This window comes from Pecten maximus, chromosome 9, assembly GCF_902652985.1.
Source record: "Pecten maximus chromosome 9, xPecMax1.1, whole genome shotgun sequence".
In the NCBI taxonomy this organism is placed as follows: domain Eukaryota; kingdom Metazoa; phylum Mollusca; class Bivalvia; order Pectinida; family Pectinidae; genus Pecten; species Pecten maximus.
Window position 1 is genome coordinate 26,909,207 of NC_047023.1, and position 271,769 is coordinate 27,180,975.

The window sequence follows — 271,769 nt, forward strand, 5'->3', positions numbered from 1 at the left end:
CAAAAAATATTCATTCTGTAAAAGTGATATTTTTCACTAGTGAAGAATATCATATTTTTCACTAGTGAAAAATATCACTTTTGCTGATTTGACCAATCAAATTAATGATTAGAAAATACCAAAATAATTGACCAATCAGAAAGCCCGACATATATGTCAGCACCTGGACAAGGGGAAACTACTTTTTTGTTTACAAAGTATCGCTGTAGTCCTAGTTAGCATACGGGGTAGGGTTTTCGTTGATAAAAAATGTGATAAACAGAATATCTCGTGTGGCTAATATTTTGATATTTTTCACTCGTGCTGCGCACTCGTGAAAAAATATCAAAATATTAGCCCCACTCGTGAAATATATTTGGTATTACTGAAGACACTGTTAGATATCCTCTATAGATTATGACAGCCAGAAAGGTCTTCATGCAAATCTATATTGTTTTCTCTCGTTTTGTCGATTTTGAGTTAGGATTGTAGTTTCGTTTTTATCTCGGTATTCTTTAACTGCTGGTATATGAAAATGAAAACAATGGTGAATAGAAGTATTACAAAAATTGTATACATTTGATTTGATATTTTCTTGATTTTCAGGACGCTACCTGTCCCAAGGAAAAATTTCTGTCCAGCAGGACTCTACATGGGATGGCTGGAAACACTCACACGTGACATGCCTCCTATGTTGTTACTTCGGGGAAACCAGCAAAGTGTGTTAACGTACTACTCGTGAATATGTTTAGAGCTATGGCGGGCAGACAAGAGAGCACATTCTCTTGTTTGGGTAGGGAAAGTATACCCTACCTACTGGAAGACGTACAGCTCCAGCAGACTTCAATAATTTGTCGAAGACAGTGTTGTTCACTGAAGAGTTACCAGTATGCATACCTTTGCTATACATTCATTATTTGTCAACATGAAGTGCTGACGTATTTTTCATATATTCATGTCCTGTTATAACATGCTATTTGTTACCACAAGTTCTGACGTAATAGGTTTTTATTATCTTGAAATATGTAATGTAATGAAAAAATCTGAATAGATTAGAATAAAAACGACGGATGATCAAAGATAGTTTGAATAGCAAACAACATACATCAAACATAAGCGATATAACGGATGACCTAACGGAGGTTTTGGTTTTCCTAAATCACTATTTTGTTATGTATACTTAATAGTTCGTACATGCATAATGGATATGTTACATACGTAATGAGATATTGGATTACAATGGTATACAATATGTATCAATGATTTATCTGTAGAAAGGAGGAAATAGTGTGAATTAATTGTGGACATTCTGTTTAAGTTCTTTATAGTGTAACACTATTGTATTGTAAATACTTATACGCTGTAAATGTATCATAAGGATAACTTCCTGTCATTGTTCAATTTATACATATGATATATACAATACATCTATCTTAAACCTGTGTTGATCACGTAGGTTATTTAGGACACAGAGGGAACCGCTCGATTTAAAAAAAATGAATCGGTGTATGTTCGAGGCCTAATGCTGTTCGAGACTGCTGTACGGACAGAAACCAGTTGTTTTGATGACGTATATGATGTAAATATTTATACATTTTATATCACTTTTTATACATGCTATATACATACTGTATATTTGGTTTCTTTAAATATTAAAATATGTTTAAATATGAACTATTCAGACTGTTTTTTTTCTAGGGGAACTGACTGAAGCACACGGACCTTGCATATTAATAGCTGTTTTAAAATATGTACTTGTTTTCCTTTGATCAGTTAAATATTTAAAAACGTTTTATAGCAGACCTTTTTATGTAAAGTGTAAAATCTACGAAAATGGTGAAAAAAATGGTATTTTGCCATTGGAAATTAAAGGGTAGCGGTGTCTGAAATGGCTATTTTTGGTTAAATACACAGGTTGAAGAACATTAACGACCATCATTTAAAAGAAAATACAATTTCCTTTTGGTTCTACAAGCATCCATACATATCTGACTACACATATGGGAGATATTGTTTGGATTTTTATCAGAAAAATGTAAAAAAAAAAAAAAAAAAAAAAAATTACTTCAAATCATATACTTTGAAAATTGGTATCTGACCGGTCACAGAACAGAAAACGAACACACGTACATATGATTCCGTTTGCATTTCCTGTTATGCCATTAACTTCCCTTTCCAGTCATGTATATGAGGAAAAAAATGTAATAGAGGAAGTTTTTGTCTTTATAGAGGTGTACATCCTTAAGATTTAAATATTGAAGATCATTTCTTTAATTTCCGGAATAACCGGGAACCTATGCTTAGCATAAGGATGTCACTTCTAAAGATTGGAAATCCATTTTTGATTCCCCTTTTCAGTTGATACCGGACATATTAAACATTCTCATAAGACATCTGGCTCTTTTTATTTCCTGGTGTACTATCAAACCGATTTTATTGATTACGTTGTAAATAATGAAATGTAAACGACCATTTTCTTCGATATCGATAATAGTGTTATCTTATTTCCGTCTGATGTTGAGCCGCGGAATTCCATTAAAATTGCCCTTCAAACTGCCGGTACATTCGTAACAGTGACAAAGTCCATTGCCGTACTTCTGTATGACGAGTAAGTGACAAATTCACAGTCGTCATAAGATAAATACACCATGATGCACGTATTATATGTATTGTGTCTGAGGTATAGGTATTGACATAATAGCCTATTAACACCATAATACAGATCACATTACATTATGTATCTTAGCACAGGCACATGGTACTCGTGTATCGCAGTATGTCTCACAGAGTAACCATGACATAAAGGTACAATATTCTGATATCAAATAATGGCATTACCAAACCAATAAGATGACATGAACAGAAGTAGGTTACATGATATGTTTCATTATTCTAACATGACTATGTCTTCATTAGCAATATAAAATCAGCATTTTAATCGTTCGAATTATCGTGCAGAAACTTTTACGAAATATCATTTTACATGATACAGAATGAAAAGATATTTATCTAATAATAATAGCATTTTTTATACGGAGCAAATTATGTTTGTTACATGTTGAGAATGCATCCCATTTAAGATATGCAATGAAACACTCCTCGTTAAGTAAAGTTTGCAGTTTGCGAATCCTAGATTTATGATCTTGAATAATGATTGTGTATTGACAAGTTCATATATTTCTACTTAGAATACACTCGCATCTATTAAGTCCAAACTCACATATAAATTATTATTGCCATTTTAAGATATTCATTTACATAAGAATTTTTCTCTCTAGTTTATTTTAAATCTTTGAAATGCATATTAGTGTAATCTCATTTAATTCAAAATATTCTAAAATGTTTATTTTATGAAAGGCTTATAGTTTGGACAGATCAGGTGCTTCAGCAGAACCCTGAAAGTTATCACATATCAGACATGAAGCTACTTATCAAACAGAAGCGACGCAAGGTGGACATTTTCGGAGATGCACTTTTAATCACTTTTAAAAAAAGTCTTCGTTTTACTTCAAAAGATAAAGAGAAGCGCGAGTGGTCTACCGTAAATACGGAAACATATTCAAAAATTATTTCTGGAAGCGTGTCCGGTATCCTTTTTGAAAATTTTTGGATCGCAATAGCTTAATGCGACTTTTGGTATCGCTTAAGATATACAACAACCTATTCTTATCATAGTTGCAGCGCCTATAAGACATTTAACGGATTAATGGTTGTTTATTTGATGATGGTAAAAGAGATAAGAGACTTCAATTCAAACATACAGATCAAACAAGGAACTTGTATTGATGTATACAACAAGTGATATTTCCCTTGAATTTAGAAGTCAGCACTACAATTTGTCTCTCGTATTGACTAAACAATCATGTGGTAGCGAACACTTTCCTGAAGTAGAAACTTGTGATATCAACAGTGGTATTATTGCACTTTCCACCATGTATCCGTTGTTTTATCGAGTATTCCAGTGCCATTGAATAAATCGAAAATACTGTTTACTTTACCTGAACAAATCAGGTCAAAATATAGTCTCATGTGGGTTTAAACCCCGTATACAATGGGGCAAAATGCCAGCAATTGATGGAATATCGAGAGATTTACTGTTATCAGTTTTAAGATTACTTGTGCTATATACTCAGTTCTCGATCATAAGAGAAGGTCGGTCTGGATATGGCGGAATGACCTATTAATTCAATAGTATTATTATTAAAATAAATTTTCCCATTTTCTTATTTGCTAAAATAGTGTCATGTGATTCCAGATAAAAAGTCTTAACATTATGATATAACTATTATATCCCTTTGATAAGGTCATTACAAGGTTTTATTAACCTGAATACATATCGACCGAGGACGAATGACCTGAAGAAATAACAACCTAAGAGCTCGGTCGATTTTTTTAGTTTAATAAACCATGTATCGATCTTAACAAAATGCTATAATTGATTAATGTATTTAAAAGTTTAACGGGTCGGTTCTGTATATGCACCACATGAAACATAATCCGATAAAAGTCGGCTTATGTCATACTTGTGTTAACGTATTTATATTTTGTTTGATAGATAATTGTTAGTGGTTGCCAAATAGATGTGCATGAGCTGGATTAAAAAAAAACAATATATGCAAACAAAGTCATAGAACACTGTCTAAAATATATTTGTTGCGTTTAAAATGTTATGTCTGATTGACATGGCGGTCAAAACTCATTCAGGGTTGATATTGATAACAAAAGTGTGCATTATCAATTAATATTTGTGTTAGCTACTTTGGGAATGTAATAAAGTCCAAAATTTAATTATGGCTTTCCAAATTTGGTTGCAAGCTACTTGTAATGAGACATTTAATGTATGTAAAAAAGATTTCATTTTTGATAAAATAGCACAAATCCCACACCAAAATAACAGAGCAGAAAATATTATAATACTAAATATGAAGCACTATATTTATTGTCAAAAGTGTTTAGGTAAAGCTCTGTACTTACCCACTCTAATTAGTAACCTTAAAACTTCATATAACATCGAGAGATACTTAGCAAAAAAATGTGACAAGGAAGCTACTTTTATTGAGGATTTCAGTGCTTACCATTCAGCTTTAAGAAAATAAATATAACCATTACAATAAGGTAGTGTCTTTCATTATGAAATAGATTTCAATTTACCAACGTAATTAATTTTTATATTTTTTCAATTTGCTTGTGTTTTTGTTGGACTCGTTTCTTTTCCATTAAATGTTTTTATTAGCAATAGTCAGCTATTTTTTGTCACCCTTTCAGAAATTGCCTTTGCTTTCGTCGGAAATCTCGTTCCCTCTTCTCTTCTTCCTTTTATGTTTCCTTTCTCTCTTATCTTTGTATTTCCTTTTCTAAATCAGCTTCTACTTTTTATCCAAACTCTCCCCCAATCCCATTTTTCAATTAGCTCCAGGCAATATGTTCATTGGTTGATTGTTTTCAATTGACAATATGACAGCATTATTCAATTCTACATACACTATACTGCCCAATTATTAAGAATGTAATAGTAGATTATAGTAGATTTAAAATACACCAAAAATGTATGAGTATTCATAAAAATTGATTACATGTACATAACTAAGAGAGTATTGATGTTTGTCTGGAACTAATAAAAAAAAATATTTGTGTTATCATAATATTTACGTTGTATAGTGCCGATTTTTTTCACGATTAAGAATGATCTACTGCTTAGAGGGTTTTAAATATTATATAAGTGTTATTTAGATGCAAATAGTTTGCACTTTGCAAAATTAACTACGTAGGTACATAGATATATAAAATCTCAGAAATAGAAGTTATTATTTATATGAAATATAATGGCAATATAATATACAGCGAAATTAAATATGTTCATTGCATATATGTGAAATATTTATTTAATTTATCTGCATGCTAAAATATTTTTTGTGGAACATCTGGTCAGATCAAAATAATAATTCATGCCTTAATAAAACAACAGTAACTAACACATTCATTTTATGTTCCTTTTGTAATATATAAAAAATATCTGCAAACTGTGGACTATCATCTCCCCTGATCTAACGTACTTTTAACAGCTCTTCAGCCTTACAGATGAGCAAAACGAATCACTAAGTGTGCCTAATCTTCACATGAACCATTTATACACAAATATTAAATCAAAAGGCAATTTCTTTGATTGTGTTGTGTCCTAATTTAACCAAAACACAATCATGTACTTGACCACGTCTATAACTGTCCAAATTGTCTCAGAATCTATCCAACAATTACTTACCCGTCACATTAAGTACATGCCGCTCACCACCAGACAATGTAAATGACCAGGCGTTATACAAAGGCGCTGTTTTATCTAACTGCTTCTTTCGCTAACGATCAATCTTGTAGCCTAAGTAATGTCCAACGGCATTTTGTCTTGTGATGCTGTCACTCAGTGTCAATGTGACTGCTCTTTACAAACGTTAGGATACATGTACATGGTACAGTTTATTATTAACAGTCATATGGTAGGAGTAGTGCATCTAATAGTCTTAGTATTTTTATCTTGATGGTCGCTTTGTTGCTTAGTATAGTAATTTTGTCACTTTATAGATAATGTATGCGTTTTAACATTTTCTAACCATCATACTTAACTACTTAACGTACATGTAACTCTGCGGCTAAAATGAAATGAATAATTTATAATGACTTCACTGCATGTGTTGGTGTTGTTAAATAATAATCCTTTTATGGGAATCACTTTGGACAGGTGTTTGTCCTAGTAAGGACATAGGTACTTGCGTGTAAGGAGCGAACGATATCCCTGTTTATCAGTCGGACTGATAGGGAATGATATAAACTGAAGGAAACACGGTTGACTAGGGGAGTAGTAAGATAATCGCCGACAGTTAGGGACGTGTGACCGGGCTTGGACTCTCTCCTGTAAAAACACAGACATGTCTTCTTTAAAGAAACTGACGAGGCTGCAAAACCCGTTAGCTCGGGAGATAATAGCAGAATATATTGGAACATTTATCCTTGTAGTAAGTATATTTTAACATTATCTATTCATACAGTTTAGCCATGCTAATTTATGTTATATAGAGTGATGGGCTGTTCTTATGTTGGGACTTTGCTCAGCGTGAACATTTGTTGACTAATAAGGAAATGCTATGGTTAATGCAATTAAAACATAGAAACAACCCAAATAATGTCTGGGATTTTAAATAAGACATATTAAAACATTTGTATTAGACTGTGTGAATGCAATTAATATAAGAAAATTTGTTTTCACAAACAATCAATTAATTAATTATGGTGAACATGGTTCACAACAAACTCAATAATAAGGTATGCAGGCGATATCTAGGATTTGAAATTTTTGATATTATGCTCAGATTGACCGAGGGGTATTTCGGGTATTTCACGCTATTTTAACTTACTGTAGGTATGTGTTGATCGTCTTATCTTTATTCCCTTTATCTATATCTTGTTTTTTAATATGCATCTTATTTATATTGATCATCCACATATAATATGACCGATACATTTTATCGTGTTTAGTGCTTGCAACCATGCGTTGCAAACCACTTCACTTGTAATGGTTAAATCATTTTTTGACATATACATACAAATTCTTTTATGTTTTAGTTGTTTATTAATCAATTTGTCTCGTGTGAGCTATTGTCGATGTTGGCCTTACGCCATGTGTACATTTATAAATACCTACTACGATCAAGGCTTTCTGCATGCTTTTCTATCTTTCTATGCTTTACGATCTGATATAGAAGATAAAGTGATCATGTATGGTACATGTATTGCCTAATGTACCATACCATTGAAATATATATACACATGATTGCAATAAGTAACTTTTTTTAAATATTGGAATGCAATATTTTTCAACCAAGAATCAATTTTCTTTGCAAAATAAATATTGAAAGTTGTTCATTACGGAACCATGAACTGCTGCTATGCAAACATTGTATTTTGATCCAATACTGAGTACTTGTCTATTTAATCAATAGACTTCAGTCTGTTACTTGTGCCAGTGTCTCCCCCTCATTTAAATATAAAACTGTTATTTGAACACAAAACAAAAGACCATAACCTACCAGAACATATTATCTCATTCTCTTTTCATTGTTAGTGTCTCAATTCTATATTTTTGTTCGTATGAGTCCTTGTTTTATCGATAATGAGCTAGGACTACAGTTTATCTTTTCAATGTCGGTATTCTTTGTTGTGTTTAATGATTTCAGCCAGAATGCAATAATGAAAAGATATTCCTTCTGATGCAATATCATCTTACATTGTATAACTGAAAATGATTTAAACATATGCAATAAGAGCTCATATTGTTTAGGTTTATCATTGATGTTGTCTATCTATCCGAAGAAGATAACTGGATTTTCATATCAGGAGATGTGAATACGATAACAATGTTTTCCGTAAATACGGAAACAATCTTTATAAAATCCAATAATTCTTTTCGGAGACATTTGGGAGATAAGGTATCTTTATTTCCGGTATCCTCCTTGTTTAGAATTATATTTCGGGATTTTTTTTCAATGGTAATTGAGCAATTTAGGTCAGCTATCGTAATGTTTGAACGGATGTTCCAGATCAACATTGACTAGAGCTCCTTTTATATTGTCAAAATGAGATTAACCTGTCATTGGTTAGCTTGATTGTGCTGTCTGTAAAGCACATATAAATTTTTACTTCCGTCGACGAGATAAGAATACAGACGGAATTTATGGTAGTTCAATATCAAAGAAGGTCAAGAGTTCAGAAAGCGGAACATAGAGGAGCAAACCAGATAAAAATACTTCCCATTTAATAAAGATTGTTATGAAAAAATGGAAATAAGAAGGATCTCGTTTATTACGTCAGCTCTTGTACTACATAATTATGCTTGCATTTTATAAAATTCTTTATTTCATATTAAGATTGCCATTTTATTACACTTAGTTGTCCATTCCAATACGGACTTTGATTAAATGAATTGAACCAATTTAAATTCACATTGGTCAAAGCAAGCTTTGATTTAAGTATAACATGGGTTGTTTAGATACGTTAAATTATGTTTTGTAACATACATCGTGTGTAACAGAGCTAGGGTCATTATAGATGGCACGTTACCCTTTTCTCACAGTCAAATAAGTAGGTCTCTGTCTGTTACTAAGTCTATAAAGAACAATGAATAGACAATACAACTTGACCGTAAATCATTTACTGTTGAACCTATCTCTATTTCATATTCAGCTCTTCTCTATCAAGTGGAACTATAAACACTTCACCGCAGGATAAACACAGAAGAGAAAAAATATGTCTAGGTCCCACAATAAATCTGCCATAAGAAGGTTTATGTAGACATATCATCGGTGACATATTTCCACAAATATTGTATACTAATAAGTAAGGTGGAGTGAAACTTTATTGGCCCATAAATTTTTGTGATAATGAATAATAAATGAAAATAATAACCATAGGAAAACCACCACAATGGAATAAAAATATTCATATATATGTAATTCAATTATTTACCTAACTATTCATTTAGGTTTATATAAACATATCATTTACTTATCTATTCATTAAGGTTTATATATACATATCATTTACTTATCTATTCATTTAGGTTTATATATACATATCATTTACTTATCTATTCATTTAGGTTTATGTAGACATATCATTTACTTATCTATTCATTTAGATTTATATAAACATATCATTTGCTTATCTATTCATTTAGGTTTATGTAGACATATCATTTACTTATCTATTCATTAAGGTTTATATAGACATATCCTTTGTGACATATTTCAACAAATATTGTATACTAATAAGTAAGGTGAAGTGAAACTTTGTTGGCCCATAAATATTTGTGATAATGTATAATAAATGAAAATAGTAGCCATACGAAAACCACAACAATGAAATAGAAATATTTATATATATATCATTCAATTATTTACTTATCTATTTATTTCTTTAACGCAGCGATATTATATATATGTGTCACTTGAATTGATTTCTGCATATGAGCAGGTAGTTTCGTACAGTTTAATCGTAGTAAGTTCCCAAAGATGACACGCTCCGACCTCGAGATACCGACTGGCGGATTAAAGTGCTTAACACAATCGATCGCTTATGCAGTCACGGGGATCTGTTATTCGCTTTGAGTAGTCGCGAACGAAACGAAAGGAAAAAATATCAGGTTTCAAAATAGTATAGTTGTTACGAATAAAACAAGGTCAAGGTGATTTTTTACGAACAGATAAAGTCTGATTCAAGGACTCTGAGCTAACAGAGATATATCATCAACGTAATACCATCAAAACCAGTAAACTGCCCATCCATAACTAAATATAATCTATAAAGTGACAGTCCAGAACATGTCTCTTTGGGGAATGCAACGATGCTTGCTTTGTGAAAACTATAGAGAATGCCATGAACAACTAAGTTTGGTATAAACAGCAAAACATAAGCAATCATGCTGATTCCAAGTTTATAATAAGATATTTGAACATTGAGAGGTGCACGTGTCATGGTATCTTCCATTTGTCAATTTATACATGATGCAACTCGCCATTGCCTCTCATGAATATCTGCCTGTAGCTCCATCATCATAGTGTCAATTGCTCGTCCAAAGATACAAGATAATCGGAATTTTATCAATCAAAGGTTTTGTGACAAGAAAATATTGTTATGTACCGATTTAAGTTAGCGCTAGTTTAGCCTTACATACTTTGACCGGATGCAATAGGTGTAAGGCAATACGGCTCATCCATAAGGGGACAGAGTATCCCGTTTGGTACACACGTTTACATGTATAGCCACTTTTTTCCTTATATACCCTATATTTATTTTACCTTTTTTTTTATAATCTATATGGTACTCAAGTATGCAATAGATGTAATTTAAATTCTCAATTTAATTATCATTTTGAAATTTTATTCAATTTATTTTTTATTTATGACATATATGACACACTCTACATTATTAATGTTCATGATAGTTGACCTTCATTATCAGTAAGGTACTTCACGATGTATGAAAAAGGAAAATAGGGACGCTTGATTAAGGGCAAGGATAATTAAACAAGCTATCCAAGAAAGTAAACGTCGAATTTTTCACACCTTTCATGAAAAAACTAAGTCAAATCTAAGTAGTCACACGTTACCAAAAGGAAAATCAAGAAATTGTTATCAAAGCCAATCAAGTGCACTAATGCCCATATAGTTCGTCGAACTATATATCGTTTAAGATGATAGCACACTGTATGATGAGATCTTGCTTGCGTTCCTACTTGCAACTCTCGAATCCATATTGTATTACGTTAGCGGTCCACACTTATGGGATAAATCGAGATATTGGTCAGATGACCTTTAATGTTTGTGGGATGCATGTGTGTTGCTATTGAGAAATGGATATTTAACACTAAATGAAGTTGACGTAATAGTGTCAGGTTTCTGTATTGGCCATGTTATGAGGTAGACTGAAATCAAAATACCCTGCTGATTGAAATCAGTTTGTACACTTGTAGGTGCTTATCTTGAAGGTGTATGCTCATTGACATGGTCTGTAAAGTGGTGGCTATTTTGAGACACCGATATGTACATTATATTAAATACTTAAAGTGAAGTTGAATGTTTGAAAACATCTTGATTTCCAGTCCTGACAAGCTCTATGATACATACAGTATAGCAAACAGTTATGATATTAATATTCCTCTGCATTCATAAAGTTATATGTTTATTTGAGGGCGACGGCTTTTTGACAAAGAAAATACGCTGTTCGGGAACATCTTAACTATAATGAGAGTTTCGAGGGCTGATTAATATGTTGTGAGTCTCATATTGAAGGATTTAAATTTTGCCGGACATCTTTTAAATAATCCCCTACAGTATCTATACGCTTTACTTTTGCCAGTGGTGTTTAAGGGCCACTATGACTCTTTTATAGAACTCCTTTTTTTTGATGTCCAGAGAGTCATTCACTGCATGTATGACGTCATCATCGGACTGAAAGTGGGTGCCTTAAATAGCTGCTGTTTTCAGTTTTAGAAATAGATGAAAGTCTGATGGAGCGAGATCAGGTGAAAAAGGCGGATGCTCAATCAATTCAAAGGCTCAATCGTGAATGACAGCCATGGCAATGACTGGCATGTAAACAGGAGCATTGTCCTAATGGAATAGCATACCTTTAGTGAGCTTTCCGAGGCGCTTAAGTAAAATATTTTTTCCATTTCTACCTCAGAAGTGAAGCATAGTATGTGCCATTGATTGTTTGTCCCATTTGGATATAATCTATCTGCAGAATAGCATTTACATCCCAGAAAACCGAGGCCATAACCTTCCCAGCTGACGGAACAGTTTTTGCCTTCTTTGGTGGGGGAGAGACAGGGTGCTTCCATTGTTTCGACTGTTGTTTGGCCTCTGGGGTAAAATATTTGACCCATGTTTCATCCATAGTGACAAATCCCTGAAGAAAGTTGTCAGGATCTTCCTCAAAAAGCTTAAGATTAGCACGAAATAATGTGCGCCTAGTTTGCTTTTGATCAAATTTCAGAAGTCTTCATCGGGCCGAAAGTTTTCTCATTGCAAGACCCTCTGTCAGATTGGAATGTACTCTTGCCTGTTAAATGTCAACGCTACTGGCTATATGTCTTTCTGTGACTCGTCTGTCAGTCATAACAATATTGGATCACTGCTCTTTCACCGATTTTGCCCATTTTGTAAAAGCCTATATTCTTGTTAACTTTAAAGTGCTACCTTTTCGATATAAACTAAGCAAATAAGACCAGTCCTTGGATACACGCCCTATATAGTTAGAGAATAGTAGGAATAAAACAGAACATCCTTGAGTACCTCCTTCAATACGAGGCTCACAACATATCAATCATCCCTCATATCCCGTTCTGCAATTACATTTAGAATTAAGAATGTAATATTTATCTATTCATCATTCTCTTTATGCTTGTAGACGTTTGCGATCGGTTCTGGTGCCCAGTATGTCCTCAGTCGTCAAGAGTTTAGCAGTTTTCTCACTGTCAATTTTGCCGGGGGAATGGGATTGACTCTAGGGATTTACTTCTCTGGAGGCGTGTCAGGTAGGACGGCACTAGACAGACTACTATCTTCATAAATTATATATATGTTTTCTTTATGTGAACATTGCTATACATATACAAATGAGATATACATATACCGGAGTTCTTAAATTGTTAGAGAGTCGATGACTCACTACGAAGAAACCTACATTTTTGAATGTACATAAATGTATATATGTAAAGTACATACTAATTAATGCATGTATACGTTGTAAAATGCAACACAAAATGAAATCTTAACTGTTACACTGGTATGTTCATAATATTAATTTTTCTGCATGATTGATGTTTTCATTGGACAGGAGGGTCCCTCAACCCAGCCGTGACGCTAGCTTTGTGCCTTAGTGGGCGTGTGCCCTGGTTTAAATGGCCTTTCTACTCTATAGCAGAACTAGCAGGGGCCTTTACAGCCGCAGCCGTCCAGTTTGGTATATACTATGGTCAGTGTTTAATATATATAATATATAACTTTGCCAAGACATAACTTATATTGCAGGATAGACTAAATCAGCAAGGCGGAATCTAAAATAATACAAAACAGACACAGAAGATTAAACATCACTAAAGATAGAACATATTGTAACCGTATCAATCATGATATAAGACACTTTCTATTAGTGTATCAGGACCACCAAAAATAGTTTTATATCAGTTTTCTCGATTGACTATCAGTCTTCTTTTAACTCATCAAAATAAACGCAGATAGACAAAAATATTCTTGAAAAAACATTGACTAAGTCGAGTTTTATTTGTAATTCAAAAAATTCACAAGCTGAAAAAGTAAATCCATTTGAATCGCTTATACATGTATATCGTTTTTGTTAACACAATGCGTACTTGCAGTCATATCTTTTAAATAAACTGCATAATAAAAAGACGTTTAATTTCAAATACCTTTCTTGGTGTTATAACCATATAGACGCCATCAACCATTTCGACTCCGGATATCGACAAACAACAGGAGCTAACGCAACAGCCGGAATATTCGCCACGTACCCTCAAGAATTTGTGTCAACAACAAACACATTTTTTGACCAGGTAAATCATAATCTGCATTTTGCATCATTATCAATCCATTATGAATTATATTTTCATTATACACATTTTTTGTATTCTCGTCTCCCTTCGGGTTAGGGGTTTGGCACGACCATATCTATTTGAGAAGCAATAATGCTTCGTTTACTTCTGTTTTTCTTGTCATGCTTTGTGTGCTGATTATGTCTGCCCGTCACGATAAGCGTTGATTATGTTCTTGTTTGTCTTTCCTATCTGTCTTTGTAAATCATCATGATATGTATACAGGTCTCGATCCACTTGCGTGCCTCTGTCCGTCTTTTTATATACCTTTGTCTTTTGTCTCCTTTCCATTAGGTGTTCGGTACGTTCCTGCTGATAAGTTGTATACTCGCAATAACAGACAAACGTAACATGCTACCACATTTAGGACTTCAGCCACTAGCTCTTGGATCAATCGTATTCGCCATCGGTACATCATTTGGCTTCAATTGTGGTTATGCTATCAACCCAGCTCGGGATCTTGGTCCACGGATTTTCACAGCCATTGCTGGGTATGGAACGGAACCATTCAGGTAATAATTATACGTGTTTCTTCAATTTTTTTTTTATTTAAACCACTTGCAACTATTGCAATGCTTATTGTGAAAGATAATAAAATAAGTTTTAGGCTTATATAAACGACGAGATCAACGTAATATCCAAAGTATACAGTTTCAGTGATATTCAGAATGTTCCTATTTTGATGCAGCCCTTACAAAGGGTTTAATACCCACCCAACGATTAACCTGTGCTATATTGACAAAATAAGTAATGTTATACTGATTTTAATAATGAGTGTTTGTCTTTATCTAGTTACAGGGACTATAACTGGTTCTGGGTGCCCATAGTTGGTCCAATGGTAGGATCGTTCCTCGGCTGGGCTGTCTATGCTATCACGATAGAAAATCATTGGCCACCAGACGAGAACAATCTAAATGAAGAGGGGGTCATTGGCGACCTTGACCGGGCCGTTAGCGAAAAAAATCATGATGGCTATATCAATCACGGGTATCATAAAGGTAAGCTTGCTTTCATTTCAGTACACATTGTTAAGATTCTTGGTTCTCCAACATTAAATGCATAGTTCAGTATGTGTTTTGGGGATAAAGATTTTTGTTCCAAATATTTTGCAGGTTTAGCACCTAGTATAACGGAGGAGTCTTAGACAAAACTTTATCACCATGTATTACAGATATACATTACATTCTCAAAATACAGTATGCATATGTTCTAATCCACAAGAAGTTAGTGCCTGTTCTCATGTCTGAGACATAGAGTCACTGGTCCTTCATGGGTACATGCCTTGGAATGATACTGCTACGTTTTACAAATGTCGGTATAACTGATGTTTTCATTGTTTCTCTCTCGGTATTTTCCCAAATATATGTAAAGTGTATGTAAATGTACAAAGCACAACAAATATTTGTATATTCAACAATTTGTATGTATAAAAACACAAATATTTCAACACCTCTTCAAAATGTAGCTGGCTATTATACATTGCTAATGTTAGCAGAGAGTTACTGCAGATAAACTCTATATCACCACCTGTGATTAATGTACTTAATATGTGTCCAATTCTGATAAAGATGCTCGTTTTATCAGAGACTACGGATCCCTAATATTGCCCTAGTAAATATTCTAGATAAGCTATATTGTGTATAAATTTCAGAAATAGAAGATTTACCACACCATATATAAAACGTGAGTAACGCTGTGTCGTAAAATGTACACCTAGAGCTAGAGATCGGGCACTAAACCATTCGTACCACAGCTGATCATTTAATTCATTCTAAATTCTTCAGTATGAACAGAAATGATAAATATAATCAGTTTTGACCTTGAAGTGACCTTAGATAATTTTGTAATTCCGTATGTAAGTGTTACTTTTATCAGGTCCACGCTGTGGTCAAGCTATATAGTTGTATTCAATATCTTAGCCATGCTTACACATTGGTTGTGTAGCTGACCTATCTGATTACACAGGATTTGTCCAATAACTACCAATAAATAGACAGCTATTGATAGGTACTCAAGTCGAATATGTATATGTACTGCTAGTTATAGTTAACAGTTAGCAGCAAGCAAAGTAAAAAATATAATCTGCCATAATAATTATGTCAATATCTCAAGATAGTAATGTCTTTTTGTAGTTTTTTTTTTTCTGTAAAGAAAAATCAAATTAACTTTCTATATCAAACACACCTGCATATGAATTACATATAAATTACCACATACTGCACATTCAGGTATCCGCAGATCTGCATTTGGGCCGCTTGCTATTATCACTTCATAAACATGTCTACTAGAAAATAATGGAAACGAAACATTATTCATACAAACGTAACATCTGCAATGCACTGGAATTTCAATGTTTTGAAAAAAAGTATTTGAAAAAGACAATGGTACAGCAGTACACATAGCATAAGGTGTTAAATGTCAATTGTTATATACAAACAACTGTATTGTCTAGGGCCCTACAAATATATTAGTACATGTATCTCGTTCCCTGTTGTACATATGACACACTCGTACGAACGAGATAAGTCGTAAATACCAGATAAATACGTGTTGTAATACATTTAGTACATTGTAAGCTGCCGTATCAACTTAGTCAGAAACTGAATTTTTTCCCAATTTATTTCCTCAAACTAGTTTTTATTGTCGGTTTATATGTTGTTGTTTTTTCTGACACAGATGTTCGTTGTGCTTAGTTTTCTTTTATGTATTGTATGTAACACATTAGGCAGACAAGTAGATTCTCCTACATATAAAAGCATTATATCATGTAAATTCATTTCACGATTTCCCATTTGTCCTGAACGTCACTGCAACAAACGTAGTCATATCAGGACGGAGGTCAAGTAGATACGAACACTTGAAAAAATGAAAGATAGGAATACATGTTGTTCTGCCCCTCATCTCTCGTGCGTTACGAATAAGACTGGCAGACAGAAAACGGGTACCATCAATGTTTATTTTAACCATCAACTGTAGCACCGTAAGAACTGCAATGATACAAGCAAAACAGTTCTTACAAATATAGTACATAATAATGTGATAACCCTACATGTACATTAATATCATACAAAACTGTTCTATGAACCTGCAATTAGATACATTGAATAGTATCATTTCTGTAGCATATCATCTTATTTCAACTTGCTCTTTATAATGATGTACATAATGTAATACTACATAATGTAATACATTATGTTATTTAGTATCTAATTTACAAAAAACCTAGTGTGTAATATGTAACCAATCAACATGGACTATTGTTGTCGATATAAGTTCATACATCAAGATCATCATGAAAATATCGACATACAATTATTAGAATTATTTTAAAATGTAAAAGGTCTCTGCATCATTCTTTCCTTAACCGAATTATTGGTCAATACAGTTAATACTGCCTAAATACATGAAATACTGTCGAATAACCTGACAATAACACTAAACTGTAGTTACTTAATAATACAGACATACTTCAATGAAATTCATGAATAGCATATTAGCATATGCATTTAAACAGAATTTACTGTATAAACTTACGCTGTAGGGACACCCAGCTGGGCATTCATGCTCTCACGACACACGTAACATAAGACTGGATATATTAATACTCTCAACGAGATTCACTGCAAGAACACAAAAACTTACTATCAGTTACGTACAGAACGATAAAACCATATTCTCTATAACCTGACAGTGCTAGATTTGTACCATACAGAACGATGGAACCATATTCTGCACGAAATAACAATACTGGATTTATACCATACAAATCACATTGTTCATTGCTATATATTGTACCGGGTGTCAGACACAGATGTAAATATGATTTCAATCACGAAAAACTTATGAACAACATTTCACAATAAAAATGACTAACTAGCACGTAAACTAATATTTATGGTATTCTGATGACACGATTGACGTTAATCAATGTAATTTTATAAACACACCTCATGAACAATTGACTTGGCGAGAGCTTGGTAATAATTAACATGAAAGTATAACTCGTCAATCATAGGACATTGAACTTATCCGATTATCTGACACTTTCTAAACAAACAAACTTCATTTATCAACTTTTTTCATCTAAATCTCGTATATACAATATCCACGATATATAGGATTATCTTTCAAATACAATGATAATTATAAATGTGTGGTATTTAACACCAGAAACTTACAAAAGACGTAAAATTCGTGTCGTCTGCTAAAGAACACAACGCTGTGAAAAACTACGCAAAAAGTGGTGACGTCACCAAAGGGAGGTAATGACTTTAGCGCACCACTAAGATTCAATATAATAATCAGAACGCCGTTCCGGCACACTCCCCGTCTGATATTATAGATATCATCTAACATTACCATACAAACATTTTTAAATTATAATCAATAAGTTTATAAACTTTATACACTTAAATTAACACACAGTTCGACTAATAACGCACTTAGTTACTGTTCTCAACAAGAATGACCATCTCGGTGATAGGTCGCACGAACACAGTTGATTTTCCGTTCCTCACAACACGCACTTCAGCCTTTCTAACTTTCCCATCGCATTCGCTGGGTATAGCATTTTGTACCAAACCGAGAGACCACTCATTGCGCGGAAGTCCTTTGTCCTTTAGAAGAATGACGTCTCCGACACGAACGTTGGGACGAGCGTTTGTCCATTTCCTTCTTTGTTGTAACGATTGGAGATAACCGTCATGCCACTTTTTCCAGAACACGTCCGATAGTAGTTGTACCCTTTTCCAATGAGACTTGTAGAAATCTTTCTCACAAACGGAAACAGAGGATATTTGATCACTTTGGCCTACTTTCTGATTTAGTAGGACTGCCGGACTCAGAATTTCTGGCGATTCTGGATCGGTAGATATCGGTCCGACCGGTCTAGAATTTACAATTGCACACACCTCGGCCATGAATGTAACTAACACTTCGTGTGTGAGACACTTAGATGCGGCACCTAACAACATTGAATCCAGAATTCTACGCACAAGCCCAATCATTCTTTCCCACACCCCTCCCATGTGGGAGGAATGGGGAGCATTGAATTTCCACACCACACCGGAATTGTATAAATATTTGTTCACGGGACTATCGGTGACATTGATCGCATCTATATGAAGGCTGTCCGTTGCTCCAATAAAATTAGTTCCACGGTCAGATCTGAATTCACGGACATTGCCTCTGAGGGCCACGAAACGACGGAGAGCGTTGATAAACGACGAGCTACTCATCTCCTCTACAACTTCGACATGAATCGCTCTAGATGTCAAACATGTGAACAGAATACCCAATCGTTTAGAATTTGCTGCGCCTCCCCGCGTTTTCCTGGTGACAACGGACCAAGGACCAAAGGCGTCCACTCCGACGGATGTAAACGGCGGTCCAGGTTGAAGACGGTCCGCTGGTAAATCAGCCATCTGTTGAATTTCTACACTTCCTCGAAGTTTTCTACATTTGACACAATGATGAATGATGCTCGATACGAGCCTTTTGGCTCCTACAATCCAGAAACCATTACTCCTAAGAGCACCCTCTGTAATATTGCGACCCTGATGACAAACTGATTCATGGTAATGAAGCACAATTAACCTTGACACATGACTCTTGCCTGGGAGAATCCAAGGATTAGTCTCTTCTACTGGAAGCTCGGCTTTGTTTAAACGACCTCCGACCCTTAAAAGTCCTTTGGAGTCTAGAAAAGGGTTGAGATTCCTGATAGAGCTATTTGCATTGATAGGTTTTCCGTCTTTAAGACAAGACATCTCCTCATGATAAGATTCCCTTTGAACTTGTCCAATGATGAATTCCTGAGATTGTCTTAGCATGTCTATCTTGTCACATAAGATTTGCGGTTTTGTAGGTGAGGTACGAATAGCTCTCTTGAGAGCTGCTATACCACTACTAAGTCTTTGCCATGACGAGAACTTGTTAAATCTTTCCGAAAAGTTCTTCTCCACAGAAGTCTTTCGCGATGTAATCACAACCTCCGGCCTGACTTCTTTATCAATGTCGGGGTCTATCAACGTTTTTTCTGTTTCACTATCCTCGCACACCGGGTTTGGTCCTTGAAGCCACATACTGAGGTCAAGTTTATCGGCGGTAACAGAAGTTCTAGTAGCTTGATCTGCTGGATTTTTATTTGTGGAAACGTAGGACCATTGGTCAGATCGAGTGCTTTGTAGAATTCTCTCGACACGATTTGCGACGTAATTGTAGAATCTTCGGGTCTTGTTATAAATGTACCCTAACACTACTTTGCTGTCACTATGATATCTAATAGTTTCTAGCGGAATATCAAGCGCGTCGCTAAGCGTTTCACCAACCTCTACGGCCAAAACAGCAGCACACAATTCGAGTCGGGGAATTGAGTGTCCTTGAGAGGGCGCTAACTTTGCCTTGCCCATAACAAATCCCGTATGAGTTTCATTGTCGTCCTTAGATGTGACGTAGGCTACCGCCGCTATGGCTTTCTCGGATGCGTCTGAATAGATATGAAGTTGTACTGATTTCGCCGTAGTCAGAGATATAGGAACACACATACGAGGGATTTGCACGTCTCCCAAGTGTTGAAGTGAAGAAGTCCAAGCGTTCCATCTCTCTTGCTGTTCGTCGGAAATGATTTCGTCCCACGCAGTACCAGTAGTAAGTTCCCTTAACAAAATACGTCCATGAATAGTTACTGGTGAAATGAAGCCGATAGGGTCAAATATGCTATTGAGCGCTGACAACATGTTGCGGCGCGTTCCAGTTTTCTCTATGACATTGACATCAAACTTAAATATGTCCTTGTTAAGATCCCACGACATGCCTAAACTATGTTGTATGGGAAGAACGTCTTCCTCCAGATCCAACGATTTCAAACCTTGACACCTATCTTCCTCCGGAAAAGAATTCATCACCTCCGCACTGTTGGAAGTAATCTTGTGTAATCGAATATTACCATTGTCTCGAAGAACCTTCTGTGTTCTTTTGATTAAGTCGATAGCTTCATCAGCTGTAGGACGAGATAGAATAGCATCATCCACATAAAAGTCATGTTCAACAAAGTCCTTGACGTCGTCATCAGCTCCTTCTGCAGATTTGCACAAGGAAAACATGGCAACAGCGGGCGACGGGCTGTTTCCAAACACATGTGCCTTCATGCGGTAGTCGATCAGCTCTTGCGTAGGGTCGTTATTTTGATACCACAGAAATCTTAGATAGTCCCTATGCTCTTCCTTGACCAGAAAACGATAAAACATCTGTTCTATATCTGCAGTGATGGCGTAGGCATCCTTCCTGAAGCGAATCAATATCGATAGCAAACTGTTAGTGAGGTTCGGTCCAGACATGAGCATACTGTTGAGCGAAACACCTTGATAGATAGCCGAAGAGTCGAAAACGCCACGGATCTTTTCCGGCTTCTTGGGATGGTATACCCCGAATATGGGTAAATACCACATCTCTCCTGATGAAGGTGGGGCCACTTCTGCCGCTCCGGAATCCAGGACTTTTTCCATAAACTTAACAAAATGCTCACACTTGGTAGTATTCTTTTTCAGGTTAGCATCGAGAATAGTTGCTCTTTTCCATGCTAATTTTCTGTTATTGGGCATCTTAAGCCTAGGATTACGAAAAGGTAAGGGGGCAGTCCAGAAACCGTTGTCGTCCATATGACATTCCTCTTTCATGATGTTGATAAATTCCCTGTCCTCTACTGAATACCCAACTTTTTCGTCGTCTTTAGTCTTGGCGAAGACCGTATCCGTCTGTTGGCTTTCCTTTACTGCCATGTACGACTCACAAGGTTGGAATATAGTTCCTCTTCCGCTTACTATTGATGTTTTATACACGGTCACGGAGTCAGGGGGATGTACTTTTCCCAGACAAACATCGCCTACGACAACCCATCCAAGGCTTAATTTCTGTGCAAAGGCTGATCCTCTAGGTCCCACTATCTGTTCATGAACATGATGAACATCAGGTACATCTCTACCGATCAGAAGTCCCATGAAGCATTCCGGTCTGTAGGGTGGAATCTCATCTTTTAAAACTCTGAGATGTTCCTGGTGGGCGACCACCTCTGGCGTAGCCGTCTCTGTAATATCTTGAGGTATATCGCACTCAATCACTGTCGGAAGAACATGCTGAGAAGAACCATCCATAGCACGGACCACCAAGCCATCAACTCTTCTTCCTGATGTCTGATAAGTGCCAGCACACGACGAAATGGTAAAGCGTATCTCGTCTCCAGCAATACCCAAGGCATCGAGAAGTTCCGAACTCGCTAATGTGCGGTTGCTTTGATCGTCCAAAACAGCGTAAACAGTGATTGACTTTCCAGGTTGTCCTTCAGGATATATGTCGACTAAGAGCGTCTTGGCGCATGATCTACCGCTGACCCCTTCTCCACAGATAGCTGTACATTTATTGGTGACTTTTTCAGCCTGCTCCCCGCCTTGAGGTTTTGGACTTCTTGGTTTATCAGATGTGTTGATAGGATCATGAAGAGCTGTAGAATGTCTTGTGCTGCCACATTCATTACAGTTTATAGTCGCAGTACATTTCCGTGCCATATGCGAAGTAGACTTACAGCATTTAAAACACATCTTATAATCCTTCAAAAGTTGTCTCCTCTCTACAATGTTCTTTCTAAGGAAATTTCTACATTCATTGAGCGAGTGAGAATTTGATTCATGAAGGGGACACTTGACTTCTTTTCTTTCCGTATCCACTTCTGTCTTCTTTACGAACACTTTGTCTTGTCTCTTATTCTGTGTTCCAGAAGGCTTAACTTCTTCTGTAGTAGCATGTATGTCGAAACTTGGGTCGTTTAAAGTAGAACTCATTTCCTGGATAAATCTTACAAAGTAAGAAAATGGAGGGAAAAGTTTCTTGTTTTCAATTTTGTATCTTGAAGCTCTAGTAAACCACTTGTTCTGCAGATGGGATGGAAGCTTAGCTACAATAGGATTCACTCCCCAAGACGTGTCGTAAAAGGATAACATCTGTTTGTATCTCTCATCTTCCTTGACGCTTTCAATCTCTGAAAGAATATCCCCAAGGTCGTACAATCTCTTAGAATCCTTGGGACTTATGGCAGGAAAATTCTTGATTTTCTTACGTAGTGTACTTTCCACTAACTCAGGAGCTCCATACCGCTCATCAAGACGACTCCATATCCTCTTAAGACCACCAGCAGGATTGTGCGCGTTTGCTGCTCTCATATTCATAGCTTGTCTTGAGGATTCTGGCCCCAGCCAGTTAGTCAACAAAGCCATCTCCTCATCTGGTGTGGCCTTCAGTTCAGAAAGGACGTTTTTGAACGAGGTTTTCCATACACCATATATACCAGGATCATCAGTAAACTTAGTGAAACGAGATGATATGAGGTCTTTCTTAAGAAGGTAGTTCGTGAAATCTCCAAACATAGCATTAGCTGAGGAGGGATCTAAAGGTGGAGTCTGCGGTCTGTGAGTGGTCGTAGGAGGAGCTGTATAATCTGGTTGTTCCCCTATCGACGAATAAGAATGTGCGTGACTATGATTCCGATCAGGGGACTGAAAATCTTTCGCTTGATCTATATAAGTCTCGAAGCTGCCATTGTTCTCAATCACATATTGTCTAGTCCTTTCAACTGGATCTTCCTCTGGTACCTTGAGAGATTCTCTTGACGCCCTCCATTCATCCTTGATTATCAAGTTATCATATACGGTGGCCTCTGCTTCAGCTTCCGCACATAATTTCTCTTCCTTAATAAGCTCTAAATCTACATCGATTTCTTCTCTCTCCCTCTCTGTTTTGGCACGAGCCCAGGAATCTCTCTCAGCTAAGAGCGCTTTCTTTCGTTTGAGTTCCGCCTCTTTCTGGACAAAAACAAGCCTTGCTTTAGCTGCCTCTGCTTTAGCCTTCATCCTTGTTGATTCTGAAGACTGGTTCGAAGCTCTGGACTTTGCAGATTTTGACGACCTAATTTCGTGTACGTTTAAACTCCTGGTATCAATCTGTTGAAGAACATCCTTCACAAAGATATCGTTTTCTTTATCATACTTTAAAAGTTCATCATAAAATGATATACTGTCTTTTGTCCTCATATCCTGCAGGTACCCTGCGTAATCTCGCGACACTAGACGGTATTCCCCATACGACAAACACAACTCATGATCCGATTTCTTCAGAGCATCGATAGTATCTGCACACTTAGCAGCTTGGTCCATTTTCGACTTAACTGCCTCCCATCTTCCATAAAACTTGGATTTAAACCGCTGAACTCGCACTTGGAATTCTTCCATGGCTACATCCGTCAGGCTTCTTAAACGAGCTGGATATCTGTCATCAGCTCGCTCCAAACCTATCTCGTCGTCTATATGGCTTTGGGAATTCAACATAGCTGCAAGATCTTACCTTACCAATGCTCTGGCCGAAGTGTCGTGTCTCATTCTAGCCCACTGTCCCAGCTTCTTACTGTTCTGCCCCTCATCTCTCGTGCGTTACGAATAAGACTGGCAGACAGAAAACGGGTACCATCAATGTTTATTTTAACCATCAACTGTAGCACCGTAAGAACTGCAATGATACAAGCAAAACAGTTCTTACAAATATAGTACATAATAATGTGATAACCCTACATGTACATTAATATCATACAAAACTGTTCTATGAACCTGCAATTAGATACATTGAATAGTATCATTTCTGTAGCATATCATCTTATTTCAACTTGCTCTTTATAATGATGTACATAATGTAATACTACATAATGTAATACATTATGTTATTTAGTATCTAATTTACAAAAAACCTAGTGTGTAATATGTAACCAATCAACATGGACTATTGTTGTCGATATAAGTTCATACATCAAGATCATCATGAAAATATCGACATACAATTATTAGAATTATTTTAAAATGTAAAAGGTCTCTGCATCATTCTTTCCTTAACCGAATTATTGGTCAATACAGTTAATACTGCCTAAATACATGAAATACTGTCGAATAACCTGACAATAACACTAAACTGTAGTTACTTAATAATACAGACATACTTCAATGAAATTCATGAATAGCATATTAGCATATGCATTTAAACAGAATTTACTGTATAAACTTACGCTGTAGGGACACCCAGCTGGGCATTCATGCTCTCACGACACACGTAACATAAGACTGGATATATTAATACTCTCAACGAGATTCACTGCAAGAACACAAAAACTTACTATCAGTTACGTACAGAACGATAAAACCATATTCTCTATAACCTGACAGTGCTAGATTTGTACCATACAGAACGATGGAACCATATTCTGCACGAAATAACAATACTGGATTCATACCATACAAATCACATTGTTCATTGCTATATATTGTACCGGGTGTCAGACACAGATGTAAATATGATTTCAATCACGAAAAACTTATGAACAACATTTCACAATAAAAATGACTAACTAGCACGTAAACTAATATTTATGGTATTCTGATGACACGATTGACGTTAATCAATGTAATTTTATAAACACACCTCATGAACAATTGACTTGGCGAGAGCTTGGTAATAATTAACATGAAAGTATAACTCGTCAATCATAGGACATTGAACTTATCCGATTATCTGACACTTTCTAAACAAACAAACTTCATTTATCAACTTTTTTCATCTAAATCTCGTATATACAATATCCACGATATATAGGATTATCTTTCAAATACAATGATAATTATAAATGTGTGGTATTTAACACCAGAAACTTACAAAAGACGTAAAATTCGTGTCGTCTGCTAAAGAACACAACGCTGTGAAAAACTACGCAAAAAGTGGTGACGTCACCAAAGGGAGGTAATGACTTTAGCGCACCACTAAGATTCAATATAATAATCAGAACGCCGTTCCGGCACACATGTATATAGCATGTCCAGGCGTTACAATCTTCATATATTCACTATTCTGTAAGACGAAGACAGAACAAACGGATACGATCAACATGCAGTGGGAAAAAAACCATGCCTCAGATATGGTTTCCAAAATTGTTCTCATTGTCAAATATGCAAAGTGCATGTAGTTGAACAGAGAAAAATATGTCGTTTTAGTCGTTGCCTGTATATAACATTTGATAAAAAGGATAATAAACATTTCAAGTAACAATAATTGAATTTATGTAAAAAAAAAAAAAAGTAATTTATATAATCCGTTTAGTCAATGGTTTTTATAGCATTGTTTGTTTAATCTAATACTTGTTGTCATTCCTCGTGAGTAGGCTATTTCAGTATTAAACTGTCTTTTTGGAACTTTTTTGGAAAGTTGTCCTACTATAATTCTAACAGGATTTTGACAAATGAGTAATTTTTCTGCAACCGTTCCTGAAAATATAGCTCGGAGAGATAAACACAAAATCATTCACTCAGTTCCAATAGTTTAATTAATATATTTCATGAGGATAGTCATCTTTGCTACAAATAACATTGATTATTCGGGTTTTTAACTCCGATAACATTGATTTTCTACGTGTCGTCAAAATACACCCAATATAGTGAAGTAAGACAAAACGACATCATTAAAAGACGACGTCACTACTATTGTTCTTCATTTCACTACACCAAAGGGAATAAGCTGACAAATATGATATGATGACTGTCTGTTTGATGAGGTTATATATAGTGACAATGCAAAGTGGAAACATAATTAAATAAATGTTTTTTTCTTACAATATATATACATAAGGCATGTCTTTTTTATGGCAAACAATATAGCATTAGTATCAAAAGCGTGTTGTTTGGTATATTTCGCATACTAAACACGAGTTTTTTAATTGTTGCAGATGGGTTAGAAAACGGAATATATTCGACGGCAGCTTCGACAAAGATGTAGTACCAACGGTCTGTAATCTCCACTTAAGCTTGTCCCATAAAAACTGAACATGTGCTCCATGGACAATGCGGAAGTGAAATAGTGAACCAGAATCTATGTGCCTGTATGCTTGAATGTCTTTGTTGGTAGCCAGTATTCGCAAGATGTCTACTTTGCCATATGGTTACATTTATGTCAGAAAAAGTGCTCCGTATCGTTATATTATCTTATGATCTGTATCCTATTACTCAACCTTGTATATATTTTAGTAGTATATTGTACATTTTGTATCATCTATATCAATTTTGCCTGATTGTTGTAGCTTATTGTAAGCTTTCATTATTATACATTACATTTTCATTATTGCCAAATAATTTGTTGAGTAATTTCCATTTCGGGAGTTATATCGACATTTTCGCGAGTGTGAAATTATGTTTATAATACTCTCACAATAATAAAGGGGGATTTCTAAAGTCAATTACTGAATAATATAGGCGAGTTTCGATTATAGCATGCCTTCGACGTTTATTAATCTCCCTGGAGATTAGTTTGTGTTCTTTTCTTTTCTTTTCTTCTCTTTTTCTTTTTCTTTTTTGGCCATTTGTCAGTTTTCCTGTCTTGTCTATCCTGCGTTTTATATACTATCCAGCTTGTTCCTTCTTCAATTTGTCTTATCTTCAAATATCTGTGTCTGTTCAATGCAAAAATATTAAATAATAAATAATGCTATAAAACATATGACTTTTATCTTTTTATGTGTTTTCTATTCTGTTCGCATACCTACAGCAATTTAAAATTCTTAGATAAGAAACTTTCCTTAATTCTGCAATGCTTTTCCGTGGACTCTTTTAGTTAACTGGTATTGAGTCTTATTTGCAATACCAAAGCATGTCTACGATATCACAATATTATAATAAGCTGCCATCCAGTTTTTATATGATTTAAACAATTTGCAGAAATTGTTTTGAAATTCAGTAATACCATAATAATAATCCATTATTAAAATATTGTACAAAGTTTTTGTTTTTGTTTTTTGTTTTGTCTGTTATCATCTTGTGGTATTACTTTTATAGTCTATCAATAGTCGATACGGTTATTGATGACTTACAATTCTAAAAATGCAATAGTTGTGAAATATTATGTCATTTTAGATGTTTTGTGAAATTGTGAGCATACACCTCATAGAAATACATATTTCTTTTTAAAAAAACTAAACAAAAATATGCATTTTGGGAATACAATCTTGTATTTTGGAAAATAGGTCCCTAATTTAATCCTTTTAAAACTTTATAGGGATTGGTTTATTTTCATAAAAACATGCGATTGTCACTGACAAATTAATACTCTTCAAGGAATTGCAAAGTTATAGTTTCTGATTCTTTTATAATACTTTGATAAGTTAAATGTGTGTGTGTGTGTGTGTGTGTGTGTGTAATAAGGATGGCAGTGTATATATAATTTGTAATTGTGTGTTGGCGCCATTTCCACATAAGGCATATAAGAAGATTGGTGAAGCAAGGGAAATAACTATTACAAATAAACAAGTATTATGCGTTTTATTTTAGATTCGCGAATGTGTTGTTGGACATAATATATGCTTTGTATGTTTCACCAATTCAGTTTGCAATGTAACATTTCATTTCAACAAATGTTATTGTTTTTTTAAAAAAACAATTGGATTGAACATCAGGCTTAAGCCTATTTTAAGTTCTCTCCGTATTATAATAATATTAACAAAATAAAAACATCCGGTATTAATAGCATACAATGTAGAGTAATATATAGTATTACACACACACACACACACACTCGCACATGTTATACATTTATATGTACAGGGGAAAGAAATTCAAATACTCTATGTATATAAACAGTGGGTTTTCCATTACTATTATGATTAGAATTTATAGATTTGTTTGATATTGCAATGTTATCTGCCTGGATTTGGTTTGCAATGTAACGAAATCTAATTCATAACATAAACCTTTCCCAATTTATTTGTGATTCGAATTGTTATCCACATGGTTTCTCGAAGTAAGTAAATAATTCCTGGCTTACGCCTACATTACTCAGCCCATTGCAAGGTTTGGTCTCACCAGCTTTAGTCAGTGTTCTGTCGGCATCTATGTTAAGGACTCACACAAATAATTTACTATATGTTATTAGTAGTGACACCATCCCTCCATTCGCTCGTTTGAAGTTCAAATTATGTGAAATTTATATCAAATTAACGTTTGAAGTTTTTTCTGTCGAATAAATGTTGTTATTGTATAGGTTTAGTTGCATATAAGAGCATACGGGTACTCGAAAGACAGTAACCCTGACATTTACAGTACACTAGGAAACCCCCACCTGGGGAATTCCCGCCTTTTTTATACACGAATCCTACGCCATTCTATTTTCAGTAGGAGTGTATATTTTTGATTTTTTCCACAAATCTCAATTCCCTACTCTTTATTCTCATATATAGAAAGTACACATTTCATATGTTATTTTCTCAGGAAAACAGCTACAAACCTAAGGAAGACATTTTCCCCAGGGACTTAGTTCAGGTGAAACACCAGCTGATTGGCTGATTTAGTTGTGTGGGTCCTTAATCTATTGGCATGATGGAGATAAATGAAGAGTGTATAAAGTAGAGTGAAACGAAATAAAATCATCAGTCTATACTCATAACATGATGACGTTAGAATCCAATATATACAGTATTATATAGGGCATTCTAACACGATTCGTTTGCAACGCGTGTTTTGATTGGTTGCGGACCGACTTCTAATCTGCGATAGATCCATGACATATCGTGTTAAGCCACGCCCCGTTTCTAGTCAAAACAATATGGCGTCAAGTTCGACTCGTAGCGAAATTCAACACTCTGCACCATTTATGATTGATGACCCGTGATATTGGAATCGAAAGTGAAGAAATCGAATAGAATGAATTAACTTAATAAATTTAACAAAAAATCGTTAACATCATTCTTACCGTCATTTATTGATTGAAACGTTCATTTCGTCCGTGTGTAAGCATCTAAGGTCAAGTAAAATCCGAAATGAAATGGAACAAGTGCACACAACTTCACATAACGGTTGAGCCTGTAGAAACACATCAACCCTGACTTTGTTAAAATGCACATGTCGTTAAGCATACTGCATAAATCCAAATATGTCTTTAAATCTTCGGAAACAGGACTTTCACAACAATCCAAATACCCCGCTTCGTTAACATACAGACCGAGCTCTCGCCAGTATGGGCGTGGCCAATTGACCGACTTTGATAGCTTCTCTCTGATTGGTCAATCCGCCACAGTATGACACGTCACTAACGGAGGTCACAGAGTACTTCACAGCGTACTTGTAGCACTGTAAAACAATGTTTCTAAATATATGCGATAGTAAACGTGTTAGAATGGGGATAGTACGTTGTTTTTCGTGGCTATACTGGCGATTAGAACATGAAATTTGGTTTAAACTCTCGACCTATCGGTCTCGAGTTCAAACCAAATTTCATGTTCTAATCGCCAGTATAGCCACTCAAAACAACTTACTATCCCCTATATATATATATATGTATGTATGTACATAATATGACCGGATTGATTATTTGTATTATAACACAGACTTGGAAACTCTTGGTAGCCGTAGAAAACGTACATGTATATGATTTCAGCTGCTATACAGGTGCACAACAAATTAACTATAAACTTTCTGAATCATCTACAATGTACTTCTTTCTATCACTGGTGAAAACAATCCCTATGTTCTTCAAAACAATAATAACTACAGGTTTTCTCACTATAGACTCTCTCGTACCAGCTCTTCTTTTTCACCTTATACTCTGAAAAAATTGGAATGCCTTAAATGATGTAGTGCGTTCACTACTTACATTAGGTTTTTTATATTCTTGTTAAAGTCAGATTTAATTTTTGAGAATGTCTTTTATTACTTTAAAGAATGTCGTCTTGAAAAGGATATCCTTATTAAAAAAACTCACTTTTTAAATGTTGAATTCATCTTAGAAACAATCTTACATTGTACCTTTATTCAGATGTATTTGGCTATGTGCAAACATTCAATAAACCCAGTAACCGATTTTGATATTCACGCTCGTTTATTATTGTAGAAATACTACATGTAGTTACTCGTGGCTTATCTTCTATGTGTCAATGTACATTATAACAATCCTCTTCTATGTGTCAATGTACATTATAACAATCCTCTTCTATGTGTCAATGTACATTAAAACAATCCTCTTATATGTGTCAATGTACATTATAACAATCCTCTTCTATGTGTCAATGTACATTATAACAATCCTCTTCTAAGTGTCAATGTACATTATAACAATCTTCTTCTATGTGTCAATGTACATTATAACAAATACTCTTCTATGTGTCAATGAACATTATAGCAATCCTCTTCTATGTGTCAATGTACATTATAACAATCCTCTTCTATGTGTCAATGTACATTATAACAATCCTCTTCTATGTGCCAAAGTACATTATAACAAATGCTCTTCTATGTGTCAATGTACATTATAACAATCCTCTTCTATGTGTCAATGTACATTATAACAATCCTCTTCTATGTGTCAATGTACATTATAACAATCCTCTTCTATGTGTCAATGTACATTATAACAATCCTCTTCTATGTGTCAATGTACATTATAACAATCCCCTTCTATGTGTCAATGTACATTATAACAATCCTCTTCTATGTGTCAATGTACATTATAACAATCCTCTTCTAAGTGTCAATTTACATTATAACAAATACTCTTCTATGTGTCAATGTACATTATAACAATCCTCTTCTATGTGTCAATGTACATTATAACAGTCCTCTTCTATGTGTCAATGTACATTATAACAATCCTCTTCTATGTGTCAATGTACATTATAACAATCTTCTTCTATATGTCAATGTACATTATAACAATCCTCTTCTATGTGTCAATGTACATTATAACAAATACTCTTCTATGTGTCAATGTACATTATAACAATCCTCTTCTATGTGTCAATGTACATTATAACAAATACTCTTCTAAGTGTCAATGTACATTATAACAAATACTCTTCTATGTGTCAATGTACATTATAACAATCCTCTTCTATGTGTCAATGTACATTATAACAATCCTCTTTAATGTGTCAATGTACATTATAACAATTCTCTTCTATGTGTAAATGTATATTGGGAGAAGCCGTAGATAAGTCGAATTAACTTGTGCCTTATCATTTGTTAGAGGTTAAAAATAATAATACAAAAATAAAGTGTAGTCAAAATATATATCGACCTACCGCGAAAAAGATACCTTGCAATACCTATTGCAAAATCGGAATCGAAGTCAATACAAAACATATGAACTCTTGTTGATGTTTCCTCTAATGATAGGCATATGCGTCGTTTGTGAAATACCATTTTTGTTTTAAAATGTATATACCTAAGGCGGCTATAATTGTTAACAACACTGTTGAAAAATATCACCAGGCGTAATATTTTGAAAAGATATGCCATACAGGACTTTCCATAAACTGCGAAAGATAACTGTGCTTAGTAAATACTTGAATCTGTGCAAAATAATAACATTACAATTATGTTAGTCCTACAAGAATGACTATGCTAGAGCTCGTAAACAGAACCATCTGTGGGCAAGCAATTTACAACCACGTGACACCATTCGTTTTGCTCCGTGTAACAACCATCAACCGAGGGAAATAAAATTTACATTTTGTAACGTATAAACATCTCAAGTGTATTTATAGACCAGTTCACTGTATAGTCTCGGGCATTGCTATATATTAAACCAAATTCATTATATATATGATGATATCGCCTTTCAATGAGCATGAAATCTATAGTTATAGTCACTTATTAAAATTAAATCGTACAATCGAATGCATATTTTAGAAATAAATCGTTAAAAAAAAACCAGACAAAGGTCTGTCGTATAACAACGGCCATCCCATTTTCATACATTTACATGGTTACTAGGTTAATAATGGATTCTATCCTATCAAGTAATTGTGGTTCTCATCAGTATGCGGTCTTCATCAATATTCCTTGTGATATTTTAATTGTAACTCTTTTATACTTGATTTGGTATGTGAGGTGTAGGAGTTACCTCCCCTTACGCCAAAGTATAATTCTGATGTAATTACGTGATATATTTTACAGTTTTTTTTTTACAATTGCGTTGCATTGTCATTAGATGAGGTTAACTTTACCTTGTTTAGGCAACACTACCAGAGATAAATGTTAACTGAACAACGTGTCTAAAAATCACCAGCACTTGAGTAATGGAAATAAAAAAGACTTAAAAACGGCTTTGTTCCAAACAGACGCGAAATAAGAATTAGGTTGTCTGCATTTCATATTGACATCATGAATCGAGCTGCAGCCGATACCTTCGGAATTTTCTACGTCAGCCAGGTTGAGCTGAAACCTGATACTGAAAATATTGAGGCTCTCACTGAATGGAGTTCGGGGTAGTGGAAGAGTATTGCATTGCATTGACATGTGACCTCTCGAGACTTCAACTTCCAGTCTCGTCACTACTGCGCTATGCTCATGCAGTAACACATTATAATATCCAATTATTATAAATTTAAATGTTTATAAATTCTACTATAAAAGAAAAAAGAACTAAATAAAACCAAAAAACACAAATAAATAAATAAATAAATATATAAGAACTTTTTTTATTATTATCATTTCTGATTTTCTAGACCTACATCGATATGTACGCGCACCAAGCAATATGTAGTTACTCCAATGTAAATACACCTCCATGCAAGTACAGATAATAATATCGATCCTATTAAGCATTGATAGGAATTTGTTTTTAGTTCCATGCTGGTATGAAAGAAAAGCCGAATTGTAAAATTATCATGAATGCGCGTAAATACTTTATCAAAACATTATCTTGTTTTAATTACAACGGAAACACAAAAATTGTTGTATTTAATAATTAAAAAAAACTGATTGATTTTTGATAAATCACTACTTTCAAATATCCCTTCCGTGGCCTCTTGTTTGATGAATATAGAAATGTGTACCCTGTTTTATGCAGTAAGCTACATCATCCATCCACATCTTAATAAGTAGCGTGCAGATGTAGTATCCCTAGGCGTTACAATCGACGTCTTCCTGGTGGCATCTCTAACGTTTAAAGATCTTGAAAGAGGCAATATCATTTCCTCATCAATAATAGTAAGGTTATGCTATATTGTACATTGAAATACACATATGCCTGTTGCTGTAAATGTCTTTCATGATGTAGCTATTGTTCATTCCAGATACTTAATACAACAACACAAACTCAGCTAATTGTTATTTTTTTATTATGAAATAGTAAAGATGTTTCAGTCAATGTTACATGCAAAGGAATGTACATATATGTTTTCTTCACTCAACACAGCAAATGATTGACCACAAAATACAGTGTATTTACTAAGTGTATGACATCATGCGTGACGTCACATCGTTATCTACAGTGATTCTTTGGTGTGCGCTATCATCCAGAAACAGAATGTAATATATGTATATTCACCATTCACACATGTGACACAGTGCTATTAAGTAAAATCGTTAGATTTGAATCAGTGAAAGTTCCCGTTATCTTAAACAAATTATTTTGTAAAGCTAACACCTATATAACCATTGAATTGTTATACATCTCGGCGAATTTTCCTATCAACCTGACTTTTTGTGAACAAGTAAGTATCGCTTAATTGAATTTACATTCTTTGAAATTGTCGAAACAATGCTTGAATTTTTACCTGTTTTGTTCTACAAACTTATACTCGCTCGACCATGTTATACCGTCCTCAGATGTTCTGTTTGCACCTTGAGCAGGTAAAGCTACAGTGTATATCTAATGGCGTCAGTGCACCATCTAGCTCCAATATCTCATGATATATCCATCATATGACAGGGTGACATATATTTAACGAAGCAATGTACCCGTGGCTTAACACTATCGCTTCCTCAATTTACTTGTGGCTTATATAAATCAAAATGAGGATATAGATATCATGATTTTTTTGGCGGTTGGTATGAAATTAACTTATTATATGACCGATTGCAATACCTAAATGTTTCACAGGCACACTCAAAATTGCGCGCGAACGCACCACGATGAATTTGTGTGACACCTGCAGTAATGACAGTATTTAGGCCTCATCAATACAGTTCATTGTGTATATTAACGTTTTCAATTTCTTATAGATAAACCATGACAAATTATAATTAGGCATCATAATCAGAGTGTTTCAAATCATATCAAGGAACAACCAAAGCACAATTTGGTTGAATAAATGATCAAATAGGTGACGATGACGTCACAGAAGCAACCTTCTGTGTTTCACTTGATAGACCTGCCCACAAATAGCCTGATATACTCGACTAACAGAGCAAATGTACAATTTACTGTCGCTATACTTCCGCCACGCGTAATCTGAACATATCCAAGTATTTGCGATACGACAATCACGATATATTATACCAAATTTCAACATAAAGTAGGGGTATTCTCAGATATCAATCAGAAAACCATTTGATTACAGTTCAGGAATTCTTATGACTCTACAACGTTATACATCTCATAATCAACAGTATACGTTTTGCATAAGAATATGTAAGATAGTGTATACCGCCATTTAAAAACAGTGTTACCAGTTTAAAGACGTATGCCAACCTTGATCACACCTAACCCGTTACATGTCACGCAATAATTTTTTTTTTCAAAGACAATTTCATTTATTCTTCACAATCATAATACCAATAATGTAGATAGTGAAATCAGTTTGCACATACGTTATTGTATTATTCTCCTACCGTATGTGTATTAATTATACAGATATTACACAGTTTTTGTATCGATCATTTTCATACAATAGACGCTATGCCTTTCATGAATACAATGACCTTGCTTCTGTTATACCATAACTGTTGTTTTCTTTTTATCAATAAAATGTACAAATAGGCCAATACCGTAACGTAGCCAAACATACAGTGTGTTTTAGGAAGTATACAGTTAAAACAACAAGTGTGACTTTAAATGTACATATAGGCCAATACTATATCGTAACTAAACATACAGTGTTTTAGAAGTATACCATTCTAACAACACGTGTGACTGTAAATATACATATTTCGGCGAATTCAACGTTTAGCCTACCATCATTTTAAATAGAATAACATCTATGTATTTTTTTCCGAAAAAAAACCAACAAAACAAAACAAAAAAAACCTGGTGTACATACTCATATTTGTCCTTAAGAAATAGACATTAGAATCTGCGGACATATTCTAGCGCCAAACGTACAGCGAGAAAAACGCCAAAATGAAATCACCTATAAAATATGTATATTTACAGCATCTGATACAATATCAATATCGATGATTTTGCACCATGAAAAATCATGCCGCTGATATTCTCTTCACTTATTCTGAACAAATATGCGTCTCATTCATAGCTACATGTAGTTACGTTCACTGATATATTGAAGTGAACACACTCACACTAAATATACATTGCGATGTAAGTATGATGAGTTTAAACGCAATTAATGAACATTGTATATAATAGTAATAACGTTTTATGGATCATTCAAACAGTACAGAGCTGTTCTTGTAATTTACAAAAGCATTAGAGCTCTTTGGAAAGCAATCATCTACGATAGTTTAATAGCATACTGAATTGTGTACACGTATATGAAATCAGATGTAAATGTTTTAAATACTGATTAGACTGTGATAAACCGATGATAGTTTTATGTCTCTCCACATTTTCACTACATGATTGATGTCATTATCTATTGCGAGAAAATAACGAAATAATAAAAGCATTCAGTTGGTCTGTGCTTGACAAGGAAGCTCAACAAAAATAAATACACGATACACAACAAGTAAATACGAACAAATGATCCTAAATGAATACTTGTAATATTCCATATTGCGGTGAAATTATGTTACAGTATGATGATAAATGCCTGTTTAGATACACTGGAAGCGTTTGGACATTACTTCATAAGACTTTTGATTCATCCGTACAAACACTTTCAACACACGTCATTTCATTCTAAGCATTCATACCAATATACAAAATATGAAATTCGAAATAGCTAATACCGTCTTAACTCCCAACTCTACCAAAGTAAGGATAATACAATTATCTGTGTTTTTAAATGAAAACACATAATTTTTACTGTTATGTTAATGTTACAACTTTTGATCGAGTGAATACATTCAGATTTATAATTCACCATGATATCACTAGCTTGTACCTATATGTGTTTAACCATTCACACCTTACTTATCTGGTACTACTTTCTAGCTGTTTCTAGGTGAATTGTCATATTCTATAATACTACATCAATCTCCATGTTACTATGTAAACATACTATCGGGAAAATAAAATCCGTCTTTAACACTATCGAATTCAAAACAGTTCTATTAATCGTTTTAAGAGCTATACAATATTAGTATATTCTAACTTAAATCGTTATTTCTAAGAGATATTTCCGTCTATCAGTTAATAGCATATATGAGCTAGGACATATTTAGTGATATTATCGAATACCAGTTTATCGTGTCAATGCTGACGATGCAATCAAACACTAGTTTTTAAATCATGTTTTTATTTAAGCTATCGATATTGATCAATTTGTATTTCACCCTTTACCAGGGTTACCAAATACTGATATATCTTCTTTCCACCAAATGTGTCAGAGAGGACGGACGAATAAAAAGAAATAAACAGATGTATTTATTAATAAGCGAATATCGTATACGATTATCACTACTTAATGATTGTTTAGTGATATATAAAATGATATTTGAATTATTCAATTACATATCGATTTGAAATTGCATAACAATCGTTCCTAAGAAATGCTGGTTTCTGAATCATTGTTCATTTTAAAGTTTTATAATCAGAATTCCCTACTAGATATGTTACTAATTAACACGATAGATTATGGCATACACTACATATATCGATAATACATGCTTCACTTCTGTGCATACATCGCATTATTTCTCACTGTAGTTTATAGTATGAATTGATTTCTGGTTATAATTGAGCATGAAGCCGAAACTGAAAGTGATATACCTGTATAATTTTGGTTTAGAAGACACAGGCCATCATAACATCCGACCATAGTTATTTTCTCTTATTTCCCAGATTGTAGATACATACCGTACTCTTGATCAGGTGTCGTTTTATATATTAAACATTAGATACATACCGTACTCTTGATCAGGTGTCGTTTTATATATTAAACATACAGCCATAATTCTCAAACCTGACCTGTGTCATGTGTATGTTAAAGTGTCTATTTCACAGATTTCCTGCTATAGTCTCTTGATATATATGGAAGGTTATAATCTGCTTCCTCAAGCCAGTATGTATCTACTATTTCCATAAAGTGTTATCTATCGAGGAAATCATAGGTTGATATCGTGTTCATCGATGCAGTAGATACATCCGTTTGAACATCGCAAGTAGTGAGAGTCTTCTGGTTTTATGAGGTTTTAATCAATTTATTTCGGGGGCATCCTGCTAAGATGTTCTCACAATTCTGTTCAATAGTATTGTACAACACAGAAGCACAGGGAAGGATGAATACTCGATGGACTTTACGGCGCGATTCCCCATCGATCTACCTTGTTGTGGTCCTTCGCCTGAAACAAGAATGCGACAACAAATTAGCTCAAAATGAATGCAGTATATTTTACTTTCGAGCTTAATTTTCGCCATCAACGAAAAATAATGGCTTATAAACCAACAGTCTTATTAATGTTATGTCAGCACTTTAATATTTTGTAATAAGTATATCGAATAGATACACATGACTTGTTAATACATGTCCGGCATGGTCTATAAAAACAATATCAATATTATCCATAACAACGTAAAATGAATTATCATATTATTGATATCTTTATCTTTAAATATAACTAGACACTCATATTTCTTAGCATTTTCTTTAGCATTTTTGAACTGGTTATATAAATTTATAAAAGGGGTATGAATAAAGAAGACCCATGCAACATTCCTATTAAGTCGCTGGTATCGGGAGGTCGCGTGGATTGAGCGCACACACATGATTGCAAGTGAACCAATACATGTTAACACTTGTCTGAATAATTACTGTGCACACATCAAATGTGATACCTCATTCATTAACAGGTGGTTCAAATCGGTATCAAAGGGGTTTGAATTAATACGTATATTTTAATTTATGTGGGATCATCGTCTAGATAATTTGATGGAAGTTGGGCGTTATATAAAGAACATGTGTTCACAATGAGAACCGCAGAATTCAAATAATATGTCATGAATGAAATGCAAGCATATGAATATTTCATCAATGACTGGCGCAAAGTAATAGGTAATGTTTCATCATTAATAGACCCAAATAGTTCCGTTATATAACAGAAAAACATAAATTACTTTCATGAAAATTTGGCAATACCTCACGCTGCTATCCTAGCCCTTCCAGTTTACATTTCAGTATAACAGGAACACACATTGATACGCATTAATTTAAACGTGTTTTTATTCACTTGTTTCGCACAACTTTTGCGACCAAGACAGCAAGCGCGCATTTTAATAGTGTCGAATCGTTCGATAATTCAAATAGTAGACATAGCGTACCCGGAGATAATCGTTTACGCTTTTACGTCTAATCCGGAATCGAACCAATGCCGCTATGGCGGAAGAGTGAACATTTTTTTTTACTTCCTCACCAGACCACCCAAACATTCAAAAAGTACATTTTGTTTTGTAAAATGAAACATCATATGCAAATAAGTTGATATATTCCCGTATCCATGAATACATAAATGTATGAAAATTACTACTCTATCAAGTCGAAGTGATAGTAACATATAGCATGCTGTCTATTTCATTTTGATCCAGACCCTAGCCTGTCGACCATAACCACAAAGCAGTGAAAGAACACATGATTTGATCAATTCACCTTCACCAAAAGAAATTCTGACAGCCATGCTATACTAATGCATATCCTATAAGTTATTTAACGTTGATTGTTCCACGTACAAATAACTATTAGACTGCCTGTACATGTTATTCCACTATTCCATGGGCTGTCGGCTAGTATAGTGTCTTTATCATTACCAGCTGCTCGGGATGGGTTAGGTTCCTGTGTATCTATGACCGTGCCGCCATTGTTGTGGCCGGGTTTGTAGTCGTAAGACCCTCTGGTTGTGACCATTCGTGGTGTCGTTTTAGGATAGCGAGTTGTTGTTACTTGAGCCTTTCTGTGATCTGGAATGTTAAAAGATATACATGAATATATAATCGTGTACAGTCTCATGGATATTACATCTTCTCACTGAGATTAACTGGTACTTGTGTTTTAGTACAAGACGATAGCAATATTGAAAAACGAACACAGCTGCTGTTCATTGCAAACTTCAATTACAAAGCTACTGAAATTATCTGACCTACTACACATATTTGTGTGTGTCACATTACATTGATCTTCGACCTTCAGATATACGATAATCAAACAAACGTTCTATATGCTATATAGGGCGGTTCATTTCTACCATTTTAAGCAAAATGATGTTTATGGCTGTACAAACCTCCATATAAAATGTGCTATGTGGTTATATACGACTGTTTAGACCTACCATACATATACATATTTTCCATATCGTGTCCTAATTTATTGGAAGCAAAACACGAGTAGTTTCCGTAATCAGACGTGGTAATGTCCATGATTCTGAGACTGAGTGTGATGCGATGATCGCCCTCGTTGTACACCTCTAGCCTGTGTTTGTGAGTGTCCTTTATTTCCTTCCCGTGTCTCTTCCACACGCTAAGAGCTTGTGGGAAAGCCGTGATTATACATTCCAGCATCGTCTCTCGTCCTGGTTCCTGTCCTATCCGTTTGTTTGGAAGCTCTATTTCAGGTGCAACTACAGATAAAAGGAAACCACCAATAACCTTTCATTTATTCTAATATTACAAACAATGCAGTGTCGATGGCCTTGGCGATTTATAGGGTAAATGAATCATTGTTTTAACCTCATTAAAGGTAAACAATTGGTTTATTTTATAACCAATTAAACACTGAAAGTGACTATGTGTAATTCACTTTGTCTTGATTTTTTTTACTTTGAGTCAGTCATATATAACAAAATTTGTCAAAACCATTCAAATGTTTCAGCATTACTGGTACTCAACTCTTCTTCTTTTAAATAAGAAAGTATGTATAGATATCAACTGATATTATAACTTTTAAAAACTTAAGTATAACGGATAGTAGTATTTCTACAATATTTTGTCCCGAAGAAAGAAATTAAAATCATATCGGCGAATCTATAATATATTACGAACAAATATATGATTACATAAAGAGTATGTTCCCAATTGCAATCTGACTGAAAAATTAATCCGTGTACACTGATTTATATTCTTGCCCTAAACTTATATATATATATATATGTAAGTACATCATATTTATATGCAAGTCCATCTATATACTTTCACACCACGAGTCTGAGCAATTTCCGTTAGGAACAATTTATACCTAGTATTAACCATAGTCGGTATATTTGGACATCAATAACAATTTTGACCGTCTGTTTTCCACTTGCTGAACGCAAGTTTGTCATGTCTGAAGATCCATGGTGAGGAAGGATTCGACCTACTGCGGAATTAATCACCTTATACCACAACCAACATTCGCGGGTCTCCTCAGAGAAAACCTCCCGTCTCATTAGTTCTTCCAAATGAAGAAATGTATTATTTGGAATTTAAGAAATGACAGAATACTCGTTTGGGTTGTAAAAGGTGTCGAATTTCATTATGTTGGGCGCGAATAAGATCTATAGTAAGCCAGAGCCAATATTGCTAGCTTCCCGCCTGTTGTTACACGCTCATGGTAACATAATTATAGGACTGCGCTAGTCACGAGGTCACTTGCCGTTATAGTAGCTGAAAGACATTACAACTACCTATTAGTTAAACATTACTGCCAAAGATAAGACATCAGCTTCAAGTTTGAAATAAAGAAGAAAGAGAGAGAGAGAACAAAATGCCCAAACCTTATTTAGCAGTGTTTGAAAGTATGTATGAAAATTCCTTAGACAATTGGTCTACAGAAAATTTAAATCCCTTAGCCCAAGTCAATTTTCGATAGACCTATTTTGTAAACATATATTGTTTAAAGTAGCATAACTGCATCGCGCAAAAGCTTGCATCATCAAGTTCATACTCACTTAAATGTTTGAAGCCAATAACGCGCTATTCTCAGTAAAAACGACTTGATTGTAAACTCTGATTTCATATGATTGTTTGTCAGAAAATATAGGAATGTTGTTTACATGAATTGAAATGTATGTCAGGACTCAAACTTTTCATAGCCATTCGGGCCAACATTTAGAAATTTTACATAGACCGGCCAGGCTTTCTATAGCCTCGGGCCATCGGACCACCTTTACTTTCGAACACTAATTTTAGCTAGGTATCCTTCAAGAAGTATATAATTACCATATTATATATGGTTATATAGATATAATAAAAGTGAAGTAAAGGCTTTGCGAAGGATCAATGTAAGAAAAATAATTTTAAAACAAAATAGAGATTTATGTAACGGTAAATCTTGGTTATGTTTTATTTTTCTCTTATGACAATGTATGCATATGTAAATAAAAAAAATAGTAATTGACAATCCAAGGCGTTACATTTTGCACAACCGGGTTCACTGTGCAAAATGTAACGCCTTGGATTGTCAATTGCTATTTTTTTATATACATTACTTGCATTATATCTTTTCCCTTCAACATTTTTTTATACATATGTATAATTGGTCACGTAGTAAAAACGAGAGAACATACAAGTAAATTGTCGAATTTTCGAGGCAATCTGCCCCTTTATCAATTAAACTACAAACGAGCACATACAGACACAGAACATGGACCACTAACACAAGTTTAATAGATAAGCAACGAACAATATCGTTAAGTTTTTTGTAAATGATCCCCTCGGTCGATAATTAATTCGCCGAAGGCCTATTTTAAATAATTCGAAAACATCTAAGGTGGTGTAAAGTATATAGTCTATAAATTTATATATTTATTTTGCAGGAACATTAACTTACATAGAGGTATATGTATTTATTCACATTTCAACGTAGAAATGTATACGGATGCGTTCAACATTAACATTTTTACAATAGCCTGCAGTATCCAAACAATGTTTGGTCAGTATTGGTTTTCTGAATTTTCTCTCGCGATTTTCCACATTTTTCACACTTATATTAGTTAATAGTTTAATAAAGGGCGAAAATGCTTAATGTTATTTTTATTGTGAATAACATACTATTTTCTTTTAAGTTAATCCATATTACTTATTTACAATATCATGAAATAAACCAAGTCTAAAATAATAGAGAATGACATAGAACCATCCCCATATAAATCCAAATGACATAATTCTCGTAATAGTGTATATGTTGATCATAAGCCTACTAATAGTGTTAAAAAATACTGACATTCAACCTCTACTGGGATTTCTCTGTTGACAGCTGGCGAGACATCATTGAAGGCCATACACTCGTAGATACCGTCGCAGTATCGCGAGACGTTGTAAATTATCAGGATCTCGCCATTCATACCCACACCTATAAACAAAACAAAGTTATATTAAGTTACGTATAAATATCTCTAGACTGTATTTGTAGGCAACATAAAATCCATTAAATAGAACAAATAATGCGAAACACATTAAGAGACTCTAAGCAGTAAAATGCACATATTAGATTGAACTGAATTAATAATTGCATTCAAATATGAAAAGTATACTTTACATGGTTATATTGAACAAAACACTGATTATAATTATACAAGAAGCAGTTAAATATATACAAATAGAGATGATATACCGATATATATGTATATATAGAGTAGCATATAAATATAGATAATTGTTATATGAATATATATTGTACAAACGCAAGGCAAAAGTTAGTATGTACATGATATATAAAATGTTGATATATGACCGTGTTGCTTCGCAAGATGATATCCACAGTAACCCGTTACAAAAGTGCAAAGGTCGCGAACAGTCGAATTAGTCTTTGTGAATTAGTTCAATGTCGCTTTATTTTCCCTGTCAGCGTACAACATTTCTCTATAATTTACACAACTACACTTACAAATACATTCCGTTCCACGAGTGACTAACAGAAACATCACAATACACAACAGACGTACATATCAGCACATATGACTTCAGCTCCATACGCATACTACTACCACCAACGACGTAAATATTTACATACTTATCAATATGCTCCAGTCAAACTGATGGAAGTACCTCATCAATTCTGTATTCCCCATGTGTATTTATGTAGAAGATAACATTTGGTCAAAACTATTTCAAAATGAGTAAATTCTTATCATAAAACTGTCGGTGCATTTTCATCATCTCCAAGAATCTATCTAATGCGTGATTATATTTCGGATATTTTCAATAGATTTATTGTCATATTTTCTACTGTATCAGTATTATACTGTATATAAGTCCTATATCAACAGCTTCGTTTTTATTAGGTATCTCAGTAAATTTTCAATAAGTTTTATTGATGACGTCATACTTACGCATCAACGATTTGTGCTTATCAGCAGACTTAAGGCTTCCTCTCAAAGAGATTGAAACATTCTTAAATGACACACATAACTTTACATATGTATAGCCATCTTGTAAACACAATTATAATCATGAATCAATTAAACACATATAAATGACTCCAACAACAAAAATATATTTCATAACTACTTTAAAAAAAATGTGATACCAAATATCTTATTTCCAAAACAGGAACTGAATCATTGGACACAAAGTTAGATTAAAAACAATTAACGAATGCAAAGAATATAATTTTATTCATTAAACAACGGACAATTTCAATGCGAAAAAAAAGAAACTAAAATACTGGCGATATAAAAAAGAACGCCTGGGTAACACACAAAGCAGGAATGGAGGGGAAAGTTGGTTTCACTTTGCAAGTAAGCTATATTGTGCCTGGAAAATAGAGGAACAAAACATCTGTCTTTAGCTTCTGCTTACTTGTATTATATTTTAACTATATTTATTTACATGTCACAATAAAAACAATGCATTTTATTTCATACGTAGGAAAACAACTAAAATTTCTGTCGAGATTATCTTCTGTGAACCAATATAGTGGTGTTTTCTACTTCATATGTTCTTACAATAACCACATCCTCAAACTTTGGCAAATCATAATGAACAAGGCTTTAAAATTGATTTTGTAATATCTATTATCATAAAAAAAAAAAAATTTCGTTTTGGATAGAATACTGCAATATTTCAATATCTGAAAGATTTATTTATTGCTGAATAAAATTATAATAAATACTTTCAAAAGACAAAGACATCGTGTGTTTGTGTGTGTGTGTGTACAACTACAAGAATGAAAATATTTTTTTTAAGTTTGTAAGGTTGGGTATTAAACAACAACAATCATGCTTGCAAAAGGTTGCCGTGTTGAGATGTTTTTTATTGCACTTTAACTACAAAAGATACATGTATTTCCATACCAATCGGGTGAGTTAGACTGAGTGCGAAATGACTCTTGCAAAGAAAGCAGCCACCAGATAAGAAACATGTGAATTGAAAACAGTGCACGTGAAAAACAAATATGAGGTCCAAGGTCTAGTGAAGGTCATTGATGAGGATAAAGGGATGTGTTATCTCTCGGGGATATGATTAATCAACATGGTACGTTAGTATGATGGAACACACAAAGAGATCATTAGTTTCTAGTTTTGCAGCTGAGCTAAGAGAATGTGATAGTGTTAATATCCCAGCTGCTAACTATCTGGGAAGAAGAAGCAAACCGGTGGAGCGGAGGAATCTCTGAAAATTAGAAATATAGTACCATCACGTCCTACCGACCAATTGTGGCCAATGACTGCTGGTGAGGGTGTTTGCATAGGTATCACTATGGCTGTAAACAAGACAGGTGACACGAGTTAAATAGGTTCACTTTTCACGATACCACTCATTCCACATAGCATTGCAAACACGACCAGCATAAAAGGCATGATTTGAACAACATGAACTAATCGTTATTGTAATATTGTCGTTATAGTCAATGTTAATTATAGTCAGGCGCATTATATAAAAAAAAGACATACGGTTTCTGTAAGCGACTTAAGTATGTTGATACTTGTTGTACTCATTGAACTACCAAAAGATAAAAATGATATATTTTACAGCGTAATATTCAGGTGTCCAGACATATTTAGAAGGCATTTTCGTTTTGTCGTTTTTATGGAAGGAAGTAAGTTTAGACGTACCCGTATACTTGTACGTTATGTTTGATTCGACAATATCAAATCTAACACTGAATGAAGTCGCATCTTTTTAGTTAATAATATTTGAATTTGAATAAATAAGAAAGGTGCACGATATGAAGTAAGCATAAATAATTTTGAATATATAAAATCTAGTGTGATATATTAATTTTATTTTTCTTTGTTTAAATCAATTGAATTTATCATTAAAAATGCGATTCTGAGCCAGTATAGCATACAACATATTATTCACTAGAGACATATATAAACATATCTTCAAGAATTAAAACCAGAATATTCGAAATCCAATTTCCATGCGCTAAATTAGCCGGGTTTTGCGTCAAAATGCATGTTAGTGTTTATCTTTAAAGAAATATAATTTTACGAATACATATAACACTTTGCTACCGATTTCTTTTTTTCTTAATTATTAGAAAATTATGTATAACATAAAGAGATACCCATGTTATATTTCGTTGGCTCATTAAATAGTTTTTAAATAATTTCAATCCTTCAGATACTTTTTTTCGTTATAAAAACAATGGGTGCTATAGGGAGTAGTTAATTGGTATCAGTGATCATGTTGTCATGTGTTTACGATTGCAAAAACAACATTAAAAGTTAAACCATTATCTAAATTCGAAATTAATACATCAAACATTGATATTTTGATATATATATTTTTTTTTTTCGATTTTGTTCTTTTGTTTATATAATATAACATCCATAATATAACATCTAAATCTGATGATAAGGCAATAAGGGAGTCGTGTTGCAGTATATTTTTTCAAAACAGCAATTTTGATAAATCTAGAGTGTTGTCAGAAATTATTTAAAATCTGAGGCCTAACAAAGAAACATTTCAAACTTCAACCTGTTCAGGGCTCTCGATAGATCATACCACTCCAAGCCACTTGATAATTGATGTATGCGCATAAATATTTGTATATACAAGCTGACGGAAATGTATTATATCATGCAGCCACTAAAAGTAAAACATGTAAAGAGACATTCTCAGGACCAGAAGGTTAATTGAATACAAATTCATTGTCAATTACATCAAATTTCATAAGTATATGTATATTCAAATATACTTTATCGTTCATACGTATCAATACAAAATATTAATATATCAGATATAGTGTATCACCCTGACACACAGAGCTTTCACCATTATTTTATTATCAAAATATAGATGTGTTAGTGTTAAAGAATCATAATCGATATAACTGTAACATTATTGATTTTGTTTCAATGAACAAGAATATATGGAAACATATGCAAATCAAGCACATCGCAGTGTCTTGCTCTTGATGCTGCTAAATTCAAATATCAAAGAGTGTCGTTGGATTAAAAAGTATATGTTTCAGCTACCGTTCCATCATCACCATCATCATCATCTAAAGTTGCAATCTAAAAACGATACTAACCCGATGTCCGAGAGAGACAAGTAGAAAGCTCTGCGGTCAAATTGAGACTTAATTAATGTTAATTATTGACATATATAAAGAGTAAAAAAGGTGTTAGTCAGTGTGTTAGTAGTTCAGTACACAAACAGTGAACATTGCGTCCTCCATACACACATGCACTTACAGCCTGACATCCCCGAAATCCATCGTAGACTTCTCACCAACCAATGGAAAGTCTACTTCAGAAATTCGAATTATGAAAGATTTATCATCTTTCGTTTTTTTACGATATGATGATTCCCAAAGCTAGTCTATATCTACAATGCGGTTGCTCCTCATCCACATTTCCACGAAAATGCACATATTGCACTTTACATTTTTTATTGTAAAGTAAAGAATAAAAACATAAACTAACACTTATTTTATGCTTTTGAAGATTTATTATCGTATTGTTTAGACAAAAGATTATGATCTTAACTGTAAGAAACAAACGTGTATATATCTCCAAATTATAACCACCCTCTTTGTCTAAGCTATCTGAACTATAAATTGTACAACATATTTTTTTTCATTAAAATGCATTCAGGTAATAATTTAGTTTTTAACAAATAAAAATAAAATAAAATGAAGTAAAAAACCATAAAATAAATATTAAGATAATCGTTATTATATGCTAAATTGGTATAAATTACTTAGATCTTGTGTTTTTCTCTGTTGATAAACAAGAATGTTAATCATTGTTAGTAAGTGTAAATTTCCAATGTGAGGATGAGCAACCGGAAGCCATGCACAATCTACTCACGTGACATGTTTCCGCTTCCGGAAATCAGCTGTCCACCAGTTTATACGGTCTCCTCTCTTATCTCGAGTTATTAAGTCTGATTTGTAGTTTGGTAACAACATTTTATCATCACAACTCTAGTTTTATTTAAAGCATTAAATGCATTTTACAAAGGAATCTACTTACCTTTTCTGTTTTCGGCACTGATCCCAATTTGGCTTTACTTTTTTCGAACTACAATGTTTGATTATCCTGTAAGCATGATATCTCGAGATAACAGATTGTTCAGATAGACTCTATCAGGATTTGTAGAAATGATGTCATACACAGGAGCAAACAAAAATAGATTAAAACAGCAATATTGGAATAAAAGCAAAATGCTATTTAGGTAGGAAACTATAAAGGTAAATAATACAAATAATAAAATGTACGCGGAAAAAGAAGTTCGTCAGCTTGGTACCGAAAATGGTTCTCCTCTATTTGAAGATTTTTGAATATCCGTATTTAAAAAAAAAAAAAAAAAAAAACTGGCATGAATGATGAGCCTCTTTGTACGAGTAATTATAAGATTTACTGCTTTATTGATAGAAAATGCGAACAAGTATATTGTAAAAATACCAAGCAAAACAAAAGAAAATATGAAAACAATTAAACATATATGACTACATGTTGCTAGTACCGGTAAACGACATAAATGCGAATTGATATTGAAGCGTTTTAAGAGATTATTGATGTAAATGTATTGCAATTGTTTAGATATAGACGGTAATTAGAAGCACTGGTTAGAAATTCCGAAAGAGAGTTATCCTGGCCGTATAAACTGGTGTGTACAACTGACGCCAGTCAACAAATGGCTGATAAGACAGTCACGTACATAAACTTTAAAAAGCATGACACACGGCTATACCACATAAGTCTTTCAATACCTGAACGATTGTAAGTGCATGGTCCTATGGAAGAGCGCCCTCGTCCTTCCAGTCCTGACAAAGCAAAATGCACAATGAAGTAAAGCCATCAAAGTACAGTTGTACAACATTTAAAACTGTTTCAGCTGCCTCAAACTATTACATGCAATGTACTGCATTATTCTATATAAAGTATATGCAATAAATGTTCTGTTGAAATGTAATACATGGCTATATGGGTGGAAAACAATGTCTATACTGGTAATGGATAATTTTACACCGTGTCGTCATCTAGCATGCATATTACGTTTGTATATGTATATACATGGATCATTATCTATTAAGGAATGAATCGACATCGGTAATCTAACATGCGCCAGGTGGTCTGTATATGAAATGAATTAAATTAATATGTCGATAATATAATGGAAAAGTTTATCACAAGGGGATCTTTAAGGATATTATAATAATGAATGATTAAACATAAGATGAAATCACAACACAAACGGAGGTATGCTTAATAACAATCGGTCATGCGCTTTGCTCATTTATAACTCTTTAACGTTTCTCTCCACTTCGCTATAAATACGGATATTTATAACTATTTTTGTCCATTTCAATGATCTTTAAATAAAGATGTTTATAACTTTCACGCCCTTTATTAAAGTAACAGTTTTTTTGAAATGTTAAACGCTAAAATCAATCCAATGAGGATATGCTTTCTTCATAAACAATTTAAAAAAATAAATGAATAAGAAATCCCTTGTTCAAGTAGATTAACGGACTCGTACTCGAACTACAACTGAATTGAGGGTCGTCTTAAACATTTTTTTCGTATTCATTATCATGCACTTTTTTTTATAAAATATAAAAATATAAAATACCGTGTCATAGGAACACTTTAACGCCACCAAGGATGATACATTTCATCAGTTGTGTATAGTTGTTTCGGGTTGCTAGTTCGTCGCCTTTTCAGTTGGAGGACATCGGGACATTTACAAATGTTTATATAATTTATATATATTAACATATGTTATATAAAGACATAGTTTATAATTAATCTTACAGGATATGTGTGATACTTTGTATATTCTTGGATATTTTATTATTTCGCTCTTAGTTGCACTGCGGACTTGGAGTCGTGTTTGCTTCTTTATTAAAAGCGATCCCTGGTATGCAATACCCATGAAACATGTATCAAATGATTATAGCAGTGATTTTCTTACTGTATACTGCCCACCTTTTACAATGGAAACGCGTGGGCAATAAATCACTTATTACTACACTCCACTGCACACATAATCCCCTTTCATTGCCAATCATGATTGCATGGGCATGAAATGGGTGTTTCTGTGCAATGAACTGTGATTAGAAATGATGTAAGAAAGGAGAGATAATCAATAATAAGTCAATTCAGTGGAAGGATCAATTTAAAATAAAAAAAGACACAAAAACAATATGAAAAATAAATAGAAAAAGAAAGGAAATAAATATAAAAAAGAAGAATATTTGAAATAATAGTCAATAACTATCAATTAATTAATTAATTACTGATAAAGTCAATACCGATGAAAGGATTACCTTCAAATACGCATCTAAAGTTACGATAAAATGATTTCGTTTAAACCGCTTCTTATATAACTTCACATCGAAATATACCATTTCTTGAAAGATACAGATGGAAACTATTATAATTCCTTCGGGATTGATAATACTTTATGTATACAAATTGTTCAACAAACATCTTTTACCTTTCTGTATTGCATCGTTTCTTGATAGTAATGCGAAAGTTTCATATCGCAGAATTTCCCAAACTTCTCGCTTTATTTTATGTTGAAATATAACAAAAGCCAGAAATTCACTCCATATGAAAATATCCTCGTGTCCACTAGGATGAATAATGACAGACTGTGTTTTGGGTGTTTATTTTGTGTACTTAAATTCATGATGTTTGCATAACATTGCGATAGTTTCGAAACAAAATTGCCCAAATCCTCATCCTTATCCGTGAAGACACCAGTGTGCATTGTGGATATATATGTATTGCTAATACTCAATATAAATCAATTCACCTGAAGGTAAGTACTATTTACTTACACTAATAAGTTCAAGGTGGGAAGTATACAGTGATATAGCTTAGTGCATGATTTCTCGTCACTCGGGATTTATAACTCCCTCGTTTTGCTCAGGTGTAATAAATCCTTTGTTACTAAAACGTCATGTAATAACCTAACCTACTAGTGTTTGCTTACTATACTCATGACAATGTAGTCCTTTTGCGTATGCTTAACTCATATTGTCACAAAAGGTGTTCATACGACTTTGAGACGACTCCCAAATGAACTGTATGTCGCGTACTAGTACGCTGAACGTGATCCATCTACCTGAAAATCGGAAATGTCTATTACAATCACTCATAAAGCTATTTCCTGGCAATAAAAATGATTGAATACAACACACAGACCTTGATTGTTGCAATTAAGATTTGTTTGTTGGTGTTTTTCTTCAGTGTCCGTCCGCATATGACTTCAATAGGCTTAGATATGTCTACAATTCACAATCATACATTTCGAGTACTTGGCCACAGCCGTGTTGACGATGATATTAATATGTGCACCCTTTTCAATAATTGTTCAGTGGTCAAAATTATAATTTATTAACAGTAGAATAGTTGCATTTCATTATTGGAGCTACACACGTGTTGTATGTGTCCAGTTTATGTTTCTGTTCTTTGAGATATGTGTCCTATACGTGGAACTACATTATTCAGCGGACAAATAATGATAATAAGACGCAAACAGATAGAGCTGCAGATTCAAAATTGCGTTAGTGAAGGTGAGAAAGAGGTCATCAACTGGATATTTCAGCGATGAAATCATTGTGATATATAAGAGTTACTTCCCTTCCTTTCAATCTGTCAGTATGTGCAGCTGATGGGAGTCGAACACTCGATTGAATATAACTGATATTCATGAAACACTAGGGATATCTCTTTATATACATGTATATAGTTGAAGTCAGTATACTGGAAAACATGTAGGTATATGCTGAAGTATATCGTTAGTGTATATTGTGCCGTTTTATGAGAGTTACCTCGTTGTAGCTTTTTGTGTGATATGCAGTACATAGATGATATCTCACAGTGTCTTCAGTAAGATACTGTTAGATATTCTGTTCATTACATTTTAGAGCAAAATATACTGAGGTATTTCAATCTCTCCTATAATTCATTGCGGTCCCCTGTCAACGGCTCACAAATGTACGCCAAATCGTGACGTTATGTTTTAAGCATAATGACGTCACATAACGTTAATTTTCCCCATTGTTGCTTATAAGCAGTGTTCTGATTGGTCAAATCGGGTACTAGAGAAAATTATCACTTTTACAGAATGAATAATTTCCGATATTTCACTGGTAAAAATATAACGAATTGTAATAATCTTTATTGCAATATTTGCGTTTTGGTCAATTGTACACATGAAGATTCGGTTTAGTTTCACTATGATTGATAGTACTGATGGCAGTGCAGTTAGGCAGTTAATTGGCACGTAACCCAAACGATAAATATGTAAATTTATTCCTTGCTTCATGGACATTATACATATATGGTGACTGACATTTTAACACAAATTGTCAGAGGGTCCCAACCCTAAACCTTTTAATTAAGTATGATATTCGATGAACTGGAAAAGGATAGTAGTTATAACAGAATTATCAGGAAGTAAACAACGACCCGGGAGGTTTTTACATGATATTTGATATAATACTGCGATCTATGTTGACAGACGGGAGATGCGGGTTACTGTACATGTGGTTTACTGTTCCCTACAAAAAAAAAAAAAAAAAAAATAAAAAATAAATTCCGAAATGAAATGCACATTGACCTGCATATCCATGTAGGTTTAAACTCAATGACAATACTGTTGAAATGTATTGACAAATTAAAGAATAACGAATGAAATAGTGAAGGTTTCCAAAATACATTTTTTATATTGCTGTAATGCAAAATATTATAGCTAGTAAATATGTCATATTTGTTTATATCTGCTATAGCTTCTCACTGTTCAATATACCATCCCGGGTTACAGTATTTCATATCACAACAAATCGACGGACATGATGTACTTTGATCCATCCTCAGACGCAGTTGTTTTTCACACCGATGATAATTTAAATATCATATAGTTGTATAGAAACGTTTTCCTTATGCTCTAATTACGACTAGATAGTTTATGAATCTATCAGGCGAATGGCACACGGAAACTATGGTCAAATAGACACACAGAGATTCGGCGCTTTAAAAACAGTTCGTGGATAACATTGCACTTGAGCGTAACTTAGAAAGATAGTTAACTAAACACATTTTTCTCCATATCAAAATAAAATTACCTCAGCGTCAACTATGATCGGCAGTCAAACCCCGAACTCGGAACCCCCAACCCGTCATAATAGTATAACGTATTGAACCTGTCATACTTTCTCGATTCTCTATGGAAATCTCGAATTAGTTAGACAATACTGTATACACATATTATATAAAAACAGCCAAAAGTTCTACAAATGTCGTAATACAACTGACTTTTTTATACAAATTATAGTCCTAATTTAAAATTGTTATAACTATATACATGTACTAAAGTATTTCGATTTCTTCGCCATTTGATTAATGTAAAATATAAAATCATTTTTCTCTGCACACTATATGAAATACTCAATTAATGAGAAATTCTTCTGATTTATAACAAAATTTAAAAAAAATATGAGGCATAGCTTATTGAAGCCATTTCCGTCCTAATATGCGGTAATACAATCAAGAAAGAGAATTGTAGACCTCAAATTTGGTAGAAATAAAGAAAAGCGCTTTTATTTTAATTACTCATATCATGAGTTTTTGTCATAATTTGTATACATAAGCATATAAATTCGAGGAGGAAGAAAATGTCTTCATTACTCTTAGTGCTTTAAATAAATCGACCTTTAAAAAAATCAAGATAAAATATATATATGAAAACAATAATTATGCATAACAAGGCATCAATACAAAGTGAAAGTAGACAACACGAACCTCCAAATAAAGGATCTTAACAAATACATGTAGCTCCAACAAACACAAACCTTCTCGGAAATATCAAATAAATCTCGCAATTGTCAGAACGTTAATTTTCACAACATACCGATTACTCAATACGTGATATCCAACGAGTTACTTCCATTTATTATTTTAATTGAATTCAGCTTTGATTTATTATTATTATAAACCTAAACACTGTTCACTGATAACGATTTATCCATTCACCTTTTGCGTGGGAATACAATATACTGTCAAACATTGCTATCCCGATCTCACTCATTACTACTGCGTAACGCGAAGAAAAAATCCAGTTCCGACATAAATAATTGTATACATAATATTCTCAGTTACGTCGAATACTCGGGATATCTAGAAATATTTTGTGACCCCCCACTAACTTCGAGATAACAATGCCCGACTGTATACATTTTGTATGTCGCTATCTTTGCTAATTCGTCATATTCATATTTCGGTACTAGGTGGCAGAAGATGTAAGCCTTTCCTAACACATGCCTGGATACCAAACAATGGTTACATTTCCATACACCCCATACCTCGTCATAATACACAATCCATGGTCTCGGCTGGCGTCTTCTCTAAGCATGGTGCAAGGTACAATCACACACTATTGTAAGGATTGACGAGATATAATTTGTCATTTCCTCACGAAAGTGTAGTCTCAGACTAAGTCGATGCAATGAGGATGAAATTATTAAAAGTGTATTTGTAAGATGTTCTTTCCGAAATATCTACACACATTGTCGTCTATCGTACCTCTACCACACACTTAAAACGCACACACGTTTACTGACATTTATGATAAATGTTCATACTCACATATTTTACATACACAAATAGATCACTAGAAATGTAGATGTTTTGTCCCCGGGCATAATATGTACATATCAACGTGTAATTCTCTATCACCACTGTGGAATGGTAATATGACATTCCTATCAAACTAAACAAGTCCTGAAATACAATTCGCTGAAAAATATCTCATTATCGTTGTAACAAGTATCTCTAATCTATTGAATATAAATGAAGTGTTATATATTCTTTATGCCGTATCCAACAGATGCCTTAAATGTTTATGTATTGGTGCTGAAATAAATATCAAATCATCTCGTTTAGCCATTTGCACGTATTTAAAAAAACACATCAATTTAACATATATTACTTAATTGTTGATTTATTTCAGACAGACATCGCAATGCTTGTTTAATCTTTAAGAAATATCTTCATAGTGATGTTTTGGTGGGGCTTCATACGTGGTTTTGTAAATAGCACTGAAGTATTATAAGAATGGCCGTGTTTGTCCATTTCATATCACTTTGTCCTGTTTCTATTCCATTGTTATAGCACCGCAAAGACAACTGAATCTTAAAACATATACTGCTACAACCGCCAAGATATCTGAATCCACCCAGAAGTCTCAAACTACCGAGAAACCATATTATGTCGAAAACTGTATTCCACACATTATCGTTATAACTGGTTTCCTGGATTTTTATGTCATCAATACATACTTACATCCGGTACTTACGTCAACACTGCGATGGGCGTCCATTTGACTTCAACATAAAATTGTGACGTAGTACTCACGTTCTTTGACTCCGAGACTCTGACCAAGAGGTCGGCGGTACCAATGCACTGTTGGAGGTGGCACTCCCGTTACATTACACACAAGAGTAACAGTATCACCTTCCCTGGCCACCACTTCACGCGTTGATGCATCATCGACTATCCGTGGGGGCACTAGAAAATGAGACAATAGTTACATTACAATCAACAGCGATATATCATATTATGTTAGATTTTATATCCAGGAAACGGCAGAAGTCTTTCCTATAGATAATGGAATAGGCTAATTAAGCAGGGATACACGAACTTTGTCCAATGGACCTTGATATATACGGATATGTTTTGGGTATTTCAGCAGTTTTACCCACGATGAACTTACAGGGACTGATACGAAGCAATCAGACTATAACCCTGTTAAAAAGAAAAGTATCGTGAGATAAGTGGTTATTAAGACACGCGTGTCAGTGTGTAATAATATATTTGGTGTCCCTCCTATCCATGTATTTCGGATTACAGATTACGAATACATATCCTTGTACTCAGCTTTCTGTTACAATCTAACGGGTACTATTTCGGAAGAGAATGACTCTCTACTCCGATTTCATTAGTTAATGTCGGCGATGCTTCGTTCTCTAGAGACACGAGACACGATTTGACAAAAAAACTAGGACCTACCTCATTTATTGTCTTACTGTACATTTGTTAAACTAATATGTCGAGGTTTTTCAAGCCGAAACTAGTTCGCGGGTAATAGTACACACTATATATTTGTAGAGATCATATCTTAGTTATTACATCCGCGCTTTATCTAATGACCGTGGATATTGCGAAATATCCCGTGGTTATCACTAACTATACCATATTTTGGATTTTTATACACATTGGCTGGGGTACTTATACTTTTAATATCAGCGACTTTAGGAATTATATCAATTACTAATTGACATTATAGATTAAAGAATACATCAGGGAAGTTAAGGTAACAATCGAAACTTGTTTATTGGAATGAAGAATATGTGTGCAATGGTAACATTCCTCCTGATCTATTATGTTCCTCGTATCTTTGCCAGCAGCAGCATCTTAAACTATTGTTAGAGTAATGATTAGAAAAAAAACAATAAATCACAATTTTGACAAGTAGAGAAACGCATGGAGTATTTCACGAACGAGCGAATTGTTGAACAGCTATCTGGGTTTCATCTCTTAGAATGAAGTCAGGCTGGTTATCGGTATAATTTGTCATTACCCTTCACATACCATTCTGCATGCTATAAAGGAGAAATGACAGGGCGATTTGTAATTCATATTCCAATGTAATACAAGGAAAATGAGGCCATGTTGAATGCAAATAATACAAAAAAATAGCTCGTAAATCTTTCATCAATTAAGCCTAATAAATATGATTAACAAACCATGTACTTTTTACATGGAGACGTTTAACGGATGCGACTTCAGGAGTACAACTACAACGATGCCGACGTGTATTATAAAACCAGATGGTACAGGCCCGGCATAGATCACGGAGTGCAAACGATGAGACGACATGCTAGACGTCATACTATCTGTGTGACATTGTCAAATACAGCTAATGTACATAATTGGTCATTTAGGCGTGCAAAGTAGTCCACTGAACCATATAGATACTTAACCAATTATGTGCCATTTTGGTATCCATATATAAGGTTTTAACACGGTGGCCCTTTAAAACCACATTCCCTACATTAACAGACGTATCACAACTTGTGCATTCTACTGTAAGCTTTTGCTCTGTCGTTCGCTTTATTCAATTTGATAGTTGTAATTTGTTAGAGGATTCTCCCAAATATCAAACTTCCCATCAATTATTCTGTAGCTGTAGTTTTATATTAGCTAGGGAAAACCTTTGCGAGTTTGCCGTTCTCCAAAGGATGACTTAGAAATGGTTGCGGCTCTCAATTTACAAATGAAATATGATGTGTACGGTTTTGCATTTTCGTGGATCGTAAATACAAAATAACAGAAAACGCAGCCATTTTAAAATCGAATATAAATATACAGACTTTGTTTGAATACCATGTATGATGAGCAGTCAGATTTAATTTGGAGGGAAACATGTTTTATGTATAAAGGTTCAAACAATGAATTTCACCCTTTCCAAGTATTGTACAAAGTGTGGTCTAAGTAAAATGATATCATATGTGACTAAGATAGAGGTAACATTGTTTGAATACTAGTTATCTTAATTTTCCCAGTAAATACACTTAAACATTGCTATCACATATCTATTGTAGTAGAGTGTCGCAAGATATTTATTTTGATTTATAAAAACGCAACCGGATTTTCTGTCTTGCACTCATAAGATATTGAATACATTACGGTTGATTACATATATGTACATTTATTTCATTACACTAAATTAATCCATACATATACACATATCTTTCAAACATACACAATATATACACTTTACTAGTTATTTTCCACAAAAATGAATTTTCAAGTATGTTTTCATGTAGCTTCGATATAGACTTAAGCCTACTGTACACGTTATTTTAATAGTGGCATTAAGTATATTGTATTGTAAAGAGGATGAGTGCATTGTGTATTATTATAGTACACATAAGGGTGATAACTTTCCCCAGGTTTCCACCAGTCTATAGGACAAATAAGCTATTCCTAGTGAGATAAAGAATTACAATCAATCTCTGTATAATTTATGAAGCTTGGTGTAATTTACCTGTGCATATTGTAAACATAACTTTTTATAAGTATGAATTTACATGCTATAGTGTAGAGGTTGCCAGTTATTATCAATTGATATTCTACTACATTCATATTTCCCAGATTTGTACAATTCACTATATGGAAAATTATGAAACAAACAATTATGTCCATACATATGATCTGCTCACATTGTCATGTTATAATTGTAACATTGCTGTACACTTGTTTGACCTCTTGTTACACACTATCAAGTGTGTCAGAGAGTAATACAAATCTTGAAACTTGAATCTCACACATCTAATTCACTATACACAAAAGCAAATAATATATTGTACACTATCTATATATACTGCTCTGTCCTATGAGCTATCATCTACATGTCACAGTCTGTAGCTTTTCAAAACTTGTCATAAACGTCATGTTCACTGCACCTCAAGCCACACTGTTGTCTCCTCATCCGATATCCTCGGTTGACGGCGTTTGTCGATGATACATGTACTGATGTTTATGTCGATTCGCTATCTGATCTGCATCACAGCTCCTGAATGTTATATCACCATCCATGCACCTTCATACAGACGTACTTATATTAAGGTGAAATCACGCAAATCCGTCCTTATGTACTAGTTAACAGTTGTGTACGCGCGCGCGTAATTCAAACCATTAACGTGAGTATGATACTTACCAATATATGTCGATGTGTAACACTTTAATTGCGCTATTTTCTTTGGGGAATACTCTTAATTCATTCAGGTAATATAAATCTGCTATGCATGTATTAGTAGTGTTAGTTTATAAACTTCTCTGCTTGTACGCCGTATCTCAACATAGTAGCAGATGATGTCTTTATAAAACACATTTCTCATTTGTATTTTTCATGACAAAATGAATGTATTTGCAAATTGTGAATCGGCAATGCCATAAGGTTTTATGCCATTATTACAAGTATGTTTAAATATCATTGTGTATTCTACTTATCAATGGCAACAAAACAAAACACTCTTTAGTCACTGACCAGATCAGAAGGTTTCTGGAAACAAGTTATGGTGAATACACAAGTCTTAGAGCTGCTTACTTACCGAGGACGTATAGCACAACATTTTTGGTTTTGATAGGGTCCGTATTGATCTGACACGTGTATCGGCCCCGGTCGGAGTACCGGACTTCATGGATTAGTAAGTTCCAGTCCTTGGTGTACGGCCGCTCCACACTTATCCGATCGTCGTCAATAATTCTTTGGATTTCAAACGTCAGAAGCGTTGACCACTGGTCAGTCCACACTACCTGTAAGATTTATATAGCACACACATATTAATAAGTCATGTATATAGGGATCTTGTGTATATATAAACCGAATCTTTTAACAGATAGAGTCTAACAAACCTTGTTGCAAATAGAGTATCAATCAAACCTTGTTACAGATAGAGTATAAACCAAACCTTGTTATAGATAGAGTATCAACCAAACCTTGTTATAGATAGAGTATAAACCAAACCTTGTTATAGATAGAGTATAACAAACCTTGTTATAGATAGAGTATAAACCAAACCTTGTTATAGATAGGGTATAAACCAAACCTTGTTATAGATAGAGTATAAACTGAACCTTGTTATAGATAGAGTATAAACCAAACCTTGTTATAGATAGAGTATAACAAACCTTGTTATAGATAGAGTATAAACCAAACCTTGTTACAGATAGAGTATAACAAACCTTGTTACAGATAGAGTATAAATCAAACCTTGTTATAGATAGAGTATAAACCAAACCTTGTTACAGATAGAGTATAACAAACCTTGTTACAGATAGAGTATAACAAACCTTGTTATAGATAGAGTATAAACTAAACCTTGTTACAGATAGAGTATAAACCAAACCTTGTTATAGATAGAGTATAACAAACCTTGTTACAGATAGAGTATAAACCAAACCTTGTTATAGATAGAGTATAAACCAAACCTTGTTACAGATAGAGTATAACAAACCTTGTTACAGATAGAGTATAAACTGAACCTTGTTACAGATAGAGTATAAACCAAACCTTGTTACAGATAGAGTATAAACCAAACCTTGTTATAGATAGAGTATAAACCAAACCTTGTTATAGATAGAGTATAAACCAAACCTTGTTATAGATAGAGTATCAACCAAACCTTGTTATAGATAGAGTATAAACCAAACCTTGTTATAGATAGAGTATAAACCAAACCTTGTTACAGATAGAGCATAAACCAAACCTTGTTACAGATAGAGTATAAACCAAACCTTGTTATAGATAGAGTATAAACCAAACCTTGTTATAGATAGAGTATAAACTGAACCTTGTTATAGATAGAGTATAAACCGAACCTTGTTACAGATAGAGTATAAACCAAACCTTGTTATAGATAGTGTATAAACCAAACCTTGTTACAGATAGAGTATAACAAACCTTGTTATAGATAGTGTATAAACCAAACCTTGTTATAGATAGAGTATAAACTGAACCTTGTTATAGATAGAGTATAAACCGAACCTTGTTACAGATAGAGTATAAACCAAACCTTGTTATAGATAGTGTATAAACCAAACCTTGTTACAGATAGAGTATAACAAACCTTGTTATAGATAGTGTATAAACCAAACCTTGTTACAGATAGAGTATAACAAACCTTGTTACAGATAGAGTATAAACCTAACCTTGTTATAGATAGAGTATAAACCAAACCTTGTTATAGATAGAGTATAAACCAAACCTTGTTATAGATAGAGTATAAACCAAACCTTGTTACAGATAGAGTATAAACCAAACCTTGTTATAGATAGAGTATAAACCAAACCTTGTTATAGATAGAGTATAAACCAAACCGTGTTACAGATAGAGTATAAACCAAACCTTGTTATAGGTAGAGTATAAACCAAACCTTGTTACAGATAGAGTATAAACCAAACCTTGTTACAGATAGAGTATAACAAACCTTGTTATAGATAGAGTATAACAAACCTTGTTATAGATAGAGTATAAACGAAACCTTGTTATAGATAGAGTATAAACCAAACCTTGTTACAGATAGTGTATCAACCAAACCTTGTTACAGATAGAGTATAAACCGAACCTTGTTACAGATAGAGTATAAACCAAACCTTGTTACAGATAGAGTATAACAAACCTTGTTATAGATAGGGTATAAACCAAACCTTGTTATAGATAGTGTATAAACCAAACCTTGTTACAGATAGAGCATAAACCAAACCTTGTTACAGATAGGGTATAAACCAAACCTTGTTATAGATAGAGTATAAACCAAACCTTGTTACAGATAGGGTATAAACCAAACCTTGTTACAGATAGGGTATAAACCAAACCTTGTTACAGATAGAGCATAAACCAAACCTTGTTACAGATAGGGTATAAACCAAACCTTGTTACAGATAGAGCATAAACCAAACCTTGTTACAGATAGAGTATAACAAACCTTGTTATAGATAGAGTATAAACTGAACCTTGTTATAGATAGAGTATAAACCAAACCTTGTTACAGATAGAGTATAAACCAAACCTTGTTACAGATAGAGTATAACAAACCTTGTTATAGATAGAGTATAAACCAAACCTTGTTACAGATAGAGTATAAACCAAACCTTGTTACCGATAGAGTATAAACCAAACCTTGTTACAGATAGAGCATAAACCAAACCTTGTTACAGATAGAGTATAAACCAAACCTTGTTACAGATAGAGTATCAACCAAATCTTGTTATAGATAGAGTATAAACCAAACCTTGTTATAGATAGAGTATAAACCAAACCTTGTTACAGATAGAGTATAAACCAAACCTTGTTACAGATAGTGTATAAACCAAACCTTGTTACAGATAGAGTATAAACCAAACCTTGTTACAGATAGAGTATAAACCAAACCTTGTTATAGATAGAGTATAAACCGAACCTTTTTATAGATAGAGTATAAACCAAACCTTGTTACAGATAGTGTATAAACCAAATCTTGTTATAGATAGAGTATAAACCAAACCTTGTTATAGATAGAGTATAACAAACCTTGTTACAAATAGAGTATAAACCAAACCTTGTTACAGATAGTGTATAACAAACCTTGTTACAGATAGAGTATAAACCAAACCTTGTTACAGATAGTGTATAAACCAAACCTTGTTACAGATAGAGTATAAACCAAACCTTGTTACAGATAGAGTATAAACCAAACCTTGTTATAGATAGAGTATAAACCGAACCTTGTTATAGATAGAGTATAAACCAAACCTTGTTACAGATAGTGTATAAACCAAACCTTGTTACAGATAGTGTATAAACCAAACCTTGTTACAGATAGTGTATAAACCAAACCTTGTTACAGATAGTGTATAACAAACCTTGTTACAGATAGAGTATAAACTGAACCTTGTTACAGATAGTGTATAACAAACCTTGTTATAGATAGAGTATAAACCAAACCTTGTTACAGATAGAGTATAAACCAAACCTTGTTACAGATAGAGTATAAACCAAACCTTGTTACAGATAGAGTATAAACCAAACCTTGTTACAGATAGAGTATAACAAACCTTGTTACAGATAGAGTATAAACCAAACCTTGTTATAGATAGAGTATAAACCAAACCTTGTTATAGATAGTGTATAAACCAAACCTTGTTACAGATAGTGTATAACAAACCTTGTTATAGATAGAGTATAAACCAAACCTTGTTATAGATAGAGTATAAACCAAACCTTGTTACAGATAGAGTATAACAAACCTTGTTATAGATAGAGTATAAACCAAACCATGTTATAGATAGAGTATAAACCAAACCTTGTTACAGATAGAGTATAACAAACCTTGTTACAGATAGTGTATAACAAACCTTGTTACAGATAGTGTATAACAAACCTTGTTATAGATAGAGTATAAACCAAACCATGTTATAGATAGAGTATAAACCAAACCTTGTTATAGATAGAGTATAAACCAAACCTTGTTACAGATAGAGTATAACAAACCTTGTTACAGATAGTGTATAACAAACCTTGTTATAGATAGAGTATAAACCAAACCTTGTTATAGATAGAGTATAAACCAAACCTTGTTACAGATAGGGTATAAACCAAACCTTGTTACAGATAGAGTCTAAACCAAACCTTGTTACAGATAGAGTATAAACCAAACTTTGTTATAGATAGGGTATAAACCAAACCTTGTTATAGATAGAGTATAAACCAAACCTTGTTACAGATAGAGTCTAAACCAAACCTTGTTACAGATAGAGTCTAACAAACCTTGTTGCAGATAGAGTATAAATCAAACCTTGTTATAGATAGAGTATAAACCAAACCTTGTTACAGATAGGGTATAAACCAAACCTTGTTATAGATAGAGTATAAACCAAACCTTGTTACAGATAGGGTATAACCCAAACCTTGTTATAGATAGAGTATAAACCAAACCTTGTTACAGATAGAGTATAAACCAAACCTTGTTATAGATAGAGTATAAACCAAACCTTGTTACAGATAGAGTATAACAAACCTTGTTACAGATAGAGTATAAACCAAACCTTGTTACAGATAGAGTATAAACCAAACCTTGTTACAGATAGTGTATAAACCAAACCTTGTTATAGATAGAGTATAAACTAAACCTTGTTATAGATAGAGTATAAACCAAACCTTGTTACAGATAGAGTATAAACCAAACCTTGTTACAGATAGAGTATAACAAACCTTGTTACAGATAGAGTATAAACCAAACCTTGTTATAGATAGAGTATAAACCAAACCTTGTTATAGATAGTGTATAACAAACCTTGTTACAGATAGAGTATAAACCAAACCTTGTTACAGATAGAGTATAACAAACCTTGTTACAGATAGAGTATAAACCAAACCTTGTTATAGATAGAGTATAAACCAAACCTTGTTACAGATAGAGTATAACAAACCTTGTTACAGATAGAGTATAAACCAAACCTTGTTACAGATAGAGTATAAACCAAACCTTGTTACAGATGGTGTATAAACCGAACCTTGTTACAGATAGAGTATAAACCAAACCTTGTTATAGATAGAGTATAAACCAAACCATGTTATAGATAGAGTATAAACCAAACCTTGTTACAGATAGTGTATAAACCAAACCTTGTTACAGATAGTGTATAAACCAAACCTTGTTACAGATAGAGTATAAACCAAACCTTGTTATAGATGTGGTTTAAACCGAACCTTGTTACAGATAGTGTATAAACCAAACCTTGTTACAGATAGTGTATAAACCAAACCTTGTTATAGATAGTGTATAAACCAAACCTTGTTACAGATAGAGTATAAACCAAACCTTGTTATAGATAGTGGTTTAAACCAAACCTTGTTACAGATAAAGTATCAACCAAACCTTGTTACAGATAGAGTATAACAAACCTTGTTACAGATAGAGTATAAACCAAACCTTGTTACAGATAGAGTATAAACCAAACCTTGTAATAGATAGAGTATAAAACAAACCTTGTTACAGATAGAGTATAAACCAAACCTTGTTACAGATAGAGTATAAACCAAACCTTGTTATAGATAGAGTATAAACCAAACCTTGTTACAGATAGAGTATAAACCAAACCTTGTTATAGATAGAGTATAAACCAAACCTTGTTACAGATAGAGTATAACAAACCTTGTTATAGATAGAGTATAACAAACCTTGTTACAGATAGTGTATAAACCAAACCTTGTTACAGATAGTGTATAAACCAAACCTTGTTACAGATAGAGTATAAACCAAACCTTGTTATAGATGTGGTTTAAACCGAACCTTGTTACAGATAGAGTATAAACCAAACCTTGTTACAGATAGTGTATAAACCAAACCTTGTTATAGATAGTGTATAAACCAAACCTTGTTACAGATAGAGTATCAACCAAACTTTGTTATAGATAGAGTATAAACCTAACCTTGTTACAGATAGAGTAAAACAAACCTTGTTACAGATAGAGTATAAACCAAACCGTGTTATAGATAGAGTATAAACCAAACCTTGTTACAGATAGTGTATAAACCAAACCTTGTTACAGATAGAGTATAAACCAAACCTTGTTACAGATAGTGTATAAACCAAACCTTGTTACAGATAGAGTATAACAAACCTTGTTATAGATAGAGTATAAACCAAACCTTGTTATAGATGTGGTTTAAACCGAACCTTGTTACAGATAGTGTATAAACCAAACCTTGTTACAGATAGAGTATAAACCAAACCTTGTTATAGATAGTGTATAAACCAAACCTTGTTATAGATGTGGTATAAACCAAACCTTGTTACAGATAAAGTATCAACCAAACCTTGTTACAGATAGAGTATAAACCAAACCTTGTTACAGATAGAGTATAACAAACCTTGTTACAGATAGAGTATAAACCAAACCTTGTTACAGATAGTGTATAAAACAAACCTTGTTACAGATAGTGTATAAACCAAACCTTGTTACAGATAGTATATAAACCAAACCTTGTTATAGATAGAGTATAAACCAAACCTTGTTATAGATAGAGTATAAACAAACCTTGTTACAGATAGAGTATAAACCAAACCTTGTTACAGATAGAGTATAAACCAAACCTTGTTACAGATAGAGTATAAACCAAACCTTGTTATAGATAGAGTATAAACCAAACCTTGTTATAGATAGAGTATAAACCAAACCTTGTTACAGATAGAGTATAAACCAAACCTTGTTACAGATAGAGTATAAACCAAACCTTGTTATAGATAGAGTATAAACCAAACCTTGTTACAGATAGAGTATAAACCAAACCTTGTTACAGATAGAGTATAAACCAAACCTTGTTACAGATAGAGTATAAACCAAACCTTGTTACAGATAGAGTATAACCAAACCTTGTTACAGATAGAGTATAACCAAACCTTGTTACAGATAGAGTATAAACCAAACCTTGTTACAGATAGAGTATAACCAAACCTTGTTACAGATAGAGTATAAACCAAACCTTGTTACAGATAGAGTATAACCAAACCTTGTTACAGATAGAGTATAAACCAAACCTTGTTACAGATAGAGTATAAACCAAACCTTGTTACAGATAGAGTATAAACCAAACCTTGTTATAGATAGAGTATAAACTAAACCTTGTTACAGATAGAGTATAAACCAAACCTTGTTATAGATAGAGTATAAACCAAACCTTGTTACAGATAGAGTATAACCAAACCTTGTTACAGATAGAGTATAAACCAAACCTTGTTACAGATAGAGTATAACAAACCTTGTTACAGATAGAGTATAACAAACCTTGTTACAGATAGTGTATAAACCAAACCTTGTTACAGATAGAGTATAACAAACCTTGTTACAGATAGTGTATAAACTGAACCTTGTTACAGATAGTGTATAACAAACCTTGTTACAGATAGAGTATAACAAACCTTGTTACAGATAGAGTATAACAAACATTGTTACAGATAGTGTATAAACCAAACCTTGTTACAGATAGAGTATAACAAACCTTGTTACAGATAGAGTATAAACCAAACCTTGTTACAGATAGAGTATAAACCGAACCTTGTTACAGATAGGGTATAAATCAATTGATGTTATATGCGTTTCGCATGATAATGCACAGCGAAACATCGGGTAGGTAAAAAAAAATATAATTTTGAACATTTTAAAATCATTGCTTGGACGTGTAAATATGTTGACTTTTTTTTAATAAAACGTGATAATGCTATGGAATAAAAAAACAAACAAACAAAAAAATACCCAGTTCAAATAAATCTGAGTTTTATTTTCAAAATATTACATCTTTGTTAGTGATACAACCATTCTAATATTTTAAATTTGCCCTTAATGAAAGTTCAGACTTCTGCTCAAAGAAATGGAATTAGAAATATGAAATCATCTAATTTAGAATTCAATCACATATTATCTCAATCACTCATTTAATAAATCGTTTATCTTTCAAATCATTTACGCATAATATTTTTCTAAATTCTAAATTTATTAGTATTCGTGGCGCAGTTCTCCGATACAGCGCGTAATTCCCCACTTTAGTTTCATAAAATTGTTTAATCTTTTAAAGATTTTTAGGAGGGCGGGGGGCATGATTCTTGCTAAACAAAGGTCAACGACCTAGTAATAATAATGGTTATAAATGATTATACACACACCGCCTATCGCCACATATTCGGTACTATTCGGCTGCCTTGTAAAGCGTCTTTTTAAAGCTATGTTTTTTTTATAATAATACCCATAATAGTAAACATTTATTAGGATTTCTCTACGTCAATGCATGTTCTGTCATGTGACCTGACTTAGTCAAGATCACGGGTTTGTATATCATCCGGTTGATGGGATGTTATTATTAATATTTGTTCTTCTCTATTCATTTCCAACCAGTCACCAAAATTGAATACACAAACAATTCATTTCATGATTACTGTGTAATACCGAAAACTATCTGCTGTTAAAACACCGTCGAGTAATGGAAATGACCGAACAAGCTGAGCAGTCATCCATGAGTATTTTGATGAAATAAATAAGACATGTTCAATCGAACGCGCCCCGAGATTACAGTGTCGGAACTTATTCTGGGATGCGTTCTATACAGTAATTGTTTGGTAGCTCCTTCAACCTTTCATTTGCATCGTCAAGTAACGTCAGGAAGGGTTAATCGGATTACGAGTGTGCGGAAATTCTTGTCTTATTATTTTTATGACTTTGGGCAGAGGTCATGTTTATGGACGGTAGTCATCCCGGATCCTGAACCTCTCAGCAAATGTTATTGTAAGAATATCATAAACCAAAACACCAGCAGAAAGGGCGAGAATATCAAATCATCAAATCTGCCAATTTTGAATTCATTTTGAATACCAGATGATATTTCAAAGCACGCATTATCGAATAGGCCCCGACAATAACAGGGAAGGGGACGATCGGACTATTGTCTATAGAAGAACATTTTCATGATTCGACATCATATTTGTTTTAATAGAAATAGCTACTGACTAGGCGTTATGATATTTAAGAGGTCTGCGTTACTGGTGAGGTGAAGTCTGAACACTGTTTACGGTCTTTTCCCATGCGACACTCGAATGCTTTATCGAATGAGAGTCGCCAGAAATGCAAAACATAACTTGTGCTCCATGAGTAAAAACAGACGGCTCTCTGGGTTACAACGCTTATGTCGTGCCATTTCGAAGAGCAGACGACAAAAAGCAAATGATTTTCCCGCCAGAGCCAGAATACAATTATTGAACAAAATTGACACTTATAGACTTTGTCGTCGAAAGGAAAACACTAAGACTATTAGATGATTGAATTATTACGTATGGAATTGAAGTGTAATGAAAAGAAAACACAAGGGAATCAGCGACTAGAATCCACAGTTTCGATAACATGGCGGTGTATTTCCATAAGACAACCGCCGTTTGCTGTCTGATTTCTGGTCTATCTGTCGGTCCTCCATTGTCTGTACTGTCTATCAATGTCCTAGAATGTCTCTATATAACATACAACTAAACACTAAACCGCCAAGCCTGGTCAGCACAACGCCGCCCATGTATATCAAAACAACCACATCATTGTTTCATAATAATGTACAAGCCTTTTAAACCAAGAATTACAGTAGTGATATAAAACATCACATTTGACTATAAACCCAAAAAGGAGTGTTCCTAATTTACCGAAAGAGTATCGGTATTTTATTAAGTGCTGACATCAATTTATCGCGCCATATTTCATTACATTTACATTGGTCCCGTGCTATTAATATGTCTTTGTTACGGTTGAAACTGTTAAATGATATTGTTTTAATCGACATTCAAATAATCACACCACCAATAAAAATAACAATGGATTTAACAAATGACACACATTTCCGATGTTAGATCACATGCAATTAGGGATTGTCTGTAAGTTTACCTTATGGCTGCCTAGATGTTCCACAGAACATGGTAAAATAGCAGTCTTCCCTTCCACCACTGTGATGTTGACTACAGGCACATCGAAGCTAGGTTCCGTGGCAAAAATATCTGAACAAAGAGTAAAAAATACAGTTATACATTTATTAGTTGACAGGTGTGGGAATAAGGGTATTTCACTCTTCTATGTTTATATCACCTGTCGAAAACATCCGGTGAAAAAAAGTACCGCAAAAGCCACGAGTTCCTTATCGCAACACACATATTTATGTGGTAGTACATGCGTCTTATTTCCAAGTAAGATCTGTATTTCTCTTTTTAATCAGTATTTACTAACGATGACGTAGGACAAACTTTATTGGAATTATGTTTAAAAGAAATCACTATTAAAATACAAGAAAAGCGATGCACTATAAGTTAATATCTTAAATATACAGGTACAGGGCATTCTATCTTAATTATCCAAAGGCTTATTTAGTAACTTGATACTGCTTATCAATATGGAGTTTTCCCTTGAAAAATATTGCATTCATGTCTGCTGCATTTTCGCCGTCACTGCGTTTATACAGTTATAATATTGATAGAGTAACGGCATCTATAGTCTGATAAATTCCGTTTCTGTTTGATATGGTATTGCATTAAACACTAAGCAATGAACACATTTAAAACAACGAATAAAATGAAAACTTCTTATCAAATATTTTATTTAGATTTTTTTTCATATGTAATACAAACTTTTAAATATCATTTATTATTATTCTATCATCATACTATTAAGGAATATGTTATCTCTAGAACCAGGAACTCCTACACTATAAAACACACAAATGTTTCTTAAATGGTGTTTATGTCGGTATAGAAGGATGACTAATTCAATCCTCTTTTCGGCTGATGACCTCACATCCGGTATGTCCCCTTGGTAATTCCATTAGTGATTTGAGGTAGTTTGTTTCTTTCCCTGTTTTGGCCAAAAGGTTTAACAAAATTGCATGATTTTGTCCTGTGATCGTATCATCAGCGCATTAGTGATTCTTAACGGCAAAACCCATTACAGTCGTTTAATTATGAACAATTACCTACGGGAATGTCACTTGCAATGTTCTTGTGGGATTCATCTAGCGTCAATCTTCACCTCCACAGTACAACATATTGAGTTTAGATTATAGAGTGAAATTACACCCTAAATAAGACAAACAATCAATAACACTCCGAGACGAGTTGGAAAGTATTTCTTTATTCCAAAGAATAGATGTTAGAGTGAGAGTTCAGTCCCTAAGGAAGAATGGTCGACATCTCTCTTCCTTCGTCCATCTGAATGTCTTGTTCATTTGACTGTTCAATTCAATTTCAAGAACCACGCTAGGAATAATTCAATTTCTCCCTATGGGACCCATGCGAACAAAACGCACACGAGATTAAGACGTATCATCCATTCGGAATAAAATACATTTCGGAGGCCATCTGTCTTCTTCTTGTTTTTCTAGATACTATGCGGCAGTGACAGGAAGATGAAGTGGTTGTGAACAATGCCTATTTTACCGCGGAGCATGCGTCAACGTGTTAAACATCAGAACGGAGCCGTATTTCGTGGTCATTTCTCACTGTCTGAACACTACACAATATATAGAATTGTCAACTTAATAAAATGGAGCAACCATGAAATATTATCCATAATCAGAAATGTCGTGTGAGAACGGACGGTTATTCGTTATTCAGATGCCAATTCTGGCGGTTTATCAATACAAGCAATAACTGTATAAGAAGTGCGCAGTGATGAATTCCTCAACTAATAAAGCAGGTCAGGTCCCCATGTAAAGGATATCAAAATGGTATGTTTTGAAACTGTGCTAGTCTTTTCTATTAGTTCTGTTCACCAGGTTTTAAGACGTTGATGGATTGGTAACCCGTCGTCTCTCAAAGACTACAGATTTCTTGCCAATTAACAAGCATAGGCGGAACAATTCTGTGCTTTGAATATTCACTATATTGGTTCTATACTTTAGTTACATGTATGCATATTGTATATAAAAAAAATTGCTAATGAATAAAGAGATGTTGCATTTATTGCTTCATCTCATTAGTTACTGTGATCGTTTTCATTATTAAATGTCTTCCTTCTTATAAGATAATCTCACGCCACTTCAGAAAACTAAGTAATCCATCCATTGCATTAACCAATGTTTTACACTATAATCTCCTCTCTGTTTTACTACATATGAAATGATATATTATGATAAATAAAAGAATAAAATACATGGCTATGTATATATTGACTCACTTATCCTGTGTCTATCTGTGAGATGTAACAATAAAAGGTGAAGTGTCAGTGATAAATGACATTGAGTTTGTCCAAGGTACCCATGCACTCGTACTCCCATATCAAGGTATTGTCAGCGTATAACAAACACACCTTTACTCAAACAAATATAAGAGCAGCATCGGCATTTGCTGCAACAAAAAGGTGATCAATAGTTTGTATATAAATATATTTAGATGCAAAATATACGATCTTGTACGCCCCGAGACTTTTTCTAAAGAGTCAACATTTGATCAATTCTGAAACCACTCGTCTTAAGTAGACATTTCTCTTTCGTTGGACAGACTATTATTGGGTTACTGTAGATGAAATATATCCTGACTTTGTAGCATAAATTCATACATATTTATGGACGTAGGTTCCAGTCAATTCATATCGCCCCTTAGCCTGACTCTGTGTATTAGTACGATGATGAAGTATTTTTGAAAACCTTTCACTCACGCGAGAACATTCTGTAGATCAATATCTCGTTGGGTTCTCGCGATAGCTCGAGAAATCCCAAGGAGACCGAGGGATTAGTTTTTACGCCGCAGCAGGTATAATGCCCTGAGTTGTAGCCCCTTTGGGAATCATAGCGCCGAATAAGCTGAACATGACATGGCCCTACAAGTAGTGAGACTGCTCTGCTGATAGCGAACAGTTGCTTCCATCCCCATAATTCTTCACGTCGTTGTGTTATTAGCCTAATGTGTATTCTCTGTGGCCTCAACAAAATTCGATATCTGCCCCCTTAACTTCTATGATGGCCAGCATATCATATCTATGTATCAGCTGCTCTGATGGCCGTTGTAGATAATTTGAAAGACATGCTAATAATTCAATTAATTCCGGTTCATTGAAATCGTTAACAAACAAAGTTACATCTGTAGCGGACGTTCTTAGTTAATTCATTTAGAGCTGGTTGTTTATAGATAACAAACACCTACGGTATAATAAATCAGATACCTTTGGAGAAGATATATTTCATATCATATTCTGAGGTAGACGGAATCTGGTTCATGCAAATTATTTCGAAGTACGCATAGTTTTCAACCATAATTAATTTCATTTATTGCTTAATGTTGGGTGATTATTTGTTTTCTTCGGAATCAGTTACCTCGGTTCATCTTTGTAAAAGTGTTATGTAAGCGCCCTTGAATTACGCTTTGAGTTACAGCTGTTGTCTTCTAGATTGCGTTCAAGGTTGACTGCGTCATAGTTCTTAAAGAACTGGTGATTGCTACCGAAAACACTTATAAACAAACAGCTAGGTTAATGATACATTTTTTTTAATATTCCACTACCAATACTGCATTTTTGGAGAAAGCAAATTTATTGTGTATAAAAAGATTGTAACGTGAATTGATGAGATACCAGGTAAACTAGAAATAGATAGCCGAACAAACAAGGGTAGACAACCGTATAAAATGATGATGCATAACAGTAAAGAGGGAAGCTACCATCAAAAGCTTGAGGAAATCGAAACAAGAGAACAACTAAAGCAGCCCAAGGAGACAATAAAAGGTCAAAATGATATGTATTACATAAGTTACAGTATCTAAACTTCTCAACACACAAAACTTTTTAAAAATAAGCTGGATTGTTTCGGGTATACCTTTGTTTCAATATCCTCTACTTTTCTATGGTAGATAACCCTTTTTATTTTGATATTATCACTTACCGTCCACACCTACCTTTTTGTGTTTTACATGTTTATTCGGTTGTCTAATATATTCCTGGTGTCTCATCAATTCCCACTAAATATGAGATACGATTTAATCTAAAGTACAAATCCTGTTATATATTTAAGGTACAAATGTACATTATATATAAACATCAATTGTTTTTGCATGAAACAGAAGTAATTTCGACCTAATTTATTCATGTCAAAAGTCGATGTCATTTTTGACAGCCTCGCAAAAATGTGAAATGTGTAAAGTAGTATTTGAAATATGGCTTTGTTTCATGTTTGCTCAATTGTTTTGTTTTTGCGGCTGTTTTTTCGTCGTCTCTGGACAGCCATGAAGATAGTCAGGATGAAAATACATTTCAGACAGACTCAAATTTGTCGTAAAATAATGGATAATCTAATGGAGAAAGTAAATTAGTTTCTTCTGTTCCATTTGTATGGAAATTTGCTGATTATGTGAAGGAAATGGAACCTCGAAACAACGGACATGTGGGAATATATCGCATGTCATACGAAATTTAACCCTTTGTGAATTTGAAATTGATATCCGCTCAGAACGCATGACTCGGAACCTGGGTTCTTGTGTCATATAATTCCTCTTTATACTTTAAAAATAATAATGAGCTTGTTTGCCAAATAAACGGCCCGTGCATAGTCAAACATCATACATCAATATTCCAAGAGAGATGTTAGTCGTTACCATCCCGTTTAAAAGAAACTGATATCTGTCGCCTTCACGCATAATTCTCTGCGGGATAGCTATTTCAAAATGGCCGTTGAAGATAAAATCAATTTTTGTCAGGACTATCCGAAACATTTCTTTTACAAATTTAACATAACAATAAAATCGGTTATGATTTTAAATGGACACTAAGCTAATAATGATAAGTCTATCTACTTTTTAAATACAATTGTATATCAAATATTCATTTATTGGTTAAATGATATCCCGTATATGTACGTGGTACATACTTATAAATCAATCTTTAAATCGCAATGAAATGTAAGTGATATCACCTTTAAAAAACCGGAGATAATCATATATTTCCTGAAAATGTTATTGAATTAGTGGTAATAAAGAAATACCTGTAACATTTCGATTTTTTATATTAGCTCCCGTGGTCCTATTAACCTATTTCATGTTTTCAATGATGATTTGAAGTTAACTCTGTGTCCCTAGTGATGTATAAAGCGATATTAATAGTTGACTACTAATCGTAGCTTTATTAAGTCTTCGAGTAACAAAATAACCCATATCTTAGATTTATTTTTTTAATAAAAAGATATTCAATAACAACTCAACAGGATCTATAGGGATGTTTTTGGTATCTAACGAAATTATATACAGTCGAAAGGAGAAGAAATTTATTAAAAAAAAACGGCAGTGTTGTATCATTTTAAAACGACATGCTCAAAGACTTAAAGTCTAAAAATAAAAGGAGACTTCAACTTTCTCTTTTTTAACTGATACGTCCTCAAATCTCCAAAACGTGTTACTGGATCACGAACATTAACTCATTACCGAATTATGTTGAGTATGAAAATGTAAATATAGGGTAAAGCAACCAATCTTCAGTCACAATTTATTTGCCCGTCGTCTCATATACATTTATCAGAGGATAGTTATGAGGGAAACTCTGCGACTCCTGATTCGATGCCGCCCGTAATTCTCCAGTTGTATGGGATTTTTGATCCCGTGTATTCACTTCTTGTCCGAAAAAATCCTACACATGCTCAATTGGGTTCAATGTTTGTGACATTGCAGCCATGGGGAGTGTCTCTATCGCTTCTTGCTGAACATAGTCTTACACTAGGCGGACCCTGGATGGTTCGACATTGTCATCCGTTAGGATAGGCCGATCTGCCAATGGATGGGAATCGAAATGCGGAACAAGTAGAGGTGGAAGGATCTTATTACGGTATTTTTACCCATCCAACTCTCATCGAAGACATGCAAGCGAAGCTTACAATTTAGAGAAAAACACCCTCCAAAAGAAACACCGCCACCGTCTGTCGGCTTTCACCAGATCAGTGATTATATGTAAAAGCCTTAGTATTCCATGTCCAGTGAGCGTGAGTCCATTGCAGTTTTCACTTGTTTATGTTCTAGTCAACAGAGGTCAAGGTTTGACAGGTCGTTCAGCGAAGTCGCATGTTGCTCATAAACGTCTGTTAATGGTACGCTAGCTAATGCGAACATTGACGTTCCACTGTTCTCTGAGCCTGTTGGTAGTGGTGAATGGAATTTGTCTTGTCTGTCTTCACAATAGTCTTTCATCTGTATCTGTAGCCTTCCTTAGTCGGTCAGACCTGGGACGCTCGTTGATATGGCCGGTTTGGTTTGCCATTAAAAGTGCAGTTACATGCAATCGCATATATGTCATACCACTGTGAACCATTTCAAAAACTTATCATCGTTCAGCATTTTTCAATTTTCGATATGCTTGTTTAAAATACATACAGTATGAGCACCAATACAATTAACTAGTGATACACGTGTAAACGGAGTTTTAGGTGACAAACTTGTGTTTTGTTAGAGTTGGGTTTACCGCCAACCCACAGTTTAATCCGGGTTATAGTTAAGTTTGGGGTACCAAACACAAATGGGGATACGACAAGGACTACGCCGAGGTCCATCTTTACAAAAGTAAATCAAAATGTTAATACTAAAATGTATGGTCCCTGACTTCTGATAAAGTTTTATTCAACGACGCGATTACCCTCATTGATACTATACAATCTACGAGCGTCTTGGGATACATTTTCCATTAATCTTTACATGTAATATCTTTACTTTCACATTTATTCATCACATAGATCACTCCTCTGGAAAGCTATGTATAGCGATAGTTCTCCTATGTACGAGTGTCATCATGTTTTATAGTGGTGGTTCGTCCAAGACTGTGTCAGGTATACACATATAATGTGACAAGCTGTAGCTACAGTTAGAATATTTGGATACATATCTTGATTGTATTGTTTAATGTATATTATATTTAATAACGAAAATAATGTTTCGTTTTGTTTTGTTTTTTTGTTTTCCCTTGTATTTGGTTTTGTTTTCTGCTTTTTTTCACAAGATAAGTTGAACTGTTTGCTTAATGAAATTCAGGAACGGTCATTTGACCAACAAGGCTGTGGTAGGTGTAGCCATGATTACGGAGGGCTATCTCAGTATGGTGGTTAGTATCAATCGACATGTTTAGTAATACGGAGACATTGTAAGCTATGCTGCTAACTTCATCAGAAAATCAAAAGAGTTTCCAGTTAGATTAAGTATTTCATGCTTGACTATGGCTGTTTTTAGCTATATTTTTAATATACGAGGAGTGGGAAGGTTTGCTTTAGGCTGAAGTAAAACGCTAAGGAATGATCTTTCCTCTCATAAGATACTTTCTACCACAATACCCCGTGTTATTCAACTCTCAGACCCTCAGTTAATCATTACAGCTGTTGATTAACAATCTGTTTATACCACACGTAGTATAAACTCTGTACGCATTTTAATTGGCTAACACGGTGAACTTTGACCCAAGCTGCAATTGTTATTGACGTCATCAATAATCTAATGACGTCACATCACCGGGTCCCGGACGTCACCGGTACACTTTATTTGCATACGCGAAATTATACTTGGCCACGTTTCCCTTTGATTCAAGCCGATATTATTGTGGTAGAAACAGGTCACACGACTCGAAATTGTTGGATATGGAATTTATTTCACACTCGTAAGTTATTTTTTTAAAGTTGCAAAAAACACTCGCTAAAGCTCGTGTCTTTTGTAACTTATAAAAAATAACTTATGAGTGTGAAATAAATTCCATATCCAACAACCACTCGTTGTGTAACCTCTATTTATGTAAATCTTCCGAAGGATTACTTTCGCAAACAGTATCGTTACAGCTGCTGTATCGGTGTTGCGATGGTCTGAATAAAGACTTCTTAATGTAAACGACATGTTTGTATTTGTCCAACAACGGATTGCAGATGTTTATTACTAGTTTAACTAAAGGGGATATGGCACAGGTTAATCACCAAGGAACGGTCCACGTTTCTGCGACAAATTAAAAGAATTGCTGAACATAAATCAAGGGACCGACGGAGTAGCCTTGTGCGTGACGTCATTTTCCCATGGGAACTTCTAGTCTGCGAGTACGAAACATATTTAGCTGACGCACGATTGTAGCAATAGAAAATGTCACGACTTCGGTGTCCTGGCTGATATATAAGCCGAGTAATTATTTCGTTAATCGATCATAGAAACACTAAGATTAACAAGCGCCGGGTGATGCTGATGGCTTGTCAGTGTAGGGTCATTGGTTTGGATACAAGCACATTTAATATATGTTGGGTAATAATGTCATTTTAAACCTTAATTCGGAATGTGTTTTATTTTACAATCTTGTCTTTTTTTTCATATAGCTGTAACAGCAAGGTGAGTAACAGGCTTGATATGATATATAAATGTATGGCGTGTTACGTGAAGATATACCATTCTGAATGGTGTATATAGGTTGTCCCACAATAGGTGAATGAATAGTACTGGCAGACTGGGTTTATTCATCTCTGTTATGTTTCTGTACCAGTGTATTTTGCAGAATTTTAACCAGTATGTCTGAAAATAAACCCACAATTATCTAAGAACACAATGCGAATACTAACATGTTAAGAAAACACCGGTTTAAACTAAAAATTCAAACATCAAGGAGGTAAATGATTTGAACAAATAATAACATACAATAAATTTGAAAGACAATAATATCAGTATAGATAGAATTACCCTTACTGTAAGGTATGGGTTCTCTACTTCATCATGGACACCTTCAATGTAAATCTTCGTCAAATTCAGGCAATATTACACTATACGTTCTTAAAATTAGAACCGGGTTTTGCCATTTTAAGATGTCAGTTTCTTTGCAAGAGCTTGTTTAATGTTCCCTACAGAGCCTTGATTTTTCTTAATGTGTACAACGAGAGCTGTCGGAAATGATGTTGGTTTGTCCTTGGTCTCAGGGTGGTCCATACTAGTGCAATCTGACATCGATACATTTTGCAGATCATGTCTGATGGCTTTTATTTATACTCTAGAATGACAGCAAGTATTTGGCAACAAGCTTATAGTGCCAGTTACTTTCATTTCCAGTAATCCGCTTGGTGATGTTTGGCAGGAGACTGCATATACAGAGAAAGGTCGATTTATTATACATGTACATCAAACGATGTAAAGTCTATAGATAATACGGTAACTGCTGTTTTAAAACCATTATTCAAATTCGTCAATTACGACTGAATTGGGAATACATAGCGAAATATCACATGAATATACGCATTTCATACTACGTGACAACATAATATAAAGTATTATGAAAACTACGATTAACACACTGACAAAATTAGCATCCGTTACAGCCTTATTTGAACAGTACTTTCTTCCATAAATTGTTCCGTGTGTCTCAGAGAGAAGACTTACTTGACTTGCAGGATATTAAACCTCCATGACGAAGAAACAACTATCAAGTCAACAATGTCAAACTTCAAACAACAATCACCTGATACTTCACACAGTGACGCTTTTCTTTGTTCCTGTTGTTTGGTGTTTCCCTCTCCTTGTTTTGTTGCTGTCTGTTCCGGTTATTTTGGTGTTTCCCTCTTTTCTTTTCTTTTTAAAGTTCCTATTGTTTTTGTGTTTTCCTGTTCCTGTTGTTTTGGTAACTTACCCTTCCTGTTGTTTGGTGTCTTACTGTCGCCGTTGTTTTAGTGTTCCTCCCAATTGTTTTAATTTGTTTCTGTTGTTTAGGTGTTTTCTTGTTCTTATTCTTTGAGTCTACCTGTACCTGTTGTTTTGGTGATTTTATCTTCCAGTAGTGTTGTTGTTTCCTTCTCCCTGTTTTGATAATTGCCTGTTCCTGTTGTTTTTGTAATTTGTTCTTCCTGTTCTTGCTTTGTCTTCGAGTTCCTACTGTTGTTTTCATGATTCGTTTTGGATGTTTCGCTACTTATTGTGTTATTTCTTTCCGGTACCTGTTATTTTGTGAAGTTTAGTTCCCATGGTTTTTCGTGAATTTCTGTTCCTGTTGTGTTGGTGATTTCCTGTTCCTGTTCCTGTTGTGTTGGTGATTTCCTGTTCCTGTTCCTGTTGTGTTGGTGATTTCCTGTTCCTGTTCCTGTTATGTTAGTGATTTTCTGTTCCTGTTATGTTGGTGAATTTCTGTTCTTGTTGTGTTGGTGATTTTCTGTTCCTGTTGTGTTAGTGATTTTCTGTTCCTGTTTTGTTGGTGAATTTCTGTTCCTGTTATGTTGGTGAATTTCTGTTCCTGTTATGTAAGTGATTTTCTGTTCTTGTTGTGTTGGTGATTTTCTGTTCCTGTTTTGTTGGTGATTTTCTCTTTCTGTATTTTCTCTATCGTCTTTCATTAAGGTTGTTACGATATTTCTACGGGCGCTTTCCTGTTTATTTTGGTGTTTTCATATCTCTTTTTAGGAAATGCTCGTTCCCTGTTGATTTGGTAAATTGATGTTCCTGCTGTATCTATGTCCTTCCTCTTTCTAATGTTTTGGTACTTTTCGGTCCCGTACTGTAATGGTATTTTCATGATCCTGTTGTTTGAGGAAGTTACCGCTTCATATTACAACTGTGTGTGACTCTTACTGCCCTCATACATATCCTTCTTCTAAATAAAAGACTTATTTTGTTCGATTATAAAAGAATGGTTGCAAATTATTCCGGCAAGATTGGAAAGCTTCTTCAGAGGAGAGGATTTAATTATTCATCACAGAACTTAATCATCCTGATCAGATGTATTACTACCCCAGTAGCTTCTTAAGCTGTCTGGTATATACTGGTTTCACGGTCCAGGAAACATTCAACTCCATCTTGTTTGCAAATTTAACCTGTAATCATCTTGGTCTATTCGGTCCATACTTTAGCTTTGCTGCTACAGTGCACATATTCATCAGGCAATTGTGAAACAAGAGTGTATAGAGTTAAAAAATCAATTAAACCCTTATGAATCTATTATCAAAAATGTTCTTCTACTAGCCTTAAGGTATATGCAGATACCGGATTTTGTCCAATATTTAACACACTTCAAAGGAAAAAGGACCGCCGTCTTTGTTTTCTTTCACAAAGCTCGAGTAACGTTAGCATCATTAACGGGGTTCTTTGTCTAATACAAACGATGGTCCGAATGCATATATGTTCAAACTACAATTTAATATCATAAAGAATATGCTAACGTAAATTTTAGGTAGTTACCAGGGCAAACAATTTGTTTTTAAATCCTTCTATTCTGTGTAATACGAGGTAGCAAGTAAATAAAATAAAAAATAAAAAAAAAATTAAAATGTTGGAATCTATATTGATTGTCAATGCACCGCGATAAGGAATAACGCCTTCTTCATTCGTCTTCATATTTAAGTCATGATGTCAGTAACACAAATAGATGTCAGTGGTGATAGTTAGCGTGTGAAAACTAACAGTATCATTCACGTTTAGAGCGGTATCAGCATCAAATTATAATAAAATGTTTATATCATTATAAATTCAACATTTCGCTTTAATAAAGCTCAAAATTGTAAAACGAATAACAGGGAAGGTTCGTTAAAACCAACTGGGTCTAAATAAATGACTCTAAAAGTTACTCTGATAAAAATCCGTACGCCATGCCATAATGGCAGATACATCCGAATTATCATGAAAAATGGACCATGCTATACAGTTAATCCCTATGGATATAACGTAAATCAATGACAGATATCTAAATTGAATTTCATACTGATCAAATGGATATAGCCAAAAAGATAATCTATACCTAATAAACTGTATCTAAACAGTCCCAAATTACCTTTATTCCTAGACATGCTGACCCCGTTTAATCTTATGTCTAAAATCAGAAGCATATAGGATGCCCAAATTTAGCCGAACACAAATCCTTTGTTTGCTGTTTTAGCTAGGTCTAGGCTCTTACAAACTTGAGGTGGCCTAAGTGGTCAATACTGTTGCTTCGTGGATAATCATTAACCAGAGTTTGTCTGACTTTTTTTCTGCCTGGAAATAGCCCCTTTCATGTAAGATTAGTTGTAGTTTTGAATGGCTCTTGCATGACGTAAAGAAAATTATCAGTTGCCAAACCCAGCACCTGATCGATCCGACTCCATTCTTTGGCTTATCATACCAGCGTTCCGTTTTCTGAAAAAAAATCTTATCATGAATTTTGAAACCACCCGTCAAAGAAATTAGCCGTTTTCTTCTATGGATATCTATGAAAACCTATTATACGGAGACGCAAGAACAGTGTAGCATGCCTAGATAAGCGCAAGAGTCGAGACGCTCGGTTTTCTCCTGTCATGAAACACAACGGTTAGAGTCCAATCAGAGTCAACGTGTCCATTACCACATCAGAGCTCACGATAATACGGCCAGCCGTCTTTAAAACGAGAGTGAATACACTCCCTGCATAGAGCGGTCGCTGTCTGGGTCACCACAAGGCTTCTTTATATCGTTCAGTACATACTGTATCCTGTGTACAGCGGTCAATTTGCACATAACAATACGGCGTCAACGTTGAAATGATTTTCCCGGTTTTCGTTAGATAGTTTGGAATCTTATACAGAGTAAAGCCAAAGTTGTCGTTATGTAGAAGCCAAGTCAATAGACAGTGTTGATCCTCAATCCAGATATACCTTTGGTTTGGACGTAAATCAAAATTACCATAATAAATCTAAACAAAAAAATCGACAACATACCTACCAAAACCCTGTGCTTGAAAGGAAATATCTGAATGCCAAAACATTGCTTTATAGCACGACGCTGTTATTGAACGGTAGATTCGACAACACACATCCAAGTAAAAAAATACTGCAGAATTTAAAGATATTTCTTAATGATTTCATTTTCAAACAATGAAAATGACAGGAAAAGTAGAAATTATGAACCTGAAAAGAATAAAAGTGATGCTGCGTAGTTAGTTGAATGATCAATGATGCCGAACAAATACGATATCCACATAATATGTTATTGACCATGCGAAAATATCAACTTACCCGTCGGGTCAAATTTACCCCAGAAGGGATTTTATCGACCCGTAATAATTGAAAAAGCCAAGACTAGATTTGACATGATTTGATGAAATTGAAATGTCAAGGAGAAGAACAAATGGAACGCATCATGACAAAAAAATATCAAAGATATAACGAGTGAATGCCAATGTTTTCGCAATAAACTACATGCAATACTTTATGGTCAGAAAAAGCTATGACCGTCTAAAGAACGTGTAGATAATCGTGAAGACATGCATGTCAAGGAATGTTGACATCAGAGTAAAGTTTAACAGTAATGAACTTTATAACACTTTTCTGGTAAAATCGCTGTAAAAAATTGACAAACACGCATCAACTCTGCTCATGCAACATTAACACATACGCATGAATATCAATATGAATCTGTGCAAGTTGTTGAACGTGTACGCATGCGCATCGCAGCATTCATATGCGCCATCGCACCATCTGATTAGTGTTAACAATTTCCTTTGTTGATGATACTTAATTTTATATTAACGGAAATTAGGTTAAGGATTTTCTTAACTCAAAATTTCAAAATCACTTGCAGTATCATCAAGAACGGAAACAAGCATGCGCGCACTGCACATTTCATAGCAATGCATTTACTTACATCATGTGCCTATCAGTATCACCTATTTATTCGAGGTAGTAACAGGATGTAGGTCTGTAAGCAGCATTGACAAGTGGGTGTTTATATAAATCAATATATAACACACAGGTGACAATATTTCAATTAGAACTGGAATTATTGACCCACGTGTCAAGCCCCGTCCTTTTAATGCCAGTCCGCCCACAGTTTTTGCTATTTTCACTCCTCCTTAATCAAGTTATGTTCCTCCTAACAACTGTCTACAGTCACGTAATTACTATTTTGTATGACATACACAGTCTCAAGTATCAGTCCATCCCTAGTTTTGTCAACACTCTCGCTTGTTGTCATTACGTGAAACCTTCACCCCTTTAGTGTCATTAGATTATATACATCTCTTACAACTTTTTTTTTACGTTTGGCAAGAGCTGATTTATCTAGATAGACTATGCATGTACGAATGTCACATCAAGTCTATATGTTAAATATCCCTTACTCAGTCGAAAACAAGAATCTAATATATTTGATATATTTGTGACACGAATTCTTCTCTGTGTGTCAAATTACCCACAAGTTACTACTACTTTGCATGTGTAGTGTCCCTCCTGCCAACCCGCCTAAATATCAACTCTATTCTATGGCATGCCTCGTCCTCTACTACCAGTCTAAACAACACGCAAAATACATGTAAGGTGCGCTGTAATTTAAAGGGAAAATGTGATTAAGAAAAAATCGCATCGCAGTGCATTGATCCGATTCCAGCGCTGCTGGTCAAATCGTGCGCATGTGTGACATAATGCGTGTCACTTTAAACGTCACCTGCATGTCACAGATCGGGTTTTCACGTCCAATTGATTACGTCATCAATTTGACCTCGATTTTCTCTTTCAAAGGTTGGAATATGATTTACACCCTGATTGTTTGTGTCTTTTAATATTTTGGTTTTATTTTTAATAAAACGTAAATACATTCGAATGACGTCATATATTGCATATAATTGCCTCATTAGTGACATGCACGTGACGAAGTATCGCCTGCTGATAGTCTTCCTCTGCTCGAGATTATACCTTTTTGATCGGGAATGGGCTGCGCGGCGCTGCATTCTGCAATGGAGAACATCGCATGGTGTTATTTTAGATAAATAACTTGTGTACTTAAGACCACAGAGTATACCTATATACGTAAGCACGTTCTGAGAAAACATGAACACTCTGAAAGTAAGGAAAATATTTATGAGAGCAATTTAATCATGTTTGGGCGGAATTACTTGGTCTACAGAAAAGACCCTTTGCGTGCAGGGCCAAAATGACTGATTAGACACCGTCTTGGAACGACGCTTTTTAAAATAGGAAGTCTCTCCAAAAGTCCAGGAAGTAGATTGATTTTGGAGGGAAATTATCTGGAAGGATCACTGGAAGCAGAAAGGAGTTCATAAGGTTAAGCACAGCTTCGAGTCTGCGGAAGCGCGAACGAGCTTTGCTAAGAAAGATATTTTAAGGTAGACGGAGCCACAGAACACAGGAATAGATCCCACAGTACATTTGTAAACCATAACACTGTCGTAACCAAGAATGACATTCTCAGCATTTCCCTGAGTGCATTTTACATTCATAATAAACCAGATTTATTGTATATATAATACTATAATACTATGATTAAAATTCGTCATGTTCGCAATAGGTCCTCAATGCCCTGAAATAAAGAAGATAATCGTTATGCTTATTTCAACACACGCTGCGCTCTATATCACACATGCAATATTAAAATGGTAATCGCTTCAAATTGTCGCTAGTACTACATGCAACAAACTTTGCGCGCACACGTCAACATTTCTAATACTCGCAGTAGCCTTATACAAATGTATATGCTTCTTGAACGCCGCACACTATTAGCTCGTTAGTACATGTAAAAGTCATGTTAATAAAAGCGCATTCATCGCCATGTTGTTAGTATGTATCAGCACATCTATATGGTAAACTCAGATGATAATAAGAAGATTACTAATTGGCAAAAAAATCACTAATTGACGTTGTTTCAATGCTATGCTGACATATTCAAAAGATTAGTTATTAAATATTATATATTCAGATTATGTCCATAGAATAATTAAACGCAATGTACAGCCGTCCGGATTCGTTCATTAGAAACAGAAAGAATCAGCATACAAAATATGAAATGAACATCTCGACCAATTTTATTACTCTATGTACGTGTACATTGTACATGGTCAGAACAAACTGGCATTTCGTCAAGTGGTTTTCTTATTGCAATCAGTGTTATTGATGAGTATACTTAAAATTTAGGTACAAGGTAATAATGTTAAAATTCTCCACAAAATGTGTTTTGATATAGGACTGTTTGACAATCACAAAATAAGCAGACCAGTATATATCGGTGTAAAGAACATTCAGTACCAGGGGCACACGACCAATGCTATACAGATATAACTGCCTAATATTACGCGTGTACTTTCCAACATGGGTCGTGATATACTGTATCAAACTATTAATAGTGTAAGCTTCGTGTTCATTGCTACAGAGGACCAACTACACAAAATCAGCGAAATTACAACCGCAGAGTAAGTTGATTTGTACCTTCAGGTTAGGGAGGGAGGAGAGGTGGTGGGGAGGGTCGTTTGTGTGATAGCAGTTCCGAGTCTGGAAGTGGGGATATACATAATAGATAAGAGAGACGTTGTCTTCCAGGAATTACCCCATGCCATATTTGCCACAGTAAGTTCAACGTCTGCGAAGGTACAATATTTAGAAGATTAAACTTCAAATTTCACCACATACACTCTTCAGCCAACAGCATGCGAATTAAGCACATGACACTGATTTTTGTTTTAAATCTATGTTTTGTTACCTTGAAACAGTTCCCAAATCCTCAATCTTGGAGCTGTCAAACGTAGACAAATTACGCCAAATGCTGACACAGTGGTATAATTCGGTCAATACAGGCGGTTTTACTAAAGTTATCGGGAAAGGTTTATTGATGACTCAATGATATCTTTAAAGGACAGTATATACATTACAGTTTGTCAAACATGTTAAACCCTTGTACAATCACACACGTATGATTCAGAATGTTTGTTCGTGTTGTAATACAGATGTAAGTTTTTTCTTTGCGTATTTCAGACGTAATCTTAACCTCGCTATAAAATAGCATGCGATTGCATAATTACATTACAACACAAGAGCAACGCACGATTTCATCTATGTATGTAAACTCTATTAACAATGCATGTTTTATATACAAGAATTCAGTGTTTGCTATAGTTTCTAATAACTCTAGGAGTGACACCTTGTTTTATATCGATTTCTCACATGGGGTTTATGAGCGAAATTTATTTGTCGACATTCATAGTCTTCAGCATTTACAGTCTATTTAGCAATGTGTAAATATGAAGAAATTAACAATACTTTCATAATATTCTTACAGCTATCACTTACGTCCTGTTTTAAGTGAAAATAATATTAGAATAATTTACTAACAAATAGAGATACATTAAATTGAGTGCAGGCCCCGAAAGATGAATTAATACTTTTGAAACTACAAACAAATGAAGCTTCCATTTGTAATACTGAACCTTTTTCGGGTGATAGCTTATTCAAATTCGATTAACTAGTGATATCATGTATCGTAACACCTGCGAACCTCATCACTGTTATCAACTGATGTACTTAAGAGATTTTGTACGACTCGTAAATATCTCCTCTACCGTTAAAGAAACTGTAAAGGGAGCATATAGAAGGGATGAAGGACGTTTTGATACCGGAATAAATTTAAGTACCATCAGCTAGAGTTTCTATTTTAGAACGGAATTGGTAGTTGATTATTATACTATTGCATTGGAGTAAGATATACACTAGCTCCGCCACGACCAACACCGGATGGGACATAAACATGATATACTCTCCTCACCGAGTTCAGAGTCGATTAGGTACATATACACTTTGTATTATATATATATATCTTCATATTGTGAATTTTTTCGGGTTTTATTTTTTCAAACATAGGGACATAAGACGGCTCGTGCTGCTTACAGTAGGATTGTGACTAAGTGACTTGCAACGTATCTTTCAACACACTAACAATATTCTTCACGATGTAATAAGTCTATTTAATTTTTGATACGTCGTAGGCAAATGCGACGTATGTGAGGACCGATTCTTTAAATACAAAAACGATTTTGATATTGAATGAACTTGTTTGCACTGCTATGCTCAGGCCCTTTCCTTTTATTTGACAATACCTCTGTATTTGTTTGTTTGTTTGTTGTTTTTTTTCACAGTAAAATATTTTGTATCTCTCTTTGTCCTATTATGCCTATTGACTATCAAGTATCGGCAACGTTTGGTAGGTACTGATGTCGTATGTTGCATTCTTCGTCGGCTTATTTCACAGAACTTAAATTCGTAAAATAATTCATAAAGATGAAACACGATCAAAACTTGTATAACCCTTAGGTAAAACATGGTAAACACGGTTCACCTGCTATTGTTAAGGCAGTTGATTGGCGATAGATTGTACATAATGCAGATGGTCGAATAACAGGAGTAGGACAACAATAGACTTGTCAATTTACGACTAAAGAACAAGACAGATAAAACGTCACCTTAAAGAAATTAACCAAAAAACCGAGGTCACATTCCTATAGAATGGCATTACAGTAATACGATACACCTTCAAACACATATCCGTGGCTTTAAGGCTCAAATACAATCTAGATGGGGAAAACAGTACTCAAAGAGGACAAAAGATTTATTTAACACATGGTCACGACCTAACTTAGAGATGTACTTACATGTACGAGGGTAGAATTATTTAACAATTTAAATATATGATCTATTACCAAAAGTACATGTATGTATTCATATGAGTGTAAATCTCTCGAAGGTAGATAATATTTCCTGTAATGTTTTTCTTCTATTGGAGCAATTGTATGCACATATGGAAACCATCAATGATTACTCACTTTAATTACATCTGATATTTCTACATCTGTCTATCAAGTATACATTTTATTTTGGCAAACATTTACAAAATAACCCAAGATGCCGAGAAACAATGCGGATGTAAATGTATACGGAAACAGCAAAGGATACCGACATAATCGGAAATCATTGTTCAAAAACAGAATCGATTAAAAGAGGCCAAAATATAGACAAAAGATATATTTGCATAGAGACTCTTGACAAAAGTTTCTACGGACATGAAATGCACTTTCATTTCTTGTTGACAATATTTAAGGTATTATCAGAATCATTAAAGAATTGTTTAAGACGCGGCTTAGGAGTAATGTTATCTTTGTAAGATACATTGCATTACTTTGGGTGTGTTAAATTGTAATGTCCTTTTAGTAGCCATGACGTCATAGCAGAGCAATTATTCTCAATTGCAATGTACTAAATTTTTAAAGCACCAGAGAGCAGAAAACACAGATATACAGAATCAAGTTAAAATAAACATCAACATTTTCCAGCTATGTCAAAGGAAAGCAATACATAGGAGTATAGGAAAATAGTATATCTCTTAAAGTTTAAACTTCACTGGAACAATCAACCTGATTTGATTTTGTGTTTCACGTCTTGAAGCCCGTGTTGGGAAAATGAGTTATAGAATGCTCGCCTGTCTATATGTATGCTTGCGAGGTTGGCCATAAAACAGTCTTCAATGTCGTAAACCTGCCACAGTCTGATGCGGGGGCTTTTTCTGTAATGTAATATGCAGCTCGTTCTGCGGAATCCCGTCGATAACAATGGCTGAACGAAGCAGACTTTCTGCGTCCGTATTTATGACGTGTGAATGGAACCTTACTTGCAGATTTCCTCTGTCATACTTGCGTCGGTTTACGGGTGGTTTTGATCAGTTTTACGACTTACGCTTCCAACAAGCCAGTAGACACTATAAATAATACAAGCGAACGATGATATATTCAAAGAATGGTGTTTGACATCCCTCATATATTTTACCTATCCTCATATACTTGGCAGCAACTGGTGCTGCTCTAGCTACCGGCGTGACGGGCTCATGCTATTTTCATCACAGTAAACACATCATTTTAAATAAACATAAACACTGGTTGACGAGCGCGAGCTTTGTATGCTTTGCCCAGAGTCACGGATACGGCCTAAGTAACGTGTGGCCTGCCGTCAACATAGTTTTCAGTCCTGTCAATATAACTTAAGGTGGTTAGTTCGGATAGTAGAGAGGCCATTATACGTCACGACACAGCATATATTACATGACTTTTGTTCGATTCCTCCTCAAAAGACCAATTAAAAAAAGTCATTTAGAATTTCTGACTTTAAAAACAGCACTGCGACACAGAATATTTTTACATGTAAACCACATACATCGCAGTACAGATTTCATATTAAGGTTTTCACGGCAATTACTAATTGAATAAATTATATATATATTATATAACATATGGATTACCTATCTAGTCTCAACGTTTGTATCCTATGATGTTGTTTATACGTACACTATTTACCTTGACCAGGACTCCTGTCCTGTTACCAACCAGGTTACTTCTTGCTGAGCGTAATCGAGCTACAAACAAAGTTGTTAAATAAAAACGTACTTATATATTTGTTGATTAACTGTTGTTGTTAATTTGCTAAGTAAACAATGCAGCTATTGTTGCACTTGCACATTACCTGTCAAATATAGACTGCAGCGATTCATGGAGTCTAAGTTTGTACCAACGACACAAAAGATATGAGAACTTTCAATACAAATTGTTAGATATAATTCAGGCAAAAATGAACTTAACTGCATCATACAACTGTTTCGCATTTCCTCGACTCGTCATAAATGCTAAGGACATACAGTGGTGAAACTTAAATGGCAAAAGAAAAACCTCAATACAGGTCGGGAAAACTAGGAGGAATCTTAATGTTCACCCTAAATATGTTCGTTATTTCAATGTAATATAGGCACATTCACTCAAATACAGGCTTATCAATCCACCGTTGGAGGGCACATCTCTTTATTTAGGTAATCATACTGTTAAATTGAGGAATATATAGGCATGACTGATGTATGACCCCAGAAAGGTCTACTCAGTTAGCTAATGTTCTTCATCAAGGTTAAGATAAGTGTGATAGCTAGGTATTAAAATGACATCATGGATATAAAGGGTTAGTAAAACTATTTTGACATTCTTAAAACAATAGATTTCTAAATCTACCTTCTTTACCTCATTCGTAACAATTGCAACATGCAAACCTGCCACGTGTCGCTTTGCTTGCCACTCCCCATCCATCATATGATGGATGGAATTGTATAAGAATTGGAAACTTCATTAGAAAATTATTTCCAAGAACAGAAGAGGTTAAACATCGAGATTTGTTCGTTTTTGTGTGTCTAAACTGTTGGGTATTGATGGCTTGCATTGTATTGTTTTTAATATTGATAGTTTAAAGATATCGCATTACATCATGTTCTCATCAGATTTCAAATATTTATCGTATACTATTGATACTCGTAATATTCGAGCAAATATTTGTTTGTGTATGTATTGTTTTCATTCCAATTCCAATATGAAATATAATGTATATATTCTTTTAGAGTAAGGTGATAAAATATCACATAGAATTGATTTGTTTATATAACGGGCACTTTGAAAAAAAAGTGCAATATCTACATCAATATATAATGATAGAGGCTATCAGAAAAATGCTACTCCTCTATGCTACTTTATATGGTAGACACCTAGATTGTTTATTTAGCCATCAGTGTCGCGACAGGCACGAGACGACCTCGGATGCTATCTGTATGTATGAGGTTTTAAATCAATCAGCTGCATGGTATATATAATGTATAATATATGTAGTTGTGCGTGTATACCCCTATATGGCGCGCCTTGCTAGATCTGGCGTGACTAAAAAACTTTGATACCATCATTTGATGTTGTTTAAAAATTCTAGATACCAAAATCTTTACATTTGATAACAGTTTATTTTATATTTGAATGCTAACCATGTTCTGTTTCAGGGGAAACAACTCTAAACAAGTCTGATAGTCGCAAGTGTTCTTTAATACTTCATATTAGACGTTAGTAGTTTTTTTTACAATACTAAGTTACGATAATATTAATAATAGTTAAAACTTCACTCACACGTGTGACTTGGTCAATACGTTACTCATGTGATATAGTTCCTGTTAATGACACTGAAACAAGAACAGTTAGGACCTCGTCTTCATTTACAAAGAATAACAACACACAGTTTCATGTTGGCGATAAGTGATCGACCAGAACATGATGCAAGACGTTTGCCCAGTGATATATAATTAAAGTAGGGTGATAAATAGCATTTCCGCCTAATAGCCCAGCTCAAATCGCTAGCACTGACGATTCCGCCGTAAAAGTAGCTCCTAATAACGGGGTGATATTACTCAGAGAAAGAAAGCTGAAAAATGTCAGCCTGAGTTCACACAACAATTACACGTGTAATCACTTATCAGTTATACATGTGCGTTATTTATAAATCATTTCATTGTGACGTCTAAAATGTCAGGTATAGAACTTAACATAAATCATCAATATTTCTTTTCTCGCAATGTATTGGTTACATAGCTTTTTCCTTAAAGGCCAGTCCAAAGATAGTTTTGTTTGTATGGCTTCAGCAATCTACAGCGAAGATCTATACTTGTCATTTATATTCATTATAGACAAAATAGAAGTATCGTGAAATGGGCAAATCTGACGCAAATGTATGATTAAAACATTTAAATTGCTGATATCAAAAAGTTATTTTTATGTTTTGAAATACTAAAAGATGAACTTCATTTATTTAGTAGCAATGATGAAAAAACCTGCATGTCGGCTTTGTACGGAATAACCTCGTATCACTGAGCGATGATTACCAATAATGAGCTGTCACAGGAGAGAAATATATTCATTTTTTCCATAATCTTCGGAGAAAATGCCTCTTTAATATATCCATTTTGATTTTATGGTACTAAACGTCTTCGCAACAGCAAGGATCATATAAAGACGGGTAACAGCATAAAAAATATTCAGATAGAAAGAACACGGATTGAAACTTCAGTTCTATAAACAAAAACTTGAGAACACATTGAATCCATGTCTACGGTTTTTACACGTAACAGTTTCCATTATAACAACTTCTTTGACATTTAACCAAGCAATGTTTCGAGATATGCATGGTGATGAAGGTCATGGCTAAGATTTGTGGTCGAATTTGATAATAGGCTCAATTGAATCATTTAATGTCCTGATGCGATATGAAGTCGGACGTGTTTGATGCTTGTTGATATGCCCAATAGTTCCATTGTCATCACCCCAGTTCTCTTTTTCTGACTGTGACTTAACCCAGATTTGAGCTAGATTTGTACGGCGGATGACATCAGTGAAGAAGAAGCTCTTTCAGAAAACCTGGTCTTTCTTCCTTGCACTTTGTCAAGGGTCCCCATACAAATGTGTATTTTCGTTAATATTTCGCCCTCTCTTTATCGATTTTGAGTTGGAATTATGACTACATTATTAAGTCTGTATTGTTTTTCTTCCATAGAGTATGGAACAAGAGAGTCGCTTGATAAAGCAGTGTAGTGGTGACTCCAGTCGTTACAATTGAGCAAATGCTACATTACTTTATATAAGTGACCTTTACACGTCCTGGGAGACAGTTAATAGAAAAAAGCATTGTCTATGTATTACTTGCACGGGACACGATAAGACTTCGATGCTGGGCAGTTATATTAGTGATAAAGCGCACATCAGGGACATGATTGGTCTTGTTGTCTCTTGTGGCTAAGATTAAAATAATTTGCTGGAATCAAACATTTGAAACAGAAATAAAACTAAACAAATGTTATATTCGTTGGAAGATAAGATATAGAGAAGCATTGTAGAATTATACTGTTGGGGCACTAATGCCTTGCAATAATTCGAGTATTACAATGTATCGGGACAGATCTCTACCATTTAACCTTTAACTTGACAAATACGATATGATTATTTGATTTAGGAATAAAAAGGCAAAATGTAGTTATTACTACGAAATAATTGTATATTTTTGCTATGTGTATTTTGTATTACAGAGTCATCTGCCTCTGTGACGTCATCGGTGTTTTTCCGCGTGTGAGACACTATACAGGAGACTCATGTAGAATTCGGTCAATGGTCAGTATGTGACGGAAGGGTTTTAGCTCTGTAAATGTTAGATGTTCCGATGTTGGTATCTCGGTACTATTATATCCATCCATGACCGATTCCCCTCTCAAGCAGTGTCTTTTAAGTTCCACAATACAAGTGCCAGTGGAATGTTTGTACGAATATATTTACTAGTTGTATATTTGTGTTAATATACCATAATCTAAACTAGATTAATGTAAAACTTGACAATGCACCTGGATGGAGATTAATTGTAAAGTTTTACATAAACCTTACAATATAAATATCATTAACGAACAAAATCCAACAGAACTTAATGATTAGAATACCGGTGCATCGGATGATAATAAATATACTAGTAACGAAATAGTTTCCTTTTAATTTCGGAATGGAATCCTCTTCGATTATGCATGTAATAGCTAAGCAAGTGTTCTGTTGTCGAGCTTTATCTGTATCATACAAGTATATTATACATTGGTTGCAGGGAAACCTAATTAGAAATGATGTTTTGACCTCAATATTGCATCAGCTCCTAGTAAACGATAGTGAGGTAGTGTATGCATTTCTAATGCAATAAATAAGAGAGTTGTATCGACTGAGAAAGGCTAGACACTCTCACTAACAGGGCTATTAGTGGCGTGTAATTGTAGCTCGTAGAACAGATATTGGAACAGCATACTAACTGGTCACGATAGTTGGAGGCGGCATTAGGCATGATAATAAAGTTTTGTTGGAAGTGCAATGCCGCATACAGATACGCATGACAAATCTTCAGTGCATGATTTGTGGGTCAAGTCATACTCTGTGTCTTTGTTGATTTCTTATAAGTATAGCTTCCTTGCTACGCTAAGTAGATGCAGGCTAGAACTGGTAGTTCATTTCCCTAACAGCTTAGGGAGACGCATCTGTGTCGCTGTATAATCCTGACAAAGGCAAATAACAACACTTTAATTTCAGGAATTAGGTATTGCACTTTATTAAGAGCTAGTATCAAACGCAAAGGCAGTACAGCAGGACCCTACTAATCCAAGGCCTAAGAAGCTTAGCAGCTTTTGAAGTGGCCCGAGAAGAACGAGCAAGCCTGAGAAGGCGGTTCAGTGGGAAATCAATGACCTGCTCCTTATACGAAGAAAATACCAGGAATTATTAGAGAGAGAATATATGGCTATTACACTTTGAACGTTCTGTCAATAAAATAATTTCGAAGTCATTAAAATGACAAGATAGGGAGATTGTCATATCATTTCTATTATTTACACACATGTCGTCTCCATTATTTATGTTAGCTACATGCGTTTCCAATAGAATTTTGTACATTCTAATTGACAGACCGGATCAGAAAACCCCGGAATTTAAAACGTGGTTAATTATCCCCGTACAAGTACCTGTAACTCGTAGAGCATACTGGCACCTGTGCAGCCAGTATTCTATGAAGTCGGCGTTTATTATACCGATTCGGACGCATCGACACATACACCCAATCACTGTTTAAAAGTAGGCGCAAGAGTAACATTTTATCAAGAATTTTATCAGGAGGCAATACAAAAACATCACGGAATAACTCTCTATAATTGTATTGCTATATTCATTTTTCGAATTGTCCTGAACTCTGGCTGCTGCGGAGACGTTAAACCAGAAACATACTGATATTTAACGACATACCTGGCATGTGACTAGTTAATATTTGAAAAAGATAGCAATAAATGATATTATCAGAAAAAAAACTTCATTGCAAGACGCCTATGGAGACTGCTTCTCATCTTTTCAATCCAATTTGTATCAAAACAGAAGACGGAGGAAAGACTGATTTATTTAAGCGTTGATAAAGGAAGAGATTTTACGCAGGTTTCCGTTAGAATGTAATCATTGATGAACTATAGATATCAATATTTGTGAATCAATATTACAAGTTAGGTACATAATAGGTCTCCTTGAATTTATCGCATTTATTTCCACATCGGGTAACATAGCAAAATAATTGAACTGATCAATTTGAATTTGACATTTAATAAAATAGCATGCAGCCATACTTTTCACTATCAGTTTTAGGTTGTAACCATTTTATGTAAAATACTGCGAAGCACTTTTTTTTAAAGTATTCCATTTCATACGAAGTATAATTGATTGATACCAATAAAATGTCACGTGGATCTCAACGGGCAATTATTATTACAACATCGGTGTTATTTCGCCATTTGTTATGTTCCTCGGGAGAATATTTGTGAATTGGGGGATATCAAACGTTTTGACGGAAGCAATATGCTTATGTCAAGAATTCACAATCTGTTAAATGCTGATTAAATTATCAGCTGAGAGAAAAAAATAGCCCGTCGATAATGGATCAGGATCGCTTTTATCAGAAAACCTGCCAAGTACTAAACTTCATTTACCACGCCTAGCTTACCTGTCTTTGCCTTTCAATAACAGCCTGATGAACACGGAGAAAGAGTGTTTAAAGATAAGGATACTCGTCAAATTTTAATCCATTAGAATACTGACGTCATGCACAGGTGAATAATGGGCCCTTTTAATTCCCTTTTGTTATATATTCCCTTTCTGTTTCATTCCAATCATATTCTAATGCTGTAAGGACATTGTATGACCTCTTTATTACAGAATTACAAACAAACTATGTGAAAGCACTGCCCCAAACATGATACAGAACAGATGAGGAAGAGGCGTTGTCCCAAAGATGGTGCTACTCGGAGAAGTTTTAAACATTCAACGTAACGCACCTCGCTACATGGTTGGATATGTGACATTTCATCAGTTATAGTTGTCTTTTACATACACTTCGCCAGTGTAAAGGTGTTGGTCAATGATTGGTATACACTGTAATATACACTACTTTGAGTCACGTATGCTGAAAAAGCGTTGGTCACTGTTTGGCATATACTGTAATATACACTACTTTTTAGTCACGTATGCTGGTAAAGTGTTGGTCAATTCAGTTTACTAGGTATGTGCAATGATAAATGTCTGTTCGTGGTTTCTTAAACCGATCGGTATGATATATTATAAATATTTTAGTGACACGTGCAAATTAAGTAAAATCATAATTGGCTGTAAGAATCGTTGGTGTTTCATTGGTACTATCAAACACTTTTTCATCACTCAATGTTTTCATATCTCTTTGTCAATAATTAGTCAAATACACACCAAGATACTGGCATTATTGTATTTAATAGGCAATCTGTACACATTTGGCAAGCTATCACTATATATCGATAAAAACAGAAAAAAAAAAAAAAAAAAAAACACAATACATATTACAGACTCATCAATTTGGAGTAGTCAGTCCGTTTGCACTATCATGTTTGTCGTAGATGCATCATAACTTACTTGAGTTGAGTAATTAAGATAATCATTCATTATCCAGAACAGTTATATTTTAGCATTACAAATTTAATGTTAACATACTGGAATCTAAATTTGTTTGCCGCTGCATTCACTCCATCAATAACATTCTCCTATTCAAATATTAAGACGACTGCGGTTCGATTTAAATTCTAAGTGAGTTTTACAAAATGTTGACTGCAAAGCTTTTTACCGCAAAAATATCCATGATTTCATTATCAACAAGACATTTAGATCCATTAATTCCGTAGAAGTGCTTTTCCCGTCGCTTTGGGAAATGCAATCTTCAATCGTCATATCTGCACATTTAACCAATGTATCAGTTTCGAAATTCGCATGGATATAGGATCAGTTAGTAATATTCTGTGTATCTGACACGAAGCATAACACCCATGTCAACTACTATTATATTATACACATTATTTCAAATACTTATTAACTATTTTAATTTCTTATCAAAGAGAACATAAGGTTTCTTGATTGGTTTGGAGAATTTTAGGCGATTTTTTTTCTATGACACCGCATTAATGTACTATGCCTATAACATAGCTGTCAATTTGTAAGTTAACATATAGGTAACTCGATCGTTCACTTAGTTTTCCTGTATTAGGGCGGAATGTACCCCAAAGGTGCAATTTTCACAAAGTTAAGAAGTGAAGTCATAAAACACTCAGGACTTACAACAGTATTTTGTGTGACATTACAACAACCGCCTGTAGACGTTGTGATCTGAAAAAAACGTACTTTAATCGTAGTCCTGATTTTAATCTATTAATATTAACATAAATGATTCACAGTATGCAAGATTGTATGTATGTTTCCAATATCATAGATCTTGTTATTATGAGACAAATGTTTTATAATGTAAATTATGACGGTGAAAAACGCATTCATACCGCAACTGTTTTAGTTATTTACATACTGCATAAATATTGTTTACATAGCACCATATCCTTGTTATTTGAATTCACAGCGAAACAACATTTATATAAGAGCATTTATCCATTGCACCAAACCTATTTTGAAACGTTCAAATTAGAGACCGATTTAGAAAACTAAAGTTAATTGGAAGCTTGATATATAGTTGTCTGGATATTCGTTTCAGCTTGTGGTGCCGTAACTCACATGTACTGACATCCCTGTAGCTCATCTATTGATTTTAGAGTCAGTCTTTGTTGTACAGCTGCAACTTTAGTCTTAAATAATCTATTACGTATATGCTACTAACCACTGCTAATAATAACGATATGTTCTCGTTCGAAGGGGCAGGTTTTTACGTGTTAGTTTAAAGTGTAATACACATTTTAAGTTACAAATATTATGACCATTGAAGACATGTGGATTGATTTCTTCGTGGTCAAGAACCTAGAGATTTGAACTGAACGTAACAAATATATAAGAATGATTAAACGTAGCCATTACCTAACTCTTACATAAAGCATTACAATTTCTAGGTTGCTATATGTAGCTGGTTTTCACTAGAAAATTACAGGAACAGTCACCTTCAAATAGGCACGGAAAAAATCATTCAAAAAAATAAAAACATGAACACAACAAAACAATAGAATTCACACAATCGTTCCGGGATAGTGGACTATTAATTCAATTAAAGAGAAGAAGTAGGTATATAATGATGGCGTAGGGTTATAACTCTCTTTCAACAGTGCAGAGGGCTTTAAAACGACCCGACTTAGCCATATGTCTGTATCACTGATTTACCGTTACGACTGTCGCACGTTATATATGACACGCTTTTCAGCATGTTTAGGCCTTCCTACTGTACCTACAAGCGAAAGCGTGGAAACTAGTTTTATGATACCAACGAAATGGCATTGAGTACATGTTTTCTCGTCAGTTTACATGTATGCTTGTGTATTTCAGTCGTACAATGCAGTATCATATATTAGGATGGGTTCAATGAATTTGAAAATATACATCTGTGTAGATAACAACATCCATTTATAGTGGTGTAATGATAATCGAAATGCAGTGATTTCAGGCTTCACTGCGAAAACAAATGTCATTATTCTATTGCGTACATATGTTCTAACCAAACATATTAGATAGCATCACAGCCTTTAAAAAGATGTATAATGCATAATGATAAATATAGCATAACTGAATTTCGCGGCTATATTTGAACTGTGAATCACGTGATGATAAATATCACGGGGGCGGGGGGGGGGGGGGGGGGGGGGGGGGCTGAGGATCAGCATAAGATTGCGCTGTGCCCCGAGAGATCTCGTCAGATCACACGAACGCAGTTTATACAAATATGGCCGCGAATTGTTTGGAAACTCGGAACTGGATTATAAATTAAGTGGTATATGACCCGATTATGTGTGGTGATATGCATGTCTCATCGAAGTTTCCATATGTGTGTTTTTCCACACATTCATTGAAGTGCCGACTCGAGGGCTCGTAAGATTTTGCCCCGTTTTCACTATGGCAGGAGTTCAAATGCTAGTCGACCTCAATCATTAAACGGCTAATAACACATCATAAACCTTTGGAATATGCATTACACAGCTGTTTTGTCCTTCTAGGCTCATTCATTGTCACATGCATATGCTTTAGAAGTAAAAACATAAAAACATGTATACAATCAAGTAGCAATCGGGTCGTGCGGGTATTCACGTGTGCTATAGGAGAGGTTAACACTGATGTAAAGCCTGATTACGTCAATTATGGATGACACGTTTTTTATGTTGTTGTGGAGGTGTCATGTATAATTCTGGATAGGGATGACATAATCGTGCTCATATGTGCTATTTAACAGATGTTTTATTTAAATAATGAACGATTGCAAAAAATAAAATGTATCATAATACCGACAGAATATAATCATGAAACTACAACATTTCAATACATTAAATTAACACGTGCGTGTAATTGCTGACAGACTCAACTTGTGTATTGATCGTACGCATAAATGTATAAGTAACAATACATTTGGTCTATTGTCTTCATTGTTTTAAATTGTTTTGAAATGTGCTTATACCATTGCGACATTTCCACACTCCTTTGAAATTGGACGTGGTAGTCACGTTGCTGGAGAACTCTTCGGTCACCAAGATGTATCGTAACCTGCTTGAACTCAACTACTTTGAATAGTGATACGGTTCAAAATATTCACGCGTACCTTTGAAATTCAAAATTAGAAATTATAAGCTTCTTCCTATCCAGATTTTGACATTTCTTTAGACCTATATGGATTATTTTCGTCGCCTACTATGATAAACATCTTAGGCACATTACATTAATAACGTGACAAAGAAGGACGAAACAGCTATATGGAACATTTGTATTCACTTTGGCTCAAATGTATCCAACTCCCCTTTTTTGCAAAGGTGTTAATGCCTTTTGTGCCTTTTGTACAATCCATCAACGGATAAGTCAGTATCAGAGAGTTATTCTTTTCCTAACAAAGACTATTTACGACATTTGCTGCCCCCTTTATGTCGCAGACAGTAATTTTATAACCAGGTCATGTCCTTATATTGTAAAAAGGTAGGTACATGTACAGTGGTTGTAATACAGTATTTCTATTAGGAAGACATGATATTTTAGGATGATAGCACGACGGAATCCCGAATGGATTCATCAATGTTGAAAGGTCATTAATGTTTTAGTGTGAAAATATCAATAAGTCATAACAGTATTATGGTTACTTGTCTGTTAACCTGTAAATTCGCTGTCAGTATTTACACGGAAACATTACTTTAACAGATGATAGTATGAAAATGACGTTTCAGTAAATTAAAATGAACCATTTCACATAGTAAAACATAACTATATCATCAACACCCTTTAAGTCTTCCGAGATAAGGTAGAACCAACGTGTGTGAACGCTTTTATTCCGATAAGACAGATGTTACATAAACAAATATAACAATTTGGATATATACTCAAGCACGGAATGGGTTTCAGTTTACTTAGAGGTACATAAGTCGTACAAAGGCTTCTTGTTAAATGTAAGACAAGTCGGCAATACTGAAATTCTCGCTTGAGTAAACGTATGCTAATATTTAATTGATATTGACCGTAAACCACTTCTGGTCGACAGCGATATTCGACTCTAACAGAACAGCCGAGCCGGTGTTATTTCCATACTGAATTCTAAAAGGTTAGGGACACTCGCAATACTGTATTACCTAATAGAATTTGGAAATGTCAGTATGTATCATGCTAATTTGACGAATTGAATTCCAAAACATCAAGATAGATTTTTAAAAATTTGGAATTCATTTGACATAATTGCAACAAGACTGTGTTACTGCATGTCCAAAAAATAATGTGGACAGGAAAGTCGACATAATTCCCATGCGTATTTTCGTTTCAAAGTTCCGTTGCTCTGTTCGTATAGTACTGACCTAGGTCTAGCTTTCGACGCCACTCTGCCACTGTGCGATAAGGTCCGTGTGGCCCGATGGGATATGTCATTCGCCTTGCCTGATCTCATAATGGAGACAGATAGACCTCTTGGACAGAATGGCACAGAGCACCTCTTTGATTGGAATGATAGACATGACTTCATTATTTGCAAACCAAATAACAACTTTGTTATTACAGGCTCCCATATAAACAGCGCCACCAGTGCTCGGATTTAGGTTTTAAATTCTTGTCATTACAGCCAGACCAACGTGACTTTGATGTATGGCGGTTGCACCCTTCAAAAGGAACGTACGACAGATAATTCAATATGAGCTCCACTGTCCGAGATATGGTAATATTTAGAACCTATGTATGATCAGTGACCCAACATGTCATCTTAGAATATCCCTACAACATCACTTTTAACTTAATTGACATTGCATCCAGCAAGCACTGACTTGAGAGCTACATAATACTGCAGGTAGATTATTCACACCAGAGTTACATGGAATACTTAGCATCAACAACAATACATAGTTAATACGTCAAAAGTATCTTAGAATATTTCAATATATGCATAAAGACTTTTTTTCTTTTTTTTTTTTTGTGAAAGGTCTTCATGTTCTTTCTTTAGTTTTCATAAGTTTACAAATAAGATCCAAACTAAACGATACTCATACTGTATTAATATCACATTTCTTGTATTTTGAGTTGGTGACTTGGTTTCCTTATGACCGCCAACTCTATAATACATAATTCTAAAGTAAGTCCAATGGATACATCCTTATTCGTACCGTTCACTTATTTTGTAAAGTATATATATTTGTGAGTCAGCCATATGTACCAAGATACCTTTGTCAGAGTTTTTTACGACCATATTTGCGTTCAGCTGCTAACCTTACTGTTTCGCATAGCGACACGGTCTTTCTAGAGGCTTTACCAATTTACGCTAATGCACCTGTTGTTTGTGGAGGAGACAAATTTGAATTAGAATACATGTACACATATACCCTGGCTTCCGACAGCCAGACAGACAGGCAGCACCACAAAAGACGGAATTGAATTCAACATTTAGTCTTTAATGCTATCAGCTTCAATGAAGCATATTTTTGTAAATCGAATGAAGAATCTAAATTGACTCTACGAAGGTTAAATGTAACCGTCGCAATCAATCGTTAATGCTCAATATAAATTGAGCAAGTGGGAACAGGAGGAGTGGGTAACGCTTAAAAGTGGATAAACGTGCGTGAGATGTAAAACCTCTATACGCTCTGACAGAAACCCTCGTACGTGCATTAAGGTATTCGAAATATATTAGATCAAGTTTAATGACTGAAAAGTGAAACATAACTAGATACTAATTCTCGTTCTCGACTCGTACAAAAATCGATTCGCGCTCTTGAAGAAATTTTGGAATTCAAACCCAACACCATTTGAGATATTGGACGTAGAATTTTATGTTCCGACCAGTACAAAAATGGATTGTTGTCGAGTTGAAGAGACATTCTCATTAGGAAAGAGTACATATTTTGTTGAAACCCACCGTCTGTCCGTCCATAAAATGGATCCTTTGTCACCTGCAGGTGGTGCGTTTGGTAACAGATTGCCATTAATCAGAAGAGGAACAGCAGGAATCGAGTATTAACAGAACCCAGCCGGGGAAGCGTCACATATCTGTATGTAGATTGTCGCAAAAAATCTTCTGTAAATATTGAGAAATAAATGCCACTGAATTCTCGCTTGTTAAGGGTTCAACATCCTGTCAGTAAATGTTGACAGATGAGATTGGGTAAAAAAAAGTGTATGTGAGAGCATGTCATGTTGCTGAATATATATGTACAGCAACATGCAACATGAGACCTCATAAAACGAGCTGGAGTAAGTGAATACAATTAAACTGACAGGTACACGAAATGTATTAACCATGCAGATATGAACAAGTAATGCATCCGTTTTATATAGCGCCTACCCTGTCCAGCACTCGCTTCAAATGCTTATCAATTCCTTAAGAATTTTTGTCCTAGATGTATAACACCCCGTTACAATGCTTAATATTCTCCTAGGCTAGTGTGGGCATTATTAAGGTCCTAATGGCCATAGAGTACAAAACCCTTGATAGCCATGTCTGTGAAAGGCGATCTAGCCCGACAATACAACACAGGATCAACCGAACTTTTACTAATGACAGAATGGAAATCTAAGTGGAAACCACGTGACATGCGGAAGGATAACCAGCTGGGCGGTGACTCGGAATATCTGATATAAATCACCGTTATTAATACACGTCAGACATAGCACTCCTACAGTGTGGCTCTACTCTTAAACTTTACGATCATCCCTTCTGAGGCTTGGTTGACAACGATAAATAAATATTACATTAATCCACGGATAAGAAATAGTTTATAATTGAATCTAAATTGAACGCTATTTGACATTTTATGACGAAGTGCTATCAACTTTGTTTTAAAATAAATTTGATATTGGACAATGATTTTGCATTAAATTTCTCCGCTGGTTCTCAAATTAAATTGTGTCTCATCAAAGTAGCACTTTTGATGACATTCCTGAAAGACTCTGGGCGATAGTAAATTATCTGCTTGGCTCCATTTTGATTCCAAATCTTGCTCGCTGACAGGTAACTATTAAATTGACCAGACTAAGCACATCTTCTAACTGAGATTGTAGTCTCCAAAAAGGCCTTGGTTCAACACACCAGTACGGACACACATTGTGCACTAGAAATGCCTTTAAGTGGACCTGTGGTGACAGGCAAAACTAATATCGCTGCGTTTTGTTTTGTCTAACTGGATTAACAAAACGCATCTATTGCATTTGCATATCACCCAAATTTATATGCATTGTATATATTCGTAGTTACGACATATTGATCTAGCATTAACATTGTGATTACGTTTTCATTCAATTATTTTACAATGAAAACCATCGCACTATTCCGGCATTGTGTCACAGCTCTGCGCAACGCAGTCGTATAACGCAAACACGAATGAGCAGCGATACCATATGCTAAGACATCGAACAAAACCATACACAACACAATGACAGTATCCGACTATCGCTAAATCAAGAGGAGATTGAGAAACGCTGTAACCATTAGCAAATCAGTAAGATGGGTTTAATCTTGCGCTAAATGAAAAGGTTAAAGGGCAAACAACCATGATCGATTTCTCGCTATCGGAATGTCACACCAGTAGTATAGAAAACCTTTGTAAAATTTCTTAAACATTAAATTGTCCATAAGAAAGCATTATTGAAGTGAGGAAAATCCAACCGAAAAAAAAAATCATTCTGTAATACTTTAGGGAAGTTGAGGAATTTATTTCCCGCGAAGTGATGTTACATACAAATGTATGTGGTTTAGTTTGGTTTGGTATTATTTAACGCTCTTAAACATGTCATTTGAGGATGGCCTCTCCTGTGGGGAGATGTATGTGTGTGGTGTGTGTTTTGAGAGACTACGGTATGTTCGTGTTTGTCTCCTAGTGATAATTTGGAATTGATGTCAACTTCATATTGAAGCATAATGTTACAGACCTCCAACAGGACATTCCATCCGATCACATTACACTGACAACAGGAGAACCAATCATCCCACTCTAAAATTGTTGTGAGTTAACCAGGAGTAACAACTACCATTGTTATAGACTCCGATAGATCTCGGCAAGTGAAACTTGCACGTAGTGATGTATATATGACGTACATATAAACGCGCCTCCCTGATATATGTAATGTAAAACTTGTAAACGGGATTGATTCACGAGTGAAGTTAACTTTGTGTTGCATTTTCTACACGTTCATATTGATGATAAACATACATGTTTGTAATACACCGACATCCCCTCCATCTGTCACTCAAAGACAAAAGAAACAATGTTTGAAGCAAGGATTTATCAATTTGACAGAGTATACGTACTATATATACACGTGTCCAATCCATTTGGATGAGGTTGTGTCCCGTGGCATCGAACCCCTCGGGCATGCGCGGTAATCCTTAACGGAGGTCGCACGATGTCATTAAATCTCGTGTTATCACGGCATTACGTAATGTATGAGTGGGCATGTCCAGAGAGACCTGCAATTGTTCAGCATTATCGTCTCCGAAACGAGATAGCGGGCGGGCAGAAATTGAAAACATCGTATCGTTTCACAAGGCAAATACGATAACTTGTCCTAAATGCTTGGTTTAATGGTAGTTGACACCAGTTCTCCGCAATTCGATCTACGGTGGCGGGCGGGTCCATATGGACGAATTGTAAAGCTGCTCTTAAATCATTAATCCCTTACAAACACGGACAGGTCTTGGTTTGGGTGACCGTAGAGGATGTTCGTTTATCACACTGTCAAAGTTTATTCCAATAATTGGTATTTCGATGAAGATCGTGATTTTTAAGTCTGCTATCTCCATAGTTGCATCTATCATGTTGTCAAAATTTGCTGAATACACTGTATTTTATAGCGCAACTGGTAAAATGAAGCGTGGTGACAGGGATATTGTTCTTTATATACAATTCTCGCGATTTTCATTTAATTTCCTTACTATTCAGTATGTGCCTTTGGATAATTTGTTTTTTTGGTTTGTTTTTTTTTATATATATTTATATATTTTTTGCAAAGTTGTTCGATGACATAATTTTGTTTGTTTGTTTATTTTGTGTGTGTTTTTTTCATGTGTTCGATGCTATATATAAAGGCTATGCAAATGCGAAAGGTCGTAATGGGTGATTGAAGCTGCCGGTTACACTCGTTTAATCTGTACCCCAAGTTTGACTAATCTCATCATGAACATTCATTCCCCTAGGGTGAACATGTACATGTATATTGAATACTGATTCAAGAATAGAAAAAAAATATAGGATTAGCAGAAATTTCATGTAAAATCACTCATATACCATGAGTGCATGTCTATTAATTCCATTACTTGGGTAAATGGCCAGAGGTTCCTCATCATTTCACTCTCTATCACAGATATCGTGGTAAGTGGTTCCATGGTTCAAAGGCAGAGAGAAACTAAAGTCACTAATGCTGACAGAAGAGGAAGTGAATGAAAACGCATGTTAAATCGCTTCACTCCGTCATAAAAAAAACATGCACATGGGTTCTATGTCAGTTTCCGCCACCCACCACAAGAACGAATTTCATGTAAAGCGACGAATAGAAATCTCCCTCAATATCCAAACATCACGAAATGTAAAATCACATTATTTAGATGTGGATCATGCGCTTTAGATTTAATCATAAATATTAGATGAGTTCTTATACTCAGCTAGGTTAGGCTTCAGTTGATTTTTTCTCTATTCTCTTTGTACTCTGATAATCCATAACGTTTTGCATTCTAATATACTACATATTAAATTTTGATAATTCAATCTGGCATTGTTTAAAATTCCATGAAATTTGAATGTCACCGTGGGATTGAAAAATTAAAAAATAAAATCCAATTCACATTTTAATCAAAATACATCCGGGTTTTGACCTTGACGGTACGACCTTATGGATTTCAATTTATCTTGTTTTATAAAATCCTTCCATAGGTCCAAAGATAGAAATAAAATGGCATTATCGGAGAAAATATTGATTAAGATTAAAAATGAATGCATGAAGGACCTTGGCTATTTTCACGATTAACCAATCAGTCTGGTAAGTCTGCCTGGAAGGCAGGGGGAATGTTAAGTCATTCAATATATATTTTATCAATTTGGGGAATAAAAAACATTTCAAGGACATTGAAGCTGACTCCTTTGCATAGGGAGGCTTGTAAGACTCCTGGCGGCTCTAACACAAATGAAATAGATTGACTATTTTCGCATTAGGACGTAGTTATACATGTGTTTGGTGTGAGTGAATAGGGAAACGCGAAGCGTATTTGAGAAATCAACAGACGGTTTCTGAAGGATTCCACAGAATAACAAGTTATGATGATAATAATAAAGACATTCTGATGACCGAACAGTATAACATTTATGTCATATGCAGTTTTTTTTAAAATTTAACATGTATCTCGTAAAAAGAGTATAACTATTTGTCCATTACATGTTCATTTTGTATATTTACGTGTATGTACACCAAAACTCAGAAATATATGGTAGTACATGCTTATCCACTTTGATTGACAATTTCATAAAAACACAGTTGACATAAAACCATTTTAAAGTGTCAAAGATTTTCAAAATTGATTAAAATGTGTCTGGATAACCAATATCTAGACCTTTTCAATTATCACCTGCAATTAATGCAGGAGATATAGATTGAAAGAGAGAAAGGCGATCCAGATGAGATATTGTAAGTGAAAGTTACACAATGCCGAAATCGTTTTCTGTAATCATATCAATTTACTCCGACATGGCATTCCTTAGTTAGCCGTCGTCAATAAGCTGAAGTGTGACCCTGGGTACAGAGTGATCGCACAATGAAGAATCGTATCGACTAGAATAACAAATAAAAACACCCACTGGCATCATCCGAACCATTTGTAGCATTTCTCAAATATCCCATTTTCAGTTTTTCCTGTTGAGCAAACATTCGTTATTTACAAATTGGTCCAACTGGGTAAAAATCAACAGCTGTACATCCGGAAATTTAGGACGGTCTCCCGCTCTGTTATTATAATCTTGATCAATTAACTGTTCAATTATGGGAGTAATGAAATTACTAATGACTATATAAATAAGCTGCTGGTGTTTCCCGAGGATCTCAGTGTGTTGGGATATCGATCTCGGCTTCGAAACAATCACTGCGTGAGAACAAATGAAATTCACTTTTTTATATTCCATAAAAGATCAAAAATCGGAAAAAATTATAATTACAGTAACTCTAAGCGTAATTACATGATCTCCCGATGTTCGTTCGGATGATCGCTTAACTGTCCAACCGGAAGCAACATGCTTTGTATCGATTTACATCACAGTGCTCTCTGTGTATTGCTACCTGTTTTTGTCAGGTTGACAATAAACGGTAAATTTAGATTTCAGATATCACCCTCTACATATATAACGTACACAGGTAGTGAGCCAGTTCCCAATTTTATCAATGTTCCTCAACTTCAAGACGTTTTTTGAATATATTTTTTTTAATATGTTATTATTATTCCTATCAGAAAAACTATTAGATTTCTCGGAAAACACATTTCTTACGGAACTTTTCCTTTATTCATTCGTGTTTTCCAATAAAAAGGTTGATGTAAGGAATTGAACATGGTAATTGCATTATGCCTGTACTTTTGCATGTATTATACACGAACAGTATTGCATAGCCCGGTACACTATACTTTGACAGTATAGTCATGTTTATCTGCATTGAGAACTGCCGGTTCTGTGACATTGTCCACTACTATAATTAATACACTAGGCCTACACGGTGATGGCTTAAAGTTCCAGATAACTTTAATAGAACGTATGTTCTGAGTGAGATAAGGGCAAAAAAACCAAAATGAAAACTCTGGATCACAACTACTCTCAATAGAACTTTCCTCGGGATTGGAAGCAGGCAATCATTATCACCATGCTATCCCTACACGAATGCTACCACCAATACACTACAGAGCTCGAAGAAATCGGTGATATCACTGCATACACATTTCAGGCTCTTGAATAAAGATTCGATTTCATTTGATCTTGAATTTATTTCTCGATATTACGGTTAAAATGGTTATAATGTTATTTGAGTTGATTTCCTCTGGAGGATATGTTGGTAAAGAGGGGAAGATAAAATCCAATGGTGGTACGGAAATTGGCGATTTAACACATTTCCTGCATTTGTTTATTTGATCCTAGTGCGTTGTAAAAGGTCTATATAGCCCTTATTTCCGTCGTTAAGGTACTGGTATATACATAACATTGGTCTTCAGTTATATATCAGATATACTTCTGTAGTACAGAAGACCTACGCTTACTGTATATGTAATCAGACTTTGCAAGTATTTTAAGCAAGTTAAATTTGGTGTATGTATCTGCTATCATGACATAATTCGACATAGATCCAAGGATAAATGAAAACGGTGTGTACGTACTGTGTCCTCCTATTGTCCTGACGGGGTCCTTACAAGGAAGTATAACAAAGACACAGAAGAAATGGCCTAACGTTTCATTTATCGTTGGCTCGAACCTACAAATCCTCCCCTCGCTCTCATGGCTATGACACCTATTTGGTCAGTCTCTTGCCCGTGTCAGCCTGACTCTTCATTCAGAGAGCCTCCAATTATGCCTAATGTGTAAGTGACGAGTTCACTTGCTACTAGAACAATACTTGATTAAAGAAACCCCAGCTCGTCACAAAACTGTCAAACTTTTAAATTTTGTCTCTTAAACCAGACTCATTGGCGTCTCCTCGAATCTAAAATGTTTTGAGAAATAATCAGGCAGGTATAAATGTACAACTACATGTCGAAATACATGTAGTACACAATGTAAAGCTGCCTGTTGAAAAAATATACATATGTACAATGTAAAATTGCTTGTAGACATAGTATATTTAAGGACAGTTTAATGCTAATATTTACATTCTCGACAAAATTTTTTGTTATTTTTGAAAATTAAAATTGAGTTAGCATACAAATGCAAATATTCAGCGTCTTCGCCAATGGGGTTCGACAAATGGAACAGCCTATTTTGGCAACAAAAAAGTGCATTGAAATAAGACGAAAAAAACAGTCCGGTCAATTCTTTTTATTATTTGTGTAAAAATATCGTATAAAATTTCTTTTTGATACTTTTTAATAAACATGAAGCAACGAGGTAGTCCTAGGCTTTTTTTAGCCATATGATTGTTTACGTTAGTTACAAGTAGTTCCAGTGGGTGAATATATTCATGCGCGGCATGGACTGATGTCACGTTTTGGGTGTCAATTATGCTCACATAGACTGCAAATCGTTTTACTTAGTTTATATCGTGACTTTGCCACTAAAATGTAAATATTATGTTATATTGCTTGGAGACACAGTATAACCATCTTCGCTAGCCAAGGCTTCTGATTACGTTACACTCCACGAACCCTTGGCGGATATAGTCGTGTTCAAACCGTCGCGCCCTGGAATCCCAGGGCACCCAATCAAATCGCGTTTTACATTCTGGCTTGGTTTCGCAGTAAACAAAAAAATGCGGCACCCAGTACAGAGCTACATTGCCGACTATGTCATGGCATTTTACCTAAATACAAAAATCGCAATCTTTGGGGGAACATTCGCAGTGTTTGATCAATTCATATAAGTCATTGATCACATATCTCATCGAAATGACACCAAACCTCGATGTGTGTTTGTAAACATCACCGATGAAGTAAATCGGTAACGCTTGTTTTGATTGGTCGAAAATTTCATGCGTGAAGGGTGGTAATTTCGAATCACCGCTAGAGGGCCAGAACTGACGCCTATATCTGCCAAGGGTTCGTGGAGTGTAACGTAATCAGAAGCCTTGGCTAGCGAAGATGCAGTATAACATGTTACACTGTTTTTAGAAATAGCATACAATGTTATACCGTATGTAGAAATAGTTTACAATGTTATACCGTTTGTAGAAATAGTATACAATGTTATACCGTTTGTAGAAATAGTATACAATGTTACACCGGATGTAGAAATAGTATACAATGTTATACCGTATGTAGAAATAGTATACAATGTTATACCGTTTGTAGAAATAGTATACAATGTTATACCGTTTGTAGAAATAGTATAAAATGTTATACTGTTTGTAGAAATAGTATACAATGTTAAACTGTTTGTAGAAATAGTATACAATGTTATACTGTTTGTAGAAATAGTATACAATGTTTTACTTTTTGTAGAAATAGTATACAATGTTATATTGTATGTAGAAATAGTATACAATGTTATACTGTTTGTAGAAATAGTATACAATATTATACTGTTTGTAGAAATAGTACACAATGTTATACCGTATTTAGAAATAGTATACAATGTTATACTGTTTGTAGAAATAGTATACAATATTATACTGTTTGTAGAAATAGTATACAATGTTATACTGTTTGTAGAAATAGTATACAATGTAATACTGTTTGTAGAAATAGGATACAGTGTTATACCGTATTTAGAAATAGTATACAATGTTATACTGTTTGTAGAAATAGTATACAATATTATACTGTTTGTAGAAATAGTATACAATGTTGTACTGTTTGTAGAAATAGTATACAATGTTGTACTGTTTGTAGAAATAGTATACAATGTTATACTGTTTGTAGAAATAGTATACAATGTTGTACTGTTTGTAGAAATAGTATACAATGTTGTACTGTTTGTAGAAATAGTATACAATTTTATACTGTTTGTAGAAATAGTATACAATGTTATACTGTTTGTAGAAATAATATCGATGTTATACTGCCTGTAGAAATAGTCAGAAACATACACAACGTTAAACTGCACTCCTGGGACATTTTGGAAACAGTGTATTTATATGTGGAAAGAGCACATATCGACTGTGTCAAAGTAGATAAAACAATATTTTTATAGTGGAATAAAACCTGGTTCATGCACGTAACAGCATAAAATGTTTCAAATATTTGTATATTCCTATTTAGAAGACATGCAGGGTTAATTCAATGTTTCCGTATAACGTTTTCGTTAGAACATTTTTATCATAATGCGTTAATATGTATATATAAAGATATATGTAGGCTATATCGTACCAGTTTCGTACGGTATCAGCGACTTGTATTAATAGCTATATACATTATTGATATGGTCAAATATTACGCAGGCGGATGTTAGGCAGAGAAATAGATCTTGGTGGAGACAGAAGGCCACGGGAAGATCGTCTGTCCCAGCACCAGTTTACCGTTTCTGGTCGTGAGTGATGCAGTTCTTGATATGCACGTGATTTGTTCTCGTAGAACAGTGTCAGAAGTTAGATATTTTTGTAATTTTTCATATGTTATAACCAGGCTATACTTCAGGAATATGGTTTTAGTTATACATATATATATATTTGAATGTGTGTGTGTGTGTGTAGGGGGGGGGGGGGGGGGGGGGGGGGGTAGGTAGGTGATTGTTTGTACCAAAAAGTACAAGGATGACATATGTATGTCCATGAGTAATTCTGTACATTTATGGATAGGTACAGATCGCTAGCAAAACCGAATCCTGAAGAATAAACCAATTCACAAAACAAACAAAAAACAAAACAAAAAACAACCAAAAAACACCATAAAACAAAAACAAAAAGCAAAAATAAAAACAACAACATGAGTCTACTGTAATTTCATAAAGTAACATTACATTATAGTCTGTGTTTGGTTCCCAAATGTATGCTACACCATAGTTTTATTTAGTATTATCACAAGTTAGAACTCTTTGCTAAGTTATAGTTGGTAGGGTATCATATGTGTCATTATCACCCATTTTAAAACATTTATCCGCAAACTAATTAGTAAACAAACACAATGTACAACAGTACAGGAAAACATAAGGAACATCAATTAATTTTCTTGATTTTGTTAACTTTAAATGATTAATTTGAGTGATAGAGAGATGTACAAACTTCACTGACGTAGAAAATAAAATATTCAATCCAAGTACAGACAATTTGGTTTGGTTTATTTTGTTTAACGTCCTTTTAACAGCCATGGTCATTTAAGGACGTGTCCGGTTTTGGAGGTGGAGGGAAGCCGGAGTACCCGGTGAAAAAACACCGGCCTACGGTCAGTACCTGGCAACTACCATATGTACATGTAGGTTTCGAAAGGTGATGAAGTGTCGGGACACCGTAACTACCACCGCACAGTTAAGCAATAAAAGAGGAACCAAAATTATTATGATATTATACATGATAGGATGAGCCTTCCCCAAAAAGTTACGGATCGGAATAACACTTATAGCATTTCACTACTGATTACAAAAAATAAACAAAACAAATTACAACACCTCATAGGTGAATAACCGTCACCTTCGGATTTAAATGACAAGTACAGTTAAGTAGACATATAGGGCAATCTTCATAAGCGATGAACACTGCTATTACTATTTTCCTAAAGTCTCGCCAATTACTTAACTAAGTCTTTAGCACGGATTAGTAGTACATTTGTACATCAAGGAATTTTATAACCTTTTACATTACCGCTGTATAGCCGAGTACTCTGAATAGGTAGAGATAATGAACGACGTGCTTAGTCAGTAGAAGGTCGTGTGGCGTCTTAGTACAGCTGACTCCTACACAAAAGTGTGATGCTCGTACGACCTACCTTCTACTGCCGTGACTATTGAATACATATCATTACAAACGAGCGCAAGCAATGCATCTCAATCCATGTATGCATTCGCCACTTTTTGTTCAATCTCAATAAGAGCGGCTTTTTGCACTAACACCCGACCGTATTCCGTAAATACACTGGTATTTTTAGTCTATACAATTAATTGTTGCAATGGAAACCGTATATCTAGCAATGGTTTGAAAATACGTATAGGTCAAGTTGATTTATGACATCAAGTGAGTCTGGTCTACTGATAGCTTCGAAGAAGTGAAGCACGTGTCCTCGTGCAATTAAGAACTACAGATCTTTGGAGATAATATATAAGAAATGTCACGCGTAAAGGGACAGCTGCATTGGCTACCAGTAGACAGGGATGATCACTTATATAGAGTCGTGGCACACCTGCATCCGCCTGTGTCAACAATCGCAAGGGAATCTGTATAACTTTGAGGGTACGTTCTCTGATATTGTACTGGCATAACTGAAATTAATTTTCCTCTTACCGATTAAATTTCAAACAGATGATAAGAGATATTTGTTTTGCAGGGATACTTTGAATGCAAATATGTACTAAAATAATTTTAACGTATAAAATGCATGTATCCTGCATAAATGAGAACCAATGCGAAAGCAAATGATATCCTAATTTTATACATCTTATGTACATGTATGTATGTATGTTTATCATTTCATTCATCTCTCGTGTAACTACACGATATGATATAAAATGGTACGTGTGCATATCGTCAACGATCTTGACTCGAATCTCATTTTTGTTAAAATTGTAGACGTACATGGAAATCATGAGATAGACCAATAAAGCATGGCGTTGATTGACGGATCTCTGGTAGATAACCCTGGCTAAGAAGTTGATTGTCATAAAGGATGCACCATGGACTACTAAAGTCCATCTCACACGTGGAATCTGATTATGTGTTCAAAGTAGCTTAAACGTCTAACCATCTACCACCACCTGTGTTCACTTATAGCCGTTGATCTGAACAGCATTTCGAAATTTTCTTCGCGCATTCGATGTTAGAACTTAGAACGGCCACTGGGTGTCAATTATCTGTATTTCTCTTGTCTGTGTTAAATGGTCCTTAGGTCGGGTAAATGTAGCTCAGGAGAACATTCAGTCTAACATTATTAACTAGCATATAAAAAAAATTCATTTTTAAACATTAGATACGTTCTATAGGTGATTATAGTACAAATCATTTTTAATTGAAAACTGCAAACTCCATGTCTAGTTCATGTGAAGTGTTGTCTACCACATTTATAGCTATAGAGAAAACAATTGAAGACGGAAATATCCTGGTCTATCAAATTCTTATTCCATTCGAGTAACACGTAGTAATTAACGGAATATATGGGTTGTTAAAGTGCATTTGACTCATTTCACTACGCCCTACCAGACACTTGTTTCTTAGGCAACAAAAAATCTAATTAGGGTCGTCCATATCTCACGAACTATTTCTACTTCATTACGCAAAGTCATCGCACCTCTGTTTGAAACTTTGTTTGGGGTTAACTAACGGTAGGGATTTCAAACGTTGATGTTGCTCTTCTTATAATGAAATTAAGATGTAAAATATCGCATGTGGAAATGTTAAAGATTTCTACAACGTGATGTTCTCTATCTTTAAAGATATCTTTACTGTTCATACTTAGAATAAATTCAAGCCTTTTTGAAACGCTACATGAACAGGACATTTCGCTACAACATGTGTGTATGCATGTTGACTTAACACGATGAGATAGCCTTGTAGTGTTCCATGGAAAAGAACAAGACAAAGATAGTTTAATGAATGTTAATGGATAGCTGCTGATACCACTAGGCGCATATGTTATTTAACCCTAAAGAGCGGCAGTGTTGCCTAAAAAATTCCACAAGCGTGTTACACACCATTTTAACAGATAGTTCAAACAAACGTGTGGCGCTTAGCTGTCTTATCCTAGCTGTCGGTTCCATGTTTGTATTGGCAACTGAGGAAGGTTTATCAAATCAGAAACTGACTTTTCTTTTGATATCTTTAATCTGTGGATTGTGTGTGGTATACACTGTCTATGTGTTTCTATTGTACGGACATTGAAGATATTTAGCCGGATTTAGTAGAACCTTACCATCGTGTAACTTTCTAAATCTCTCTCAGGCCTAGTGCCGAAACACCTGTTCCACATGACAGAACATATTTCACTAGCTACTGTGTTTTGATTGACTTCCGTGTGAAACAGGCACTATCTTAGATACCCTAGAAAATATTTTACCGGCCTGTTTTTGTGTATCCCTGAGGAACAGGGACGGATTTGGATATTTTTAGGAGAATGGCTGAACGCAAGACGTTTTAGTGTCTAGATAGAATTGAACGATATGACATCAACAATTCTATCACGTTTGGTTTCGCTTGTCTCTCGGCTGGTGATCACCTCAGAATCAAACCCACATGTGAACAAAGAGTAAAATAACAGCTACCTTAATTCATTTTGGCATGTACCCTCAGGTCCGACGCGTTCATCACGTCATGTCGACGTAGAAGCGAGATCAGATTTAGTTTTTTTCCCCGTAAATCACATGGAAGAGAAAAGGAATTCAATGAAAATGTTTTGAATATTTGAATCAATGTATTACAAAATAAAGCATTTAGCAGATTACTATACATCATATCCACAGTGTAGCTGATGGATGACTTGAAAATAAGGTTTCCCTGTTGCGCGTGAACTCTATTGAAAACCTCTGTAGAAATCAAAGTAATGAAGTACTGGGATTGATCTGTGTGTGGGTGTTGTATTAATCAAACTTACAGTTCTGTAATAACACTTTTCACCAAAAGTACTGTGCGTACAGTAACTCACATTATGTTTCCAGCAGCCATACGGTTTAGCGATATATATTCTTACGTATGTATTTGCTTATGTTATGCAATTAGAATTGTTCAAATAAGTGAATGGATTGCTATTATATGCTTATATCATTTCGAATAGGAGTTAACTGCATTGTACGTAAAAGTAAATGCTGAAATATTGACCGTTGAAACATAAAGCAAGGACTGTATCCTTGAGAACGGATGGAAACGCTGATTTATTAGTGAAACTTTTATAAGCGAGGGAGACATTATTCGAATACCGTATAATACAGTACAGCACTGCCTTAAACGCCAGCCACAAAGTTCATATACTCTTAGAGAGGAGAAGTCAGGAAACGCCAGGCGAACAGTTCATAACCCAGCGTTGTGGGGACCGCCAGTCTAACGGTTTACACACAGCTCTGCTGGAAACGCCAGTAAAACAGTTTGTAACGCAGTTAAATGAAACACCAGCCGAATAGTGTATAACGCAGTTCTATGGGAAACGCCAGTAAAACAGTTTGTAACGCAGTTAAATGAAACACCAGCCGAATAGTGTATAACGCAGTTCTATGGGAAACGCCAGCAAAACAGTTTATAAGGCAGCTCTGTGGGGACCGCCAGTCTAATTGTTTATAAAGTAACACAGTTCTGCCGGAAACGCCAGCAAAACAGTTTGTAACGCAGCTCAATGAAACGCCAGCCGAACAGTTTATAACGAAGTTCTATGGGAAACGCCAGTCAAACAGTTGTAATGTAGCTCAATGAAACACCAGCCAAAGAATGTATATTGCAGCAATGTGCGAATCTCTAGTCGAACAATTTATGCGCAGCTCTTTCGGAAATGCAAGTCGAACAGTTTATAACGCAGCCGAACAGTTTTATGTTCTGATCTGAGAGGAACGACAGCTGACCAATTATATCGCAACTCTGTGGGACACGCCAGCTGAACATGGCATAATGTAGCCCACTGGAAAACGCCAACCGAACAGTTTAATAACGCAGCATTGTGGGAAATTCTAGCCGAACAGTTTAATACGAAGCCTAACAGCTCTTCGAGAAATGACAGCCGAAAACTTTATAACGCAGCTCTGTTGGAAATGACAGCCGAACACGTAATAACAATAACAAATCTCTGTGGGAATTGATAACCAGAACGTTTCTAACGCAGCTATGAGGGAAATTCCACCCTTAAACTTTATTACGCAGATCTGTGGGAAATGACAGTCGAAATCTTTATAACACAGCTCTATTCGAAATGACCGTCGAAAACTTTAAAAAGAAACTTTCTGGGAAACGCCAGTCGAACGACAGCCGAAAACTTTATAACGCAACTCTGTGGGAAATGATATCCAGAAAGTTTATAACGCAGCTCTGTGGTAAATGACAGCCGGAACGTTTATAATGCAGTTCCTTGGAAAGTGCGAGTCAAACAGTTTATAACGCAGCTCTGTGGTAAATGAAAGCCGAAAACGTAAAAACGAAGCGCTGTGGGAAATGACAACTGGAAAGTTTAAAACGCGGCGGCTGTGCGGGAAATGCAAGCCAAACACTTTATTACGCAGCTCTGTTGGAAATGACAGTCGGAAACTTTATAACGCAACTCTGTGGGAAACACCAGCCGAACAATTTCTAACGCAGCCGAACAGTTTTGTGTCTAGACCTGAGAGAGACCTCAGCCAAACAATTTATACGCAGCCCTATGTCAAATGACAGTCGGAAAGTTTATAAAGCAACTCTGTGGGAAACGACAGCCGAAAACGTTATAACGCAGATCTGTGGGAAACGACAGCCGAAAACTTTATAACGCAGATCTGAGGGAAATGACAGCCGAAATATTTAAACAGCTCTGTGGGAAACGACAGCCGAAAACTTTATAACGCAGCTCTGTGGGAAATGACAGCCGAAAACTTTATAACGCAGATCTGTGGGAAATGACAGCCGAAAACTTTATAACGCAGATCTGTGGGAAACGACAGCCGGGATGTTTATAATGCAGCTCTGTGGGAAACACCTGAAGAGTTTATAACGCAGTTCTTCCAGCACTGAGGGGAAGGGAACACAATCCAATCGCTATTTATTCGAAGTCTGAAGTAAACACTGAGAGGAATGAGAATCGAACAATTTTAGAATCTCCAGCCAAACAGTTAATATTCTTTATACTTTTGCACTGTCGAACAAAACAAGCAATCTAGCAACCAAGTACCAATTGGATCGGAAGCCGAGCATTTTGTTCATTAAGATGTGATGGGTACGCCTGACTAGCGGTTGATAATTTAGCGCTTACTTGGAAGTAAGCCGAATAATTCAAAATATATTCCCAAAAATACGCCACCAGTAAACTTAAACTAGTCTATAACTGAGGTGAAATCAGGCAAACCATGTAAAGAGATGATGACATGCCTTCCAATGACAAACACTCAACTAAAGGCAAGGGAGCATAACGCACAACCTTTCTCATAGAGTCGAACACTAACTAAATGCCAAGAAACTGACTCATGACCTTCCTCATAGAGGCGAAACATATCTTAAGGCCAGGGAACAAAACTCATAATTTTTTCTCATAGAGTTGAACACTTAACTTTAGGCAAGGGAACAGAACTCATGACCTTCCTCATAAGGGCTCAACACTTAACTACATACTGAAAGTGAGACAATGTCAAGGGAGACAAAGGGAAAAACGATGAATTTAGAATGAAAATAAACGATAAAATTCAAACTTAAGTTGCCTTTTATGAATAAGGAAATAGAGATAACGGTTTTTTTTTATAAAATATCACCGAAGAAACCACTTCTTCTGAAAAGTTTACACAAGACACCAGATGAACAATATAATATTCTAGCACACAAAGGTTAGGTTAACATTTTAGGAAAAGTTTCAGGTAAATATTATCTAATGTAGATTAGTCTCGAGAAGTACGACGATAGATTTAATATAGCACTTCGTAAATACGAACTATGTTAACTCCGACTTCGACGGAAACGCCACTCGAATGATTTATGATAATCTTACTCTGAGGGGAGCGCCTGCAGAAAGGTATATAGTAAAACAGATTGCGAACAAACTAATCGAATAGCACGCTGAAAACTGGAAAGGTACAACCTTGTGTTACTAAGCAAATAATTGTCAATTTCTATCATCATCACCCTAAATATTTTACTCAACCCATTCATTAAGACTGTCTGAGATGTTGATCAAATTCAGTTGAGGCGCACCACGTGAATACAATCGCTGTCCTATTCAAAAAGCTTATTTACGATATTATCTTAGAGAGAACCTGCAGCGTAAAAATCAATTTCTAGTCGATAACCATGCTCAGCAAAGTAAATAAAAACATGGTATAATAAATTATAACAAGTACCCTTTAAATGGATGAGTACAAAAAACTAATCTGATGGTTAATGTGTAAATAAGGTACCATTGTGGTAAAGATCGATAGGAAGATTGGTGTATATTGGTCTCGTGAACACGCATACGTGTACGTACAGAGACAAGTCATTTGTGATTTCCGACCGGTTCTGATTTCGTTAGTCCCCAAACGGCAAAGTCTGACCTGCTACAATTGTCACCTCTAACACACGTGTCAGCATGTGCATTTTGCCCCATTCATCACGGCCAGCATCATCAGCAGCTCCGTCTTTCTCGTGCCTCCTCCATGTCCCAGTGCAAGGTGTTGCTTAATTGCGTGCACTACCTCGCATGCTGTCAGTAGCTCGTGCGGCAATGAATCTGTTTTCTGAGTCGTATACCTCCGTTACTCCCCTACCATATCAAGTGAGAACGCTGTGTCGTTTTCTACATTTAACAAGTGTTTTTCTTCTGAATTTCTTAGAAATCATATTGGCAATGTTTGAACGAGTTGGGGGTAGGACAAAGATATATACCCTTGCTATGTTCCTTATAGGCGGAGCATTTTGACAAAACGTTAGATGATCCATTTGAATGCCTGCACATATTGCAAATTAGCATGTGTTCGTAACATTACTTGAACACATTCCTATACCTACAACAACGTGTTAGCTAGCGACTGATTTACATTGATAAATTTATGATCACAAAAGATACCCATCGATAATTCTCCAGAAAGAGGTGATAGATCGTCAGTATAGAACTTCATCAAGCCAACGATTTCCATATTTCCTCATGACATCCTGATCTCGACAGTTAAAATTCACAATTTCCTTCATAATCATGACGTCGACCATTCAAATACACAATTGTCTGCACCATCATGATGTCGACTATGCAAACATATCATTTCCTCCTTCGTTATCACGGTGTCGACAATAGGAATTCACCATTGTCTTCATAATCATGACGCCGACCATACAAATACACCATTGTCTTCACCATCACGATGTCGACGATAAAATACACCATTGTCTTCACCATCACGATGTCGACGATAAAATACACCATTGTCTTCACCATCACGATGTCGAACTTGAAATGCAAATTTGCCTTCTTCGTTTATAATTACACAGGTTTGTAAGTTACTTTATCCTTGGATATGGAATCGACTTGGACATCAGCGCAACTTAGAACAGTAATGCATATCAACATACGTTGAACAGCCTTGTAAAGTAATATATGGCCACCAACTCTAATATGTAATTGTACATTAATGATTTGTGAGTATATAACAACTCAGGCTCTAATGGGAAAAGAAAGTCAATCATGTGCCAACCACGACTTTAACAATATAATGTATAAGCGTTTTGGTATAAGCCTTTCTTTTAATCTGCTATCTGAATGATGTTAGAGTATTTTATAGCTAAATGATTAAGAAATGGCATGTGCTCGCTTGGAAATTAGAACAAATAAGACGGAAAAGATAGCGCCATTGTTATTTTCATTTCGTTCCACTAATACATTAATGTACCTGTATAAGAATATCAGATTGACGGTGGGAAAATTAAATCAACCTGTACACAAGTCACCGTTATACCACAACCGTGTACTTGGTTTTAAACTGGTACATATGTATTACTGGATTGTAGTAAAGTCCAATAATCGGCATACAAACCGTATCTTCGTTTTATTTCCCTATACTCTATGTGGTCCAGAAAGATAACTGTGTCTTTTTATGATGTTAGTTTTTGAACTTTTAGAGGGACACTTGCACTTGAAACATATTTGTTTTTCGTTACTGACATACACTTTTCCAAACGACCTAGCAAATTTGGTCTATTATAATATCACCAATAGCATCAAATTATACGTTTTATTACAATAATTACACCAATTCAAACAGGTGGTGAAATACATATGTACGACAGTTCTGATATGGTAAGGACATACATTTACTCATCTCTGGGACACTGTTAATGATGTTTGCGCATAAACAGCTTTTTTTGAGAATGCCGGAGCTCAATCACGCTAGAAATAGTATAGCAAGAACTTCGGAGACATCAATACAAAAGCACAAACACAACAATAAGTACAAAATACCTGGAGAAAGGGGACAGGGATAACTGCACGGTCGAAAATAGTTAAAAGATAATGATGAAAATAAAAACAGCAAGAAGGTTTCAATCTATATTAGAACAGATATTTTCTATCGAGATAAATTAAGCGATAGGTGACCAAACAATGAAGTTATACAGGGACTAGATTAATATTACTTTTATGACTTGCTTTTTGTTACGATTGACTTACAATCGATAGATAAGTGGATAGGAAAAGAATTTACTTTCTTGATGAGAAACATATTGAAATCGTCGAATTTAAAACTTTTCTGCTATGTTGACAAGGCTTGAAAACAAACACAGATCAATAGGCTTTCTATTAAATGAGTAACTGTTCATGTATGTAATGATAGATAAAACGCTACATTACTGATCATATCATAGTCGAGTAACCCGCATAATTAAATACATTACCATTCATTGAACTAGTCATGGCGGGATATGAATCGATATCGATCAAATCAAGACCGTTAAGATTAAATTGGCATCTATGTAAAACAAGTAATCTTTGTTGTAGTCGACTTTATATTAAATTTATATGTATACGGTGTGGGTGTTACGCAACGCCGTGAGCGGCAGAGACGGTTTTGTTCAAAAGTATTGTTAGATAAAAGCGCTTCATTTGGTAAAGAATGTTATATTTAAGAAATAAACAAAAATACATGTAAATTTATAATATCCTTATATGTTTACAAGGCAATCCTTTCAGCTTGATATTCAAGAGTATCTAATTGTTGAATGAAAAAAACGTTAATAAGCAAGATTTCGACTATCAGACTAAAACACATCCTACAGATACAGTGTATAGTTACGTAGCAAAACGTAAACATACAGGAAACAAAGCAAGATTTCATAGGAACCGAGGATGCGGTTCCAGGGAGAGGCTACCGGATATATGTATTGGTTTTCAGTTTCATAATACAATATTTTCTCCATGAACGCGGTTTAAGTTTAAACGGTAGCGAACACTCCGTTGGCTTGGGAGATGGTAGACAATAACTCGATAAACATGCCGATAACACTGTCGCATTAGGGAGCTATATAAATTTAAAGGTTATAGTTCATAAATGATGAAGAAATATGTTGTGTGAAGGCGACATGAACATCAGTCAAAACCATGGTATCGTTCTTCATCGAGAGCAACATGCAGCACAGCCGTCCAATTACTGTGGCTGATCGTGCTGGAGTGTTTCTGCGCCGGCACTACCGTGCGAGAGCGGACTAATCTCACATAAAATGTCGAGGAACGTACAACGGGGCAATTTAAAACAATTATGTCAAAGTTGGGCTGTCTAACAGAATACGATATTCGGCAGTCAATACATGGCAGCCGTGTAATCATTGGCGGATTACATTCTGGATAATTTTGCACAACTCCATATAGTGTGTGCAAGCATCCCATATCTGTGGCATGTGTCTCGTTCTGCTACTAACAGAGACTTCAGGATGACTCAAATCTCCCGAGTGTGCCGTTCCCGATTCATATCTCTCAGAGACCATTTTATTTGTCCTAGGTTAGTCTCCAGTTATAACGAGTTTAAGTATCGGGCGATCAATAGGTCGAGGGAAGCTTCGCCACTACAGCCACATCACCATGTCACGGAACACCCTTCTACTAGACCTATTTTGCGCCTCTCGGCACCCTAGTGAAAGCAATAAATAATTACCAATTTATGGATAAAAGAGGCCCTAAATACTCACCTACTACATTTGAGACAAATCTATATTAGGCCCACAAGCTTCTACGGGGCATCCAAAACACATTCCTCTTGAAACCGAAATCATTTGTAACGACAATTATCATTGGCTTGTTTTGTAAACCGTTTACGTCTGCAGGTGAAAATGTAATTGTCGTCTGATCGAAGCTAAATGTGATCTCTCAAGAGTCATTGAATAGAAATATTTTGCCAGGAATCTGAATGAGATCTTAACCGTGCACTAACGGAGAGATTCTGTCAGTTCCGTCCTCAAATGTCTGTGATTAGCTCTTGATAGTGAGTTTTCTATTGAGTTTTCAGCTGCCCCAGCAATCTTGTCTTCATCGACCCCGGCGTAAATGATGTCTGAATAGTTCAGCTCCAAAAAGCTTAAGTCCAATTCCCAATTTCTGGGATAAAATAAAGGCAGCAAATAGTGTTTCACGTAACTGATTCCGTGCTGATTGGCAACTCCTTCTTCAGATTGAATCCTGTCTATAAGTTTCTTTGTGAGGCTGCAATTACAGGTTTCTGGACCTAACACTGGCAGTAATTAGTGAGTAAATGAACAAACTAAAATGTTACTTATAGGAAATAGGCATTTTGCTTCAAAAGTCGTTACGTTAATGTAAGTCGTTAGAACTCAATCTTCACTGGAAGTAAATCAAACGGCAGATTGTTGACAGGAATCTACTCTTCACTGTAATTATGGTGTTATGGCTAGTTAAGCTATATGTATGGTAGATTAATATTAGGTATACGTAAAGCAACATTTCTATTATTCGTAACTATTCACTCAAACAGTATTTCATTGGTGACCTCACAATGTAATTACAAATCTGTGACGCGATAAAATCATGTTGCCAGAACTAAGCAAATGGAAGTCGAGTAGTATATATCATTATATATATTTAAGTAACGAATCCAGAATGTTTAGAATCCATTGGCATCTAAGTCTTATATTTATACAAAACAAATCGATTTGTCTAATATCCTATTCTCTCGAGCTCCGATTGTTCTTCCATTCTTAACTTTCTCAGCAATCTGAGTTAAATTCAGCTCATGTGAAATCTAAACAACGATAATTACAGACATCACGCGGCAGACTAATTGTTATTTCTTATTATAAAGTCTATCTATTGATTTTTGATGACCATCAGACATTTGGTATCCGATTAGTTATGTGTCAGAGGGGGTATTTAATCTCAGCTTTACCTTGAAGAATATAATGGCACAGCCGAGGTTTCCTTGATTTATGTACATATTACAGCACGAAGAGACTGTAGCGCTCAATGATGCCGGCTCACCAGCAAAAGGCATAAAGGGCATCACATTCTACCTGATCTAAATTAAGGAAAATTATTTGTAATTTGTAATTCAAAAGATGACGAACGAAGAAGGTATATGCACGTGTGGATATTTCAATACAATAATACAGATATAAGGCCTGGTTTGTGTAAAATACGGTTTACGTCGTAGGGATGTTAAAGCGACTATCGTTGTAGACTTCATACTGATTATATGGCGAATTACTGTTATAAAGCATGAACTATGTGTGTTTAAAATATAGCAATATACGAACCTTTACCGTAGAAAATGCTATATGACTATACGTGTACGGGTTTTAAACATGTTTACCTCGCTGGGTGTTTATACACATTGCTACAAGGAGAAAGCCGAATGCTTTTACGTGTATATGTTGAGACGAGTTCTGCGTTCTGCATACGAGCAGTAACATATGCAATTTTGTGACAAAAACCGAATATTTTACACCCAACTTTAACTTTTCTGGTTAAAGAAAAGCCATAGTTATATGATGTATTTTCTTAAAGAATATCACGCCTGATTATATTTTCCAACTGTGACTTATACAGTTAAAGTCGCATGATTTGCTAATTGTTTGTTTTGTGTTTATTCCTGTACTTGGTTATCCTCTCTTGCTGACTGTTTAAATAACAGTCCTGATATAAGTTATGCCTGTAGGGATGACGCTAAACCTGATCACGGCATAGCAGAATATAAACGGGACAACAATGTGGACGTTGAGCAAACATTGTGTCTGTATCGGTAGCATTGTTTTATTTGGAAAACAAAACATGATGCACGTGTGTAAATGTGCTTTTCATTACTATTAACGTGAAACTGTAAATAACTTCACACAATTATATAGCGGTTACAATTATGGAGACAGTGAAGTTCATCCTTCTGACACACAATACCTATGTTTGAGCTATCCTGACAAATTATAACACAATAAAGAGCGTCGATTACCGAGATAATCACAGGCCAATAGAAATACCGGAGGCATGAGAAATAAAACAGGAATACCATAAATTTCCATTATCGACGAACTTGTAGGATCATGAATTAATCGGGACAAATTCAGCTTAAATGATATTAATACAATTTTACTAAAAGAGAAACGATGTGTTTACCAGTAAAACAGAGAGGTAAATATGTTAAGTGTATGTATGTAAGATAGCATTCAGCGTTTTTATCGCATATTGCCTAGTATTGTTTATACTGTGCATTTTAAAATAACTTTGTAAACATACATGAAAAACCAATAAACCCTTGCAATTTTATGTGTACATTTCCTTGACGTTGAAAAGGCAAAGATTCCCACACCATACGTCAGAAATCGAAATCAGGTGTCTTTAAAGTGTTAATATTTCTGGCAACATGTGTTCTACACCAAATAACTGTTGTATCCGCGAAATAAAACATATGTTTGTCTTAATTTCAAATGTTTCCAGATATTACAGCATGCGTTATGTTTCGAATCTATGAAACTATTTAAGAAAAGGGCTACATGAACAGGAAGCGTCTGTAACTGGTGTTCAGGGTGGTATCATATGATGTGAGCCTATATTTGATATGCGAGTAGTAATTTGTTCTTGTTCCTGTCATGGGATGTAGCCCGGGCTGTCGTCTGCTCAAGTTGGCGCCAAAATATAGACAGTGGGATCACTTAGACTGTCCAGTCTGGTAGGTTTGACCCGCGTGGTATTGGCTATATCTGACAACTCGATTGTAGAAAAAATGGAATCGGCAGAATCCATCCGCCAAATGTTAGTGTCCTTGGTCAATAATAACTAGCAATATATTAACGACATTGTATCAGTCGTGTTGTACTGTTTATTCGCCGTGAAGAAAGGAAGAATTATATGTGCGTACCTGTGTATCGACCACCGTGGAGTCAGACACTAGCTATCTATAACCGCCAGTCTAGTCGACTATCTATAATATGAAGGGGATCGGCTATACTTTGTAGGATTGCCTGTCTCAGTGACCGAGACAGTGATGTCATGTTTGTTTTATCTCAATATTTTTACAACAATTGATTTGAAGAAACACGTGCTTTAATATTTCCATTGTAATCAACAAACCGATGATTTAAACTAAAACTATTCATTATTGTTACCAATTATGTTTCCACTTTTCTTAATGTTTTGAGTTTTCAACGAAATAGTGTAAAGAAATGAAAGATCCCTAAGAAAAACAAAGATCGCGTCTTCACAATTGTATTAGTCTCTGGGGTTAGAACTGCCCTAACAGACACAAGAAGAAGAATTAACATGAAAACCAAACATATATCATGCAAGACTAGCTATGATCATGTTGGTTATCTTCCCTGGAGAACATGAATTCAGTTGGGTCTCATTTCGGCCGTCGAACACAACAAGCCTTGAAACACGACCAAAGTGGCTATCAGGGCGTACTCTTGGTGGCATGATATTAAGCAATTTTTCTACTTTATCCAAACATTACACGTGAGTTGTAAGTAAAACATAATGTCCTACGCATGATGTAACCTGACATACTCACAACAATGGAATCACTCTCTGGGACCAGAACAAAGCAAACCGGTAGAATGGCTTAAGAGTACATTGGGAGTCTATCCATATTTCGATTTTTTTACCAATTTTACGTGAGAATGTCCCCAAAACACCAATAAGAAAACTATTCGACGTTTATATTGTAAACATTTCACAATGTTACCAGGTGACCTGTAACGTTATATATTCTTTGAGATTTAGATGCACAAATCTATCATCTGTTATATGTTTGCTTTATTTTTTATTAATTAATTTTCCAATAATTGAGCAGTTTGAAAACTTAGAAGTGGATTCCGTCTGAACAATCAATAATAAAAAATATTCGATTTTGTCATAAAATGTGTCTGAAACCACTCTCCAGAAGAGTCTAGAAAGGTCTAGTAAACCGTAAACTAGCAAACTAGTCTAGACCAGAGGTAATCATCCCGAATACTCTGCGAGTGTCCACCGAATAAACGGCGTGTTGTTTTCTACGATGATGAAAGCAAGACAACATTAACTTTGTACTAATACATCCACAGTCGTATGGTTCGACATGATATGGCTGGATGTTAAACAACATCAACATTGTTCCAGTACATGTTTGTCTAAATAATATACTCGATGTTGAGCACATAACACTTCTTATTATTGCCTGAACAAACTAGTTACAATATCGTCCTAAACCTGTCCTTTCGAGGTAAGTTAAAATAGACATACAGTCGTAATACGACGGAACAGAGACTTCAGACCGAACACCGTCCTTACCTTGTTAAAATGCACTGGACAAAGCACCGTGCTATTGCGGTAAGGACAACTAAGACCAAACATGACCTAACATTGTAAGAACAAAATAGGAATAATATAGTCTTAAAGCTACTTATAACATCAAGATGGAACATTTCTTAACCTTTAAATGCACCGTAAGAGAGGACGTCTTCCAACCTTCTCTCGATAACGCCAATGCGATGTCTTTTTAACACACATATTACTTATAGTTATATACTTACAGGGTTGTACATGTCTGTACTGCCGACTTTCACATTAATAGCCAGAAATCCGTACATTACAGATATTGAGCCCTCATACTGGATTATAGGATTCAGATAAAATATATATACCAACCAACTTATCACATTGCTGTCAGTTTCATAAGTACACTGTTCTGCGATCCCAGACACGATTAATGATACGCAAATCACTCCTCGATAGACAGAGTTAGCGATCTGTGTGAGAAGGTAGAGAGAATGCAGTGTTGATCCGTGATATTTGGACACATTGTCGTTGTGTTAAGTGTTTACTTGTTTTATCTTAATTAAATATCATATAGGCGGCAACTCGGATCCGAATCTTATCATTCTTTATTCCATCACTCTGGCTTGAACTCTTTCGATATGCGATGTTGGTTGGAACACTTTGCAATTTTCTGATTGGCTCGAGTCTTTTGCGCTCCGATTGAAATTATCTGTGATACAGTATCTGTAACACAACGGTGCTTAAACCGAGAACTCATGGCGCAATGGACACATTAGCTTGCCGTCTATGTCGGTTTTCTTTTTTAAATGAAACTCATTATTTTTTACCATTTTTACTTTTCGCTCACTGAAGGAACTATGACGAATGACATGTTATCTCTAAGATTGTTCTATCATCAAGAGCTGTGGCACTATTATACAAATATAATGTTTATCGGCTTTAATCTATGTTATGTTCAAAATCATTGTTTAATCGATTTCGAGTTAGAATCACGGTTTACGTTTTTCGCTATTTTCCTATTGTTTGAGCATTCTTACACTCAAACTGTTTCTTGTATAGCATACGTAACATAATGCCTTTTTGATGTGCATAATACATGCGCTTGCCTATTGTTACATGCCATGTGTAGACTCGCCCTATCAGTCTGATGGGGATATGTACAGCGTATCACTGAACAAGTATAAGAAAAACTAAAGTGGGAGCCAGGTATATGGCTTTTAATTCTCGTCCATATGGCTTCTCTTGTGTTCATAGATGTCTGCTCTAACAACCTGCTTTGTATCTCCTTCACATAACCGCTATACTGTATCGTGTATCTGACATGTCCCCGTCCTAACAAATATTGCGTGCGAACAAAAATACCATGCAAAACCATTTTATCGAAGACAGACTGGCTACCGTAAACTTGGTCTCTTGAGGATAATGTATTAAAACAAACTGCACATGTTTGGTCCGAACGTTCGTAAAATTGGCGTATATTATACAAATTTTCCTCCGAACTTTATAGATTGCGTTTAGGATATTTAACCATTTAAGTGACAACAGCACGAATACAGAAATACTTGGCATGATCGATAGGAGTAAATCTCGTGCACACCAAATGCTGTTAGTACCAGATAAATACCTTATAACGATAGTAGCGAATACCTACAGAATATCAAATTCTGATAATAAGAAATGCATATTTTATGCATACTTATATTGCTGATAATAAATACATACTATATACATGTTTATTGCAATTTGCCAGTGAAATATAGAGATTTTACTTCAGTGATGAGCATTGAAAAATATAAGATTTTGCAGTGAAAATATAAGTTTTGCAGTGAAAATATAAGTCCTTCGTTTTCTACCAATCAGAGCAAAACGCTGTATTTAACTCAATGAAACTTGCCGAGTTTTCCAATCGAAGCGAATAGAGATAGATTGGTTATTTTTTCTGTATTTCTAATATATTCTTACTAGTTTTTGACACAATATTCACTTGCCGTTAGCTTTTCATGCACAGATTCTCCGATAACAAAAGAAAACGCTTTTATTGCTCTGATCAGTCCTTTCAAAATGGCATTGTCTAGTTGACGTAGAGTAACGTCACAAAGAGACGACGTGATGGATTATGTGACTGATTACAGCGCTTTTTGAGACTATTAATTTATCGATGTTTTTAATTTTGTTTTAACATAAAAATGCAATAAAAATGAAAGCGGATGGTTTTCCGTTGAATAAAACATATTTCAATCGTATGCAGAATATGCCGATATTTTTACTCGTGCTTCGCATTCGGTCAAACTATCGATATTCTGCCATTCTCATGAAATATGTGTTATATTCAACGGGAAACCATTCAATATCATATATATATCATACGAGTAATTATGAATACCTAGTGTATACCATATACTGATAATAAAACCACGTATTATATATACGTACATACTGCTGGTAAGGAATTCAAACCATTCAATATCATATATATATCATACGAGTGATTATGAATACCTAGTGTATACCATATACTGATAATAAAACCACGTATTATATATACATACTTAAAACTGCTGGTAATGAATTCATACTCTATATATACTATACATTCAAAAATAGATACATAAAAACAGTATACCATATACAACCGGTAATGTATACTCAGTAGAAACCTTATACTGACAATGCATACCTAAATCAACTACTAATGTATAATTTAAAGTCAATGTATATAGAAGCAAATGATTAGAGTAAACCAAATGCCGATACGAAGTAACAAAATCATACACATTTCGTATAATACTGGACCAACGAATACTTACTGTGTATCGAATACTGATAAAATATGCATACATATCTAAGGTTCACAAATCACAGCAAAGAATACCTGTTGGATATCAAAATTTGTTTGAAGAAATACCTGATGTTTATACAATTCAACAATTATAGTGAACTGATATTTTATCGCTTTTTTAAGAAGTGTTATTGTTAACCAGTCAGCTGCAAAGACTATTGAACACTAAATTAATTAACAACAGATAATACATATAGTTACAAAATCACATTGAATACTAAATTGCAATGTCAGAAAAGGTCAACTTCCCTTGAAACACACAGACAAGCAACGGCTCAAGTCATACCAGGACAAGCGATGGTTATTTCTGGTAGAAGGGAATATTGTCCTTTCCATTTATGTTATGTTCTAAATACTGTTCGACCATACAGTGTCGCCCTGGTGTTAAAACGGAAGGAAGTGCTGTCTTTCTTGCTTAGTATTAGTTTGGTCAAATCCCTTGATGGGTTTCCGTAGACAAGAAAAGAAATATAGAATTTATGGCATATTCCCGAATAAAAAGAAGCGAGGAAGGGCCTGAATGTGACATATTCCGCTTCTAACCGACGTCTGTGAACGTATATTTCTTATCCGTAATTGAAAGTGAAGTGCGTTCGACACATGCCACTAATCGATGTAAAAACGTATTACCTTTCTTCAACGTTCAGGGAGTCCCCAGCCCCCACGACCGTTGTCCGGAGACGATTCACTATTCGGGCCCAAACAATTTTAGTTCAAATCAATTATCGTCTTAGACGGAAAAGAAATGTTCGTTTTGCCTGTCTATGTATTTTAGGGTTCGATATGTAAAATAGGGCAGGACGTCTGGGAGCCGCCATTGAGGTTGTCAAAAGTCATTACATTGAATTTCTTTTCCAGAGAAGAAAACATAAAAGGCCTCAGAATGTTATTTCCATACTATCTAAAAAGTCTCTCGTGATCTCCTACTGCTAAACAAGAAAAAGGTCATATGCAAACACAGATGCTACAATTGACGTTATCAAGCCACGTGACCCCGTGAACACATCACAACATTTGATGAATTAAAAATGTGTCTGTCTAGAAAAACAATTAGAGCAAAATAGTGGCAAAAGCGAGCAGCCCAAGATCATTAAGATGATGGAACTGTTCCGTTCGAGACCTTTATTCGGAATTTTTACCAAAAAGTATCCATCAGACTATCAAGTGCTTAATGATGATTTCACTGTCTATTTGAAAAAAAATGTCCAATTTTATCATAATTTATTTCATGTACAATTCATGTAAATGTCACAATTACAAAGTTCACAAAGCTTTTGATATGTGACCCGTTGCTGCTGTCAGTCTCCGATGTGAATTATATGCTTGCTTTGTATTGTGATCCGGCGATACAATAATACAAAGAAACTTATTGCAATAGGTCTCGATAACACAAGCAATACATCGAAGATATCATTTATCTATTCTCGCACCACCGGTGATTCCGTATGCTGCTTTGACAGTGGTGTAAACATCTGTTTATTGTGAAACGGCGCTAGAAAAAAAAAGTTTGTTGGGGACTGCGTGTTTTGTTAACGCATTATTAAATTATTTCATAAACCCTTTCTTTAAGAACTACACGATGCCCTGTTTAAGACAAACATAAGCCGCATGAAGACAAGATAGCGAAGAATGCCATCGATTCGCCAAAAAGTTTCAAATATGAGGCACAACTTGACTAGAGATAAGCTTTGAAAACACCACGATTTGTTGCGATCTTGGCCAAGATTAGGCCGTCTTTGAGCAGCATGCCGGCGACGTCCTGCAAAGAAAGTCCCTGATTACAACATATCTTGTGAAAACAAGTTACCATTTTGCATCCCACGATGGTTTGGGGGGTAGCAATTCGTGCATTATTTATCAACTAATTATTGTCGATTGTCTACTAGTTCCCAAGAGACTTCCGGTTTACACCGTTTGCGCACAACACAGAGGCTCACCAAAGGGAAATTGCGAATGTCAAATAAAACTCTATGCCATTATGGTATATTAGTATATCGTTATACAAACATTAGGAATTTGCAATGCTCTAAAACTCTTGGTATGAATATAATAACAATAACGTTCAAACGTGACGTACATCCGTCTGTCAGATATTACCGATAAAAGTTTTAACTTCTAGCCCTGTTATAACCCCAACATTTAACAAGATCTCACCGAGAACACGACCGACCTCACCCATGATAATACTATTGCAGGGTTATTGTAAATGATCAACGACGATGTATGGGAACCTTTATGGTATCTCGGGGATCCCAAGTGGAAATAGTGGATATCATTAACAACGAAATTCTTATAATAAATCGAAGCTCGTCTCGCCGTGTTATAATATATCCCGAACGAATGTCTGAAAATCTATGACTGCCAAATGACTTGATTTATATTAACTAGTAATGTGAGATCAAATACGATAAAAATAAAACAATGATCTCTATGATATTATGCAATAGGACAATATATATCATTGTCTTTACACAATGGGATGGTTCTTTCATTACGAACTTTACAATTTGTCATAAAACATGTACGTTTTCGATCTGGCGATGTCTTTTTATTGAGTGAGATGCTCCATTAGAGCTTGAAAGGTTAATAAAACTAGGTGAATGATAGAGACTTATGGTAATGATAGTATACATTAAGTCGTTTTAGAGAACTGTCCATCAGTCAATGATTGACAGTCATAACCTAGCGAAGTACAAAACAATGACTGGGAGATTATATCATTTTATATATCAAATAGTTTCGTCGAACTCTCATAAACGGATGCTCTAAATTGCATCGCTTTTTTATTCAGATGCCGGTCTCAGTATTTAATTTGGACCATAATTATATACGTATGTAACATTGAAGTGCATATGATTAACTTTCTAAAGAGTGTTGGAAGAAATACAAACCATGTTTCATAGCACACAGACATATATCTTTTATTTAACAACTGGTGGTGCCAGCATATTTCAAAATAATGAATGAGAAAATTCGGGTAACATAAATTGTGCTTTTATCAGAAATCATGTTGTGCCTAGCTGGATGTTTGTAGAGAACCAATATGGAAGTTTAAATACATTAAACTAACGGTGATATAAGTAAGCTTCCGGTTACATACTGGTATTATAAAAGATAAATTTCCGCGCAGTTTACCGAAATATACAGTATATAAGGAACATGTGTACTACAATTTAGCATGTACTCTATTCACCCGATTGAATATAGAGTGATATAACTACAAAATCTACTTTACAATGCTTCAATTGATATATACTATTAAGTAAATCATATATATCCCGGATACTCCCTAAAGAACTAAAACTAAGTTGGTTACTGTGTCGAACTATTAAATGTTACATTTGTAAATATCTTATACAACATTAGTATATTATAATATCCCTAAGCAAAGTTGAATTAGCCAATGTAAATTGAATAACTTTGACTATAACGCATATAGGTTTAGCACGAATTCACAATCAATGGTACGTATATACATTATGATGAGATAATGGTTGGGAATTCGTGTTAAGCGCATGTATTACAACATATAATGTCCCATATGATAGCATATTTCAACAAATCCTTCGATATGTAACAAAACAAGCACGCCAATTAATATCAATATCGATGGTAACTACTGCGTTGTTACAACATCTTCTAGGTGCCCTGAACTAGGTGAAATAGACATGTGTGTCCATTTCACTGTCCTACAGGTATTGATGTTCTATTGACTTGTGGTGTTCTAATGACAGTTTGTTGTAAATACCTGGGGTAATCAAGTTGTAATCTAATACGCAATTAAAAATAATCAATCACAGCATGGTTTCGTATAAGATACACTGTTGTTAGTTGTGAACACAGGAGTGGTTGTACTGGTACAATAGGCTCTAGCTGTGTATTTTTACTTGCTCTGATTAATTTACAACGATGTCAGTTGATATGAAATATTGGAAATATAGATTTATTTCACTATGTTGTATGTAATTACCGAAAAATATTAAATAGAATCTGATTATCATCTGCCATGATGCAAGCCAATTACTACAACGCAAAAATATCAATTTATACTTGCTTTACACCTTCTTGCTTATATCAAAGACATTTTTGGCAAGTTTCCCTTTCTGAAATATCCGGAAAACATTATTCTCAAATCAAAAGAGAAATAATTACGATGCTTATACATTTACCATGTTTTCAAGCTGACTGTTGAAATGACGCTGCTTTGCGGACCTTTTTAACTAGGTAGTATTCTGAAAGTGGGTTTAGTGTTTCGAAATGTATGGCTGTTTAATACGACTTGAAGCGCATTTGATAAATATTTGACGAAACAAAATAGCACATTTAATAAGCAATTGTCTTCTGCAGTACAGAATGCTAATAAGGTTTCTGTCTGGTTAGAAGTACGGTTATGTGACAGAATGAACTAATGTTTATAACAAGGATGGGAATAGTTGCTGCTCTCGAGGATCTTACAGATTCTATAGTTATCATCCTGTATGTGTTTGAGCTTGGAAGTAAGATAAAACCGTTTATAAGATCAACACTTTGAAAGGTATAATTCAATGTCGTGTTGTTCTGTTTGAACTGGTTACTTTGCTTTATTTCGATCCCCTCCGACTGTGACCTGATTTGGTTAAACTTGGTTTATTTTGTTTAACGTCATATTAACAACCAGGGTCATTTAAGGACGTGCCAGGTTTTAGAGATGGACGAAAGCCGGAGTACCCGGAGAAAACCATCGGTCCACGGTCAGTACCGGACAACTGCCCCACGTTGGTTTCGAACTCGCAACCCTGAGGTCGAGGGCTAGTGATAAAGTGTCGGGACACCTTAAGTACTCGGTCACTGTGGACGCTGAGACATGTCACCTGGTAATTTGGAAGGTACGCTATTCACGTATTGCATTACAAATACAATGTATACATATACATGTAAGTTTATTTTTTTCGCACAAGACTGGAACGCTTTTGTAGTATGTACAAAAATTCTGAAATTTTTAAATTCTACCTTCGGAAATATCAATCAAATTACGATAATTTAATATAATATTTATTATCTTATATTGTTCATAATGTAACGGCGAAATTACTAGAAAATCCGATAAAAATTCAACTACCTACGTATGGAAGAGAGAAAATGTAATTATCGGGCGTTTTATTTTTCACAGGTTATATTGTTTTCCTCAAATATGGTTTTATTTTTCAAATTATTGAGCGATCGAAAAGGCACAGTTATGTACTGTAGTGAACTTCGTTTTTAAGGTAATTTTTTGAATTTGTGAAATACATTTACATTGTAACTCGGGATGAGTAAATGAATGCTTATTTATCAAACAGCGAACAATTTCAGGTTTTTGCTACTGGGTGCATTTTGTGTTGGATGTTTACTACTATTCAAATATATTTCTCATCTGTCGTTTCGGATTCTTGATCTTGTATTATTTTTTTTCTTTCTTCTAATACTATACATATCTGCTAAATATATTTGTTCAATTAAATATTATTTGCCTTTAATTGACAGGCCTGATAAGTCTTCATAAAAATAATATCAAACCAAAATATATTTTCATGTTATTTCTCTACAGCATGTGATTATACAGACAGTCCCCTGGTGATGCATCATATACTTGGAGAAGACATTTATGAGTCAGCGATATGAACGGTCATCTTGTCTTAGTGTCATGTGGCCAGTGTGTAAGACTTACGTTCCTTGGTATGTTATCCCGTGACATATTGCCCATATCTCCTCTCCTTTGTCTGACAGCTAATGTCACTTTATAAGACGAACACATCAAAAACGTAAATGGGATTTTTTGTTCTACTCGGTTCAATAACAGACAGATTCCGTACGAATTTCCCTATATGTCATTTGCATTAACTACTTAGAATAACGGGGGAAATTGTTTTGTCAGATATAAGAGATAGGTGTATATTGTCGATTTCAATAAACAGCGGGTATGCATAAATTAACATTGTTAATGATGAAAGTGGCATCATAAGCAAGAAAGTCAGAGTAAAAACCAGTTAGTATTGTTGCTCTGTTTCATTCATGCTTAATGTTTTTACCGTTGTTTGAACAGGGAAACTAGGCTGTACATTTTGTTTATTGCTCGCTCTGTGCTGATAACGTATGGGTTATCAGAGAACATTTTAAAAACATATGGTTACATGTATTTAACTGAGTAAACTAAGATAAATCGGTCATGTAATGGAATGTTAGGGTGATGATAGATTTAAATGGTGTCGTATACAACAATAATTATATCTTAATTAGACCTTTTGAATGCCAGGTATGTGTTTGCCTGATAATTTTGGTGTTCTGTCTCAGTGAAGTAGTATTTATCATACCTGTTTAATTGCATCACCTGTAAGATTTGAACTCTTTTGCTGTTGCTGAAGGTATGCTATTCACAACACCTGCAAAATGCAATAGTGCTCGCCGGACATCAACACCTGTTTGCTACCCAATACTAAAACATACGCGTTTCTAGCTCCCTTTAGAAGTCATTGAAGCCAACACTGATTCACCAAATTACAAACTATAATAGTGTTACCTAATATGTATAGTCAATTTCGGATTTAGAAGTCAACTTTAACCCAAACGGTGCGTTAACAGCTTACCGGGTGTTCCTCATAATTGTCATTTCATTTAGAATTCGGTTTTAACTCCTATTTTTATCACCGCAACAATTCAAATGTAACATTGATCCTTACGTACAAGTTATTATATACACCTTGTGGTATACGACGGATGTGTCTTACAGGTAAATGTGTAGCATTGGGCTAACTACCTTGTATTTTAGCATACATTTATGTAATATTTTTTATTTCTATGACAAACCTTCATATATTTCCCAAAAAATCGGCCACGATTATAACTCACTAACCCTAGAAGGATAAATAGTTGTATAATACAGATCTTCTATACCCACAAATGAGATGCGATTTACTTGTCAACCTGTATCAAAGTGGGTATCTTACATATCACGTGTGGTATATAGCGCAGCATACATGAATAATACTTGCGTGATTTGTTCAGCATCTCTTTCCATACCATCACTGTAGCTAAAAGTATTGTTCTTATGTATTATTGCGTATGGGAGCACGATATAGTTATTTACGAAGCGCCTGTAGCAAGGCATAGTTCAGTAGTGTCGCCGCAGCAGGTATATTTGCAATTCATAGAAGTACGGACATTCAATGTTTTAAAGATAATATACAATTGGTGGCGAGGGCGTCAAATTCAATATTTGACATAAGAATAGAGGCAGTTTTTTTCAGTCACGTCCCTCGAGAATTGTTCGAAAATCACCACTACCGTATGGGCAAATTGACCCGTCATCAATCACCATTTCCGCTAATTATCCTACGCACGACTAGGTTGAGCAGTGTAATTGAAAATAATTCAAAACGACTTATTGAGACAGCGGAATTGTCACTGGATCTAGTACTTCCGGCGTGCAACATCAAATCTGCTCGGGGTCCTCAAGGCAAATACTTATGATATTTCGAGAGACGAGCTTCTAATTAATTGCCACTGAGAAAAACATACTGATAATATTAAGTGTTTGCCATAACTCCGAAGAGGATCCCTGCTAAACAACTGCAATCTGTACAAGTCTAAAATATATTTCTAGAAACTAAATAATATGATAGCAGTCATTGCAATTAGTTTACACTTAAATATTAAAAACAAAGTAATCATCTCTAATCGTCTCCAAATACGTTTTTATTATATTAAGGTGAACATTTTTTCTGTTTCACCGAGTTAAATGTCAGTATTTTTATTAGAAATTTTTTTCAATGTTTACCCCCTGTATTTGCACCAGTAATCCACCAAGAAACCATATTGTTTGTTGTTATAATTAGTACTCATCAAAGACACAAAACCAAGTAGAAGAAATCAATAAAGATTAGTACCATTCGCAGATGCCAAACTGTCAATGAGCTCAGTCATTTGTGACGCTTAGAACTCAGTCCACTACAAACAATAACGTGCTACAATCAGTCTCAGAAAAGATAGACCAAGAACGCAAGCCTGACAACAAACACCAAGAAAATAAGTTAAAAATCAAACCTCCGGTCATAAAAAGAAGCTTTTTTTTTTTTTTTTTTTAATTCTGTGTTATTGCAGTCTCGTAATAAGATTCTAAAGCTGACTTTGCTTATCAACCCCAAATATCAATACATCCCGTGTAGAAACCAAACAACTGTTCCGCCGCTTCGACCTTCCGCTCTCATATAGCAATACCATTGAGAATTATCTGCCCTTGCCACCTCTTCACGAGGTTTACACGTCCAAGCAAATTAACGTCACTTACAATAAATATTTCTTCCGTCATTTGTAGCCATAATTCAATTCCTTCTGGTTCTAAGCGAGTCGTTTCTCCTCCTTGAAATAGTTATTACAGAAATACGACTAACTTGTATCTACAAGGTGACGAATTATACCGGAAGGCATCACAGGCTGATTTCGGTTTAGATTTTCAGTACGTATACATTTTCATACTAAATTGATTCATTGAAAGTAACTTAGGATAAATATTCAATCAAATATCGACCCCGTCCTTGAAAGGGTAGGTATATTGGGAAAGAAATCCATAACTGGTTGTACATGCTGGGGCTACTACAAATGGCAGCTGGAGTTGTCTGCCTATCATCAATTTCCCGCCGGGGCGTTAGCTGTATTGGTAATTACGTGACATCTTCTAGTGTAGAAAATAGCTAACACAGTTTGGCTTAAACATAAAGCACCGTGTACTCTGAGTAGATCGGTGAAGAACGGAGATGATTCAATATAGAGATATAAGGTCATCTAAGCAAACAGTAATTATCAATAAGTAATGATAGGATAAGTAAACTGAAGATTCTGGCTGTTTATAAGATTTTGTTAGTTTTAAATTCCTGCTGTATATGCAGGTGCAAATCAATTAAATAAATCCGTAGTTGCTTTAATTCTTCTAGTCGATTCTCATTTAATAGGCCTGTCGAAGTGCTGTTGCGACAGCGTACAAAATGTTGCCACTTTAAACCAATAGTTATTTAATTAAATTTATTTTGTTATGTCTGCAAACATGTCCTCAACGATATATCGTTTTTCTTCTCTTTGCGAAGGATCCATATTTTATTTTTATCGAATCGGTGGACGTAACGGTAGCGTTGACGGCTAATGAAATCAAAGAGTACTCTTACGCTCTTGTAGAAAGGTGATGAATTGCACAGTCTGACATTCATATGCACAGATCCCCTATGGTTTTTCACAAACAAATTTATTGCAATAACATTAAGAACCAAGAATCGCATTCCAAGCCTTAGTTGGGAGTAGACATTGTATTTTGTTTGAACCCACCGTTTTGGTTTATAAATTATGTCAAACGGGAATGAGACATCCTTACGTGGTATTATGTCTGCGGGAGCACGTGCTGGCTGGACGATTATTTAGGAAGGTAAGAGTCAAGTATAGGTGTGAAGCCTGTACAAGGTATCGGGAACCACCTGATAACAATACACTGACAATAAGTTTACTGGGCCTTACCGGAAGCTCACTCCAATACCAACCTGGTGTAAAGAACAATACGTACCACTGTTATAGACCTGTAAAGTCGAGGGGGAGCGAAACCCACGCTTGGCATCAAAGCTAATAGCAGATAATTGCCTACTGTGACATTAGGAAACAGCTATGCAAAACGTAAACAGAGAATACAAGAAGGTCCCATATGTTTCAGTGGGTACAGTAACCTCGTTTTATCTTGTTTCTTGTCCCCAGGTGAAGCACACTATGTAACAATTTTATGTGGCAATGGTCACATAAGTGGCCTTTAACAATATAGAGTAAACCGGTATATTGTTGTTGTATTTCACGCTTTGCAAGTGTGAGACGTTTTATTCTCGAATCACACACATACATGTTCATTATTCAAATAACTATACAAGCGAATAATATAATATGTTTCATATAATAATGAGGCATATATTTCGACCATTAACGATCACACCAACTCAGTATCAAAATCCATTTATATATGTTTACATATACAATAGCCATCTCAATATCCTACGCCAATACTACACATACAGATTATTAAAAGTGCACAAAAAGTATACACGAGTTCACTTATTATGGCCAGTTTAGTGTTTGTTCCAGTAAACCTGTGTCGGTTACAGCTACCGGACATCTGACATTTAAAGGCCGTACATTTAAATGCCCATAGGTCTACTGACATGCTATAGTTATCAGGCTGATACATGTATCGGAGGGAGTAAAATACGATTAATTGTGATGCACGTTTTGATATCATTAACAATAATATTAGATGTTTTATATCGCCGTTTACAATTTAATACACATAGTTTGTCGATGTGAAGGGAAAAGGAGCCCAAACCTGTGATATATATTCCGAGCAGGAAATTTTTATAACGTGGAAACCATTAACTTATCAGATTAAAGTAGAGAAAGACAATGGAATCGGTATTTCTTGTTTTAATTCGTTCTCAGAACGAATTGACATAATACCGTTTTCTATGTCTAGCTATGTCTAGTTCTGAAGAAGATCCAATATCTCCCAGCGTGTAATAAACACCGTGTATTACCGGGACTTGTCAGGGTTAGGTTACGGTCAATAACTCGGGCATAAAACGACCATTCGTTTAATACTTCAAGTAGTAATTTTCCGTTAATTTCAATAATGTCTGTCGTAAACGTGGATTAAATTGATGAGGAAATGACCATATCTTGACCCGTCTCAAACCACAAAGAGAATGCTTGGTCAACCGGGTCGCATAAATATGACTTATTATCCTTGGAGAAATTGAAATGGTCACGTGTCAGTTATAAGACTTCCGGTGAGGCATGTTGCCTGAATAATACTTCCATCATTGCCCTAGGGAGTCGTACATTTCTAGAATAAGATGGTACAAGAAAGACTCCTCATAAGGGATTTAATACTCATATTAGGCACAGCATCTTAAGATTAAATAATGATGTTTGATGGTATATATAATCACAATGTTATCTGTCTACAGGGGTTACATTTTCTTATTGCCTCTGTAGGCTCATGTATGCGGATATATATATTGCTTTCTACCAGCATAGCAAGGAGATTAGAATGTATTCCCATCAATGAAGTCATATACTAAAAGTCTTGTTGTTTTCACAACGAAGAGATACGGCGTCTGCTTTGCCAGGTTGTGTGTCGTATGTTGAGAACAAAGCTAAAAGTACGTCTTCTACACATATATAATATGTTACACAATATAATGCCCTATAATACAGGAACATTTAGCTGCTCATGTCTATATAATACAATGTATGTGCATTACACTTGTACAATTGTATAGCTATATAAGTCTAAGCAGGCTTTTGTCCTTCATGACTTAATCATTGTATTAACCAATTTCCTCTGATTGATTTACAAGCGTGAAATCGACATAACAAAACAACATAAGGCACGTTTCCTGTTCACATTCAGCTATAGTGTTCAGGTATCATTTCGCTTGCATAAAGCAGAAGACAAGACGAAAAGATAAAAAAAAAATGCCAGTCAGGACTATGTTTTGAAGATTACATAAAAGGCCTTTAAGTTTGGTAGTGAGACGGTAAGAATAACCGATTTCCTTTTATAATCTTACCTCCATTCGTAGTTAAACATATCTTCACTAAAGATCTGAAAACTGTCACATAATGGGCCATTGTTCCTGTGATCGTTTTTAGGGTTTACTTTAGAATGACCTACACAAAGGTAGGCAGTATGTATTTGTTGTTGTTTATCTTGATTCCACTACATCACTACATCAAATTATATGCTAGAAGCGTACTTATGGGTGTTTCAAAAACAAATGCTGGGGCAAATAAAATGACTTATAAAACAAGGCGATCTTTTGACGAGAAATAGATAAATGCTTTATTTCGTCAAATACATACATATTTAATTTTGTTTGAATATATTTATGCTTATAAAAGTATTCAAGGGTATACCCTCAGATTAATTAGCAATAGATAATGTAATTAATGAAATGCGTAGAATGTATGGGTTCATGAAAAAAATTGAAAACAACTGACCATATTTAAAAGATAATAGCTAATTAATATGCGAGATTGCCTACAGTTATTTGCGGTTAAATCCCAGACGGAAGCGTGTTACTTCCGGGAACGTACCAATAAAACGTTCCATTTCGACATATTATATTTATCTGTAAATTGTTTGTATTAAATACTGAAAGGTCTGACCGGTATTCATTGTTACACAGATCCCAAGACAGACAGTTTAAATTCTTTTGATGTTTATATGAGAGAAAATACCAGCGATGGTTTGGCTCGAATTATTCAAACGTTTCAAACAAAATCCTCTTACAAAGATATAACAAAGCACTGCAATTCCTGACAATTAACTGGCAATTTTGGCAATAAAAACTGAAGTTAAATGGTATAAAGCCGGAGTAATAATCGAGGCTATTATGGAAAAGCTCCTCAAAGCCTAGACAGTATAATGTTGTTGGTACTTAGTAGATGTCCATCAAAATCTAAGCTGGCAATTTCATGATGAAGAAAATTTGTTTCGTTAACAGATTAATTGTTGTGTGATATAACCTTAACAAATCTGTACTATTTTAATGGGGCACAACTTCCACATATATTTTGTTTTAATAAAGTGTTAATGCCATCAAATTACTTTCATATTATTCATGCATTATGCATCTGTTCCCTTCAGACGAATAATTAATAGTTCTATATTCTATGCTATTGAAAAATATACCCTAATTCATTGTACTATTAGGAATTGACTAATTATTTGTAAAACTAACAGATACAACGTAACAATGGTACGACTTAAAACATTGTTTTACATTAAAACGGGGAAAATATTAATTGTTTCATGCAGTGTTGCTACGTTGCATACGCAGATATTACCATTTGTCTGTGTATGAGGAAAGTATCAACGTTTTGTTTGTCGCTATTCACACATACTGTACGACAATAAAGCTGTTATCAATAATGAGGGTTATATTTTATTTGCGATATGTTTGTTTAGGATGCCATTTTCAAATGTTACATGCATCGTTTAATTAGCATTAAAACTGGGTGCTAGAGAAAAGGTATTGAGGTGTTATTCAGACTATCGTCAAATGAAAAAGACCGATTTTTCTTTACCGTTCTTTAGAATCAGACACTAATGCACTCAGAAGGTCAGTTTTGGAACGTGGTCTTGGACCAGTCCACAGAACAGTAGTTATTGGTATACGACCCAACTACACAAAGTGGAAGTCAAGAGTACAAATTGCATATATTGGAAAGACAGAAAAATGCGGTGTTCCAAGGAGCGATCAAGTTAACCCAGAGTAATCAATTGAAAACACGGCAAGTGAAGAAAACAAGATGCCTTTTGTCGTGGTATTTCAATATAAATATTCACTAACTAAAGGTCTGAACCCGCAACTTCGATATAGCCAATGTGTTCTTGTATAAATTAAACTATTTAAATTGCTTTATATTGGAATTTTATCACGACAATTCAACAATTCACTGGGCTATACGTTTGTTTGTTTGTTTTGTTTTTTGTTTTTTGTTTCTTTTTCCCAGTTCCACTGGGGAGACTAAATTCAAATAACACGAATAAAGGCAAAAACTGTAGATTGACAGATATAAACCTCAATATAGGACTCCAACGCACAAGGTTGAACATTATATGCATAACCTTTGCAGATTTTACAGGGAACACTTTCGTTACAACAATAATACATCCTCATGTCGCCAGACAGACCATGATAACTGTGATGTAGGTCATTCATATTGAAATGTAAACAAACACCATGTTCAACAAAACGCCAACAAAGGACAAGGCTGCTAAATCCCTGCACACGTTTGATTGTTGTATTGCCTCTTATTGTATTCATTGTTTACCTGATATAATGATTTGTTGTTTATTTTCATAAATATTAACTGAATGTCACTTCCCTTAGAGACAAATAGTTAATACAATGCGATCGCAATCGGTCCTAACATTGGCTTTTATGGATGTAAGATAATTATGTAGAAGCATGTTCTACTAGTACCTAAATCCAAAGGCCAAAAAGGTTTCAATCGTGTGGATGGCACACTAGTCATTTTTGTTATTCGCTAAGAAAACAAATGTTTTGTCCAACAAATGAGATCTAATGTCATGTGACTGCAAGCAGTATTGCTAACGATGATACTGTTACATATATGACACAATCGTGTTTACTCAAAGAACATTAACAAAACAAGCCAACTGTCCATACTACCTTTCTAATAGATTTAGTAATTAATATATCCATATATAATAAGTTGCTTTAGTTGATTTGTGGTTGTCATTGGGACAGCAGGATTAAAATAGGTCTTTAAAGACTGAAACAAATTAAACATAACGATTTCACAAGCTCGACTATATGATTTCCATCGATATTTGACAATAAAATCATATTTAATGTGGTTGAGGCCAGGTTGTGTTTGTATCAATATGATATGAATCGCTGCTAGTTTACCTCCATAATTACGCTCCAGACTGGCTGAGCACGGCGCCTTGTTGGTAGTGTATGTTTAGGCATTATCACGATACTAGAGGGAATAGTAGCGAAACATTTAAACAAGACTGGAACGGCAAACTAATACGAGTTGGTCAATTATAAACGAGCATTAGCAGGAATTAAGCGATACCGGATACGATAGATAGAGAATATTGTATTATTTATAGCGCGCTAAATAAATAATTAATCAATAGAGCTGGTCTTGTGTTTATCAATATCACTGGCAGATAGGATTGGTCTTCAATCTTATCGCCTCTACTTTTCTGTGGACTATGTTCACATTGACATTGCTGTGTAACATATCACTATCAGCACTCTTCCGGTACAGGGATTTGAAGATTCTGTAAAATGGTTGGATTATGATATCTTATTGTTGTAATTTTGTCAGGAAAGATAATTGATTGCGCATGTCTATGTTTTGGGTAGATTATTAAAGTGGTCAGAATTAAATAGATAGACTATATTTCCACTTAGTATAACTGGGTTGTCTTCTTTTGTTGTCATTATCTCAAAAGTCGTGCGCACATAAAAAAAATATCACTTTGTCCGCATGTGTGTTCCATTCTATATTGCCTTTCAACAGTTAAACCAATTTGGTTTACCTCCCAAGCCCGGTGTCTTATGTAGAGGCAGGAGCTGTAATTAAATTTAGCAGCTTATGTGCAATTCTCGTCCAAAAATACCTGATGAGTGTTAAACAGTTAGGGAACTATGGCCACTGCGCTAGGTAAGTAAGATTTACTGGGAAAGAAAAAGTGATAACGCTTCCGTACAAAATACGAAACTGAACCAGCATCTACAACTTACTATTACATACATGGGGAAAACTTGGTTGAATTATCACTTGCGTTTTGATACAAGACAACTGTTTTCTTAACGAATGAAGGTAAAGGTTTTTGGTGACTAATGAGACCCCATTCCTCTAAGATGTACTCCATGGAAGAGTAAGGGTTAATATACTTTCTCACCGCTCAATAACTCCATCAAGGGTAATAACTCTACATTATTACATTTTCAAGCGTCCAAAAATGCTAGCACGTGCGAAAATACATGTAAATTGTTTCTCGTGTGATAAGAGTCATAATTGATACTATGTGTTTATGAAAAAAGATAAAAAGATAACATGTTGTGTTAATGGAAGGAGCTCCATATTTATGAAATACAAATGTTTATATACAAATACAGTATCATCTGAAGTCAAATTTTAAGAGCAGGTAGTAAATTAAAATTGTCCATAATCCAAGTTGCAGTAAAGAAAATATAAGTGATAGGCTTAATTTGAAATCGGACAAAATGTCCATCCATAATTCAAGTTACAGTAAAGAAAATATAATTTATCGACTAAATGTGAAATCAGATATGACATTATCCGCGTGCATTAGCCTCTATATCGCTTAACGACTATGTATCTAGCTAGACATATGCAAGAACCTATTTTGTTCGCGTCGGGTTCTCGTGTTTCTAAAATAAAATAGTAATTAATTATATGTCGAGCCGGTAATGGTGCTACTACCGGAAATGAAAACAGAAGCTAGAGTAAACCGGAAATGGCTCTCACACTGAGAGAGAATTGCGCCGCGCAGGTTGCGAGACAGCACGCAGCGCGATGGCCGTTTCGGATTTGCCGTTTCACATAAACGGATGAAAGTTGATCGTTTGTGAATCACCATCACATGTTACTTGAAGCGACCGTGAAATGGTTCTATCCATACCGGAAGTTGTCCAATGTCGCTTTCCGGCCAGGTTTATTCGATTGGTTTTTAATCCTCTTTTTTATCCATGTTATAGAGGTTGTTTTATTGCCTTCTCTATGATTCAACCACTGTCACAAAAGTTATTCAAATGTATTTTTACTAAACGTCAGCTATTCTTAACCTCCATTTCAAAATCAAAATAAACAAAATATTGTTGATTATCAATTATTTTCATTCCTGAACTAATCTTCCAACTATGTATACAAACACATTGGGCAATGTATCGCTGTTCTTATGTTGATAAGACAATGTTAAAGGTAGTTCCTAAATTTCATGAGTAATTTTTAATCACTAGGTAACCTCAATGATTTCGTTACTATATTTCAATTGACATATTGATTCTTTGAGAAAGCAAAAACAAAACAAACGCATCGTTCTAAATTAATCATAGTCAGATGCCGGAATCGCACGTGTAAGTTTCCGCTCTTAGTTTAGATTTCACTTGAAACCTTTACAATATCCGAGTCGGAGACATGTCTAAAATTTGTAGCTGTTAATCATCCGGAGCACAAATTCGAGATTCAGTTACATTTCCTCTGCTACACGGTCGGTTATCACGTGCAGTTTAGTAGAGGAGAGGGATTTCATCGAAGCTACTTTATTACGAATTAATTCTCTTCGTTGCAACTAACTGTGAAAAATTCTGTTGATAATTACAACAGCAGTATCTTCATTTTTGCAATACAGTTAAGAAAATAATAAAAGTTGCAATGGAAGCGGTTTAAATATCATTTCTGAAAAGTACTACATTACATTATTGCTATAATGAGCTCAAGCCAAAATGATTACCCCGTAATGCATTTAATAATCTGTTACATTTTTTTCGTATCCTTATCACTTTAATCTCCTGGTGATAATCCATGTCATCGGATTAACACACCACCAAGGTAGTTTGAGCAGCTGCAAACATTGTATTTACAAACACTCTTTTAACTTCTCAGTTTAATATTCAAAGAGTTATCAGTATGTGATATATGGATTATTGAAATACTGTGATCATCAAAACGAAAGAGAAAATTGTTTCATTGTTAGAGTGCTTAATACGGAAACAAATATTGACAAAACTGCTCATCAACGTTTTCCCTTGGGAACAAGATTTATTGATAGTAAATATTATTTACAAAAAGAAACTGTTTCGAATATGTGTAATATTACAAATAAAGATTTGTCTACTCCTACTACAAGGTATGATCGACGTGTCTGTTATATATGTTTTAATTGATACTAGTGAACTATGAGTCATTCCCTCGGGTACTCTGTAACAGTATACTCGAGAGAAAGACCTTATTTGAAAAGGACAAATAGGTTGTCATCATAACGTTTCAGTGCCTCAAGTGGCGTCAAATCACATCATCATATATAATATTTATTTCCGCTATTAAAATATCAAACGGGGCTTTCACACGCTCGAAAAGTACACAAATCTTTTAAACATCACACCCTATCAACGATAATATTTCCTAAAACTTCCAACTTCAATATTCAGGACAAATCCGCAGGGAAACCAAAAATACTGTACATTGTATGTGTTGGTTGAAGCCAAAGTATTCATTTACACACCAACTATGTTCAACATTGATTGATCTTTACTAATATTAATGTACGAATTCATGGAAACATCTTTTTTTTTTTTTTTTTTCATGAGTCCAAAATCTACTGAACCTATCTAATACAGGAATGTAAAATTCCTAAAAATTCGTCTTTTTTTTCATACTGATCAACATATGTAAGATACCATTGGATAATGTAAGTCCGTTAATAATGTACGTTTGTCATTGGAGCACAAACCTTTTTTAACGTTGTATATAACACAAGAAATGATCACTCCAATTACGATATAATGAAATCTAGGCGTACAATGTGGTTGCATAAAATACCATTGTCTTTATACTGTAAGCAAATAAATATGTGCATAATACATTATCATTACATATTTCCAAGTATAGATAATGATGTAACAGGACTGTTGATATCAAATTTACATGGATATTATTTAATAGCATACCGACAGACTACCTAGTAAGACCTAACTACTATAACCGATACAAGCAGATAATAAACATAACCATTTAAACAATTTTTAATAGTATAAGTAACCATAAATCCCACTCGGGTATGACAATAGAAGCCATTGTTACCTAACCAATATACCTGCTCTGGGTTATGTTTATGATAGGTATTACGTGAATCTTAACACATGCCGTTTTACATGCTGACATTAACAGTGTGTGACAATCATCTCTCAATGTCTTATCAACGGTATTCATTTCAATCGCAGTTAATTTAAAAGTCCTTAAGTAAGAACACTGCCTAATGACAACAATACCTATTGTTCCCGTGTAAATGTATCGCGAGTCAAAGGCAATGGAACTATGTAATGAGAGAAACCATGACAAGTACATGTACAATATATTTTCTGCCACATCATATAGTCGTAAGTTTTCATATTATTCATCAATAATAATATTTGAAAAATGATATTTTAAAACTATTTACATGTACATTTATTTTTTTGCAAAACGAACTTGGTGTTTGTTTGGTTTGTTTAATCATATTTCCAAAAGGCGATGTATTCATACTTTAGTCACATTCTATCATTCTAAAGTTTAGAGAAAGTTCTCCGAAGTATTATCATATTTAAAGGTTTTATCTTTGTACACAGACTACAAGATACGAAGTCAATTAACAGTATCAAACCAAACCACAATAATACCACTTTCAAACGGTGGGGGTATGATTTCGAATAATACTGTTACAGTAGTTCAGTTTACGTAGAAAATAATTGTATCGCATACAATTATTACGATTAACACACATAAATTTGTACATCTATGTAAGTGTATGTTTGTGTAGATGATATTAATTTAAGTGTACGGTGTAGACCTGAACATTACACAGAGACTGATAACTAAATTATCACACAGCATTAACTGAGTACACATGCATTACCACAACAATCTCAATATTTTCCTAATGCAATATATATTTTTTTTCTCTGCTTAAACATAAATTTACACTTTTCATGGTTTTTGACAAATAATCCCATAGTTTATAGCATGTGTTCATCAATATCTTAGCTCAACTAGTTTTATCCGTTTATTTTTATATTAATATTTACTCTACATTTTATAGCATATATTTTACATTATCAATATTTCAGCTCCGATAGTTTGTAGAAGTGATATCAGCATAACACCGGCACAAATCGTTTACAAACTGTGCAATTAAAACAGTAGTTGATGAAACGCTTATCGCAAAACAACAGGCCCTAACACCAGTGAGGATTGACTTATCTGTCAGACAGAGTGATACCCTCAGCATCAGATGATACCCTCAGCATCAATGGTAGGTCATGTGAGATTATAAATATTGTACTCAAACACTTGTCTGACAATCTAACATAAGATACCAGTCAATGCAAGTCATGTTTGTGAAATAAATGGTAGGTGCTGGCTGATTTGTAAGCTAATATTCACATTAGAATAGCATATATAAAAAACAGAATACTCACCTTCTTATCGTTTAACTACCATTTGTGTTATCATAAGAACAGATGACGGACACCATTTAAAAGGCAGGTTTATGTATATGATATTATTTTATTGGGGGAGGGAGGGGGGGGGGGGGGGGGGGGAAACATGAAAAAAGAATCTAAAACATCAAGCACCTATACTGGTAACATTTGTTTTATAATTACAAAAAAAAAAAAAAAAAAGTATCGTTCATGTAAAGGATGGAATGATATACTTATAGAAGAGATTCAGAAAAGCAAAAATCAAACGATAATCGTTCTCATATATTTGAACTAAATATCATGACAGTATGCCAATAAAATGCACATTTGTTTATTATAATTTTCTCCTACAAGATTTTGATTAAATGTTATGTAACTAATATATGATTTTTAATATATAATCAGAAATGGATCAACGGCCGTTGTTTGAGTTATTTAAAAGCTGGTTTAGATTAAGTGTTTTAATACATACAGTGTATATGAAATATCAAAAAAAACTCATTCTAAATGAAATCGATATCCTCTTTCAACGCCTTCGACAACAATTCAAAATATTTGATTAGCTACCTACTATAGAAATGGACAAAATATAATTTAGAATTAAATAGTTAATCACATATGCCAAATCAAGACATATTTAATTACCTTTATTAAGCTTTTACTGGCAAATACATAATACTGTTTAGATCTGCGTAACTTTCTATCAATTTCTAATAAATTTTCTATGATGTGTAACATTTTTGTTTTTATTATTGTATGTAGATATTACTGAAAACTGGAAATAGGAATAAAATCGTTTCCTTATTTTCCTCGTTTTCTTTGTAAATAAAATAGGGACAAAAGGATTGGTTGATTTTTCTTAGTAAAATTACCTGATACCCATTTGAGTAGGATTAAAACCTCGCATTGTTCTACAGTAAAAACAAAACTATTGAGAAAAACAAAACACAAACAAAAAAATACAAATCCAGGTTACAATATATCTGATGATCTACGTTCAGTCATATTCACTGGCATTGATAATAACATTATCTCAAGGTAGAAATGTGAAACAAAATAACTTGTTAATGGGAGTTTAAGTGATTCAGCCATTTTGAAATATATTGTGAAGTAATCTGATCGGGACAGCTGCTGGCATTTAGCATCCAAGGGTGTCATGGTAACAAAGTCATGTCCACTGTTATCTAAGCTCGAGTACACTAACAATGACATATACAGTACAATGCGGGTCTTCAGTTGTATCAATTGCGTGAATTCAATTATCTTTTCAAGAGGACAGTGGCCAAATTTTCTAATCGGCTGGGTCATAAATACTCTTGGCACGCGTACCTATATCTTATGGGGGCTATCAGCATAGAGGCTTGTAACTTCTCAAAGTATAGTGGTACTACAGTCAGATGTCGGTTTCATATTCTAAGTTTATGTTTACCATGTAAACACTGAGATATCATGTTAAATTGTGTATCGTACACTTACCAGACATGGATCTAACTACTGAAGTATAGTTAAAATTATCAATACACTAAACACACTAAAACATATTAATCTTGATCCACAGTTTTTCTGTACTTTTGAAAAAAATTAATATTTCGTTTGATTGTTCATTGTTTAACTAGTATTCCTCATTGACTATACTAGTAGGAACCATGCGAATTTTTCTACCACAATTTAAATCCATCACATATTTGTACTTGATAGGTCCTGTTAGTCCATATAGTACCTTAACATTCGTAATAAATGTAACGGTCTGTATTTGTATCGCATGTAAAATACACGGATCCCGTATCCGCTTTTTCAAGACAATTTTCGTTCCCATATATTCCAATGCACCGTTGAACACTGTTTAGTGACACTATGTCAGAGAGGTAATCATTAGGTAGGCATGTATCGTACTGTAATACCTTTCCCGTATGTTGGTGTTACATGTACCAGCGACGGCAACGCTGGAAACGGGGCATTAATGCGTTGATTGTATTTATACTGCTATGCTGCACGTCTTAAACTAAATAAGAATTGAGTTGAGTGTTATTAGAGAAGACGTAATGCCAGTTTGTTCCCTATCATTTACACTCTAAGGCATACAAATAAAGTATTGTTAGATTGCTATCACGGAAATAAGAGACTAACATATATCTCTACAGCCGGGCGTAAACTTTCAATTATGTTGAAAAAGTCGACAATATTTCTAATTCAATAAATCTTAATCTGCAAAAGAAAATTTGTTTGGTAAAACAACATTAGAATACAAATTAAACAATTCACCTATACATCGTTCTTTATCGGTACATCTAGACCCGACATGCGTAGCTGAGACTGTACGTTTGTATCGATGTAAGTAAAGGTGATCGGTACGCCGTATATATCATACAGATAAGTGGAACATTATATAGATAATGTACGTAAATATTATCATCGGAAACAACAATACATTAATCATATCGCAAGGTCAATGTTACATATGCAGTCTATCATATAAGTATACGTTTCTGACACGGATCTGAACACTTTACCGTCAATGAATAAAAACGTCTTCATCATTGAGTGGCACTTGTACGCACGCACGGAATGCAATGAGCGCAATATTGCATTCCGAGTACTTCTAGAAATAGTCGACTATTGTGTTTCGGTAAATGAACATTGCGTGTTTCATTTTCGTCTCCTCCACCAAAACTTGACATGGTGATATGGCTACTACCTTGAATTGTGTAGTCAAAAACACATGTCTCTCTTACAATTTACTGTTTATCGATTCTTCTGAATCGAAACACGCATGTATACTGGTATTAAAACAATTTTAAAATTGAAGTCTCAACTTCTAAAAGCACCTTGTTGATAAGTGAATTTCAAGCGCCTATCTGACAAAAACCACTTACCTGAACACAAAAATCCCAAAAAGAAGATCACGATTTCAAGCATCTTGATGACGATGATTATCATTCCTGATGTAGACACCATTTATGCTCCATTCGTTCCAGTTAAAGTTAAGATTTATTGAAAACAAATATATTTTTCTCTTGTGTATATGGACAATAAGCAGTGGGGCCGATGAAGATAAGATATCAAAAAGAAAGTAAAATAAAAACGTTCCTTGTTTTTCACGTTCGATATGGAAACTTGTTGAAGAGATGAGCAGTTATTCCCACTTGTAATCCGTGAACTTAATCTAAAGATCTCGTAAATTCCATGAAACCTCTGTAGCCTAAAGGGTCGAATGTTAGCAGTAACACACGTGCACAGACCGCGCGCAGCGTCACTAGATATTCAAGATGACTGCAAATGATAAAATAAATAAGTTTTCAAACCATACAGTATCACACGGCAAATTTACATAAGAGATGATATACAGAGAGATGACGTTTTGTATAGGTATACACACATACGTAATATAGTCACACTGTTACGGAGATATCAACGGAAAGGTCGGATGAGCCATACGTAACTTGTCAAGCGCTACAGTACTGGTATAGCGTTATTCATTACGAGCCTGGCGAGCCACTGAGTATTGATAATAACTTTTCCACCAACAATTTACATATTCGCTTTGAGTAGCCCGCCCTCGTGAAACACTAGCGTTGTAGGATTCAGACTTTCTGGGAGGGCGACAGCCAATCGCTAGTGACGGGCGGTTGGATATGTAAGTTCGGCGTGAGTGAGCGTTGTATTGACTTTAGGCCAAACTCGGGAAGCCCGCGTCAGTAAAAGGGATAGCAATACCACAAGCAGCGGTTGACTAGTCAGAGAGGGTGCAGTACAGTCTGAGGGGGTACATCGAACAGGCGACTGAAGGTGTGATACAACCGGTAGATGTTAGTAAGGTATACCTATCTGGCCTAGGTGAATCCATGTCATTTCACGTGTACCTGTCACTTGTCTATATACAGAGGTATGAGTCTATATACTAACAATACAGAGATATGTGTCTGTATACTAACAATACAGAGGTATGTGTCTCTATATACTAACAATACAGAGGTATGTGTCTATATACTAACAATACAGAGGTATGAGTCTATATACTAACAATACAGAGGTATGGGTCTCTATATACTAACAATACAGAGGTATGTGTCTCTATATACTAACAATACAGAGGTATGTGTCTCTATATACTAACAATACAGAGGTATGTGTCTATATACTAACAATACAGAGGTATGAGTCTATATACTAACAATACAGAGGTATGGGTCTCTATATACTAACAATACAGAGGTATGTGTCTCTATATACTAACAATACAGAGGTATGTGTCTCTATATACTAACAATACAGAGGTATGTGTCTCTATATACTAACAATACAGAGGTATGTGTCTCTATATACTAACAATACAGAGGTATGGGTCTATATACTAACAATACAGAGGTATGGGTCTCTATATACTAACAATACAGAGGTATGTCTCTATATACTAACAATACAGAGGTATGAGTCTATATATACTAACAATACAGAGGTATGGGTCTATATACTAACAATACAGAGGTATGTGTCTCTATATACTAACAATACAGAGGTATGTATCTCTATATACTAACAATACAGAGGTATGAGTCTATATACTAACAATACAGAGGTATGTGTCTGTATACTAACAATACAGAGGTATGTGTCTCTATATACTAACAATACAGAGGTATGTCTCTATATACTAACAATACAGAGGTATGAGTCTATATACTAACAATACAGAGGTATGGGTCTCTATATACTAACAATACAGAGGTATGAGTCTATATACTAACAATACAGAGGTATGGGTCTATATACTAACAATACAGAGGTATGAGTCTATATACTAACAATACAGAGGTATGAGTCTATATACTAACAATACAGAGGTATGTGTCTATATACTAACAATACAGAGGTATGTGTCTATATACTAACAATACAGAGGTATGAGTCTCTATATACTAACAATACAGAGGTATGGGTCTCTATATACTAACAATACAGAGGTATGAGTCTCTATATACTAACAATACAGAGGTATGAGTCTCTATATACTAACAATACAGAGGTATGGGTCTCTATATACTAACAATACAGAGGTATGGGTCTATATACTAACAATACAGAGGTATTGGTCTCTATATACTAACAATACAGAGGTATGTGTCTCTATATACTAACAATACAGAGGTATGAGTCTATATACTAACAATACAGAGGTATGGGTCTATATACTAACAATACAGAGGTATGGGTCTCTATATACTAACAATACAGAGGTATGGGTTTATATACTAACAATACAGAGGTATGAGTCTATATACTAACAATACAGAGGTATGGGTCTATATACTAACAATACAGAGGTATGTGTCTATATACTAACAATACAGAGGTATGTGTCTATATATACTAACAATACAGAGGTATGTGTCTATATACTAACAATACAGAGGTATGTGTCTATATACTAACAATACAGAGGTATGTGTCTGTATACTAACAATACAGAGGTATGGGTCTCTATATACTAACAATACAGAGGTATGGGTCTCTATATACTAACAATACAGAGGTATGGGTCTCGATATACTAACAATATAGAGGTATGAGTCTATATATACTAACAATACAGAGGTATGGGTCTCTATATACTAACAATACAGAGGTATGGGTCTATATACTAACAATACAGAGATATGGGTCTATATACTAACAATACAGAGGTATGGGTCTCTATATACTAACAATACAGAGGTATGGGTCTCAATATACTACCAATACAGAGGTATGAGTCTATATACTAAAAATATAGAGGTATGGGTCTCTATATACTAACAATACAGAGGTATGGGTCTCTATATACTAACAATACAGAGGTATGGGTCTATATACTTACAATACAAAGGTATTGGTCTCTATATACTAACAATACAGAGGTATGGGTCTCTATATACTAACAATACAGAGGTATGGGTCTCTATATACTAACAATACAGAGCTATGGGTCTATATACTAACAATACAGAGGTATGGGTCTCTATATACTAACAATACAGAGGTATGAGTCTATATACTAACAATACAGAGGTATGGGTCTCTATATACTAACAATACAGAGGTATGGGTCTATATACTAACAATACAGAGGTATGTGTCTCTATATACTAACAATACAGAGGTATGAGTCTATATACTAACAATACAGAGGTATGGGTCTCTATATACTAACAATACAGAGGTATGGGTCTATATACTAACAATACAGAGGTATGAGTCTATATACTAACAATACAGAGGTATGTGTCTCTATATACTAACAATACAGAGGTATGTGTCTCTAAATACTAACAATACAGAGGTATGGGTCTATATACTAACAATACAGAGGTATGGGTCTATATACTAACAATACAGAGGTATGTGTCTATATACTAACAATACAGAGGTATGGGTCTATATACTAACAATACAGAGGTATGGGTCTATATACTAAAAATAAAGAGGTATGGGTCTATATACTAACAATACAGAGTAATGGGTCTCTCTATACTAACAATACAGTGGTATGGGTCTATATACTAACAATACAGAGGTATGTGTCTATATACTAACAATACAGAGGTATGGGTCTCTATATACTAACAATACAGAGGTATGGGTCTATATACTTACAATACAAAGGTATTGGTCTCTATATACTAACAATACAGAGGTATGAGTCTATATACTAACAATACAGAGGTATGGGTATCTATATACTAACAATACAGAGGTATGGGTATCTATATACTAACAATACAGAGGTATGAGTCTATATACTAACAATACAGAGGTATGGGTCTATATACTAACAATACAGAGGTATGGGTCTATATACTAAAAATAAAGAGGTATGGGTCTATATACTAACAATACAGAGTAATGGGTCTCTCTATACTAACAATACAGTGGTATGGGTCTATATACTAACAATACAGAGGTATGTGTCTATATACTAACAATACAGAGGTATGGGTCTCAATATACTAACAATACAGAGGTATGTGTCTATATACTAACAATACAAAGGTATTGGTCTCTATATACTAACAATACAGAGGTATGTGTCAATACACTAACAATACAGAGGTATGGGTATCTATATACTAACAATACAGAGGTATGGGTATCTATATACTAACAATACAGAGGTATGGGTCTCTATATACTAACAATACAGAGGTATGGGTCTATATACTAACAATACAGAGGTATGAGTCTATATACTAACAATACAGAGGTATGGGTCTCTATATACTAACAATACAGAGGTATGTATCTATATACTAACAATACAGAGGTATGGGTCTATATACTAACAATACAGAGGTATGAGTCTATATACTAACAATACAAAGGTATTGGTCTCTATATACTAACAATACAGAGGTATGAGTCTATATACTAACAATACAGAGGTATGGGTATCTATATACTAACAATACAGAGGTATGGGTCTCAATATACTAACAATACAGAGGTATGGGTCTATATACTTACAATACAAAGGTATTGGTCTCTATATACTAACAATACAGAGGTATGAGTCTATATACTAACAATACAGAGGTATGGGTCTATATACTAACAATACAGAGGTATGGGTCTATATACTAACAATACAGAGTAATGGGTCTCTCTATACTAACAATACAGAGGTATGGGTCTCTCTATACTAACAATACAGAGGTATGGGTCTCTATATACTAACAATACAGAGGTATGAGTCAATATACTAACAATACAGAGGTATGAGTCTATATACTAACAATACAGAGGTATGAGTCAATATACTTACAATACAGAGGTATGAGTCAATATACTAACAATACAGAGGTATGAGTCTATATACTAACAATACAGAGGTATGAGTCAATATACTAACAATACAGAGGTATGAGTCTATATACTTACAATACAGAGGTATGGGTCTATATACTAACAATACAGAGGTATGGGTCTATATACTAACAATACAGATGTATGGGTCTATATACTAACAATACAGAGGTATGAGTCTATATACTAACAATACAGAGGTATGGGTCTATATACTAAAAATAAAGAGGTATGGGTCTATATACTAACAATACAGAGGTATGGGTCTATATACTAACACTACAGAGGTATGAGTCTATATACTAACAATACAGAGGTATGGGTCTATATACTTACAATACAAAGGTATTGGTCTCTATATACTAACAATACAGAGGTATGTGTCTCTATATACTAACAATACAGAGGTATGGGTCTATATACTTACAATACAAAGGTATTGGTCTCTATATACTAACAATACAGAGGTATGTGTCTCTATATACTAACAATACAGAGGTATGAGTCTATATACTAACAATACAGAGGTATGAGTCTATATACTAACAATACAGAGGTATGGGTCTCTATATACTAACAATACAGAGGTATGGGTCTCTATATACTAACAATACAGAGGTATGAGTCTATATACTAACAATACAGAGGTATGGGTCTATATACTAACAATACAGAGGTATGGGTCTATATACTAACAATACAGAGTAATGGGTCTCTCTATACTAACAATACAGTGGTATGAGTCTATATACCAACAATACAGAGGTATGGGTCTCTATATACGGATTGGTCCTAGGAACGTTCCAGAATCATTACGTCTACCTGTTCTAGTAATACAGAGATACATATTTTACATCCTTACGACAGTTTTGTACAATGTCCTCCTTTCTTTTTTCTATAAACAGGCATCGTTTTATGTTATACAAATACCTGTCGAATAGTGTAAAAGTATCTGTAATACGCTGTATTTTGGGGAAAGTAAGTTGTTTTGAGTGGCTATACTGGCGATTAGAACATGAAATTTGGTTTCAACTCGAGACCGCATACTGGCGAGAGCTCGGTCTGTATGTTAACGAAGCGGGGTATTTGGATTGTTGTGAAAGTCCTGTTTCCGAAGATTTAAAGACATATTTGGATTTACACAGTATGCTTAATGACATGTGCATTTTAACAAAATCAGAGTTGATGTGTTTCTACAGGCTCAACCGTTATGTGAAGTTGTGTGCACTTGTTCAATTTCATTTCGGATTTTACTTGACCTTAGATGCTTACACACAGACGAAATGAACGTTTCAATAAATAAATGACGGTAAGAATGATGTTAACGATTTTTGTTAAATTTATTTAGTTAATTCATTCTAATCGATTTCTTCACTTTCGATTCCAATATCACGGGTCATCAATCATAAATGGTGCAGAGTGTTGAATTTCGCTACGAGTCGAACTTGACGCCATATTGTTTTGATTAGAAACGGGGCGTGGCTTAACACGATAGGTCATGGTTCTATCGCAGATTAGAAGTCGGTCCGCAACCAATCAAAACACGCGTTGCAAACGAATCGTGTTAGAATTAGGGGATATTAAGTTGTTTTGAGTGGCTATACTGGCGATTAGAACATGAAATTTAGTTTGAACTCGAGACCGATAGGTCGAGAGTTTAAACCAAATCTCATGTTCTAATCGCCAGTATAGCCCAAAAACAACGTACTATCCCCATTCTAACACGTTTACTATCGCATATATTTAGAAACATTGTTTTACAGTGCTACAAGTACGCTGTTAAGTACTCTGTGACCTCCGTTAGTGACGTGTCATACTGTGGCGGATTGACCAATCAGAGAGAAGCTATCAAAGTCGGTCAATTGGCCACGCCCATACTGGCGAGAGCTCGGTCTGTATGTTAACTAAGCGGGGTATTTGGATTGTTGTGAAAGTCCTGTTTCCGAAGATTTAAAGACATATTTGGATTTACACAGTATGCTTAACGACATGTGCATTTTAACAAAATCAGGGTTGATGTGTTTCTACAGACTCAATCGTTATGTGAAGTTGTGTGCACTTGTTCCATTTCATTTCGGATTTTACTTGACCTTAGATGCTTACACACGGACGAAATGAACGTTTCAATCAATAAATGACGGTAAGAATGATGTTAACGATTTTTGTTAAATTTATTAAGTTAATTCATTCTATTCGATTTCTTCACTTTCGATTCCAATATCACGGGTCATCAATCATAAATGGTGCAGAGTGTTGAATTTCGCTACGAGTCGAACTTGACGCCATATTGTTTTGATTAGAAACGGGGCGTGGCTTAACACCATATGTCATGGTTCTATCGCAGATTAGAAGTCGGTCCGCAACCAATCAAAACACGTGTTGCAAACGAATCGTGTTAGAATTAGGGGATAGTATGTTGTTTTGAGTGGCTATACTGGCGATTAGAACATGAAATTTGGTTTGAACTCGAGACCGATAGGTCGAGAGTTTAAACCAAATTTCATGTTCTAATCGCCAGTATAGCCACGAAAAACAACGTACTATCCCCATTCTAACACGTTTACTATCGCATATATTTAGATACATTGTTTTACATCGCTACAAGTACGCTGTTAAGTACTCTGTGACCTCCGCTAGTTACGTGTCATACTGTGGCAGATTGACCAATCAGAGAGAAGCTTTCAAAGTCGGTCAATTGGCCACGCCCATACTGGCGAGAGTTCGATCTGTATGTTGACGAAGCGGTGTATTTGGATTGTTGTGAAAGTCCTGTTACAGAAGATTTAACGACATATTTGGATCTATGCAGTATGCATAACGACATGGGCGTTTTGACAAAGTCAGAGTTGATGTGTTTCTATAGGCTCAATCGTTATGTGAAAGTTATGTGCACTTGTTCCATTTCATTTCGGATTTTACTTGACCTTAGATGCTTACACACGGACGAAATGAACGTTTCAATCAATAAATGACGGTAAGAATGAAGTTAACGATTTTTGTTAAATTTATTAAGTTAATTCATTCTATTCGATTTCTTCACTTTCGATTCCAATATCACGGGTCATCAATCATAAATGGTGCAGAGTGTTGAATTTCGCTACGAGTCGAACTTGACGCCATATTGTTTTGATTAGAAACGGGGCGTGGCTTAACACGATATGTCATGGTTCTATCGCAGATTAGAAGTCGGTCCGCAACCAATCAAAACACGCGTTGCAAACGAATCGTGTTAGAATGTTTAATAGAGGCACAAGAGATACAGAAATAATTCGACCATTATCATCACCATTGTGCATGGTTGAAATTATCTAACGCTGTGGAATGTCACGGTACGTCAAGGAATTAGTGGCTGCGAAATATGAATATCATTGTTTTAATCTGCATATACGATCAACTAATGATCTAGCAATATTAGATCAACGAAACATAAAAGAATGTTTGATTTTAGGCGAGCAAAAAGGGAAAAAGAAACATTTCAAAAAATGTGCAAGAACATTTTTGTCACATAATTTCATTTCTTTCACGAAAAAAAAAACAACAAAAAAAACCAACATTTTTCTTGTTGTCATTGTAACGTCATGCTAAACAATCTTTTGGTATCCTATCCTTTCTCATGTTTTTGTTTTGTTTCCTGGTTGAAGCTACCATTTAGAGGCGTTTACTTAGCATTCACCCCAAAGAAGAAAGGTGTGAATACTGACATTTTGCAGGATCTTCGCTTCACATTCAGTTTTATATTTGGGGTAAGGACTGGTTCTTCCGTTGTCAATATGTGAACGGAAGGGGTGTCAGACTACTCTTTTCATGTATGTCATTTCAGTGTGATGACACTATAATGTATCTATTGGTGGTCCTATCATTCACAGACACTGTCCATAAATGTCATTTTGTTGTTAATAAGACAGTAAACAATAAATACACATCCAAACCAATAAAAACCAATTACGTCACTACAGCATTATTTAATGATGCATTGCATGAGTCAATTTGAACAAAATATGTATTTTGAGTGTTATAAATAACACGAAAATCATGTTCAAGTTTTACGATGTACATTCTAAGCATATTCGTCAATTTCCACACGTATTAAGTGCAAAATATATGGCTACAGTCTTGAATTTAGGTTCTACGGTAAAGTTTAATGGCAGTGCTCTTGCTCATATTTTAAGTGTAATCCATATGCAATACGTAGTTTGGTTTGGTTTATAATTGTTTAACGTCCCATTAACAGCTTAGATGATGTAAGGACGGCCTCCCGTGCGTGCGATATGCATGCGTGTGGTGTGTGTATGTATGTTTGGGGAGGCTGCGGTATGTTCGTGTTAAGTCACCTTTAAAAGTCCAGAACTTTTGCCGATTTGTAGTGCTACCTTACTGAAGCATACTGCCGAAGACACCCAGCAGGACACCCAACCGTTTACATTATACTGACAACGGGCGAACCAATATGCAGTGTGATATTTTAAACAATTATTGATATGCTTGATGATTCGGCTGTCACAACCGATCATTCTCTTAACAATCTTTATAAAATCATATTTTTCACACTTTCTGATTGGATAAAATAGTGTCAAGTGATTTCTGATAAAAAAAAAGTCATATTGACCGACCTTGCAAAAAAAAAAAAAAGCTTGTAAAAAATAGATGAATTATAAATTACTTCCCCTTGGTATTGTCCGACAATATCTAATGTCTTGCGCATTATAACAGCAGAAACAATCTGGACAAGAAAAGTTTCAGGAACTTTTGTATCCTCTATTAATTGATACATTAAACTATTTTTGGAGTCTATATTGTTTAAAGAGTATTTTTGTATTATTTAATCACATTATAGTTGTGTGTTGATATAATGATTTTTTTGTTTTTTTTTGTTTTTTTTTAAACATAACAAAATGGTTTTGTTCCTATGCACACGTCTGATTTGTTTTCGGTGTATTGTCTGTAATTGAGCCTTCCTACTTTAAATTTTCCATGACAACCTTCTATTTTTAGTTATTTCGACGTTATTCCGTGGTCCTAAGTGTGAGAATAACAGGCTGACACAGCCCGGATACCGACAACAACCTATACAGTTACCTGTTTGTGTTGACACACACATTTGATACAAGTTAGAAGCTAACATGTACGGTACAGTAGCTGTTGTAAATGTTTACATTTTTACTTAAGGCGTTGATATGATGGATAGGACAAAATCGATTTAAACCCGACACTCTAGGAGCTTAATGTTGGCTCAGGTGATTTATTCTCCGTGTACGGACAAAACGCTGACCAAAGCGTGGATAATTAGAGCTACGGTTTGGGATGGTCGTGTAGCTGCGGAGGCTGACTTTCATTATTTTACTTAGTTTGTTCTAAAATAACGATGGTGGTTTTATATGTTATTTACTACAAAAATTATCATGTTTTGTTGAGTTATCGCATTTTACAAACATATTTTAATAATCAAAAAGTCGAAACATAATCCCGTAGAAACCATTATATATTTGGATTCTCATTATCATTTACACCCCCACTCACTTTCTGACACGTACGAAGTGGAAAACAGAAATACCAATGCTCCAAAATATGATTAAAAACTCGCCATCTCGCCAATAAACTAACAAGGCACATACGTAAAAAAGTCAATAAAAATACTAATGACATTATTTCAATATCACCAAACAACCATGGCAAATACTCTTTTTCATAAAACAATTTTTCCATTTTGGAATGTCATCATAGAAATGTCATTTTCTGGTTCCTTAAATGATTAAAGTAAGCTCAGATGAAAAATACTCACTTGTGATATTTATTTTTTTAATTCCTAGACTTTATACAACGCCGAGTGGTCTTTACACGACCTAGTTATGTTTCTGACAAACATCCGTTAGAGACGTGCTGTATCAGTGATCTAAATATCATCGGACAGACATGTCACAATAATAAAAACTTAAAATCATATGTCAAGCTGACAAAAAACAAAAGTTAACAATTTACAATATACAGTATATTAAGCGAATTACTTAGTTCTTGCTAACACGTTTGATAATGTTGATATAAGCGTATGATTTAATAAACTGCTTTACAACGCATGCATAACGTTTCTGCGTCCCAATTTCAGTTTATCAGCTCAATCTCATAAAACTTTCCACTGGACAGTCCAAAGAAAACAGATTAAGTTTGGACGGTGCCAAACTGATACCGCCCTGTACCAGGATCGACGTAAACAAAGCTCCTGACTGTGTTAACCGCCCCGACAACACTCTAACACATTCTCCTTACAATATCAATTAACAACCGAGCAGGCGTTAGTGTGAACGCGTGCGTAGGATATAGTCGCCTTTTAATTTCTTCAGTGAGGGCAAAATAATGAAAGCTGTCTTAAAGCAAGATTGTCAGATATCAGTCAGTCCATAGAAAGGCGGTAGGCTAGTCGGTTTTATCAGTTCAAGCTAATTAATGCGACCACTTTACAGACCGTATGGCACATTATCATACTCTTTTATCTGCGATAATTTAAACCGAAATCACATAATATAGACGATCATTTATGTAAAAATATTTTGAACACTTTAGATGAAAATGAAGTTTTACAGAGTGATGAGGTACACAAGGGGAGAGTTAACATATATCGTTAGATGTATTTTCATTAGAAATTTCCCTATCTAGCTCCCAAGTAGCTCACTTCTGGTATTAAACCGCTAAACCAGGCGTACGCAGTATATATGTACTAGACGGAATTGGTACATCAGCCATGTCGGTTCTGTTTATGGTATACCCTTCTCGCAAAAAGCAAGGTTAATATGATGAGAAAAAGGAATTGCACTCGGGGATTCTACTTTATCTCTAACGTAAAAGTATATACACGTATTAATATGCCATGATAAAGTCATTCACATAAAAACTACTTTCCAATCCGAGCTACTCTTTCCGACATGTTGTATGTTACTTTGAAGACGATCACAATAGCGGGATAAAAACAATAGTCAATAGTCAATGACGTCATGAATAATTTCTACATGTATCAACATACCAACATCAGAAGCTGGTAAACTCGGGCTTGTAAAGTTGAACGGAAGTGGTGTCAAACTTTACCAGTGACAATGACGTTTTGTTTGTTTCTTTGTTAGTTTTTGTTCCATGACAGAGCCCTTCAAAAGTGTTACTCGTAGAATATTGATATTTGAACATAATCGTAGTATATACATTATATACAATGAGTTACCGTTATAATCAATATCGTCTATATATAAAATTACGTGGTTTGATTTTCTATTTATTTGTATGTATCTTGTATCTGCGGAACTGAAGTCGCGCGCGGGCCTACCTTCACCGTCACTGTACTGCTCTACTGTAGCTGTACTGGAAACATCCGAAAGCTGTGGGGATTTCTATTTAAATGAAATTGCACTTGTGGTATTACTTTATGCCGTCTGCCATAGATCAAGGGTTGCGATAGGTAGCCTGAATATGATCGCTATCGCGGATTGTATTTTTTTTGTAATCAGAAACAAGTTCCCACAATACCAAACGAAAACACGGATTGTATTCCTTGTTCACCTGTCCAACTACCAATCGCCATTTTTACATGCGACGGTTATCACTTTCATACCATGTTTCGTTGAAGAGTTGACATGTTTTCTTGGTATCTTACTGTTTTTTGCGAGATGTACTTCCACGGAGTCATATTTCGAAAATTTTATGTTTATTTTTTTATTTTTTTTAAACATTGATGTATAAACACTGAATTCAACATAAGCATTCGAAACTACAGAGAATATTTTTCAACGCCATATGTAACACATGCTATCGAAATTCTCTATCAGCTACATATATTCTTGCATGCCACACTAGTACATCTCTGTATAATATTTCGAGGATGGTTGGATCTCGCACGACAAGGAATTCCACATAAAATTCTTGCTGTCAAGTAAGTCAATGTGGGTGTATAGTACATGTATATGACTTTGATGTTGTATAATTCAGAGACAAAATGGCTCTATAATGACATGATTTCCCTTCAATTTTTAGTACGAGCGTTATGTGGGCATTAAAACCACTGTTACCAATTACTGGAACATATTGTATACTTTAAATAAGTTAAGCTATTTATGACATTCTAAAATTTACCTTCATCCCTGTTTATAATTAGGTTTTAATGACTCGAGTGCAATATACCGATACTGTGATTAATGTCAGTAATATTAGATTTACATAATTGTATAGAAATGCATATGTGACCTGGAAGAGAAAAGGAAAAATGTGATTATACCAAAACAACCTGATACATGTATTTTACTTACAAACATATTCTGCTCAATATAAAGCTTGAAATTCAGTGGCGACGATTTTTTTCCAAAGACGACCTCATGAAGCGCACTTCGAATTCATCCAAAGTGCATATAGTACATTATTATTATTCACTAAACAGAAGTTGTATGTTCCATATCCCTTTCATCATAATTATCGAAAACGTAAACCTGTATGTTATCATTATTGAAAAGATTAAAGGAAGATGAACTTACTGAAGTACTATAAGAAAAAAAACATTTGTAAATCATTGCTATTTGCGATCTGTTCGAAAAGCTTGTGAACTTATTAGAAATGAAAGAACGACATTTTAGATCTGCCAAATAACGTATACCTGTGTCTGATAGATGTACATGTGTTTATCTCGCCAATGTAATGTAGGAAACTATTCAAGATACCTTATGATCGTACATGGTAGTTCACTGTATGTTGGGCTAAGAATTATACTTGGTAGTTATTCCCTGTTTGTTGGGCGTAAGACTTGTACATGTAGTAATTCCCTGTATGTTGGGCGTAAGAATTGTACTTGGAAGTAATTCGCTGAATGTAGCATAAGAATTTTACATTGTAGTAATTCTCTGTATGTTGGGCGTAAGAATTGTACTTGGTAGTAATTCCCTTTATGTTGGGTGTAAGAATGGTACATGTAGTAATTCCCTGTATGTTGGGCGTAAGAATTGTTAATGGTAGTAATTCCCTGTATGTTGGGCGTCAGAATTGTACATGTAGTAGTTCCGTGTATGTAGCATAAGAATTGTACATTGTAGTAATTCTCTGTATGTTGGGCGTAAGAATTGTACTTGGTAGTAATTCCCTTTATGTTGGATGTAAAAATGGTACATGTAGTAATTCTCTGTATGTTGGGCGTAAGAATTGTATTTGTAGTAATTCCCCGTATGTTGGGCGTAAGAATTGTATTTGTAGTAATTCCCCGTATGTTGGGCGTAAGAATTGTATTTGTAGTAATTCCCCGTATGTTGGGCGTAAGAATTGTACGTGTAGTAGTTCCGTGTACGTATGTTTGACATAAGGATCGTGCATGGTAGTAGTTTCCGTATGTTGGGCTTAAAAAAATGTTTATGGTAGTTGTTCCTTGTATATTGGGCGCAAGAATTATTCATGATAGTAGTTTCCTGTACGTTGGGCGTAAGAATACTTGGTCGCCCGTTGTCAGTATAATGTGACCGCCGGAGCCTCTGCTAGGTGCCTTCTGCAGTATACGTCAGTGAGGTAGCACTATAATGTCGGCATCAATTTCGCGTTATCAGATGGAAACAGGCACTAACATACTGTAGGATCTCAAAACACTCACAGACACACTCACCACAGCTGGTTTTCTAATAATGAATACAAACCAAATCATTGTAATGGTGGAAAAGGTTTAGCCGGACATTTATGCCGTTATTTTCAATGTAGAATGACATTTATCCGAAGAAAGTAGTTAATTGGTGTTATTGATTGTTTGTTTGTTGTTTGCGGTTTTTCATCTTGCGCCAGCTACTCTCTTCGCACCAGCTACTCTCTTCGCGCCAGCTACTCACCTCGCGCCAGCTACTCTTTTCGAGGCAGATACTTAAAGAGACAATGGCTATCCAGAACTATTTTAGAGTTTAGCAATGAGATGTCATTGTCTGGGTGCAGTATTATGACTGTAAGCCCGGTCACATTATAACGGTAACGGACAAGTTTCTCTCTACAGTCACTTTAACAATAAACGAAATGCACAGAGGATACTGATTTGAGTGAGTCTCCAAACCTTCTTCGCTTTAATGAACGTCAAAGAAGAAATGAGTAAACAAAATGTTTACATGGAAGAAAAAAAATAACCTCCAGAATGATGTTGTCTCGAAAGTTTTACACAAAATGTTGCACGTGCTGTTAGTAACAGATATATTTTCCCTTTCCTTGACATACACAGGCTAGAGAAATGGTCAACAATGTGTATCTACGTAGTATGTACTCTATGTTTGAATACTAAAAATGAATGAGAGAAAATATGTGACATACGAACTGGCTAAAATTCCTTAAATGATATTGAATTCGGGGTTCGTCAATAACATAAATGCAATCCGTAAATTCTACTTGATATAATGATATAGCTTGGCAACTACACCACGCTCTCATTAAGGCTATACTAACGAATATTTGTATGTATGTGCAACATAAAGGAATTTATACTATCTGTTTTTTGTTTATTATATTATTGTTCCGGAATATCTAATTCCGGATTTGTTTTCTTATCTATTTTATTATATTATTGTTCCGGAATTTCTATTTCCGGATTTGTTGTCTGATCCTTGCCGTACTTTAGTTCGGCCGTCAATACGATCACGTGACTTCTTTGTTTATGTTCACCGGCGGAGACAAAACTTTTCAACTTTTCCTCCTCCACCCCATCTTACCTCCCATTAATTAATTATGTTCTAAAGCATGCCTGGGCGTTTTTTTATGTATAATATTTACCCAACCTTTATGCGAATATTTTTTTGATATTGTTGTTGATTTATCTAATGGCATTTAATACATGCTCAATTTTCGACAATATTGGTTTTTGCGTTTTTTGTTAGCATAAAACATAGCAGAGTTCACATGTGTGCTACACTGAGGAAATTATAGCTTAAACACGATAGTATAACAGAACTATATAATATCAGTCCGATTATTAACCCCGTCAATGGCGGCAGGCATATTTGTGAGATTTACGTAAATATTTGCATGTCTCTGACTTAGGTCACCTAAAATGTTGCGCACATGCTTCCTTTTATGGCATCAATATGTTCTGGAGTAGAAAACTCCCCTATCCTAACCCTGTTTATCAATACATATCCTCATGTATATCAGCAGCATATCAGCAGCAATGAAGACATACTATTGTATCAAGAGATCCGATATTACAATTCCCTGGTATGTATTTCATGTATCACATATGCCACCTCTCATAGGAACATACAAACGCTAATTGTTCACATATTATGACACAGCACAAATCAGTAAATTACATATCAAACTGTTACACACTCTGTACATATGTAACAATCTGTGCATAAATTGCTTTCAAAAGCAATTATTGTTTGTATACATCGTTTGCTTTAATAAGTTTGTATTCCTTACACTTTCCTTATTTAAGTACCAATTAAAAGACATCTTAATATTTCAAATATTTACATCCAAATCTTGCAGTAAAAACAATACACACATAGAAAGTGTTATTTTGATATCCCCTTAACAAAATCAGAAATTGTTTTAATCCTGATTACCAAGGAGATATAAAAGTAGATACGTTGGCGGACGATATTGGCAAATATGTAAATTTGCGCATTTTGAATTAGCACGCTTTCATACTTAAACATTCTTCTCTTTATCCTGCAATTATGGAATGATTTGAGAAAATAATCCTTCCTGGAAGTCATATCCCATTAATTTCACGTGACCATGGAATCCGGACAACTCCTTTGGTACATGTATCAGATACGGATTTTTGTTCACCACAAAGGATGAGTAGACGATGACGATGCGTGCCAGCGTGCGATATCTGGTCCTCCTTCCCATGTGAACGTGCTAAGACTTCGGCACTTCGGAACAGATCACAGACGATGGTTTGTTGGTTAACATATTTGTACCCTTGTACGCATCAGTATTCTGTTAAATGTAATGGCATACATATTTAATGACAAGGTCAGCCCCAGTCGTTGAAATAGAACCCGTATCGTTACACGTTGCTGGAGATACAGTACGTGCGAATTATGAGACGCACGCACGGATTTGAAGCGTCAGGATGTGGAATTGACCTTGTGTGTACAGGTATGGACTGACTGTAGTTGTATTGATTTATTCCGGTGGCATATTAATTACATTTTTATCTTTACTGTTCATATACAACAACAGCCTTATCACTTAGCACATGATCAAAACATCCGTGTCGCTTATATCCTGGTAAGTCACCTAAATCACGCCGCTTGTGTTCTTTATAAAAAAAATACCCTTGCATAGCTTGCGGTATGGTCTATCTCTTCATTCCACATTGTAAGAACTTAATCTGCTATTTTCAGTTTTTAACTTCCTGATTAAATACATTTTCTATTCTATTTGTGAATGGTTAAACAAGACAGAAATTGATTACCCCATAGTTTACCTTGTCAGATAGACCGCTATATAAAAGTCCGTTAGACGCAAAAATCACATCAGAGATGAATGAAGTGTGAGATAATTATTGACTAAATAGTTGAAAAACAATTTATGCACTGATAGAAAAAGCAATAAATTGATTTCTTTAATCATGAAAGGCCGTAGCAGTGTGGTTGTCAATTCTTCAGAGATAACACTATTTCTCTTGGGTCCCAGTGGTAGGCTTGTTCAAGGATACAAGCGATGATTTAAGTATTGAAATTGACACCTCATTATTTTTATCGTTACCTTTGTTTTAATTCACAGTTACCATAAATAGCTACACGTGAGGTCCAGTCAGACTTTTTTGTATTAAAATAAAAATCGTAGCGAGTTTGTAGCAAAAATGAAGACATACCAGGTATTCCCGAACGTCTAGAAATAGATTTCACTCTTTGAATTATATATATAATCGCGATATCTGCATGACGATTCTTATAATAACTATATGAGGAATGGAAACATCTATATAATCGGATAACTGATATTGGTAGCCAGACAAAGATATCACCCTTTACAGTATGTGGTGATATCGTTCATGACTAATTTATTCCGAATCGGCCGCCGAAAAAAATAGCCATCCAAGTTGTAGATCATTTGTGCCGTCACTAATGTGTTTGTTCGGTATATCATGTAAACCACCCAGAATGAATCAATTCAGTTGTATTCCTTAAGTTTGCCCTATTGGACACCTATATTGGACACCTATAAATTACAACTTACAAATGATACAAATCATCATCATCATCATCATCATCATCATCAACATCATGACAACCACAACAAAAGCAACCTGTAGTTCACATCGTGCATTACAATTTCAACCAACATGTTCTAAATGTCACAATACATGATGAACTTCATATGAATTATATCAACATACAAATATATATGTTTTACGTCACTCGTCGTACATTTTCACCCTCAAATATATATATCTAGCAAGTTTACGAAGATCGCTAATATTATCAGCACTTAGTAACTGTACAAGTTTATTCTTGGAAGGATTACGCCAGTTATATGGTTTAATGTATTTTTCTCTCGGAATATGATAATTCATGCATCTAAAAAATAATTTGATAGTCGTCTTCTATATCTAAACTGCAGTCTTTGTTCTCTCGTTGTATTATCATATCCACATGTCTCAATAGCTAAATTATGCAGAAAGGCGAAGCTTCGATAAACAGATTCGGAATTTCACAGAAATATACTAAGTTCAATAGTATTGACGGGTACGTTGGTTTGCTTATAAAGAACACATTTATATGCGGCCTCTAATGACCCTCTCAGATTTTGCTGATTTTGATCAAATATTCTATGTTTTATCAAATTCAAAATAAATTTGTCCATACATCTGCGAATTGGAGAGAGAAAAGACAATGTTTGACATATTTTTTTCAGTTTTAAAATCTTTTTATTCATCCTTTTGCATATTACAAGTACATGAAATACATAGAAAAAAACACATCAATTATAGATACAGTTTTACAGCAGCACAATATCATTTTTGAGAAGAGCATCAAGGGTGACAATGAGTTGGTATACATAATAGCAACATTTTAGAAAATGCGTACATGTATATATATTGAAACAATGTTTAATGGCTAATAGAAATAAAGTATGTATTGAACAATTTGGATAAATATGTACCATTGTTGAGTTATATATAGCTTACAGTATTAAGAGGTTGATAAGTGTACATATATATGTATAGTAAGTTGACCATCATTTATATAAACTGGAGGTGTTGCATAGTATAGAATATATATACTGGTTTTAAGAAACAGCAGAAATGTAAGCTACCTGAGTATTATTTTGAGACTTGTCTTCCTTTGATTAAAAGCTATATCTGGATCTGTAATGTTTGACATAATTAATCCAGTTAAAGCAATCGCCCATATTGCTATCTCTAAAGCAATACACAGTTTTCACAACACAATGCTTCAAGTCCATTAGTTTTATTCAATATACACTATTGCATTAAAAATCGACTTATTAACTTTTAACTTCTTACAAAATTGCAAGTGTGCTTTCTCAATATCCGAACCTTTTGTAGATCCCCAAACTTTCACTTGCATTATGCAATATACTGCAAACATAAGCTTCCAATTAATGCAAAAAAGTTGCGCAATTTAGAAAATAAAGAATATAACAAAGCAGCATCACATACGTTCCTTCGAAGACAAAGTGTTCGTTATAATGGAATGCTATCGTACTTAGTTCTGGTCGAAATCCGAATTGTGTATCATTGATCATGTCATATCTCGTATAACATATAAAATAAGTTTATTTTGTACGGAGGTAAATTTTTTACAAAGGCTGCTATTCAAACTGAAACCTAGTTATTAGGGTCATTAAAGATACCTTCCTTATTAACAGTAATAATTATGGCTGACGACCAATTAGAAGGAAAATAACCAGATTCTAGTACAGATTCGACGCTCAAATATTGCCTCTTTTACTTACTTTCCAGGATTTTGTACTCTTTTTTTTTCCGGATAAGAATCAAAGCAGTAAGGTACACTAGCAATATAAACAATTTTAAGTAAAGTGTGCATTTGTAAGTAATATTTTAAATCGGTACCGGAATATTGACATATTTGCTGCATCGTATGACGTTTGTGTCCATTTCGTACCGACTTACGAGATCAGAAGAGAAAGACATGTAGCGATGCCTATAGTTTATGTAAGTGTAAAGCAGAAAGGATCTGAACATCTGCGTGTTCTCATTACTACATAAGTATTGATATTGATATTGGTATTAGTAAAGCACCACATGTCCCTTACTGGCCCCCGCTAAAAAGTAGATGTAGTAAGTGACCTTCACCTTAAACCATAATCACTGAAACTCGAACTTGATCTGGATATCATGGTACTTTAACAATAGTTAACCTATAACATAATGATCCAATGATTGTATAAGAAAGCAGTCATTAAATATTCTAAAAACGAATTGTTTCCTTTTACATGCGTCCGCATGAATACAGGCTTTATATATGTATATATATCTATGTCAAGTGCTTGACATTTTATATGATTTCATTATTGTACAATCACAAGTGTCTTTCTAATCTAACTGAGATTCACAATCGTAAACAAACCCTCCAGTACTTGTATAAGTTTGAACCTTGTGATAGGATACTTACAAAGGAAAGCAATTAAGAATACCGATTGAATAACAAAACCGCATCTCTAATTCATATTCGATTGAAAGAGGGCATACAAATCAAGGTCAAGTCCACATGTGTCTGTTTCTGGTTAGTAGTTAGATATAAAAAAATATATATTAACCTCCTTACTTCTACTAGGCCTATATCAACACGATGTAACACTCGAAAAGTCAGAAGAGGGGTTGAGCTTCGATTCACTTTGCATCAACTGTGGAACGAAAGTAGTCTAGAATATCGAATCAGCTGCATATATAAAAATATGTACATGTATGGAGGCATGTGGAGTGTGTATTCAAAACGAATTAAACACTCCTCATCCTTCCCTCCATACATACATATATCATATTCTTGTGTATAATTTGTTTCTCTTTCAGTAATACGAATAGCTTTATGTTCATTTTCCCGTAAAACCTATTCTGACAGGAGTGTCCCCTTTGTCCCCAGGCATTAATACAGATGTTTCGTCCTCTCATTATGTAACAATCCAATTATCCATATTGTTGTCTGATCAGTGTCTCTAAAAATTAATGTTGTTTATGGAGCTTGGCCGCTATGTCGTACCTATTTTTGATATTTTTGTCCTTGAACGAACAAGACGAACAATCCGTTACAGAACAAAGTTATGTTTGCTGACGACACGTGCACTTTTACGGATATAGAACATTTTACACTTAGACGAATATGTCGGTGACATGGTTGAGACTGCTGAGCGTTGTCGTAAATTTTTGTTATTTTTAGAAGGTAAGGCTCTATTTTCATCACTTTTTTTTAATGTACAAATGTAGGTGCAATACCATCTGAATGGCATGCTTTGCTGTATTTATGTTTAAACCGAACTGAAAAAGATAGTGTCCATTTTTATTCCGTATATGCTGAAATAAGTACAGAGTGCTATACGATAACATCGAATACGATTTATATATGTAACTGTAGCCTCCCCACATGTTACAAGAATAAAACCAACAACAATATGAAATTAGAAATGGCCCCACACAAGTGCGACATTTTGATTTATTTATGCAAAAGCTACAATGTGGCTTCAAACATGAAATTTGTTATTATTGATTGGAGTTTAATATCAAAAGTACATGTAGTTCCAACCTCACAACACTGAAAGCAAAAATCAAAATACAATTTGAAAACTTGCTAGCACAAGTGGGGTTGACCAAAGCAAGCCACAAAGACAGTCATGGTAACATAACATGGATGCCTTTCCCACAGCAAGTCTTCACACTTGAAGCATTGAATAAACAACAGCAGACAAAACATATATACATGTAAATAAATCAACTGTACACAGTTTGTAATTCCAATTAAAATGTACATGGGTATGTGTATGCATGAACATGCGTATATGCTGTGTCTCTACTTTAATCTTGAATTGATACAATACATACACACTCTCACACACCCTCACACATGTCTCTCCCTCACACACGAACAATGAATTATATATATACATAACATGGCAACACAAATAACAAAGGAAGACAATTTATGACTCGTGTTCTGACCAGGCCTCGAGCTCAAGGTCTACTTTACATACATTCTCCTTGGCTTAAAATCCCCCGCAGCTCATACCACTGCATCACAACCATGTTCTTACAAAGAACGTTTCGATAGTGCAGTGTTGTTCGGCCTGATGCCCTGACATGAACAAGGTGCCAAATCGTATAGTAAGATGATATTATAATCTTGATAGCAAAGTTTATATTTACTTACATGAATGCAAATTGTACACACATTACAACATTTCAACACAGTACAATTAAGATAGGAAATGCACCGGGTAACAACTCATAGGGCATATGACACACTGTGCTAGTAATTAGATATATAACAGAGAAACACAAACGGCAAAGGAAGACAATCGTACGGTACCTAATCGCCCCGTCAGGAAAACTCGCGACGTAAACTAGAATGTATGTATACAAATGTATATGTACATATTTACCACCGACTCGTTAAAACTGAAGATTTATGATGGCTTCCCATTGTTGCAACAAGTTCTGTACATTTGCTTGAAAGTAAGAAGTGAAATGAACAGCCTTCTTCTGTGTGTGTATGATGTAAAGAGTTAATTAGAACTTCAGGGTCTTCCTGCCAGTAACTGTATGTGAAACAAGTGCGTTTTACAGAGGCAGAGTATATGTCTGGTGCAATCTAATTTACATCATTTAGAATAATTATCCAAATTGATTTAATCCAATTTAGATTTCTTACCATATACCATTGCTTTTGAAATGATTATACATAGATATGTGTATATAAGTTTGAAGTCATATCACTGATTAATTGTAAAGATGTTTCTAAAGACACGTACACATTTTCGATTTAAACCGTTGGTTAACATAATACTAAAACATTAAATGTGTACTTAACCTTATGTGTCGCTTTATGAAACAACGGAGTTTTATTAAATTGATTTTGTTTATTTACTGTTGGCAAAGACAGCAATTTTCGGATTACTGACCAACCCGAAAAAAATTACCAGGTCGAAAAATAACTTTTTTTCTTTGCTTCTTTTCCTTGATATCCTCATCAATATTCAGCTTAATGACACCAGTGGAACTGTAGAAGAAGTTTAAGATACAGGTCATCCCTTTTGTTCAGACTACCTAAAGTTGTACAATAAACCATTAATAAATGTTTTGAAAATGCTTGGCATTGCTTAAACAATACATGTCCCAAACCAGCCTCAGTAAAATAATCACAGTGACCTTGACCTTGACCTAAACTTGATCTGTAGCTAATCATAATGAAGTTGCATACCAACTTTCACCAGCATACCTTGAATAATAGCTGAAAAGAGTACGAAAAACTGAGTGGATGGGAGGACGGACGGCCGGACAGACAGACAGACGGTTTCACCGGTAGGGGACTAAATGTATATATCATGGAATCTTATCAAGATAAATAAAAATGTAAAAGGGTCCGTAATCATAACTTACAAACGATTAAATGAGCAAGTTGGAAATGTACACTCCCCATGTAAACGACTGTACAAAACGACACACTCAAACGACACACACGTTTATAGTGAAATACTAATAAATATAGGAAAATTACTGGCTTTCAAAATATGAACAGAGATAATGACAACGAAACTACGTGTATAAGACAAGTATCGAATATGTCAAACTTCATATTTAAAAAAAAATGCAAATCATTGGCTCATCCGCACTACACGCCACCCATCACTTTTGTATTGGTATTCCCATGTTACATCATCTGGCGAACTTTGAACGTCTAAGATCTGAGATTTGGTATAATATGATCATTCATACCTAGATATGTATATAGTGGCCAGGCTACTATGGTAATTAAACTTTACACAACGCCAAAGTGCATGCACATCTATATACAGTTCCTAAACTTCCTGTCCAGTTTAATTGGAATTTGTTCATAAGGGTAGGAGTTGATTCTTACAATCACAGGTCTTCTGTTTGAAACCATGGCAACCAATGTTTTTGAAAAAATAGTACCACTGTTTTTGCCACCCTCAAAACTCTTATATACTAATCATATTATCTTTCCCACGGTAATGTTCTGAAAACATGTAATTATCAGCTTACATAAGTCGATAAGTTTCGCCTATAGAGTAAGTTTAAATGAATGTAGCCAAGGGCAGATGCGCTATTGCTCATATACAAATTATGTGTTGCCTGGCAACCATGACAATCAAAATGTCCATGCATAAAAGTTTGCGTTAATTTTTTCTCATGATTATAGTCCCTTTTATTTTGGTGTAGTTTTATTGTAACCCATTCACAAGGTTAGGAGGAATTGTCCAGACATGTTTTTCTACAGACGGACAGACAGACAGACAGATAGACAGACAGACAGACAAGCTCGTTGCGAGGTATAATGAAGCCTTGACGCTGATCATGACATTTTCTTATAATCTGCAATAACCTGCAACTGTGACACAAAATCATAGTAAGGTTCTTTAGAGTATCTTAACATGCTCTATAAAGTTTATAATACAGTATCAATATACCCAAAGTCAATTTGAAGCACTTGTTTTTGTTGGTATTGCATATGGGTCTATCTTAACTGAATACAAAAACCCCATAGACTCTCCACACTCCAACACTCGAGGTCAAATTTAATATCCAAAAACATCAACAAGGAACACAGGACACATTAACATATAACATATTACCTCATTAACTCAATCAAAATGCTATAAATATACTCAGGTCATCTTGGGGGAATCATCAGAATATAGGTCGTCAACGAAAGGTTACGCTTTTTATATCGTGAAAATAGAAACGATTCTAAGTCGTAAACGAAAATTTACGATTTTCATAACAAATTTATCTGTACAGGTTGCCTCTGACAACGCCTCTGTTATTACAGATAATTGTTAAGGAGCTTCATGTGCTGCAGTAAACTTTACTTTTTTACTTATTCGGCCTAGAGCGAAATTCTGGGGGTTAGTGTCATTGTGTCAGTAAATGTTTAGTGTTTACTGTATATAGACTGGTTTGGTACTGAGGTAATCATTGGTTTGGTACTGAGGTGATCATTGTTTTACAATACTGTATATAGACTGGTTTGGTACTGAGGTGATCATTGTTTTACAATACTGTAGATAGACTGGTTTGGTACTGAGGTGACCATTGTTTTACAATACTGTACATAGACTGGTTTGGTACTGGGGTGACCATTGTTTTACAATACTGTAGATAGACTGGTTTGGTACTGAGGTGATCATTGTCTTACAATACTGTAGATATACTGGTTTGGTACTGAGGTGATCATTGTTTTACAATACTGTTAATAGACTGGTTTGGTACTGAGGTGATCATTGTTTTACAATATTGTAGATATACTGGTTTGGTACTGAGGTGACCATTGTTTTACAATACTGTAGATAGACTGGTTTGGTACTGAGGTGATCATTGTTTTACAATACTGTAGATATACTGGTTTGGTACTGAGGTGATCATTGTTTTACAATATTGTAGATATACTGGTTTGGTACTGAGGTGATCATTGTTTTACAATATTGTAGATATACTGGTTTGGTACTGAGGTGATCATTGTTTTACAATATTGTAGATATACTGGTTTGGTACTGAGGTGACCATTGTTTTACAATACTGTAGATAGACTGGTTTGGTACTGAGGTGATCATTGTTTTACAATACTGTAGATAGACTGGTTTGGTACTGAGATGATCATTGTTTTACAATACTGTATATAGACTGGTTTGGTACCGAAATGATCATTGTTTTACAATACTGTATATAGACTGGTTTGGTACTGAGGTGATCATTGTTTTACAATACTGTAGATAGACTGGTTTGGTACTGAGGTGACCATTGTTTTACAATACTGTAGATAGACTGGTTTGGTACTGAGGTGATCATTGTTTTACAATACTGTAGATAGACTGGTTTGGTACTGAGGTGAACATTGGTTTACAATACTGTAGATAGACTGGTTTGGTACTGAGGTGATCATTGTTTTACAATACTGTAGATAGACTGGTTTGGTACTGAGGTGATCATTGTTTTACAATACTGTAGATAGACTGGTTTGGTACTGAGGTGATCATTGTTTTACAATACTGTAGATAGACTGGTTTGGTACTGAGGTGACCATTGTTTTACAATACTGTACATAGACTGGTTTGGTACTGGGGTGACCATTGTTTTACAATACTGTAGATAGACTGGTTTGGTACTGAGGTGATCATTGTTTTACAATACTGTAGATAGACTGGTTTGGTACTGAGGTGATCATTGTTTTACAATACTGTAGATAGACTGGTTTGGTACTGAGGTGATCATTGGTTTACCATACTGTAGATAGACTGGTTTGGTACTGAGGTGATCATTGGTTTACCATACTGTAGATAGTCTGGTTTGGTACTGAGGTGATCATTGTTTTACAATACTGTATATAGACTGGTTTGGTACTGAGGTGATCATTGTTTTACAATATTGTAGATAGACTGGTTTGGTACTGAGGTGATCATTGTTTTACAATACTGTAGATAGACTGGTTTGGTACTGAGGTGATCATTGTTTTACAATACTGTAGATAGACTGGTTTGGTATTGAGGTGATCATTGTTTTACAATATTGTAGATAGACTGGTTTGGTACTGAGGTGATCATTGTTTTACAATATTGTATATAGACCGGTTTGGTACTGAGGTGACCATTGTTTTACAATACTGTAGATAGACTGGTTTGGTATTGAGGTGATCATTGTTTTACAATATTGTAGATAGACTGGTTTGGTACTGAGGTGATCATTGTTTTACAATATTGTATATAGACCGGTTTGGTACTGAGGTGATCATTGTCTTACAATACTGTAGATAGACTGGTTTGGTACTGAGGTGATCATTGTTTTACAATACTGTTAATAGACTGGTTTGGTACTAAGGTGATCATTGTTTTACAATATTGTAGATAGACTGGTTTGGTACTGAGGTGATCATTGTTTTACAATACTGGTAATAGACTGGTTTGGTACTGAGGTGATCTTTGTTTTACAATACTGTAGATAGACTGGTTTGGTACTGAGGTGACCATTGGTTTACAATATTGTAGATAGACTGGTTTGGTACTAAGGTGATCATTGTTTTACAATATTGTAGATAGACTGGTTTGGTACTGAGGTGATCATTGTTTTACAATACTGGTAATAGACTGGTTTGGTACTGAGGTGATCTTTGTTTTACAATACTGTAGATAGACTGGTTTGGTACTGAGGTGACCATTGGTTTACAATATTGTAGATAGACTGGTTTGGTACTGAGGTGATCATTGTTTTACAATATTGTAGATATACTGGTTTGGTACTGAGGTGATCATTGTTTTACAATACTGTAGATAGACTGGTTTGGTACTGAGGTGAACATTGGTTTACAATACTGTAGATAGACTGGTTTGGTACTGAGGTGATCATTGTTTTACAATACTGTAGATAGACTGGTTTGGTACTAAGGTGATCTTTGTTTTACAATATTGTAGATAGACTGGTTTGGTACTGAGGTGACCATTGTTTTACAATACTGTAGATAGACTGGTTTGGTACTGAGGTGATCATTGTTTTACAATACTGTAGATAGACTGGTTTGGTACTGAGATGATCATTGTTTTACAATATTGTAGATAGACTGGTTTGGTACTGAGGTGATCATTGTTTTACAATATTGTAGATAGACTGGTTTGGTACTGAGGTGATCATTGTTTTACAATATTGTATATAGACCGGTTTGGTACTGAGGTGACCATTGTTTTACAATATTGTAGATAGACTGGTTTGGTACTGAGGTGATCATTGTTTTACAATATTGTATATAGACTGGTTTGGTACTGAGGTGATCATTGTTTTACAATATTGTAGATAGACTGGTTTGGTACTGAGGTGATCATTGTTTTACAATACTGTTAATAGACTGGTTTGGTACTGAGGTGATCATTGTTTTACAATACTGTTAATAGACTGGTTTGGTACTGAGGTGATCATTGTTTTACAATACTGTTAATAGACTGGTTTGGTACTGAGATGATCATTGTTTTACAATACTGTAGATAGACTGGTTTGGTACTGAGGTGATCATTGGTTTACAATACTGTAGATAGACTGGTTTGGTACTGAGGTGATCATTGTTTTACAATACTGTTAATAGACTGGTTTGGTACTGAGGTGACCATTGTTTTACAATACTGTAGATAGACTGGTTTGGTACTGAGGTGATCATTGTTTTACAATATTGTAGATAGACTGGTTTGGTACTGAGGTGATCATTGTTTTACAATACTGTAGATAGACTGGTTTGGTACTGAGGTGACCATTGTTTTACAATACTGTAGATAGACTGGTTTGGTACTGAGGTGATCATTGTTTTACAATACTGTTAATAGACTGGTTGGGTACTGAGGTGACCATTGTTTTACAATACTGTTAATAGACTGGTTTGGTACTGAGGTGACCATTGTTTTACAATATTGTAGATAGACTGGTTTGGTATTGAGGTGATCATTGTTTTACAATATTGTACATAGACTGGTTTGGTACTGAGGTGACCATTGTTTTACAATACTGTAGATAGACTGGTTTGGTACTGAGGTGATCATTGGTTTACAATATTGTACATAGACTGGTTTGGTACTGAGGTGATCATTGTTTTACAATACTGTTAATAGACTGGTTGGTGTGACCATTGTTTTACAATACTGTACATAGACTGGTTTGGTACTGGGGTGACCATTGTTTTACAATATTGTAGATAGACTGGTTTGGTACTGAGGTGATCATTGGTTTACATTTGTTTGTTTGTTTGTTTGTTTATGTTTTACGGCCCATCGACAACTAGGGTCATTTAGGGCCAAACAATATTCTAACATGTTTTATTTTTAAAGTTAAAATCGGATAAAATTTGTCATTTTTAAAAGCATCCGTATCGTATATTTACATCATTATGATAAAAGGTGGTTAAAAATGGTGATATATATATATGTACGAATTGATTATGTGAAATAATATGTACGAGTAGATTATGTGAACTTTGTTATCAATAGAACGTCAAAGACAGTAACGTAAAAGACATCAAAGTCTATAAAATAGATCGATTTCTTTCAAGTAGCTAAATATTGTTTTCGAATCCACGGAACTGAAAAGGGTTTTCATATCCGGGACTCGAAAGTATTTATCACGAATATGCTTAAAATCGGAACATTCTATTAAAAAATGCTGCACTGTGAATTGAACATCACATGCATAACACACCGGTGGATCCTCTCGTTTCAAAAGGAACGAATGAGTAGTATATGTGTGCCCGGTACGGAGCCGAGAGAGGACTATTTCCTCTCTACGATCCTTCCGGCTTGGTTTTGATGTTTTAAGTTTTGGTTGTACTTTAAAAAGTTTGTTGCTCGTCTCGAGAGACCAGCGTTGCTGCCATTTACTCTGAATGGCAGAACTAATTAGAGGTTTGAAATCTGTATATGGTATTTTAATATTTGTTTGTTGCAGATTTAGAGCAAGTTTTGCTTGGCGGTCAACAAGTTCGTTGCCTTTAATTCCGACATGGCTCGGAATCCAAAGTAATGTTATTTTGCATTTTTTTAAGATACGAGATATTCGTAAAACAAGGTTTTGTATGAGTATGTTCTTTGGATCTCGTGATTGTAAATTCTGAAGGACGGATAGAGAGTCGGAACAAATGATTGCTTTTCTGATGCGTTGTTCTTCGATATGGTCGAGGGCCAAATCGATGGCACATGCTTCCGCAGAGAAGATAGAGGCACCATCTGGTAAGCGGATTGAAGAGCAATGGTGATCGGAATAGCATGCTGCGGAGACCTTTACTCCATCTTTTGAGCCATCAGTGTAGATCTGAACATGATCAGGAAAATCTGCAATGCACTCCCGAAAAGAAGATTTGTGCTCTTCGGGTAATACGCTCGACTTTGCCCTCTCATGTAGAGTAAGGTTAATATCAGGTGATTCGACAAGCCACGGTGGTACATCAGTTACGGTGTACTCGCCTATGTTGTCTAAACTTATGTCAAGTTCCTGAAGAAAGTTAGAAATTCTAATGCCAAATGTTGGTAGGAGTTTTTGGTTTTGAGTAAATATGTTTTGGTATTGCGGATTGACAACAAGGTCAAAAGCTGGATTTTTCGGGTTGGATTTCAATTGGGCGGCATATTGAAGAGAAAGCTTTTTCCTTCTGTCATTTAAGGATGGTTCATTTGCCTCTACATAAAGGCTCTGCACAGGTGTTGTTCGAAAAGCACCAAGTACCAGACGTAATCCTTGGTTTTGGATAGGATCAAGCATCTGCAGGTAAGAATTTCGTGCCGATCCATAAACGATTGAGCCATAGTCGAGTTTTGATCGAATAAGCGTCCTATAAAGGCGCAGAAGCATTTCACGGTCTGCACCCCAGTCAGTATGGGATAGTACTCGTAAAATGTTCATTGCCTTTGAGCACTTATCTTTCAAGTATTTTATATGTGGAACAAAGGAGAGTTTCGAATCGAAAATTAGTCCGAGGAATTTAGTCTGCTCGACAACTGGAATTCTGATATCATTTAATGTTAGGTCTGGATCATTATGTGGTTTTCGTTTTTGGCAGAAGTGCATGCAGACAGTTTTTGATCTGGAGAATTTGAAGCCGTTTTCATCTGCCCATGTTTGTAGTTTGCCTAGACATTGTTGAAGTTGTCGTTCTATCGTTTGCATGTTCTTTGACCTATAGCAGATCAAGAAGTCATCAACGAAGAGAGACCCTTCAGTTGACTTACCGAGACATTTAGTTATACTGTTGATTTTCAGACCGAAAAGTGTTACGGAAAGGATTCCACCCTGAGGGACTCCCATTTCCTGTTTGGCTGTTTCAGAATAAGTTGAACCTACGCGAACTTTAAAATGTCTGTCAGATATGTAATTTGCGATGAATTTTGGGAGATTCCCACGTACACCAATTTCATGCAGGTCTTTCATAATACCATATTGCCATGTAGTATCGTATGCTTTCTCCAGATCAAAGAACACAGCGACTAGATGCTCCTTCTTCGCGAAAGCTTCTCGAATGAAGGTTTCTAACCTGACCAGATGGTCTACCGTTCCTCTGCGGTTTCTGAATCCACTTTGGAGTGGACTCAAAATATTATTAGATTCAAGGAACCAAACTAGTCTAGTGTTTATCATCCGTTCAAGGGTTTTGCATATGCAGCTTGTTAGAGAGATTGGACGATAATTATTTGGTTCAGTGGTGTCCTTACCAGGTTTTGGAATTGGAATAATTGTAGATTCCTTCCAAGAATCTGGGATCTTTCCTGATTCGTAGACTTGATTAAAAATATAAAGGAGACAACGTAAAGATGATTCCGGTAGATGTTTTAGGAATTGGTACGGAATTTCATCTGGCCCAGCTGCTGAATCTTGTGATTTGTTTAAGGATTCAAGCAACTCTGGGAGATTGAATGGTTTATTGTAACTTTCTGTGTTGGAGGATTTAAAATTAAGACGTTTCTTTTCTTTCTCTTTTTTATATCGTTGGAATTTTTGGGAGTGGTTTTTGGCCGATGAGTTTTGGGCTATATTTTTGGCGAATGCATTTGCAATTTCTGATTTAGAAGAGAAAATTTGACTGGTTTGGTACTGAGGTGATCATTGTTTTACAATACTGTAGATAGACTGGTTTGGTACTGAGGTGACCATTGGTTTACAATACTGTATATAGACTGGTTTGGTACTGAGGTGACCATTGTTTTACAATACTGTAGATATACTGGTTTGGTACTGAGGTGATCATTTTGTCTTACAATACTGTAGATAGACTGGTTTGGTACTGAGGTGACCATTGTTTTACAATACTGTAGATAGACTGGTTTGGTCCTGAGGTGATCATTGTCTTACAATACTGTAGATAGACTGGTTTGGTACCGAAATGATCATTGTTTTACAATACTGTAAATAGACTGGTTTGGTACTGAGATGATCATTGTCTTACAATACTGTAGATATACTGGTTTGGTACTGAGATGATCATTGTCTTACAATACTGTAGATAGACTGGTTTGGTACTGAGGTGACCATTGTTTTACAATACTGTAGATAGACTGGTTTGGTACTGAGGTGATCATTGTTTTACAATACTGTAGATAGACTGGTTTGGTACTGAGGTGACCATTGTTTTACAATACTGTAGATAGACTGGTTTGGTACTGAGGTGATCATTGTTTTACAATACTGTAGATAGACTGGTTTGGTACTGAGGTGATCATTGTTTTACAATACTGTAGATAGACTGGTTTGGTACTGAGGTGATCATTAGTTTTACAATACTGTAAATAGACTGGTTTGGTACTGAGGTGACCATTGTTTTACAATACTGTAAATAGACTGGTTTGGTACTGAGGTGACCATTGTTTTACAATACTGTTAATAGACTGGTTTGGTACTCAGGTGATCATTGTTTTACAATACTGTAGATAGACTGGTTTGGTACTGAGGTGATCATTGTTTTACAATATTGTAGATAGACTGGTTTGGTACTGAGGTGATCATTGTTTTACAATATTGTAGATAGACTGGTTTGGTACTGAGATGATCATTGTTTTACAATATTGTATATAGACCGGTTTGGTACTGAGGTGACCATTGTTTTACATTACTGTAGATAGACTGGTTTGGTACTGAGGTGATCATTGTTTTACAATATTGTAGATAGACTGGTTTGGTACTGAGGTGATCATTGTTTTACAATACTGTTAATAGACTGGTTTGGTACTGAGGTGATCATTGTTTTACAATACTGTTAATAGACTGGTTTGGTACTGAGGTGATCATTGTTTTACAATACTGTTAATAGACTGGTTTGGTACTGAGATGATCATTGTTTTACAATACTGTAGATAGACTGGTTTGGTACTGAGGTGATCATTGGTTTACAATACTGTAGATAGACTGGTTTGGTACTGAGGTGATCATTGTTTTACAATACTGTTAATAGACTGGTTTGGTACTGAGGTGATCATTGTTTTACAATACTGTAGATAGACTGGTTTGGTACTGAGGTGATCATTGTTTTACAATACTGTTAATAGACTGGTTTGGTACTGAGGTGACCATTGTTTTACAATACTGTAGATAGACTGGTTTGGTACTGAGGTGACCATTGTTTTACAATACTGTAGATAGACTGGTTTGGTACTGAGGTGATCATTGTTTTACAATACTGTTAATAGACTGGTTGGGTACTGAGGTGATCATTGTTTTACAATACTGTTAATAGACTGGTTGGGTACTGAGGTGACCATTGTTTTACAATACTGTTAATAGACTGGTTTGGTACTGAGGTGACCATTGTTTTACAATATTGTAGATAGACTGGTTTGGTATTGAGGTGATCATTGTTTTACAATATTGTACATAGACTGGTTTGGTTCTGAGGTGACCATTGTTTTACAATACTGTAGATAGACTGGTTTGGTACTGAGGTGATCATTGGTTTACAATATTGTACATAGACTGGTTTGGTACTGAGGTGATCATTGGTTTACAATACTGTAGATAGACTGGTTTGGTACTGAGGTGATCATTGTTTTACAATACTGTTAATAGACTGGTTGGTGTGACCATTGTTTTACAATACTGTACATAGACTGGTTTGGTACTGGGGTGACCATTGTTTTACAATATTGTAGATAGACTGGTTTGGTACTGAGGTGATCATTGGTTTACAATACTGTATATAGACTGGTTTGGTACTGAGGTGACCATTGTTTTACAATACTGTTAATAGACTGGTTTGGTACTGAGGTGACCATTGTTTTACAATACTGTAGATAGACTGGTTTGGTACTGGGGTGACCATTGTTTTACAATACTGTAGATATACTGGTTTGGTACTGAGGTGATCATTGGTTTATCTTAAAGTATGCACGAAACATATTTTGTAAATGAGGTGACTATTTTTTACGTCTGTATTTTCCCCTCTTTTTCGGAAATTTGAGCATTACCGTTATGCTTCAGATGAATCAACATTTCGATCGATTCCATGTCAATGTCATCAAGCAGACGAAGGATTTTCATTTTGCTCCTCAACGACTAATCAACGCATAACAAGATATCATCGGGGCCAATAAATGATGTGTTAAATAGGTGAAAAAAGAAATACCTCAAATTAGCAAGAATGTATATTTATGTAACAATCAATATCACGCAGTAGTGCATTGCGGGTAATACGTATTTCGTTTTATAGAAAGTTTCATGATTATAACAGTAACGCCGTATAGTTTGGTTATTACTGAAATTGATAGATCAATGATACTACGTGACGAAATCAGATTTGACAGTCATGTAATATGGGGACGGGTGGTAAGAAAACAACAGCTAAGTATATATTTGTACGGATGATAAGGAAACAACAGTCAAGGTTATATGGGAACGAGTGTTGTGGAAACAACAGGTAAAGTTATATGGAGATTGGGGGTAGTGAAACAACAGCCAAGGTTATATGGGAACGAGTGTTGTGGAAACAACAGGTAAAGTTATATGGAGATCGGGGATAGAGAAACAACAGTCAAGGTTATATGGGAACGAGTGTTGTGGAAACAACAGGTAAAGTTATATGGAGATCGGGGATAGAGAAACAACAGTCAAGGTTATATGGGAACGAGTGGTACGGAAACAACAGCCAAGTTAACTAGATGCGGTAAAATTATAGTTGTGTGATCAATGTTAAGTTGTAGATGTAAGGTTTTAAAATAAGGTGATATGGAACCTATGACTTCTATTGTAAAAATATGCTATAAACACTATTATTGTTTGTAACACTGAATTATCACATCATACTAGAATGAACCCCACCCGAACACATTCTACTTATGGAGTACGAACAAGACGAGACTGTCTTCTTACCTTCAATCACAATGCAGTAAGTAACAGTCTTATATACTTTGCTGTTTCTCCACCAGAGGACAGAACCCAGCGTTAAACCTTACACAAGCGTTTTCGTTTTCCGATGAAGGTCGCGATATGGAGTGCAGAATAAAAACATCATGTTGTGCGAACTCCTAAAAATTAAATGCATAATCTGATAACATAAGTCGTTAGTCGATTTTTTATGAAGTTATAAAACATTTTCATAACCATATAATGAGGTGATACAAGTTTGTATAAGCGAAATGTCATATTCGCTGACGTGTTCGAAACATCTTTATCTGTATAGCGTTCGGTCTAGCACATTTAGTTCATGTGTCGGAAGAGTTTTATAACTGCTTGCATGAAATCCTTTACTGCGGTAATAACCAGTAACTTTGGAATAATTGAGTATATATACACTAGCGAAACCTACTTACGGATACGCCCCAAATCCTGACATGTATCTGTGGCACCTAATGTGTCCCACCATGCTTTACAATTTTAATAGTCAAATAAAAGAATCCTCTCAAACCGGAAAGCATTCGCGCATCCGAAGCCAGCTGTCTTAATTTAAATGATGTCAAAGGTATCGTGCGTCAAATTGATATTAGCAGCTCAATTAAATCTCCAGTTACATCGCAACACTCTTCGACATTTTAAAGGGTAATTGCTACACATGTCGTTTTATCTATTGCATTGATAATTGACTACTACTGAATTTTCGTAAGGTGTATATCTACAGCTCCCAATGCGCACCTATCTCGGTACTTAAAACGTTCAACACGTCTGTTCTGCACAGAAAATTGCAAATGACGTTTAAACGGACAATGGCGCAGTCGAAATTCGCATTCAGTGCAAGAATACAAACTGGCAAATGAAAAGGCAAATTAAACCGAATGTTAAAAGGCAAATAAAACCGGACGTTACGAAACAGGACCACACGAGTTGCGTTTCAGGACGTATTGCGTTACTGTCTTCCGGTAATTTATAATTTTTGATTGTTTGAAGCCTATGTAGTTCGGATACGAATCTTCAGACTAAACTATTTGTAAACTGCTGCATAAGGAATGACCGAGACGGTAACCTCATTCATGTTATGACATTTCGGGGTGATGGCAATAATAAGGTGGTATATTAAAGAAAGGAACACCGTGAAAACCCTTCTCTTCTTCCATAGATACGCATATGACAGAAGTTGTTGTCAAAACAATGACACATTCGCACTTATTCATACTTTTAAACGCTTTCTGCTATTAAAGATAAAGGATTGTAAAAGGACAAATAAAATAACATTTTAAAAGGTCTTGTGTAAAAGTATCATAAATCATTGTAATACTATGAATTATTAGAAATCCTGTTTTTCAGTGTAAAACCATAGTTGTGCCGTACTCTGGTGAAACTCAAGTAAAGTCGTAAATTTATTTAAACAAGCTAGCCTGTTACAGATAACTATGCAGCAAGCCTGAGTATAGACACCCCAAGGGTCAGTTTATCGATTTGTATTGGTCATCGAGGTTAATACTGGTCAATTAACTCACACCATATCCACTTTAAGAGCCTTTGTCATAGATTGAGTTCAGACAATAATTAAGTAACGACCCTATGCTTGGGTCACCGTTGTCTTTCACTGAAGCCATGTTTGTTTGCTCCGAAGCTAACTATTGTTAATACATGTCCCTTGGGGATGAAATGAAGATTTACGGTTGTTGCCACTGATTGCACTAGCAGGATTAAGCCCTGTTTAATTGTTATCATGGTTAATTGTTAAAGTGCTATTGTCAATATTCCAACTAGGAATGGAATGAGAGGGTTTGTTCTGAATATTTCTCTTACTAGAAATCAGAGAGGGCTCATTCAAAACGTTAAATTTGCTGGGAAGAAGAGGGGCATATTTCTAAGCATCTTGAATAAGAAATCGGTCAGAGTTAATGCTGTACATCAACATGAAATCGTAAAAATTGTCTACATTTCTGAAGATAAAAGCACTACTTTTGAAACTCCATCATGTGAATACGACATTTTAAAAATAATTTAATGATGCTTTTCACTTTTAGCTTCCTTTGCTTGGTGGTAATCTCACCTGATGAGCTTTGAGTCCCCCAAGTTCCACACAGTTTTATAATGTTTCCTTATTTGCTTATATACTATCAGCTGATTTAAAGCTGTCATTCAACGTTGCAGAAGAAAATAGAAAATCACCGTAAATACTCGAAACATTGAGACGTCGTCGTCGAATGGTACCAGTGCCTGACACCTCGGCGGCCGGGGTTCGATTTCCCGTTCTGACGTGAGCATGTAATGGGTCACCTGTCCGACAACGTGAGTTTTCCCCGGGTACTCCGGTTTCCTCACATAGTTAAAAAAAAAAAACACTTACGTTTCTATCAGGGTCTACGAAAGTGATTAATATATATGTTCCCACTATCTTTGCAAATAAGTATGTATGAATTCATCTCTATAATAAAATAATAAAAATATAATGATGAGAAACACGCTAGAAGAATTTATCCCTCAGTTAAAACAGAAACGGGTGTGTATAGGAATATCCAATCTATTATAACGACTTCACAGGATACATTTCGTGATTTATCAATTAGAAGGTAAGATATGTGATATCTATCTTTCACTATAGACTATATAATCCTTCCTACAGCTTACAGTCTAAAGCCTACCTGTAACCTCTGTTTTATACTCCGTACAGTAAGTTTGCCATTGGTTTACGTACCTTTAACAAATATAGGGTAATTTAAGGAAAGACATCAATCCCGCTGAAATCATATACCACACTAGGAAAGTGTAACGTCGCACTGGTTAAACGGACGAAAGCTGAAAGTAACAGGGTAAGATATAGACAATGGATGTCTCGGTCAGTGGAGGGATAAATGATGAAAAAACACACTTTCAAGACGGTTTCCATGATGCCATCCTGGATTTAAGGCCAACCCAAAACATAATAACACTTAGTCAGGACTATCTCAGGATATTTTGTGGTAAATTAAAGCTGAATCCAACAGAATTGTAGAAGTTTGAAATAGGTGTTGTTAAAAAAAAACATGTGATTGCGCAATCATATTACACAAATGGCCTCCGTCGCTGCCATGTCAAAGTTTTACAAAGCCGAAGAATAACAACACTTTGTTGGCTTCCCTTTTTTACCATCCTAACCAATTTCTATCTAACTGACACCTGAGAAGTTTGAAATATGTTTTTTTTTTTCAAGATGGCTGCCATGGCGGCCATCTTTGATTTCGGACCCACACGAAAAATACCACTTATTCGGGGCTATCTCAGGATCATTCAAGGTAAGTTTCAGTTAAAACCCTAACAATGGAACACAAGAAGTTTTTAAATTTCAAAAAGTTTACGAAAATATTTTACATACAAACTAACTTGTTAAATGCAAATGATGCTGTGAATCCGTATCTTATGGTAAGCTGAAAACGAAATGTATTATGGTATGATACAGAGTAAAAACACAGCTTGATATACATTTGTACAACAGAATTTGCGTATGCATAGGTTAATATCTTTTGCACGGAGGCAGCGATCTCATTCAACTCGTGAAATGACTGCGGTACTGTCATTCGTTAACAGACAGCATCCCCATGGAGTTATTTCGTTTCAGAGTTGGAACTCTTGAAGTGGTGACGTATTAATGTGATTCAGACGTCATTTTTTTAGATAATGAATACTTATGTTGCTTCCGTAGACCTCGATATCATATTTTAAGCAGTGAGAGAGTCCTTGAAATTATGGTGTTTTATTAGTCGGTTCCTATAAATATTGACAATGTTGTTTCCGAAGATAATAATGTAGTGGAACATTATTCATGACAGAGTATCTCTCAGTACATGTCTCTGTTAAATAAGACACAGCTAGTTTAATGCACAGGAACCAACATTCGGGGAAAACATCGTATGCGCGTAGAAAACTGTCGTAAATGTCAGGTTGTTAAATTTGAATTAATGTTTTTTTTATATATATATCTCACTAGCATTCCAAAGATGTAGTGTCGAGTCAAATTATGTTTTAAATCAATGTACTTAAGCATGTCTAGGTAGCTTTTGTATATCTGACATGTGACATATATGTATATCTGAACCGTTCGTGTCCATGGTAACGACAATGTTTATGAGTTCTCAGTTATTTCGCAATATGTCACCATCATGTTTTGTTGCTTGTATGGACTCAAACGGATTATCCAGATATCCATTATCTCATTATTGGTAGAGATGTAACATATTTGTAAGTAGTTTATACATAGCATATGTTTATTTCTGAGACCCATTTAATAGCTCTATCCCAAAGACAGAATTACTCATGTTTTGATTTATGTTGTACATTAAGTTTTCCCGCAATCTTACCTTGAGTGAAGCACCATTTTTCTCTGTAGGCAAGACTAAATTTCCGGTGTAAACAAACTTTCGGAAAATCTAGAAATTTAAAATCCGGAACTATTTATTTATTTTAGTTTAAACAATTGTGAAGCCTGTATGTACTACTTCATAATGAATATCCCAAGTATAGTGTACATTTCTATTTCATTTTTATGCATATCATAAAACCGGAGTTACTTGTTTAACAAAAATATCACCCATGGCCAGACTGTCATTCTGTGGTCTACTACCATAATGAATTACTTACTTATGGTAACGTATGGTGGATTTTCAATTCAGGTCCGATAAGGTCCTCTTCGTTGGACTCAATTGTTTCTTCGTCATACTTGTGACTGCCAAGTGATATCGAGAGTAATGTTAACCTTGTAGTTATAGAACACTTCCTGTCCTTTCCAGAAATTATCCAGCTTGTTTTGGAAAGAGTTTATGGTTTTAGCACACACAACCTTTTCTGGCAGGCTGTTCCGTTGTGAGTCTGACGCTGAAACTACTCTTAATGTTTAGTCTGGGCCTCTGTGTGTAAATCTTTTTTGAGTGACGTCTTCCTTGTGCTCTTGGTACATTGTCGTTCCTTATTATGATGAAGTTTGCAGCCTCTTTGTTATACTTTCCGATGGTCATCTTGTATATCTCTATCATGTCTCCAAGGTGTCGTCGATATTTCATTGTTGTCAATTATAGCTTCTCTAGTCGTAACTTATATGGTAGGTCTCCTAGTCCTGGTATCTGCTTAGTTGCTGTTATTTGCACTACTTTTTTTTAGCTTCATCATGTTGTTTTCTATTTGGGAATCAGACCGAGCTGGCATAATACAGATGTGTCCTTACCATGGTCTTGTAAAGAGGTATAGAATATTTCTCATCAAAATGCTGGAAGATTCTTCGAATTAGTCCACAGATTGAGTTTGCCATTTTCACTTTCTCCATTATATGATGGTCAAAATCCAACTGTTCATCTGTCGTGACCCCAATGTCTTTCTCCTGCTGCACCTTTACCAGTTTTGTGTTATTAAGTGTGTACTCACCAACATTGTCCGAATCCTTTCCTACAGTCATCACTTTACATTTACATTTTTCAGGATGGAACCTTAGTAACCATATGCCATTCCACTCCTCTAGTTTCCTCAAATCCTTTTGTAATGTTTCTCTATCATTTCTGTCTTTTATAATCTTATAGATCTTGGTGTCGTCTGCAAATAGGTACACACTTGGGTCCACGATGTCAGAGAGGTCGTTGTTGAAGATAAAGAATAATATCGGCTAGGAGTGAAGAGGTTGTTGGCTGTGAAGTGTGTTATGATGTGATCTCTTATAATTCTTTCCATTGTCTTACATACTACCGATGTTAGGCTGAGAAGCGTATAGCTGCTGCCAAGATATCTACTCCCGTTTTTAAGGATGGCTGTGAGTTTGGCTCTATTCAATTCCTCGGGGACTGTTCTCTTCTCTTACGATTTTCTTAATAGAAAGGTTAGTGGATAGTTCATCTCTCAATTCCTTCAACAGTTTCGGCTGCATATGATCTATACCTGGTGATTTATTTGGTTTTAATGCATTCAATACTTTGGAGACGTGTAGGGTTTGCCATTCTACCTTTAGTGAGCGAGGTTTTAGTTCTGGAATGTTGTTTTCCTTGGTGAAACACTACTTAAGAAGTCCGCCAACATATTTGCTTTGTTCTCGTGTTTATGTGTTTTCTCGGACTTTGGGTGACTTGGGTCAGTGCAGAGGTTGTTCAATCCTTGTCGAGTTTTACTTTTGGAATTAATATATTTCCAAATTTTGGAGAACAGACAAAGAACAAAATTAATATCCTCTCCATTCATTGTGCCTGCTTCATTTCCATGAATATAGGCTGTACGAGTTTTTACCTGCTTCAAGCATTTTATGATTCGTAAGGTGCGACTACATTTTAATGTCTTTCTCTTCTTTCTTTTAGTTGAGTTTTCAACCTTGTGATGAAAGTTGTGGGTTCTGTTCCCTGGCCGAGACAAAGTCTAATAACTTTGAACTTGCTTATCTCCTGATGTTTGCCATTTTGCACTGTAGTTGGCTGGAAGGCCTTGTGTACTCGTTGCCAGTACAATGTAATTTGAATCGCATTAGCATGTCCTGGTGATGAATAGCGTGATTAAACTTTAAAGTTTGCGTCATTTCTTACCATTCGCAGGCACTGCCCTTAAAATGCATTTGGTCAATTTCAGTTAAAACAATTACCAACCATACCGAATATTTTGTCTCTCAATCAAGAACTTAATTATGCACAAGATGATGTTACCTTGATTGTTCATTGTCACAAATCTATATTACCCTGATCAGTTCAATATTTTTTTTGCATGATGCATATATGTATGCGCTTCAAATATTAATGATGAAAATGTGTCAGGGCTATGGACAATCCGTTCGTTATGTTTGACGTGGGCACACATTTGTCTGGCGCTAATGAAAACCATGTAGCATTAAATTCGTTAAGATGTCATAACATATAACCACAGCACTGGGTTGCTATACCCCTGACCACGTTTGATGAAATAATAGAGTGAGAAAATCAGAAATAGACCAACTGTTTCAGGTGGAATCGCTACCTATAATTTAAGGGCTTCATTTTTATTGCATTTCAAGCTGTCCGCATATATGTTGATTAGTTGAATATGAAATATATGTGATAAATAAATGTGGAAAAACAACAGAACTATACACGTGATACTTAAGTCATTAAATGTAAATTTCATTATTCCAATTATTGTTAAGAATTTGCCGCCATTTGCAAGGTTGTATATACATAAAACTTTTTTTTTTTATAGAGAAATCTAGTGCTACAAAATTAGATTTGTTATCCGGAAAGAGCATGCAGTGTCTTCTCCGTGTTCCAGCTACAACATAGTCTGCTAGGATTTAAACCATTGACTTTTTCAAGACGTATACTTCCAGCTGACCTGTGCTGACATCATTATTGGGTTTTTCGATCTTTCGTCCTTGAGAACACGTTTTTGTAATAAGAGACTCGATTAAACCCCTACCTTGACATTTCGTGAATTATATATCCCCAAGCAGATTGTTGTTGGACAATTAGCTGATAGAGTGGTCCACTGGCATCAAAATGTAAACCTTGAGTCATCTAAGTTGAGCGCATAGTCTAAACGCAGATCGGCAAAAAAATACGTTTTTTATTATCAAAATTTGAAACTAAGGGCCAGCTAGCTCGATATAAGGTCCGTACTACTCCATAACATAACACTGACTGTTCGGTCATTTGATATGTACATTGAATCCCACGGTCATTGTGATATGACACATATATTTGTCTTTATTTCATTGGTCAACGGACATCGCTTGATGACAATGACCTTTTGTCACCCGGGGTCGATAGAGTTTTGAAGTAGTTCTTACATACCTGTTATCCTTCGGAAAAACGAATGCTATTTAATGGTCTGAAGTCATTGATATGACATTTGTCATTGGTTGACTGAACACGATGTGGACCTCTGTATGGACGCATGCTTTATCTGGAGCATGTTATGTAAGAATGGTTTCATTTTATATCGATATGTTCTCAAATCATTTAATACAGTCAATAAAAAGAGGCAATCCTTGGAGCTGGCTTATCATGTCTTAACTAGTGTGTAAACTGCTTGTCAAATGCATCCATGTGTATGTTAACGACGTTTTGATGGACCGCGATTTAGGCGTTATATTCTTAATTTCAACAATCTCTTGATTATTCCCACTGTAGCAATAACAAATGTCATTTCATAATCATATAAGACAAATAAGACGGGAGTGGAGACCCTAGTGTAAATCGTTCGAACAAATCTACCTAGACATGGTCTTTGTAGCGGCCAGACCGGGGTTCGAACCCGGGACCTCCGAACACTAGCCGGATGTTCTACCAATTGAGCTAACCTGGTCACCATTGGTCGACCCAGTCCAGTCCCGCTACACATACAAATGAGGCTAGGACCAACTTTTCACTGTTAGAGGTACACTCATAGAACTACAGCCCCATATTTCCAGTACACTATTTAGTACATGTTTATTAAATTCAGTTTGCCACATTGTTTGTATTGCTAAACGATAAAACACTCCAAGGTCAAACAAATCATTGAAAGAATAACTTGGAAATACTTATTTAATTTCATTGGCCCAGACATGCTTACGTTTCGTGGGGATGGTATGCCCAGAGTACAGTCCCAAGATACGGTATTTTCCAACATCTCATCCGGACGTACACACTTAAAACTATTGTAAACATTCTTTTATAGGAAATATTCGGCAAACTGATTATTCTTTGGACCATAAACGCTAAACGCTATTATCGTTTCTACTCTATCCCTGTACTCCAGGTAGAAGGGAAGTTATCAACTTATCTGATTTTTTAACCCTTTGGGAAACACTAACCGTTATTAAAATGTTTTATGATTTGTACCATCCTACGCAATGTACCTAATCCAACAACATCGTGACTACAAAGCAAATCCTCCTGTGCAAATAAATCTGGTGAAACTGGCAAAATGTAATTTACTTATTTAAAAAATGTATATCATAGGATAAGCGTTACGCTTTTTTATATTGCTATCGAACAACATAATTAAATGTATATGTTTTGAACCAGATTTACATCAATAAAATAACACGTTTTGATGTATAAATGTGAGCAGAGAAATCTACATGTACCATTCACGGAACTGCAACCTTGAACTGACTAGCTTTGCTTTTTAAAACAAATTACTTTAAATGATGTCGTCTTCGTTTTGAACAACGCCAATAATTACTACATGCGGAATCCATAAATCTGTAATCGGGTTTACACCTTTAACTCTCCAACCGTTGCTTGGTGTTAGAATCGAGTCAGTTTTATGGGTCGGCCTTCGCTTTACAGTAGATGTAATTGTCAACCGGATAACGGCAGCACTGGAATTTTCTAATAGTTGATGTTCTTTCTAGATTGTCTTCAGGTTCCACTTGTTTTGTTTTCTTATATGATCTTGTGCAGCATCGCTTTCAGTCATGATCAGTGTCACTATTGTACAAAGTATGGTATAAACGACAATACAGAATCCCAAAATAATAACGATATCTCAATTCTACTTCTAAATCCATAAAATAAAGCCAAAGTATGAACAAAAAATGTAGATTTGCATTAATAACATTGAAAAAGAACAAGGATAAAACAACCATGTCTTCCGATAGAAAAAGCGTCGTCTGCTTCATGGAAAACTCCCGTCATACCAAAATAGGTCAAATCCGGGTTAACTTACATTTTCAATATTAGAACCCTTTTTCTGACAACGGAACCGCTAGGCATATCAACACGCATATACATGTCTGTAGTCAAGTCACACAAGGAAGTATGACGTTCCTAAATAACATGTCGAACATAAGACCTCCCCGTGGTCTTTCGCGAACTGCCTCACTCAAAACCTTGTGCTATTCATTCCACCGACATATGTCTCGGATAATATAACTAGTCCTTGAAAGGTTAATCAACTGACAATGCCAACACCATAGCTAAGGACAATATGTGTGTTACTATCTCTTCATAGAAAATTCACAATTTGGGTATTAAAAGCATAATAAATACCAAACAGCTTTATTATGCTAGTAACGTTTTGAGTAAAGATCGAGGTAAGCTATTAAAAGATACTAAAAATAGATGTGGAAAGTCTGTAGTGTCCTTGATTTCAGGTTCTACAGGCTATATCTGATCAACATGGTAAATAACATCTTTCGATATATAAGATAGCGTATCGTTAATATACCAATAGATGAATTTGAAAGATTTGTTAAGGACTCAGTTACCTGTTATGATAAACTCTTCGATATAATCAGCTTCGTATGAAAACAAAACAAAAATCAAGTAGGCAAACAGAGGGACACACTCATGGATCAATAATTATGGTTACAAAACCTGGCAAAGATTATGTCGACTGAAAATCCATTCTCACTATTTATTTCTTTAAAAGAAAGCAGTTCTCGTCACAATTACTTCATTAATCTCGTATTGAGATATTGTAGTGTAAACATTGGAAAAATATTATTAAAACATTTTGAAAGAAGAAAGGTTTTAGAGGAGGGTGTTAATTATCAATCAAAAGATCTTTGAAGTTTTCTAAAACTACATTCCATCAATTACACTAATGTAGTAAAAAGAATCCAAGTAACACTACAACCCTGATAATATTCCACTACGAATGGTTCTAAGAAGTTTGGATACAGATTTAGCTTAGTACAAGAAGTAAGGAGTTAATGAATTGTATCCGATCTAACAGTGAATCGAATACAGCATACTTCCGATTCGATAAAAATCTTATATATCATTATATATATATATTTCATATGATTTTGAACATCAGATTCAAAATATCTCGTACATTCTTGAATACTGGTGTCATTACTATGAGCAAATGGATTGGAAAAAACAAAGATACCTTCAATAAGTGAAACATTTTCCCGGCAATATCGCCTTGCTAAATGGAAAGGACTGCAAATCGAAAGCGAATAGAATGTGGCAGGACTTATGTTAAAGGAAGGGTAATTTTCACAAGACAGGAAGCTGATAATTTTGAGTAAACACTTGAGAAAAAAACAATACCGCTATTTACTACGTGGAATAAATAACGGACCTGTCTAGTCTTTCTGGGACATTAGTCTGATTAGAAATTAATTCATAATATTTTGGCGTCAGCTCTGCCTGTTCATGGGCGTGGTATATATCCACTAGCCTTTTAAATACGACTACTTAACAGTCTTTTTGTCTACGTGATAGTAAAGTATGTTCACACAGTTGATAGTTTTATAGCATATTCACACTTAGTGGCTCTAATGTATAACCACATATAATGGTTTTAACATCTACTCAGTTATATCCACATATAATGGTTTTAACATCTACTCAGTTATATCCACATATAATGGTTTTAACATCTACTCAGTTATATCCGAATAAAATGGTTTTAACATCTACTCAGTTATATCCGAATAAAATGGTTTTAACATCTACTCAGTTATATCCACATATAATGGTTTTAACATCTACTCAGTTATATCCGAATAAAATGGTTTTAACATCTACTCAGTTATATCCGAATAAAATGGTTTTAACATCTACTCAGTTATATCCACATATAATGGTTTTAACATCTACTCAGTTATATCCACATATTATGGTTTTAACATGTACTCAGTTATATCCGAATAAAATGGTTTTAACATCTACTCAGTTATATCCACATATAATGGTTTTAACATCTACTCAGTTATATCCACATATAATGGTTTTAACATCTACTCAGTTATATCCACATATAATGGTTTTAACATCTACTCAGTTATATCCACATATAATGGTTTTAACATTTACTCACAGTTATATCCACATATAATGGTTTTAACATTACTCACAATAATAACCACATCAAATGGTTTCAACATTTAGTCATATTTATACCGTGTTATATCTACCGAACAGCAAGGATCGTTTTGTTATAGTCACAGTCAAGTGTCTTTTTCTCGCGTGACAATTAATGGTTTTACTCTTTAGTAACAAGTAATGGTTTCCTGTATAGTCACAATCAATGATTCTTATCTCTAGTATATCAATGGTTTAAACGTATAGTCACACTCATTGTTCTGGAAGATTTTCTCGAACAGTTTCCCTCTTTGTCACCCTCCTTGGTTTTACTGTATAGTCACGATCAATGGTTCTAATATCTAGTCACGATCAATGGTTTTATTATATCGTCAATGTCAATGATTCTAGCCTCTAGTCACAATCAATGGTTTTATTATATCGTCAATATTAATGATTCTAGCCTCTAGTCACAATCAATGGTTTTATTATATCGTCAATATTAATGATTCTACCCTCTAGTCACAATCAATGGTTTTATTATATCGTCAATATCAATGATTCTAGCCTCTAGTCACAATCCATGGTTTTATTATATCGTCAATATCAATTATTCTAGCCTCTAGTCACAATCAATGGTTTTATTATATCGTCAATATCAATGATTCTAGCCTCTAGTCACAATCAATGGTTTTATTATATCGTCAATATCAATGATTCTAGCCTCTAGTCACAATCAATGGTTTTATTATATCGTCAATATCAATGATTCTACCCTTTAGACACAATCAATGGTTTTATTATATCGTCAATATCAATGATTCTAGCCTCTAGTCACAATCAATGGTTTTATTATATCGTCAATATCAATGATTCTAGCCTCTAGTCACAATCAATGGTTTTATTATATCGTCAATATCAATGATTCTACCCTTTAGACACAATCAATGGTTTTATTATATCGTCAATATCAATGATTCTAGCCTCTAGTCACAATCAATGGTTTTATTATATCGTCAATAACAATGATTCTACCCTCTAGACACAATCAATGGTTTTATTATATCGTCAATATCAATGATTCTAGCCTCTAGTCACAATCAATGGTTTTATTATATCGTCAATATCAATGATTCTACCCTTTAGACACAATCAATGGTTTTATTATATCGTCAATATCAATGATTCTACCCTCTAGTCAAAATCAATGATTTTATTATATCGTCAATATCAATGATACTACCCTCTAGACACAATCAATGGTTTTATTATATCGTCAATATCAATGATTCTACCCTCTAGTCACAATCAATGATTTTATTATATCGTCAATAACAATGATTCTACCCTCTAGACACAATCAATGGTTTTATTATATCGTCAATATCAGTGATTCTACCCTCTAGACACAATCAATGGTTTTATTATATCGTCAATATCAATGATTCTACCCTCTAGACACAATCAATGGTTTTATTATATCGTCAATATCAGTGATTCTACCCTCTAGACACAATCAATGGTTTTATTATATCGTCAATATCAGTGATTCTACCCTCTAGACACAATCAATGGTTTTACTGTATCGTCAATATCAATGATTCTAGCCTCTAGAAACAATCAATGGTTTTATTATATCGTCAATATCAGTGATTCTACCCTCTAGTCACAATCAATGGTTTTACTGTATCGTCAATAACAATGATTCTACCCTCTAGACACAATCAATGGTTTTATTGTATCGTCAATATCAATGATTCTACCCTCTAGTCACAATCAATGGTTTTACTGTATCGTCAATATCAATGATTCTACCCTCTAGTCACAATCAATGGTTTTATTATATCGTCAATAACAATGATTCTACCCTCTAGTCACAATCAATGGTTTTACTGTATCGTCAATAACAATGATTCTACCCTCTAGTCACAATCAATGGTTTTACTGTATCGTCAATATCAATGATTCTACCCTCTAGTCACAATCAATGGTTTTATTATATCGTCAATAACAATTATTCTACCCTCTAGACACAATCAATGGTTTTATTATATCGTCAATATCAATGATTCTAGCCTCTAGTCACAATCAATGATTTTATTATATCGTCAATATCAATGATTTTAGCCTCTAGTCACAATCAATGGTTTTACTGTATCGTCAATAACAATGATTCTACCCTCTAGTCACAATCAATGGTTTTATTATATCGTCAATATCAATTATTCTACCCTCTAGTCACAATCAATGGTTTTATTATATCGTCAATAACAATGATTCTAGCCTCTAGTCACAATCAATGGTTTTATTATATCGTCAATATCAATTATTCTACCCTCTAGTCACAATCAGGGATTTTACTGTTTAGTCACAATCAATTGTTTTACTGTATATTCAAAAGTATTGGATTTACACAATAATGTCACAATTAGTGGTTCTACTATATTGTCACAATTAATGGTTTTATTGTAAAGTTAAAATAAACAGATTTCCCCTGTAGTCACTAGAAAAGGTTTTACTCTTTATTAACGCTCAACCGCTGTACTCTATAGCAGTTACACATAGTTTTACTGTTTTGTGGTCATAATGAATGGTTTTACTGAATCGTCACAATTAATGGTTCTACTGAATCGTCACAATTAATGGTTCTACTGAATCGTCACAATCAATGGTTCTACCGAATCGTCACAATCAATGGTTCTACTGAATCGTCACAATCAATGGTTCTACTGAATCGTCACAATCAATGGTTCTACTGAATCGTCACAATCAATGGTTTTACTGAATCGTCACAATTAATATTTTTACTCTATAGTCACAATCAATGGTTTTACTGAATCGTCACAATCAATGGTTTTACTGAATCGTCACAATCAATGGTTTTACTGAATCGTCACAATTAATGGTTTTACTCTATAGTCACAATCAATGTTTTTACTCTATAGTCACAATTAATGGTTCTACTGAATCGTCACAATTAATGGTTTTACTGAATCGTCACAATCAATGGTTCTACTGAATCGTCACAATCAATGGTTTTACTGAATCGTCACAATCAATGGTTTTACTGAATCGTCACAATCAATGGTTCTACTGAATCGTCACAATCAATGGTTTTCCTGAATCGTCAAAATCAATGGTTCTACTGAATCGTCACAATCAAAGGTTTAACTGAATCGTCACAATTAATGGTTTTACTGAATCGTCACAATCAATGGTTCTACTGAATCGTCACAATCAATGGTTCTACCGAATCGTCACAATCAATGTTTTTACTCTATAGTCACAATTAATGGTTCTACTGAATCGTCACAATCAATTGTTTTACTGAATCGTCACAATCAATGGTTTTACTGAATCGTCACAATTAATATTTTTACTCTATAGTCACAATCAATGGTTTTACTGAATCGTCACAATCAATGGTTTTACTGAATCGTCACAATCAATGGTTTTACTGAATCGTCACAATTAATGGTTTTACTCTATAGTCACAATCAATGTTTTTACTCTATAGTCACAATTAATGGTTTTACTGAATCGTCACAATCAATGGTTCTACTGAATCGTCACAATCAATGGTTCTACCGAATCGTCACAATCAATGGTTTTACCGAATCGTCACAATCAATGGTTTTACTGAATCGTCACAATCAATGGTTTTACTGAATCGTCACAATTAATGGTTCTACTGAATCGTCACAATCAATGGTTCTACTGAATCGTCACAATCAATGGTTTTACTGAATCGTCACAATCAATGGTTCTACTGAATCGTCACAATCAATGGTTCTACTGAATCGTCACAATCAATGGTTCTACTGAATCGTCACAATCAATGGTTCTACTGAATCGTCACAATTAATGGTTTTACTGAATCGTCACAATCAATGGTTCTACTGAATCGTCACAATCAATGGTTCTACTGTATAGTCACAATTAATGGTTCTACTGAATCGTCACAATCAATGGTTCTACTGAATCGTCACAATCAATGGTTCTACCGAATCGTCACAATCAATGGTTTTACCGAATCGTCACAATCAATGGTTTTACTGAATCGTCACAATCAATGGTTTTACTGAATCGTCACAATTAATGGTTCTACTGAATCGTCACAATCAATGGTTTTACTGAATCGTCACAATTAATGGTTTTACTGTTAAGTCACAATCAATAATTTTACTATAGAGCTATAATTAACAGATGTCCTCTATATTAACAATGAATCGCTTTACTCTGTATCTGTAACAAACAGTTCCTCTGTTTTTACAATTAATTCTTCTACTATATAGTCACAATTAATGTTTGTACTGTATATAGTCACAATATGTTTTTGTAGCATGAACCATGACTAAATATATCGTATTCTGATTTTACAAAATATAAATGTAATATGTGAACTCCTACTGGGCTGTTATCCGCCTAATTACGTTCCGCTGTAGGAGGAGTACAGACTAACACCATTCCGTTAGTGTTCAAGATAAGCTTTGTACATCGACATGGTAAAACATTCAGCATGCTTCTTTCGTTTCCGATAACCGACCCATCAGCCAATACAGATTGTCCGCATATTGAGTAGTGAATTCTCAGATTATAGGATCTATGTATGGATTACTGTAGCTACACAGAATTATGTCTATAGATAAGGAGGGAGTTGGCCGATTTGGATTTGGGAAGTTCTGCTGACACAAAATAGCTCCCAGTCTGTCCTATCTTTTATATGGACTACGCTGTCAATATTTAACCGAAGGAATTATGGCAGCGATAAGGAACACCAATCGTAGCTTAGACTTGATATACATTAAAACTCTGATCTCGTGGCGTAGTATCTGTTTTACTGTGTAATACAAATTGACACAGGGATACATTATCACCTACAAACGACCGACTTGAAAACATTGATTTGACAGAAATTTAAAATCTAATTATGCTTATTAGTGTCATTTAAATGTTTTCTGTTTCAATCAATTATAAATCCAAAGTTTAGAAATGTATCCGATGTAGCAGGTTTAAATGTCATTGCAGGAATTTCCATGAAAACGTTATTTTAAAGCATTCGCAAACTGTACGCATCCTCATAAAGGTTTGGATTGCTGTTGAAGTCGAGAAAATGGCTTAAAATACGAAAGAAAGAATAAGATATGGTACAATGATAAAAATGAAATATGTGTTTGGAATTACGAGGAAGTTTATATCAGAGCGTAAATATAAATCAATAGTTGTTTGATCATGGCCATATTAACTCACAAAAAATTCTGGGGAAGTAATGTCACTATGTGTACTTTATGTTTATATAATTCATTGGAGTGCGTATTGTGACGAATTGGAGTCACAAAGCGATATTCATTTGTTTGTTTTAGGGGTTCAACGTCCTCACAACAACCAGGATGAGCCCTTGAGCATAAAACATTTTCTTACCTTTTAGTAGCCTTCTATGATTCAACATGCAGCTGTATACAGCTGACCCTGTCTTGGGTTCTCCAATGTTCCATGAACAGAAGAGAAAAGGAAAAACACCCCCGACCCCCTAGGAGAGAGGGGAGGGATGAATAAGCAGTCACCTCTTACAACATGCAGCGAAATAGAGCAGGCATATTCTTTACCGCTCTAGCACGGGTCATAACGATACCTTTTCACGTATAAGTAGATGTATTGGAATGGAATACTCAAAGACTATTACTTTGTTTATGGAGTAGAGGAGTGTGTGTATTTGTAAGGTTCATAATACAAAATTTAGTCCTTCAATTATGCCGAGTCATGAATAAGATAATCATTTACATTCTATAGTGATCGGGTCTTTGGGGTAGCAGAATATTTGTGTGGTAAATCAAATTGTGTGTCTTAATTCATACACACTTACATCATTTATATATTTATAGTCATGTGTTACATCACCTAACACGGATACAATCACTACATTGATACATTATTGGAAGTACCCAATTATATAACATCTTTGGATAACAAATCATTGGGTACTATAATAGGTTCTTCTATCTGCCCCGATGCATACAGGATTACGCTTCTTTCATCGTCCCCTTCCAAAGGGACATATCTCATACACTTTGCTTACCTTGCCAATTGTGAAACCTTGTGTATAATTTATCATGCAAATACACCTGGTTCATTTCTTACCGCACGTATAGCATGTTAATAGCAAAGGTCATTGGTGTCCTTCCGTAATGTTGATAACATTTTGAGTTGCTATAACGTTATGTAATTAATTCAATACCTTTCGTGATTTTCGATTTACTGATACGCAGTTCATGACCAGCAATGTTGATTTTAAGATTATCCATGAGATATGTTGCAAGTTACAAATGTAAAGTACTTCCCATCTTAAAGATTCTTGTTTTTGGTATAAAATCCAGATATGTTTCCACCTTGGGTTTTTTAAAAACTTATCGATGCTAAGCCTTATAAGACAGTATTTATTGCCTGGTCGTAATGTGTTTTTTATCAATAAACCAGGCATGACAGAAATATATCTGAATGGATAATCTCAGTGATATATCTAAATTTACACAAACCAACCCTTGTAACATACTGCCATTATATTTGAATAAAATATATTCTACCAATCTCGCTTGTTGTTTGTGTACCACAGTACATTACTAAATACTCATTACATTCCAAACGGTTTGACTGAATACAGCTCTTGTATCGATTTCGGTTGCAGTATCGTTAGAGTAAGGTGCGAGATTCGCTAATTAAAACGACGTAGAAAAAGTAATTTCTTTCAATTAAGTGTATTCATTGGTGCATACTACAACTTGTATCTGCTTTCACATTGGTTTTCTGAAATGTCATTAGGAACAGAACGCCTTAAGGATAACACTGCCAGTACAAATACAGAAGACATCTCAAAGACGACAACCATAATTGGATTTTACGCTTCGTCCTATCGGTTAATATTTCCATTATAATTCATGTGAAATGAACCGTTCAGAATAAAATAAAATCATGTTGAAGTCAATTAGTACGCTAATATGAAAATGTACTGATAACGCTTACATTGTGCTGTATAAGTCTGTTAAAACTATCGTGAAGGAGAATTCCGACGGGTGTCTGTCATACAGAAGAGTGATAATTACGTTCCGTTGAATAAATAAATCATTTTAAATTTTATGGACGTCCATCGAATCCATCCGGTTTCGTGATTTGATAACATAGGACCCTTCTTCATTCCGAATGTACAGCTTTCTCAATATTTGACCGCATTTATCAACCTAACCTCTGTCACACCCGTCTATATGCTTTCAGAACGGCAACGGATCACTTTCGTCTGTAACAGAAAACAACCGTGCTATATAACCCGAGAAACTGTCGTCTGCATATTGATGACGTGTTCAGTAACAAGCTCCGCCCACCTCTCGCTTTGCTTGACATGTGACGGTGTTTCCGGTAATAAGTTCTGCCCATCTCGCCTGAATGGCTCACCCGAAAAATCCGATGCAGGTGTGTTTTAGTTCAGAAGAGGTAACGGACTAACACACATGACTAACACACAGGTAAGCGAAGTCAAGGATATAATCGATTTATCCAGTTACTTTTACTAGGGTAAATAATGTCAAAGGTACACTAATCCGATAAATACGTGTACAATAAAATATACCCAATATTTGTTTGATTTGTACTTAAACGTTAAACCCATCCAATGCGTGCGTCATACGTCTTGAACGAATTTCGTAGAAAATTCCCATAGCTAAGTTCAACTTAACTTATGAATAATGATACCACACTACGCAGGATCATGCGATATGGCGTAAAAGGTAGTGAAATTCATTGAAATTGCAAATCAAACAAACAAAAATGAGACTTTAGATATGGTAGTAGCAAGGACACATAAATGGTAGTATCCAACAATCTTATGTAATGACAGATCCAATCAGAATTTTATATCCCTGGGGTCTTACTATAGTTTTTTTATACAGAGAAATCAATGTTTTGAGCATGACTTGCCCTTGGAAATAATAAGAACTTAGCTAGAATCATCAGTATGGCCTGGTGATTTGATGATATGCACCGCACCCATAGGCCCTGACTGTCCACCAGAAGTTAATGGGTGGGGTCCGTATGTGTCACATTGACTGAACGTTCATTTATCTTCTTCAAGAGACCAGGATGTGGTAGTATTAAATACCCGTCACGCATGGAAGGGTCTTAAGTTGTTTTACCTATATTGTGAATTTCCTTAATCTGGATTTTTACGTTTCCCCCTTGGGTTTATCAAAGTTGGTACAAGGAAATCAAATTTTGAGGCATCATCTTCTAAATACCAAGATTGATTGGGAATAAAAAAAAAATATTGTTAAATGGGTCTAAATAAAATGGATTTTTGTTTAATTATAGTTAACTTCAGATGCGCTTACATGTCCACCATTCCTTATTCTGACCCAAAGTTACTTAAACAATAAACCATACTTTATAATCTTAAATCTGCAAGTTAGATATTGGATAAGATAGTTTTATCTTTTGGTTTTGATTTATTTTTTTTTTTTTTTTTTTTTGCTCTTTGAATTGCATCTTTTATTGACAAAAACGTGCTTCCAGTAACACTGTTTTGTCAGTCCGTTTTCGGGAATCGTACTTACAATGTATCTGTATAGATATATCAGACCTCGGGTGACTGTTTAAGCCCATGAACCTTTGTATTATCTATGACTTACCGGGAATACATGAAATATACATATACTTATGTATCTTTGTCCTGAAGCAGTTGTACACTTTACACAGTAAAAAGGTTATGATCCAAAAAAGCGTCATTGGGAAGCAAAGCAAACAATCACATAAGGCAAAGAATTTTGACTAACTTGTCAACACTGTATAAGAGTCCTATTTTCTCAATGTGTTTTCTGGAAGATTTATTTGTCATATTACAATAAGATGTATTTGCCCTTTTGCAGAGAACCCTTACTGAACAATTAGGGTATTCGTGTGTTTTCAGCAATTTCAAAATAACATGCTTTCCTGGGGACGCAGAATGTAGCCATACATCTATTTTGTAGATTTAGTATTACGATATACCAAAGCAAATTCCAGCGATTATTCCCTTTATTGCTCATATCAACAAATAATGATCTTCATGGTTCTTTTATTGTCTGAAGAAGTCTAGCTCACTAAGCAGTGCATAAGGCAGTGATCATCGCCAAACGCATCCACCAACCTAAAGGGGGAAAAGTTTGAACTATCGGGGATAATGTTATTTTTTGTCTGACTCGGTAAACAAATTAGAAAGATATATTTGGTATTAGAATGTTCATTAAGCCAAACTTATTGTTATGCATTATTATGTTTACCTAAATCAATCGTTTGAACCATTATTTGGAGATATAAAACAAGTGCACATAGGGTAAGCATTTAAAATGTAAACTGCAAAATCCTAATACAGCACACAAAAAAAGAAAATTATACAAAAAAAATGTATTATGATACTACAATACTACATGCCAACATCAGCAAAACTCACTTGGGTAAGTAGTAGAAAAGGAACCCACAAACGACATTTGAACAGGCAAGACAATTATCAGAACAAATGATCGAACCTTGCAGCAAGCATTCAACATGGGCAGATGACAAGAAGGAATGGACTAGGTATAAAATAATCAGAAAAAGAAAATAACACCACAGGAACCGAGTAGTACAACCAGAACTGTTCGGACAAAAATTAAATTGTTGAAGTCACACACAATTAAAAATGACAAGCAAATGTATTAAGAGTTTACAAGCCTAACGAAAACACTTGCCGAGCTTTGTATCTTAATGACGACAATTTGACGGGAGGTGCACGACATATTTATAAAATATCAAATCATATGCAATTTAGATTATCAATACACGTGATAAATGTAGATTGAAATTGTGCATTTGGCAATTGTTTTAAAATAGATAAAATTTATAATTTTACACAAAAGTCATTTAATCATATACTTCTTTTGTAGCGAACAGCATTGAATGTGTTCTGACCAGAATCAAACCAAATTCCGTTGGATATTGTACTGCCAATTTTTGTCTGCATGAGAAAGACGTCCCTTAGGAAACTTTTATGCAAATATCACATTGTCTTAAATACTTTCACCATGATATCAAATTTCACACAAATGGGATCGTCGCCATTTTCATTTAAAACCTTTGATATGACTGGTTTGGTTTGGTATTGCCAGTTCTGCACCTTACCAGAAAAAAAAGCAAATAGATAGTCAGAAACCGTCCATGTGTCACCAAATCATGACACTTAAATTCAACCAAAACTGCAGTATCAAGTACCTTGAACGTTACCCGCATTACGACATTGGTTAAAGTGGTAATCAAGTAATTTGGTCAGAATGTAAAAATACCGTACGCTTCGTGTGGAGTCAGTGCTCTGCAATTTATAATAATAGTCAGAACATTGGACGCCAGCACGAGTTCACGGAAACCAATGGGAGCACTCGTCAGCGGTCAATCTGGGACATTCTTTCAATTGTTAACGCACCAGGATATCAGTATTGAATATTATTCTATTAAATGTAAAATTTCGGGATGATATTTGTCGACGTAAATGAAAACTCGCACCAAATCAATTGATGTGCGCTCTGTCGGCACAAAGAGCTGTCTTGACTAGCAAAAGTCGCATAAAAGGACCAATTCGACTGCCAACTTGCAGAATCAATTTAGAAATATAGCTCTGTCGACATTCGGCTAAGATCATTCTGGACTTCTATTGTCAAAAGGTCTGAGTGTATCGATTCCGCAAAAGAGCACGGTTATGACAACATGGTCATTGTTACCGACCATGAAGAAGAACACAGTATGCCCAAGCAGTTTGCAGTTTATCTGTACTGTATGTATAATAAAACGCATATATTTACTAACGTAAACATACTAGGATAAATGGATATTTGGTTTTTGTTTTACGTCTATTGAAAATTCTCCACGTGGTCATATATCACGGAAAATACTATCCCCTTGAAACCAACCCTAGTCATAATATAATGATATACCCATGCATATATACTAGAGAAGTTGGTAATTCGATTTACATATCCGCTGTGGAAACTTGCAAGAGGACACGAGGCTCCATTATTACACATGCCAAACGTTTCCCTACACGGATGTAACCAAGTACCTTTGAATTTTTTGTGTATATATTGGGCATAAAATGCTGAAACGGAATATTTCTTCCATTCAAAATGATTCCCAGACCTACGCACATTAGGAATCGAATTTGCATTTATAAAAGTGTTGAATTGATCTACATGGTTTAGACACAAACTTGCCGAATTGGTCCATGCATGAAAATTTGATGGCAATGTAAAAACACTTACCTGACGAATATGACACACCATAAAAAGTGAAATGATTCATAAATTATTCACTACTGACGCATATGGGAATCGGCATACGGAGGTACGAAAGTTAAAAGAAATAACAACAGGAACGTGCAAATGTCGCAGGAAATATAACACCATCCACTCCTAATTAGTTCCCTTGTGTTTCAATTTAAATGCAAGATAGAAGTGGCATTTAGCTAACCTGTTTTGGCTCTCACCTTTTTACGTTTAATTGAAGAGAATTTTTTTTTTTTTTCATTATTTTATATTATTAACGCCCAAATAAGCTCAGTTTTACAGTTAACATTGCGGAGGACGAATCTCGTTTACATATCTTTCGCTTATACCGAAACCTGTCTGCAATGATCGATTTATTTGATTACAAGGTTTTTAAATAGTGGTCATCGTTCAATATGGATGATTACTAGAGTTTAATGAATTGTCGATGAGTTTCTGAAATTGATGTCTCATTTTAAGAACGTGATATCATTGATATTTATTTCAACGCATGTAAAGGTTAATACTAATAATAGTATGTAATATTCATCATCAAACAATGAAAGAGAAAATAGCAAACTATGGATGATGATATAACCACAATGATGATTTTTCGGACTATTTAAACAAGAGGTATCAAAGGTAATATTGTTTAAAGCAGAAATTATACAGTACATATATTACATAACACTATTTTGGTCTGGTAATGTTTTGATAGTATCACCGTGTAATAGAAAGGTCTAAATTCAGAAAGATGTAAACACTAAACACTGCAGTACCAGGAATGTGATACACGTCTAGTCCCATAATTTTAAACCAAAAGATTGGTCGGACTTCAAAGGTACATGGAAGGAATTTGGTTTGGTTTGGTTAAGTATAGTTTAACGTCATATCCTCAGTTAAAGACATTTCAGAACGGCATCATCTGTGTCCGAGATGCATGATTGTGGTGAACGTATGTTTGTTGTCGGAGGCTACGGTATGTTCGCATTTGTCTCCTTGTAATAGCGCGGAAATATTCTGGCTCACTGAAGCATGCTGTCGACGACACCCAGCAAGACACCCACCAGGTCAACGGGCGACCCAGTCGTCCCCACCCCTAAACTGCTGAGCGTTCAGCAGGATAAAAAACTTTCTTTTTTACATATATGTATATATAGATTCTGATATATCTCGACCAGAGATTAGAGGGGAGAACACTCAACTGAATTCCTATTTTAAACCTTTGGACAAAGTAATGCATATTTATATGAATAAATATGTGTGTATATCCATTTCTACCAGTTAGCAAGTACGTATACTTCAATATGAAATATGCTTCTACGGAGAGTGGTGACATGCAACCAAGATGGTGCAAATGAATATATCGTGTTGAAACCAATAAACAATTTTCTGAGTGTTGGACTCAAGTCGGCTTTGTCTGTTAGTCCAGTCACAAGAGGATTCGTTTCCAAATATTTTGAAATAGTCATAAATTGGATCGCATTTGTACGGAAATTTTCTACTGTAATAAATGGCTTCAGGTTTGGACTTGGACAAGCGACGTGTTGTCGCGTAGGAAGTAATCTTCTAAAATGGAAATATGCCGTATAGGATTTCCGCACAACGTCTTCAAGTTCAAAATCTCGTATAACACGGAATACTAGCCTGGATGGCCGCTTCTGGTGGAATTTACGAGGCAAGGGTCACGGTACACAAAGTCGGTGCGATAGGGATATTTAGCAAAGCATGCATCCCCTTCTAAGTCCTTAGGTGACACAAATTGGTATATGATCGTGACGTTCTTATAACAAGTTAACGCCAACTCGATAGAACTATTAGTTAATCATAAACTCATTGTCAATAAGGGCTGGCAGTGGGTTTCCTGCACTTGTTTGTTATAAAACAATTAATGTATTCCTGTTTAATTTATCAAGATTTGTATTTCGTGGTTTACGTGTTGAGAGCTAGTATATTGGATAAAGTTCGGCGAGCATCGCTTTACGGACAATACAATCCAAGTTGTAAATATGAGCTGGGTATTTAGCTTGTAATATTTATAATGACAACGGATAATGCCCAATTCAAACCCAAGCGAATTTACAGTACATCTATTGAAATGTATGTACATGTAACTGGTATATGTTTAAAGTCCTTTCTCTATTGAAGCAATATCATGCCATGTTGATGTTAGGAAAATTTAAGGGAAATTTCACACAAGTTTGGATTTCATATGATTTTGTTTTATAAACATTTGCCTTGTAGAAATTGTATGAAGATGTAGCTGGATCGGTTTATAAATGTTCGTGCGACCCCGTCTATGTCACAACATGTATGCGTTTTATTAGTCTGACAATGTGAAATAGCTGTGTACATTTTCAAATCGGCAATAACTCAAATGAAAGAGCCAATGCAATCGCGATCACATCACCACAGTGTACACACTGGTAAATTTACCCAATGTTTTGCCTAAAATCTAGGATCTGGTGATCCCTCAGTTCCGGATACACCAAAACGCTAAATGTATGTAGTATAATTTTATATTGGCCAGTAGGTACCTGATTTGCTTGTCCAAACTGACCACAGGAAAGATTTGTGTATGTTTACAATAGGATAAGTCGTTAGAAAGAGTTTTAACCTGAATTTCCACAAAAAGGAATCTTTCACTAAGGTTTTGAATATTAAATCAATCAAAATCTTGTGCGTAAGATATTAAACAATTCAATTAAAGCATGCAAACATTATCGTTGTCAAAAACATGCATAAATATTTTATATGAAAAGGTCATACAATGTACATGTATATCATCAGTTGTAAGTCTAGTGGTTAATATACTAGACTATACATATATTCCTGACATATTACTTCATCGTTCGTTATGATATTTTAGCGTGGATATCTGATTACTTGATCTATACAGCGTTACAACAATAACAAATGAACAATGTGTACACCCAACAGCCAGTCAAGATCCCCTCCATCCTCACGACTAATGGAATAACTGGTATATATTTTCAGTGCGCTTATCGTAGTGGAGCATAAAATTGAGAAAGCTTGCAGCGAAAGTTCCTTTGATTTTTCTTCTTTTTTTTAAAGTCACACAATACACGCATGCTACCGGTTTACTGTTTAATGAATCCATGTTGTTTTCATAATATGTAAGCGACCACTTGAATATATAGTGTCTTGTTCCGCTAATTCAGATTCAATATTCAAGATTCATTTATTTCTCATTCAACCTAATGGTACAGAGATGATACATTAACATTATATAATATACATATATTTTTGTGTTCAGAACAGAAAATATTGTTGTTGTTTTTTTAAATTATTTACAGAGGAGAACATATTTTGTCATTAAAACATTTGATAAACTACATTAATTTCTGTGTTTTCTTATACTTGAACAGTTCAAAACAGTAGAACATTTCAAAATATTTACTCTTTCACAGTCGTATTTATGAAGTAAATGTCTTCTTTGTATATTAAATTCTGGACATTTTAAAATAGAATTAACTTCATCACTAGTTTTATTACATCTACATAATGTACATCCAATTACAATAATTCACGTAATACTTGATATGATTATAATCAACTGAGCATTTGATGGAAGGAGGTCCCTAAAAACGTCTGTGATTGCCGACTGTCACATTGACATTGTTCTGTCGTGGCGGTCGTAGGCATTCCATACATGTGTGAGTTCTTTATCAGACGTCCGTCAACCATACTTAGTGTTCACGAGAGAGCAATACCAGTAATGTGTGTACCGTGAAAATCCCCATTAACCTTTACCAAGATAAGATTATAAACCTGTCCTTAATTTTATCGCTGGTTCTTAGGTACACCAAGTTTATACTGAAACACTGAACATGTAGTTGAGTCTATACATCTTCTGTACCAAACACTTCTAATACCAGTATATCCGACTTCAAATATGGTTCTCTAGTAACAAGAATGGCAGGGTTATGATACAAGTTTGGTGAATCCATGATATATGGAATATTTAAATAATGTATTATCGTGGATCAATATGTTATATAAGCTATTTCAAGAAAGAGAGAGTGAGAGCTAGAAGGTGTTATTGTTGATCAGTACTTACAACGTCAGTGTCGATAGAATGGCTCACTCCATTTTTTTCGACAAAATATTCGCCCATATTTAATAGAGGTAATTTGGCTAAGCGTTGCCTAAAGAAGAGACTAGATGGACTCCTTGAATTTACCTTAGTTTATGCTTAAATTGTGCCACATATTTTTCACAATATTAATGCGAGCTTGGTGACCACCGGTACGATGCCTGGTAAAACAAATCACTTAAATCAAGCATGAACATAAAATCCTATATTCAATAGCAGATGTTTTAATGTATGACAATGTTATACCTGTATCATAGTTCATATAATGGTAGTTCGTGCGGAATATCATCCTGTTTTTCCCTGAAATCGAATATCCGATACCAAAACGAAACTTTTTGTTTTGTTTATTTATTACACGTTTTTGATCTCCGTCCTTTGTGTTATGCTAGGCCCGTTGTCATTACAAATGTATGATGTGACCAGATAGGTTGTCCTACTGGGTGTCTTCGTCGGTATGATTCAGTGAGGTAGCACTGAAGAGTCGGTGGCATCAGTTCCACGCCAAAGAGTCAAACACAAACGTACCTAAGCCTCAAAATTCACACACACACTCACCCAACGCATGCATCGCGTAGGTGATTAAATAACCATAGCTGTTGATAGGACGTTGATTATAACCTAACTTAAACAAACCAAATCCCTTCTTTTTAAATGGTATTTCATTGAAGCTAAATATAATATGCTAATTTTGTAATGTTGAATTGACTTTCGCTCTATTCTTTGCGTTGAATACATTATTCTACACTTTAAATTAATTGTTCATGTCATACTGAAGTAATATGCGGGCGTATGGCACTATGAGTATGGAATGAAGTGTAGTAAGGGGGCGATAACTCTGTTATCGTTCCTTACGGAACGTAATGTATACACGGCTACTTCGGCCTATTTTGCCGGATATATGCGCGATTTGGGCGTCTTGAAAACGGCACCATACATTGTCATAAAACTTTCCACATTTGTAAAACTCGACGGGATCTAGGTGCTGACATGTCCGGTATATCTGGGGAAAATCTAGTTATGGAGATATTTTGGGTCAAACACGCCAAAATCGACACTTTGACTGCTGGTTTCTGTTTAACTTAGCCTGGAGATTTCAATCTTAAAGCTGACTAATTGAAACTCTGAATATAACAAGTAGAAATAATTCTGAAGAAAACAGTATCTTTATTTTTTCTATATCTTTCATAGAACCGCCACAATAGGGTTTTGAAAAAGGGTCGTATTTTCACGAGGTCTCATAGAATGTTCTAGAATGTTCTAGAACAAATTCCAGAGGAGGGTCTATTCCGGATGTTACGTCACGAGTGACGTCGCAAGTATGTGTGGAATGTAGTGTATTGAGGGACGGACCGTAATGTACATGCGTCTAATTCTGACTACTTTGCCGGAGCTTACTGAACAACGGCTCATTACATTTTGATAAAATTTTCCACACTTGCAAAACGCGGTGTGATCTATGTCCTGGCATGTCCCGTATATCTGGAAAAGTTTTAGTCATACAGATATTTTGGGTACAAACACGCCAAAATCGACACTTTGACTGCTGGTTTCTGCACAACTCGGTCTTGAGAATTAACGCATAATGCCAACATACTTAAACTTCACACATCACAAGTACATATAATTCCAAAGAAAATGGTATCTTTAGTTTTTCTATATCTATCACAGAACGGCCACAATAGGGTTTTGAACATGGGTACTATGTACCGCGACCTCACATTCCGGAGAGTCTATTACGGACGTACGTCACGAGTGACGTTATCAAGTCTGTTCCGCTTGTCTTATTGAACTTGTAGCGCTCGGTGAGCTGCTTGTATTTTCACTGTCACTGCCAGTATTTCTTAAAATGTTGCAATATCAGAGAAAACACGAAAGACACATTTCTCTACATTTTTTTTTAAAATTTTTTTTTACATATTTATCACAAACATCTCTATCCAAAAGACATAATTAATCGTGTTTCTACATATATGGTACATTAAGTTCTTTTTCCTGTCGTGTCCGTGATGCAACAGTTTCCGCTTAGGTCACACGGGTACGTATAATCGAAAGACAGTAAGCCAGACATTTTACACTGCACTGGGGAACCCCCGCCTGGGAAATTCCCGCCTTTTTACACCAGAATCCTACGTCATTCTATTTTCAGTAACAGTGTGTATTTGTGATCTTCTAAATCTCCACACACTACTCTTTATCCTCGTATCATATATAAAGTACCCGTTTCATGTGTTACATGTATTTACTCGGGAAAACAGATACAAACCAAAGAAAGGCATTCTCCAAAGGGACTTGAATCAGGTGAAACACAAGCCGATTGGCCGGTCGTGTTGCGCAAGTCGTTAACACACTTTTTGGTGTAGATTTGACCTTTACCCCTGACCCGGATGTATACAATCGGTATTTGGTGACAGCTGTTGACAGATATCTCCTGATAATGTCAAATATGCGGTGTTGAAACTTTGATATTTTGTTTCTCAGTTGTTGGTCTTGACCAGGTGAAATAGAAAGTTGTAAATGCAATTTTGGGAATTTATTATGAATTTTAATATTACCATGAAACATATAGCGAAGCTAATTGTGAACTCGGTCCCAATATATGATGTTATAACCAGAAGTGATTTTAAGGATTTTGTGTACACTTGTGGAATTCATATTTTTAGTATTAATACTCCACCGGTATTTTAAACTTACTAATAGAAATACTTTATTAATTTTAATAATATAAAGAATGGCAGTATAAGCAACGTAATTCATTATTTTTTTATTATTATCGTGGTAATGAGATCTCAGGATTCCGATGGATAAATTGACGAAAGAATATTATAAAGAATGAAGTGTAGTAACGGAACGTATTAATTTTCGAAGTTTTTTGTGATTGTCCGATTGCAATGAAATTTAAATTTGGTATATAGGTACATCATGGGACACTGGCTACTCTTGTAACCTCAATTTATTATTTTATTAACAATTCACCGAAAAGATCGCCATTTCCTAGCCTCTGATTGGTTCGAATTTACGTATTGTTTGATTTCAATGAAATATGTTAATAAAGTTTTTAACGTCATATAAAAAGGAAGGGTCATTTACATTCGGATCATCCTCGAGTTGGCTATACCTTTCCTCGGACGCTAATGTTAGTAGCCCAGTAATCTACCCAGATCCTGGAGAATGCGGTTTCGCGTAATAATGACGGAGCAAAATAACTGGCAATTGAGTTCGCGCATGATTTAGGTAAAACATTTCTTTTAATCATTTTAAATAAAGTTACTGGTTCTAAAGTTCAAATTGGACATTCCACATGTTTAAAATTTGTTTATTGAAATATCTTTCATTATTTTAAGTTGTTGTACTGAGTACATTATAAGCAAACATGGCAGCGCCCATAGACTTTTCAACGTGTTTTAACATCGCTTTATCTAAATTTGATAATGCAATTAGTTTAAAGACGAAACACAAAAAAACTTCATGTATTTAATGGAATTAGTTTGATGGTGACACAACAAAAACAGCAAGAATTCAGCGTGTTTTCCTGAAACACAACCTTTTGTGGCGTGGCCGCCATTTTCATTACCAAATGAATTGTCACGTGACAAAACGTTTCTTCAAATAACCATTCACGTCCGAGGTGTATTTTGAAAGAAAAAAAACGAGGGGTTCCGAACGGGTCATTTAAGGACGTGCCTGGTTTTGTTGATGGAGGAAAGCTGGAGTACCCAGAGAAAAATCACCGACCTAGTCATAAAAAGGCATCTGCCCTATATGTGTTTCGAACTCGCAACCCAGAGATGAAGGGCTAGTGATAAAATGTCTGGGCCCCTTAGCCAATCGGCTACGGCGGCCCACAACACAAGGTCTTCTTATTGGTCGAAATTTTGATAGTGAGCGGTTTTGATGAAAACTGCTGAAACAGAGTTATCGCCCCTCACTGCACTTCATTTCATCTGTGACATCCTTCAGGTGTCACCCTCTAGTAGGAGGATTGCACAGCTTAAATAAAGAATGAAGTGTAGTGAGGGGCGATAACTCATTAGAGTTATCGTTCCTTACGGAACGTAATGATAATACGAGCTAATTCGTCTATTTTGCCGGATATAATAGCGATTTGAGGACAGAAAAATTGGTAAATACAATTCGGTTGATACTTTGAGCCATTGTAAAACTCGACTCTATCTAGGTCTGGGTGTATCTGGTATCCCCGTGGAAAATCGTTTTTGTGAGATATTTTGGGTCAAACATGCCAAAATCGACATTTTGACCAAGAGGTTCTGTTTAAATCGCCCTCAAAATTCAGAAAAAAATCCATATATATACACAATGCACATACAAAGAGATAAATGTTTCCTGAAGAAAAGTGTCTGTTGAGTTTTTCGATATCTTCAGCAGAACGATTACAAGATTGTTTTGAAAATGGCCTATTTTTTCGACCTTCTCAGTATTTTTCCACTCGACTGGGGTATTTACCTATAAATAGGCTGCCAGTTTTGATGACGCCAGACCGGCGTTTCCTTTCCGTTTAGCACGGTTGGAACAGATAGACCGGGTCGCCATACACAGTTATAAGCATTAAAATCATTACGACTCAACTGGTTTTATATTTGTTTTACGCGAATCATCTTGATGATGTCTTTTAAAGCCTGCATTAACATCAACTGGTCCGTTAAAATTGACGTATGAAGTTTATATGTAATAGAAATTATTAGCACACTTGGAATGGTCGGCTTGACCGCATATATAAAGGACGACTATAGAAATAAAGCCATCCTGAACTCATCGGGTATTATCTCTGAAATGATTCCCCGAGGAGGTCCGGATGGAACAACACCGGGGACTTCACGCCGCTTACTCGTTCAACTCCAGGCTTTAGCTGCAGTCTAAGTGAGTTGTATTACATTTTCCCGTCAGGACCAGGACTTTTTATTATTTTATCATATTAAATGTGATATTTGAGGTTATAGTTGTTCTACTATGACCATATTTGTTGCTTTCCAGGATCAGTATTCATCGTCAATCTAGACCAGCGTTCGATAACAAATCTAAACTCGTACTTAGTCGTAGCCGTAGTCGTAGGCTTCCGTTCCAGTACTGGCAGCAGGCCTAGTGTAAAAGCTACGTGTTCATTAACGTTTTAGAGACAGGCGACGTTTAAATATGTAATATTTAATTTCTTTATTGTTTGATTGTTTAATGAAATTACTGTGTCGTTAGTTGATGCTTTGATGTCTTGATCAGCTGATGTTTGTTTATGTTGAGGAGCCACGACGTTTCGAGAATCATATCTCATACATATTAGCTTACAATGACACGAGCTTTCAAGGAACTACTATACATATACTTCAGTACACCCTAACAGTATACTGAACAATTCGTTTTCAGTAATAGATTTTTTTTCAATTTCTTAATGAAATATCTATATTCTAATGTTTTAAATTTTGAAGTCTCTGACCTGCACTTTATTGAGATGGTTCTTAGAACAGTGTCAAATTATGACATCTTTTGCATTAATATAAAATGAAATAAATTTCCAAATATATTTAAACCCTTCACTTTTATGCACCAAAGAAAACAACATGCAAAAAAACTGTTCTGACAATTTGAAGCTAAAATATTGTCAATTATTATGTCACATTAAGTAAAATTCAGTTGTTTTTGGTGTATAGAAAGATGTCATGCATTTTTTTATCTTTTGAAATTAAGTTAATTTCAACTTATTACAAAAAAAGCATAAGATGGGAAATTATTTAACAAAATCAAAGAGTTACCAGGTTTTAGCTGTAACAATTTTACAAAGTACATGTAGTTGACTTTGAAATTTCATGAATTAGTAAATTTTCAAGTATCTATAAGTTGCTTTATCATCACTTCCATAATTGACATATTCAACATATTTCAACCCTTTGCTTACATGTGCCAAAGAAACCATGTGCGAGAAACCTGTTCACACAAAATGTTACTAAAATTATGTCAACTATTATATCACATTATATATAGTTAATTAACTAATTTAAGGTGTGAAACCATGTTGTATTTTTGTTTTATCTTTTTAATTTTTAATCAGTTATTAAAGAAATACCAATATTTTGTTATCACTATTTTGTAAGATAGTTTTTCTTCAAAATGTCATCTGCCCACAGGTAGCAATTGGTAAATTTTGAAATATCTTTGCTTTAATACCATACCAACATATTTCAACCTTTCACTTACATATACCAAAGAAAGCAATGTGCAAGAAACCAATTCTGACCAATTTATACTAAAGTTTTTTGAACTATCATGTATTTATTGTGTCGCACATAATTAAATTCAATGTTGGGGAACCATATTATGCATGTAGTTGGGGTTTTTTTTATCTTTTGAATTTAAAGTTTACTTATAAATCTAAAGGTATATTATAGAAAATTATTCGATATATTCAAACAATGACCATGATTTTATGATAACAATTCTACAAAATAGTCTTCTTCATAATGTCATCTGCACACAGGTAAAATACAGTAACACAGGGACTAGTGTACATGTAAATAGTGTATATGTTTCTTTTTTAGGCCAACACCACTATACATGTATGCAAATATTTACATTAGGAAGCTTAAGGGTGTTCTAAATTGTTGGCCAAAGTTTATTTCCCTCTATTTTGTACTGAAGAAACAAATTCAGAATTTTGAAACTTTACATGTAATCTGGTTTTAATTTCACATTGTAGAACTATTCTCTTGATATCAAACTATTTTGATATTGGGATAACACCATTTTCTTTAATTTTCACATCTTTTACAATTGCAACTGTGACAAATAAGAATTAATAAGTTTTAAACAGTTACTGTAAACGAGGCCTTAGACCGCAAGTAATTTCCCTCTGTTCTACTTTAAAAAAAACTTCATTAAAATGTTTTTGAGACTTTACATAAAATATGGTTTTCATTTCATCTTGTATAACTATTCTCTCAATTTCAAGGCATTATAGATATTAAGAAACAAATTTTCCATAATTTTCCATTCTTTTGTATTATTGCCACTGTAAAAAAGTTTATTAATTACTTATTATTTAGGGGCCGAGTTGGCCGAGTGGTTAAGGTGTCGCGACACTTTATCACTAACCCTACACCTCTGGGTTGCTAGTTCGAAAGGGGAAGTTATAATTAACTGATACTGACTGTAGGCTGGTAGTGTTTCTCCCGGTACTCCCGCTTTCCTCCACCTCTAAACCTGGGACGTCCTTAAATGACCTTGGCTGTTAATAGGACGTTAAACCAAATACACCAAGTTTGTTAATATTATATTTATAGAAAAAGTATAGAAAAGTTTGAACAGTTATCCTGCAGAAGAAAAGGGAAGCTGACAATCAGGCCGGTATGGGCTGTTGTGGTTGTGTCTTTGGGCAAGACCCCTTTACCCTTATTGATCTGGATGATTTTTACCTCAAATGATGCATGACATTTTTAAAACTTAGAATACTGCATGTGCATTTGTTCCTGAGCTGAACTTAGTTTGGTTTGTCTGCTGGTTTAATCACCACACATATGGTTCAGTCATGCAAGATCATTTTGAGACTTGGTCTCCTTGTAGTAGTTGATGACTACCTCATTGAACAACACACTAGAACCCTGACAACAGACAAAAGGCCCTGAACTTATGCTTGGATAGATGCCAATATTGATGTCTCATAATCAATTGAAGTGTCATATTCTAGAAAACTGTAGAATTTTGAGAACAGTTATTTTATAGGCGGTACCAGTAATATATTACTGTATCGGAGGTATATATTTGTATAAGAGGTGACTACCTCATTGAACAACACACCAGAGTCCCTGAACTTATGCTTGGATAGATGCGAATTGATGTCTCATAATCAATTAAAGTGTGATATTCCAAAAAACTGTAGAATGTGTGAGAATTATTGCACTGGTAACCCCCATAACTTTCAATTTCCTCAGGCCAGTATGAATTTTTAAACTTAGATAAATGTCGCGTGTGTCAATTAAGTGCAAATGAGGAAATTCAGTGGAAGTGAGGAAAATCGGTGCAAGTGAAGGTATTAATGCTAAAGGAAGGGGATTTATTTGTATTTATCTGTCTTTCATGCTCAAATAGAGTTATCGCCCCTCACTACACTTCATTCTTTCTGTGACACTCCTTTAGGTGTCACCCCACTAGTATGAGTGTTCATTCCCATAAAGGCAACTATATCCGTCCAAGTTAGTATCGTCATTATAAATCGTCTATACGCTTTCTTATACGTCTAAATTTAGATTGAATTGTAGAGGAGTGTATCTGCATTTCCATTTATGAAGATGCTTTAACCGACAGTAGAATGTCCATGCCCCATACCTCCATACTAACTGACACCACTCAATACATTGGAGTTTGGTATAAGGGTAGTATTCTTGTGGAACTATATTCACTTTATATATGTTAAAAGAAATGTATTAATCATGTTTCAATGCCATGGAAACCTGCTTTAAAAAGTAAAGCAGTCTGTAAAAGTTTCAAAGCGAGTTTAAAGACTATCAAAATGTATGAGGCAATGTTACTGAATTCATTACGGCGGTATCTCTTCGTCGATACATGATTAAATTATTAAACCAGTAGCAAGTAACATTATGACAACGAGATTCCGAGTGGCAGGATACTCACAATTGTAATTCAAACTTGGTTAACTGCTCTTGATTAAGTTTTTTAATGTAATTCTAAACCACATTTATCAGATCTGCCATTGTACTTACGTGCTCCGTGGACAGTGATATCTCAACCCGAGTGTTAAAGTCTCGTGCTTCCTTGACAAAATCTTAACAAACAACTATATCATGACGTCAAGGCGACAATTCAATCACGTCATGTAAACTTAAGAATCGTCCACTTCCTTTTGAGATCCCCTTGTTTCTACCCCAAAGGGTTGAAAGATTCTATCCATTCCTGGCAAACACGGGATTACCCTGTGGATTATGTAAGGAAGTATGCGTCCCATAAATGAAATAAAATATAGGTGAGAAAGTGATATAATTCGGAATATTCAGGTACCTATAAACTTGGTAAATGTAGTAATCAAATAATGATATATATACATAATTTAACTTTTACTGACTGAGTTGTCGTTGGAAGGGGGTGTGTGTCCCACAATTCGTCGATAGGGAGATACAGAAGGCATATTCTTTTGAAATTCGATTTTATTTCAACATGTTTAACGTAAAGAATACCTGAAAAAGTCTTATTAGATTGTGATAAATCTACTGCGATGTTTGTACCTGAATGCTGATTAATTCGTTAATTTGTATCTAATATGTTATCTTCCAGTTACAAAAGTAGTGGGATGACGTCATATACTTGGTGATGAGTGCTCTATTCAACTTGGAACTGCGTGGATGATCAATTACATTCCAGTGTTTTGAAATTACTACTATAATTCATACTGCACTTAAACAATTAGGACTCGTTATTTAATTTATCAGGCGTGTACCGAACCCTAGGATACCAATCAATGGATCTGACCAAAAGTAGGACAAAGAGCTTTTGTAAATGCTATTCTTTTGCAGTAATGTGTATTCAATAATATTCGCGATATATTTCATTTCGCTACGTTGGTAGTTAAAAGTACATCGTGAAAACAAATACCAAAAATGTTACCGTTTTTCACGTAGTACGGTATTTCCTTTTAAAATGGCGAAAGAATATCTTAAAACTATCACTTAAAAGCCTGTGAATCTGTTGCACTTAAATTGTTCGTTATGAATATCTTTGCATGCACATGTCGTTTAATTTGAAAACATTTAATCATAATACATTACAAAAATCAAATATGCGTGCGCAATATAATTGAGAGTCAGTTTGCGATGTCATTTTTAAGCATGTTTCAAAAACCAAATATGATTTAAACATGAAATTCAATACAGAAATAATGGGTATTACAGAATCTATAAGTGCATTATAACGTCAAAATCAGACATGCAGATCTCAAAATATGATTATAGCGTGTCCTTTGTCATGTTCCTATATTTAATAATCTGAGTACCTTACTTATCGGCTCCTTGCAATTGGCAGACATGTTGCTGGACTTCCTGGAGACAGGCAGTATCAGCAACTGCAGTAGCTACATGCCTGCATATGTCCGAAAATCACGAACTTCTTCTTACTGAACATTAACTACTGTATGTAAAGTCTATCCATCTATCTTCCTAGTGCATATCACAGGCGACTATAAATCATTTAACATTGACTTTGTGGGCCTGCGCTGTCTGGAAGGCGGAAAGTTACGATAACCGATATCTGTTCGGGGTGTGTGGCGGATTGATGGTATTACTATGATCATGCTACACCTATCACTTAAACGTGCATTTCAGATTTAGCAAGAGAAAATATTGAATAAATACACAAAGAAGAGAGTAAAGAAACTGGACAAGCATACATATTGAATTAACAAGCTAAATCAACCAATCAATCAAAATATACATGATAAGTAAGTATCGATATACCACACATCAGCAAAAATATAAAAGAGCTTGACTGATCTAAATCATAAAGGCCAAGCATTATCTAGGGTCATATTAAGCCTAAAAAAAGTGGGAAATTTATCAAAATAGAAAGCGAAATTGTAAGCAAACTTACTTGAACAATGAAAAGTTCAAACATGATTGGTGATCTAGATTTACATGATGTAATACATATACATTTACTTTTAGGATAATTCAATAAGGTAGAAAGCATCCACTTTTCCAAACATATTTTGTTTTGATTCTGTATTGTTGAACATCCTATCAAAAGTTGTAGTCATATAAACATTCTGCCTAATACAACAAAGCAGGATAATACTACCTCTACCCAGCCATATTAAGCAGGAGCAGCAACTGCTATTTTAGAGATTGCTAGAGGGCCGAACCTAAAGTCTTTCTCACAGGGGTGAACGCTTCAAGCATATGCTAAAATTGGGGTGAGGCCTATAGGTATAAGGAAGAAGAAAATTGTTTAGAGAGAGGAGTAAATATAAGATACCATGAGCATTACAGAGCAAACCGCTGTTTTGTTTTATTTAATATCGAAATACCAGGCATACCATGTTGTGATGCTGAAACAATAAATTATATAGTATAGTGACATTCGTATAACCTTCTGCCTTTTGAATACCTTTGATATATTCCGTTAGATTATGTTACTGTATGTTTGTATTAATGATGATAATACAGCATGGTCGAAAATCAAAATTGAGTGTTTACGGTTTCAATTCTACAGAGAGGAATTTAAACAAATGTAGCACTATCACATGATGCAGCTACACTGCCGTCATTTTTCGAACCATGCGAGGTCATACGGCTATTTCAAAATAGTGTCCGTGGATTCGCGTATATAGTGTCAGTAGACTGAAATGTTCTCCGAGAACACGGTGTCGGGATACCACGCCCGGTTTCATTATAATGACAAAAGTCGAATCGGTATTACAACCAGCCTGAAAGGTGAATATCATAGAGTAATACGTACCGACTATATAGACTTAAATTTGTCACGACCAGGGAACAGATCATATAACATTCCTCAGATGGACAAACGCTTAGGTTAAGGCCAAACGTGGACAATGGATACATTAGGAAGCAAAAATGAGCATAGGAAGAAGAGAACATATCAATTAACGAATATAGTTGCTACTTACGAATCATGCAAGGGAGCAGCAGGTAGAATTATAACGCCCTTCCTACTCTCATGTTTTGTATGCTAATAAATCTATAAGTAAACATTGCCGGGATTACGTTTTAATTGTAATTGATATATTGGCATTACTGTGTTTCTTGGTGAGTAATTTAATGAATGTATGAACATTGATACATTCACGTTTGGTATGTAATTACATCAGCATTGCTTTGGTATGTCTTGATACTCGTCTACCGCTTACATCATTCCACTTATTGACAGGTATCTTCCCAGCGCCTATAATTAGTGTTATGTCGGAGGTCATTGTTTTGTATTACATTGTTATCAAGTATTTAAATCAAGGTTTCATGTTAATGTTAAAGAGTAGTTATGTCGGTGTATAATTTGGTGTTTCTATGTTTAGTATGTCCATGTTAAGTGGGTACCTAAATCATTTGTTTTAGCATTGAAAACCTAAGATAATGTCTTCATGTACTCCTTAGTAGGAAGAGTACGAAGTGTTCCAGGTTATTATTGTTGTTCAATCAGATCATGAATATCAATGCCTTTATGCTTATATCTCAATAAAATCGGGACATCATTATACCTTTATGATTAAATACATCTTGTCGATGTTGTAAAAATGTTTCAGTTGCACAGACCTTGAACTGTGCTGATAACATACATTATCAAATAAGACAACTTGACCAGCTTTTTTGTGTCCTTGCCGGGTGTGATTCATGCCACTAATATATCATTGGAGAAACAGCATCCCTTTATAGGGTTGATATTAAATTATTAACACATTTAGTTAGAATCTCGTCGACAATAATATCGTAATGTATCGATGTATCGGTCATCAACGGTGAAACTATCACATTTTATAGGTGGTGTTCTAACGCGCCGACTTCTCGCCCACATTCAATAGCTAATCCGTTTTAAGGAATATGATTATGTGTTAAATATATAATGCAGGTGATCGAACGTTTACAAGCATTTAAAAAATATATGTCTACTTGTTAAGACATAATGACCTAGCATTGTGGTCCTATTAAGTCTTCAAAATGAATTTGCGTCTACTAAATTTCCGTTAAATGTGTGTAGTATCATTCAAAAAACGTCCATTGTAATGTGGCATTATTTGTCTTTTTTTTAATTAAGTTTAAATCTATTTAAATTAATGTGTTTACAAGAGATTGAAGATAAAGTAGAATATAGCATGTTGACCGCAGTTCTGCTTAAAATGGATTTATTTAGCTGTCCGTAGTAATCAATTAAGCTTTAATAGATGTCGTATTACTCTAAAACATATCGAACTAAATTCAGAGCCAATGTAAATGTTGGATCATTTTACAACGGAGGTAGAAATAAAGCAAACTTAGTTGCATGTAGCACCTAGCTTGATCTTTTCGGCAATGGAGATAAATCTCTCCTTTGCATGCGGCCTTTTGCCTCTTTAGAAAGACATTATGAAGGATTTCGATGGATAATATGTGCCTTGTCTTTCTAAAATTTATATCCCGGCACGTCAGTGTCAACCTCATGCCTGATCAAACCGCTGTAGCATTAATCTACTAAACACAAATTTCCCTCAAAACGGTCCGGTCGAATCAAAACATATGATTAATGTAACATTTCGTTCGGAAAGCGAAAACTCTCGACGCCACAACTTTATAGGCCAACGTTCCATTGATGGATGTGTATGTCGTCTTTAAATACACGTACGCCTGCCTTTTGAAGCATCCGCCTGTGGTACTTTGGTGTCATTAAATTTGCAATGTTAGACAAGGAAATCGAAGTTGGGCTTATCGGATTTTAAACTTCCATTGCTTTTCTTATCAGTTTTAGGCAAAATATCAAAAGACTTCATTGTTTTAGTTCACGTTAATTTTTGTATTTATTAAAGCGTTAACGGACATATACCATAATGCTGAGTGTTTAAATGAGATAGGGGAAACATGTTAACATGAATGAAAAAAAAGTATTTTGAAAAAAAAAAAAATATATATATATATATCTTTATTTATTTGATTATTTATTTCGTAGTTTCATCTGGTAATGAATCATATATAAATATTTTAATGGGTGCAAATAAAACAGATTATGAAAAGAGGCAAAGTGCAAAGTAATGTATCCTTAGTCTACAAGGAATAAAGCAGCTTCAGTGTTCAGCCAAGGACACCATAGCGAATATCGCATTGACATTTCCACAATCGATACCTCGAGCTGTAAACCTCGGATGGTCAATTCTAGGAATTACAAACGTGTAAGCGACAAGTCCGAGGTGTCAACAAAGAACTAAATTGTTTCCAGAAGCATAATGTCATTGTTACTAATGGAATTTACGGCCAAAATATTTATACATTTTTCACGACGGCGAAAGAAACAATTTCACAACTATCACGGAAATATGTCAATTGAGTAGCATATAACTGACAATCAACTGGCTTTTATAGTTCTGAGAAGCTGAAATCCCCGATTTACGACTCGATTCGCGAGGATCTGCGGCAGCAAATAACCACAGTGTCTTCCCACTTTAGATTTCTTTACAGAATCCGAGAGAGACGAAAAAACACCAAATCAGCCGGAATTTGTACTACCTTTTTGTGGCATTAAAAATTGATGTACGTGTACATTGAAATAATCGATCAGAGCAGGGGTTTGCGGAATTCGGAACCTATAACGTCTTTCCGAAACCACATTTTTAGTACTGACTTGATATTCCTAGAACTTCACCATTAAAACATATTATCCTGCAATTTACCGGCGTTTTTGTTTATGAAATTACCATACTTAATATCGCTTTAATTCTTTATTTGTTATGCGTTATCATCGTTCATTTTTTAGATAGAACCATTCATTTTTATAACACATTTTAGTTCCCTTATTTTTGCTATTTATCGTTATTTACTTCATGTCACTTAGATCATAGTACAAGTATATGGTATACAGACATGAAATTTCAGTCATCTGATTCTATAAAACAGTCCTTATCTTGATCTTATTTTATTGATGGTATGTTACACGGTGAATAACCTACTGAATCAGATCAAGCCGGTTGCATGTTATAGTGAGGTCATAATGAAAATGGAATCGTTGGTATTGATATCACAAAGCACTGTTGCCTACATTACATAATTTAAAGGATGGATCTCGAAACCATGACGATGTCAAAACTAGTTTTGCCCCTCTTTGATTGCCGTATCGGAAGACCACAACGATGCGAGGAAAAGCAATTCTAAATTGAAATTCCCGGCAGTTCCATCCGGTACAACGATATTCATAATCTTGCATGCATATCCAGAATTTGTTTTCGGACTCGTCATCCGTATTTCACTATGATTTTGTTACATATTCTAGAGTTTGACCGATCTATTCAGAGAAAACCGTAATCCCTTAAGTACACATTACATACAGACATCGACCCGGGACAGCATATTGTAATTTACCAAGTCAAGCCATGGTGTACAGTAGTATGCGGGAAATCTGATTTTGTTTATTAAAGTGTACGGGTAATAACGTATTTGGTGATAAACAGTTTGCGTGCACCAGTATGGGTGAGAGATGAACATGTCAAATGTTTAAGATTTGTTCTTTGTTACAGATACAAATGTATGCAGTTTCCACAAAAATGAAACATCAGGGCATAATGACAAACTGGAAACAATAACGAAACAAAGAAAAAATGTATTTTTAGAATACATTATTTATACATATATTGTATATATAGACATGTTGTGTCTCTCTATTGTAATGTAGACCAGAACACGATTAATTTGCTGCCCTCAATACAGCACTAAAGGTCAGCCTAGCCATACCGGTATGACGATCCCTTGCTTTCCTGTCTACTCCATGTTCCTGTGAGTTACCGCTCTTGTTTTAGTAATGGTTCATACGCACACAAATCGCTTATTATTTCAACTTTATATGGGAAGAATACTTTTACACGTAGTATATGTATATATGGTGCCGTACGGGTATTTGCAATATGTCCATCATAAAATTCACTGTGGGCATGGTACACTTGTATGTTTATATTGATTCGTTTATACCAATACTACTTACGGTTATACATTACAGTGTAAGTAATATACACTCATTGATGACTGAGGAAGTGCGATTTTTCATAGAGTGACTATCGATCAACATTTATGTATGGCAGGTGTCGTCGATGAAGAAGACGCGTACCCTTCCGGAACACCTGGTTGTATTCTCCTTTTCAAGCGTCTGTATGAATATGTATTTTCCTGTTTTATCGATTTGGTGTAAAAATTATCGTTCCATTTTGATGTCGGTATATTCTTTTTTGATACATGTTTATTGTCCAATTGGTGATAAATTTAAATTGATGGAGATAATTATGTTAAGTTGTTTATACGTCATTCAACCATAATCACATTCGAAAAGTAGTTCAGGAGAAATTAACAGATCAAGTAAAAGAACAAAATGAAAAAATAAGCAGGAATGAAAAGGAAGGAAAAGGAATTCAGATGATATTAACATTATATTTGATAATACTGATCATTAAGAGCGTTCTGTGTAGTTTCAAATTATATCTTATTAGACCTCAGTAGAGCAAGTGCATGTGTGCACTTTACTGCATATTACAATTTTCTGATTAAATGGAACAAAGAGCAAATATTAGATTACCTGTATCCCTATTTAGATTTTAAGTAACGCATGGTTGCGATATAGATGGCATGCAAATGTAGCTCCTATATCAGGCTCCCCAATCCCATAATGCAGTGTGAGAGCTGACGTACTGATGTAAACAAAAATGGCGAAAACAACAACCGTCACAAAAAGAGAAAACGAACCTTACACAGATAGTATCCCAATATATCGTCAGATTGTGAGGAAGAAATGTAGAAGCCTGCATTTTACTTGATACCTTACGTGCGTTCAAGGGAACGAAATTCTACTTTCCGTATGCTATGCGTTGTCCAATAATGCTTTCTTTAAACAATGTTGTTGATGGGTTTTTTTCTTTCTTAATAAGAGCTTAATGAATGAAAATGAAGCTCTTAGTCAAAACTAAAATAGACAGTTGCCCTTTGATACAGCTGAAATAAAAATATAAGTTACTTAAAATCCGGTTAACTGAATCTTGCCTGTGAGCGACATACAATGTTCACCCAGACTAGTGTTACATAGTAGCCTCGCTTTCGATATAATCGCGTCACTCTCTCAAATGTAGCCTGAAGACGGGGCTACATATATATATACTAAAGTATTTTCCTGGTCAAGCTGGACTCTAGAGATACCAATGAAATCAACGAAAATAGCATGGACATGATAATGATAGTAACGGAAAAGTTTAAAAACGTTACGTAACATTGGTTCAAAGTAAAAATAGATTTACACAAGTATGTTACATCTTGTATAAAATTGTTACATTTCGCCCAAGTTGCTTGTAAATACTGTACAGTGGGTGGCTGCAGATCCCGTCACAGACGACCAATTAGTGTATAGGTAAATATGATGAGGTACATGTAGCTTGTGGTCGTCAATTACAGACAGTGATGGTTGTAAGGAAATCCTCACATCACTTCGCAGTGAAATTTGTCTTTAAAACTTAAATGATCGTCACAAAAATTTGCGTAAAGCATATGCTTCTTTTTTGGTAACGCTATATTGTGCGCATGCGTGAAAATCTGTTTACATTCAATCCTATAATTAATCCATCAAATTAAACAAAATTAGTTACCTTTCTTGTTTGCATTAGTATAATTAAGGGAGTTTACCTCATAATTTGCAGGCGAACACAAGTATGAACGTAATCAGAATTACATTCCAACCCTTACTTTAATAGTTATCGAGCTAATCGAGTAAGAGAGCTAATCAATATTTCCCCGACATTGTATAATGTGTGCGATGACCACCTTTAATAAACGTTCCTGCTGCTCTTATTTCATTATTCAGAAGGACCATATTTTGTCCTCTTTCTTAACAAATTTCTTCTTCCTATTGTTTCCTTTAACAACGCCTCTCATTCGGCCTCTTGTTGAGCGTTTGCCCATGTGAGGAAGGCTTCAGACAGAAGTTTATAAGAAGGTATGTATAGAAGGTGTTGGTCTCTGACTCAGATAGATATTTAGTTTAGATAAACCTTGAAATTAACAAGAAAGAACAAAGTCTTTTTAATTAAAACCGTTTGCACATACGTAAACTGCAAGTGGTCGCGGCATATTAAATCACCATCCGGAGCATGACCTTGTGGGTAAATACAACAATAATGGTCAAACCATTGCTTACGTTTACATTTCTATCATGTGAAGTTTGTTTTATTGTTCGCTCTGAATAATAATCAATATATGCATGTCTAGCTATTTTTTCACCATCATAATAACATTAAACTATGCCTGTAACAGGAAATGATAAAATAAGAAAGCAAATTTCGGCTATCCAGTAATTTAGTTAAGTGGTAGAACACATTTGCACTGGAATCCTCGAACGCCACAGACAAGTGGAGAAAGGCACATTTAACGCCTGGCCATAGACATGAAATAATGATGCCTTATATTCATATTACAGTGTGTCGTTTAATACATGTAAATATAGCTTATAGAGGATGTTTTACAATACGAGATAGCCTTAAAAATTGCCTCAGACAAACAAAACAGTCTTAATCTACTCGTATATGCTTCGCTTTTTTATAACACTGCGCTTTATTAGCAAATAGAAGCAATAATTTTATGAGAAATATGTTTAATAGGTTTGATATAACATATGTACATTTGCTCTAAGGACAATTATCATAAAATACATTGTAAAGGTTCATTGAAGTCGTATAAATATAAAGAATATATGGCTAGTTTGTTACAATACAAGGTTTGTTTTATTGCGAGGCTTAGGGAACACGAGGTGACAAGGTTTTGCCAAGTCATCTAGGCGTCCTGTGTCGAGCACCAAAATACCCTTGTATTGTTAAATACTAGTTATGTATTCTGTTTCTCCTGAAACAATTTTCTACAAGTTGACGACATTCAAAACAAACAAATATTCGGATTGTTTACTTTTCCTGGATACGAATGACCCCGAGTGAAATATACTGCAACGTACGCAGGAAAATATCCACTGTATATGGATTTACAACCACGAAACTATTAATGCGCAATTTCAAGTTAGGTCCAGACTTTTTGTGCAAATCAGTTCAATTGCGCTTAAACATGTATAGAAATATAACAGGAAAACAAATTATTCCCGACAAAGTCCCATTTAATTTACTATATGTTTGAAACTGCAATCAACAAAACGATTTAATTAAACAGACATCTACTGTAGTTGGAAGTAGTCCCGTCAGGTGTGGAACACGTGAACCGTATTGGCGTATAAAGCAATCGTATTGACAGATAAAGCGTGCGTTTATCCGTCAGTAGTTATCGGTCAGTGTGTGGCAGTTGCAGGATAAATATATATCCATGCGTACGAAGTGAGGTCTCTTGAAAACATTTCACTAAAATGTCATGTCGTAGATCATCTGTCATGACGTCTCTCCTAGTCCATTATTCATTATTCAATATATTACCCCTTATACACTCAAGCAATTTCATTTAGCATGTTTTCTTTTACACCTATCTTACATGTATCTTATTCTTGAGATTCGAAGTAGGGACCAACATAATGTGTTAACCTGAAAAGGGGCCAACAATGGGGGTCCCGATAATCTACAAGAAGCGTTTTACTCCCGTTTATTGTGCCTATAGAACGTACAAGAATACCAAATTAAGGCAGTCTATTGTTTCACACAATTAACACAACAATATCATTATGTGTATTAAAATTAGGTCCTGTAAAGAGGCATTGTACGGAAATATCTTCCCGGCCTGTCACATTATACTGGCTACCGGTGAATTAGTCGTCACAATCCAAAAATGCTGAGTGCTAAGGAGGAGTAGCAACCATGCATGTCTAGGCTTGGGGACAAAACAATAAAGCCTTCCTCACAGGTGTGAAAACTCAAATAAAGGCGAAATGTGAGGCAATATCGACGGAAAGTTAGGAAGACGGAATTTGTTTAGAAAGAAGAGAACAAATAAAATCCAACAATAAGCCGTCTCTTGCGATCAATAGTGGAAGCAGCCATAATTTTTATGCCAACCTGCAGAGCAATGGCATGACATTCTTCCATTTCCATGTTACTGACACCTGGTAGAGGCCAGTTATGTTTTATTATGTTTTTCATATGAGTACTAAATGCTAATGTCAAGCTGGAAGCATAACGTGTTGTTGTTTTTGCAAGTATGCGATACATCGGTATATGAAACAAAACTTGACGTAAACAATTCCGATTGTTTGTCATGTTGTAATATACCTTGCAATCACGATATTTTTCCGCAATGTTCGACTTTCGACAATGTCTTTGACTCGATAAATAATGAAATATAAAAAATAAACAATGTCAATTTTGATTTCAGAAAAAATATTTCAAAACACTGTAAGGTTGCTTTTATTTACGAAAACAAAACAGGAATGAATCCTACCTCACTCCGTATAAACATACGGGAATAACTAATAGTATACATATAATCCATATCAATCTATCTACGGCGAGACATAACATCTACACAGATCAATACGAGTGTGTTTGTTCTCTGGCAGTAATGTCAGTTCACCTTTCTATATTCAACAAACCTTAAACAATTCAAGTCTATTAGTGAATAATCAATTATAGTATCCTGATACCAAATGCATTTAAGAAGCATCACCTTGGTAAAGCTATAGCGGGTTATGGAGTGAACACCACAACATTACGTCTCCCAAGAGATACCACCGTGTCATGCGGCACATTAGTCAAGATGGAGAACTCTTCGATCTATCACAAGTCATAATTAGCATGATTGTAGTCATTTAATGTCGGCGGTTTATCGCGTGAAATGGCAGAAAGTTGACCGGGTCCGCATGGAATACAATTGTCATTTGTTTTTGTAATTGACTGATTCGCTGTCAAATAATTGACCAGCATGGCTTTAACATAGCAGAGACCTCCTAGACACACCATGTTTTTGCCCGATGTATGTGTGTATATTAAATATACTAATTAAACATCCAATGCAACTTTATAATCATTGAAAAAAGTGTGTACTCGACCGAGAACATATAAAAACATAAATATGAAGACGCATAATTCAAATACATATATCATTTTTTTTACATTTATTTCAAGATTTTTCTGTGTTGATGGACCGTTACAATGTAGGAATATAGTGGTAATGATAATAATTGGCTTTATTTTTCACTCCTCCATCCCTGCAGGCAGGACGTAAGAATCTACGCCTGGTTTACCCGTTATCAATATAATGTGACTGCAGAGCGTGTCTGCAGCCTTCGTGAAGAAGCAATATGAAGTCAGCATCGGTTCTTCACTATCACAAAGATACCTGAATGTAGAGTAGCCTCCCAAAAGCACTCGTATTTAACACACTCTCATTTTGGATACAAGCTAAGGCCGTCCTAAAATGGCCATTGCTGTTGAAAGGACTTAATAAACAAGATAAAACGATACAACAAAAAATGATCCATCAATTGTTGTGCGTGCCATTCATATGAGTAGACGTAGGATTAGACCTAAATTTGCATGGCGGGTGTCGGCGATAACGCTGAAGACGCTTATTCTTATGGACGTATAGCCTTATTCCGAATGCACAATCTCAGGTGTCTCCTTGGAAATCAATATTTTGTTCAGATGTTTTATCGACTTTGCGTTCCTTTACATGTCTGTATTTTCTATATTTTTATGTAGCAACTGGATACATGTAAGTATGTAGTGTAGTGTAGTAGACTTCCAGAAGGGAATTATAGACTAGCACTTTTTACCTTAATCCGTCATTGCATCATTCTAATTCCATCTCTAGCATATATACGTTATCTTCAATAAATTTCCTGTATATCGATATCAACAAAATACACTTCTATTATTATGCGGACAAATATTTAATTATTTCATTCTTATTACATTTCGTGTTAGAATACCATTATAATGGCTACGTGAGCAAGATTATGAATGTTGTCAATTATTTACATTGTTTAAAACAGGGAGAAAATTTGTAAACAAAATTGGTTCATCGAGACCTAAAATGTACAAAGTATCAATTTATATTATGCATGGAGACTTAATACATTAATAAGATTAGGTGATCTAGAAGGGACGTCACTACTGCTTGATCATGGACACCCACTATGTCAATCTAGGATTTAAGAAAACAACAAAAATCTTATTAATGTACTACAGTCGTGTTTGATCAATGGCCCTGTTTTATATATACATTTGCCATCTTATTATAAGGTTAAACACTATTAGCAAACATCAGGATGTTGTTTTCCCCTAGACGTAGGGCATTTAGAATGGCAAACAGCGTAGACCTTATTTCAAATGAAATCATTTCTCTGTTGATTGTGAGGGGGTTAAAGGCACTTTGCTTCGTAACAGTAATATATGTATATGTCTTGTGTTGTTAACTCCTAGATTGTGATAATAGTATTACTCCTTGTGTCGATGCTATTAAGAACAGTCTAAATAATGGCACATAATTCATACTGCCACCAAAATCACCAGCAATGTTTGAGGGCAAATTCTGTATTATTAGGAATGACGGAAACAGGAAATGATGGCATTATTTAGTGAATTTCCCTGGTGTGATGATGGCTGGTTTGGTATATTCTTTCTGTTATATAAAAAGTAGTAAAATGAACCAACAGAAAACACTATTTAGACATACGATATTGTTTCATTTACTTTTGTTCAATAATTATATTATTTGTTAGAATACGTTAGAAATATAAATATTGTTGTAGGTTTCAGTTAAACATGTTCGAAATCTATAAAGGTGAGTAGGTATCAGTTACATATGTTAGAAATACATAAAGATAGATAGGTATCGGTTACATGTGTTTGAAAAATATAGACAGTGAATAAAATTCGATTTCAAAAAAAAAACGAACAACTTTAAAACACATTTACATTGTATGTACCTTTTCTTCATACATGGTTATTACCAATAACATAGCATTTGATTTGACTTTGAAAACAAAACACCGTGTTTTGTTTCAAATGAAACAGAGTGACTTGCTTTGCGGTCTGTGACCACAAGTGTCGATACCAGTTATACATATAAGAGATCCCCAAGGTGCAATATCGATGTGTCTGCTTTGCTTTTATACAAGGATGAAGGTCTACTAAGGACGCGTCGAAATTACGCATGTCGATGAATCATAAGAAAACATATGCCTGATTCAGACGAAAAATGAAAGCCTTTTATTTTCACCACAAACAATTGATTAAACGGCTTATCGCCGATTTCCACAATATTCATTTTTTCACCTTATTAAGGATTCAAATTTGTTAAATATAATTGCTTTTCAAGAATATTAATTTACGCTCCATACCTGCACAGGACTTAACAAAGAATGCGGTCGCTATAGTACTGACGATTTCTCTGAATCTTAGCTTAACATGATATAATGCAAAACTTTTCAAGTGCCAAAGGGTGTTCATTGAAGTTGTTTTAAAACATTATTTCAACCAATTTGAAAATATGTGAAGGAGTCGCATGCAAGTGTATAAATCCACCATTCCCAAATCCACACGTGTCACTTCCTTGCTCTTGGACTTGTCATGCAGCGTCTGGATTCTGTTCCCTGACCGAAACTACCTCATGTATTTAACTATTCTCTACTTTGCTTTACGTACAGTGTTATGTCTACGGTAAGGAAATATTATTATTTTGCCAATGTTGCTGGATGTGACGTCATTCTGCCATGTTCAAGTATGGTGTTTCAGTGTGATTGCGAAATAAAAGCGTTGGCATTAGCCTCATCTTTTCGTCACTTACATACATTGGTCCCATCATCTATCGTTCATTTCAGCAAAGTTTTGCATTTAACACATTATGAAAAAACTTCTGGTGACAACATTTGATGAGACTTCATGCGAACTCAAGCCTCTTTTTCATAATACGCCTTCAGTCTGTAAACAGTAATCATAGGTTAACAAATTCTCGTAATGATTGAATAATTAGAATATTCAAAAAGGTTGTTCTTTTTTAATGAAAAATTACAGTGTTATCATAATTATGTTATCGCTTCGCAGGTATCCAAGCATTATTGCTTCTGTTTTAGCATGACTATTCCCAGGATTCGTTATCAGCACAGACCAATCTTATTGCTGATCTGATTACTTCACAGCACCCAATGTCAAGTAGAGAAAATTCATCAACCTGTTGAACAATAAATAAATTTGGGTACTGGGTAAAATTAGTTTATGAACGAATAAAAATAGACAACAGGCGATTGCCGTCTACTGTCAGCAAATCAAACGTAACTTAATATAAAGCAATATATATATTTCCATCACATAATCATTACATACTTTTACATATATAAATAATCTATATTCATTGATTTGAAAGTAATGATGCAACACGAGGCCTTCTTGGGAATATTTCAGCTTGTAGGCGACATTCAAATTTTCTTAAGGATATTGCCAATATCAAGTTCACATTAATATGTTAATCAGACACTTTCGACCAAGTGACACATACAATATTCTGTAAAGTGAATATGATGTAACTCATACGCTTTCGATCAATTGACATATATAACATATCGTAAAATGAGTTTCGAGTTAATCAGACACTTTCGACAAAGTGACACATGCAATATTCTGTAAAGTTAATATTACGTCATTCAGACGCTTTCGACCAAGTGATGCACACAGCATATCGTAAAGTGAATATTATGTAAATCAGATTCTTTCGACAAGTGACATTTACAATATGCCGTAAAGGGAATATTTCAGTTCAACTGATATTAAGACAGGAGCTATGTCGTGTGACTTTCATCCATAGCTGAATCTTCGACAAAGGCTCATATAGGTCGGGTGAAAATCCCCAATAACGTGTCCATATACACGGACAATAATGTTTCTCAGTTTGAGAGATATCGACACATGCATATGACCGTTGTATATGAACTCGCAGTCATCTAAAAAGTCGTTGTTTGACTCGCCGAGTTGTCCAGATACGCAAAAGGATCCAAGGAGCCAGTATGTCGCCGGCATACGGAGAGGTCGTGTGGAGAACTTCCACCTCTCACAGGCCATTAACCTGATAAAGACAGAGATTTATCATCTCTGTATACAGAAATTACGTTATTGTCAGATAAGACCACGACGAGATTCAATCGGACACCAGTTTACACTGTCTAACCTTGGAGGTTACGGTCTGCTTCCTCGGGGCCTTTATTCAACGAATTACATCATCAGAATCGCAGAGAAATTAGAGGATGGTTAAAAAAATAGTTCGTACTGTCTTACTTTAGAGGAATAGAATTATTCTTCAAATAACAATTATTCGAACAGTTTAGATTGAAAATGTATTGAGACCCAAAACTACAACCAAATTATGAGTCTTGCAACACTGTGTCGATTATAATATTAAACGTACACAGTCTTGATCATCAAACCGTCCGTGACAATACAAGGAAACTATATATATAAGTAGGTCGTATGACAAATATGACGAAGGATATATACCATTGTGGAAATGACAATAGTGGTATGATAGGACGGAAGATTATAAGGTATATGCACGGATAGGGAAGTCTCGGACACTGTTTACTCCCCTTACTTGGAAGTTATCGTGATAACATACTATCTGGTCTTCCTTCTTACACACCCAGTACTTATATCCAATAGTCCCATTTATGCTCACTTTACCGTTGTCTTCTGCTGCTTCCTTGTGGTCCACTAGTAGAAGCTGACCTACAGTTGTGCTCGACCCGCATATGCAGCAAAGCTAGTATATGATAGTATCGCACCGCTTGATAAGGTAGTTACAAAAACAAAGATACAATTATATTTAGAAGGAGCGGTATAGGAAAGTCTGTTAGGAGCCTGCCCTCCCTTTGTAGACTGGCTACTAACATATAATACTGGTAGACAGTCCACTTTATGACAGATCATAAATTTTGGGCCAGTTTCCTGGCTGTTGCTTTAAACATCTAAAGGCCGATGCGCGCCCAGTGTGACTGACATTTTCCCGTGCTATCACGTGAGATCAGCTCCATGTCTGTTGCACACGGAAAAACCAAATTTACTGTCCAGTCTATTAATGTGTTGTCTGCTTACATTCCACCAAACTGAGATAGCTGTCAAATTTGCAGACGTCTTTACCCAACGCTTTTATACTGTACCTATAGCAAATCAAATCAGGATTCAACGGGTACGCGTTGTCTGTGTGATAAATATACTGTGTGAATTCCTTCAGAAATAGTTTAGACATAGACCGAAAAACGACAAACTAAGACAGCAACTTCCATCGCGTTAAAACGATTCTTGCAGGACACTCAAAGATGGAACTTGTTGGCGTGCTATATGTTTTTTAAATATGCTTTGACGACTGATAATAGTATTTCTGTTGGAAACATAGACATCCCATACTTATCACAGTCATTTCCCATGGTATGTACTGTGGCGGTTGACCTATTACCATTGATTACTATGGTGTATACATTACTGTGACGGTTGGCCTATTACCATTGAGTACTATGGTGTATACAGTACTGTGACGGTTGACCTATTACCATTGAGTACTATGGTGTATACAGTACTGTGACGGTTGACCTATTACCATTGAGTACTATGGTGTATACAGTACTGTGACGGTTTACCTACTACCATTGAGTGTCATGGTGTATACAATACTGTGACGGTTGACCTATTACCATTGAGTACTATGATGTATACAGTACTGTGACGGTTGACCTATTGCCATTGAGTACTATGGTGTATACAGTACTGTGACGGTTGACCTATTACCGTTGAGTACTATGGTGCATACAGTACTGTGACGGTTGACCTATTACCATTGTTTACCATGGTGTATACAGTACTGTGACGGTTGACCTATTACCATTGAGTACTATGGTGTATACAGTACTGTGACGGTTGACCTATTACCATTGAGTGGTATGGTGTACACATTTCTATAACGGTTGACCTATTGCCATTGAGTGATATGGTGTACACATTGCTATAACGGTTGACCTATTGTCATTGAGCACTATTGTTTATACAGTACTGTGACGGTTGACCTATTACCATTGAGTACTATGGTGTATACAGTACTGTGACGGTTGACCTATTACCATTGCGTACTATGGTGTATACAGTACTATGACGGTTGACCTATTACCATTGAGTACTATAGTGTATACATTACTGTGACGGTTGACCTATTACCATTGCGTACTATGGTGTATACAGTACTGTGACGGTTGACCTACTACCATTGAGTACTATGGTGTATACAGTACTGTGACGGTTGACCTTTTACCATTGTTTACCATAGTGTATACAGTACTGTGATGGTTGACCTATTACCATTGAGTACTATGGTGTATACAGTACTGTGACGGTTGACCTATTACCATTGAGTACTATGGTGTATACAGTACTGTGACGGTTGACCTTTTACCATTGTTTACCATGGTGTATACAGTACTGTGAAGGTTGACCTATTACCATTGAGTACTATGGTGTATACAGTACTGCGACGGTTGACCTATTACCATTGAGTACTATGGTGTATACAGTACTGTGACGGTTGACCTATTACCATTGAGTGTCATGGTGTATACAGTACTGTGACGGTTGACCTATTACCATTGAGTGTCATGGTGTATACAGTACTGTGACGGTTGACCTATTACCATTGAGTACTATGGTGTATACAGTACTGTGACGGTTGACCTATTACCATTGTTTACCATGGTGTATACAGTACTGTGACGGTTGACCTATTACCGTTGACCTATTACCGTTGAGTCATGGTCTCCAAGAAAGCTGGGTCCACGTCCTGAGACTGGGTGCACTGGTGCTCTGCCCACATCGATTGTTTCGGGGGTTATGATCGGTGTGCGTTGGGTATTTGTGTAGCAGAAGGCTTTCACAGCAGCTCCAATTTGAGCCAACCTGTTTGCCGTGGGTTGCATCTCGTAATCTGGGGAAAGATGATCCTGGTGGTTGAAACACACCACTTTGGCTTCGGACTCCAGAGAGACGAGAGATAGTACGGGCCCTGTATTATCAATCGGCTGGTCACGCCGAGCCCGGGATATTTGATATCCAGAGGGCGGTGGCTTAGGGTCAATCGCGAGAGAATAACAATTTTCGCACAAAACAAAATCGTATTCTTTCTCGAGTATATTACTCTGTGTAACCCTGACACTTCGGCGCTGGAGAGCCGCGCCTCAAGCAGTGTCCCCTTGTTGGGCTCCGAGGAGGGTGGGGTCACGAGTAATGAATCACATAACTACTTAACATGTCTCAAATAAACCCAAAACAACAAAACCAAATCAAACCAAACCAAAATGATAACCTCACCAACACAACGTCCGAAACGACTTTCCCTCAGTATCTCCTTATATCAGCGAAGGAGACTGGGAAGAAAATATCATCGCTATCACCCATCATCATCCAAAAAACTATTAAAGGATGCCTTGGTACTGCCAAATCCGTCAAGCCCTTGAGATCGGGAGACCTCCTTGTTGAGGTTTTCCGCAAGCAGCAGGCGGATAATCTCCTGAAATTGTCGGAATTCTCTGGGATCAGTGTCCATGTTAGGGCCCATCAGTCTCTTAACTTCAGCAAGGGGGTAATCAGATGCCCTGCCTTGCAGAACGACACTGACGCAGAGATTCTGCAACATTTCAAATCGGAGAATATCCCGATCTCGGAGGTAAGGCGGATCAAAATAAAACGCCAAACAGTAAGCACCAATACTTTCGTCCTCACGTTCGCAGTGCCAAACCTTCCTCCATCGGTAATGATAGGTTACATGAGATGTAACGTCTCGCCCTACATACCGAATCCTCTACGATGTCGTAACTGCCAGAGATACGGCCATCATGAGGACAGATGCAGGCGAAGGGAGGTTTGCGAACACTGCGGACGAGAGGGCCATAACGACACGGATAGCTGTGATACCACCGGCAAACGATGTGTTAATTGCAAGGGCAACCATGCAGCCTCATCTCGAGACTGTCTTTCCTGGAAGAAGGAGAGGGAAGTTCTGCGGGTAAAGTATACCCGCAACATTTCCTTCCCTGAGGCCAGGAGAGCGGTCGAGAGTAATGACCCTGCTGCGTTGTCCTATGCATCAATAACAAAATCCAAAACACAACAGCATCAAATTACAGTCAGCGATGCGAAAGTACAAGCTTACTTTGATAAGCCAGCTTTCTGTGCGGAGGTACCACCTTTGATGGACGAAAGGAATGACAAGATTCTTTTCGGTTTGGCATCCCGTTTCAAGTCAGGAAGGGTAGCGTCTAAGACCACCTCAACATCAGTTAGACCTTCCCAGCCTGACGAAACGGCAGTTATCAAGACCAATATGCTAGCACCTCCAGCACATACACCCGCACGCCATATAACACAAACATCGAAGCCGAGGGTCACCCACCACAGACGGACTGTATCACAGCCGTCAGACCTTAATAAGATTGCTGGTAACACCAATAAACGACCAGCAACCACACCACCTCAAGACCAACGAAAACCGAAGGTAAAGCTACACAGAGTACCTTCCTTAAACAACACAAAGCCTAGCAAAGGCTCAAATGACCCTATCCATGGTCATAACAGGTACGACATTCTTGCGGACGACAGTGAGTTTGGTGACAGCAGCAATGCTGTCACCAGACAACCTACACCAAGTAGTCTTGTCAGTCCAAAGAGCGTCCATCACGAACCTGGATAGTGGACAGCAATACGAACAATTTTATCATACAATGGAACATACGCGGACTAAGGGCAAATTTAGAAGAGTTTCAAAACTTATCTAAAGAATTTAGACCTGCCTTATTCTGCCTGCAGGAAGTCATGTTAAAAAACCCAATTACTTTCAGAAATTTCTCGCTCTACAATAGCATCGCAACGGTAGGAAACAGAGGTGGCGCAGCTGTAGCTGTCCATAAAATTATTCCTCACAGACTTATCACGTTAAACACAAATTTACAGGCTGTTGCTGTTTGTGCGACTTTACACAGACAAGTAACTGTCTGTTCAATTTATCTTCCTCCTAGTATTGCTTTCACTAGTGAGCAACTTAATAACCTCGTCTCGCAACTCCCAGCACCATACATAATTCTCGGAGATTTTATTGGGCATAACAGTCTGTGGGGCTCCCCGAACACAGATGAGAGAGGAAGACGTATTGAGGAATTTATAGATAAAAACAACCTGTGTCTTGTTAACAATAATACCCCAACATATCTACATCCTGCTACAGGCTCTCGTACCCACATAGACCTATCATTATGCCATCCATCCATTTTACTCGATTATGACTGGAGGGTAAATGATGATCTATGTGGGAGTGACCACTTCCCTATTTTTCTTCGGAATATTGGGACCCCTCTTGATAAACCACTTCCTCGATGGAATGTGCACAGGGCGGATTGGGGCCAATTTAAACACCTGTGTAACGAGGAGCTTACTGTAGAAAAATTCACTAACCTGGATGACCCAATTAAAACATTCACTGAAACGATAACTTCTATTGCCACAAAAATGATACCAAAGTCCGTCCCAAAACCTACAAAGTTCCTTTTATCTGAAGAATCTTTTATCAATAGATCCGGCCGAAAGGCAGCTCTAAGACGATTCCTGACTTCCCCTACAACTGAAAATTACAATAATTTTAAAATTTGGAGGGCGAAGGCTCGGCGATCTATTAAGTCCGACAAAAAGAATAGCTGGAAGGAATACATTTCTAAAATATCTTCAAACACATCATCAAAAAAGATATGGGATCAGATACGAAAAATAAGTGGAAAACGAAAAACGGCTCCAGCATCCCATCTTATCAACAATAGCCAAATTTTCTCTTCTACATCTGAAATTGCAAATGCATTTGCTAAAAATATAGCCCATAACTCATCCGCCAAAAATCACTCCAAAAAATTCCAAACTTTCAAAAAAGACAAAGAAAAGAAACGTCTTAACTTCAAATCATCCAACACAGAGAGTTACAACAAGCCTTTTGATCTCCAGGAGTTGCTTGAATCGCTAAAAAGATCGACCGATTCAGCAGCTGGGCCAGATGAAATTCCGTATCAATTCCTGAAACATTTACCAGAATCATCATCACGATGTCTCTTATATATTTTTAATCAAGTATTCGCTTCCGGTAAGATCCCCGAGTCTTGGAAGGAATCTACAGTTATTCCAATTCCAAAACCTGGTAAGGACGCCAATGAACCAAATAATTATCGCCCTATCTCTCTAACAAGCTGCATCTGTAAAACACTTGAACGGATGATAAACAATGGACTAGTTTGGTTCCTTGAATCCAATAATATTTTGAGTCCACTCCAAAGCGGATTCAGAAACCGCAGAGGAACAGTAGACCACCTGGTCAGATTAGAAACCTTTATTCGAGAAGCTTTCGCAAAGAAGGAACATCTTGTTGCTGTGTTCTTTGATCTGGAGAAAGCATACGATACTACATGGCAATATGGTATTATGAAAGACTTGCATGAAATTGGTGTACGTGGGAATCTCCCTAAATTCATTTCAAACTACATATCTGACAGACATTTTAAGGTTCGCGTTGGCTCAACGTATTCTGAAACAGCTAAACAGGAAATGGGAGTCCCTCAGGGTGGGATCCTTTCCGTAACTCTTTTCGGTCTGAAAATCAACAGTATAACTAAATGTCTCGGTAAGTCAACTGAAGGGTCTCTATTTGTTGATGACTTCTTGATCTGCTATAGGTCGAAAAACATGCACACGATAGAACGACAACTTCAACAATGTTTGGGCAAACTACAAACATGGGCAGATGAAAACGGCTTCAAATTTTCCAGATCAAAAACTGTCTGCATGCACTTCTGCCAAAAACGAAAGCCACATAATAATACCGATCTAACATTAAATGGAAGCAAAATTCCAGTTGTAGAACAAACCAAATTCCTCGGACTAATTTTCGATTCAAAACTCTCCTTTGTTCCACATATTAAACACCTAAAGGATAAGTGCTCAAAGGCAATGAATATTTTACGCGTACTATCCCACACCGACTGGGGTGCGGACCGTGAAATGCTCTTGCGCCTTTATAGGGCACTTATTCGATCAAAACTCGACTATGGGTCCATCGTTTATGGATCGGCACGGAATTCTTACCTGCAAATGTTGGATCCTATCCATAATCAAGGATTACGTCTAGCACTTGGTGCTTTCCGAACAACACCAGTGCAGAGCCTGTATGTAGAGGCAAATGAACCATCTTTAAATGACAGAAGGAAAAAACTTTCTCTTCAATATGCCGCCCAATTGAAATCCAACCCGAAAAATCCGGCTTTTGACCTTGTTGTCAATCCGCAATACCAAAACATATTTACTCAAAACCAAAAACTCTTACCAACATTTGGCATTAGAATTTCGAATTTTCTTCATGAACTTAACATAAGCTTAGACAACATAGGCGAATACACCGTATCGGATGTACCGCCATGGCTTGTCGAAACACCTGATATTAACCTTACTCTACACGTGAGGGCAAAATCGAGTGCATTACCCGAAGAACACAAATCCTCCTTTCGGGAATGCATTAAAGATTTTCCCGATCACGTTCAGATCTACACTGATGGCTCAAAAGATGGAGTAAAGGTCTCCGCAGCATGCTATTCCGATCACCATTGCTCTTCAATCCGCTTACCAGATGGTGCCTCTATCTTCTCTGCGGAAGCATGTGCCATCGATTTGGCCCTCGACCATATCGAAGAACAACGCATTAGAAAGGCAATCATTTGTTCCGACTCTCTATCTGTCCTTCAGAATTTACAATCACGAGATCCAAAGAATATACTCATACAAAACCTTGTTTTACGAATATCTCGTATCTTAAAAATATGCAAAATAACACTATTTTGGATTCCGAGCCATGTCGGAATTAAAGGCAACGAACTTGTTGACCGCCAAGCAAAACTTGCTCTAAATCTGCAACAAACAAATATTAAAATACCATATACAGATTTCAAACCTATAATTAGTTCTGCCATTCAGAGTAAATGGCAGCAACGCTGGTCTCTCGAGAAGAGCAACAAACTTTTTAAAGTACAACCAAAACTTAAAACATCAAAACCAAGTCGGAAGGATCGTAGAGAGGAAATAGTCCTCTCTCGGCTCCGTACCGGGCACACATATCCTACTCATTCGTTCCTTTTGAAACGAGAGGATCCACCGATGTGTTATGCATGTGATGCTCAATTCACAGTGCAGCATTTTTTAATAGAATGTTCCGATTTCAAGCACATTCGTGATAAATACTTTCGAGTCCCGGACATGAAAACCCTTTTCAGTTCCGTGGACTCGAAAACAATATTTAGCTACTTGAAAGAAATCGATCTATTTTATAGACTTTGATGTCTTTTACGTTACTGTCTTTGACGTTCTATTTATAACAAAGTTCACATAATCTATTCGTACATATTACTTCATATAATCTATTCGTACATGTATATATTTTACCATTTTTAACCAACTTTTTTATCATTATTATCTAAATATACAATACGGATGCTTTTAAAAATGACAAATTTTATCTGATTTTAACTTTAAGAATAAAACTTGTTAGTATATTGTTTGGCCCTAAATGACCCTAGTTGTCGATGGGCCGTAAAACACAAACAAACAAACAAACAAACCTATTACCATTGAGTACTATGGTGTATACAGTACTGTGACGGTTGACCTATTACCATTGAGTAATATGGTGTATACAGTACTGTGACGGTTGACCTATTACCATTGAGTACTATGGTGTATACAGTACTGTGACGGTTGACCTATTACCATTGAGTACTATGATGTATACAGTACTGTGACGGTTGACCTATTACCATTGAGTACTGTGACGGTTGACCTATTACCATTGAGTGCTATGGTGAATACAGTACTGTGACGGTTGACCTATTACCATTGAGTACTATGGTGTATACAGTACTGTGACGGTTGACCTACTACCATTGAGTACTATGGTATATACAGTACTGTGACGGTTGACCAATTACCATTAAGTACTATGGTGTATACAGTACTGTGACGGTTGACCAATTACCATTGAGTACTATGGTGTATACAGTACTGTGACGGTTGACCTATTACCATTGAGTGATATGGTGTATACAGTACTGTGACGGTTGACCTATTACCATTGAGTACTATAGTGTATACAGTACTGTGACGGTTGACCTATTACCATTGAGTGATATGGTGTATACAGTACTGTGACGGTTGACCTATTACCATTGAGTACTACGGTGTATACAGTACTATGACGGTTGACCAATTACCATTGAGTACTATGGTGTATAAAGTACTGTGACGGTTGACCAATTACCATTGAGTACTATGGTATATACAGTACTGTGACGGTTGACGTATTACCATTGAGTACTATGGTGTATACAGTACTGTGACGGTTGACCTATTACCATTGAGTACTATGGTGTATACAGTACTGTGACGGTCGACCTATTACCATTGAGTACTATGGTGTATACAGTACTGTGACGGTTGACCTATTACCAATGAGTACTTTGGTGTATACAGTACTGTGACGGTTGACCTATTACCATTGAGTACTATGGTGTATACAGTACTGTGACGGTTGACCTATTACCATTGAGTACTATGGTGTATACAGTACTGTGACGGTTGACATATTACCATTGAGTACTATGGTGTATACAGTACTGTGACGGTTGTCCTACTACCATTGAGTACTATGGTGTATACAGTACTGTGACGGTTGACCTATTACCATTGAGTACTATGGTGTAGACAGTACTGTGACGGTTGACCTATTACCATTGAGTACTATGGTGTATACAGTACTGTGACGGTTGACATATTACCATTGAGTACTATGGTGTATACACTACTGTGACGGTTGACCTTTACCATTTTGTAATATGACTTGAGTGTTTGCTTTATTCTCATTGGCCCACTTCATGTTTTCCTCTCCAGCACCTGTTTGTGAGTAGACCTGTTCGTGCTAAAAATAACTCGACTGGGAAATTCCCTTCACATTGCCGACCGGTTCGTGCTATTTTTAGCACGAACAGGTCTGCAATCTTTGCTTCCCTGTTGTCCAATCGCGCAACGCGTTAGTTTTGACAACAGCCAATCAGAATGCTTGATACAAGCGATCGTTTGGAACCACTTTGTTTACAATATGGCAGACGGTCAACCCACAGAACGCTTTGCTACAATAAACGAAGAAGAACTTAATGATCTATTGAAGAAAAAAGACGCAAAGAACACACGCAAGAATACTGCTGTCGCTGCGAAATTATTTAGGCAATATTTGGGTGCCAAAGGTCAGTCAACGGACTTCGAACATTATAGTAAACATGATTTGGACAGGAGCCTTGGGAAGTTCTACGCTGAAGTGCGACAAGAAAACGGGGACCACTACAAGAAGACAAGTCTAATAGCCATTAGACACGGGATAAATAGGTATTTATCCAGCTCTGCTACGAGTGTGTGTGATATTGTAAACGACACAGCATTCAGAGAATCAAAATAAAATGTTTGAAGCTGTGTGTAAAGACCTTGTGTTGTTGGACTTCAGTGTCTCTTTTAAACTGAATTATACAATTTCATATATTTGTGATATTGAAAGCTACTGGTAATTCATCAATATCTACACTCCAATAAAATCTGACCATGGATTAAATATGAAATCTGTGATATATTGTTACTGATTATAAATGTTGTTTTTGCAAATGGTTCTATTATTAAACTGTTGAATTGTTAACTTCTTAATTGTTATTCATTTGTTTTATTTGGTCATATTACAAAGCAGTTACTGCATTTTGTTTTCGGTGTACACGAGACTATACGGACCTGGGCAAGAGTTTGTTCACCTCGGCCTTCATTCATAATTTTATTTTATTTACTGTAGCTTAAGACGCGTTTAAATTTGCCGCTTCTCCTATCACTGACGTCATCAAGTTCAAATACCGGAATAGCCGAAATTTCCAGAAGGAATAATATAGTCCCTCATGTCGTTAACAATAGCAATCACATGAAATGTTTTTTGCACAATTTGGCTTTATGTTATATTTTATAAACGTTTGTAGATATCTTCAAATTGTTCACAATTGCATAAATTCTGATTGTTTAAAAATAAAGCCGTTTTTCGGCGCATGATATACGGTTAACATTTAGAAGTGATGCGGCGTTGAATGGGTACTGCACAGGACAGACACGATTCCTCGGAAACACTTATGTTTCTATCGACTGGATTTACGTTATTTTCAGAGGAATATCATCTCTTAAATTCTAAATGAACGTCGTCTTGACAGTAGGTGAAAACGATTCCAAGGATATTTCATTAGAAACAGAATCCAGTTTAAACGGTCACATCAGTGTCGCTAACTTAGCAGACGATGTTCAACTTCACAGGGGCTCGATTTTGGAGTAAGGTAGGCCTTGACATCAGTGAATGTCCACATAATATAATATTCAGTATGCATACACAACCAGAAACCATGTCGATACTGTCGATTTTTCGCAAGATTTTTTTTTAAAAAGGCTGGACTTTAAATGTTGTCGTGTCTAGCATTTCTGACAATTCGACAACGAGCCCCTGTGTGACGACAGTGACAATTTGATTACTTCCTATAGATCAGGAATAGAGCTTATAATAATTTTGTGTCGAGACGGTCGACTTCATTTTTTCTATTATTAAATTTTACTCTCATAACTTGCGTTGCTTTTTTTGTGGTGGTTTACGTAGATAAATGCTAGCATTCGAAATTTCTCCTGGCCGAATGTAACTGGGGACCATTGTTTTGACCAGCAACACCTAGGGCTGTATCCCTACTCTGACCGAATCACTGTAAATTGTAGTATACACTCTGATGAATACAATTTGGTTTACTAACGACATATAGGCAAACGCAACACAGAATGTAAATATAGTACTGTGACGGTTGACCTATTACCATTGAGCACTATGGTGTATACAGTACCGTGACAGTTGACATATTACCATTGAGTACTATGGTGTATACAGTACTGTGACGGTTGACCTATTACCATTGCGTACTATGGTGTATACAGTACTGTGACGGTTGACCTATTACCATTGAGTGTCATGGTATATACAGTACTGTGACGGTTGACCTATTACCATTGAGTACTATGGTGTATAAAGTACTGTGATGGTTGACCTATTACCATTGAGTACTATGGTGTATACAGTACTGTGACGGTTGACCTATTACCAATGAGTACTATGATGTATACAGTACTGTGACGGTTGGCCTATTACCATTGAGTACTATGGTGTAAACAGTACTGTGACGGTTGACCTATTACCATTGAGTACTATGGTGTATACAGTACTGTCACGGTTGACCTATTACCATTGAGTACTATTGTGTATACAGTACTGTCACGGTTGACCTATTACCATTGAGTACTATGGTGTATACAGTACTGTGACGGTTGACATATTACCATTGAGTACTATGGTGTATAAAGTACTGTGATGGTTGACCTATTACCATTGAGTACTATGGTGTATACAGTACTGTGACGGTTGGCCTATTACCATTGAGTACTATGGTGTATACAGTACTGTGACGGTTGACCTATTACCATTGAGTAATATGGTGTATACAGTACTGTGACGGTTGACCTATTACCATTGAGTACTATGGTGTATACAGTACTGTGACGGTTGACCTATTACCATTGCGTTCTATGGTGTATACAGTACTGTGACGGTTGACCTATTACCATTGAGCAGTATTGTGTATACAGTACTGTGACGGTTGACATATTACCATTGAGTACTATGGTGTATACAGTACTGTGACGGTTGACCTATTACCATTGAGTACTATGGTGTATACAGTACTGTGACGGTTGACCTATTACCATTGAGCAGTATTGTGTATACAGTACTGTGACGGTTGACATATTACCATTGAGTACTATGGTGTATACAGTACTGTGACGGTTGAGATATTACCATTGAGTATCGTCTGGACAGAAGTTTATTAACGTACCTCCATTATTAAGACTTTTGTTTTGACAAAGTTTGAGGATATCTGAACGCAATTACAGTTGCCATCCCGATGACCTAAGGAACTCCGACCACAATATTGACGAAACCCTTAATACAGACGTGTTGCAGACGGCGAGCAAGGGTCATCGGTGTTCCATATTAAAAATATTTTAACACAATAGCTGTCTGACTTGAAGAGTACCGGGTATTCATCAAAGCTGACGCACTGATCATTTCAGAGGTTCAGAAAAAACATAGTAGTCATATACTCGCATTAAGATTGAAACCGGCTGGCTACACTCATTGTTTGGGTCATTTTCTCTAACCTTGGTCAGTATCTACAGCTTTTTAAAGAGCATGTTTGATCTAATGTTTCGTGTTGCCTGTGATCTGGTGCCATCGATTCTCTGAGCGCTTTTACAGCAGGAAGGTCAAAACAGCAACGTCTGAAAGATGGCACCAATTACGTAGGGGATAGATCAGAAATACCTTAAATAGACAGACAAGCCCACATCAACGATGTTGTTTTAAACAAATTCGTGTCCGGCTTTTAAAGTATGGAACCCTAAGCTCCAACTTCTATGACTTTTACATTCTTTCTACTGCAACGTGCTACAAATAGTATGTGCTTTATATTTGTTTAGGCCTTTACATTTTTATTATGTTGATGAATGTATATATCGCCTTTACGCTCACTTTGCGTCAATATTACAATAATATGTCTCATATATTGTATTTCAGGACAATTATCTATAATGAAGAGGTAACTATGCTTTCCGATTTAAAGTTACACTATATTAATTAATAGTATTATATTACCGATCCGTATTTGATACCATCGCTTTTAGTCACACATTTATATAGATTGTTCCTTTCTACAGTTATCCTAGAATAGGTCAGGTACGTTAACCATACAAAACGTTACCCACTAGGTTATATGTTCGACAGCCGGAAACCATGTCGAAAATAAATAATATAGCTTTCGTTCTAAAAATGAGAAATGACAAAGACATTTTAATGATATCGCTTGATTGCCTCACATCCTATGAGTCATTACTGTATTCCCTAAGATATAATGGAAAGAGAATTTTAAAAGATTCACAAGTTCCAACCCGATATTTAGCCGGAGCTCTAAACTACCTGCTGGCTGGCGTGATCAGTCAAAGCCTGTATTTATATCCATGATAAGGAATCTCAATCGATGCAACGCTGCTTTTTTATTTTCAATATTCTAATATTGAAGAAAAGATTCACGTTAAAACCAAGGTCCTTGTCTTCTATTAAAACGTTATGTAAGATGATTAAATCAATTTTGTCTGCTTTTGAAGGCAGAATATTAAAAAAAATCATTTAACAGAAAACTATCTGTCTCCTTTATCGGAAATGATTACGAAATGTTGGTTCTTCTTTTCAAATGCACACATCCCATCAACAACGCATGTGCAGTGCATGTCGATCAATTATTCAAATATAAAGTGCCGTTATGAGTAAATAGCCTGAAGATTTGATATACATATCTATGTATTATATACAAATATTCTAGAAATGTATATATGGAGATGCAAAGGTCTCCTTCATAGCTAGGACTGATAATTTTTTTCTTTAGCTATGTTGCAGGGCTTCCACAAAGAGAGGGGGAATGATAGTTCGAGTCCCAGCGTTGAAATAGTGGTGTTCATTGTTCATTGCAGGTTGTTGTGGTTGACCACGCTCAAAAATGAAAACTACAATTAATTGAGATCCTCCGTTGTAGCTGGTAACATTTGGCGACGATTTTGTGAATAAGGAAGAAATATAAAGAACAGTTCAGATAATTAGCTTCCTGTATATTTGTCTTTTTCGCGCGGTAAACATTTCGCGGTTGTCCCAATCGGAATTAGTTTGCGGCTTTTACATTTCACGCCTTGTAAACATTCTACAGTATGCATGGAAACACTTTTATACATATATAATTATTTTTTCCTTGTTTTCATGATAAATACTCAAATGTGATTGGTCGAAAAATTCTTTTCATTCTTCTATGAAAGAAATTCCGAGAATGGCGCGAAAAATGTGACGTCACAATACGACAATTGACATTGCGTATTGATTTGAGAAAAAGAATCCCATTTAAAACCAGTAAAATTGTACATAAAACATGTTTTAAAATAGAAAATCTTTTTCAAAAATTAATTATAAGCGTTGATGTCAATTATTTTTTAGTTTCATCGGGGTATGAAACAAATCTTGTTTGCAAACAAAGTTTCATACCCCGATGAAACTGAAAAAAAAATGACATCAATGCTTAAGTGTGTGTAAAAATATTTCTTTATAGATAATATTTAGGATTCACGGTATAGATATTCGCTGAGTAGTTATTTTCGGGATATATTACATGACCGCGAATAATGTGAAATCGAATCCTCGTGAATAATAACCAATTAAACAGTAACCTGATGGGAATAATACGTTAGCGTAGTGGCACGGCGTCCGCCTATAGAACATGCAGAGAAAACGAGCTAGTCCCAGCCAAAGCGCGTGACATTCCAGTGTAGTTAAACTTGAAGAATGTCCATCAATGACCCATAACTCGTCGACACCGTCCACAAATGGCATTATTGTGGTTATAGAACGTTAAAAAGATGCTAAGCAAACCAGATCCTGATCCAGCGTGACCGGTAGGTTTTAATTAAACCTTCCTATTGCAGAAGCAATACTTTGATGATATACAACATTAAAAAGCATCAATGTCACAGTTACATTTTTAAACAGTATTACAACCTTTGGTTCATTTTCTCTGTCTGGTCTTTCTTTCTTTATGTCCCTCATTACTTCCGTTGATGTTTCCTTGACACCCTTCTGCAAGCATATGACTCTGTGAAGACCTGATATATTTCATTAAACATCTACAAGGCAAGGTAAATGACAAATGTGAAATTATGTACGTTAAAACATTTTTTAAATGTAAATTGGTTCATTGTACCCAACTGATTGGCAAGGATACCGGTAAATGTATGTGACTTTGTCAGATGATTGTCACAAAAACGTATTTGGTCCGAATATGACGTCCTCACAAACAGCAAGGGTAAAAGGCGGGCGGGTCTGTAGGACGGAACACCACCAGTCAGGGACATGTGAGAATGTATATGTAGGACAAAACAGCCAGGCGTGTGAAGACATGTGTGTAGGACGGAACACAAACAGACAGTGTCATGAGGAGACATGTCCATGTGAGGACGGGTCTGTAGGAGGAAACATAAAACGCGAATGTCAAAGGAGAACGGGTCTGTAGGATGGAACGCAAACAGACAGGGTCATGAGGAGACATGTCCATGTGAGGACGGGTCTGTAAGGCAGAACATAAACAGCGAATATCAAAGGAGAATAGGTTCTGTAGGATGGAACACTAACAGAGATTGTCATAGGAGGACGAGTCTGTATGACAGAAAACCAACATCCATATTATCATAAGAGGACGGATCTGTAGGACGGAACGAGGATGATTATGTAGGACGGAACACCAACAACGAGTGTCATAGGAGGAGGAGTCTGTAGGACGGAACACCAACAGCTATAATCATAGGAGGACGGGTCTGAAGGACGGAACACCATCAACGAGTGTCATAGGAGGAGGAGTCTGTATGACGGAACACCAACAGCTATAAACATAGGAGGATGGGTCTGTAGGACGGAAAATCAACAGAGAGTGTTATTGGAGGACAAGTCTGTAAGATGAAACAATAACAAAGATGGCCCTAGTATAACGGGTCTGTATGTTGGAAAACCAACATCCATATTATCATAAGAGGACGGATCTGTAGGACGGAACACGAACAGCTGTTATCAAACGAGGATGATTATGTAGGATGGAACACCAACAACGAGTGTCATGGGAGGACGGTTCTGTAGGACGGAACACCATCAACGAGTGTCATAGGAGGACGGGTCTGAAGGACGGACTACCCACAGCTATAATCATAGGAGGACGGGTCTGAAGGACGGAACACCCACAGCTATAATCATAGGAGGACGGGTCTAAAGGACGGAACACCATCAACGAGTGTCATAGGAGGACGGGTCTAAAGGACGGAACACCCACAGCTATAAACATAGGAGGATGGGTCTGTAGGACGGAAAATCAACAGAGAGTGTTATTGGAGGACAAGTCTGTCAGATGAAACAATAACAAAGATGGCCCTAGTATAACGGGTCTGTATGTTGGAAAACCAACAGCCATATTGTCAGAGGAGGATAGCTCTGAAGGACGGAACATTAACAGCTATTTTCATAGGAGGACGCGTCTGTAGGACGGAATACCAACAGCGAGTTTCTTTGGGTGACGGGTCTGTAAGACAGAAACCCAACAACGATATTGTCATAGAACGACGGATAGCTAGGACGGAACACAAAAAGAGAGTGTCATAGGAGGACGGGTTTGTAGGACGGAACACGAATACCTATTGTCATAGGAGGAAGGGTTTGTAGGACGGAACACCAACAGCCATATTGCTATAGGAGGACGGGCCTGAAGCACGGAAACAACAGCAGCTATTGTCAAAGAATGACGGCTCTGCAGGAAGGAACACCAACAACGAGTGTCATAGGAGGACGGGTTTGTAGGATTGAACACTAACAGAGATTGTTATAGGAGAAGGGGTATGTACATGTATGTCGGAAAACCAACAGATATATTGTCATAGGAGGACGGGTCCGTACGACAGAAAACTAGCAGCCATATTGTCATGGGAGGACGGGTTCTGCAGGACGGAACACCAACAGCGATAGTGTCATAGAGGGACGGGTAGCTAGGTCGGAACACTAAAAACGAGTGTCATAGGAGAACTGTTCTGTAGGACGGAACACCAACAGCGAGTGCCATAGGAGGAGGAGTCTGTAGGACGGAACACAAACATCGAGTCATGAGAAGACAGGTATGTAGGGAACACCAACAGGGACTGGCATAAGGGCGGGTTTATAGGACGGAACACAAACAGGGAGTATCATAAGGGGGCGGGTTTATAGGACGGAACACCAACAGGAAGTGTCATAAGGGGACGGGTTTATAGGACGGAACACAAACATCGAGTCATGAGAAGACAGGTCTGTAGGGAACACCAACAGGGAGTGGCATAAGGGCGGGTTTATAGGACAGAACACAAACAGGGAGTATCATAAGGGGACGGGTTTATAGGACGGAACACCAACAGGAAGTGTCATAAGGGGACGGGTTTATAGGACGGAACACAAACATCGAGTCATGAGAAGACAGGTCTGTAGGGAACACCAACAGGGGGTTCATAAGGGGGCGGGTTTATAGGACGGAACACCAACAGGGAGTGTCATAAGGGGGCGGGTTTATAGGACGGAACACCAACAGGAAGTGTCATAAGGGGGCGGGTTTATAGGACGGAACACCAACAGGGAGTGTCATAAGGGGGCGGGTTTATAGGACGGAACACCAACAGTGAGTCATTAGAAGACATGTCTTTAGGGAACACCAAGAGAAGAAAATATAACAGCAACATATAATATATTGCCAACAGATAAATTATACTTATACATACGATATTATTTTACTAAAGGAACGTTTTTTTAGTCGCTAGAAAACATGAGCATGTAGCTGAAATATTTAAAAAAAAAAATCCCTTGTTCAATATAATAAAAGTGGATCGTGTAATTTTCATGCTTTATAGAGTTTGTAAGTAGTTCTGTGAAATATATAGTATTCATCGGTATGATCTCATTCGCAAACAAACCCGATCACTAAGGACTGTCGACTAAAGTATTGGTGGCTTCAAACATAAAACGATAGTACTAGATTATTTCATCACATGACAAACAAATTTAACATAACAGACATCACGTTCCCTTTTAGAAAATGGCCTTCCATGACGCATACATCACGGCAAAATACCACTACAGTAAATGTGACTTCTAGAAGTACCCCAAGATGCTGCAGTAACAAAATACCTCTAAATATAAAATGATTGCCAATGCCTTGTGTGGATGATGTACAGTTTTGATTTTAAAATAATTTGAATAATGTTGACATCGCATAATACTCGTTGTTAGTCATCAGGATGTATACAATACGTTCACCAATAACCACGGGAAAGGACCTATCAATATACATGGTCTGATATAATATCATTGTTTTACGTCCTGTCAAAGTCATTACCGGCAAGATATCACGTGACGTAACAATCCCAGAAAGAAACACCTCAAACTAAAACTGAAAAATTAAAAATGATTAAATATTGATCACTGCGAACGAATTGGTAGTAAAATGATGATATCGTATAGTAAAGGTAAATTGCATGAAGATTATCAATTCAAGACAGTGAATGTTATGCTTAGTATCCGGGAACGAGAATGCCAATAACCTTGTACAACTCGCTCTCAGAGCATAACGTGCTGTGCCAATGTCGACAGGTATGGAAGCATAATAAATATCCTTGCTGCAAGGTAATACTGTGCGGCCGAGGCACATCAAGCTTGTTGGTTTTACCCATTGATAACCCTTCCACAAATTCAATAAAGATTGCCTTCCGCAAGATGGCGGTCCATCAACTACACGGCTACCTTCCAAATCCATTAATATCCATTAGACTAAGTGTTCAAATTCGATTTAGTTTCTTGAATTTGTTTTGAGTTTTTTTTGTAATTTTCTTTTGTTGATTTTGAAGAACACAAGACCGTGTTTTCTAAAATGCACATAAATAGTGTAGAACGCAATATCTTTACCGCTCTCAAAGTCATTGTCTTCATGATTTTGGTTGAAAGACTGTTTTCAAATTGCTTTTACACGCGTTTATAGTGCATTCCACATGCATACTCGTTCTTCATAGGTTATGATTTGTTCTTTCCAAACAATACTGACACTTGCTGACAGGGCGTAATTTATTTTTTCCAAACTTCCCTTTTTCTATACAAAATATCCTATATAATTCTACTATCGATCCCTTCAGAAGACTTCGATCTGTTGGTTCATAAACTTTTAATATAATTTATTGTAGAAGTTGAAATCCAACTTCAAACGAGACATGTGACAAGAGTTCCAGTTTCTTCAAAAACCATCTGTGACACATGACCTTCACCTCTTCTGTCGTAAGACCGCAGTGAATAGACATGTCCCTCCTGTTTTATGCTACCATAAAATACCATAGGAAGACATAGAATTTGAATAAAGATATATCAGTACAAATGTATCAAAATACTTAACAATTTCTATGTGACGGAAAATAATCACCTCCTTCCATTTCTTGAATTTACCATCTCTATATTGTTGATATTTAAAAATAAAACATTAACGCGGGCTTCTCCTAGCTTCATTCGTTGGTTTGTTTTTGTTTAACGTCCTATTAACAGCCAGGGTCATTTAAGGACGTGCCAGGTTTTGGAAGTGGAGGAAAGCCGGAGTACCCGGAGAAAAACCACCGGCCTACGGTCAGTACCTGGTAACTGCCCCACGTAGGTTTCGAACTCGCAACCCAGAGGTGGAGGGCTAGTGTTAAAGTGTTGGGACACCTTAACCACTCGGCCACCGCGGCCCCATAGCTTCATTCGTATCAGCCGAGGGGCTCGGAAAGAGTTGAAGGTCATAATTACGTGTCGCAGATTGTTTTGAAGAAGCTGAAAATCTTGATTCGTGTTTTTGATCTTTATTTCTAATATATATTTTTTTTTAATATAAGACTATATATGTAGGAAAGTCGTCTCGGATAACCGATGTAATGGAAGAATAACTTCCCGACATTATTATAATGTAACATGATATATACCACGCCAATATGCTTTCGTCATGAAATTTTGGTAAAATGGCACTATCAACCATTTAGTTCATTCAGGTGGACACGGCCATCAAATGAACTAAGGATAGCGTTTTAAACCGTTATAACAAACTAAATGTACATGATGTTTTAGTTTCTTCTGTTGGTGCCTTCAAGGACATCCGCTTTCACATTACTCAATCTGTCTAAAATAAGTTAGGCTCCCATCATTTATTTTTCTACTTTTATTAATCATTTCTTAAAACTGTCAGTGCATTTTATTTCAAGGTAGAGATGTTCCTGCCACTTATCAACATATTTTATTTACGTGAGAATACCTGTTTTTTTGGGACCGATCTCAGGGCTCACCAACACTAGCAGCTCTTTCATTTTGGCTGGGATGGGCAAATAAAGTATGAGTGTACTTCAAAATAAGTTTTAAATCTTTAACTGAATTTGAAATCGCTAACACCTTTTTTCTTTCATTCTTTTCACAAAACATAAAAAAGCACAAAAACCTAGAAAACAAAAACAAACAAAAAACAAATATTCTAATTATTCAGTGTTGTTTTAAGTGAACCATTTCTAGGATATGTAGTTCAGAAGCAACACTTAGCTCTGTCACCAATACTTTAAATGCTCCCTAGCAAATTGTATCAAAACATAAAAGATGTGCATTTTTATTGTATGGTTAAATCAAAATACAGCTGGTAATTCTTAAAACATACAAATCAATCGACCTGCATGTCCTTATGATACCAAACTTAAGGCCGGCAGACAGAAAAAGGAATCAAAACCGGCACCAAGATTTACTTAGTTACATAGCCTTAATGTAGATCTAAATAAACATAGAACTAAAACGGCCATCATTTCACATTAATTTTAACAAGCTAATTTGATTGGTGTGACCGTTAACTTGTACGAGATACATAAAGAGCTATACAAATTACACATAATATAGTAACACCTTTATCAAAATAAATCGAGAGTTACAGCAGAGACTAAATGAATTAGACGGCATCATACAGCTGTTCTATCAATGTAGGTCTCGTCAAAAGTCAGGTACTTGTTGTTGACTACACTTGGCCTCACGGAAATACGGTACAGTGTCGGATTTGACAGGATATCGGAAATGTCAGGTGTCGGATTAGGCAGGTTTCACTGTAATAGGAGGTGACAAAAATCAAAACTGGAAATACAATGTAGATAAAAAAAAAAGACAAATTCTGGATAGGATGGTGTCGCAGCGCTTTACAAGCATTGTTATGAACCAGAATTACTACGACTACAAAACATTTATAATCTTCCTCGTCTTGTTGATTTTAGATATGTTCTGTCTAGATGACAGATGATATCGGTCAGCAATTATGTTGTATAATATATCAGTATAGACGTCTTTATGCCGACGCGGCGACTGAGTAACTTCGACAAGGACACGTGCTCTCTTTCCTTATTTCCGGTCCATGACATCATAAACAATCCATTTCCTGTGTCTCCTTTTCTCGCCCTAATCTCGTTTATCGCCAAACTGCAACTGAAACCGATTACCCAAGCTCCAGGGCCAGTTGATGTGGAAACAAAGTCTAATTTCTTGCTCGAAATATATTTGTTTTCTGGGCTAAGAAATAAACGCAATTTTTCAATGAAATTAACCATGAAGTTTCGCCTGCTTCTAATCAAATACAGGGCGAGCACGCAAGATTGTAGCCTAATAAGAACGAGAAACGTTCAAACTCAGACATTACTTTCGCCATTCTGTAGTCGCTTGGATCGCCAAAACGTCAAATCACACCCGTTGGGTTAACTGGTAAAATGAATGAAAAAAACATATTAAATTTGAACCAATGTGTTCAGAACAGCGACCTTTTGTCTTGTTTATATAACACGCTATAGTATGTCTCCTGCTTTGTCACATCATTATGGCGTTGTGTAGGTTTGTCAGGCGATGTTTGCAGCAGTACAGATGTATATCGTCGTCATTTACGATAGACAAACCAATATTCATGAACCAGTGTAGGGGTAACATTGTATATTTGAAAGTGCCCGTCTTACATTATCGGGGATCGGGGAAATATTAGTTAACGATGCATGCGAGATGACAACTTCCTCTTTACAATTTGCTCCACTTGCAGCTCATCATATCACTTTAACTTGAATTTCATGCAGTTCTTGTGTTGTTTGAGGCAAAAGATCTTATCTTTTAGTAAAGGAGTACGAGCTTTACTTTAATTTCAAAGTGGAAAGGGACACCTAAAGAAATTGATACGACCGCTTTAATATTAGTGTAACAGGAATTTATCATCGAGTTTGTTGCTAGGTACTCGTAACAAAAACAAGTATTTACTAATATATTATACATTTATTACTCAATTATATTTTACGGAATAAAGAGCTTTGTTATAGCCGTGATTAATCATTTACTGTCCGACATTTGATGATCGAATGTTCTGACTTAAATAAAGGCGCGAGCAATATATCAATATTACCACCCTGTATGTCTTTTTGATAGAATGTCTTATCACTGATAATTAGATGTCTAATTGTAATAAACCTTTACACAATGGTACACGTATTATATGTTTTCAACCGATTGTTTTGGCCTTATTGATTTTTATATTTCGTTTGAACTTATAAGTTTGAGTTTTGTCTCTTATGTCTGTTTCTGGAGTTGTATGGCCCTAAATGGCGCGATGGACCTTAAAACAATATCACATCAAATGAAATATTCCATTTAAACCATTTTGTTTTCTCTGACATATAAGCCAAAAACAATATCTTTCGCAAACACTTATTTCTCAATATGAATAATACATTATACATGTACCCCCATCTCTCCAAGTTTGGATTTTTTTAATCGCTATTAATGCCACTGGTTTGACTAGCTGCTTCTATTCTCACTGCCAATATATGCCATTGTTTATCCTGCGAAGTCGACGGCTGTTGCTTCTCATTTTATATCATGTGGTTTCTCAACACCCATAAAGATTGGATTATCCCTCGTATTTCTTACATTGTGATGTTCAAGTATCAGCCTTTCGTCTATCCAGCCATTTATCAAGTCTGAAATTTATGGAATGTATATGTTAGCCTTTTTCAGGTTGGTAATGCCTTTTTGGGGTTGTTGAACTCGTCAGTTTTTCGCTACTCATATATTTATAACTGCCAGGTATACTTCTGTGTGACATTTAGGTCTCCAAACATATCAACTCCACAAAGTCATGTTTTAATGTTCTATCCATTATTTACATATCTATTTCAATATGTTCAACCTTTCTGTTTTAAAGCTCCAAGTTTGGACGCACTTTTATTTTTTCTCCTAGTATTCCTATACATATTTGAATCTCGTCCGGTTTTGCTAATTTTGAATGAGTTTGTTCAATATAACAAACATTCGTGCTTTGAAGGGATGTGGTGTGTTCACTGTATCCCTCCTCAAGTTATATCTACAAAGGAAAACTCTTTGTTGTGTAGAACAATTGCGTAGCACCCTTAAAGTGTATCCATTGATTACGCATGTACACGAGATGTATATGGGTTTTTTTAATGTTACAAAAGTAAAGTTAAAACATCGTTCAAAGACACGAAAAGCGCAACAGTACTCTTTTTCTTCTTCTTCTTTTTTCAAGCCATTTTTCTTAGTTTTCTTATCTTACAAAACAAATTTAGTGCAACATTTTCTCAGCAGTAAAACTTAAAAATGGGCATATCAATATTTTTAGATTAGATATATATATATATATATATATATGTATAGTGGTTTTCCTTATCAACAAGTATCTTTGTAAAGTTCTAATATACTGTGCCATAACACTGTCATTGATTGATGCATGTGAGATATGTGGAGGGTGCGGATGATTAGGATATCGAAGAGAATATTGAAACACAACTATTCCTGCCTTTTATTCTACATTGTGTCTTCTGATATAAACGTTTCACATGTTTCTTACAAAAAAGGTGAAATCTTTGACAAAATGTGACCGTTACTCATATGAATGAAGGATTAAAATTGAGATTGCCAACTTGCAAGCAGTCATTGGCATCGTGATAATTAACATTCACGGTCAAGATTCAGCTGGAATGACGGAGACGATGATAAACACGATGCCGAAAAGCCGATCGACTTTTATTATAATCTTAATCTTAATAAGTATCAAAACGAGGTTATCGAGTGACGGAGCACGCGCAGGGACCAGTACAAACAGACGAGAAGCGGTTAAACAATCGTCAGCAAGCATCTGCCTGTGATTAGGTTGGTTGCTAAGTCCATTGGCGGCTGACAGTGATGGACGTCAACACAGGGTTTACACAGATTACGAAGAATAAACGCCGTGTACAAAAAAGGTCAACGACAATCATTGCTTTCTGCTCAGCAATCGAGACATTCACGGAAGTATGATTCTAACAATAGTAGAGTAAACCGGAAAATGGAATAATATTCCGTTGAGAAAAACATGTTGCTGATGAATCCAAAATAATCAAATATAAGAACAATTTCTTTCGTCCATAGGCAAACATTGAGACGAGTATTGACGAATTAGAGACGGAAAGATATAACATTTCGAGAAGATATTTTCCTTATGTTTTGAGTTTTGTATTAAAGACGAAAACAACGAAAATACTATTGTTTTTTTTATAGATAGCCGGCATTATATTAGATTTGAAAATGACGAATCAAGAAACGAGAGTAGAAATCAAATGGGTTCTACAAACGAAATACAAAAAAAAATGCTATATTGAACGTTGTCTATAAAAATATAGAATATCCACACAATGACGTGAAACATGCCAATCTTATTTAAATAAGCTCATTAATTTCAAAACTGTAAATCCGATGATAAAGATCACACATACCATGTACTATGAATGATTGTTTTTCTTTTGTTCATCTTAATGTTTAAAGTCTTAAACAAATAAAAGATATTTTCTTTACGAAATTAAATACAATAATAATATAGTTTGATTCGATCTAAATCTGTCTGGTTATTCTGACAGATTCTGCCATTGTCGTCCCGATCGCATGGGTAGTGGTATAGTGGTAGTGGGAAGTGGTATATCAGTTTATGTGAAGGAACATATTCCTGCAAAAAGAAATGCTGATATAGAGCGGGCTATTGTTGAATGTGTTTTGTCAGAGCTTGTTCTTAACTCGGAAAAAAATCTATATTGTACTTTCTACCTACCTCCAAATTCTTCTCTTGTTGTATGGTCTCATATCTTTCAATCTATTGGAAGTGCTTATATTACTTAGATATTGTGATAAATAGTGACCTCCATGCAAATATTCTAGTGGACGACCACTCGTCCTACTTACGAGATATAATTACTGTATTATATCTATCCCAATCTGTCGAGTCCCTTTTCACACTGAAGTCTGCCGTGCCATTCTTGGATCTAGTTTGTACAAGTAGTGACACTATTTTAGTAAATGCTACGTTAAGAGAGTTTCCTTGACCAACCGGTCAGATATCACTGTCCAATATATTGTTTCTTGCTGTCACAACAGATACGATGCTTGATACTGCTCGTTCTTTTATTCCCCATGAAGTAATAACAGTCAGATCCTATGAACCACCTTTGCTATCAAATTAAATCAAGAAATTAATTCGTAAACGTAAATGTGCTCATAATAACGCAAAACGTTTCCATACAATTGCTCATTCCGTCTCCTCCGCAATAAAAGTGTTAACACTATCAACCATACTAAACTAACATATTTCTTTAATCTATGTAATAAATTTCGTAAATCTTCAAGCATAAAAGCTAAATAATGGTGGAAAACTGTTAAGTTATTTCTGCCTAACCTAAGAAAAATTATATACCAGCATTGCACCCGAACATTAATGTAACCTCAGATGATTTTCAGAAAGCTTGTATTTAATAATTTCTTTTGTGCTCATTCAACAGTTGACGACACTAGTGTAAACCTTCTTAATATTGATGACGGATGTGTAATTCTCGAACAGATATCAATATCAAAGCTAATGATGTCAGGGATGCTATTCTTGCCATTTATTGTTCATAGGCTATTAGTCCTGATCTAGTAAATCCTCGTCTCAACATGGAATCAATAAATATTCCTTTACATAATCTTTATAATGTGTCAATTAGACACGGCGTAATCTCTAATGAATGGACATCTGTTAATGTTACCCCTGTACACACAAATGATAACACGTCTGTATTAATAAACTACAAACCTATATCACTGTTATCTGTAAACTGTAAACTAATGGAAAGATCTGTCTTCAAATAGGTCTACAACTTCTTGCACAATCACTCTCTCCTGTCTCAATCTGGTTTTAGGCACGGTGAATCAGCAACTTATTATCTTCTTACGATCATTCATGACATACAGCATTAGATAATGGTAAGGAAATTCGTATGGTCTTTTGTGATATTAGTAAAGCTTGGGTTTGGCATTAGGGTCTTCTTTTTAAATTGCCCACCTTTGGGATTCGTAATTTGTTATAAGATTGGTTTGATAATTATCTATATAATTGTCAACAAAGAGTTGCCATCAATGAAAAAATCTAATTGGTAGATTGTTAAGGCTGGTGTTCCACAGGGTTCTATCCGCAGACCTCTTTAACATTGATAAACGATATCGTTAAAGACTTTCAAGCTGCGATATAGTTATTCGCCGATGACACCTCTTTCTACGTCACTGCTGATATTCCTAGAGTAAGGGCAGAAATTCTTCGCACGGGTAACAATTTTCGACCACTTTCCTGCCACACTACTCCCTACAATACATCCTTTCTGACATCAGTCATCAATATCTGGAACTTTTGGCAGGATTTTGTTAAAATCATCTTTCAGTTTATAAACTCAAATAATACCACGTAAGTTTACTCACAAAGCCTAAATATACCACTGCAAAGGTTCCAGAATGGGTCAAATTATCCATACTATATTGAGAATGGAGTGTTGTTCCCTTAAGTTTGATCTTCACTGAAGAAATCTTATCGATAGTCCTATGCGTCCTTGTAGGGAATCAAATGAAACCACCGTGCATTATCTTAACAATGTCTTTTTCCACTAATCCACCTGTGTATATTTAATTACATAACTATCCATTAACAAGTGATTTACTTTTGTCCGGGAATGATGAGCCTTCCGTTGATGAAAATTTTACACTATTTTCATGTGTTCAACCCTTCATTTTTAACTCCAGACGATTTCTTTCTTTCAGCCATCCCTATTATATGTCAGTTATGTTTTATTCTCATTGACACGGACAATCCTACGTCTTTCACGTCCAACCTTTCCAACATACCCCCTGCCTTATCTTCCACACCCCAACCCCATCCCAATCGCACAGTCCTTTCAGACACCCCACAAACTCTTAAACTGCGTTTAAGAATATTATGAAGCGTTCAAAACTTATTCCATCATGTCTAATATTAAATTAAGTATTTAATATTGGAAACGGATTAATACAAGGATCCTTTTTTATATCCCGTACTGATTAAATGAATTGTAATATGTGTATTGGAATGAAATAAAGTTTATGTTACCATGTACTATGCCTATATCGAATTTCCACTAAGACATATTCATATATTAGTCACGTTTAGAAAGGTATTATACCCTTAAATGCATAGTACATAGTTAATGATTTGCGGGTAGTTTAACTTGATTCAAAACTAAAAGAAAAAACCCTACTTCGAAAATTAAAAACAATTACTCAATTACAGTCTCGTGATTCAGACATCACCAAATGATTCTATCACTCTGCCTCTCTACTTTTGAGTGAATATTCTCTGGCGTCTCTGACCATACACAAATCCGTATGTCTAGACGCTTTGTGCCAGATTAAAGTCACCGTGAGAGTACAAGTCATTATCAAACGTTCTCCATGGTCTGGAAAGACATACAGTAGTTCAAAAAATGAAAATAAAGTCACAAAAATAAAAAGTAATGTAAATTTCGTTTGTTTTACAGCAATTTTAAACACAAGTTATACCAAGGGGAATCAAACCGGGCCGCAGATGTGTCATTTACTACATGTGCCATCCGACCATCCAAAACAGGACACAGATAATGAAGATCGACGAAAAGAAGTGTGTACCCATATAGAAACTAGGCGTCTGGAGCTATATATTATTGACCTAAAGCTAAATATTCAAGGACCAGTAACCACGTTGAACCTTCAAAAACCGGGCGTCAATAGGTGTAAAACGTGAACATCTAGGGATCCATATGATTGATCAAACTTCGAATCAATTATCGTCCGACCCGAATTACTTTGACGATATTAGTATAGCATGATGATATTACATATTACCAACAATCCATGTCCATCAAAGGAGCGATTTAGGAAATAACATTTAAAAACCTAATGAATACCAACATCTATTTCGTCATTTAATGGTAAAATAATGCAATCGGCATAATTATATTTCCTCGGAATATATTACACTTTAAGAGGTAATTCTTAAATTCAAACTTCAAACGGGTAATGCGTTCCCAATATATTCTAGCTACATGGCTACCATGCTGTGATCAGAGGCGTGTTCAGGTAGGCGCGCGTTCGCGTGACAATATATCGGCGATCTTGTGTGTGCTCGCGCATACATTCAAAATGGCTGCCCCATTGTATGAAAACCATGTTAAGTACATGATGAGGTGTTTGTGTTCTTTGTCTAGTGAAATATCACTTATAGTGCATTATTGTTATCTATTAACAGTAAATCGTTCTTATCGGAATGACATCGGCCAATGGTTCCGTCGGTCACAAAAATCGCGTGTGATAAGCTCTTGCCATCGCTTTAAAATTCAGTTTCTCCATGTTCAAAACATTGGACGCCATCTTGATTTTTCTGGCCAACAGCTCGGTCGGTTTGTACGCGTACACTCGCAAACGCTCGCGCGTACAAGTCTTTTCAGAAGCTCGCCATCCTGAACACACCTCTGGTGTGGAATTTCAGCGTAGCAATGTGAAATGGTCTATCAGTGGCCTTAACATCCGCGAGTACCGTGTACATTCGACTATGGCTGATACAATGACGTACACTGGCCGTTATCATCAAATCCGTATCTACCACCTTAATGACTCTAAATCACTTAATGTAATATAAACAATGTGCGTGTATATCAGTATTAGTATTGTGAAGCATATAACAAACGCTCTACGACTTATTGTTCCTCACCTACTTGGCAAATGGCAGCAACACAAAATACCGACAGAGAACACACGGGATGTGAAGGGCAATAAAAACAGCTAAATGAATTTAGGATTGATTATCTGTATGTGCTAGTATTCTCCAGAAGAAACACTCAAGTTATTACTACCAATATATATCCGAACGAAAGAAAACAACGTATGACATGAAGGAAACAGCGAATGATTTGAATTAAAAGAAAAAAAATCGCAAGACATATAAGTTATGATAAAGAAAAGCGAAATGACGAAATTAAACTTAACGAAGATAACAAGCAAACCTGGTATTGCTTTAGCCTTTAGTGATATATATGTCCCTACCGAATTACTCTAAAAATAGTAATATTGACCTTGAACTTGGTAAAAAAAATCTCTGAAACTCGAACTTGTCCGAGGGAATATGACCCTTCATCAGAACTTATAAGCTCAAAACTTAATGAAGCTAACGGTATATTGTGTCCACTTATATCAAAATATGTTTAATCGCGATTATTTCCCACTAGGTAGTGCTGTCATCACGTCATCTACATCACTATCATCCTCTATAACTAGACATTCTGGGCTCATTATCGACATTATACATATAGTTTAACAAAACAATCTGTACAAAAATCTCTATTAATCCAACTCATCAACAGAAATGTTTAAAATCAAGGGTTTTTTAAAGGATTTTTTTAATAGTAATGTGACCTTCAACTTAACCCTAAACTTTTGAAACTCATCCCATATATTATGGTTTGCTGTATTCATGTGTATTTTGACTAAAATCCCTCAAGGAATCAAGTCGCTACAGTGCTCACAAGATATTTCTAAAAATAGTAACAATGACCTTGACCTAGACACAACAGCCCTGAAACAAGAAGTTGTCCGAAATATGACAGTCTTTTAAATCTATGTGAGATTTAAGCAAAATACCCCATGAAATGAAGCCGATAGAACGGTTACAATGGTTTGACTGGTAGAGAACAAATAAACATTGACGATAAAATGAAAAATAATGAAAAAGGAAAAACAAAGGCAAATATCATCATTTATCAAATGGTTCAAATGAAACCTTGAAATTGGGACATTGTGCCCTTAATCAATTATGTTGATACATTTAGATGTCTATCAAAGTGTGTATCGCTTCGTGCACTGACCAGACTAAATGTGCAGCGAGAAGAGTGTATTACTGAGAGAACTTTTTTTTTCATTTAACAGGTACGTTTATATCTGTACCTGTAATGTGCGTAACGAAAGCAAAACGAAACAAAATCAAATCAAACGCAACGAAACTAAATAAAACGAAAAAAAAAGGAAACATTGAAATAATGTGTTTACACCGATTAGAATGGGACACGTAGGCTTATGCAGTCTTTTCCCCATATTTTTAATGTTTCATTTTTCGTTTCGTTTGATTTGATTTCGTTTCGTTTCGTTTTGCTTTCTTTTCGCACTTTACAGGGACCCATTATATATGGTA

The 271,769-nt window shown here is 35.3% G+C and overlaps 4 protein-coding genes across 7 annotated transcripts in view; 2 read left to right on the top strand and 2 right to left on the bottom strand.

Moving 5' to 3' along the window:
* The window catches only part of LOC117334508 (solute carrier family 12 member 3-like), a 17,327-nt gene extending 15,674 nt beyond the window's left edge, over positions 1-1,653 (top strand). The window contains exon 23 of the mRNA XM_033894178.1: positions 586-1,653. Coding sequence (XP_033750069.1) covers positions 586-721 — 136 coding nt within the window. The 3' untranslated portion in view covers positions 722-1,653. The remainder of the gene's footprint in view (positions 1-585) is intronic.
* Positions 1,654-6,474: 4,821 nt separating this feature from the next.
* On the top strand, positions 6,475-27,055 carry LOC117334646 (aquaporin-9-like). Its single transcript, XM_033894386.1, has 8 exons — positions 6,475-6,983; positions 12,934-13,060; positions 13,363-13,500; positions 13,980-14,098; positions 14,432-14,649; positions 14,930-15,135; positions 15,789-15,820; positions 26,943-27,055. The coding sequence occupies exons 1-7, from the start codon at positions 6,897-6,899 to the stop codon at positions 15,815-15,817; spliced, it is 924 nt and encodes a 307-aa protein (XP_033750277.1). The 5' UTR covers positions 6,475-6,896; the 3' UTR covers positions 15,818-15,820; positions 26,943-27,055.
* LOC117333953 lies at positions 18,580-24,510 on the bottom strand. The gene has a single exon (XM_033893372.1). The coding sequence runs from the start codon at positions 24,508-24,510 to the stop codon at positions 18,580-18,582; it is 5,931 nt and encodes a 1,976-aa protein (XP_033749263.1).
* An 11,168-nt stretch (positions 27,056-38,223) lies between the features above and the next one.
* LOC117334352 (limbic system-associated membrane protein-like) lies at positions 38,224-154,226 on the bottom strand. 4 transcript variants are annotated; one of them, XM_033893911.1, is made up of 10 exons: positions 153,536-154,226; positions 84,417-84,452; positions 69,716-69,825; positions 59,871-60,075; positions 56,110-56,262; positions 49,455-49,508; positions 43,509-43,637; positions 40,642-40,929; positions 40,046-40,273; positions 38,224-38,664 (listed from the first exon to the last, which is right to left on the bottom strand). In XM_033893911.1, the coding sequence occupies exons 1-10, from the start codon at positions 153,615-153,617 to the stop codon at positions 38,543-38,545; spliced, it is 1,407 nt and encodes a 468-aa protein (XP_033749802.1). In that variant the 5' UTR covers positions 153,618-154,226; the 3' UTR covers positions 38,224-38,542. The 4 variants fall into 4 exon arrangements, with proteins under 4 accessions (XP_033749802.1, XP_033749805.1, XP_033749803.1 ...); XM_033893914.1 differs by having other exon boundaries at positions 40,124-40,273; positions 153,536-154,212; XM_033893912.1 differs by lacking the exon at positions 84,417-84,452 and having other exon boundaries at positions 153,536-154,225.
* Between the last annotated feature and the right edge of the window lie 117,543 nt (positions 154,227-271,769).

Coding starts and splice junctions, on each gene's coding strand:
- LOC117334352 (XM_033893911.1), bottom strand. CDS start 153,617: ATGGTGTCTACATCAGGAATGATAATCATCGTCATCAAGATGCTTGAA. Junction 43,638..49,454: donor ATGCACTTACAATCGTTCAG/GTATTGAAAGAC, acceptor TTTTGTTTATAG/GTGTGGGTATGAATGGCGAG. Junction 40,274..40,641: donor GGAAAATATGTATATGTATG/GTAGGTCTAAAC, acceptor TTAACATTCCAG/ATCACAGAAAGGCTCAAGTA.
- LOC117333953 (XM_033893372.1), bottom strand. CDS start 24,510: ATGTTGAATTCCCAAAGCCATATAGACGACGAGATAGGTTTGGAGCGA.
- LOC117334646 (XM_033894386.1), top strand. CDS start 6,897: ATGTCTTCTTTAAAGAAACTGACGAGGCTGCAAAACCCGTTAGCTCGG. Junction 6,984..12,933: donor TTGGAACATTTATCCTTGTA/GTAAGTATATTT, acceptor TTATGCTTGTAG/ACGTTTGCGATCGGTTCTGG. Junction 13,061..13,362: donor CTTCTCTGGAGGCGTGTCAG/GTAGGACGGCAC, acceptor TTCATTGGACAG/GAGGGTCCCTCAACCCAGCC.